This window comes from Plecotus auritus, assembly GCF_963455305.1.
Source record: "Plecotus auritus genome assembly, chromosome: 8".
Lineage (NCBI taxonomy): Eukaryota > Metazoa > Chordata > Mammalia > Chiroptera > Vespertilionidae > Plecotus > Plecotus auritus.
The window spans coordinates 110,705,460-110,965,614 of NC_137782.1; the positions used below are offsets into that span (position 1 = coordinate 110,705,460).

The 260,155-nt window shown below is 41.8% G+C and overlaps 1 protein-coding gene across 5 annotated transcripts; it reads left to right on the forward strand.

Moving 5' to 3' along the window:
* The first annotated feature begins 1,075 nt into the window (after window positions 1-1,075).
* On the forward strand, window positions 1,076-238,517 carry TMEM131 (transmembrane protein 131). 5 transcript variants are annotated; one of them, XM_080684409.1, is made up of 42 exons: window positions 1,076-1,377; window positions 64,693-64,754; window positions 77,677-77,717; window positions 98,659-98,727; window positions 113,157-113,280; window positions 138,674-138,790; window positions 141,432-141,554; window positions 147,460-147,540; window positions 150,079-150,229; window positions 150,327-150,383; window positions 151,594-151,655; window positions 161,147-161,255; window positions 168,487-168,595; window positions 169,661-169,814; window positions 169,903-170,073; window positions 171,104-171,214; window positions 171,305-171,439; window positions 174,666-174,770; window positions 176,242-176,328; window positions 187,702-187,854; window positions 187,953-188,028; window positions 188,704-188,821; window positions 190,916-191,054; window positions 191,167-191,276; window positions 191,979-192,045; window positions 196,365-196,516; window positions 196,954-197,096; window positions 197,531-197,717; window positions 198,711-198,896; window positions 201,268-201,426; window positions 202,030-202,610; window positions 214,568-214,737; window positions 217,639-217,766; window positions 220,833-220,957; window positions 221,150-221,299; window positions 228,759-228,860; window positions 229,961-230,081; window positions 231,543-231,664; window positions 231,767-231,863; window positions 232,916-233,013; window positions 233,738-233,898; window positions 237,478-238,517. In XM_080684409.1, the coding sequence occupies exons 1-42, from the start codon at window positions 1,209-1,211 to the stop codon at window positions 237,757-237,759; spliced, it is 5,664 nt and encodes a 1,887-aa protein (XP_080540535.1). In that variant the 5' UTR covers window positions 1,076-1,208; the 3' UTR covers window positions 237,760-238,517. The 5 variants fall into 5 exon arrangements, with proteins under 5 accessions (XP_080540535.1, XP_080540536.1, XP_080540537.1 ...); XM_080684410.1 differs by having other exon boundaries at window positions 233,741-233,898; window positions 237,478-238,514; XM_080684411.1 differs by lacking the exon at window positions 228,759-228,860 and having other exon boundaries at window positions 229,916-230,081.
* Window positions 238,518-260,155: the final 21,638 nt, after the last annotated feature.

A 260,155-nucleotide genomic window follows, 5' to 3' on the forward strand; every position in this document is an offset into this window, starting at 1 on the left:
ATCAGGAAGGCAGGCAGGCGAGTAGTTGGGAGCCAGCAGTCCTGGATTGTGAGAGGGATATCTGACTGCCCATAGACTGGACAGCCGAACAACCTTCTGGACAAAGCCGGGGCTGCGAGGGCCAAGGCCCTTGCACTAATTTCGTGCATCGGGCCTCTAGTATGTTAATAAAACGTTTGAAGACTGCATAGGGCAGCAGGGCCCCTGGATGCTTTTCTGAAGACCAATCTGCCCTCTCCCTCCAGGGTCACTGCAGCTTTACACACACACACACACACACACACACACACACACACACACACACACCAAAGCGAGCATAATCCAAGGGCAAGAAGTTTCCAGTAAGCGCTCCTGACACCCTGTCCAGAGGATAAATATGAACAGCGCAGGTCCCTGTCCTCCTTGGAACGCCACCAGGCATTCCCAGGCGGCGGTGCGAGCGGCGGAGTCACTGCGAGGGATTTTCCGCGCTGGCCTCGGGGTGGGTCCGCAGGCGCGCTCACTCCTCTGGAGGCTCCCGCACTGCAGCGTCGTGGACGCGGTCACGGGTCCCGCGTCAGCGAAGTGTGGGCCTCCCCGGCGCCCCACCTCGCCCGCGCCCGCAGCCCCGCCCCCATCCCGCGGCGGCTGCGCCTCGAGGCCTGCCGGTCTCCACGTGATCGACGTCACAGCCTCCGCGAAGCGTGCGCCGCCATCATAAGTCCTGGCGGCCACGCCGGGCCCCCTCTCTCCTCCTACTTGCGGGCAGCGAACGGGTTAGGGTTGTACTGTCCCCCTCCGCTGGCCGATGAGCCGGGGGCCTGCGAGAGCCTGACGAACAGATCGGGCCCTCGGCGTCCGGGCGACAGTCGATCGGCGGCCCCCAGTGACGGCGCTGCGGGGCGGTGCCCAGGGCTGCGCCCCGCCCCTCGCAGGCCTGCGCCCACTGCCGTGGCCGTACCCATCTCCAGTATGGCCGCCCGCCGTGCCTGACCCGCCGCCTCTCTGCCTCGCCTCCTCGCTGGCGATGTGGAGGCCGCGGCCGTGACTGACACGCTCGCTCCCACGCACACACGGGCCCAGACCCACGCCCGGAGCCGAAGCCCTGGGCCCGGAGCCGCTCTCGTCCCCGGCGCCGCTGCCCGAGCCCAGAACACGGCGCCCGCGCCGCAACCTCGCCGAGAAGGGCCGCGCCAGACTCGGAGCGCGGCGGCCCCCGGCCGGCAGCGATGGGGAAGCGGGCCGGAGGAGCCGCCTCCGCTTCCACGGCCGCCGGGGCCGGTCTGGAACCCGCGGCCGGCCGCGGCGGGGGCCCGAGGAGCGCGGCCGCCGGCCTCCTGGGAGCGCTGCACCTGGTAATGACCCTCGTCGTGGCCGCGGCGCGAGCCGAGAAGGAAGGTGGGTGTCACCGGCCGGCGTCCCCGGCCCGGCTCTGTCACCGCGCCCTCGCGGAGGCCGCTGTCGGCTGCCACCGAGAGGCAGGGCCGCGGCGTGGGGCTCTTTTCGGCCGAAGTTGCCGGGTCGAGCTTGGTCCCGAGCGACGAATTTGCCTTCCGGAGACCAGCTCGTGGCGTTGGCCGCACCGAGTTGCTCTTGTCCGTGATTCCTTACCCTGGACCTCCTTGTCTTCTGTCACTGCCATTTCAAAACTTCCTGACTTCTCGGATACTCTTGTCACTTGTCCCTCGGGGGGGGGGGGGGCGGGCATGTTTTTAGACTTGATTACTGTTTATAGGCAAATTTTAGGACACTTTTTTCCTTGGTTGCGGTTTTAATAACGGCGTGCAAACAGAGTTCACTTTAAAATGTAGTAGTAAAAATAGCAAGACTGGTGGAAAGTCCTCGAAACACAGCTTACAACATTTTCCTTTGAATTTGTTAAAACATTTGTAGGATGGGAATCTGGTTTCTTCAGTTTCCCCTTCAGGATCGCTTTGCAGTGTTGGCGGACGTTTAGCTTAACAGTTCTTTCTATAATACAATTCTATTTAGCGTTCCAGGAAGCTATGGAAAGTCTTTTTACATTTTTTATTCTAAGATAGTGACTGGGTGTCATTGTCTTCAATATGAAAGTTTCTAGTTTGCAAATCTTTATAATTTACAATCAAAAGGGCTGGCCTCTGTTTTAAAAACTCTCATTAGTATTGTATGATTGTAAACAGGCACTTGCACAGGGTTAAAAATTATTTTGTCACCTAGAAGATCAAATCTGTAGTTTGTCAATACTACCTGTTTTTGAGCCTAGGGAAATGAGTCACAGAGTTTTCCTGAAGAAATTACTGAAAGTGAATGGTTTTTACAAAGCTAAGCAAAACTTGTTAGCTTAGCTTTTGTTTCACACTGAACTGCCATGGCAAGAAAATTTGATGTTCCACGTTATGACCAAAGTTACTTGCTTTTTATTGTTATTGAAAGCACCAGCAAATGCAAACCGAATTAATGTTAAAGTGCAAATGTGCTTCCGTTTACTGTTTCTTTATTTTTGTTCAAAATATTACGTATCCTTACTTCACTCCCTAAGCAACCTTAGTCTGGGTTAACATAGGTGGAAAGTATTCAAAGACTTGGCATCTATAGAAAGGATTAATGGACAGATGCAAGTTTATTTCCAGAATAACATATTGATGCTTTAAGACCAGTCAGGCCTGGAGTGGTGGTAGTTCATTGGTCACAGAACTGTCCTGAGATGATTGTTCTTGTGTGTCCATGGTGCCCAGCACAGTCTGGCGTGTAGTTGGTGTCCAGTAAACCTAAAATAGTACAATAATATAATGGGCTTCTCTCCTTGAGTTTAAAGTTGTCCTTGGCAGGCATGCGTCCTTGCTTTTCTGTACCTTTGCTTACCGTGCACAGTGCTAGGCATACGTAGGCATTAAATATTTGTTTGAGTGTATGACTTTCTTCATGGGCCATTAGCACAGGGAAATAAAAGAATGATTCAATCTAGTAAAACATTAAGTTTGTATTATCCTACTGCTTATTTTTCCAAGAGCCATATTATACATTAATTCTTTGTATATAGACAAGGAAACAAATCCATGGTTTGAGAAATATCAGCCTAAATTATATTTGCTAATTTCCCATTTGTATAGTTTATAAGTTTTAGTGCACCTCCCTGATCCCCATAAATGTAAGGGCCAGGTGAGGAGAATGCCTGCCAGGATGTAAGGTATGAAAAGAAGTCATTGAATCAGCCAGTGGTCCTGGCAGAGTCAGACATCTTGTGGTCATGTTGTGTCTGTGTGAACAATTAAATGTACAAGTGAGCTGTTTAATATTGTGTCTGTGTGAACAATTAAATGTACAAGTGAGCTGTTTAATATTGTGTCTGTGTGAACAATTAAATGTACAAGTGAGCTGTTTAATATTGTGTCTGTGTGAACAATTAAATGTACAAGTGAGCTGTTTAATATATTGATGGTAATTATACTTACATAGAACATAGGCCTCTGCCCATCATGAATGGGTCTGGTTCATATCAAATATTCCTGAATGTAGTTCCAAAAATGGCTTTTGCTTTCTACCTCCTGCTTATCAAATTCTAGTATTGTTTTTGTTTAAGTAGGAGAAATGAGATTGATTTTCTCACATGATTGTGATACTGTGAGTTTGACATCTGACAGGGCACAAACACAGCATTTGCCCCAAAAGGATGCTTGTTGATTTTTTTCAGCAAATCTGGGCAGATTTCTGAAGTTAACTGAGTTCTCTTTGTCCATTGACACCCTAGGGATTTTTGTGCTTATTTTAGTAATGTAAACTAGTTTTCTTTTCCAGTTAAGATTTACCTGTAATTGTAATGATGGTTCTCTGGGTATTTTGTAAGTTTGTATAGTTTTTCTCCATTGCAGTATAATTTCACCAAAAAATCTTAAAAGCAGAATAAAATTCATTGTCTCCTGAAGAAAACCAGCAGAAATAGCTAGATTACCTACTGCAGGTTTTCATACTTGGATTAGATGTTGTTAATTTTCTAAAGTCAGTGAGCCATTCCTTGTCTTACCATCCTATATGTCTTAACATGACTATATCTTAACATCCATCTTTACTGACCTATGAGGCTGTATTATGAATAGTCCAGAGAAAAGGGACTTTGAGAATGTTTTAGTTGTGCTGTACAGTTTGTAAGGACTTTGCAAGAGTTGCCAGAGGTTACTATAATTACTACAGATAACTTGTTTTTCTGGATGTGTCAAGATTTTTCTTGAAGCTAAGATCTAGCTATTGAGAATCGTGAAAGCAGGTGTGTGTATAGTGAAAATATATTAAAAATACATCTGTGTATATACTAAATGTATAATTTTAGTAGTATTTTGATTTACCAATCAGCCCATTATGACCAGCAAATGGGATCTTTTTTTAAAAAAGCATCATGTGGGGATGGGCATGCGGGAGGCGGCCAACCAGTGGTTCTCTCTCATCATTGTTGTTTCTGTCTCTATCTCCCTTCCTCTCTGAAATCAATTAAAATACACACACACACACACACACACACACACATATATATATATAAAGCTTTCATTACACACACACACACACACACACACACATATATATATATATTTAAAAGCATCATGTCATGTGATATATACTCTTGTGTGTTTTTTTCTGGCATAGTAAAGAACTCTATTTCTGATCCAGAAGCCACCAGTGCATGCTAGTCTTGTAACTCCTGCCAAAGTTTGGCTTGCTTGTTTTATGGTAAAAACTAGTGGCCCGGTGCATGAAATTCATGCACATTAAAAGGGAATTAATTAGGAGAAATATTTTAATATTGCTATTTGCCCTTTATAATAGAAGTGTCAGAGATGAAAAAAATTAGTAAAATGTATATAAAATCTCCCTCATGTCAGAGTCTGGGGCGCGCCATGGGACCTAGAGTCAAGTCCCCGCCCACCACCTGCATGCACTTCGAAAATGCAGGAGACCCAGAACTGGCCAGCCCCAACCCCATTGGGTGAGACCCAGACCCGGCCAACCCCACCCCTGTCCAGCCCCTCTGGGCAGGGGGCTCAGCCTCAGGTCTCCCAGCCAAGCGCTGGGTGGGGGGCACAGCCTCACGTCCCCCGTCAAGCCCTGCCACGTGGGGGGTGGGGGTGGGAGTGGGGGTGGGGGTGGGGGCGCAGCCTGAGGTCTCCCGGCCCGGCACCAGGGAGGGAGGTAGCCTGAGGTGGCCCAGTGCTGGGGTGGGGGGTGTGGCCTGAGGTCCCCCATTAAACACTGCTGGGCAAGGGGCGCAGCCTGAGGTCCCCCGTCAAGCCCTGCCAGGTGAGGGGCACGGCCTGAGGTCCCCTGTCAAGCCTAGCCCCCCGGCCAATCCAGGCTTTTTAAAATTTATTATAAATAAAATGGTCATTTTATATGTCTAGTAAATATAAATTTGGATAAAATTCCAGAAATGACTGTTTCAGTAGATGGCAATTTATATTTTAATTTTGTTTTAATGTGTATATGTGACAGATGTGTAGGAGGATATAAAAATGTTTTGCCTACAAAGCATACAAACAAAGTGCTTAGGAATAAAGGCCAAAAGAAGGAGTTAAAAACCTAATTTGATTACGTAATTTGTTTTAGGAAGTAGAATTGATTAAGAGTAGTATTTACTTTTTAAAAAAACTCTATTGTTGAGAGTATTACAGATGTCCCCCATTCACCTCCATTATCCCGCCGCCCCGCCCTCCTCATCCAGTTCCCGCACCACCCCAGGCCTTCACCACCCTATTGTCTGTGTCCATAGGTAATGTTATGCATATAAGATCTTTGGTTAATCTCCTCCTGCTCCCTCGCCCCCCCCCTCCTTCCTTCTGAGATTCATCAGTCTGTTCCAAATTTCATGCCTCTGATTCTATTTTATTTATCAGTGTATTTTTTCATTAGATTTTTTTGTTCTTTAATTTTGATTTTAGATTCAATTGTTGATAAAAATGTATTTATTGCCATTTTATTGTTCATATTTTTAATCTTTTTCTTCTTCTTCCTCTTCTAAAAGAATACCCTTCAACATTTCCATCTAATACTGGCTTGGTGGTGATGAACTCCTTTAGCTTTTTCTTGTCTGTGAAGCTCTTTATCTGACCTTCAATTCTAAATGAAAACTTTGCTGGGTAGAGTAATCTTGGTTGTAGGTCCTTGCTGTTCATCACTTTGAATATTTCTTGCCACTCCCTCTGGCCTGCAAAGTTTTTATTGAGAAATAAGCTGACAGTTGGAAGGGCGCTCCCTTGTAGGTAATGAACTGCTTTTCTCTTGCTGCTTTTAAGATTCTTTCTTTGTCTTTAACCCTTGGCATTTTAATTATGATGTGTCTTGGTGTGGGCCTCTTTGGGTTCCTCTTGTTTGGGACTCTCTGCACTTCCTGGACTTGTAAGTCTATTTCTTTCACCAGATAGGGGAGGTTTTCTGTCACTATTTCTTCAAATAGGTTTTCAATATCTTGCTCTATGTCTTCTCCTTCTGGTATCCCTGTATTGCAAATGTTGGTAGGCTTGAAGTTGTCCCAGAGGCTCCTTAACACTATCTTCATATTTTTGGATTCTTTTTTCTTTTTGCTCTTCTGATGGGGTGTTTTTTTGCTGCCTCATATTCAAATCATTGATTTGATTCTCAGAATCCTCTACTATACTGTTGAATGCCTGTAAATTATTCTTTATTTCAGTTAGTGTATGCTTAATTTCTGACTGGTCCTTTTTCATGTCTTTGACATTCTCACTTGGATCCTTGAAAGTCTTACTAAGTCCTTTGAATCTCTCTTTGAGTCCCTTGAAGCTTTCATTAAGATCCTTGAGCAACCTTATAACCATTGTTTTGAACTCTGTATTCAGTAGGTTGCTTCTTCCATTTCTTTCATTTGTGACATGTTTCTTTGTCTCTGCATTTTGGCTGCTTCCCTGTGTTTATTTCTGTGTATTGGGTAAAGCTGCTATGTCTCATAGAATTGGTAAAATGGCCTTGTGTAGTAGGTGTCCTCTAGGGCCCTATGGCTCAGCCTCCCCAGTCACCTGAACTGGGAACTCTAGGTGCACCCCTGTGTGGGCTAAGTGCACAGTCTTGCTGTAGTTGAGTGTTGATTGCTGTTAGCATCACTGGAAGGAATTGAACTCCAGGCCAGTTGACTGTGAGGACCAGCTGTGTCTGCAATGGAAGAGCTTCTGTACAGGAGACACCCCTATGGTGCAGGACTTGCTTCAGTGGGGCTTTGGTGCTCACTCAGTCTGACCCTTGAGTGTGTTGCTTGTGGATGTGTAGAGTTGTAATTTGGAATGGTTTGAAGCTGTCCACTGGGTACACTGGCTCTAGGGCCTCCAGGGAGGTGCAAAGTTAGCCACTGCCTGGGGCCACCCTTGTATTGGGCTAGGAAGTGCCCAGGCAAGGCCCAGCTGTGAAGTAAGGCAGGCTGCTGGTGCTAGTGCTGGGTCTTGGTCCTCTTATTGATAGGTATGGGGCATGCTGACATCAGCTATTGCTTGTTTAAGAGATTTTAGGAAAGTCTGAAGCTTGAACAGGACAGACCATTCATATGGAAAAGCTGCTGCAAACACCTTGGGTGGCGCTGCAAATTGCAAAGGGGAGGTTCTCAGGGAATCACCAGGGCAGAGCAAAAAGTGTGAGCCAAGCTTATGGAAACTCAGATATGGCTTCTAGTCAGCTCTGCAATGGGGGAGATCCTAGGACAGGAACAATGACTCCCACCCCCTAAATCTGGGAGAAAGCCACCCCTAAATTCCTGCTCCAATGCGCCAGACAATCAGTTCCTCCTTGAATGTCCCAGGTTCCTTTCAAGCCACCACCCCTAGCATTGGAGTCCAGAGGCATTGAGCCTGAGTAAGTCTTTTGCTGGCCCTTTAAAAGGAACTCCCTGGGTCTCCAGCAGCCTCTGTGTCAATCAGCCACAATCCCCGCTTGTTTTTACAGCCCCTAGTGGTGGAGACTCCTCTTCCCAGCACTGGAACTCTGTGCTTAGGGGTCTGGTGTGTGTCTGGGACCCCTTGCTTCTCATGGGAGGCCTCTGCAGCCACATCTCTCTCTCCCGATTAAAAAAAACACCACAAGTGGGTGTCCGACAAGCCTGTTCTGCGCCTCCACCTCTCCTTGGCTTCCGCCCCCTCACCACCAGTCTCATTGTGCTTTCTTTCCTTTCTAGTTGTAGGACTTCCATTCAGCCAGATTTCAGGTAGGACTTGACAGGGGATCTGAATGAGGGTAGTTCTGGATTTTGGTAATTTTGATGTGGTTGTGGGAGGTAGTGAGTACCTGCATTTACTTATACCGCCATCTTGGTTCTTCAAAACATATTTCCTTTCTTCTAATCAAATTATTACTTTATATAAATGTAAAAATAATTTAAAAGTGATTTTCTTAACAGAGGTGTTTTAATCCTTTGTCTAGGGGTGTAGAGTGGCTACTCTAATCTAAGGCCTAGTAAGTAGAATTAATATTGTTTAAAGCTGCTACCAGGAGCCTTGGAATCCTGTAGTTGGAAAGTGTCCTCTCTTCCTCTTGTTAATGACTATTTCCTCCTCTTTATAGTCCTTGCAGGACTCAGAGACACCTGCCAAAAAGATCACCTTTGGGGGGGTAGGGTAGATATAAAATCATCTAATTTATTATCATCTAGAGTAGTAATAAGCCAAACTACTCTTGTGGAAAATTAAATTATTGCTGGTGCTTGATATTTTAGAAGTTCTTCATCTGCATGTGGCTTGATCTTTCTGATTGTCTTTTCGAGACTGCCAAGAGGCCTATTTTCTATGGCTGAATTTTCTCTTGCTATCTGTTGTAGGCAGCGTCAGGCATTGTTGATAGCTACTTCTTGAAACTTTTCTGCCTTGGTTTCTGTGACTTTGTACTTCTTGGTTATCATCCTGTTGTCAGTCAGTGTCCTCTAGCTGCCCTGAGGATGTCTTCCTTCATGTGCATGTCTAGGCACCAACACATTGCTCATGCCCAGAGCAGAATTATCTTGTGCCACCTCCAGTTTCCCCGTTTTTATTAATGCCATGATTATTCTGTCTGCCACATTGATCTCGTTTTTGACTCCTTACCAGGCAGCACCAATGCCTATTAATTCTCTTGGTGAGCTCTTTCAGCCCCCAGCCTTGGGCACTGCAATGGGCTCTCACCTCCCAACTTTCTCCATTTCTCTTCAGTCCTGCAATCCCCTCTGAATTTGCATCATCTTTGTTACTCATCTATCATTCATTTCTAACTTAATTGTGTACTGCCTTAGTTAGCTACTTAAATTATTTTATTAGTGCCATTCTTTGCCCAGATTGGAATTTCTGTAGGGCAGAACCCCTGTTAACATCTACAGTTTATGCATAGCAGACATTCAGTTTGAATGAAGGTTGACCTAAAATGACCTTCTCCCCTTCTCGAATCCAAGACCTTGATTGAGGATCAAGAGTACATGTAAAACTCTGAACTTAAGATGTAGATGTTAGGAATTCCGCTATAATTGGACATAAGGTGACACCACCTTTTTCTTCCCTAAATGAGTAGTAAACAACTACTTGAATCATTATTTTGTAACTTTTGGATTTTAAGATTTCAGATTCTCATAAAACTCCAATCCTATCTAATGAAGAGGGAATATGCTAATTGACCATCACTCTGTCACAAAGATGGCTGCACCCACAGCTGAGGCCAAGTTCCCATAAGGAGCCTTAACAAGTAATCAGCAGGGACCTGAGGCTACGCCCTCCCACGCCGCTGTGGGGCTTGACAAGGGACCTCAGGCTGTGTCCCCCACCCGGCAGGACTTGACAGGGGATCTCAGGCTGCACCCCCCTCCTGGCAGGGCTTGACAGGGGACCTCAGGCCACTCCCCCACCCGGCAGGGTTTGACAATGGACCTCAAGGAGTGCTTCCCGTCCTGGTGCTGAGCTAGGGTACCTCAGGCTGCTCCCCCTGCCCCAGCGCCAGGCCGGGGACCTCAGGCTGCGCCCCCCGCCCCAGCACTGGGCTTGACAGGGGACCTCAGGCTGTGCCCCCCACCCAGCGGGGCTTGACGGGGGACCTCAAGGTGCACCCCCAGTGCTGGGTCGGGGAACTCAGGTGCTGCCCCCGCCAAGCAGGGCTTGATGGGGGACCTGAGGCTGCGCCCCCCTGCCAGTGGGGCTTGATGGGGGACCTGAGGCTGCGCCCCCCTCCCGGAGCTGGGCTGGGGGGACCTGAGGCTGCGCTCCCCACCCAGCGGGGCTTGACAGGGGATCTCAGGCCGTGTCTCCCACCTGGTGGGGCTTGATGGAGGATCTCAAGGCACACCCCTGCCCTTGTCTGGGCTGGGTACCTCAGGCCACGCCCCTGTCCTGGCACCGGGCCAGGGGACCTGAGGCTACGCCCCCTGCCCGGCAGGGCTTGACAAGGGTGGGACTGGCCGGGTCTGGATCTAGCCCAATGACAGGGGGCCGGACAGGTCTGGGTCTCATGCGATTTTGAGGTGCATGTGGATGGGCGGGGACTTGACTCTGGTGAGCCCCAGACTCTGACAGGAGGAAGGTTTTCATATACATTCTACTAATTTTCTTTCATCTCTGACACTTCTATTATAGAGAGAGGGCAAATAGAAATAGTAAATTATTTCCTCTAATTAATCCCCTTTTAATGTGCACGAATTTCGTGTACCGGGTCACTAGTTTATAGATAATGAACCAGGCACAAATAAATGAAGTAATATAGGCACACCTCAGAAATACTGCAGTTGGGTTCCAGACCACAATGAAGCGAGTTTTTTTTGCTGGTAGAGGGTTTTTGCCTTCATTTATAAAACACCAAAACATCTGTGAATAAAATGAGGTGTGCCTGTATTCCCAATGCAACAGATCTGGTAGGTAGTTGAGCCAGGATTTCATTCCAGGCCATCTGGTCAGAAGTTAAGCTATCTAATCCTGAATGAGTATTTAAGGTAGTAGTAGTTTTTCTTGTGTTGTATTCCAGCTGGAGAGAGCAGACCTGGCAGTTTGGGCAAAACCAGCATTTGCTGTCAACATTCATATTACTTCCTCTCAACTTCTTAACCATTATGATGATCACAGGCCATTCTGGACCATGCACATTCTTAAAAGGAAACCAAGGGACCCTATGAACAGATAAACCAGGGAACGTACTTGGTATTGATGATTTAGGTACCTGGTAATTGCTTAGGTTACATTAGGCTATATTGCATTCTGTGAATACTTTTTAATTCTGGGTTGATGTGGCATGTTTGTCTAGAAATGTAGAATATTCTCTGAAACTGGCCATGGATTGAAAGGAATTGGAGATATTTCTGAAAGCCAGCATTGACATCAGCTTCTCAAAATCTCTGATGGACTTCCATGAGAGGCCCAGGAGCTCTAGAAATTCATTTTCTGTTGCTTTGTCCTTAATGAAGGCATTTTTGGATTAAGTCAGTGATTTTCAACCAGTGATTTTCGCAGCACACTGGTATGCTGCAAGAATTTTTAAAACATGCAATACTGACTATGCAGTCAGGGGCACTGACCTCTTTTCTTATAGATGGTCAGATTTTAAAAAAAAGAGGACAGTAGCCATCCCACGTGAATGAATCAAATTTATACTTACATTTTTGTCAGAGCAGCAAAAAAATGTATTTTTTGGTGTGCTGAAGAATTTTAGTAATTAGTTTATATGTCATGAGATGAAAAAGATTGAAAAGTGCTGGATTAAGTAGTAATTAGTTTCATCTGTAGTAGTAGGTGTGATTACTTTAGAAAGATTTTTAGAAAGCTATAACTCTTTGATTTATATTGTATATATCACTTAGGGCAAAGGTCTGAAAAATGCCTAAAGTCTAAGAGGATCTTTTACATGGTCTGTCATGATGCAGGGTCAAATCTGCTATATTTATTTGGTGATTTCTATATACTTTTAAAAACACTTGACATAAAACTTACAATTCTAACCATTTTTAATTGTACAGTTCCATAGTGTTAAGTATACTCAGATGGCTGTGGTACAGGTCCTGAGAACTTTTTTATTTTGCATAACTTAAACTCTGTACCCATTAAACAGTAACTACCAATTTCTCTTTCCCTCACCTAGTCCCTGGAAACTTCCATTCTACTTTTTGTTTTTATGAATTTGACTACTTTAGATACCCATATAAGTGGAATCATGTAGAATTTTCTTTTTTTTGGTTTATTTCACTTTGCGTAATGTCCTCAAGATTTATCATGTTACAGCATGTGACAGGATTGTCCTCTTTTTAAAGTCTGCTCTTGAATGTTTGTAGCACGTTTGCATTTTGTTTGTACATTTATCTATCACTGGACATTTGGATTGTTTTTACTTCTTGGCTATTGTGAGTAATACTGCTATGAATATGAGTGTGCAAATGTCTCTTTGAGATCCCCCCTTAATTCTTTTAATTCTTAAATTATACTAGTATATACCCAGAAGTGGGATTGCTGGATCAGATGGTAGTTCTATTTTTAAGTTTTTGAGCAACTGCCATACCGTTTTCCATAGTAGCTGCACTACTAACAGTGCAAAAGGTTCAGTTTACAGTTTCTCTAACAGTGTACAAAGATTCCGTTTCTTCACATCCTTGCCAACACTTATTTTACTTTTTATAGTGTTTTTAAAAGAGTTTTTATAGTGGCCATTCTGATAGATGTGAGGTGATATCTCATTGTGGTTTTTGATTTACAGTTCTATAATAATTAGTGATACCAAGCATCACTGTTTGTATGTCTTACTGATTTTAAAATTGAGTTATTTTGTTGTTGAGTTGTAGGAGTTCTTTATATATTTTACATATTAACCCCTTATCAGATAAATTATTTGTAATTGTTTTCACCCATTCTGTAGGTTGCCTTTTTACTCTGTTGATTGCATCCTTTGATGTAGAGCATTTTTTAGTCTGATGTAGTCTCATTGTCTATTTTTTGCTTGTTGCCTGTGCTTTTGATATAATTCAAGAAAACATCACCAAGTCCAAGGCCATGAGTCTTTTTTTCTCATGTTTTCTTCTAGCACTTGTATATTGTGGAGGTCTTACATTTTATTCTTGAACCTGTTTTGAATTAATTTTTGTATATGATGTAAGATAAGGGTTCAAAATCATTCGTTTGCATTTTTTCCAGGATTGAAACCCTTGTTTTTGAAGATCATGTGACCATTAAAAAAAATAAATCTTTATTATTCAGATTGTTACAGTTGTTCCTCTTCCCCCCCCCCATAGCTCCCCTCCACCCAGTTCCCACTCCATCCCCTACCCTTACCCCCTCCCACTGTCCTTGTCCATAGGTGTATGATTTTTGTCCAGTCTCTTCCCGCACCCCCCCACAGCTCCTTCCGCCTGAGAATTGTCAGTCCACTCCCTTTCTATGCCCCTGATTCTATTATATTCACCAGTTTATTCTGTTCGCAGGTTTTATATTCACTTGATTTTTAGATTCACTTGTTGATATGTATTTGTTGTCACCTTGTTCTTCATAATTTTTATCTTTACTTTTTTCTTCTTCTTCCTCTTCTTAAAGAACACCCTTCAGCATTTCATATAATACTGGTTTGGCTGTGATGAACTTCTTTAGCTTTTTCTTATCTGTGAAGCTCTTTATCTGACCTTCAATTCTAAATGATAGCTTTGCTGGGTAGAGTAATCTTGGTTGTAGGTTCTTGCTATTCATCACTTTGAACATTTCTGGCCTGCATTGTTTTTCTCTTGCTGCTTTTAATATTCTCTCCTTGTCTTTTGCCCTTGGCATTTTAATTATGTTGTGTCTTGGTGTGGTCCTCTTTGGATTCCTTTTGTTTGGGGTTCTCTGCGTTTGCTGAACTTGTAGGTCTATTTCTTTCACCAAGTAGGGCAAGTTTTCTGTCATTATTTCTTCAAATACGTTTTCAGTATCTTGCTCTCTCTCTTCTTCTGGCACCCCCATAATTCGGATGTTGGTACGCTTGAAGTTGTCCCAGAGGCTCCGTACACTATCTTCATATTTTTGGATTCTTTTTTCTTTTTGCTTTTCCGGTTGGGTGTTTTTTGCTTCTTTGTATTTCAAATCTTTGACTTGATTCTGGCGATCCTCTAGTCTGCTGTTGGATCACTGTATATTATTTTTTATTTCAGTCAGTGTATGCTTAATTTCTAGTTGGTCTTTTTTCATATCCTCAAGGGTCTTGCTAAAGTTATCGGCCTTTTCTAGAAAATTCTTGAAAAACCTTATAACCGTGGTTTTGAACTCTATATCCAGTCGTTTGCTTTCCTCCATTTCTTTCATTTGTGACCTGTTTCTTTGTCTCCACATTTTGGCTGCTTCCCTGAGTTGATAGAGTGGCTTTGTGTGCTAGGTGTCCTATAGGGCCCAGTGGCTCAGCCTCCCCAGTTACCTGAGGTGGACACTCTTGGTGCACCCCTTTGTGGGCTGTGTTCACAGTCTTGTTGTAGTTAAGCCTTGATTGTTGTTGGTATCACTGGGAGGAATTGACCTCCAGGCCAATTGGCTGTGAGGGTCAGTTGTATCTACGATGGGAGAACTTCTGTGCTGGAGACACCCTCATGGGGCAGGACTTGCTTCAGGGGGGCTTTGGTGCTCACTGAGTCTGCCCCCAAGTGTGTCTCTTAAGGATGTGAAGAGTTGTAATCTGGATGGTCTCACTCTGACCACTGGGTACACTGGCTCTTGGGTCTCCAAGGAGGTGCAAAGTCAGGCACTGCCTGAGGCCACCCAGTAGGAGCTACAGAGAGATCTGCAGATTCCTCCTTTTTGTTTGGGGTTTGGAGGTGCCTCGATGAGGCCCAGCTGTGAAGCAGTGCAAGCTGCTGTGTAGCCTTGGGCCTTCTTTTGGAATCCCTGGGGCCCTCTGACCCATCTTCAGTTCGTTAGGTAATTTTAGATTGCAGAAGGCCAGGCCATTCATATGCAAAAGCCTCTGCGCACAGCTTGGGTAAGGTTGTAAATTGGGTGGGACAGGGTCTTAGGGAATCACCAGGGCGGAGCAAACAGAAATGGCTGATGTCAGCCCTGCCCCGAAAGGTCCCAGGTCTCTATGTCCCACGGCACCGTGCAGGGACAAGTGATCGCTGCAAGCACCTCCGAGAGAAAGACTCCCTCACGTTCTGGCATGATGCCAGACAGTCCAGTTTCTCCCTGTATGAGTCTGGGTCCCCAGAGTCTTGCCCGGAGCTGAGTTCAGAGCAGTTGGGAGCTTGTATCTCCCTTCCAATTGAAAAAGACAACAGCGCAGAGAAAACAAGATGGCGGCATAGGTAAACACCTAAACTGCTGCCTTGCACAACGATTTCAAAACTACAACTAAAAGACAAAACGGACATCATCCAGAACCACACGAAGGCTGGCTGAGTGGAAATTCTACAATTAGAAGGAAAGAGAAAAGCACACTGAGACTCAAAGGAGTTGCAGGAGGCAGAGGTAACGAGACTCGTGCACGCTCGGAGAGGGCTGGCAACTGAGTATGCGGCTGGCTTTCTCAACCGGGAGGGAGACAAAAGCTCCATACAGCTCTGAACTCCAGTTCCGGGTGAGACTCTGGGGACCCAGACTCATTCGGGGAAAAACTGGACTGTCAGGAAAGAGAAAAGCGCACTGAGACTCAGAGGAACTACGGAAGGCAGTGGTACCAAGGCGTGCGCGCGCAGCAGGGCTAGCAACTGAGTACGTGGCTGGCTTTCTCAATCGGGAGGGAGACAAAAGCTCCTGACGGCTCTGAACTACAGTTCTGGTCGAGACTCTGGGGACCCAGACTCACTCGGGGAGAAACTGGACTGTCTGGCAGCGGGCGAAACTTGAGGGCGGCTTTCTCTCAGAGGTGCTTGCAGAGATTGATGCAGGACACTGAGACCCAGGGGCCTCTTAGGGCAGTGCTGACGGGAAGCCATTGCTGACTGCTGCGCCTTGAGACTCCGCCCCATCCAAGCTGAGCACAGAGGCTTTTGCAAGTCTTTTCTCATAAAGGTGTCTCCAGCACCGAACTTCTCCCAGCATAGACACAGCTGATCCTTACAGCCAACTGGCCTGGAGGTCAATTCCTCCCAGTGATACCAACAACAATCAAGGCTTAACTATAACAAGACTGTGAACACAGCCCACAAAGGGGTGCACCAAGAGTGTCCACCTCAGGTAACTGGGGAGGCTGAGCCACTGGGCCCTATAGGACACCTAGCACACAAAGCCACTCTATCAACTCAGGGAAGCAGCCAAAATGTGGAGACAAAGAAACAGGTCACAAATGAAAGAAATGGAGGAAAGCAAACGACTGGATATAGAGTTCAAAACCACGGTTATAAGGTTTTTCAAGAATTTTCTAGAAAAGGCCGATAACTTTAGCAAGACCCTTGAGGATATGAAAAAAGACCAACTAGAAATTAAGCATACACTGACTGAAATAAAAAATAATATACAGTGATCCAACAGCAGACTAGAGGATCGCAAGAATCAAGTCAAAGATTTGAAATACAAAGAAACAAAAAACACCCAACCGGAAAAGCAAAAAGAAAAAGGAATCCAAAAATATGAAGATAGTGTAAGGAGCCTCTGGGACAACTTCAAGCGTACCAACATCCGAATTATGGGGGTGCCAGAAGAAGAGAGAGAGCAAGATACTGAAAACCTATTTGAAGTAATAATGACAGAAAACTTCCCTCACCTGGTGAAAGAAATAGACTTACAAGTCCAGGAAACGCAGAGAACCCCAAACAAGAGGAATCCAAAGAGGACCACACCAAGACACATCATAATTGAAATGCCAAGAGCAAAAGACAAAGAATATTAAAAGCAGCAAGAGAAAAACAGTTAGTTACCTACAAAGAAGCACCCATACAATTGTCAGCTGATTTCTCAACAGAAACTATGCAGGCCAGACGGGAGTGGCAAGAAATATTCAAAGTGATGAATAGCAAGAACTTACAACCAAGATTACTCTACCCAGCAAAGCTATCATTCAGAATTGAAGGTCAGATAAAGAGCTTCACAGATAAGAAAAAGCTAAAGGAGTTCATCACCACCAAACCAGTATTATATGAATTGCTGAAGGGTATTCTTTAAGATGAGGAAGAAGAAGAAAAAGGTAAAGATAAAAATTATGAACAACAAAGTGACAACAAATACATATCTATCAACAAGTGATTCTAAAAATCAAGTAATTATAAAACCTGACAAACAGAATAAACTGGTGAATATAATAGAATCAGGGGCATAGAAACGGAGTGGACTGACAATTCTCGGGGGAAAGGGGTGTGGGGGGTGCGGGAAGAGACTGGACAAATATCGTGCACCTATGATGAGGACAGTGTGGAGTGGGGATAAGGGAAGAGGGTGGGGTGGGAACTTGGTGGAGGGGAGCTATGGGGGGAAAAAGAGGAACAATTGTAATCTGAACAATAAAGATTTATTTTTTTAAAAAAAGACGAAGACAACAGGGCACTCAGTTGCCAGCTTTTTTCGCGAGCGCCTCCATACCTCCACACTTCACTTCTGCACCTCCGCACCTCCTACTGGACTCAGTGCGCTTTTCTCTTTCCTTCTAGTTGTAGAATTTCCACTCAGCCAGCCTTCCCGTGGTTCTGGATGATATCTGTTTTGTCTTTTAGTTGTAGTTTTTATATGGTTGTGCACGGCAGCAAGTTTAGGTGTTTACCTATGCCGCCATTTTGGTTGTTCCATGTGACCATTTATATGACAGTTATTTCTGGGCTCTATTCTGTTTCATTGATCTATTTGTCTCTCTTTATGACAGTGCCACATATTTTGATTACTGTAACTTTGTGATATGCTTTGAAATCAGGATGTGTGAGACCTCAAATTTTGTTTTCTTTCAAGATTGTTTTGGCTATTTGGGGTTCCTTGAGATTCCATATGTGGGATTTTTCTGTTTGTGCAAAAAAAATGCTATTGTGGTTTTGATAGGTATTGCATTGAACCTGTAGATTGCTTTGGGTAGTATAGACATCTTAACAATATTAAGTCTCCCGGTCCATGAACATGGGATGTCTTCCATTTATTTGTGTCTTTAAATTTTTTAGCAGTGTTTTGTAGTTTTCAAAGTACAAGTCTTGCACCTCCTTAGATATTTTATTCTTTTTGAAGCTAGTGTAAATCACACCTGGATTTTTTAAAAAATGATTTCAGTCATTGTATAACTAAGAGTTGTGAACATGTAGGTTTTTGCTTTTTAAGAGATTGATCTATCCTTCTCCCCCCTGCCCTCTTTAATCAAGAAAAGTATTTTTATATACTTTTTTTAAAAGTGTGTACTTCAAAAAATGCTTATCCGAATTGGTGACTTGGGCTCATCTGAAGTATTGCTTCTTTTTTTTTTTTTTAATATGTTTTTTCTTGATTTCAGAGAGAGGAAGGGAGAAGAGAGATAGAAACATCAATGATGAGAGAGAATAATTGATTGGCTACCTCCTGCATATCCCGTACTGGGGATCAAGCCCCCTACCAGACCATGTGCCCTGACTGGGAATCAGACCATGAACTCCTGGTTCATAGGTCATCACTGACCCACACCATGCTGGGTGAAGTATTGCTTCTTGATTTGCAAATGGGGCATGAAGTAGTGGTTAGCAATACCAAGAAGTAACTTCTGTTTTCAGAGTCAGTGCAGCTGTAGCTATGTTTCCCACATAGGGGAGTTATTTTGTATTTAGAGATTTACCTCACTTACGAGGGGCTTTTCTTGGGTTATGGCTGGAGGAGAAAATGGGTTACTGAGAATTTTGCTGAAGAGAGAAAGCGTAAGAGGGAAGAAGCAGTTTAGATTTAATTTTATTGGAATCCTTCAAATTCTTGTAAATAGAAAATATTTTCTGAATATTGTCAGTCCCTTTTCAGCTGCTTCTGGAGGTTAAGGACTGGGTCATGTTATTCCTGTCCCTACCATTTTAAGGGGTTCAGCACATTGAGTTCTGTATTGATAGGAGAAGCAGTGAACCATAAGCAATTAAAGATGAACCAGAATAAGTATTTCTGAAATGATAATATTTATTGAAGTTTGATGTTTTTACCATTTTAGGAATACATTATGTATGCAGTTATTGCCTATATTGGTAACACCTATAATTATTTGATCATGATAGCTAATGTTTATCAAGTACTGTCTTTGTATTGATTGAACACTGTTCTAATTGCTTTGCATGCCTTATCTCATTTAATCCTCACATTAGTCCTATGTGTGCCACAATCCTCCTTCCCTCACTCTGCAGATCAGCTTGTTCTTGGCTGTAATTCCTCTGTGGCTGTCCAGTACGCCTGGTGGGGGGGTTGTTTATGATAGTATAATACTCAATTTTAATCTCTAGTAAAATGAGATACTATAATATATAACAAACTAGTGGCCCGGTGCACGAAATTCATGCACATTAAAAGGGGGACCCAGAGTCAAGTTCCCGCCCACCAACATGCACCTCAAAATCGTGTGAGACCCAGACCTGGCAGCCCCCCCCCATTGGGCTAGATCCAGACCTGGCCAGTCCCACCCTTGTCAAGCCCCGCCAGACAGGGGGTGTAGCCTCAGGTCCCCTGGTCTGGCGCCGGGATGGGGGGCGTGGCCTCAGGTCTCCCAGATGGGGCGGGGGGCATGCCTTGAGGTCCCCTGTCAAGCCCCTCTGGGTGGGGGACATGGCCTGAGGTCCTCCGTCAAGCCCCACTGGCAGGGGGGCGCAGCCTCAGGTTCCCCGTCAAGCCCAGCTGGGCAGGGGGCACGGCCTGAGTTCCCCCGACCCAGCACTGGGGGTGCACCTTGCGGTCCTCCCGTCAAGCCCCGCTGGGTGGGGAGCATGGCCTGAGGTCCCCTGCAAGCCTGCCAGGTAGGGGGGTGCAGCCTCAGGTCCCCTGGCTTGGTGCTGGGGCGAGGGGTGCGGCCTGAGGTCCCCCAGCCTGGTGCTGGGGTGGGGGGTGTGGCCTGAAGTCCCCTGTCAAGCCCCACCTGGTGGGGGTCTCGGCCTGAGTTCCCCTGGCCTGGCACCGGGGCAGGGGGCAAGGCCTGAGGTCCACATCAAGCCCCGCTGGGTGGGGGGCATGGCTTGAGGTCCCCCGCCCTGGTGTCAAGGCAGGAGGCGCAGCCTGAGGTCCCTCAGCCTGACACCAGGGTGGGGGGCATGGCCTTAGGTCCCCTGTCAAGCCCCCGGGCCGGGGAGGGCGTAGCCTCAGGTCCCTGCTGATTGCTTGTTAAGGCTCCTTAAGGCAACTTGGCCTCAGCTGTGGGTGCAGTCATCTTTGTGACGGAGTGATGGTCAATTAGCATATTCCCTCTTTATTAGATAGGATATTTTATTCCCTGTGAACCCTGAAACGCTGAAGAAAATTTTTGAAGAAAATTTTAAATTACGAGAGAGAAACCAAGATGGCGGCATAGGTAAGCACCTAAACTGCTGCCTCGCACAACAATTTCAAAACTACAACTAAAAGACAGAACGGACACCATCCAGAACCACAGGAAAGCTGGCTGAGTGGAAATTCTACAACTAGAAGGAAAGAGAAAAGCTCACAGAGAATTGGAGGTATGGCAAAGGGTCTTTGTGCACGCAGAGAGGAAGGGCGGCTGAGAGCCTGGCTGACTTTCTCTGGCGGGAGGGGGAAGGAAGCCCCCGACTGCACTGAACCCCAGTTCCGACTGCACTGAACCCCAGTTCCGGGCGAAACCCCATGGACCCAGGCTCATACAGGGGGAGTCTGGACTGTCAGGTAGAGAGAAAGGCACCCGGAGACTCGGAGACCCGGGGGAGCCCCGGCGGGCAGTGGTCTGGAGGCGCGCACGCCAGGGCGCACAAAGTCTGCGGAGGTTGCCACAGGCTTTCCCTAGTGGAAGGGAGTCAGAAGCTCCTAACTGCACTGAGCCCCAGTTCTGACTGCACTGAACCCCAGTTCCAGGCGAGCCCCTGGGGACCCACGCTCTTGTGGGGGGAATCTGGACTCTCGGGCGGAGACTCGGGAGCCGGGGAAGGCAGAGGTCTGGAGGCGCGCGTGCGCAAAGGCAAGGCTGACGGGAAGCCAAGACTGTCTGCTCCGCCCTGAGACTGCACCCCATCCAAGTTGAGCACAGAGGCTTTTGCAATTTGGCAAGTCTAATCCTATAAGGCTGTCTCCAGCACCGAACTTCTCCCAGCATAGACACAGCTGATCCTCACAGCCAACTGGCCTGGAGGTTAGTTCCTCCCAGTGATACCAACAACAATCAAGACTTAACTACAACAAGGCTGTACACACAGTCCACAAAGGGGTGCACCAAGAGTATCCACCTCAGGTAAACTGGGCAGGCCGACCCACTGGGCTATATAGGAAACCTAGCACACAAAGCCATCCTACCAACTCAGGGAAGCAGTGAAAATGCGGCGACAAAGAAACAGATCACAAACGAAAGAAATGGAGGAAAACACACGACTGGATATAGAATTCAAAACCACGGTTATAAGGCTTTTCAAGAATATCCTAGAAAAGGCCGATAAATATAACGAGACCCTCGAAGATATGAAAAAGGACCAACTAGAAATTAAACATACACTGACTGAAATAAAAAATATTATACAGAGACCCAACAACAGACTAGAGGAACACAAGAATCAAGTCAAAGAATTGAAATATAAAGAAGCAAAAAACACTCAAAAGAAGCCTCTGGGACAACTTCAAGCTTACCAACATCAGAATTATGGGGGTGCCAGAAGAAGAGAGAGAGCAAGATATTGAAAACTTATTTGAAGAAATAATGACCGAAAACTTCTCCCACCTGGTGAAAGAAATAGACTTACAAGTCCAGGAAGCGCACAGAATCCCAAACAAAAGGAATCCAAAGAGGACCACACCAAGACACATCATAATTAAAATGCCAAGAGCAAAAGACAAAGAGAGAATATTAAAAGCAGCAAGAGAAAAACAGTTAATTACCTACAAGGGAGCACCCATAGGATTGTCAGCTGATTTCTCAACAGAAACTATGCAGGCCAGACGGGAGTGGCAAGAAATTTTCAAAGTGATGAATAGCAAGAACCTACAATCAAGATTACTCTACCCAGCAAAGCTATCATTCAGAATTGAAGGGCAGATAAAGAGCTTCACAGATAAGAAAAAGCTAAAGGAGTTCATCACCACCAAACCAGTATTATATGAAATGCTGAAAGGTATTCTTAAGGAAGAGGAAGAGGAAGAGGAAGAAGAAAAAAGTAAAGATAAAAATTATGAACAACAAATACATATCTATCAACAAGTGAACCTAAAAATCAAGTGAATTAAAAACCTGAGGAACAGAATAATCTGGTGAATATAATAGAATCAGGGGCATAGAAAAGGAGTGGACTGATAATTCTCAGGGGGAAAGGGGTATGGGGGTGGTTCAGGAAGAGACTGGACAAAAATCATACACCTGTGGATGACGACAGTGTGGGGGGAGGTAAGGGCAGAAGGTGGGGTGGGAACCGGGTGGAGGGGAGCTATGGGGGGAAAAAGGAGAAACAATTGTATAAATTGTAATCTGAATAAAGATTTATTAAAAAAAATTTTAAATTACTATTTGCTTTTTGATTAGCATTGCATTAAAATGTTACAAATTTGGAGCTTGTTGACATCCTTATATAGCTTTCTATTTTCCTTACACACACACACACACACACACACACACACACACACACACACACACACACAGTTGAACTGTATGAAATTGGCCATTTTTGTAGAAATAAAATGATTGAATGACAACTGAGTGTATATATAGTATTGCATTGCATTGTCTAGATCTTGACAACAATGTTAAGAGTGGTTCAAAAGTGAACTATCCTTATCTTTTTCTGATCTTTATAGGGTAAAACCTTAAGTGTTTCATTGTGATATATGATTGTTGTATGTAGTTGGTTGAAGTTAAACATTCTTGGTAATAGGAAATTTCTCGTATATTTGTTTTAGTTTTAAGAGTTACTAGGATAGATATTGACATTTATCAGATGAAATTTCTTATGCTCTTTTAAGTTATTGATTTAGGTTGTTTAGATTACAGCAGCAGTTATCTTAAGTCAGCACCACTGAACTCTTTTGGTGAATTAATCCATTTCTCTATCCAGTGGTCGGCAAACAGTGGTTCTCGAGCCACATGCAGCTCACGAGCCGTGGTTTTCCACTCTGTTGACTAATGAGTTTGCCGACCACTGGACTAGACTAAATGTTACTGTGTAGTTAGAAGCTGTGAGGATTAGGCAATTGTGGCATATTGTGTGCAAAGAGGTAAAGGGTAGTATATGACAGTGGTCGGCAAACTCATTAGTCAACAGAGCGGCAAACCGCTGCTCTATCCCATCTAGCAAACCTGCCCATTGATGCCTCTGGACAGGGGCTGCTAGCTGCTAACACACCACTCTCTCAAACTGTCACACATTTCCTCCCTGTAGTTGATGTGTTTATATTTTTATATTGTGGGGTGTGTGGTTTTTTTTAACCCAAAACTCTTTTTGAAGTTTTAAAAAATATACTTTAGATATGGTCAAAAGCTATCAAAGGTTTTAACAACAACAAAAAAGTAGTTTTAAGAATAAATTTAAAAACAAGAAATGTTCAGAACTGAGGAAAACTTTAAAACATTCTTGAAGGCAGAGAAGATTTGAACAGTGAAAAGACATCCCTTATACATGGATAGGAGAATTCAACATTGTAAAGATGTCAGGTCTCTCTAAGTTAACATTAATCTAACACAATGTGATTTAAAAATACCAACAAAACTTTTTATAGAGTTAGAAAAGTTGATGTTAAGGTTCACATGGAAAAATAAACATGCTGGAATGTTGGGGAAAGGTTGAAAAAGAAAAGTTATGAGGGGTGAGTAGCACAAGTAACTTATTAAAACATACTCCTAAGCCATTATATAATTGAAAAAGTAAGGTATTGGTGTATAAATAGATAGGTGGAATAGGATAGAAATTCCATAAATAGACCTAAGTACATGTGGCTTACGCTAACCAATTGCTTTCCTTCTGGGAGTCTGGAATGTGCTGGACAGATGTGATTAGCCCCCAATTTAAATCCTTAGACCCAATACTAGTTTCCTATTGCTGCTGTAACCAATTACTACAACTTTAGTGGCTTAAAACAACACGTATTTATTCTCTTATAGTTCCGAAGGCAGAATTCTAAAATAGAAGTGTTGGTATATCTGTGTTCCTGAGGCTTCAGGGGAGGATTTGCATTCTTGCTTTTGTGGGCTTTGAGGACTACTGCATTTCTTGCCTTGTAGCCCCTTCTTCACCTCACTCCACTGTCTTTATTTCAACTACTTGCTCTTTTGTCATGTTCTGTCCCTCTCATCACCTGCCTCCTTCTTATAAAAACCACTGTGATTATATGTTTTGTGCCCCATAATACATCATGATTTTTGTTTAAACTTCAATGATTTTTTTAAAAGAGAATTTAAAAATGTGTGTGCGTGTTCGTGTGTGTGTGTGTGTGTGTGTGTGTGTGTGTGTATGTGTATACGTACTATTAACATGTAGTTACCGTTTCTGGAGATATTCATTCTTTTTTATATCCATAGTTCTTTTGCTTGGAGGATTTCCTTTAATGTTTCTTGTAGTGTTTATCTTCCAAGAATTAATTATTTTAGTTTTTATATGTCTGAAATTGTCTTTATTTTGCCTTTGGTTTTTAAAATGTATTTTTGCTGGGTATAGAATTATACTTTGACATGTCTTAAATGTTTTACATTTCTTTTAGTACTTTTGAGATGTTATCTTTACTGTTTTCTCCCTTGCATTGTTTCTCAGGAAAAATTTAATCTCATCTTGATCTTTATTCCTTTGTCTGTCACGTATCTTTTTTCTCTTGATGCTTTTAAGATTTTCTGTTTCTCACTTGTTTTAAGCAATTTGGTATCTCTTAGTATATATTTTTTCATGTTTCTTGTACTTAGGGTTTATTGAATTTCTTGGATCTATGGATCTATAGTTTTCATTAAGTTTGGGAAATTTTCAACTATTATTTCTTTATATATTTTTCCAGTTGTTCTCTGTCCAACTACAGTTTGGGGACTCCAATTATTCATGTATTAGGCAGATTAAAATTGTTGTCACAACTCACTGGACTATTTAGTTTTTGCATTAAAAAATGTTTTTATTGATTTCAAAAAGAGGAAGGGAGAGAGAGAGAGAGAGAGAGAGAGAGAGAGAGAGAGAGAGAGAAACATCAATGATGAGAAAGAATTATTGTTGGCTGCCTAGTGGGGATCAGATCAAGCCTGCAACCCACGCATATGCCCTGACCAGGAATCGAACCATGACCTCCTGATTCATAGGTTGATCCTCAACCACTGAGTCACACTGGCCAGGCTGCATTTTGGTTTTATTGAGTTGCCTTCAAGTTTCTTAATCTTTTGCGATGTCTAATCTACCATTAATCCTATTCAGGGTATTTTTCATGTCACAGATTGTGGTTTTCATGTCTAGAAGTATGGTTTCACTCTCTTGTATTTCTTTAATTTCTCAGTTAACTTTTTGAACATATGGAACATAGTTATAATACCTTTTTATTGTCATGTCAGCTAATTTTAACATCTGTGCCAGTTCTAGGTTGGTTTCAATGGATTCTCCTCATATTTTCTTACCTTTTAGTATGTTTAGTAGTCTTTAATTGGATGCCAGACATGAATTTTACTTTGTTAGGTGCTATATTTTTGTATTCCAAATATATTCTTGAGCTTTGTTCTAAGATACTGTTAAGTTCGGCCTTTTTTGGAGTCTTGCTTTTAAGATTTGTTAGGTGGGTATAGAGCAGTGCTCAGTCTAGGACTAATTATTACCACAGCTTAGGTAAGACCTTCTGAATACTCTATCCAAAATCCCAATGATACTCTGAAGACCTACACTTTTAAAAAATATATTATAGTTTGTCTGTCATACATAATATATGGAGGTAATTTATTTTTATTTCAGATACAATTCTGATGTTAATTTTTATTGATTACTTCACAAAATTGTGATTTGAGAATTTTCAGCCCATTATTACCTGGCAATCTATAGAAATTTCTCAAGTTGCTACAAATGTAATTTTAGGCAGGTGTCAATCTACCTTATATTTCAGTATGTTTTTTCAAATATATTTTATTGATTTTTTTTACAGAGAGGAAGGGAGATGGATAGAGAGTTAGAAATATCGATGAGAGAGAAACATCGATCAGCTGCCTCCTGCACACCCCCTACTGGGGATGTGCCTGAAACCAAGGTACATGCCCTTGACCGGAATCAAACCTGGGACCCTTCAGTCCGCAGGCCGATGCTCTATCCACTGAGCCAAACTGGTTAAGGTCAGTATTTTTTTTCCCTTAAAATCATATAATAGTATCTACCCCTCTCTCACTTATCACAGTTATCCTCTTGTGTGCTTTATCACTTTTTATCACACAGAGCAACTGGTCACTCCTTGTGTGTTCTTTCCTGTCAGGCCTTCAGCAGTGTTAACTCCCACATGCCAATAATTTAAGTGCTCTTTGACAAGTGTCAGTGTTGTAGACCTGTGATTTTCTTCCTGTCCTTTACCCACAACTCTTTGGGAAGGGTTATATGTATTTAATATTGATAGCTTATATGCAACAGCTCTGAGTGATTCTCACTTTCCCTTCTGTTGTATTTAACTCCCATCTTCTGCATATGTCTAAATAGGTATTGATGAAATTCTGAAGTAGCTGTTTAATACAGTATTTCTTCATACTATTTCAACCAGAAGTCAATGCATGAAAGGAATGATAATACAGAATGGTAATGCAGATTTTAATCCCCCCACCACCACACACACACTCACATTAAACACAAAACAAACCAGGCTTTTGCATGTGTAAGCATAGTTGAAGGTCAGTAGGGTCAGTTTTGAGCAGGTTGTCAAGCCAGTGACATTTGTTTATGAATCCTCCTGCTTTGCTGCCACTGGCACACACCCCTGGGTGAAAGTGCATTAGATGTGCCCAGCATGGTAGACCAGTAAGAAGTTGGCCAAAGCACTCAGCACTTTGTCCCTGTTGCAGGAAGAAGCCTGGGGTTGTCACCCTTCTCTGGCCACAGATCTGGGACCTGGTTCCCGATTGGCTGAGTACCTGTTTTTCCACCTGGCTGGTCTCTGCCTGGGGTCTGGTGCCTGGTAAATAGACAAGGTCAAGGTTTTGCAGATGGATGACTTTTCTTCATATATTAGTTTATCATTTACTAGCTTTATGTGTCCTTGGGACAGATTATTTAATTGTGGACTTCTCTAGCTATAAAATGGGCATACATGTGCTTAATAAGAGTTGTTTGTTACTTTACATGTGTACTCAAATGTTAATTTTTGATATCTTTAGAGAAGACTTTCTACCATTAAATTTTTTTTCTTTCTCTGAGTTATTTTCTTTTTTTTCCTCTCATTTCAACATTGAAAGAGATTTCATTTCTTAATATTCTGCCACATGAATTCAGGTTCAGCCTAACTAAATAATGTCCTAATATTATTTACATCCTATCTGTTTTATTGTTTAAAGTATTAAAAATAGTAGTACATATGTCTTCTTTTTCCACCATTGACCTCCCCCCAACCTCCCCCACCTCTTAGCACATGCCCTCACCCCCTCTAGTATCTGCATCCATTGGTTATGCTTATATGCATACAAGTCTTTTGGTTGATCTAATACCCCTCCCCCCCAACTCTCCCCTGCCTTCCTGCTGAAGTTTGACAGTCTGTTTGATGCTTCTTTGTCTCTTTATCTATTTTGGTTCATCAGTTTATGATGTTCATTTTATTCCACAAATGAGTAAGATCATGTGATATTTATCTTTCTCTGACTGGCTTATTTCACTTAGCATCATGCTCTCTAGATCCATCCATGCTGTTGCAAATGGTAAGAATTCCTTCTTTTTTATAGCAGTGTAGTATTCCATTGTGTAGATGTACCACAGTTTTCTAATCTACTCATCTGCTTATGGGCACTTAGGCTGTTTCCAAATCTTAGCTATTGTAAATTGTGCTGCTATGAACATAGGGATGCATATATCCTTTCTGATTGATGTTTCTAGTTTCTTGGGATATATTCATAGAAGTGGTATTACTGGGTCAAATGGGAGTTCCATTTTTAGTTTTTTGAGGGAACTCCATATTGTTCTCCATCGTGGCTGCACCAGTCTGCATTCCCATCCTCGCCAGCACTTGTCATTTGTTGATTTGTTGATGATAGCCATTCTGACAGATGTGAGATGGTATCTCATTGTCGTTTTGATTTGCATCTCTCAGATGATTAGTGACTTTAAGCATGTTTTCATATGTCTCTTGGTCTTTTGTATGTCCTCTTTCGAAAAATGTCTATTTAGGTCCTTTACCCATTTTTTGATTGGATTGTTTATCTTCCTTTTGTTAAGTTGTAGGAGTTCCCTATAAATTTTGGAGATTAAACCCTTATCGGAGATAACATTGGCAAATATGTTCTCCCAAGCAGTGGGCTTTCTTGTTGTTTTGTTGATGGTTTCTTTTGGTGTGCAGAAGCTTTTTATTTTGATGTAGTCCCATTTGTTTATTTTCTCCTTAGTTTCCATTGCCCTAGGGCCATGGTCAGCAAACTGCGGCTGCTCGAGAGCCACATGCAGCTCTTTGGCCCCTTGAATGTGGCTCTTCCACAAAATACCACGGCCTGGGCGAGTCTATTTTGAAGAAGTGGCGTTAGAAGAAGTTTAAGTTTAAAAACTTTGGCTCTCAAAAGAAATTTCAGTCGTACTGTTGATATTTGGTTCTGTTGACTAATGAGTTTGCCGACCACTGCCCTAGGGGCTATATCAGTAAAGATATTGCTACGACAAATGTCTGCTATTCTGCAGCCTATCGCTTTTTGTAAGATTTTTATGGTTTCCCATCTTATATTTAAATTCTTTATCCATTTTGAGGTTTTTTTTGTGTGTAAATTGGTGGTCTAGTTTCTTTCTTTCTTTCTTTTTTTTTTTTTTGCATATATCTGTCCAATTTTCCCAACACCATTTATTGAAGAGACTGTCTTGACTCCATTGTATGCTCTTGCCTCCTTTGCCAAATATTAATTGAGTATAATGGCTTGGGTCGATTTCTGGGTTCTCTGTTCTGTTCCTCTGGTCTATATGTCTCTGAGCTATTTCTTTGGCTCTGTCTCTACTTACATCTTCCCACCCTTTTCACCCAGGGAGAAAAAGTGCCTCGAGCTTTTTATCTGTTGGATCTGCCCTTAACACCTTCATGCTCCCTTCTAAGCAATTGCTTGGGGGCCAGGAAAGCCTAAGGACACACCCAAAGAGGTAGTCATTCCTTTAAGGAGTTATGTGTTTTACTTAAATAATGTATACGAATATTGCATTTTATTTCATGCTGATTTCAATAGAAAACCAATTATTTTTTTAGGTGGATTCTCCCGAAGATGTCTCAGGTTTTCTACTTCTAGCTCACAGCACACAATCCTGGAAGCCATTTTTCAGGTCATTTTCAGTCAGCAGGGAGGGTACAATGAAATGATGCCAGTGTCTAAATGATGCCAGCGTCTTTGTTTGTAGAGGAGTCCCTGCACTGCTCAGAGTCAGAGAAGTTGTGAAAGGCTATGAGGAAAAGTTGGAGAACTGGTCGATTTTGCTTTACTTATGGAATACCAGGTAGTCCAGTATAGTCCATGATCCCCTTTGAAAGTGAAAGCTCGGGAGAAAGTGTGAGGCTTTGATTTCATGGTTCAGTTTCTGTAGATTCCTACTGCATCAGTTTTATTTTTTATTTTATTTGAGCAGGTTGTCTACAGTGATGATGTTACTGAACAGGGGCCTGGCCCTGAGGGGGTATTCCTAGGACCAGGTCATGTGTGTTGATTCTTGACATCATGCAGGAAAGATTTCACAACCCAAGTTCAGGTGTTCATATGGGTACATTTATTAAACCTGGGGACAGTGAAACAGGGAAGGGCTTAACAAAGAAGAAGCAACGTGAGAGACCTAGGCTGGGCTGCTTTGCTTCTCTAGAAATGTCATAGGAAATGAGTCAAGGTGACTGCTTTAACTCTCTGGGAAATTAGAACAAAGGGGGTCTTTTGGATAGGTTCAGTGGATTAGCCTGGAAGGAGCTGCTGTTGCCCATTGCTTCCCTGGTTGCAAGTCCCATGGGGTCCCTTAGATTTTAGAAGATGAGTTCCAGTGGGAGAAGGGAAAGGTATATGTGTGTTTCCCAGAGGGAGAGCACTGCTGGGTCATTTGTCTTGAGGCTTTATTTCTCTTTCCAGGCAGGAATCTTAGGTGAGTTTTCAGGGGAGGGTTCCAGCAAAATATTCATTAGTTTTCCAGGTGTGCCCTTTCAGGGTCGTGCGCTGGGGTCCTTAGTCATTGCAGCTGGTTCTGGCCATCACCTGGTTTTGCTGTTTTTCTAGAGCTGAAATGCTGCTGAGGCCTAGATGTTATCTCTAGGGAGGCGACCTTCTGTATCAGACTGTAAATTGCTGAGGCATTTTGTTTCCCCATTCCACTTGCCAAGGAATTTTCCTAGCTTTTTACCATCTTGCCTCAATATATGAATAATCGTCACCAGATGGGTGTGTAGATACATGCTGCAAGATCAGGAATAAGCCTGGGTAAAGGAGTGCCAGCACAATAAAGTACATTCAAGGATATCAAAGAAGGCTTAAATAGTCATTATTAGATTCTGAAAAGGAAATGTTTTCAAAAACATAAGATAGGCATTTGGGTGTCTGCCGACAGGGGAGGAAAGAGATAACGGGCTAGCCGAGGGAGTCTGTACTGGAGGAGTTGGATGGAATGGGAGGAGGGGTGGGCAGAAAGACCTAAGCCCCATGAGCTTGGCCTGAGGCCTGGAGGAAACTGGTGAAAAAAATGATTGTGTCTAAACCTTCATCCCCACCTGGACCTCTAGCAGGGGTCCTCAAACTATGGCCCGCGGGCCACATGCAGCCCGCCGAGGACGTTTATCCGGCCCACTGGGTGCCGCTGCCTGTCCTGCTTAGCAGTGCGCATAGGAATTTGTTCATAGTTTTTTTTTTTTAAACTATAGTCCAGCCCTCCAATCTGAGGGACAGTGAACTGGCCCCCTGCTTAAAAAGTTTGAGGACCCCTGCAAGGTATCTATAGGGGGTTGGCCTTAAGATATGCATTGTGTACAAGGTGATTTCAGAGTCTTTGTACAGTTGAAAATAAAAGTCTTAACTTACATGTTTGGTAGTTATAACACATCAACAAATTGTATTTTAGTGTGTGAAGTCAGCTAATTAATTACCAACTGTTGTTACATCCTTTTTGTTGGTTAGCTTATTTAAAGGAGAGAACAATACTAGTGAGGCTGTTAGGCCTGGATCCACATAACCCAGATTTCTAGTAAGTCAAAACACTGCCCTATAGTTTCATTTGACCCACCCCTGCTACCCATGTAATAAGTGTGCCCTTTTTTTGTAGTTTCAAGGGGGATGGCGGAAGGAGTAGGTGTGGCTGAATAAAAAACCTGTGAACCCTGGGAAAAGTCTGGTCAGAGCAATCTCACATCTTCCTGATGAGTGACCAGTCTTGTCATCTTGCATAAGAAGCCTGGCTGCCTATCTCCTGTGGAGGCGAGACATACAGCTGATGCGGAATACCACCTTGGTTGTGACCTTGAGTAGGTTAGCTAGCCTTCATGCCTCAGCTTCCTGATATACTTTAATGGGAATAGTAGGAGTACCTCCCTTCTAGGGTGGCTGTGAGGACACAATTACTCATCTGTAGGGTTTGGCATGCATTAAGTGTTATATGAGTGCTAGCTCTTGTTGTTGTTACATATTCATGTTATGTTTCAACCCCAACTACTAGTGTAACACCCAGGTAGCCAGATTGACGTTACTCTCAGACCAACTCCTTGGTAGGAAGGAATTCCATGTATTCAGCTCCCAGACATTTACTGAGAGACAAGTAGCCTGTCAGACACTAGGTTGGTCATTGAAGCCTCAAAGATGAATAGGAAGTGATCCTGTCCTCAAATAGTTTGTGCTTTTTATTTGTATTACATTCTTTACTTTCAAGATCAGGACACTTAAATAATTTGAAAAAATGAAGAAATAAGAAAATTAGTAAAGGATTCTCTTTTAAAGTAAAATATTAGGTGGTTTAGTAAAATTTCTCCCTCTAGACCTTATTAACTACCCCAGGTCCTGTGAAGGTTTAGCAGAAAAGTCAATATACAAAGTTTACATGTTCAATGTATGCACTGTCAGCCCTAGTAATCAGAAGTTCAACAACATATCCATGACTGAAATTTGTTTTATGCCAAAAAAACTATAGACACTCCTGTCAAATTAATGATAATTTAAATTAAAAATTAAAATGGATAATCTCATGTCAGTTTTTCTTTAATTTTTAATTCTGCTTTTGATTAATTTTTTCTTAGGTCTTTTCACTCTTTTACTGGATTATTCTTACATTACTGTTCTTTCCCTGCATTTATGTTTTTAGATCTAGTTGAGAGCTATACTGGGAAACTTGGTTATTGCTATCTACCTTTATGTGAATTTCAGAATTGTATTTGCATCATTTCTTCATGGGCAGACTAAAGAAAGGTAGAAGCTAGCTTTTGAAGTTAGCCTGTATAGGGGTAGGCCAGCTTACACAATGTAAATTCACTGGAGAATTTGTTTAGATTTCCAGAAGCAGTAATTTTCATTACACTGGGGCAGTGATTTTCAATCTTTTTCATCTCATGGCACACATAAACTAAATACTAAAATTCTGAGGCACACCAAAAAAAAAATTTTGCTAATTTGACAAAAAATAGGTATAATTTTTACTTATTCACACTGAATGGCTGTTGTGTTGGCTATTATCATGTTTTAAATTAGATATTCTAAGGGAAAAGAGGTCAGTGCCCCTGACTAAATAGGGTATTGCATCTTTTAAAAATTCTTTAGGCACACCAGTTGAAAATTGCTGCACTAGGGAATTTTTAAACAGTCTGTGCAGTTTATGAGATCAAATAAGTTGGTGCCCAGTCATAGGGTTTGTCACACCATCCAGATTTATCATCCCTGGTTTCCACTAGGTGCTTAGCCCAGTGACTCTGTAAGTGGCACTGACAGTAGATGCTTAGTAAGTGGTAGCTGTTACGTGCCAGGTACTCTACAGTAGTGCCTGTTTTAACCAGTTTGTCAGTATTTTACAGATGATGGGTTTAAAGACCATGAGTCAGTGTTTTCCCAGACTTTCCTGATAATGGTTAATAGTATCCTATCTAATAAAAGAGTAATATGCAAATTGACTGTACCTCCGCTGCACCCACAAGCCACTCCCACCAGCCAATCAGGAGCGAGTATGCACATTAACCCAACCAAGATGGCTGCGGCCACGGAGCAAACAGGAGGCTTGGGTTTCCCTGGCAATGGAGGAAGCCAAGCTTCCTGCACACCCTGGCCGGCCCTAGACTCTACTCAAGGCTACAAACTTTCAATTATAGAAGATAAATAAATCCCAACAAAAATGGCCACGGCCACGGAGCAAACAGGAGGCTTGGGTTTCCCTGGTGATGAAGGAAGCCAAGCTTTCCGCCCGCTCTGGCCGGCCCAGGCCTCCGCTCAAGGCTACAAAGTTTCAATTATAGAAGATAAATAAATCCCAGATCCCAGGGCCTCTGCTTGGGTCACCAGGGGGCGTGGCCGGCCTGCAAACCACCGCAGGCCCCTCGCCCAGGCCACCCCACACCCAAGGGAACCCCCACCCTGATCCAGGACACCCTTCAGGACAAACCAGCTGGCCTCCACCCATGCACCAGGCCTCTGTCCTATCTAATGAAAGATTAATATGCAAATTGACCATCACTCCAACACAAAAGATGGCTGTCCCCATGTGGTCAAAGATGGCTGCCCCCATGTGGACACAAGATGGCCAGCAGGGGAGGGCAGTTGGGAGAGACCAGGCCTGCAAGGGAGGGCAGTTGGGGGTGACCAGGCCTGCAGGGGAGGGCAGTTAGGGGTGATCAGGCCTGCAGGGGAGGGCAGTTAGGGGTGACCAGGCCTGCAGGGGAGGGCAGTTAGGGGAAAACAGGCTGGCAGGGGAGCAGTTAGGCATCAATCAGGCTGGCAGGGGAGTGTTTAGGGGGTGATCAGGCTGGCAGGCAGAAGCAGTTAGGGGCAATCAGGAAGGCAGGCAGGCCAGCAATTGGGAGCCAGCAGTCCTGGATTGTGAGAGGGATCCCAGATTGGAGAGGGTGCAGGCTGGGCTGAGGGATAGCCTCCTCCTCCCCCCCCTCCGCCCCTGCCCCATGTATGAATTTCGTGCACCGGGACTCTAGTATATTTAATAATTTTACCATTTGATAATGTCACCCTGTTTTAGAGATGAATACCTTCCTCCCCAGGATTTGTTGGGTTTGATACAAATATCCCATGCAGATTGCTTAGCTCAGTGCTCAGCATGTAGAAGGCATTCACTAGATGGTGTTAGACTTTTTTAAAAAATATATTTTTATTTAATTCAAGAAAGAGAGAGAGAGAGAGAAACATCAATGATGAGAGGGAATCATTGATTGGCTGCCTCCTACACACCCCCTACTGGGGATTGAGCCCGCAACCCAGGCATGTGCCCTTGACTGGGAATCAAACCTGGGACCCTTCCCTCTGCAGGCCGACGCTCTATGCACTGAGCCAAACAGATTAGGGCTGGTGTTAGACATTTTATTCAGGCTACTGTTTTTAATGTGTTTTTCTGTCTCTGAGTGAAATATGTAGTATAAAAAGAACAATCTGATTGCAGGATTGACTTAGTCAAGGACATTATTCTTAAGTATGCATTTAACAAGCTCTATTCTTAGTTACATGTGATTTTTGCTTCCCTCAGTAGCATTTGACTTCTTCCCTAACTGTATTTCTGTTACTTGTTTGTAGTGGGACTGAATTTACTCAAAGGGAGGTATGTGACATGCATACCAATTTCAGTAATAGGAAGTAAGCAAAATTGCAAGGAAATGGAGTTCATAGATCAACCTTGAATAAACCTAGTATAAAAATAGAATCTTTAACAATTCTCCTAATTTCCTAAATTTAATTTAATAGCAGTATTTTTGAACTTACAGATGATGGTGTCATTTATTTTCTTTTGTCTGGAGACATAGGAGTCTGATTGAGAAAGAAAAAGAGACCTTTGACTGTAGTTGTATGTGGTAATGGGTGTGTTGGAATTGCTATCATCCTATTGGCAGAACATTCAAGAAAATTTGTGAGTTTTCTTGGAAGCAGGTGGGAGTGTTGTAGAACATTACTATACCTATGCCACTTTTATATAAGCCTATGGATCAGAAAACTGGATTGAGAAAAATGTTTATATTTGAAAGATTATCATTCTTTTTTAAAATTTAATTTAATTTTTTAATAATTCTTACTTGTTGAAAGTATTACATATGTCCCCTTTCCCCTCTTCAACCTCCTCTAGCACTTATCATTTTTTCAAACATTAATTCATTCCATACCCAAATATTTTGAACTTTTAACAGAAATTTACCACAATATATTTGCATAGAGGAAACACTTTTTAATACATTGTTGACTGAAAATTAATAGGGACTAGGCATTTTGTCACCTAAAAGGATTTATGCAGGATAAAGAAAAGAGTGGCAACCCAGCCCATGCAGACATGGCAAGCCAGGTGCACACTCAGCCTGGTGTGCCAATTTGGAGAGGTATTTTTATACAAGGGAAGAGGAAGTTAACAGAAGGGGAAGTTAGAACCACAGAGCTTTATTATAAGCATAGAGAGTTCTTTCTGTAGAGTTTTCATGTACTCTCATGATTGCCGAGGAGACTTCCATAAGCCCTAGCTCCTTCCATAGATCCTCTGTACTGATTGTGTTTTCTTAAAAGTTCCAGTTAGTCTTTATCAACATAATGTAGTATAAACATTTTCTGGTTTTTGAAAAATCAAATTATTCTAGCAATCTTCAAAATTTTTTAAGCTGACGACTTCCTGTGACCTTTAAAAAAACATGAAGAAGCAACATAACTCCTTTTCTCCCCTTAATACAAAGGAAATAAATAAAAGACACAAACTAGGTGACAGGTATATGCCTTAGGGGTATTTTGAACATATGTAGCTACAGTAATACGCACCTAAAACAGCCCTGTTTGGTGAGTGAACTTCACTGAACTTGTGCCAGCTTTATGTTTTAACCAGCTTTATTGAAGTATAATTTGCATAAAATAAATTGACCAGGTTTAAGTGTACACTTTGATTAAGTTCACAAACATACCCTGTTATTAAACCACCACCGTCATAATATAGGACATTTTCATAGTCTTAGAAACTTCCCTTGTGCCTCTTTATAGTCAATGCCTTCCCTTCATATAGTCAATGCCTTCCCTTCAGCTCTAGGCAGCCACTGATCTGCTTTCTGTCACTATAATTTTGCCTTTTGTAAAATTAAAAATAAATGGAGTCATACTGTGTGCAGTCTTTTATGCCTGGTTTGTTTCACTTTGCACAATGCTTTTGGGATTCATCCATGTTGCATATATAGAACTTAGTTTCTTTTTATTGTTGAGTAGTGATCTTTTATATGGATACTAGAGGCTCAGTGCACGACATTCGTGCACTTGGGAGGGGAGTGTGGCCCCTCAGCCTGGCCTGCGCCCTATCGCAGTCCGGGAGCCCTCGGGGGATGTCCGACTGGCTTAGGCCCTGGCAGTCGCACATCCTTAGCACTGCCAAAAAGGCTCCCTCTACCACCGCTGAGCTCCCACTCGCCAAGCCATCAGCCCGGCTTCTGGCTGAGCAGCGCTCCCCCTGTGGGAGTTCACTGACCACCAGGGGCCAGTTCCTGCATTGAGCGTCTGCCCCCTGGTGGTCAGTGCACGTCATAGCGACAGGTTGTTCTGCCATTTGGTCGATTTGCATATTACCCTTTTATTATATAGCATAGGATTGTTATATAGGATACTACAATTTCTGTATTCACCTGTTGATGGATGTTTGGCTTGTTTCAAGTTATGGTCTTTTACAATTAAGGATTAATGAACATTCAAGTAAAAGTCTTTTTCTTTTCTTGTAAGTAAATTACCTAGGAGTAGGACTGATGAGAGTTTGCTAAGATTACCTTTATAAACAACTGCCAAAACATCACCAGCAGTGTGTGAGTCTTCTAGTTGTTCTTGCTGTACATCCTTGCATTTTTGTGGATGTGTACTGGTGTTTCATTATGGTTTTCATTTGCTTTTGCCTAATGGCTAATGATATGGGTACCTTTTCATGTGGTTATAGACTACTTATAGATCTCCTTTTATAAAATTTCTAGTTAAATCTTTAGCCCAATTTTTATTGAGCTGTTTGTCATATTAACTTTTGTAAGTTTTTTAATACTCGGCATGTGATTCTTTTATCAGATATATATTGCTAGTATTTTTTCCAAGTGTATGGTTTGCTTATTTATTTATTTATTGTTAACCCTCACCCAATGATATTTGTTTCCATTGATTTTTAAAGAGAATGGAAGGGAGAGGAGAGCCAGAGAGAGAAACATTGATATGAGAGAGAGACACCGATTGTTTGCCTCCCGCGTTTGCCCTACCAGCCAGGGACCGAGCCTTCAACCAAGTAATGTGCCCTTGACCTGAATTGAACCCACGACCCTTCAGTCCACAGGCCAACACTCTAACCACTGAACCAAATTACTCAGGGTTGTTGTTGTTTTTTTTAACAGTGTTTTTTGAGAGCAATTATTTTACATTTTAAAGTCTAAATTTTCAACATTTTTATTTATGGTTCTATGCTATTTGAATCTCAAAATAATTTTTGCCTATCACAAAGTCACAAAGATTCCTCCCATGTGTTTCTATAGAATATTGTAGTTTTAGCTGTTCTATTTAGGTCTGAATTCACCTTTTTTTTTGTATATGGTATGAGGTAGGAGTAAATATTTATTACTTGTATATGCGTATTTAGCTGTTCCAGCACCATTTATGAAAAGACTTCCTTTCCCCCACTGAACTGCTCTGTATCTTAGTGAAAATCATTTAACCTTAATAGTATATGTATTTCTGGTTCTGGATTTTCAATTCTATGCCATTGATTTACATAGAAGTCTTTAAGAGGCAGTGTAAATTCTCCAACTTCCTTCTTTTTTAAAATTGGATTAGCTGTTTTAGTTTATTTGCATTCCCATATAGATTTCAGACTTAAGTTGTCAATTTTTTAAAAAGGCTGCTGGGATTTTGAATTTTTAAGTGTATAGATCAGTTTGGAGAGAATTCACATCAACAACGTTGAATCTGTCAGTATATAAGTATTGTGCATATTTTGTTAAAGTTATTAAATTTGTCTCATGTTTTTGAATGCTACTGTAAATGGAATTGTATTTTTATTTTCAATTTTTAGCACATAGAAATATAATTGATGTTTATGTATTGACAATGTATCCTGCAGTCTTAATTTACTTACTAATTCTAAAAATGTCCTTTTTTGGGTAGGTTCATCAGGATTTTCTACAGACATAAATCGTGTGTGAATAAAAACAGTTTTATACCTTCCTTGGCAGTCTGTATGCCTTTCGTTTCTTTTTCTTGCCTCAGTGGCTAAAACTTCTAGAATAATTGATAATAATAAAAGAGCAATATGCTAATTAGACTGGACAATCTTCTGGATGACCTTCTGGACTACCTTCTGGATGAAGCTGTGGCAGCGGGGGCCAAGGCAGAGGCAGCCACTGTGGCGGCAGGGCCTGAGCCCCTTGCACGAATTTCGTGCATTGGGCCTCTAGTTTTGAATAAAAGTAGCAACAATGGTAATCCTTGCCTTGTTCTCAATTTTAGGGGGAAAGCTTTCGGTCTTTCATTATTATTAATTGTAGGATTTTTATAGATGATCATACTCAGGTTGAAGAAGTTCCTTTCTATTCTTAGCTGACTGATAGTTTCCATCATGAATTGGGAATTTGTCAAATGCTTTATCTTTATCTGTTGAGATAGTTATATATATAGTTTTTTTTCTTTTTTAGTATGGTTAGTATATTTTTTAGTATGTACCAGTATAGTGCAATACATTTTTAAAATTAAATCAACCTTGCATTCTTGTATTTTCATTTCCACATATTAATTCATTTGTTATTTATTGCTGAACTCAATTTGGTAAAGCATTGTTAAGCATTCTTGTATCTATATTAAGGGATATTGGTTTCAGTATTCTTTTGTTTTTTTTTCTTAAGTATATTTTTGTCTTTTTCTGGTGCCGGAATAATGTTGGCCTCATAAAATAAATTGGGAGGTATTTTCTTTAATATTGAAGTATTTGTATAGAATTGATTTTACTTCTTTTAAGTTGTTTCAGGAAACCATCTAGAACATAGACAGGAAAACTACAGGTGATTCTGGAACATTTTATTGTGCCAGAAACCAGAGATATGCTTAAGGACTTATGGGAACACTAGAGGCCCAGTGCACGAAATTTGTGCATGGTAGGGTCCCTAGGCCTGGCTGGTGATTAGGGCCCGTGAGGGCCTTCTGGCTGCCGACTGGGGCCTCTTTCCCCTGGCTGCTGGCTGGGGCCTTCCTTCATTCCATGCTGCTCCCTGGTGGTCAGCACACGTCATAGCAAGTGATCAAACGCCTGGTCAAATTCCCAAGGGGACATGTTATATATATATGTCAGAAGGACATAAGCGCTGGCTTGAAGGGACTCCAGTTGGCCATATTTGGGACATTTTGAACAGGAAAAAAAAAGGAAATCTTTATATTAGGAGGAAAAGTTCATGAGTCCATAGTGACTCTCAAAAATGAAAAGAGTGGAAGGAAATTAAAATGGCATTACCAAAAAATGTCATGTACAAATGAAATGTACAAGGAATGATTAAATTAGGAAATCACCATTTACAGCTAGCAGTGTAATAACTGATTCAGGCAAGAATCATCAATGAATGCTAAAATAATTGGTGAAAGGTTGTTGGATAGATGTACACTATCTCAATGTTCTCAACTTATTAATTACAAAGGGAAAGAGCCATTTTTATGAAAGAAAGATCTTGTGGATACTACATTAATCAAGTGATTTAATTTAGCATCACCAGTAATATCTGACGAATCGACATCTGCCTGATGATGAGATGCACAGTCCTATATAATAAAACCTTAATATGCAAATCGACCGAACGGTGGAATAACAGTTCGCTATGACGTGCACTGACCACCAGGGGGCAGACGCTCAACGAAGGAGCTGCCCTCTGGTGGTCAATGCGCTCTTACAGGGGGAGTGCCACTCAGCCAGAGCTGGATTCATGGCTGGTGAACACAGCAGCAGTGGTGGGAGCCTCTCCCGCCTCCACTGCAGGTGGGTGGTAAGGAGCGAGGGGTCCGGACTGTGAGAGGGCGCACGCTGGGCTGAGAGGACACTCCCCCACCCCCCGCTGCCCATGACCCCCAGTTCATGAAATTTCATGCACCGGGCCTCTCTTGTCTGTATATTATTCTTGTCAAAAATGTTTAATGTGAATCTAAATCATGAGGACACAGTAAAAACAAGATTGTGGGACATTCTGTAAAATACTAGGTCTTGGTTCTTCAAAAATATGTCATGAAAGACAAAAAATGAAGAGACTTTTGATTTCAAGGAGACTAAAGAAACATTACAGCCAGTTGTAATGCATGATACTTGATTAGATTCTGGACTTCAAATTGGGTGGATAATTAAAACTTAAATTTCAGAGAGGAAGGAAAAGGGAGAGATAGAAACATTAATGCTGAGAGACAATCATTGATTGGCTGTCTCCTGCATGACCCCTACTGGTGATTGAACCCCAAACCCAGGCGTGTGTTCTGACTGGGAATTGATCCGTGACCTCCTGGTTCTTAGGTCAGTATTCAACCTCTGAGCTACGCCGGGCTAGACTACATATTTTTAATACTATATCAGTGTGAGTCTACGTGTACTAGGTGTACCAGTTAATAATGCGGATTTTTTCCAATAGATGGAGTTACACACATGTTAATATATATGCAATTTGATATGTATGCTATTTTGTTGTATTGACAGCAAGCTTCAAAACTTCATATGTCAAATTTGCTGAAGGTGTTAACATCATAGATATTTTTACGCATAAAAATGTCCAATTTCGTGCCAAAAAAAAAAAGCATTTGCGGGAAGTTTTAATTCATTATTTTGAAGAAAAAGTTATCATGTACTTCGGGAAGCTTATGGTGAACATGCTCCATCTCAAGATACTTGTGAACGCTGGTTTAAACGCTTTAAAAGTGATGCTTTCCATGTGAAAGACAAAGAACGTCCAGGTTAACTGAAAAAGTTTGAAGACCAACAATTACAAGCATCATTAGATGAAGATGGGTGTCAAACTCAAAAACAACTTGCAGAAAGGTTAAACGTTGCTCAGCAAACAATTTCTGTTCGTTTACAAACAATGAGAAAGATTTTAAAGGAAGGAAAATGGGTGCCACATCAACGAAAGACAAATGGAAAACTGAAAAGTCACAAGTAAAATGTTGCTTCAGCGGCACGAAAGAAAGTCTTTCTTGCATCGAATTGTGACTGGCGATGAAAAGTGGATTTATTTTGAGAATCCTAAATGCACAAAATCATGAGTTGATCCAGGTCTACCATCAACATTGACTGCAAGGCCAAATTGCTGTGGAAAGAAGACAATGCTCTGCGTTTGGTGGGATCAGGAAGGTGTGGTGCTGTGGTCGGCAAACTGCGGCTCGCGAGCCACATGCGGCTCTTTGGCCCCTTGAGTGTGGCTCTTCCACAAAATACCATGGCCTGGGCGGGTCTATTTTGAAGAAGTGGCATTAGAAGAAGTTTAAGTTTAAAAAATTTGGCTCTCAAAAAGAAATTTCAATCGTACTGTTGATATTTGGCTCTGTTGACTAATGAGTTTGCCCACCACTGGTGTGGTGTATTATGAGCTTCTAAAACCAGGTGAAACCGTTAATACTGATCGCTACCAACAACAAATAATCAATTTGAACCATGCTTTGATCGTGAAATGACCAGAATGTTCCGGAAGACACGGCAAAGTAATTTTGCTTCATGATAACGTACCATCACACACTTCAAAACCAGTTAAAGACACATTAGAAGATCTTGCCTGGGAAGTATTAACCCACCCGCCATATTCACCAGACCTTGTTCCTTCAGATTAGCACTTGTTCTGATCGATAGCACACGCACTTTCTGAGCAGCAGTTCAAAACGTACAAAGAAGTGGAAAATTGGGTCTCTGAATGGTTTACCTCAAAACAAGAAAAGTTCTATTGGGACGGTATCCACAAATTACCTGAAAGATGGGGGAAATGTGTAGCTGGTGATGGACATTATTTTGAATAAAGCACTTTTGATGTTTCTCTTGAAATTATCGTATTTTCTTTGATTACAAAATCCGCCATTATTAACCGGTAAACCTAGTATGTGATAATAGAATTGTGATTGTGTTGAATGTCATTATTCTTAGAGAATACATGCTGAAGTATTTACTGGGAGATACTGTGATAGCTGTAGCCTACTTTTAAATGGCCAGTAAATAAACAAATAAATATATATAGAGAGAAGGAGAATGTACTAAAACAAGTTTGACAATATCATTTTTCTGCAGGTTTAAAGTGTTCTACAGTAAAAGATTTGGCAGAAAATGTTTTCCTGTTTGAGAGTCTAGGCTGTGCAGTCTTTACCCTGTGGCTGAAGCAGTTGGTTGTACAGGCTTGTCCCTCTCTCCCTCACCCCTTACCCCCAAAACATGACCTTAAGTCTTAATTGAAGACAGTCCTGCTAGCATAGGCTTCTTTATTACCTCTCCCTTCTCTTAACTTCAGTTTGTGTCTCTTCACCCACATGTTTCTTTACTTCAGTCTTTAGAAAGATCATTTCCAAGGCAAACCTTTCCCCCCTTCTCTTAACCCTCTGAGGCAACCACTTTATGTAGTCTGGCTTCTGCTCTGACACTCAGAAACCTGTCTCAAGACTGACCAGTGTCTTCCAGTTGACCAAATCTGGTGATTTATTTAAAGACTTTGCCTCCCCTTCCCTCATCCTCTCTGTATGATAACCTTTGACACTGTTGAACCCTCCTCTCTCTTGGCTTCCATGACACCTGCTCTTTTCTGTTTCTCTTTCTCAGACATTCTACCATCAGTAGGTCCACTGCTGCCTGAGGGAGATTCTGCCTTGTGTTAAATTAAACTATAGACTTCAGCTCTGCTATTTCTTCCTTGGTAACTTTTTGTTTTGTTTTGTTTAATTTTAACTTCAGTTATTTTTTTAAAAAAAATTATTTTTATTGTTGAACATATTACAGATGTCCTCCTTTTTTCCCTATTGACCCCCTCCACCCTGCACACACATGCACCCTTAGGACTCTCCCACCCATTCACCCACCCATCCCCACCTTCTCTCTTTGATTTGTCAATCTGTTCCATGTTTCCATATCTGTGGAACTATTTTGTTCATCAGTTTATTTTGTTCATTAGATTTCACATATGAGTGAAATCATGTGATAATTGTCTTTCTCTGACTGGCTAATTTGACTTAGCACAATGCATTCCAGGTCCTTCCATGCTATCTCAAAGGATAAGAGATACTTTTTTACAACTGCATAGTATTCCATGGTATAAATACACCACCACTTTTTTATCCATTCACCTGCTAATGGGCACTTTGGCTGTTTCCAGATCTTAGCTATTGTAATTGTGCTGCTATGAACATCGGGGTGCATATATTCTTTCTGATATGTGTTTCGGGTTTCTTAGGATATATTCCTAGAAGTGAGATCACTGGTCAAATGGCAAGGGAAACAAAAGAGAAAATAAACAAATGGGACTACATCATTACACAGCAAAAGAAACTACCAACAAAATGAAAAGGGAGCCCACTGTATGGGAGGACATATTTGCCAATGATACATCTGAAATGATGTTAATTTCCAAAATATATAAAGAACTCATACAGCTTAAAAGTAAGACAGATTTAAAGATGGGCAGAGGATCTAAGTAGACACTTCTCCAAAGTGGACATACAGATGGCCAAGAGACTTGAAAAACTGCTGAAAGTCACTAATCATCAGAGAGATGCAAATTAAAAGGACAATGAAGTATCACTTCACACCTGTCAGAATGGCTGCCATCAGCAAATCAGCAAATGACAAGTGCAAGGATGTGGAGAAAAGGGAACCCTAGTACACTGCTAGTGGGAATGCAAGCTGGAGCAGCCATGATGGAAAACAGTATGGAGTTTCCTTGGTAACTTTTTCTTCCATTTTTCATTTCTATGGGTATCTCTAGTTAGTTGTTACCTCTTTCCCCAAGTTCAGATATTGCCCTGGGACTGTTGGCATCAGCGTTTTCACTTGCATATTCCGTTGTCCATCTCAAGTCCTGTATGTAAGTTGAATTAAGCCTTTGCCTTCATACTCCCCTTCAAATCTGGCATCCACCTAGCTTCAACTGAAAAGACATTTACATCACTGACCTCCAGAGCATATGTACAAACGCCCAGGCTGAGTCCCAGAGAATGCGACTCAGGGGGTTTAGAAGGAGGCCCAGAACCTCCATTGTACTGAGTATCCAGGTGATTCAGTGCAGGAGTCCAAGGACACTACATTGAGAATTGCTGTTTTGATGACCTGTTTAAGGGTTAGTTATTATACTAGTTCAGCATGGGGGTTTTCTTCTTTCAAGCAGCCAATCTTGTTGCATGACACTTCCCCCACTACCAAAGTATGGAGGATTGTTGAGATGCAGCCTGAGCTTGAACTTTGTAGAAAAAGAGACCTCAGCTTTCATCTTGACCTGCCATTTACCAGCTGATGTGACCTGGGTCATGTTACTACAAAATGGGAAAAATATCACATAACTTCCATGAGATAGCCTAGCATGGGGTATGGCTCAGCCTCTACTTCCTTCTTCAGCTTCTTTTCTAATTCTTCCCAGTGCTCCCTAAATTTCAGACCTTCTACATGACCATTATTTTCTGAGAGTACCATCATTTCTCACACCTCTAATTCTTTTGCCTTGGGGTTTTCTGCTAGTAATGCACATCTATCTGACTCTTGCTTACCTTTCTCATGTAACTACTGCTTGTGTAACTGAACCCAGGTTCTGCTGCCTGCTGCAACAAAAGTCAAACTCGAAGTGAAACAGGTGCTGGTACTAAGGAATGAGGTTTATTTGAATGCTGGCATCTCAAGAAGATGGACTTTTTCCAGTCCTCAAACCTATTTTAATATCTCAGTGCAGGCAGAGGTTTTTATAAGGATGGAGAGGAAAAGCAGAACAGAGATTAGGGGGAGGGGTGTGGACATGCCATCTCTCCCATGAGTAAAGGGAAGGGGAGCTGAAGGGAAATTTGTAGATTTACAGGGGACACCTGACACAGCTGGTGCCAAGCAGTCTTCTCTCCTGGAGCAGGCTGCTATAAGCTGTAAAAAAATAAAAAGGGCTAGGTGAGAAGTAAATAACAGGAATATACTGAATATACTGTAAGAAAATGGAGTTGCTGTAGCCTTGATCACTTCATTGAAATGTTAAATCATGGTTACCCTTGGAAGCATTTGCAGCCTCTTGGAGCTGGATTTGGTAGTGTCAGTGCACCTGGAGCCCAGTACTTCATTTGTGTCCCATCTTAGTTTTGTGAGCTCCTTGAAGATAGTCAGTGCCCAGCCTTAACCCCAAGCACTGTTCCTATAAAAGTTCTCTTTTGTTTTTAAAAAAATAACTACCAGAGTACCTACTCTGGCATTAGCTAACTGTATTTTGGAGGTTTAATTTTGAAAATTTCTTCCTCACTTGTCAGCATACTTGATAGCCATACCAATTGGCAGGATAAATGTATATCCGTTTGTAGTAGAAGTTTTAGCACTTCACATTTTTTCTGATGTCTAAAGAGGTAACTTGCTTCTTGTCTTAACTTTAGGTTTGTAATTGACTCACCCCACAATGAGATGGTAAAGTAACCCTACCCCTCCCTAGGAATGAGTTAGCTGGTACATTCTATTTATAGTCAGAGGTTAATGCCAAAAATGGTATCCCTAGAGCTTTGAAGCAAACCAGGACAGATGAGGTATAATTAAGATTTATGCCTAGTTACTAGAGCAGTGATTTTCAACTGAGGTGCCACAAAAATTTTTTTTAGACATGTATTACCTATTTAGTCAGGGGCACTGACCTCTTTTCCTTAGATTGTCAAATAAAAAAAAATGACAACAGCCAATACAACAATAGCTGTCAGTGTGAATGAATCAAAATTATACCTTTTTTTGTCAGATTGGCAAAAAAATATATACTTTTTGGTGTGCCTCACAATTTTAGTAATTAGTTTGTGTGCCGCGAGATGAAAAAGGTTGAAAATTGCTGTACTAGAGAGAAAAATATATGTAACTACATTATGTTCATGTAATTATTATGAACTATATAAGTAAACTTAAAAATAAGTAATAAAATTTATAGTAATGCTAAAATTTATATTTAAGTAAAACATTGAGTACTTAGGCACAATGGGATTCTTGTGTTTTTTGTTGTTTGGAACCTGTCAGATTTGGAGTCTTTTGTTTTCTTTTTGTAAACGTCTTACATTTGTTTTAACATCTAACTCCATTTTTAAATTAATGCTGTTGGACAATTTTATTTTTATAAACTTAGGGAATAAGTTATTAAAGACTGATGTTGAATAAAATTAATTAGGCATTTACAAAAGTCATGTTTAATAGTAAAAATAATTTAGTTTACATTATTACTGAAGAAATGTTCTTTAACTCTTCTAATTATAACATTTTCTCAATTTTTTAATATAATTTATGTTTTCACCACAATTACTATGCCCAAGAAAAATTTCCAAATTTTAATTCTTTTTTTTTTTTCTTTAACCACTTATGGAGTGTGATTTAAGTGTTATCTGTAGGAGCTCCTTGAAAGAAATTTGAAATTTTAATTTGCACCCAGAAACTGTTTGATCAGAATATAGGAGATATTAACCACATGAGTTAAAACAAAGATTGGAATTTTTTTAAAAAAGTGTTCTCTTGCCCTGGCCGGCATGCTCAATGGTTATAGTGTCGACCCCTCCACCAAAGGGTCTTCGGTTCCATTCCCCATCAAGGGCTATGTGCAAGTTCCAACCCCAGCTACGGTCAGAGTACGTGCAGGAGGCAGTCTATGAGTCTTTCTCAAATGATGTTTCTTTACAGCCTTTATCCTCTGCAGTCCACTTAGTGGTGGACTCCGTTGAGAGAAATTCTTCAGCTCTCCTCTATCCCTTCTTCCCTTTCCCCTCTCCCTTCCTCCCTCCTCTCTCCTCCTTTCCATTCTCCCTTTATCTTTCCCCCTTTCTTTCTTCTCTTTTCTCTCTTCCTCCCCTCCTTGCCTTCCCTCTCTCTAAAAATCAGTGGAAAAAATATCCTGGGGTGAAGATTAGCAACAAAAAGTGTTATCTTTATAATCAACAGATTATCTGATGGGACATTGTAACTGTTTCACACTTCTGCTTATCACAAGCAAAACAAATTGTTGCAAGATACTAAAATGTTTGGCATTTTTTTTGCTCATGGATGTCGAATTGCTCTAGCACCATTTGTTGACAAGGCTGTCTGCCCTTCCAGTGCTTCTACACCTTTGAAATCAGCTTGGCTTATCTGTGTGGTTCAGTTCTATCTCTAGGCTCTATCTCATAGATCTATGTGTATATGCCTCCCCTGTACTACACTGCCTGGAGTACTCTAGCCTTATAGTGAGGTAGATTACGTTTTTTCCACTCCATTATTTCGCAAGATTATTTCAGCTGCTTTAGAGAGTGTGCCTTTCTCTGTAAGTTTTAGAATGAGCTTGTCCTATGTCTGAGACATTGATAGGAATTGCATTAAATCTGTATATTAATTTGGGTAGGATTGACATTTATACTATGTTGATTACTCCAGTATGTGTGTTTATTTATTTAGGTCTTTTTTTTTAAAATCAGCATTTTGTAATTTTTAGCATACAGATCCTGTGCATATTTTTGTTAAGTGCATACCTAAATATTTTATTTTATTGTTTGTTGATTGTAAATGGTGTTTGGGTTTAATTTTGGTTTCCACATGTTAGTATATAAAACTGTTACTGATTTTTGTGTGTTGATCTTATATCCTGCTACCTTGCTGAACTCACTTATTCTAGTTTTGGTGTTTTCCATGTCATCTGTAAATAGGGATGGTTTTGTTCTTCCTTCCTAATTGATCTGTATGCATTTTATTTGTTTTTCTTATTGCAGTGGGTAAAACTTTTAATACTATGCTGATAGGATTTGTAAAATCAATACCCTCACCTTTTCCCCCAGTTAGGAGCAAAGGATTCATTCTTTCACTGTTACAGATGATATTAGCAATAGGTTTTTTGTTGTTTGTTTGGTGGGTTGGTGTTTTTGTTTTGTTTTGCAGATGCACTGTATCAAGTGGAGGAAGTTCCATTCTGTTATCGGTTTGCTGAGAATTTATATCATGAATGGGTGCCAGATTTTGCCAAAAGCTTTTTTTTTTTTTAAATATATTTTATTGATTTTTACAGAGAGGAAGGGAGAGGGATAGAGAGTTAGAAACATCGATGACAGAGAAACATCGATCAGCTGCCTCCTGCACACCCCCTACTGGGGATGTGCCCGCAACCAAGGTACATGCCCTTGACCGGAATCGAACCTGGGACCCTTCAGTCCGCAGGCCGATGCTCTATCCACTGAGCCAAACCGGTTAGGTCCAAAAGCTTTTTTTTGATCAGTAATTTTTATCATATAATTTTGGTATGGTGGATTCCGTTGACTGATTTCCAAATATTTGTCTTGCATATACGAAATTAATCCCAATCAGCCATGGTATATAGTTCTCTATTTTATACATTGCTAGATTCAGTTTGCTAGTTATTTGTTAAGGATTTTTATATCTAAGTTAGTGAGGGATGTTGGCCTTCAGTTTTCGTTTTTAATTTATGTTTTTGTCTGGCTTTGGTATTAGGGTAGGCCTCAAAGTAAATTGGAAGTATTCCATCTTGTATTTTCTGGAGTAGATTATGTAAAATTGGTGCTAATTCTTCTTTAAATGTTTGATAAAATTCTTTAGTAAAGACTTTTATGCATGAAAATTTCTCTTTCAGGAGGTCTTTCAATGGACAAATTCAGTGTTTTTCGTGACTATAGGTGTGTGCTGTCCATCTGTTTCATCTTGGTTGAGCTTTGGTATTTGGGGATTTTGATGAATTGGTCCATTGTTTTGCAAGTTGTCAAATTTATGATCACAAAGTTGTTCATGGTATTCTTTTGTTGATCTTGTAATGCTATAGTGCTACCCTTGATATTGATGATTTTTGTCTTTTCTCTTTTGGGGGTATCAGTCTTGCTAGAGGTTAGTCAATTTTGCTGTTGTTTTATTTTTATTATTCTTATCACAATTAATCTGCAGCAGTATTTTGGATACCAAACCCTTTATATCCAGTACTTGCAATGTAACATAAGTAAGGAGCTTTCTATTGCTTGACAGAAGGCTTTTTAAAAGAGTGTGTTTAAACAGTCACATTTTTATAAGTTGCAAGATGATTTTCTTTCTTGTAAACTTTTTATTTGAAATATTTTCAAACTTTTAGAAAATGTCTAAGAATCAAAATAGAATAAAAAATGTTTTTACTCAGATTGACTTACTGTTGGCAGGTTGCCCCATTTGCTTTATCATTTGCTGTTGGTTCTTGCTGCCCACACACACGTGCACACTAACAAGTGACTTTCTGTAGTGAAAGAACTATTATGCCTAAAGTTCTTCTGGAGTCAAGTTACATTTCGTTTCATAGTTACAAAGTATTTAAAGTGCCATTCAGGCAACCTTTTAAGAAAAGATTTAGAAAATAGAAAATAAAACCATGTACTATCATTTTTTGTTGATTTTTAAAATATTGAGATACAGTTCCCATATCATAAATTCTCCTTTTTAAAGTATATACAGTTGAGTGGTTTTTTTGCTATAGATTTGTGCACCCATCACCACCTTCTAATTTCAAAACATTTCCATCACCCCTAAAAGAAGCCTCTTATACATTAGCAGTCACACTCATTTATTCCCAGCCAGTAGCAACTGAAAGCTCATTTAACTTTCATTTCTGTGGATTTTCCTATTCTGGACATTTTATGTAAATAGAATAATAAAATCTGTGGCCTTTTGTGTCTGTCTGTCTTTCACACTTTGCACTATGTTTTCAAAGTTCATGTTGAAATGTTGTAGCATTCTTTTTTTGAGGCTGAGAAACATTCCATCACATGTTGTTTATCAGTCATCAGTCAGTGGACATTTGGATTGTTTCTGCATTTTGCCTATACTATCCTATATACTAAAAGCCCAGCGAGCGAATGGTGGAACGAACAGAACGACCAGTCGACGTGAGGCGCACTGACCACCAGGGGACAGATGCTCAGTGCAGGAGCTGCCCCCTCATGGTCAGTGTGCTCCCACAGTGGGAGTGCCGCTCAGCTGACCGGAAGGAGCAGCGCTCCCACAGCAGCCTGATCCCCGCAGGCCACGCCCCCCCCCACTAGTGCACAAATCCTGTGCACCAGGCCTTTAGTTATGAATAATACTGCTATTAACATTTTAAAATAAGTTTTAGTTTGCACATGTTTTCAGTAATTTTACATCCTTCCTATATAATAAAGAGCTAATATGCAAATGATTGTCACACCCTCGCGCCCTTGCACTGGGTCCGGGGGACCTGAGGCTGCATTCCCCGCCCTGGTGCCAGGGCTGGAGGACCTGAGGCTGGGCCAGGGGATATGAGGCTGTGCCCCCCGCCCCAGCGCTAAGGCCAGGGGACCTGAGGCCGCGCCCCCCCCCCCCCCCCCGCCCCGGTGCCAGGCTTGGGGACCTGAGGCTGCACCAGGGGACCTGAGGCCGCGCCCCCCCCCCCACCCCAGCGGGGCTTGATGGGGGACCTGGGGCTGCACCCCCTGCCTGGCGGGGTTGACGGAAGACCTGAGGCTGCGCGCTCCCCTCTGCCCAGTGTTGCTTGACGCAGGACCTGAGGCTGCGTCCCCCATCGTGGTGCCAGGGCCGGGGGACATGAGGCCCTGCCCCCCACCCCAGCGCCGAGGCCAGAGGACCTGAGGCTGCGCTAGGGACCTGAGGCCGTGTCCCCCGCCCCGGCGGGGCTTGACAAGGAACCTGAGGCTGCGCGCCCCCCCCCCCCTCCCCGCCCTACAGGGCTTGACTGGGTGGGTCCGGCTGGGTCTGGGTCTTTCAAGGTGCACACAGGTGAGCAGGGACTTGACTCTGGGTCCCACGGCGCACCCCAGACTTTAACAGGAGGGAGATTTTTATATACATTTTACTAATTTTCTTTCATCTCTGACACTTCTATAATAAAGGGCAAATAGCAATATTAAAATATTTCCTCTAATTAATTCCCTCTTAATGTGCACGAAATTCGGCCACTAGTATATACATAAGAGTGGAATTGCTATGTCTGTGGTATCTCTATATTTACCTTCTTGAATTTTCCAAAGTGGCTGCTTCATTTTTTACTCCCAACAGCAATTTATGGGTTGCCAATTTATCCACATCCTCACCAGTGCTTATTATTGTCCATCTTTTTTATTTTAACCATTCTAGTATGTGTAAAGTGGTATCTGTTTTCATTTATATTTCTCTCAGAACTGATCTTGAGTGCCTTTTTATATGTTTATTGACTATTAGTATAGTGTTTATTCAGATCCCTCGACAATTTTTTTTATTGGGGTATTTGTCTTTTTAAAAATTGAGTTCTGCCTGGCTGGCATAGCTCAGTGGTTGAGCATCAGCCTATGAACCAAGAAGTCATTGGTTCGATTCCTGGTCAGGGCACATGCCTGGGTTGTGGGCTCGATCCCCAGTGTGGGGCATGCAGGAGGCAGCCAATCAATGATTCTCTCTCATCATTGATGTTTCTATCTCTTTCCCTCTTCCTTCCTCTGAAATCAATAAAATACATATTTTTTTAAAAAAATTGAAAAAAAAAATAAAAAAAATAAAAAAATTGAGTTCTCTCTCTATATTCTATGGACATATCTCTTAACAGATACATCATTTGCAAAATTTCTCCTATTTTGTGGGTTTTCTTTTCACATTCTGGATAGTGCCCTTGTAAGCATGAAGTTTTTTATTTTGATGAAGTCCAATTTATCTGTTTTTCTTTGATTGCTTATCCTATTTGAGACACATTGCCTAATCCAAAGTTCCAAAGATTTACCCCTAGTTTACCTTCTAAACATTTTATAGTTTAAGCTCTGACACTGAGGTCTTCAATCCATTTTGAATTAATTTTTGCATATGGTGTGAGGTAAGGTCCAGCTTAATTTTTTTTGCATGCAGATATCCAGTTGTCCGAGCACCATTTGTTGAAAAGATTATCATTCCCTTTGAATTGTCTTGGTACTCTTGTAAAAAAGCAACTGACCATAAATGAATGTGAAAGTTTCTTTTAGGACTCTCAATTCTATTATATTGATTTATACGTCTATCTTTATTTCAATACCACACTGTCTTGATTACTATAGCTTTGTAGAAATTTTTGAAGCTTGGAAGTAAGAGTCCCCTCTCTGTTCCTTTTCAGATTGTTTTGAATATTTTGGGTTTCTTGCATTGTCTCAAGAATTTTAGGACCAATCTGTCAACTTGGAAATAAGCAAGGTGGGATTTTGATAAGGATTGAATTAAATTTAAGATTAATTTGGAGAGTATTGTAGTTTTTTTTTTTAAATATATTTTATTGATTTTTTACAGAGAGGAAGGGAAAGGGATAGAGAGTTAGAAACATCGATGAGAGAGAAACATCGATCAGCTGCCTCCTGCACACTCCCCACTGGGGATGTGCCCACAACCAAGGTACATGCCCTTGACCGGAATCGAACCTGGGACCCTTCAGTCCGCAGGCTGACGCTCTATCCACTGAGCCAAACCAGCTAGGGCGAGAGTATTGTAGTTTTAACACTGATAATTATTTCAGCCTATGAACGTCTGATATCTTTTCATTTATTTAGGTTTTTAATATTTTTCAGCAGTGCTTTGTAGTTTTGTTTTTTTTTTAATTGATTTTAGAGAGAGAGGGAAGGAGAGGAGAGGAGGAGAAAAAGGAGGAGAGGCATAGAAAGACAGCAATTTGTTGTTCCACTTATGTATGCATTCATTGGTTGATTCTTGTATGTGCCCTGACCAGGGATTGAACCTGCAACCTTGGCATAACAGACAGTGCTCTAACCCAGCGGTCGCCAACCTTTTGGACCTCACAGACCACCAGTGGTCCATGGACCACCGGTTGGCAACAGCTGCTCCAAAGGTTTCCTTAAACCAGCAGTTGCCGCTCTAACCAACCTTTCGGACCTCACAGACCACCAGTGATCCGCAGACCACCAGTTGGTGACCGCTGCTCTAACCAAGTGAGCTACCTGATCAGGGCAGATGCTTTGTAGTATAAAGTGTACTAGTCTTTTTTTTTTTTTTAAAGTGTACTAGTCTTACATTTGGTCATGGTATATAATCCTCTGCATGTTTTGCTGGATATAGTTTGCTTGGATACTGTTAAAGACTTGATAACCATATTTATAAGAGACTAGAGGCCCGGTGCATGAATTCGTGCATGGGTGGAGTCCCTTGGAGTGGCCTGCGTGGATCGGGCCCCAGCTCGTGCCCCCAGGCATGCAGCCCCACCTGTGTTCTCAGCCTCACAGTCACACAACCCTCCCTGGCACCCAGCTGTGGCCTGGCGCCACCCCCTCACCCGCTCCATCATCCTGCCTTCAGGGTGATCGATCGGGAATGGTCCCTCCCACCTGGCTCCCTCAGCGCCTGGGGGCCAGGTGGTGGCCCAGCCACTGCCACTAGTCACCATCTATGGGCAATCAGCAGGGTATTTGGTCCCCCGCTTGCACCCGCCTTGGCCTGGTACTGCCCACTCACCTGCTCCACCATCCTGCCATGGTCCTGCTCTCGTCGGGACCCATCGGGGCTGGCAGTGCCTCCACTGCTGCCAGTGCAGTGTCACCAATGCCCGCCATGTTCCGCGCTGCCCCCTGGTGGTCAGCACACGTTATAGCAAGCGGTCGAACTCCCGGTCAAACAATTTGCATATTAGGCTTTTATTATATGGGATATGGGTCTGTAATTTCCTTTTCTTGTGATAACTTTATCTGAGTTTGATATCATTATTAGGGCCTCATAGAATAAGGTGGGAAGTGTTTCCTTCTCCATTACTTTTTGTAAGAGTTTGTAAAGCATTGGTGTTAGTCCTTTTTTAAATATTTGGTAGAATTCACCAATGAAGCCATCTGTCCCTAGGCTTTTCTTTATGGCAGGGGTGGGGAACCTTCTTTCTGCCAAGGGCCATTTGGATATCTATAGCATCATTCGAGGGCCATACAGAATTATCAAATTAAAAATTAGCCTGCTATATTTGGTCAAACATTTAACTCACCCCTAATGCCTTGGCAGAGCCAGATCAAATGATTTCACAGGCCTATTTGGCTTGAGGGCCAGATATTCCCCACCCCTGCTTTATGGGCAGATATTTGATTACTAATTTACTAATCATGTTATAGGTCTATTCAGATTTTCTATTTATTCTTGAGTTAATTTCAGTAGTTCCTGTGTTTCTAGTTATTTGTCCATTTCATCTAGTCTATCTGATTTATTGGTGTACACTTTTCCTAGTTATCCTCTTACCCATTTACTCCTATAAGGCTGGTAAACCCTTTTTTATCTCTGTAAGATTAGTTTCCTGTTTCATTCTTGAATTATTTTCAGCTTACCTAAAAAGTTTGTTAATTTTGTTGATGTTTTCAAGGAACCAAATTTTTGTTTGATTACCTTTTTTTTTTTATTTTCTTTCCTCAATTTTATTTCCACTCTAATTTGTATTCTATTCTTTTTTCTACTTACTTTGGGTTTAGTTTGCTCTTCTTTTTCTAGTTTCTTAAAATTATAGGTTAGGTTATTATTTGAGATATTTGTTTCTTCTTATTTTTTTTAAATATATCTTTATTGATTTCAGAGAGGAAGGGAGAGGAAGAGAGAGATAGAAACGTCAATGATGAAAGGGAATCATTGATTGGCTGCCTCCTGCACGCCCTCTACCAGGGACCAAACTCATAACCCGGGCATGTGCCCTTGACTGGAATCAAACCCGTGACCATTGAGTCCTCAGGCTGACGCTGTATACACTGAGCCAAACTGGCTAGGGCTTGTTTCTTTTTAATATAAGCATGTACAGCTATAAATTTCCTCCTAAGCACTTCTTTCCCTACATCTTATAAGTTATAGTAATATGTGGTTTTGTTTTTACTACAAAACATTTTTTAATTTTCCTTTTGATTTCTTTTTTCTTTAATTTTATTATTTAAGGTATTACAAATTAGTAGTACATATGTCTCTTCCCCCCCCCCCCCGCCACTGACCTCCCCCCAGCCTTCCCACCCCCAGTGTCTTGAGTCTGTTGGTTGTGCTTATATACATGCATACAAGTCCTTCAGTTGATCTCTTACCCCCCTAAACCTCCCCTACCTTCCCGCTGTGGTTTGAAAGTCTGTTCGTTGCTTCTTTGCCTCTATTTTTGTTCATCAGTTTGTAATGTTCTTTATTATCCATAAATGAGTGAGATCATGTGGTATTTATCTTTCGCTGACTGGCTTATTTCACTTAGTATAATGCTCTCCAGCTCCATCCATGTTGTTGCAAATGGTAAGAATGCCTTCTTTTTTACAGCAGCATAGTATTCCATTGTGTAGATGTACCACAGTTTTTTTTTTTTTTTAAACATATTTTATTGATATTTTACAGAGAGGAAGGGAGAGGGATAGAGAGCTAGAAACATCGATGAGAGAGAAACATCGATCAGCTGCCTCCTGCACACCTCCCACTGGGGATGTGCCCGCAACCAAGGTACATGCCCTTGACCGGAATCGAACCCGGGACCCTCCAGTCCGCAGGCCGACGCTCTATCCACTGAGCCAAACCGGTTTCGGCTGTACCACAGTTTTTTAATCCATTCATCTGCTGATGGGCATTTAGGGTGTTTCCAAATCTTAGCTATTGTAAATTGTGCTGCTATGAACATAGGGGTGCATATATTCTTTCTGATTGGTATTTCTGTTTTCTTGGGATATATTTCTAGAAGTGGGATTACTGGGTCAAATGGCAGTTCCATTTTTAATTTTTTAAGGAAACGCCATACTGTTTTCCACAGTGGCTGCACAGTCTGCATTCCCACCAGCAGTTTCTTATTTGTCACATTGATTACTTAGGCCTGTTTTTTTTTTTTTTTTTTTAATATATTTTTTATTGATTTTTTCCAGAGAGGAAGGGAGAGGGATGAAGAGTTAGAAACATCAATGAGAGAGAAACATTGATCAGCTGCCTCCCACACACTTCCTACTGGGGATGTGCCCGCAACCAAGGTACATGCCCTTGACTGGAATTGAACCTGGGACCTTTCAGTCCACAGGCCGACGCTCTATCCATTGAGCCAAACTAGTTAGGGCTTAGGCCTGTTTTTAATTTCCACATATTTTTTTTTCTTTCTATTGATTTGTAATTTTACTCCATTGTGGTTGGAGAACATGGTTTGTATGACCTCATTCCCTTTAAAGTTTTTGGAACTTGTTTTATAGCCTAACATATTGTCTGTCTTGGAGAATGTTTCATGTACACTTAGTAGAATGTATATTCTATTGTTGGAGTGTTCTATTGATGATGTTAGATCTAATTGGTTCCTAGTGTTGTTTGGGTTTATTGTAATTTCATTGTTGATATTTTCCTAGTTTTTCTATCCATTTTTGAAGGTCAGATATTGAATTCTCCAAGTATTTTTGTTGAATTTCTTGTTTCTCCTTAACATTTCTGTCAGTTGTTGCTTCTTGTATTTTGGAGCTCTCTTGTTAGGTGCATATATGTTTATAATTGCTATATCTTTTTTTTTAATTTAATAAATCTTTATTGTTCAGATTATTACAATTGTTCCTCTTTTTTCTCCCCCATAGCTCCCCTCCACCAGGTTCCTACCCCACCCTCTGCCCTTACCTCTCCCCCACTGTCCTCATCCATAGGTGTACGCTTTTTGTCCAGTCTCTTCCCGCACCCCCCACTCCCCTTTTCCCCCCAAGAATTGTCAGTCCACTCCCTTTCTATGCCCCTGATTCTATTATATTCACCAGTTAATACTGTTCATCAGATTTTTTATTCCCTTGGTTTTTAGATTCACTTGTTGATAGATACGTATTTGTTGTTCATAATTTTTATCTTTACCTTTTTCTTCTTCTTCCTCTTCTTAAAGAATACCTTTCAGCATTTCATATAATTCTGTTTTGGTGGTGATGAACTCCTTTAGCTTTTTTTTTATCTGTGAAGCCCTTTATCTGACCTTCAATTTTGAATTATAGCTTTGCTGGGTAGAGTAATCTTGGTTGTAGGTTCTTGCTATTCATCACTGAATATTTCTTGCCACTCCCGTCTGGCCTGCATAGTTTCTGCTGAGAAATCAGCTGACAGTCGTATGGGTGCTCCCTTGTAGGTAACTAACCGTTTTTCTCTTGCTGCTTTCAATATTCTCTCTTTGTCTTTTGCTCTTGGCATTTTAATTATGATGTGTCTTGGTGTGGTCCTCTTTGGATTCCTTTTGTTTGGGGTTCTGTGGGCTTCCTGGACTTGTAAGTCTATTACTTTCACCAGGTGGGGGAAGTTTTCAGTCACTATTTCTTCAAATAGGTTTTCAGTATCTTGCTCTTTCTCTTCTTCTGCCACCCCCATAATTCTGATGTTGGTACGTTTGAAGTTGTCCCAGAGGCTTCTTATACTATCTTCAACTTTTTGGATTATTTTTTCTTTTTGCTTTTCCGGCTGAGTGTTTTTTGCTTCTTTGTATTCCAAATCTTTGACTTGGTTCTTGCAATCCTCTAGTCTGCTTTTAGGTCTCTGTATAATTTTTTTTATTTCAGTCAGTGTATGCTTAATTTCTAGTTGATCCTTTTTCATATCCTCGAGGGTCTCGTTAAATTTATCGGCCTTTTCTAGGAAATTCTTGAAAAACCTTATAACCGTGGTTTTGAACTCTATATCCAGTCGTTTACTTTCCTCCATTTCCTTCATTTGTGACCTGCCTCTTTGTCTCCACATTTTGGCTGCTTCCCTGAGTTGATGGAGTGGTTTTGTGTGCTAGGTGTCCTAGCAGGGCCCAGTGGCTCAGCCTCCCCCAGTTACCTGAGGTGGACACTCTTGGTGGGCCCCTTTGTGGGCTGTGTGTGCAGTCTTGTTGTAGTTAAGCCTAGGCCAATTGGCTGTGAGGATCAGCTGTGTCTCCCCTGGGAGAGCTTCTGTGCTCAGCTTGGATGGGGCGGAGTCTCAGGGTGGAGCAGACAGCCTTGGTTTCCCCGTCAGCCCCGCCCTACAAGGCCCCTGTCCCTCAGTGTCCCGCAGGGATGGTTGCGCACACCTCTGAGAGAAGGCTGCCCTCGAGTTTTGCCCGCTGCCAGACAGTCCAGTTTCTCCCCAAATGAGTCTGGGTTCCCAAAGTCTCACCCGGAACTGGATTTCAGTGTAGTCAGGAGGTTTTGTTTCCCTCCTGAACGAGAAAGCTAGCCCGTGCTTGCTGCCTGCCCTCCGCGCGCTGCGTGTAAGCCAGCTGCGTATTCAGCCGCCCGCCTTTTCCTTTTCCTTTTCCGCGCGCAGGTCTCCGCACCTCTGTCCTCCACAGCTCCTCTGGGTCTCAGTGTCCTTTTATCTTTCCTTCTAGTTGTAGAATTTCCACTCAGCCAGCTTTCCGGTGGTTCTGTACGATGTCCGCTCTGTCTTCCAGTTGCAGTTTTGAAATTGTTGTGCGAGGCAGCAGTATAGGTGTTTACCTATGCCGCCATCTTGGTTTCTCCTATAATTGCTATATCTTTTTGATAGATTGATCTCTTTGTCATTATGAAATGTCTTTTGTCTCTAGTAACATTTTTGTTAAGTCTTTTTTTTTTTTTAATGATTGTCCTGGGCATAACAATTAACACCTTAATTTATAACAGTCTTGTTCAGATTAATACCACCTGTTCTTCAAATATTTTTCCTACCCCTTCTCCTTTCCTTTTATTCTGGGATACCAATTGTGCAACTGTTGGTATTCTTGATAGTAGCTCATATAGGTCACTGAGGCTTTGTTCATTTTTTCTTCATTTTTATTTCTCAGACCAGATAATCTCAACCTATTTTCATGTTTGCTGGTTCTTTCTTACACGTTATTGAAATATGCTATTGAGTTCCTTTGGTGCATTTTTTACTTCAGTTATTGTACTTTTAATTTCCAAATTTCTATTTGTATCATTTTTCTAATTTCTTCTCTTTATTGGTATATTCTATTTGGTGAGACATCATTCTCTTTATTTTTTTCTTTTATTATTTATTTACTAACATACTTAAAGTAGCTTATTTAATAGTTTTAGTAAGAGCTATATCTGGACTTCTGCAGGGACAGTTTCTGTTTATTGCATTTTTTCCTGTGTATGGGCCATATTTTGTCATTTCTTTATGTTTCTTATAATACTTCATTAAAATTTGGGGAATTTCAGTAATTACACTTTTTTATTGGGTTTCTTTCATAAATCCCTTTGTACTTTTAATGTGGGAAGTAGATAAACTAGATGTATATTACATCTTTCAGATAAGAAAACTAGCAAGGGAAGGAATAAAGATTCAATCATAAAGTATCTTTATAGATAGAGGAGTCCATACAAAACTAGTTCAGAATGTTTAAAAATTTTTATTATTGAGCATTTTGCTGAAACAAGATCCTGAGCAAGTATAACTATGAAAGATATATTAATGTCATTAATGATAATTAATTTTGAAATAGTAATGCTATTATTTTAACCAATATTTCTTATCTTTCATCTTTCAGACTTTGTCCTAGGCATAGATGGCAAAATAAGCAAACCAGGAACTAGTTACAGATTGTGATAAAATAGGGCATATGAGAGAGGATAACAGGGAACTGCTTGAAACAGTCACAGAAGGTCTCTCTCTGGGGTGGCTTTGAGACTGACACTTGAAGGAGAATATACCAGCCATGAGAAAGGGATTTCAGGCAAGGTGGCTCTTTGACACAGGATTTGGGGGCCCTTCCAAGTCATGGCCTTTTTTTAGCCTGGGTTTTAAAAAGATCAATTAGATAAAGACCAGATAAGTGTGATCTTCTAGTTTGATGATGGGAATTTATGCATTACTAGCAGCCACCAAATACAGTATGTTTCCAGTACTTTCTTCTTGGTTTTCTCTATTAAATAAATGGAAAGTTTCTAACTAGGAACTCCTACTTTTTGTCTCCTACATTGAGAGCATCTGGCTAGCCAATTAATTCTTGTTAGTTTCTTGTGTTCTTCCATCAATAAATCTATCTTCAATAGGAGTATAACAAAAATATACTTTCTGGATCATCTGAAATTTCAGTTTATGTTAACAGGTGAGGAAAGGGCTGAGAAATGGGTGAGCTGGGCAGAACCTTTATACTCACAGTCCTTTCTTCTGAACAGCTTATCAGTGTAGAAATGTTCTTTGCACTCCAAATTTATTCTATGCCAGTAATTCCTTTGGCGTCATTAGCTCTGACCTAAGTTTGAAATTCATCTACATGCTAGGACTAGAGACAACAACCAGAAAGAGGTCATTAGCACCCGTTAATGCAAATACCAACTTATACCTGAGCAAAAAGGTGGGATTTCATTCATGCACTTAATATTCATTGAATGTTCTCTGTATACTAAGAACTGGTAGGGAATGAGCAGGAGTAGAATAGGTTGAATGGAGAAGAGACTTCTATGATGTGACCACTGCTGGACCCAGAACAGCCATCAGTTCCCCTAAATTCCCTCAGAAACTGATCCCTCCCTTCTGCCCAAGGCAAGCTCCTAAGGTGGATTTTCCTTACCTGGACCTGATCTCGATCCTGTACCCCTATGCATCCTGCCCTATTCTATATAGCTCGTTAGCACCTGCTACAGAGGCAGAGGATATTCATGTTCTTTTGTCCACTCAAGACACTCCTCATATGTAAGTTACCTTAATAAACTCTTTATTTTATTTTTTTTAAATTTCTTTATTGATTAAGGTATTACATATGTGTCCTTACCCCCCCCCCCCCATTACCCCCCAACCTACCCCCACTCATGCCCTCACCCCCCTGTTGTCTGTGTCCATTGGTTAGGCTTATATGCATGCATACAAGTCCTTTGGTTGATCTCTCCCCCTTCCCCCCACCCTCCCCTACCTTCCCTCTGGGGTTTGACGGTCTGATCGATGCTTCTCTGTCTCTGGATATGTTTTTGTTCATCACTTTGTGTTGTTCATTATGTTCCATAAATGAGTGAGACCATGTGATATTTATCTTTCTCTGACTGGCTTATTTTACTTAGCATAATGCTCTCTAGATCCATCCATGCTGTTGCAAATGGTAAGAATTCCTTCTTTTTTATGGCAGCATAGTATTACATTGTGTAGATGTACCACAGTTTTTTAATCCACTCATCTGCTGATGGACACTTAGGCTGTTTCCAAATCTTAGCTATGGTGAATTGTGCTGCTGTGAACATAGGGGTGCATATATCCTTTCTGATTGGTGTTTCTAGTTTCTTGGGATATATTCCTAGAAGTGGGATCACCTTAATAAACTCTTGACGTAATGATGGACTTGTTAGCCTCTTTGTCTGGTCTCTCAGCCCCGGGAAATTTTACCAACAGGTTGGCAATGTGGTTAAAGGGAAACACAGCAATGGAGGAGATGGGTTTCCCAAAGTAAAATCAATATGTGATTACTCGAATTAATAGGAGAGTGACGCTTGCAGGCACGAAAACACCACTTAATTATGTAAAGTAATCTAATTAGCTAATATCTCATTCTGCTGCTTGACTTTCAGCTTTAGTCGTATGCCAGGTATATGGGATTAGACAGCAAGTTTCTTCCTTGAATGCCCAAAGACCAACAACGAGGAGTCAATTGAAATACCATTGTTTTGTGCTTTTTTAAAAATAACTTTTTATTTTAGAACAATGCAAGTTTTATGTAAATATTTCAGAGATAGTACAGAGTTCCTGTATACATTCTCACCCAGTTTTCCCTATAATTAACATCTTCCCTTAATGTGTACTTCTTATTACAGTTAATGAACCAGTATTAATACATTATTATTAAGTGAAGCGCCCATATTTTATTCAGATTCCTTAGCTTTTACCTAATTTCCTTTTTCTTTTCTAGGATCCTATCCAAGATACCCCATTACATTTAGTAGTTATGTCCCCTGAGGCTCCTCTGTCTGTGACAGTTTCTCAGACATTTCTTTTTTTTTTATGACCTTGGCAGTTTTCTGGAGTACTGGTCAGGTACTTTGTAGAATGTCTCTCAGTGAGATTTGTCTGGTGTTTTTCTCACAATGAGACTGTGGCTAAGTGATTTTGGAAGGAAGACCACAGACATAAAAGTGCTATTTTTATTATAAATCATAATCAAGGGTACATACTATCAACATGAACTTTCACTGTGGAAATTGACCTTGATCATCTAACTAAGGTAATGTTCTCCATTGTGAATTTACTATTTTTTTCTTCCTTTCTATATTGTTTTCTTTGGAAGGAAATCACAGTGGGTATCCCAGGCTTAAAGAGTGGGGAGTTCCACCATCTAGATAAAGAGTTTCTGTGTAAATTATTTAGAATTCTTCAGTCTAGGAGTTTTGTCTCTTCTCCCTCACTTATGTATTTATTCACTCATTTATTTATAGCAGTATGGACTCATGGATATTTTATACTTTGGGTTATAATCTAATACTACTTTATTTTACTGCTCAAGTTGTTTTAGCTTTGGCCATTTGGGAACTCTTTCTGTTCCTATGACATATTCCCATTAATATAGGTTTTTTGGTTTTTAGCACTTTCTCACTTTCTGGCACTTCAAGATGCTCCAGTTTCATCCTGTATTTTTCCTGCCCTAGCCCTAGATTCAGCCACCTGTCTAGGAAGCCCTGGTTCCTTTTATTGGAGGATGGTATTAGAAACCAAGACCTGGGTGCTAAGTGTGCTTTTTGCTACTAGGATACAGTTACTTCTAGGCCTTCTCAACTGACAGAGCAAGGAAATTTATGTGTGTATACTAACCTGCGTATATACACATCCATAAATTTCTGTATGTAATTATATCATACTGAACATACTGATGTTGCCAACTCTAATCCATTACCACATAGATTATTCTATCCTCCTTCCTTTGCTTTTGTGTAAACTCTTATCCCAGCAGTGAGAAATTTAACTCCCACTATCTTCCACGTACTTAATTGTTCAATTCCAGTATACATGTATCAGCATCAGAATTATTAACACAAACCCCTGTGGGAAATAACTTTATCAGCTAGAGTACATTGCTTATGTAGTTTCTTTTGCTTGTAGTCTTACAGATTCCACTAATTTCCGAATTATTTATATTAGCATCTTTCCTCATCCTGCCCCCCTTAATGAGTTGGTTTCATACATTTGTAATATCGTTAAATTCTTTTGTTACCTTCTGCATTCCATTGTGGGATCCCTTGATCTCCTAAATGATTTTTTAAAAATCCTCACCCAAGAATATGTTTTTACTGATTGGTGAGAGGGGGAGAGAGAGAAAGAAACATCATGTAAGAGAACATCGATCAGTTGCCTCTTGTAAGACTGGGGACTGAACCCGAAACCTGGGTATGTGCCCTGATCAGGAATCGAACCTGCCACCTTTTGGTGTACGGGACAACACTCCAATCAACTGAGCCACACAAGCCATGTCCTAATTTTTTTTTTTTTTAATTACACACATTAGGTTTACTGTTTGTGCTGTAGAGTTCTGGTTTGACAAATGCAGTGTCGTGTGTCTACATTATAATGTCATGTAGAGTATTGGAATTTCACTGCCCAGAAAAAATTTGCTGTGCTTCACTTTTTCAGCCTTTTCTTTCTCTCTCCAAACCTCTACCAACCACTGATCTTTTTACCATTTCTATAGTGGTTCCTTTTCCAAAATGTCATATACTTGGAATCATACAGTATGTACGTAACCTTTTCTTTTACTTCTTATCACCAACTAGTAGTTCATTGTATAGTTTGTCTAGTTACCTGTAGAAGGACATCTTGATTGTGTCCAGTTGTGATGATGAATAAAGCTGCTGTAAGGAATTGCATGCAGATTTTTATGGACATATATTTTCAAGTCAGTTGGGTGAATATCTAGGAACATAATTGCTGGATTGTGTGGTAAAAGTGTGTTAGCTTTGTATCTTGGCTTTGCATTGTGCTTGGTTTCTTGGAACAGAATAATCTTTTTGCCATTTTCCTCGCCCACCCCTACCAAGTCTGTTTTGACTGTTGATCCCAAGTCATATCATCCCTTTATAAGAGCAGATGATATAAAATGTCAACTTATCCTTTTGGGGGGAAATACAATCCTATAGTGATCTTTGCTATGTGTTTGTGTTATTTCTAGTAATCTATCAGTGTAAATAATCAGCTACATTACTCAAATATGACTATTTTGTGCTTCCTGGCAGTATAGTAGTAATAGATATTTTGCAAGTGGTTTACACAGCCTATAGTTTGTTTAAAACTAGTTTCTAATTGAGTTGTGTTATTTTATTTTAAAGCATTCCATTGTTGCTAAGATTCTGAAGCATTAGTCATATTTTCCTCTAGCTATCACCATCAAGCAGTATATTTTTAAAATACAAAAATTGTAGCAATTAACTTTAAGGTAAAAATATTTTAAGTAAAATTGATGTTTCTTTAAATGATAGTATGTTTTGTTTCCTTCACAGCATTTATTCAGTCGGAGAGCATAATAGAAGTACTGCGTTTTGATGATGGAGGGCTACTACAGGTAATTTTATTTTAAATTCAAGAATTATCTCAGTGTCAAGCCTTAAATGATATGATTATTATTTTTCTTTTAAATATGTAGCTGCCTTCTGTGAAATATATTTTAAGAGCTTTATGTGGGGAAAGGTCAGTAGAAAAATCTATATACATAAAAGCTTAAGTGACTATTAACAACCGAATGACTGGTTGACCAGTCGATATGACACGCACTGACCACCAGGGGGCAGACGCTCAACGCAGGAGCTTCCCCCTGATGGTCAGTGTGCTCCCACGGCCAACCTCCCTTGGCCCCTCCCCCCGGCTGGCCAACCTTCTGTGGTCTCCACCTACCCTCCCCCCCCACCCCCCGCTGGCCAAACTTCCACGACCCCTCTCCCTAGGTCCCGATGGGGGGCAGGGCAGCAGGCCAACCTCCCACGGTCACTCCCCCTGGCCGGCCAGCCCCCCGATAGGCCTCAATTGCCGGCCAGGCTGAGGGACCCCCACCCATGCACGAATTCGTGCACCGGGACTCTCGTTGGTAATAATAATTAAAAAAACCTCCTTAGTTGTAGGAACTATCTTTTAAATTAAATATTTACACGAGGGGTAGGGAGTGAGTCTGATTAGGAGCAGTGGAATCTGTGTCACCTCCACGAGGATGGAACCAGTGAGTGAAACACTGAACTCAATGTTGGCCCTCCAAATATTTATCTAGACAAGAACTTCTCTAGAGAGTGTAAGTTCTATAGATTTACATCTATGTCATCCTTCCACTTATCATCTTAAGCCCATCTTTAAATATATTTTACATAAAAATAGAAAATGTAATCTGACAAAATCCTGTCTTTCAGACCCAGTTCAGATATTACCATGAAGCCTGCTTTAGTGTTCTCAGCTAAAATCTGTTCTAGAATTTCAGAGCTGAAAGGAACAATAAAAGCTGTCTTAACCAGTCCTCTGGTTTTTGTGGCTGGTGTGTTTCCTGTCCCCCACCCCAAACTTTATTTATATTGTATGCTTGTCTTACCACCTTGTAATGATAGCATTTGTTTTTAATACCATGTTATTTGGTAGCATAACTGACAATTTTTTGTTCATTTTATATTTAAAGGAAACCAAGTTTTAGATTAAGAAAGTTGCCCAAGATCCTAGGACTTTGTGGTAGTGGGATTGGTATTAGAATTCTGGTCTTCTCACTCTAGGTGTGATTATTAGTCTCTGTATTATGTTGTATTGCCTATAATGTATTTGTTCACTTGTTTATAACTAACAACATGACATATATTGCTGAAAAAGTATTTTCTGTAGTTGTGATAAAAGCAGAGTTCTTGACACCAAAGATTTGACACAGAAGTACAATCTCCATAAAAGAAAAATTGATGAATTAAAAACTTGCTCTGCAAAAGACCATCTGAAGTAGGTAAAAAGTCAGGCTGTGGACTAAGGGACAAAGAACCTAGTTCTTAGAATATATAAAGAACTCACAAAACTCCATAATAATTTTAAAAATCTAATTAGGAGCTGGCAAAAGACATGAGCAGACATTTTACTGAAAAGGATATAAAAATAACAAAAAGGACATGGGAAGCTATTCAACATCATTATCCATCAGGGAAATGCAAATCCAAACCACACACACAAAATAGTGACAACACTAAGTGCTAGCCAGGATGGAGAGAAACTGGATCACTCATGTATTGCTAGTGGGTCTGTACCTGTACACCACTCTAGAAAATGGTTAGGCAATTTCTTATAAAACTAAACATATTACCCTGTGAAACAACCTTGCACTCTAGTGAGTTCTCCCAGAGAAATGGAAATTTATATTTACAACGAGATATGTTCATAGAGCTTTATTTGTAGCTAGAGGCCTGGTGTACGAAATTCATGCACCGGGGGGGGGGGGGGGTTGTCCCTCAGCCCAACCTGCACCCTCTCCAATCTGGGATCCCTCTCACAATCCAGGACTGCTGGCTCCCAACTGCTTACCTGCTTGCCTTCCTGATTCCCCTAACCACTTCTGTCTGCCAGCCTGATCACCCCCTAACCACACCCCTGACAGCCTGCTTGATGCCTAACTGTTCCCCAACCAGCCTGATTGGCCCTAACTGCCCTCCCCTGCAGGCCTGGTCACCCCTAACTGCCCTCCCCTGCAGGCCTGGGTTCCCCCCAATTTTCCTTCCCTGCAGGCCCAGTTGCCCCCAACTTCCCTCCTCTGCCGGCTTGGTCACCCCTAACTGCCCTCCCCTGCAGGCTTCATTGCCCCCAACTGCCCTCCCTTGCAGGCCTGGTCCCTCCCAACTGCCCTCCCCTGCTGGCCTGATCGCCCCCAACTGCCCTCCCTTGCAGGCCTGGTCCCTTCCAACTGCCCTCCCCTGCTGGCCATCTTGTGGTGGCCATCTTGTGCCCACATGGGGACAGTCATCTTTGACCACATGGGGGCAGCCATCTTGTGTGTTGGAGTGATGGTCAATTTGCATATTACTCTTTTATTAGATAGGATAGTAAAAAACTGGAAACAACCCAGGTGTCCTTCAATGGGAGCATCCATGCCCTGGAACACCTGCTTAGCAGTAAAAAGAGGAGCATTTCTTGCCACATGCAGCAACCTGAGTGAATCACCAGAAATTATGCTGAGTAAACCAAGCCAATCCCAAGATTCTACTTGTATGTACATGACAGTTTTGAGATGACACATTTTAGATATGAACAACAGAGTAGTGGTTGCTGGAGCTTGGGGCAGGGGGAAGCAGAAGGTGGGTTGTAAAGGGAAGCACCCAGGCTGCTTGTGGTGATGGAATGTTCTGAATCATGACTGTGGTGGTGGATTCATGAACCTACACGTGTGAGAGTTAATAGACACGCAAATACATAGATGAGTACAAGTAGAACTGGGGAGATCTGAACAAGATATGTAATTGTGTCTATGTCAATATCCTGATTGTGATCTTACATGATAGCTTTTGCAGAATGTTACATTGGGAGAAACTGGGTAAAATGTAGCTTTCTATTATTTTGGTTCTTACAGATATGTGTGAACCTACAATTATCTCAATAAAAATTACATTAAAAATACACATAGGCAAATACATGAAGCAAAACAATTGTTTTAAAAAGTTAGGAAGACCCATTCTGTGAGTTAAAACTTTCTACAACTGCCTCCAGGCACTTTACCTTTTTTCAATGATGAGATTATTTACAAAGAACCTTTTGGGGGATGGGGTTGGATAGTTGATGAGAGGCAAGAACACAAGTTTAGTTTTCTTAAGCAAGTTTAGTTTTCTTAATCCTCTACCTCTACCCCAGGCCTTGAAGTATGTCATTTTATATTTGAAGGTGGCAAAAAAATCTGGTCATCTGAAAGGAAACTTGGCTCCTCTACTCAAGCATAGCCCTGGGGAAAGCTGCACAGTATGTGACACTGATACACTGCCCAGCATGGCCCCTGGTATCACTGACCTGTGTACACACCCCACCTGTACTATCGAGGCCTTAATTTCTAGGCTGGCACATACCTTGTCTTACATCTAAGCACCTAGTGCCTTGTACACAACTAGCCTTGTTTGCCTAATTCTGTAGCAAATTTCATTTAGTTGAATTTTTCTTTCTAAGGAAATTAAATGTTCTGTTCAACAATTATCTACACTAATAAAAGAGAAACATGCAAATTGACTGTACCTCCGCTACACTCACAAGCCACGCCCACCAGCCAATCAGGAGTGATTATGCAAATTAAGCCAACCAAGATGGTTGCAACCATAGAGTGAGCAGGAGGCTTGGGTTTCCCCGGCAATGGAGGAAGCCAGGTTTCCCGCCCGCTCTGGCTGGCCCTGGCCTCCGATCAAGGCTACAAAGATTCAATTATAGAAGATAAATAAATCCCAACAAAAATGGCGGCAGCCATGGAGCTGAAGAGAGCAGGAAGCTTGGGTTTCCCCCAGCGATGGAGGAAGCCAAGCTTCCTGGCCAGCCCTGGGCTCTGCTCAAGGCTACAAAGTTTCAATTATAGAAGATAAATAAATCCCAGATACCAGGGCCTCCGCTTGGGTCGCCAGGGGGCGTGGCTGGCCTGCAAACCAACACAGGCCCCTCGCCCAGGCTGCCCCATGCCCCAAGAGAACCCTCACCCTAATCCGGGACACCCTTCAGGGCAAACCAGCCAACCCCCACCCGTGCACCAGGCCTTTATCCTATCTAATAAAAGAGTAATATGCAAATTGACCATTACTCCAACACACAAGATGGTTGCCCCCATGTGGACACAAGATGGCTGCCACAAGATGGCCACCACAAGATGGCCAGCAGGGGAGGGCAGTTGGGAGGGAACAGGTCTGCAAGGGAGGGCAGTTGTGGGCGATCAGGCCAGCAGGGGAGGGCAGTTGGGAGGGACCAGGCCTGCAAGGGAGGGCAGTTGGGGGCGATGAAGCCTGCAGGGGAGGGCAGTTAGGGGGGGCCAGGCTGGCAGAGGAGGGAAATTGGGGGCAACCGGGCCTGCAGGGGAGAGTAGTTAGGGGTGACCAGGCCTGCAGAGGAGGGCAGTTAGGGGCAATCAGGCTGGCAGGGGAGTGGTTAGGGGGTGATCAGGCTGGCAGGCAGAAGCAGTTAGGGGCAATCAGGAAGGCAGGCAGGTGAGCAGTTGGGAGCCAGCAGTCCTGGATTGTGAGAGGGATGTCCGACTGACCGTTTAGGCCCGATCCTACCTGGATCGGGCCTAAACGGTCAGTCGGACATCCCTCAAGGGGTCCCAGATTGGAGAGGGTACAGGCTGGGCTGAGGGACACACACCCCCGTGCACAAATTTCATGCACCAGGCCTCTAGTATAGCATAAAATGACCACATTAAATAAAAATTGTTAGCAATAATATGGCCAACTTCAGCTCATGTAAGACTAAAAGAAGTCAGTATTGGGTACATACTGTCTTATCCCTTGGTAAGATGTATATTAACTATCCTATCTAATAAAAGAGTAATATGCAAATTGACTGTCACTCCAAGAAACAAGATGGCCACCTTATGTGGTCAAAGATGGCTGCCCCCATGTGGATACAAGATGGCCACCACAAGATGGCCTGCAGAGGAGGGCAGTTGTGGGCAGCCATGCACGAATTTTGTGCACCAGGCCTCTAGTTTATAATAACTATATAATAATAGACCAGGTTATAGGATTTGAGTCTTGTCTCATACCATTTGCTCCTTGACCAGTAATTTGAATCATTCAGAGGCTTAGTTTCCTTATGTGTTAAATATAATCCTCTATGCTCCAATATGTTAAGAACTGCAGAGTTTACTAGAGATATAAATGTGATAATCATGTACTTTGATTCATAATGCAAGGGGATTACAAATGAAAAATCTTAATTAATTCTATTTCTTAAGGTTATAGTAGGGTTTTCAATCTCATCAATACTTACATTTTGGACCAGATAAGTTCTTTGTTGGGGTGGAATGGGGGAGGAAGGAAGAAGACTGGCCCGGGCAGTATAGAGTATTTGTCAGTGTTCCTGGCTTCTGCTCTCTAGATTCCAGTAGTGTAGCCCCCTCATTTGTGACCATCAAAAATATCAAGATATTGGCCAGGCCAGTGTGGCTCAGTTGGTTGGTGCATTGTCCCATACATCAAAAGGTCTCAGGTTCTTGTCCTTTGCTTACATTTCAGTTACAATATTCTTTTCTCCATTTTCTTTATTTTTTTTCTTTTTGCTCTTGATTTATCAAAAATTTTACTCAAGATGTAAAGTTATTAATGTGTGACTCTGCCTGACTTGCTTTTTCTCCTCTTTTGATACAATCCTTTTGTCTTTTTTAAATAGACAAATTGATCTCATTTAATCATACTGTATTTGTGTTTAATCCCAACGATCTAATTTTTATGCTTTCCATTTTGTTTTCTCTCTTGATTTAGAGGCGTAATTTTCAGATATATATTGAAACCTTTATTTCTCAGATTACCTTAAAATAAATAGTGTCTGTTATTTCTCAGATTACCTTAAAATAAATAGTGTCTCCCTTTCTCTCAGTACTTAGGGTGTGTTGTTGGCATGTCCTGAGATTTTTACTCTTCATTATAGTTAAATAATTATTTTTCTACTTCGTGATTTATACTTCAGAAACAACATTTACTTTCTACATTTCTAACCTTATTTCCACAGTTCCTTTACCTTGAGTACCTACTTATCTTTCACAAGACAGCTTCCTCATTTGCAATTCTTCATGACTAATCTTTTTGGCTAGATATCTTCCTAAAGGTTTTTTTCCCCCCCAAGAAAGTGTACATGGGTGATACATTTCCTGAATCTCCTTTCTGTCAACTTCAAATGGGAACTAGGTTTGCTCTTCTACAATTGTTAGGTTACACTACTCTGAAGTGACATACAGTGAAGTGTCACTTAGTATATGTGTGGTCACTTAGTGTACAATTTGAAAAGTTTGACATATTTATACCCCTGTGAAACCATCACTACAGTCAAGATGATGAACATACCCATCACCCACGAAAGTTTACTCGTTGCCTATGGTGATCCATCCACTCTCATACTCCATCTCTAGGCAACCACTGACGTGCTTTCTCTCACTGCCAGTTAATTTATATTTTAAATCACTTTATATAAATGGAATCATGCAGCATATACTTTAGGGGGATCTGAGTCAGCATAATTATTTTGAGATTCACCCATGTTGCTGTGTGTACCAATAGTTTATTATTTTTTTCACTCAAATGTTATTTTCTTTTACAGTTCTTTTTAAAATAATGCATACTTATTGTAAAACTAGAGGCCCGGTGCACGAAATTTGTGCACAGGTAGAGTCCCTAGGCCTGGCCGGCAATTAGGGCCGATCTGTGGGGTGATTGGTGGGATAATTGGGGCCCCCGCTCACCTCGCCTTGGCTGGCCTGGGGCCACCCACTCACTGGCCCCACTCCCCCACCAGTTGCCTCCCTCTGCGGGGCAACGGGCAGGGTGATCGAGGGAGTCCCGCTCGCATCCACCTTGGCTGGTAGCCTGGCACTGCACACTTGCTGGCCCCGCCCCCTCCCACCACCACTGGTTGAGCGTCTGCCCCCTGGTGGTCAGTGCACATCATAGCGAGTGGTTGAGTGGCCTTAGTATGTCATTAACATATTACACTTTGATTGGTTGAATGGCTGACCGGATGACCAGACACTTAACATATTAGGCTTTTATTATCTACTAGAGGCCTGGTGCATGAAAATTCATGCACTGAAGGGCAGGTCCCTGAGCCCGGCCTGGCCCCTCTCACAATCCAGGAGCCCTTAGGGGCGGGAGGCGACCTGGCGATCAGAGGAAGGCGACGCCCCATCACACCTCTGCTGCTACCACTGCCGGCAACGCAAGCCTCAGCCGGCCCTGGTTACCTGAGCCTCGGGTGGCCCTGGGCAGCTGAGCAGCTGAGCAGCCGCCATCCAAGGCTTGCCTGCACCTCACGCTCGCCCTGGGCGGTTGGGGGGCTGAGGGGACTGGGGGACTCCAGGGGCAGGCATGCGGAGCGGCCAGGCCCGCCAGCCGCCCCGGCAGAGCTGAGGGGACTGGGCGCTGCCATCTTTTGGCTGTGGGCACCGCCATCTTTGAGGACTTGGCAGTCAATTAGCATATTCCCTCTTTATTGGCTGTGGGCGCCACCATCTTTGCAACGGTGTGAGGGTCAATTAGCATATTCCCTCTTTATTAGATAGGATACTAGTAAAAGGGTAATATGCTAATTAGACTGGGAGACTTTCTGGGAGACCTTCCAGCTTCCTTCTGGACAAAGCCATGGTGGCATGGCTGAGGCAGAGGTGGTTAGGGGTGATCAGGCCAGGAGGGAAGGGCAGTTGGGGGTGATCAGGCTTGCGGGGGGCAGTTGGGGGTGATCAGGCCTGCGGGGGCCAGTTGGGGGAGAGCAGGTCGGCAGGGGGGCAGTAGGGGGTAAGCAGACCGGCAGGCAGAGTGGTTAGGGGCGATCAGGCAGGCAGGCAGGTGAGTGGTTAGAAGTCAGTGGTCCCGGATTGCGAGAGGGATCCCAGATTGGAGAGGGTGAAGGCCGGGCTCAGGGATCCACCCCCCCCTTTTCCCTTGCACTAATTTCATGCACCGGGCCACTAGTATAGGATAATAAAGACATGTTTAATGGAAAAGAAAACAAAGGTAGGTTCCCAATCTTGAGTTCATTCTTTTTTTTTATTGCTGAGTAGTATTCCATTGTACAGATAGCACACATTTCATATATCCATTCACCTGTTGATGGAAATTTGGGTTGTCCTAAGAATTGACCAATTACTAGTATAGCTAAAGCTACTATAAACATTCATGTACAAGTCTTTGGATGGACATAAGCTTTTGTTTCTCTTGGGCAAATATCTAGGAGTTCAGTGGCTAGGTCATATGGCAGGTGTATGTTTAACTTGGTAAGAAATTGCCAACCTTTTTCTAAAGTGGTGGTTCTGTTTTGCTTTGCATTGCCAGCAGTATGTATGAAAGACAGTTCTAGTTACCTCACATCCACTCCAACCTTTTATATGATCAGCCTTTTCAATTTTGGACATTTTAATAGATTAGAGGCCCGGTGCATGAAAATTCATGCACTGGAGCGGGGTTCCCTCAGCCCGGCCTGCCTCCTCTCACAGTCTGGGAGCCTTCAGGGGCGGGAAGCGACCCGGCGATCAGGGGAAGGTGACACCGCCATCACACCTCTGCTGCTGCCACTGCCGGCAGTGCAACCCTCGGCCGGCCCTCGTTACCTGCGCCTCGGGTGGCCCTGGGCAGCTGGGCAGCCGAGGCTTGCTTGTGCCTCGGGCCGGCCCTGGGTGGCTTGGGGGCTGAGGGGACTGGGGGACTCCGGAGGCAGGCGCCCCGGTGGGGCTGAGGGGACTGAGTGCTGCTATCTGTGGCTGTGGGTGCCGCCATCTTTGAGGGTGTGATAGTCAATTAGTATATTCCCTCCTTATTGGCTGTGGGCACTACCATCTTTGTGAGGGCATGATGGTCACTTAACATATTCCCTCTTTATTAGATAGGATGTGTAGTTAATTGTAGTTTACCTTAGTAGCTGATATTGAATGTCTTTTAATGAGCTTAGCTGACATTTGTATAATGGCCAATTCTTAAAAGTTGGGTGGTTGATTATGCATATTCTTTATATGTTCAGGATATAAGTTCTTAATCAAATATGTGATTTGCAAATATTTGCTCTTAATGTGTGGCTTGCGTTTTCATTTTCATAACTATTGTTTGGTGAGTATACCTATCGTTTTTTTTCTTTTATACCTAGTGTTTTTTTTTTTGCCTTGTTCAAGAAATCTTTTTCTATTTCAAGGCTATAAAGATAATCTCCTGTTTTCTTGTTGAAGTTTTAGAATTTTAGTTTTTAATCTTAGAACTCTGGTTTATCTAAAGTTAGTTTGAGTGCCTTGTGTGACCTAAGGATAAAGGCTTACTTCCCTCAAATAGGTTTAGCTAGTTGTTCAGCTCCATTTGTTGAAAAGGTATGTTTCTCTATTGAATTGAATTGATGCATTTGTTGAAAATCAAATAACTACAAATGTGAGTTCATTTCTGGACATTCTCCCGTTCCATTAATCTATTTGCCTTTATACCAGTACCACACTGTCTTGATTGATATAGCTTTTTTTGAGTGTGGCAAGATATACATAATTTAAAAATTGCATTTTAAACCATTTTTAAGTGTATAGCTTAGTGACATTCAGTATGTTTACATTTATTTTCACATCAGCACCATCCAGCTCCAGAACTTTTTCATCATCCCAAACTGAAACATTGTAACTCTCCTTAACCCAAACCCTGGCCATTCTATTACACCATTCTATTTTCTGTCTCTATGAATTTGACTACTCTTAGGTACCACATTCATGTAAGTGGCATCTTACAGTATTTGTCCTTTTGTGACTGCTTATGTCACTTAGCGTAAGTGTAAACTTAGTCTTCAAGATTCATCCATGTTGTAGCATATATCAGAATTTCCTTTCTTTTTAAGATTGAATAATGTTCTGTTGTATAAATTACATTTTTTTTTGTCCATTTATTGATTGATAGGCATTTGGGTTGCTTCCACTCTTTGGCTTATTGTGACTGATGCTACTATGAACATGGATGTCCACATATCTGAGTCCCTGCTTTCTGTTTTCAATTCTTTTGGGATCTATATCCAGAAGTGGATTTACTGGATCATATGGTCATTGTTTAATTTGTTGAGGAACTTCCATACCATTCTCCGCAGCAGCTGCACACTTTACACTCCTGCTAGCAGTATACTTGGGTTTCAGTTTCTCCACATCACCACTTCACTTACTCCAATTACCAACACTGGCTATTTTCTGTGTTTGTTTTTATAGTAACTAACCTGATGGGAGTGAAGTGGTATCTCATTGTGGTTTTTGATTTGCACTTCCCTAGTGATTAATAATGTTCAGTATCTTTTCATGTGCCTGCTACCCATTTGTATGTCTTTAGAGAAATGTCTGTTCAAGTCCTCTCCATTTTTTTACCAGGTTGTTTGTTATTGTATGCTGTTGAGTTGTGGATGTTCTTTATATATTATGTGTATTAATCCTTCATCAGATATGTGATTTACAAATATTTACTCTCATAATAAAAAGTTAAAGAAATTTTTCTTTAAGTACAGAAAATGGAAGAGTTGAGAGAATGAATACCCATTCACCTACCACTGAGCTAGACCCAACAGTTGTTAACATTTTGCCATATTTGCTTTAGATACACATATACTTTCATGCACACACACAATATATTGCTGGACCAGCCGGCATGGCTCAGGGGTTGAGCGTCAACCTGTGAACCAGGAGGTCACGGTTCGATTCCTGGTCAGGGCACATGCCCAGGTTGCAAGCTCGATCCCCAGTGTGGGGCATGCAGGAGGCAGCCGATCAGTGAGCTCTCTCTTTATTGATATTTCTATCTCTCCCCCTCTCTTTCAAATAAAAATATATATATTTCTATCTCTCCCCCTCTCTTTCAAATAAAAATATTTTATATATCTGAAATATTTTAAAGAAAATTACAGACATCGAGACATTTTACCTTCACTCAAACATTCACTTTCAAAAATAAGGACATTTCCCACATCTGCCATACATTCTCTATGTACATTCTCTAAAATACCATTTCAAAATAATATATATTATGGGGAAAAATAATGCCACAACTCTACTGTTATTTCAATTATAATGTATAAGCTAACCTTTTGGGATAAGTTCACTGATGGTATTTATTTTCTTTTAAAAAAATGTTTTTATTGATTTGGGAGAGAGAGAGAAAGGGGGAAAGAAAAACATCAATGTGAGAGAGAAACATTGACAGGTTGCCTTCCGTACACACCCTGATTGGGGATCAAACCGGGGATCAAACCTGCAACCTGGGCATGTGCCCTGCCTGGGAATCAAACCAGTGACCTTTCGCTGCACGGGACAATGCTCAACCAATTGAGCCACACCAGCCAGAACACTGATCGTATTTCTTAGAGTTTGGGCATTTGCTCACATATCATTAAATGTTTTATTTTCTTCTTGGTTGCCTCCCAACTTCTTGCTTTCTCTCTTATCCTCCTCAAATATGTCCTCTACACTAAAGCCAAAATAATATCTTTAAAACCATGTCTTGTCTCTGTCTCTTACTCCTCCAGACCCCTTGTATTGCATTTAGAATATACACAATTTGAACTTCTTACCATGGCTTCTCACCAGAGCACAATGTAATCTGAATCAGCCCCCTGCCTTGCCTTCGAGCCTCATTTTCCTCTCTTCTTTACCTTCCCTCCAAACTCCAGCCAGATAGACCTGCTGTCTTTTTTCGAACATGCAGGCTCTTCCCTGTCTGAGGACCTGTGCGCATGCTGTTTTCTCCACCACCACCCAGTCTTGCTTCCACCACCCAATCTTACTTCTGCACACAGCTCTTTTTATCCTTTAGGCTTTAGGGTAAATGTTATCTCTGCAGACAGGTCTTCCCTCACCACATGTTTAAGCAGGTCACCTATTCTCTGACACAGCACCTTTCCAGGGTTTTCATAGTCCTTTATTCAATGTTTAAACACATTTTTCTTTCTTTATTTTTTCTCCCATCACTGTTTATCCCCCCTATACCCTTTTCCACCTCTACCCACCTCGCTCCCTCTCCAATACCTTGAGATCTGTAATGGCCGTAACTGTTATACACCAACACGTGGCACACAGCGGTCAACAGTGAGCAGTGAGAGGCACATGGAGCCTCACAAAGTGATTGTGAAGAGGACTCTTCTCATTGGAGGTGTTGGTCTGACAAACTTTTAAAATTCAATTACATTACTTTTTATTATTTTTTTTGTGTTAAAAAATTTAATCCAAATTATTCTCACACTTAAATTATAGGTTTCCCCTTCTATCTGAAAGCAAAGTTTTCTGTGAAACTTCTCACAAGCCAAAATGGTGTAAAGCAGAGAAGCACAGTCATATCTATGGAAAAAATTTTAAGTGTTCCCAGACCCAAAATTCAACACAGGCACAATATCTTTATTTTGTTCATCACGATCAATATGCATAATTATGTCCAGTTTCATGCTAAAACTTAACATCCTTACGAGTTCTCTTAGCCTTTTCTGATACCCTAAGGACATGGCTTGCAAAGGGACACACAAAATCAAGGGAGATAAGACTCAGATGCTCTAGGTTATTTTGGTTACTGAAAGCAGGTACTAATGCAGGTGTTTTGTGAAGTGAAGTGGCATAATGTGAACTTAAAAAAGCAGAGGACACCTGTACATACTAGTAGTGTGACAAATTATTTCATATGATTTGGGCATCAGGTTTAACCTGAAAATTCAAGTGAGCATAAGATCATGATTGAAATTACAATAAAATATTTTGGATATTTCGTATGTCTCTAGAATAAAGATTTTGTTTTAGTGTTTTTACCATTGTTTTCTTCCTTTCACAGACTGAGACAACACTTGGATTCAGTTCCTATCAACAAAAAAGGTAAAGAAGGAATATATATATATATAACAATATATAAAATTCAGTAGATTTAGTAAAATACTAACATACTCTCAGTTCCTTCTGGGGAATTCCTGCAATGTTCCTCATTTCTTCCCCATACTTTTTTGATGAAGAGGAAAAGTATATCATAAATCATGTATTTCAAGTATTGTGTATGGAAAACCAGGTTTAAATCTGAATTTGCATGTGATGCATTGTGTAGTATATCATATATGAAGGGCTTTTACTCAAAACTTCCTGGCTTTGTCAGAGGATCAACTTTGTAACTTCCTAAGAGACTTTTTTTGTGGCTCTCCCTGCCTTTTTTGGACTGACCATTGCCGCCTTCAGTATCGCCAGAAGTCATTCTGTCTGCAGGCCCCTAGAGGGGAAACTGGAAGTAGTGAGACCCAGTCCCCTGGAAAGGATGCCTTTTAAACACAGATTCTCACGACTATAAGAGAGCTGTTTTACCCTCAGGTGTTATTAAACTGTTCCAGTATACACGCATGTGAATTGAAGATGCCTTTCACACCTCCACATTTTTTGGTCTTTTGGTAGCTTCTCACATGTATTATGGAGACAATATAAAGAATGATACTGCCTGATCCCTTTCCATATCCAGAGAGGGCCTGCAGCTGGTTTCTGGAGGGAAAGAAGAGCTTTTTGTGAATGAGAGATCCTTGATACTAAAGTACATCCAGAAGTATCTCCACACCAGTGAAATTCAGATGGCATCAACAGAACATTTTATTTTGAGACAGAAGTAGCAAATATTCCGATTAAGACTAGGACAGCTTAAAACTTTACTTCAAAAATATGTATAATGAAACTCCTTCAGTAATCACTGTGTGGTTTTTTTTTTTTTTCCTCTTTCATATCTGCAGTTAAATGTCCCTGCTCCCCTATTGCTCTGTCCTTCTCCCTAATGTTTTACTTATGCCTCTTGGGACCTGATCTGCTTGTGACCCATGCCCTAAGGACATGCCCACTGCCAATAGTGAGGTGTAGACTTCTCTACTATCATGATTATAAATAGTAATACCACCTTTTCTCCTTCACCCCTCCCCAAATGTTTTTGACTCTGGTTGCATTATTTCTAGACCACTGAGAGTCTAGCCTGATGCCACCTTGGCTGGACCGTCTAAGAACCCTAGAACTCTGACCCATCTGAAGCAAAATTAGTGTTGAGAAAAGCATGCCTGATATCTTGTGCTTCTTCCTCAATCCGTTATTCCAGCAGTTAGGAAATGCGGAATTATACTGAGCTACATTTATGAAAATGTTCTTATTCATCATGATCAAGATCAAGATCTGGGCTTTGAGTTATTTTCCTCGTATAATGAAGAATTTACATGAATACGTAATGATATTCTGATCTCACGTTACACTTATCTATTATCTACATCTGTCTAATGAACTACCCTGAAACTTACTGGCAAAAAACAATCATCGTGCTATGCTGTCAGATACTGTAGGGCAGGAACTCAGGCAGAGCTCAGAGACAGCTTGCCTCTGCTCCATGGTGATCGGGGCCTCAGCTGGGGAGACCCCAGCGCTGGGAATGACTCAATGGCAGGGGGCTGGAGATAGGATTGCTCTCATGGTGGTGCTAGCTTGTTACCTAGGGCTTCAGCTGAGCTGTCACCTAGAACACCTGCATGTGGGCCGCTCTGTGTGGTCTTTTACAAAGGTTTGGGCTTCTTTATTTTACAGTATGTGGCTGGATTCCAAGAGTGAACATCACAAAGAGAGCCAGTGGGAGCTGGATCACCTTTTATGACCTATCCTCATATAGTGTTACTTCTGTCATATGTTTTTGGTCATTTAGGTTGACATGGAATTAAGGCATTGGTGAGGTGGAGGCAGAGATTTACACCTATTGATAGCAGGAATATTGGAGAATTTATAGATGCGTTTTAAAACAATCATATCTTTTTTTCTCACCGAGACAATGAATTAGATAAACATTAGGTTCAAATTGGTATGCAGTAATACCATATGGTATGGACTGGATTAGGCAGTAAACGTGTTTAGTCAGCACAGGCTGCTACAACAGAATACCACACAGATTGGGCGGCTAAGGTAGGGAGTTCAAGATCAGCAGATTTGGCTCCCCAGTGGGCTCTCTTCTTGGCTTGCAGAGATCTGCCTTCTCCCTTTTGTCCTCACATGGCAGAGAGAGAAAGAGGAAGCAAGCTTTCTGGTGTCTCTTCTTTTAAGGGCCTAACCCTGATGACCTCATCTAACCCTAATTACCTCCCAAAAGCTCCATCTCCAAATGCCATCACATTGGGGGTTAGGTTTTCAACATATGAATTTTGGGAGGATGCAGTTTGATCTATGGTCATATAAAAGTTTAAATTTAGATTTTAGCTCGTACCAACCAACTAAAAACTAAAGAGCTGGCCCTGGCTGGTGTTGCTCAGTGGTTACAGTGTTGGTCTGTGCACCAAAGGATCGCTGGTTCCATTCTCAGTCAAGGGCATGTACCTGGGTTGCGGGTTCACTCCCTGGCCTGGATTGGGACACCTGCGGGAGGCCACCAATCGTTGTGTCTCTCTCATACTGATGTTTCTCTCTCTCCCTAGGTCCCTCTCCCTCTCTCTCTTTCCCCCTCCTCTCTCTCTCTCTCCCTTCCTCCCTCCTCCCCCCTTCCTTCCTCTATCTCTAAAAATCAAGGAAATAAAATAAAGCAAAAAAAACTAAAGAGCTCTATTTATGAATTATATTTAATAAATAATTTGTTTAAAGCATGTGACTTGGAGAAAATATAGTCTCTGTATTTACCTAGCAGTAATGATCAGAACATAGCTTCACACTGGAAGAATTTAGCCAGTCCTTTTTATATGTGGCTCAGTGTTGCACAGTCATATTAAACAGTGCCTGAACTCTCATTTAAATATGAATAACTTTAATAGAAATGTATATGTAAAATAAAATGTGAAATGGAAATATAAAATAAAATGTGCAGTCGTGTAACAACAGAAATTGTAAATTTATAGTTGTATCAGAATAGAAATTGTATTTTTTTCTTCAGTCCAAATACAGACTTCTATAAAAGTGTCAGAGTTTGGGTTTGAAAATTTCACTAAGATGAAAGTTATCATATAATCGGAGATTATTCTAACAAGAGACACCAATAGATTGTCTTGTTGAGCCCCTTTGTTTGATACATGAAGAAGATGAGACTCATCTAACCAAGGGATGTGCCCAGGATTAGTTAGAATTCATTATCTTCTCTTTTTTTTTTTTTAATCCTCACCTGAGGATATATGTTCATTGTGGGGTTTTTTTGGGGGGGTGGGGGGCGTGCATCGGTGTGAGAGAGAAACATCAGTTGGTTGCCTCATGTCTGTGGCCAACTGGGGATTGAACCTCAGCCTAGGTATGTGCCCTGACTGGAAATCGAACCCACAACCTTTTTGCAATATGGGACGACACTCCAACCAACTGAGCCACCTGGCCAGGGCAGAATTCATTCTCTTCTGATTGTCAGCTCAGTGTTGCCTTCTCTTTGACTATTCTTATACCAAATAGGAAATTCTTCAATATTCACTGTATGTTCTCTTTTAGCCAACATTCCTAGAAGAGGAATATAGAGAATTAGTAGGAATTAGAGTGGGAAAGGCGATGAAAGAGCAGGGATGCCAGCAGAGGCATGCAGAAGGCATGCATCAGAACTTGAGAGTACATGGCAGGGAGGAGTGTTGAAGAGAGATGGGAGATAGATTCTGCTATCAGCTTCTTACAGTATCTGCTCTGTGCGGGGGCTCTGGATATACCCTCGCCTTCAGGGGTCTGGAAGGGTCATGAAGACACCACTTCAGATGAGGTCGTCAAGCATATGTGTTGTTGAAGACACAGGATACAGTCTACCTGTGGAAGGAAGCAGCACACTTGGAGAGGGTATTAGAATCAATCATGAAAACCTCAGGTTTTAGTTTAGGGGATCAAGGTATCTAAGACACCTATTTAAAAGCTTTTTGACATTTTGTGTCATATTTACAAGAGAAAAAAATGAACTTTAAATTACCTCACAACGTAAATCACAATTAACTTAAAAAGAACAGTAAGCCTATATGTAAGAGCTAAAAGCATAAAACATTTACAATAAGTTTAGTAGAAATGTTTGCAACCTGGACAAGCTTTTTTTAGGACACCAAAAACACATATCATAAAAGAAAAAATGATACATTGGACTCATCAAAATTAAAAACTTTAGCTCCTCAGAAGGCACCATTTCCCCAATTATATTAAGATATAATCCTATATAATAAAGATATAATATGCAAATTACATCTTCACAGCATAACGACCAACCGCGTAACAACCAGATCATGGATCAGCGGGAGGGTGGGGCAGCGAGCTAGAAGCGGGCAGCAGAGAGCTAGAGGAGGGGGCAGGGGAGCAAGCTATGAGGGGGGATGGAGGGAGTTACAGGAGGGCGGGTCAGCAGGCGGAGAGCTACTGACGAACTACTGGCGAATGGATTCGTGCGCAGGACTACTAGTTGATATATAACATTGTATAAGTTTAAAATATATAATATGATTCTATTTATATATATACTAGAGGCCCGGTACACGAAATTCGTGCACGGGGGGGGGGGGGGTGTCCCTCAGCCCAGCCTGCACCCTCTCCAATCTGGACCCCTCGAGGGATGTCCGACTGCCCGTTTAAGCCCGATCTTACCGGGATTGGGCCTAAACGGGTAGTTGGACATCCCTCTCACAATCTAGGACTGCTGGCTCCCAACTGCTCACCTGCCTGCCTTCCTGATTGCCCCTAACTGCTTCTGCCTGCCAGCCTGATCACCCCCTAACCACTCCCCTGCCAGCCTGGTTGATGACTAACTGCTCCCCTGCCAGCCTGTTTGCTCCTAACTGCCCTCCCCTGCAGGCCTGGTCACCCCTAACTGCCCTCCCCTGCAGGCCTGGTCCCCTCCAACTGCTCTCCCCTGCAGGCCTGGGTCCCCCCCAACTGCCCTCCCCTGCAGGCCTGGTCCCCCCCCAACTGCTCTCCCCTGCAGGCCTGGGTCCCTCCCAACTGCCTTTCCCTGCAAGCCTGGTCGCCCCCAACTTCCCTCCTCTGCTGGCTTGGTCACCCCTAACTGCCCTCCCCTGCAGGCTTGATCGCCCCCAACTACCCTCCCTTGCAGGCCTGGTCCCTCCCAACTGCCCTCCCCTGCTGGCCATCTTGTGGCAGCCATCTTGTGTCCACATGAGGGCAGGATCTTGTATGTTGGAGTGATGGTCAATTTGCACATTACTCTCTTATTAGATAGGATAGAGGCCTGGTGCATAGGTGGGGGCCAGCTGGTTTGCCCTGAAGGGTGTTCCAGATCAGGGTGGGGGTTCCCTTGGGGCGTGGGACGTCCTGGGCGAGGGGCCTGTTGTGGTTTGCAGGCCGGCCACGCCCCCTGGCGACCCAAGCGGAGGCCCTGGTATCTGGGGTTTATTTATCTTCTACAATTGAAACTTTGTAGCCTGGAGCGGAGCCAAGCCTTCTGCTTGCTCTGTGGCGGCAGCCATTTTTTTGGGGATTCATGTATCTTCTATAATTGAAACTTTGTATCCTTAAGTGAGGCCTGGGCCGGCCAGGGTGTGTGGAAAGCTTGGCTTCCTCCATCGCCAGGGGCAACCCTAGCCTCTTGCTCTTTCCAGCTCTGTGGCTGCCGCCATTTCTGTTTGGGTTTATGTATCTTCTAATTTTGAAACTTTGTAGCCTTGATAGGAGGCCTAGGCCGGCAAGGGCAGGCGGAAAGCTTGGCTTTCTCCTTTGCCGGGGAAACCCAAGCCTCCCTCCTGCTCTCTGTGGCTATAGCCATCTTGGTTGGGTTTATTTGCATATTCACTCCTGATTGGCTGGCGGGCGTGGCTTGTGGGTGTAGCGGAGTGATGGTTAATTTGCGTATTACTCTTTTATTAGATAGGGTGCAAAATGGCTTGCGGGAAGCGGGCCTAAGCCGGCAGGCGGACATCCCCCAAGGGGTCCTTAGCATTGCTGTGGAGGGAAGAGAGGCTCCCACCATTGCTGCTGCACTCGCCAGCCATGAGGCCAGTTTCTGGCTGAGCAACGCTCCGCCTATGGGAGTGCACTGACCACGAGAGGGAAGCTCCTGCGTTGAGCGTGGAAGCTCCTGCATTGAGCGTCCGCCCCTGGTGGTCAGTGCGCATCATAGTGACTGGTCATTCTGCCGTTGGATTTATTTGCATATTAGCCTTTTATTATATGGGAAAATCATGTCATCTGCAAATAGAAATAATTTCACTTTTTCTTTCCAATTTTGTTGCCTTTTGTTTCTTTTTCTTGCCTGAATACTCTGGTTAGGACTTCCAGTATTATGTTCAGTAGGAATGGTGAGAGTGAGCACCCTTGTCATCCTATGATATTAGAAGAAAACTTTTAACCTTTCATGTTTGTGTATGAAGTTAGCAGTGTACTTGTCATGTGTGGCCTTTATTATGTTGAGGTACATTCTTTCTATACCCAATTTGTTGTATTTATCATGAATGGATTTTGAATTTTGTCAAATTAATTTTCTACATCTATTGAGATGTATGATTCTTATCTTTTAATCTAGTAATGTGATGTATCCCATGTATTAATTTGCATATGTTGAACCATTTTTGCATCCTAGAGATAAATCATAGTGTATGATCCTTTTAATGTGCTGTTTTTTGTATCTATATCTATCGGGATATTGGCTTGTAGTTTTCCTTTCTTGTAGTGTCCTTTGGTATCAGGCCTCATATAATGAGTTTGGAAGTGTTCCCTCCTCTTCAGTTGTTTTGGAAGTGTTTGAGAAGGATTGGCATTAATTCTTCTTTAAATATTTGGTAAAATTCACTGGTGAAACCATCTGGCCCTGTACTTTTTTCCTGTTCAGAGGTTTTTATCTCCTTGTTACTTGTCTGTTTAGGTTTTCTATTTCTTTATGATTTAGTTTGGGGAAGTAGTATATTTCTAGGAATTTATTCATTTCTTCTAGTTTTCCAATTTGTTGGCGTATACTTGTTCATAGTACGTGGTCTCTTATGATCCTTTGTATTTCCGTCGTATCCTCTTACATATATAATTTTTATTTTGGGGTCCTGTTTTTTTCTTGGAGAATCTAGCTAACGGATTGTCAAGTTTGTTTATCCTGTCAAGGACTAACACTTAGTTTTATTTACCTGTTTTTATTTTTTTCCTGTTTTCTGTTACATTTATTTCTGCTCTAATTCTTCTTCTGCTAACTTTGGGTTTAATTTGTTCTTTTTCTAGTTCCTTGCTGTATAAAGTTACTTTGTTTATTTGTGATCTGCCTTTTTTCTTGATGTTTGCTTTTATCGCTCTAAATTTTTCTCTTAGAACTTCTTTCCTTTATCACATAAGTATTGATGTGTTGTGTTTCCATTTTCGTTTGTCTCAAGATACTATTTCATTTCCCTTTTGATTTCTTCTTTGATCCATTAGTTGTTCAGGAGTGTGTTGTTTAATTTCCATGTACTAGTACTTACAAGTTTTCATGTTTTCCTCCTGTAAGTGAGTCTAGTTTTATACCATTACTACAGGCCTGGTACACAAAATTTGTGCACGCGGGGGGTGGAGTGGGGCATGGTCCCTCAGTCCAGCCTCGCCCTCTCGCAGTCCGAGAGCCCGCGGGGGATGTCCGACTGATGGCCTAGGCCATCAGTCAGATATCCTTAGCACTTCTGCGGAGGTGGGAGAGGCACCCACCACCACCACTATACTTGCTCGCTGTGAGCCCGGCTTCTGGCTGAGTGGTGCTACTCCTGTGGGAGTGCGCTGATCACCAGGGGGCAGCTCCTGCGTTGAGCATGTGCCCCCTGGTGGTAAGTGCTGCGTCATAGCGACTGAATGTTCTGCTGTTGGGCCGAAACCGACTCTCTGACATCCCCCGGGGGGTCCTGGATTGCAAGAGGGCACAGGCCAGGCCGAGGGACCCCACTGGTGCATGATCGGGGCCAGGGAGGGACACGGGAGGTTGGCCAGGCAGGGAAGGACTGCAGGAGGGCTCCAGGGTGTATCCTGCCCATCTCACCCAACAGCAAGCTCACCTACCAGTCGGAGCACCTGCCCCCTGGTGGTCAGTGCACATCATAGCGAGCAGTTGAGCAGCCTTACCATATCATTAGCATATTATGCTTTGATTGGTTCAATGGCTGACTGGATGACCGGACACTTAGCATGTTAGGCTTTTATTATATAGGATGGTAAGAAAAAATACTTGCTATAATTTCAACCTTCTTAAATTTGCTAAGACTTATTTTGTGGCCTAACATATGATCTGTTCTAGACTGTTGCATGTGAACTTGAGAAGAATATGCATTCTGCTGTTGTTGAACAAAATGTTCTGTGTATTTTTCTTACCTCTATTTGGTCTGTAATGTTGTTCAGTTCCACGGCTTCCTATTGATTCTCTGTCAGGATGATCTATCCATTGTTGATAGTGGAGTATTTAAGTCTCCAGTTATTATGGTGTTCCTATTTATTTCCTTTTTTAGTTAAACTAGAGGCCCGGTGCACAAAATTCGTGCAGGGGGTGTGTGTCCCTCAGCCCAGCCTGCACCCTCTCCAATCTGTGATCCCTCTCACAATCCAGGACTGCTGGCTCCCAACTACTCGCCTGCCTGCCTTCCTGAAGGCCCTAACCACTTCTGCCTACCAGCCTGATCACCCCCTAACGCGATGCCTACCAGCCTGATTGATGTCTAACTGCTCCCCTGCCAGCCTGATTGCCCCTAACTGCCCTCTCCTGCAGGCCTGGTCACCCCTAACTGCCCTCTCCTGCAGGCCTGGTCCCCCCCAACTGCCCTCTCCTGCAGGCCTGGTCACCCCCAACTGCTCTCCCCTGCAGGCCTGGGTCCCCCCCAACTGCCCTTTCCTGCAGGCCTGGTCGCCCCCAACTTCCCTCCTCTACCGGCCTGGTCACCCCTAACTGCCCGCCCCTGCTGGCCTGATCACCCACAACTGCCCTCCCTTGCAGGCCTGGTCCCTCCCAACTGCCCTCCCCTGCTGGCCATCTTGTGGCGGCCATCTTGTGCCCACATGGGGGCAGTCATCTTTGACCACATGGAGGCAGCCATCTTGTGTGTTGGAGTGACGGTCAGTTTGCATATTACTCTTTTATTGGATAAGATGTTGATATTTGCTTAAAATATTTAGGTGCCCTGATGTGGGGTGCATAAATATTTATACGTTTTAGGTTGTCTTGATAGATTGACCCCTTTATCATTATAGCTTAAAGTCTATTTTGTCTGATATAATTATAGCTATTCCTGCTTTATTTTAGATATTTTGTTGAAATATTTTTTTCTATCCTGCCACTCTCAATCCATGTGTGTCTTTAAAGCTAAAGTTAGTCTACTGCAGGCAACATATCTTTGGATCTTGTTTTTTCTTTTTTCATTCATTCTGCCATTCTAAGTCTTTTGATAAATTTTTGTTTAAAGTAGTGATTGATAAAGTAAGGACTTACTATTGTCATTTTGTTAATTTCTTAGTTTTTTTAAATCCTTTGTTCCTTATTTCTTACTTACCTTACTGTATTCTCTGATTTGATGACCTTTTGTGGAAGTATGGTTTGACTTCTTTATCATAATTTGTTGTGTAACTACTACAGGTTTTCCTTTTTGTGGCTACCATTAGACTAAAAAATCCCTTTTTGAACATTCTATTTTAAGATGAAAACTTTTATAGCATACATAAACTTTACACTTTTACTCCCTTCCCCACATTTTAATGATATCATATTTTACATATACTTTATATTGTGTATTGAGTAACAGGTTATTTTAGTTTTAGTTATTTTAGTACTTTTTAAAAACTTTAAAACTGAAGCTATAAATGAATTAGCACCATAATCACAGTATTAGAAATTGGGACTTTGACTCTGTATTTATCATTACCAGTGAGTTTTGCACATAATTCATCTTTTTCAATGTTTATTAGCATCCTTTTATTTCTACTTGAAGAATGCCTTTTTTTTTGTTTCTTTTTTTTTTAATTATTGTTTAAAGTATTACATATAGTACACATGTCTCCTTTTTTTCCCCATTGACCTTCCCCCAGCCTCCCCTACCTTCTGTTGCATGCCTTCATCCCACCCCCGCAGTATCTTGTGTCCATTAGTTGAGCTTATATGCATGCATACAAGTCCTTTGGTTGATCTCATCTCCCCCGCCCACCGCCCCCCTCAACACTCCCCAGCCTTTCCGCTGTAATTTGACAGTCTGTTCGGTGCTTTACTGCCTCTGTATCTATCTTTTGGTTCATCAGGTTATAATGTTCTTTATTTTTCATAAATGAGTGAGATCATGTGGTATTTTTCTTTCATTGCCTGGCTTATTTCACTTAACATAATCCTCTCCAGGTCCATCCATGCTGCTGCAAATGGTAAGAATTCCTTCTTTTTTATAGCAGCGTAGTATTCCATTGTGTAGATGTACCATAGTTTTCTAATCCACTCATCTGCTGATGGGCATTTAGGCTGTTTCCAAATCTTAGCTATGATGAATTGTGCTGCTATGAACATAGGGGTGCATATATCCTTTCTGATTCATGTTTCTAGTTTCTTGGGATATATTCCTAGAAGTGGGATTACTGGGTCAAATGGGAGTTCCATTTTTAGTTTTTTGAGGAAACTCCATACTGTTCTCCACAGTGGCTGCACCAGTCTGCATTCCCACCAGCAGTGCACGAGGGTTCCTTTTTCTCCGCATCCTCACCAACAGTTGTCATTTGTTGATTTATTGATGATTGCCATTCTGACAGGTGTGAGATGGTACCGCATTGTCGTTTTGATTTGCATCGCTCGAATAATTAGTGACTTTGAGCATGTTTTCATATGTCTCTTGGCCTTCCTTCTGTCTTCTTTTGAAAAGATTCTATTTAGGTCCGTTGCCCATTTTTTTATTGGATCATTTGTCTTCCTTTGATTAAGTTGTATAAGTTGCCTGTAGATGTTGGAGATTAAACCTTTATTAGTGATAACATTTGCAAATATGTTCTCCCATACAGTGGGGTTTCTTGTTTTGTTGATGGTTTCTTTTGCTGTGCAAAAGTTTTTTATTTAGATGTAGTCCCATTTGTTTATTTTCTCTTTAGCGTCCATTGCCCGAGGAGCGGTATCGGTGAAGAAATTGCTTCGGCATATGTCTGAGATTTCTCTGCCTGTGGATTCCTCCAGTATTTTTATGGTTTCCCGTCTTATGTTTAAGTCCTTTATCCATTTTGAGTTTATTTTTGTGTATGGTGTAAGTTGGTGATCTAGTTTAATTTTTTTGCATGTATCTGTCCAATTTTCCCAACACCATTTATTAAAGAGACTGTCTTGACTCCATTGTATGCTCATGCCTCCTTTGTCAAATATTAATTGAGCATAGTGGTTTGGGTCGATATCTGGGTTCTCTATTCTATTCCATTGGTCTCTATGTCTGTTCTTGTGCCAGTACCAGGCTGTTTTGAGAACAGTGGCCTTGTAATACAGTTTGATATCTGGTATTGAGATCCCACCTACTTTGTTCTTCTTTCTCAGGATTGCTGCAGCTATTCGGGATCTTTTTTAATTCCAGATGAATTTTTGGAGAGTTCTTTTCTAGATCTGTGAAATATGCCATTGGTATTTTAATGGGGAGCACATTGAATCTATAGATTGCTTTGGCTAGTATGGACATTTTAATGATGTTGATACTCCCAATCCATGAACATGGTATGTTCTTCCATCTGTTTATGTCTTCCTCTATCTTTTTTTTTTCAATATCCTGTAGTTTTCTGCGTATATATCTTTTACCTTTTTAGTTAAGTTTATTTCTAGGTATCTTAATGTTTTTTGGTGCGATGGTAAATGAGATTGTTTTTTTAGTCTCTCTTTCTGTAAGTTCACTATTGGTGTATAGAAATGCCATAGATTTCTTGGCATTAATTTTGTATCCTGCTACATTGCCAAATTAATTTATTAAGTCTAATAGTTTTTTGATGAAGTCTTTTGGTTTTGTTATGTACAATATCATGTCATCTGCAAATAAGGACAGCTTTACTTTTTCTTTTCCAATTTGGATGCCTTTTATTTCTTCTTCTTGTCTAATTGCAATGGCTAATACTTCCAGTACTATGTCGAACAGGAGTGGTGAGAGTGGACATCCCTGTCTTGTTCCTGTTCTTAGGGGAAATGGTTTTAGTTTTTGCCCATTGAGTATGATGTTGGCTGTGGGTTTGTCATGTATGGCTTTTATTATGTTGAGGTATGATCCTTCTATTCCCACCTTGCTGAGAGTTTTATCAAAAATGGGTGTTGGATTTTGTTTAATGGTTTTTCTGCATCAATTGATATGACTATGTGGTTTTTCTCTCTCAATTTGTTTATGTGATGTATCACACTTACTGATTTGCGGATATTGTACCATCTTGACATTCCTGGGATAAATCCTACTTGGTCATGGTATATGATCTTTCTGATTTACTGCTGGATCCGATTTGCTAGAATTTTCTTGAGGATTTTGGCATGTATGTTCATGAGGGATATTGGCCTGTAATTCTCTTTCATTGTGTTGTCTTTATCTGGTTTTGGTATTTTATATATATATATATATATATATATATATATATATATATATATATATATATATATATATATATAAATAAAACTATATATATGGGTGATGCTGGTTTCATAGAATGTGCTTGGAAGTATTCCTTCCTCTTGTATTTTTTGGAATAATCTGAGGAGGATAGGTTTTATTTCTTCTTTGAATGTTTGGTAAAACTCCCCTTTGAAGCCGTCTGGCCCTGGGCTTTTGTTTGCTGGAAGCTTTTTGATGACTGCTTCAATTTCTTCCATAGTTACTGGCATATTGAGCTGTTTAGATTCTTCCTGATTGAGTTTTGGAAGGTTGTATTTTTCTAGGAATATGTCCATTTCCTCCAGGTTGTCCAATTTGTTGGAATAGAGTTGTTCATAGTATTTTTTAACAATCCTTTGTATTTCGGCGGGATCTGTTGTTATTTCCCCTCTTTCATTTCTGAGTTTGTTTATTTGGGTCCTCTCTCTTTGCTTCTTGGTGAGCCTGGCTAGAGGTTCATCAATCTTGTTTATCTTTTCAAAGAACCAGCTCTTCGTTTTGTTGATCTTTTGTATTTTTTTGGTCTCTATGTCATTTATCTCCGCTCTGATCTTGATTATTTCCTTCCTTCTGCTTACACTGGGCTTTTCTTGTTGCTCTCTTTCTAACTCTTTGAGTTGTAGGGTTAGGTAATTAATTACCATTGTTTCTTGTGTTTTTGCAGTAGGCTTGTAGAGCTATGAACTTCCCTCTCAAGACTGCTTTCGCTGTGTCCCATAGATTTTGTATTGTTGTTTTTTCATTGTCTTTTGTTGCCATGATGCTTTTTATTTCTTCTTTGATCTCTCTGGTAACCCAGTCATTGTTTAATAGCATGCTATTTAGTCTCCATGTGTTTGATATTTTGGGGTTGTTTTTATTGTAGTTGATTTCCAGTTTTATGCCACTGTGATCTGTGAAGATGCTTGATATATTTCTATCTTCTTGAATTTGAAGAGATTTTGTCTGTGACCCAATATATGGTCTGTCTTTGAAAATGCACCATGTGCACTTGAGAAGAATGTATATTCTGTGGCTTTGGGGTGAAATGTTCTGAAGATGTCAATTAATTCCATCTGGTCTAGTGAGTCATTTAGGATTGATGTTTCTTTGCTAATTTTTTGTTTAGAGGATTTGTCCAATGGTGATAGTGGGGTATTAAAGTCTCCTATTATGATTGTATTACTGTCAATCTCTCCCTTGATATCCTCCAGGAGTTTTTTTTATGTATTTGGGTGCTCCTGTATTGGGTGTGTATATGTTTACCAGAGTTATTTCTTCTTGTTGGATTACTCCCGTTAGTATTATGAAGTGGCCTTCCTTATCTCTTGTTATGTCCTTCACTTTGAGATCTAATTTGTCAGATATAAGTATTGCTGCCCCAGCTTTTTTTTCATTTCCATTCACCTGAAAAACCTTTTTCCATCCCTTCACCCTCAGTCTGTGTACATCTGTGTTTTTTTTGAGGTGGGTTTCTTGTAGACAACAGATATATGGGTCGTGTTTTCTTATCCAATCTGTTACCCTATGTCTTTTGATTGGGACATTTAATCCATTTACATTTAAAATTATTGATAAGTACTTATTTGTCGCCCTTTTTATTCTTTACTCTGTGTTCCTTCTTCGTTTCCTATTTCTTTTTTTTACAGCAGACCCTTTAGCATTTTTTGCATTGCTTGTTTCGTGGTCATAAACTTCCTTAGTCCTTTTTTGTCTGTGAAGCTGATTTCACCTTCAATTTTGATTGATAGCCTTGCTGAGTACAGTATTCTTGGATTCAGACCCTTCCTTTGCATGACTTTGTATATTTCATTCCATTCCCTTCTGGCCTGAGGAGTTTCTGTTGAGAAATCAGTCGCTAGTCTGATGGGGGTTCTTTTGTAGGTAACTTTCTATCTCTCTCTGGCCGCTTTTAAGATTCTTACTTTGTCGTCGTTGTTTGCCAATTTAATTATAATGTCCCTTGGCGTCGGTCTTTTGGGGTTCATTTTGCTTGGGACTCTGTGAGCTTCTTGGATTTGTGTGGGATTTTTCTTCCCTATATCAGGGAAGTTTTCTGTCATTATTTCTTCAAACAGGTTTTCTATTCCTTGCTCAGTTTCCTCTCCTTCTGGCACCCCTATTATGCGGATGTTGTTTTGTTTCGTGTTGTCCCAAAGTTCCCTTAGGCTCTCCTCCTGCTTTTTAATTTTTTTCCTAGAAGCTGGTCTACTTGGGTATTTTTTCCTACCTTGTCTTCTAGCTCACTGATGCGGTCCTCTGCTTCTTCTAGTCTACTCTTGATGCTTTCTATTGAGTTCTTTACAGCAGCGATGCCATTTTTCATTTCTTATTGATTCTTCTTCATTTCCTCTTGGTTCTTACACATATTGTCGAATTTGTCTCCCATTCTTTTCATCCACCTTATGACCATTTCTCTGAATTCTTTCTCTGACAGGTTGCTTGCCTCCATTTCTTTTACTTCCATTTCTGGTGATTCCTGCTTTTCTTTCATATGCAGGCTGTTTCTTTGTCTCCCCATGTTTTCTCTTCTCCGCGTGTCTGGTTATGTAGTTCTCTCTCTCCTGCATTGATTTAAAGGCACAAAATACAACACTCAAGGCACAACGTATAAGGCACAAACACAAATATATTCACGATATTAATAACCCCAAATAAAGGTGACCATCAGAGAAACACGAATTAGAGGTAAGAAAGAAAGAAGAGGAAAAAAAAGTGCAAAAATGAAATTGGGAAAAGGAATAAAAAAGAGAGAAAAGAGAGTGAATAAGAAAGAAGAGGGGGAAAAACTATATATATGGCTAGAAAACTCAATAGAACAGCCACTAACCCCAACAGATGCCAGCAACAAGCACCTGGAGATGAATGCAAACTACAAGCAACAACTAATATCAAGTGAGGCAAGGGAAAACAGAAGCAAAAAACAAACAAAAACAAAACAAAAAAAAACAACAAGAAAAAGCAAAACAATCTCACAAACAAGCATATAAAATGGGTATATTCAACAATCAAACAACAACAAAAGGACAGAGAGAAAAAAAATTTGGATAGTGAGGAAAGAGAAGAGAGAGGTGTATATAGACTTGGAGCAGGGGATTGGAAATTAGATATATAAGAAGGGTGAAATTTTAACGGGGTAAAAAGAAGGAATAGGAAAAATCTAAAGCAGGAATACGTTAAGAGAAACAGGACAACAAAAGGGGAAAAGTGAGGAAGATAGTGATGGCGTAAAAGTAAAGTTGAAATAGAGTAAAATGATGCTAAAGGAAAGGTGAAAATAGAATTAGAACACTAATGCCAAAGTAAAATAAAGAGAAAATAAAATGACACTTTATTTTTTAAAAAGGTAAAATAGTAGTTGTAATAATACTGATTGAAAATAAAAATGTAATAATTAAAAAGGTAAAATCAAGTGAGGAAAAAAGAAAAAAATTAGTTTCTTAAGTAAAAGGTGAAAAAAATTAAAATGTGCAGTAGTGAAGGTCATTCACTTCCTCTACTGTCTGTTTGGCATGCCTGTTTCCTAGTCAGGACAGTATTGAAGTTCCCTGCATTCCACTGCTCCTCAGTGTTATAAGCCAATCTGATTTTTAAGCAGGCAGTTTATTTGTGTTTACAGAAGAGTCAATTTGTGATTCAACCCCTGGGTGGCAGTGTTTCTGGATTGACCTCCGGGTCTATAGGTCCTCTCTAGCTAGTGTTTAGATTTTGTTTTCCCTGTGGCACTTAATACCAGTTTGGGGGAGTGGGTGGCCCCAGAGCTGGTTCTCTGATGGTTATTCCCCACTCTGATCCGCAGGTTCCAGAAAAACAACTTTCCCCTGCAGTCTCTTAGGGTGTCCCCAGTTGGGTGATCCTATGTATTAGGCTTAGTAATCAGAAGCAAGGATTTAAAGAGGGGGGAAAAAAAAGCCAGAATTAAGTGTGCAAACTCCGGGGCTTCGCGCAAGTCTGTGCAGTCTTTTTTCCCTTTGGGTCTAAGCAGCCGGCACACTTTTAAAATTTTTAGGCTGTCCTTTTGCGCCCAGATCAACATGGGTTGCTTTTTAGTGTTCCCTTCTGTTAGCAGCTCTGCAGACCCCCTTCCACATTCACGGAGCACGCCAGCCCGAACAGCCACGGATTTTTCTAGGCACAGACTTCCCCAGGTCTCCAGCTCCCGCCAGGTGCATTTCTCTCTCCTGCCGGGACCACAGACCTCACCTTCTCCCAGGTGAAATCTGACCTTTCTGTGGTGGAGTGTAGAGCTCTGAATCCGCGTGCTTGCGCCACTTGGGAACCGGTGTTCTCGGGTTTGCAGCTGTTCGGTGGGTGCCGTAGTTGTAGATTCCCCGGGCTTTTCAGGCTCCCAATAACATCCACTTTTCTTTGAAGATGGCGCGGTCTCCGCATCCGAGCCGGTCTCTCAGAGAGGGAACCCAGCAGCAGTGGGGGCTGCCCGGTCAGGGGAGCCCCATCTGACAGTCCCCCACAGTATCCTGGAGTGTAGCTGTCCCTCAACTCACCAAAAAACACTCCCCATGCGACCACACACTCTCCCTTTGTTTTGTCACTCACACACTATCTTGCAGTCTGCCTTCCCATCAGCAGCCATCTTCCTTCTCATGAAGAATGCCCTTTAGCATTATTTGTAGGAAAGGTCTAGTGAAAGTGAACTGCCTTAGATTTTGTTTGCTGGGGAAGTGTTTAGACGTTTTTGCCAGGTGTAGTATTGTTGATTGGTAGTTATTTTTCCCTCAGTATTTTGAATATATTTTCCCATTCTTTCCTGGCCTGCAAAGTTGTTATTTTTTGTGGGGTTTTTTGTTTGTTTGTTTTGTTTGTTGTTGTTGTTTAGAAATCCACCTATAGTCTTACAGGGGTCCCCTTGTATGTAATGTGTCTCGTTTCTCTTACTGCTTTCAAAATTCTCTGTCTTTGATTTTTTAAAAATATTTTTTTATTGATTTCAGAGAGATAGGGAGAAGGAAAAAGAGAGAGAAACATCAATGTTGAGAGGGAATCATTGGTCAGCTGCCTCTTGCATGTCCCTTATTGTGGATCGAGCCTGCAACCCAGACATGTGCCCTAATCAGGAATCAAACTGTGAGTTCCTGGTTCATAGGTTGACACTCAACCACTGAACCACACTGGCTGGGCTCTGTCTTTGATTTTTGACAGTTTAATTTTAATGTGTTTCAGTATAACCTGTTTCAGGTTCAACCTGTTTGGGGTCATTTGGGCCTCATGAGTCTTAGTTTTGTTGTATTTTGTTTTTAATATATTTTTACTAGAGGCTTGGTGCACAAATTCGTGCACAGGTAGGGTCCGGCTGGCCTGCTCCGATGGGGGCCTGTCGGGCTGGGCCGGCAGGGGGAGGGTACTCGGGAGGTTGGCCAGCTGGCCCCACCCCCAATCAGGGTGGGGGGCTGATTGGGGGCAGATCCTGCTTGGGGAGGGGCCATGGGCAGTTGGGGGGCTAATCGGGGCCCCTAATAGATCAGTTGGCCGCCACAATGCGTGTCATAGCAACTAGTTGTTCTGTTGTTCCGGTCGCTTGGCTTTTATATATGTAGATTGATTTCAGAGAGAAAGGGAGAGGAGAAAGAGATAGAAACATCAATGATGAGAGAGAATCATTGATTGGCTGCCTCCTGTACACCCTACACTGGGGATTAAGCCCACAACTCGGGCATGTGCCCTGACCAGAATCGAACTGTGACCTCCTGGTTCATAGGTCGATGCTCAACCACTGAGTCATGCCAGCAGGGTGGGCCTTGTGAATCTTAATGTTCATTTCTCTCCCCATGTTTGTGAAGTTTTCATTCATTATTCCTTTAAATATACTTTCTTTCCCTTTCTCTGCTCCTTCTGTGATTCCCATAATATTATTATTATTTTTCTTGATCGTATCCTGTAGGTTCCACATGATTTCTCCACTTTTTTTTTGTTCTTTCTTCTTTTTGCTTCTCTAACTAGAACTAGATATTTTCAAATTAACTATCTTCCAGTCCACTGATTCTTTCTTCTCCTTTGTCAAGATTATTGTTCATTGCATTTTTCAGCACTAGGATTTCTGTTTGGTTTCTTTTTAGTAGTTTCTATTTCTTTGTTCTCATTTTGTTCATGCATTGTTTTCCTAATTTTGTCTATATGTCTTATAGTTCACTAAATGTATTTAAGCATATTCTTAATTCTTGGTCAGACAGTTCGAATATCTCTTTCTTTAGGGTCAGTTATTGGAACTTTATTAGTTTCCTTTGGTGGTATCCTGTTTACCTGGTTGGTCATAATTCTTTATTTTTTTCCTTGGTAACTACACGTTAGAGTAAGTGGTGTCCTTTTTCAGATTTTATCGCCTGCTTCAGCAGAAACAGTCCTTCACCACTAAGCTTAGGATGCTTAATGGGTCAGCTGGTAGTATCTGTCCATAGCTCAGGTCTCAGTTTAGCCAAGGTCACGGGTGGGTTAGAGGGAGATGCCAGACACTGGGAGCTACGACCTCAGGCACCAGAGGGTTGCCTCTGAGGCCGGGGGCCGGGCACCAGGGAGGCTGCAAGGACAGTTAACAGGTGTGGAGCTCGGCAGGGAGGCCCTGAGGAGGTGCGCTGCCCATAGGCCCGGAGCAGCTGGAGGGCGGGGCTGCCGCCATCTTTGTCGGGTTAATTTGCATAGTCACTCCTGATGGGCTGTGGGCATCTTGAAGTGGGGGTCAATTTACATACTTCTCTTTTATTAGTATGGATGAATGAGTTATACACATTTACTTTATGCAGTTTTGCTTTCCCTTTGATTGGATTAAGAGGTCATGCAAGTTTGGGTTTCACACCATTAAAACTGATGAACTTTATCAGTAGTAGTATCTCTTGTTTCAAAGGAGCCAGAGTTACATCGTGTCTTAGAAGGGCAGAAATCAAGAGTAGATTCTGTACCTCTTGCTGCATGTAGCAGCTGTCTTGTGAGAAATTGGCCTTCTTTGTCCCAACATCTTTAGTTTTGTGCTTTAGTACAGTATCATCTTAATGTTGGGTATTTTTCTTCTTGTTTGTGTATGTCATCTTTGCTGTTCATCATATGTAGAAGGATTTTCAAGCAGCACAGAGGATTGCTCTTAATTGGTAGGCCTAAAAACACCTTTGACTTTAGAGCTTTTAGTTCAATTATTCCACTCCTCAGACTATTTAATCTTTATAGAATTGAGTTAAAGCTAAGTTTCCTATATATTTTGTATGTTCTTGTCTATTTCTAACGTATTTTCTCTGTGTTTTTTATTTTTTTGAGTAAAATTATTGTATAATTTGAAGCTTGTGTTCTTGTGAATTGTGGTGGTGATGGAAATAGTCATCTCCCAGAATAAATTTTGCTCTTATATCACTTCTTAAAATGCAACAGAAAGATAAATATGGACTATTTAGAAACTTGGTTGGTCGACTGAATTTCTTTCTTGGTATATAAACAGATGATTGTAGTTATGTGAACTCAACCCCCAGGTTGTTTTTATTTAGCATCACTGTGAGATCGTGGTGATGCTGAGGAGGTTTGCTATTCCGAAACCTGTTCTAGTGGGAAGTACTAGTATCAAATGGGATAGTTAGACAGGGTACTCAAATATTTAGGCCAAGATGGCATAGATCAGTGTGTTCCAGACTCTCAGGTTAAAAAGGTATGTCAGTTCTTGGAAATTTCTATCCCAAAATTAATTTTTATTTAATTCCTTTGCCATTTTTTTATTGATTTTTAGAGAGAGTGGAAGGGAGGGTAAGAGACAGAGAGAGAAACATCAATGTGAAAGAGAGACACATTGATTGGTTGCCTCTCGCACACGCCCTGACCAAGGCCAGGGATCGAGCCTGCAATCGAGGTACATTCCCTTGACTAAAATCGAAGCTGGGATCCTTCAGTCCTCTGGCCAATGCTCTATCCACTGAGCCAAACCGGCTAGGGCTCCTTTGCCATTTTAGTTATAATATGTGTATTGTCTTCCAAGTATGTGTAGTTTATTATCTATTTATAGTTGATTATACATATATAAAAAATCCAAGTGAATATGTTAAGGTATATTATTATCAACTATATCAACCAAATATATTTTAACATTTCGTCTACCTGATTAGTTTGTTTGTACATTACCTTTCCATAGGGAAATTACTCCAGTGTTGTTGTTGTTTTTTAATTTTGTTAAAACACACAGTTACTGATATGCTCTAATAAAGTAATACACATCCCTAATAGAACATTAGACTTAACCTTTCTTAAAGATATGTTTTTGTGACAAAATTTAAGTGTCTGACTTTGGCTTGGGAAATAGGTTATTTGAGGAATTGCTTCTTATGCTGTTTTCTTTTTACTTGCAGTATATCTCTATACCGGGGTAATTGCAGGCCTATACGATTTGAACCACCAATGCTGGATTTCCATGAACAGTAAGTTTAAAATGTTCAGACCATAGTTATTCCTTTCAACTACTGTGTATACTTTATTTATGCATTGTCTTGCCTTTTGTCTGTGTTATCTATATGAGAAAGTTAATGTTCAAGTCACCAGGGAAACAAATAATGTTTAATGCAGTTTATATATGGGAAACAATATTATGAACCAAACATATAATATTAACTTTTGAAGTTTGAAAACTACTCACATATTTCAGTCTCTTTTCAGAGACTCCTATCTTGAGGAGCAGAATAAAATTTATAGGTTACCTTTTCTGATTAGCACTTAATTTCCATTTTTATTATTTAAATGTTTCCTGTGGATATAGAAGGATATACTATTTGTTTGATACATGTGCTTTTATTTTTATTTTTTAATCCTCACCTGAATATATGTTTTTATTATTTTTTAGAGAGGGAGGAAGGGAGGGAGAGAGAAAGGAACATTGATGTCAGAGAGAAAACATTGTTTCATTGCCTCCCATATGCTCCCTAGCCAGGGATTGAACCCACATCCTAGGTATGTGCCCTGACCAGGAATGGAACCCGCCACCCTTTTTCAGGTGTTTAGGATGATGCTCCAACCAACTGAGCCACCTGGCCAGAGAGATACATATGCTTTTAAAGTACAAACTTTTTAAAAAATTGATTTTAGAGAGAGAGACAGAGAGAGAGAAACGTTGATGTGAGAGAGAAAATCAGTCAGCTGTCTCCTGAATCCACCTGGACCAGGAATAAAGCCCGCAACCTCTCTGTGCATGGGACAACACTCAACTAACTGAGCCACACTAGACAGGTCTAAAGTACAAACTTTTATACACCATCAAAACAATAATGTTAATTAACTACAGTAAAAGCATTTAAACATATGGAAGCTAAATAGCATGTTATTAAACAATGAATGGGTTACCAATGAGATCAAGAAAGAAATAAAAAACTTCCTGGAAACAAATGAAAATTATCACACAAAAACCCAAAATATATGAGATACAGCGAAAGTAGTCCTAAGAGGGAAGTTCATAGCACTACAGGCCTACCACACACACACACACACACACACACACACACACACACACAAAAAAAAAAACCACAAGAAAAAATAATAATAAACTATTTAACACTACACCTTAAAGAATGAGAACGGGAACAATAAGAAAAGCCCAGAGTAAGTAGAAGGAAGGAAATAATAAAGATCAGAGCAGAAATAAATGACATAGAAATTTAAAAAAAAAAAAAATTACAAAACATTGGCGAAACCACATATCTCACTCATGTGGAATCTAATGAGCAAAATAAACTGATGAACAAAATAGATCTAGAGACATAGAAGCATGGAACAGACTGTCGAGTCTCAGAGGGAAGGACGGGGTGGGTGGGTGGATGGGAAGATATCAACCAAAGAACTTGTATGAGTATATGCATAACCTATGGACATGAAGTCCTGGGGTAGGGGGTGGGCTAAAAGGGGTCAGTGGGGAAAAGAGACTTTTTAAAAATAATAGTATCACCATCCCAGAAGAGCAAACAAAAGCAAATCCCACAGAAAGACAGTGTTCAGCTACAGACTTGCTTCTTCAAACTATATCTCTGGCTCACCTCCTACTTCTGGGTCTCAGGTTTTGCACATTGCAGATACACTAGGGGAAATCTTCACCCATATTTGGTTTCAACCCAGTTTAGCAGGTGGATTAAAAGAATATCTTAAATGATATAATTGCTTCAGTAATGCCCCTCTGGTGAGTTAGAAGGATCAGAATAAAAACGGATGAGCTCCATTCTAAGGCTATGGTGTGAGCAAAACGAGGGTTATATGAGTATATATGAGGGTGGGGCAGAGGAGATCAGTGTATAGTAATAATATTTTTAGTCTAAAATAGTGACTTTTTACTTTGAAAACCTTAGTAGTAGGCATTCTAGAAAGATTGTCTCAATTTACTTTGAAAATCTTAGTAGTAGGCATTCTAGACAGATTATTTCAAAAGTTATGCTCAACTCTTTTTTGCTTCATTAGTTTTTTGTGTTTTTTTTTTGAGGGAGTTTTGCAAATTTCATGGATCCCTTGAGATAAAAAAAGTTTTCAGGAATTCAGAATACCTTAATTGGAATTGGGAATTCCTGTTCCAGATTATCTGTCCCTCAACCCTTTAAATAATGACCCACCCCAAATAGGAGAAACTGAATTTTCATAAATCCTTATTATAAAACCACCACATGAATATAAACAGAGTTTCCTAAATTCAGAACTTTTGACTGTAGAAAATCAGAGGGGATGTGAATGAAAGAATTTGCCTGGCATTTTTATTTTTAAATTTTTTTGTCGGGCATTTTTAGAATTAAGGTTCGTTTTTATGAAACTTGAACGTAGTTTAGAACAAACAATGAATTGTTTTGCAGAAAGTAAATGATCACTGAGTCAGAAAGTAACTGATTGCTAAAGGAAATCAGAATGTGTTAGCACATACCCTTTTTTAAAATATGTTTTTCACCCTCAGAAACATAAAACTTAGTTGATTGAAATTTTTTCCTTCATGGACTACTTTTCTATTTTTGCCTCAAAAAAATCCCTGCTCTTTCTTTTTTTTAAAATATATATTTTATTGATTTTTTACAGAGAGGAAGAGAGAGGGATAGAGAGTTAGAAACATCGATGAGAGAGAAACATCGATCAGCTGCCTCCTGCACACTCCCCACCGGGTATGTGCCTGCAACCAAGGTACATGCCCTTGACCGGAATTGAACCTGGGACCCTTGAGTCCGCAGGCCGACGCTCTATCCACTGAGCCAAACCAGTTAGGGCAATCCCTGCTCTTTCTTAAATGAATATTAAGTGGAAAAAGAATTAGGATACCTTATTATAGAATGGCCCATTTTCATATCCTCATGCCAGGTTAGTCACCATCCACCCCACCCTCCATTTTTGTTCATACATTGCCAGTTTGTTTTGGGGTTTTTTGGGTCATCCTCCCCCCCCCCCCCCCCCCCCCCCCAGTTATCCAGCCCTTAAGATAAGTGACCCTTTTCCTAGCTCAGTAGTAAATCCTGATTAATCTACGTCAGCTGTAATAATCCCATTCTTGTTTGTGATCAATTCAGGGATGGATGTGACTCCATTTTACCCAACATAATGAGGTCTGGTCTACTAAAGGATTTCTGGGGAAGAATTTTTTTTTTTTCACTTTAAAAGCGAGATAGATACAATAAAGAAATACCCCTCTTCCTTGCTGAGTATTGTCTACATGTGATTCCTGTGGTGCTGTGGCAACTCTCTGGTAATCAGAAGTGCTAGCCTGAGGACAAAGTGAGTGAAGTTTGTCTGACAGAGAAGAAAAATGGAAAGAACTTGTGCCCTTGACCATATTGTCAAACTGCTGAATTAATTAATTAACCTCGGAACTGCCTAACTTCAGGTCTTTTTGTTAGGTAGCACTTACTATTCTTGCTTTCTTGATCTATTGTAGAGTACATGGCATTGCTGACCTATTCCTACCTCTCAACTCTTCTCTCCCTCTACCCTTGTGAACCACTCTCTGTGTTTTCCTTCTGTGTCTAAGGCTCTTTTTTCTTAGTCGCTTTCAGGATTCTATTCTTCTGTCTGTCCCTAACTGGCTGCTTCTGTTTCCTCAGCCCTTTTCAGCCAGCTCCACACTTCTTACTTGGTGATCTCTTTCAAACCTTTGGCCTCTGCCTATGGTTTCCCAATCTGTACTGCCCTCTTCACCCCGCCATCACTCACCTTGCATCCTCAACACTTTAACCTCAGTGTGTCCTGCTCTTGCTTCTGTGTCCCCAATCTCTATGAATGGTGCCAGCCAGTCAGCAAAGCCTGAGTCTTGAGGCTTTCTGGTTCCTTTCCCTCAAAGTGCCCCATCCCTTTTCCCACCAAATCCTTAATCAGAATCCTGTCGGTTTTTCATGTCTGCTCCTCTCTAACCTTCATTGCCCACTCTTCTCATCTTAATTCATGTCTTTGTCATTTCTTACTTAGACTGTGACCACATGCCTGCCATTTTCCAGTTTATGATGTATACTACCAACAGAGAAATCTCTGTACTATCAAAATCAGATCATGTCATTTTCTGTACTCCTCCTCCCAAAAAAATCTTTTCTAATGTCTTCAGGATAAATATTAAATGTCTTAACATCAAATCTGTCCTTTATCTTTCTTATATGCCACCCCACCCTAAACTACACCTGTGGAGAACTACTTACCATGTTCTGAAATACCTGGTCTTTCTAAGCTCTCGGTATGTTATACATACTTTAGGAGTCTTCCATATAAAAATACTTTTTATGAAAGCTTTTATATAGTCACAAAAGTATAAAGAACAGATGATGAATGTACTGTTAGCCCAAATACAATAACGAACATTTCTGCCATATTTTACCTCACTTTTGTTGATTTTGAATTATTTGAAAGTGGCAGACATTATGACATTTCTGTGTTCTTCAGCAGACATTTGCATATATAAGGACATTCTCCATAACTGCAGTACCATTACTATAGTGTAAGACAATTAACAGTCATTACATAGTGCCTTTAATTCCTCTGCTTTGGTCAGTGCTATAGTTGTTTGGTTCTAAGGGATAGAAATCTCACTGAAACTAGTTGAGGCAAAAATGAGCATATATTGGAAGGAATACTGAGGACAGGAATATGTCTAAGGAAGGTCAGAGATGCAGCTGGAACTGGGGACAACAGGACCCACATTATCCCTCAGCTCCAGGGCTCCTCTCTGTGCTTCTTGTTTCTGCCCCTCTGCATTGGCTTGTTCTTCCCACTACCAATATTTCTTTCCGACAATGATAACAGGTTCACTGACGGCTCTTCAGACTCATTCTGTAGCCTCCCTCCATCAGGGAAGAAGAGCTTTTTTTTTTTTTTTTTTTTTTTTAGTTTGAAAACTCTCAGAGTAGTGCAGTGATAAACTTGGCTTAAATCAGATGTCTACCCTACCAGTCAGACAAGGCAGGAATTTGGTAGTGGGCATGTCTTCCAGGTGTTGTTTCTATGTTTCACCCAGAGAAGAGAAACCATACGGTGTGGGCAACTACTGAAGCCATTTGCAGTCAGTTACAACTTCTTGGCCTATTAAATCCCTAATGGCCTTCACTGCTATGGAGGATGGCCGTTCTCTGTGAAGCAGCCTTCCCAGCTTTCCCGGCAGAGGTAGAAACTGCTTTCTCTCTGCTTCTACGGGGTTGTGTTCACTCACAGAGCTGGGATGGATCCCCACCCAAAATTAGCTCCAGATGTCAAGACTGATGACATCACATTCGCACACACCAAGAGGGTATGAAAAGGTTTAACATAATGAGGCTTTCTGGGGAGAGCTGGGTGTGCTCCCAAGCGGGTCTGAAAAATGGCTTGAGAGAGCAGAGAAAGGAGACTGACTTGGCTTAGATTGTGGCTAAGGGAGGAGTGTGTGGTGGACATGCATGGTTTGAACTTTTCACTAGATCCAAGAGGGAAAGTATGCAGGCTTTCTTACTTTCTTACTGGTTTGCTCAGGTGTGGAGCATAAGGTGAAGGGACATTTGGGGCTTGAAACTGTCAATAATCAAACATCAAATATGGAGTTAGAGCAGGGGTGGGCAAACTTTTTGACTCGAGGGCCACAATGGGTTCTTAAACTGGACCGGAGGGCCGGAACAAAAGCATGGATGGAGTGTTTGTGTGAACTAATATAAATTCAAAGTAAACATCATTACATAAAAGGGTACGGTCTTTTTTTTTTTTTCCAATAGTTTTATTCATTTCAAACATTTTTTTTTAAAATATATTTTATTGGTATTTTTACAGAGAGGAAGGGAGAGGGATAGAGAGCTAGAAACATCGATGAGAGAGAAACATCGATCAGCTGCCTCCTGCACACCTCCCACTGGGGATGTGCCCGCAACCAAGGTACATGCCCTTGACCGGAATCGAACCCGGGACCCTTCAGTCCGCAGGCCGACGCTCTATCCACTGAGCCAAACCGGTTTCGGCTCATTTCAAACATTTTAACAAGAAGAATGTAAACACTAATTATTATAATTTGAAACTTCAAAAAATGGAGGAATCATAGCACAATAACATACCTTATATTGAAGATGGCAAAGGCAAAATAAAATTGCCTAACAAAGGAAAGGTACAAAAGCCTTTCAAATTAAACTTAAATATAATAAAATAATTTAAAACTAAAACAAATAGAAAAGAACAAAATGTGTAAACAGTAAATTAAACATTTTCTTTAGTGCAACTTCCAAATTATGCCCGGGATGTAGATGTAGATGGCAATGTAGACTGGGTTGAAAGGTTTTTGGTCTTTAAAACATCAACTTCAGTGGGAACAGTGTTGTTGGTCTCCTTTTTAGCTAATGCTCTGATACTGTGCTCTCCAGGGGCGTTGTCTCCCTACATCACCATGATAACGTGTCTACGCATTCCCAGGGTAATGTCGGGGGACACGTCCGAGGGCATTACAAGGAGCCTCTGGAAGATTGAGAGGTTGTTCCTTCTACTGAATGGGCTGATATAAATCCGCCCACTCAGAAGAAGGAGCTGCGGCCGTGTTTCCTGATGTTGCCATGTTAACACTGCTGCTGGTGAAGGAGCAGAGGGGAGAGCAAGAGAACCCTCTGCTCTTTCGGCTCTGCGGGCCGGATAGAACAGCCGAATGGGCCGGATCCGGCCCGTGGGCCGTAGTTTGCCCATGGCTGAGTTAGAGTCTTCATTACTCATGACATCTTCTAGCTTCTGTTAGTGCACTGGTGATCGCCCTGATTGTTTTGATATCTGCCTCCCTACCAGGCCAGGCTACTGAGAGAAATACATGTTGTTTATCTTTGTACCTCTGGCACATATTTCATATTTAACACTTATATACAATACATTAAATCTAACAATATTGCCTGCTGATTTCTTTTGCTTCAGTTTAAATTAGTTTTACATTTTCAAGTGTTTTTGCTGGACTATACTAAATATTTGCTATGCCTTTTCTTTTTGGTCCAGCAATGTACTGATTTAATGCCATGCTATAAATATTTCATTGTCTTGATATATGTAGCAGTAATTTTAGAACTTTGGAAGTATCCTTAAGAGAACAATATTTTTTCCAAAAATTTTAAGTGCAGTTGTCAGTGCTCACTACCTTAACTGAAGTTTTGTCTTAAGTATTCAGTGAACCTTTTCACACTGCTTGTCATTTTTGCTAAAACCAGAGTCACTCTTTTTAAAAAAAAGAATAGTTCATTAATTTTTAGAGAGAGAAGAGAGAAACAACAATGTGAGAGCATAACATCAGTCCTCTGCCTCCTGCATGCTGCCTATGGGGGATTGTGCCCACAAACTGGGCATGTGCCCTAACAGGGAATCAAACTGAACCACACCAGCCAGGGCCAGAAGTCACTCTTAATTTAAGATGCCCTTTGCAGTATCTGGAAGAACTTTTAAGTGAGATCGAATTTAATACTCCAGGTTGCATCTGGGCCTCCAATAGTGTTTCAGGCTCTTTAGCCAGGAAGCAGCTCTAGTTCCCTGACCACTTCTAGACCCCCTGTATTGGCTTCTCTCACTACCTTAACGTCTCTACTGCCCTCTACTTCTTTCACAGTAAATTAAACTAATTTTTATAAAAAATGATTGACTTTGCCCTAACCGGTTTGGCTCAGTAGATAGAGCGTCGGCCTGCAGACTGAAAGGTCCCAGGTTCGATTCCAGTCAAGGGCATGTACCTTGGTTGCGGGCACATCCCCAGTAGGAGGTATGCAGGAGGCAGCTGATTGATGTTTCTCTCTCATCGATGTTTCTAACTCTCTATCCCTCTCCCTTCCTCTCTGTAAAAAAATCAATAAAATATATTTAAAAAACAAGCAAACCTGGGGGTGGAGGGCATGATCGACTTTGTCTTCATCCATTTTCTTTAAATTTTTTCTTTAGTTCTTCTTGTCCCCTTTTCCTCTGCCTTCCTTTTCTTTCCCTCCACCCTTCTCCTCCTTTCTTTAACAATTGGCTGGAATAATCTGGGCATCACTACCTCTTACCTTCCTCCTGCCCGCCCCCTTCAGTTATTTACGCAAGTGGTGTTAAATATTTTCTTCTTCCATAGCTCTTTCTTTCAAACATTTATTGTAGACTGTAAAAGATGTTTTGGGTGGAAACTTGGTTTACTGAGTTCTTTTGGTTTATATCATAATTAAGAGCAGAAAATCTTGATTTCAAATCTAAAGCTTAAAATGGAGACTTACAGAGATTGAATAGACTTGCTAAAAAGGAAGATCTTGTCAAGTTAAATTCCGTTTATGAAAGGCATTTCTCCCTTATCACTTTTTGGTATTCCAAGAAAATCAAGTAGGCCCTTTTTTCTAAAGGAATGTTTGGTTCCTTTAGCTTTTTAATTTCTAACTTTTCCACCAACACCCTAGCTAAACCCTCAATCTACAGTGTGTTTGAGAAGATGGTTGGGTGTGTGGTAGTTGAGTGGTACAAGTAATACATACTGATTTGGTGCAATTTCCTGCCAAAAGTTGTGTTATTAAGAGTGCTGTGTCACTGTCATTCATAAGATTTGTCTCAAGGCAGTTGCGCAGCCATATTTTCAGCTGTTTCCTGGCATTGCATGTCCTCTTTCTGGGGCATAGGAAACGTGCCATTGACCACAGAATTGCAACTTGCTTTCCAAGCTAGTTTCTAATTCATAGCTGCTGCTTCCTAATTCTTTGCAATCTCAGACTCTTCTAAAATATGAATAGTTAGTAGCTAGCTCTGCATTCAGAGAACAGCTGCATATTTGATTCAGCTTGGTTTATCTAAATAATTCACACTATCCCCTTTGGCCCAACTTCTGTCTTTGAAGCAGCTCATAATGGAAACAGGACAAGCACCGGTAGACACTTGAAAAACTTTGTTTTATTTTTAAATCTACCTGTCTAGCCAAGTAGTCACACATGCTGCTCATGACAGGCAGAATTCTAAGATGGTCCCCATCTTCTCCCAATTATATTCAATTAAGCACTAATCTCGATGTTGCTGTAATTGATTTGATAATATAATTAAGGTCCAAAGTCACTTAATCTTTAAGATAGGGAGGTGATCTGAGAGCCTGTCCTGATAACCTGAGCCCTGTTACATCTGGCTGTGGCAGTCAGAGGCAGAAATGTTAGAAACTTGAAGCGTGAGAGTTGTTTGATGCAAGGGATTTTCTTTGTGCTAGTTTTAGAAATGGAGGGGGCCATATGGCAAGAGACTTGAGAGCATCTTAAATTTTGTCAACCACCTGAATGAGCTTAGAAGAGGACTTTGAGCTTTGATGAGTGAGGGCCTGAGCAGATAAACAAGGCATGCTCTTTTATGCATGCTGGACTTTTGACTTACAGAATTGTAAGATAAGAAATAGGTATCACTTTAAGCTTCTAAGTTGGTGGTAATTTGTTACATAGCAGAGAGCTAATGCACTACTTACTTATAGTGCATGTATTAATTGGCACTTGACCAAAGTTTTCCATGGTTTAATGTGACCTTTCTCTTTCTTCAGTCTCCCACTTTATCGTGGATTCTGCTCATATCACCAAGAGAATTGAGACGAAAGAGTGGCAGGAAAAGCTGTTCATAGGAGATCTATAAGTAGGTCTGGTCAAGCGTGCTCCTTCTGCTTCCGAGGGTGTGGACTGCCCAGAACTGCATTGAGTCTGCTGACACTCTTCCTGAGACCTTCCCTCTGTTCTTGTTACTCCAACTTGTTTGAACAACATACTAAGTGTACTGGTTAATAATGTGGATTTTGTAATCAAAGAAAACACGATAATTTCAAGAGAAACATCAAAAGTGCTTTATTCAAAAGTAATGTCCATCGCTAGCTACACATTTCCCCCATCTTTAGGTAATTTGTGGATACCGTCCCAATAGAACTTTTTTTGTTTTGAGGCAAACTATTCAGAGACCCAATTTCCCACTTCTTCGTACATTTTGAACTGCTGCTCAGAAAGTGCGTGTGCCATCGATCAGAACACGTGCTAATCTGAAGGAGCAAGGTCTGATGAATATGGCGGGTGGGTTAATACTTCCCAGGCAAGATCTTTTAACATGTCTTTAACTGGTTTTGAAGTGTGTGATTGTGTATTATCATGAAGCAAAATTACTTTGCCGTGTCTTCCGGAACATTCTGGTCGTTTCACAATCAAAGCGTGGTTCAAATTGTTTGTTGTCGGGTAGCAATCAGTATTAACGGTTTCACCTGGTTTTAGAAGCTCATAATACACCACACCTTCCTGATCCCACCAAACACAAAGCATTGTCTTCTTTCCACAGCGATTTGGCCTTGCAGTCGATGTTGATGGTTGACCTGGATCAACCCATGATTTTGTGCGTTTGGGACTCTCAAAATAAATCCACTTTTTATTACCAGTCACAATTCGATGCAAAAGACTTTCTTTTGTGCCATGGAAGCAACATTTTACTGATGACTTTTCAGTTTTCCATTTGTCTTTCATTCATTTGATGTGGCACCCATTTTCCTTTCTTTAAAATCTTTCCCATTGCTTGTAAGTGATCGAAAATTGTTTGCTGAGCAACGTTTAATCTTTCTGCAAGTTGTTTTGTGTGTGTTTTTTTTAATATATATATATATACTTTTTTATTATTGATTTTGGAGAGGAAAGGAGAGGGAGAGATAGAAACATCCATAAGAGAGAAACATGGATCGGTTGCCTCCTGCACGCCCCCTACTGGGGATTGAGCCCGCAACCCGGGCATGTGCCCTGACCAGGAATCGAACCTGTGACCTCCTGGTTCATAGGTCGATGCTCAACCACTGAGCCACGTCGGCCGGGCTGCAAGTTGTTTTTGAATTTGACATGCATCTTCATCTAATGATGCTTGTAATTGTTGGTCTTCAAACTTTGTCGGTTGACCTGGAAGTTCTTTGTCTTTCACATCGAAATCATCACTTTTAAAGCATTTAAACCAGCGTTCACAAGTATCTTGAGATGGAGCATGTTCACCATAAGCTTCCCGAAGTATACGATAACTTTTTCTTCAAAATAATGAATTAAAACTTCCCACAAATGCTCTTTTTTTTTGGCACGAAATTTGACATTTTTAATTGTAAAAATATCTATGATGTTGACACCTTCAGCAAATTTGACATATGAAGTTTTTTAAGCTTGTTGTCAATACAACAAAATAGCATATATATCAAATCGCATATATATCAACATATGTGTAACTCCATCTATTGAAAAAAATCCACATTATTAACCACTATACCTAGTAAGTAGATGACCCTTCTCATCTGAGTAAGGGTTAATTTTTGTAGTTTGGGGCCCAGGGCCTTTCCTCTGGTCACTGTTAGAAAGGGCAGGACAGCCTCAATGGCCTTGCAAATCAAGCATTCTGAGGCTCTTAGAGCCTCCAGACTTGTTTCCTAACCCCAAAGTTTTCTCCTGCAGGGGGCCATCTTTCATCTGTCTTCTTGAAGGATTGTCCATCTTATACCTGTCTTTAGTATCTTAACTAAGGTTGATTGCATAGAGGTCACAGGAAGAAAAACATTAAGTGCGAATTCTTAGGGAAATGAATTACTAGTTGTCAGTTAGCCTGCAGGACATTTGAGTTGTAAAAGAGCAGATTTGTTGAAGAAAGCACATAATCAGTAAACTTTCAGGATGTAGGGAAGACATTTTTATTTTTGTATACTGTTATTCTACTTGTATGTCTATATAAAGCTTAAGGAGGAAGAATCTATCTTCCATACTATCTTTATACACCTTCTTCCTGCAGCATCATGGCCATGATTTGAGGTCCCAGCTGGATCTGTACCCACTTCCTTAATTGTGTCATGATCCTGGGATTGATGAGTTTGTTGGGTGAGGGATCCAGCTCCTGAGAAAGTCTGCACCCAAAGCAGGAGGAATTTCACACATTGGGGGCTCCTGATTTGAGGAGCTCATAAACTTCCCTCTGTCCCTCAGGACCCAAGCCCTGGTTCCACTTTTGGGCTTTTTCCTAATGGCTGAACAATATTGGCCCTCATGTTGGCTGGGCTATAGGCCATGGGATTCTGTTGGACAAACTCTGGCAGGCACTTGAAAATCTTTGTTTTATTTTTAAATCTACCTGTCTAAGCAAGTAGTCATACCTGCTGCTTATGACAGGCCGAATTCTAAGACAGTCCCCAAACTCCTGGCCTGTGAGATGCACATATATCTTCTCCCAGTTTTAGTCAATCAAGTACTAATCTAGATGTTGTTTCTCTGGGTAGAGCAGAGAATGTCTTCTATGGGATCCCACCTTGCACGGGCAATCTGGGCACAGCCTTCCAGTGACTGCAAATGCAGCCAACTCATCTGCTCCCACTTTTGCAAGAGGTGGTAGCATCTGCAGTGATAAGTTCTCAGAAGACCAATAGGACTTAGTTTGGGCCTTAAAAGCACTAGAAAACATTTAATCTTAACAACAGCAAAGCTTTATGTCAGCATTGTAAATTCTCAAACTGATGGCAAAATAAACAGCAGGGCAAACTGTTATGAAAACTTTAAAAATGCGTTAAATGTTTACAGAAGGCAGTGGTAAGTTCTTATTTACATAGTTTGTGGACCTTATGCCTATGAACCTGACTTTTGCGGGTAATATGAAAAGAATATTGTTACTCTATTCTAGAAGAGAAAAACGTTTAAAATAATCCAAGACAGTCCCCATGATCCTGGGATTGATGAGTCTGTTGAAGCTGTAGAAGAAAATGAGTAAAGTGCTGGTGAATTAGATTTGATGTTTACCTGATATTGACACTTCATAAAGCCTTTCAATCAAGAATTACTTAAGCTTTTTTAAAATTTTGGGTTTGGCTCATTATTTTTGTTCATATTCTTCAAATAGTTCTACATTTCAGTTTTCAAATATTAACACTTCTAGTTATGGCCTACATATCTCTATTTTCCTTTTGATTTTATAGCTCTGTCTTAAAATATTTTAAATATATAAATAATATTCTTTCTTGCTGAATACTGAAGTAAATTGTCAATCTGTTCTTCTGACTCAGTAGATTTTTACATACCTGTCCTATCTGTTGCTTTTATATGCTATATTTTTATACTAAGATTTTCTTTTGATTTCTTGCTTTTTCCTAATATCTTGCCATTTCTCCTTAAGTATATTACATTATGCTTATTTTTAATTCTTGGTTCAACTTTTCTAGCTTCTGGTCTGCATTATTCAGCCTTCATTAGATGATGCTGTAACCACAACCAAACCCAAAATCTCACTGGGATTTAGACTGAAAGAGCACTCCTCTCTGGGAAATGTCACTTTCTTGGCAGAGGAAAAAGAGGCAAGAAGGCTCTTAAAACTTGGATGTCAAAACTTAATGATGGATGTCACTTTTGCTCACATTACATTGGCCAAAGCAAGCCCATGTGGCTAAGCCTAATGTTACTGAGGTGGAAAAATGTAATCTCTCACAGGTTCAGAAGCAAATTGGTAACATTACAGCCTATGATGATATAGTATGTTTTTTAATGGATAGTTTTCCTCACAGATCCTGTTATTTTTTTGGTGTGAACTTAGGAGCTCCTATCTTGTATGTTGAAGAAGGAGAGAAGGCCAGGCCTTGGTCTTTGTCACTTGTGAATTTAAGAAGGGAGATGATCCCCAAGGTGGAGCCCCAATTCCACACATAGACCACTGAGTGTGCGTTATATTTATCCCTTGAGAGGAGACAGTGTGTTAGAACATGAGCTAAAGCCAGATATGACTTTGGACAAGTTAATTAAATTTCATGTGCCTCAGTATCCCCATCTATAAAGTAAGGGAGATAATAGCCCCTAGCTCATTAGGCAGATCTTCTCACATAACTGCCAATTTCTCCTCCTAAATTGAAGAGCAGGTATCAGTGGAATTGGGGAAGAAGAGGACACAATACAAATTAGTAGGAAGGCAGAGTGAGTGGTTTTACAGAAAAAGATAAAAGGATCTGACCATTTTGTTTCCAGCCTGCTTCCTTACAACACTGCAAGCTTCATCCAGGTGGAGACTTGCTTCATTATTTCCCAGCACTTGGCTCAGTATGTGACATATAATTGTCACTCAAATATTTGTAGAATGGCTAAATGCATTTTTATGTGTAACTTTAAATATAAATTAATTTAGTAAATTGTTTTAAACGTTTATAAATGTATTTGCCTAATAACTTTAATGCTTGATTTTTTCTTTTTTATTGAATTTATTGGGGTGACATTGGTTAATAAAATTATATAGGTTTCAGGTGAACAGTTCTGTAATGCATCATCTGTATATTGTATTGTGTGTTCATCACCACAAGTCAAGTCTCCTTCCATCACCATTTACCCCCCTTATGCTCTCTTTAATGTTTGATTTTTTTAACAACTAGGAATTAACTCAACAGCTAGAAATGATCTTTGAAGCATTTGTGACAGTAATTTTTTTTTTACAGGCCAGTTGGAATGCCAAAAATGGAAAAAGTTTATTTACATAATCCTAGTTCTGAAGAAACTATTACTTTAATATCAATATCTGCTACAACATCACATTTTCACGCATCATTTTTTCAAAATAGGGTAAGTCTTATTTATAGCAGATTTTTATTGAGTTTGAAATTGAAATGTCTAGAATTTTTAAGCATATGTCTTTAATTTTTTTTGAAGGGGGGATTGAAAGAAAGAGCGAGAGAAGAGAAACATCAATCGGTTGCCTCCCATACACACCCTGACTGGGAATTGAACGTGCAACCTAGGCATGTGCCCTGACTGGGAATTGAACCAGCAACCTTTTGGTGCACAGGATGGCGCTCAACCACCTGAATCACACCAGCCAGGGCTATGTATATCTTCTTTATTCATTCATCTATCAGTGGACACCTAGGTTGCTTCACTATTGCAAACTAGAGGCCCAGTGCATGAATTCATGCATGGGTGGGGTCCTTCAGCCTGGCAAGTGGCCAGTCCTGATTGTGCCCAGCCAGTCGGAGGAAGGGACTGTGGGAGGTTGGCCAGCCAGGGGGAGGGACCGCAGGAGGTTGGCTGTGGGAGCACACTGACCATCAGGGAGCAGCTCCTGCATTGAGCATCTGCCCCCTGGTGGTCAGTGCGTGTCATAGCAACTGGTTGACTGGTCATTCAGTCAACCGGTCTTAACGGTCACTTAGGCTTTTATATATATAGATAATGCTGCAAGGAACATAGGGTACATGTATCTTTTTTAATTAATGTTTTCATTTTCTTCAGAAAAACACCTAGAAGTGGGATTGCTCAGTCATAGAATTATTTCATTTTTATTATTTAAATATTTTTATTGATTTCAGACAGGAAGGGAGAGAGAGAGTATCATCGATCGGCTGCCTCCTGCATGCCCCCCACAGGGGATCAACCCCACAACCTGGACATGTGCTCTGATCGGGAATTGAATCGTGACCTTCTGGTTCACAGGTCAACAATGCTCAACCACTGAGCCACACTGGCCTGGCCGTAACTTTATTTTTAATATTTTGATCAATCTTCCTACTGTTTTTCATAGTGACTGCACCAGTTTGCAATCCTACCAACAGTGCAGGAGGGTTCTCTTTCCTCCACATCTTTGCCCACACTGTTGTTTGTTGATATATTAGTGATTGCCATTCTGATAGGTGCGAGGTAATATTTCATTGTGGTTTTGATTTACATTTCCTTAATGATTAGTGATGTGGAACATCTTTCTATGTGTCTGTTGACCATCTGCATATCTTCTTTGGAGAAATGTCTGTTCATGTCCTCTGCCCATTTTTTAAATTGGGTAGCTTGGAGTTTTTAGGTTTTTTTTAATGTTGAGTTGTATGAGTTCTTGATATATTTTGGATATTAACCTCTTGCAGATAATATTATTTGCAAATACCTTTTTCCATTCAGTAGGTTGCCCTTTCATTTTCTTTTTCTTTTTTTAAATATATTTTATTGACTTTTTACAGAGAAGAAGGGAGAGGGATAGAGAGTTAGAAACATCAATGGGAGAGAAACATCGATCAGCTGCCTCCTGCACACCTCCCACTGGGGATGTGCCCGCAACCAAGGCACATGCCGTTGACCGGAATCAAACCTGGGACCTTTCAGTCCGCAGGCCGACACTCTATCCACTGAGCCAAACCAGTTAGGGCATCCTTTCATTTTCTTAATAGTTTCCTTCACATTGCAAAAGCCTTTTAGTTTGATGTTACCCAGTTTGTTTATTTTTACCTTTGTTGTTTTTGCCCTAGGAAACATACCAAAAAAATCACATTGCTAAGACTGCCCTGGCTGGGTGGCTCAGTTAGTTGGAATGTCATCCTGTGCACCAAAAGGTTGCAGGTTTGATTCCCAGTCAGAGCACATACCTACACTGCAGGTTCAATTCCTGGTCCAGGGTGTGTGTGGGAGACAACCTATCCATGTTTCTCTCTCTCTCCCTCTCCCTCTCCCTCTCCCTCTCCCTCTCCCTCTCCCTCTCCTCCCTCCTCCTCTCTCTAAAATCAATAAAAGCATATTCTTGGGCAAGGATGAAGAATGTGTTTATACTAGAGGCCCGGTGCACAAAATTCGTGCACTCGCGCGGGGGGGGGGGGGGGGGGGGGCGGAGGTTCCAGAGCCCTGTAATCAATCACCCCAAAGAGGAGGTAGGCCCTGTCCAACTGGCCAGGGCTCCTCGATGAATCGCCCCTGCAGAGGGAGGCCCTGCCCACCCGCTGCAGTCTGCCAGTCGGTGGCCTGGGCCTCCCTCTTTGGGGTGGTCGTGGAGCCCCCCGATTGATCGATTGCCACACTGGCCAGTGGCCTGGGCCCCCCTCTGCAGGGGCCTCTGACCAATCACATCACAGCTGCCTTGGCTGGCCTGGTGCCAGTGGGTGTCATAGCATGGTGGTCCAGAAGGTCATCCAGATGGTCGTTCTGCTATTTGGTTGTGCTGTCAATTTGCATATTACACTTTTATTATTATAGATTGCTAAAATTGATGTTAAAGAGTTACTGCCTATGTTTTCTTTATTTGTATAATTTCATGTCTCATATTTAAGTCTCTAATCCATTTTGAGGGTTTTTTTGTATATAGTGTAAGAAATTAAGTTTCTTTTTTTCTTAGGTATCTTTCCAGTTTTGCCAACACCACCATTTATTGAAGAGACGACTTTATTCTTGTCTCTTTTGTCATAGATTAATTGGTCATGTAAGCTTGGGTTTATTTCTGAGTTTTCTATTCTGTTCCATTGATCTATGTGTCTGTTTTTGTGCCAGTACCATAGTGTTTTGACTACTATCGTTTTATAGAATAGTTTGAAATCAGGGAGCATGATACCTCCAACTTTGTTCTTTCTCAAAATTTCTTTGGCTATTCAGGGTCTATTTTGCTTCATCCTCACATGAGGATATTTTTTCCCATTGATTCCTTTAGAGAAGAGGAAGGGGAGGGAAGAGGAAGGGGGGAGAGGGGGAGAGAGAGAGAGAGGGAAAGGGAGAGAGAGAGAGAGAAAGAGAAATATATGATGTGAGAGAGACACATTGATTGGCTGCCTCCCACACGCACCCCGACCATGCCAGGGATCCAGCCTGCAACCAAGGTACATGCCCTTGACCAGGAATCGAGCCAGTGACCCTTGGGTCCATGGGCTGATACTCTACCCCAATGCTCTAACCACTTAGCAAACCAGCCAGGTTATATTCAGGGTCTTTTGTGCTTCCATATAAATTTTACGATTGTTTATTTTAGTTCTTTGAAAAATGCCATTAGTATTTTGGTAGGGACTGCATTAAATATGCAGATCACTTTGGGTAGTTATGGACGTTTTTATCATATTAATTCTTCCAATCCATGAACAAACATATCCCTCCACTTATTTGTATCTTCTTCAATTTCTTTCATCAGTGTCTTATAGGTTCAGAGTAGAGGTCTTTTACCTCCTTGGTTAAATTTATTCCTAGGTATTTTATTCTTTTTGATGCCAGTTGTAAATGGGATTGTTTTCTTACTTTCTCCTTCTGCTCATTCAGTGTTAGTATATAGAACCATGACAGATTTCCCTATATTAATTTTCTATAATTCAACTTTACTGAATTCGCTTATTAGTTCTAATAGTTTTTGGTGGAATCTTTATGTTTAGTATCTTGTCATCTGCAAATAACAGTTTTACTTTTTCCTTTCTAATTTGGATACTTTTTATTTCTTTTTCTTGTCTGATTGCTATGGCTACAAATTTCAATACAATGTTGAATAAAAGTGGCAAGAGTAGATATTCTTGTATTGTTCCTGATTTTAGAGAAGAATCTTTTAGCTTTATACCATTCATTATTATGTTATCTATATGTTTGTCATATATGGCCTTTATTATGTTATGGTATGTTACCTCTATACCCACTTTGTTAGAGTTTTTTTAATAAACGGATGTTGAATTTTGTCAAATGCTTTTTCTGCATCTACTGATAAGATTATATGATTATTTTTGTCCTTCATTTTGTTTATGTGGTATATCAAATTGATTGATTTGTGGATATTGAACCATCCTTGTGTTCATGCGATAAATCTCTTTTGATCATGGTGTATGAATTTAAGGTATTGCTAAATTTCGTTTGCTGATATTTTGTTAAGGATTTTTACATCTGTGTTCATCAAGGATATTTGTCCTATAATTTACTTTTTCCTTGTAATGCCTTTGTCTACAAGGTTTTGGTATCGGATTAATGCTAGCCACATAGAATAAGTTTTGGGAGATATCCCTCCTCTTCAGTTTTTGTTTGGAATAGTTAGAGAAGGATGGGTATTACGTCTTATTTGAATATTTGGTAGAATTCATCTGTGAAACTGGTTCTGGAAATATCTGTTATCTAAAATATTTCTTAAAATGAATTTCCCTCAAGTTATTCTTTGTTGTTACATAAAAACTGTTTTCAAAGTTTTTATAATTATATAAAATTTATTTTCTTTTTCCTCACGAGAGGGACATTCTTAGTGATTAGAGAGAGGGAGGGAAGAAGAAGGGTGAGAGAGAAAGGGAGAAAGAGAAGAGGACCAAGAGACCAATGTGAGAGAGAAACATTAATCGGTTGCCTCCCACACGTGCCCCAACCAGGGATCAAACCTGAAACCCAGGCATGTGCCCTGACCAGGAATTGAACCCGCATCCCTTCAGTGCACAGTGGATCGCTCTAACCAACTGAGCCACACAGCCAGGACTATAAAAATTCTTAATGCAATAGTTCTCTCAAGTTATTTTCTATATCTTTACCTATAAGCTGCTTTTGCAATTTTTTATCAAAGGACTAATGGTCTCAAATAATAGAATCCCAATACTGGGAGAGACCTGTGTATTCATCTAGTCCAGCACCCTTATTATAGAAGTGAAGAGCTAAACCATAGAGGGGTTGGCCCTAGTGAAACATTTAGTGACTAGTGGCAAGAGCCAAGGTGAGGGTCTGAGTGTTCTGTTGGCCTTAGCCAGTGATTTGTATTCATGGTAAGGTACAGTTTGTGACATGTACATTACAACTTGTACATAGAGATACACATATGGATGATTGAAATCACCCAGCTGTCAGGCATTCAGACATGTTGGGTTAAAGGCAAAATAATGAAGTGCAAATAGAAACAGTTTTAAAATAGTTCACAACTGCCTACAGATTTATTTCTAACTTGTTAACTGTCTTTGCTAATTCAAGCCGTGTTTTGTTTCTAAATTTATCCAAGCTTCAGCCTTATTAAAGGTGAGGGTTTTTACTTTTTTCATGGTGCTATCACAGTACGGAGAATAGAACAATAGTTCCAAACACAGATTCTTACATGGGTCACGTAGGCAATATAAATAAGTGGGAGTGTAAGCCCATGTGCAGTTCTTCAAATTTTCCAAAAAATCAGAAATAGTAATTTTTATATGATATCCTAAATTTACACATTGACAGTGAATTCAACTTTAGAAAGACAGGTAGTGTGGACCCAACAAAACAAGCCAAACATCATCCATGTGATATTTTAACATGAACTAGGCTCTCGCAGGGACTGGCTTCTATCTATGTATCTTATAAAAAGAGAATAGTTTTTCTGAAAATTCTTCAAAAGACAAAGTAAATGTGTAGTCAGGGAACAAGTTAAAAACCAACCTGTTTTCCATTCCTCAGGAGATGAAATTTAACAATAAAAATTAATCTGTACCTATAACAATCTGCCTTTAGGTAATTGAGGTTTAATTTCAAAGGATATAGCTAAAATCTATGCTGTCTTTTTTTTTTCTTCTTATTGCTTTCCATATTTATTCCCTCGGTATTGACCTCATAAGCTCAAGAAGTAGAGATGGAATGAACTCTTGTGGGAAGAAAACATCTTATTTTCTCTCCACTTTAATTTTATGCCTATGATAAGAGCCATTAGGGGAAAATGAAGCAAGTTTCTCATGTACAGAAGAGCAAACCCTTTTTGTATATTTATTCTAACGTTGATTGCCTTTATTACCTTCAGAGTTCCTGGCCAGATTATATTTCTTTGAGACTGAAACATTTTCTGTAATTCAGTGATGTTTTTGATTATTAACCAATATCTCTACATTAACCAACCAATAGCAAATACAGAAAAGAATAATTATTATTTAAAAGGCTGACTGTATTTTAACACACACAAATAATCCCTCTTAGTAAAGTTTTGATTTTTAAGACCACTTGGAAATCAAGACAAAGGATGGGTGTATGACAGTTTATTTTTCTATATATACTAGAGGCCCGGTGCACGAAATTCGTGCATGAGGGCGGGTGTCCCTCAGCCCAGCCTGCACCCTCTCCAATCTGGGACCCCTCAAGGGATGTCCGACTGCCCGTTTAGGCCAGTCGGACATCCCTGCCTGCTCGCCTGCCTGCATGCCTGATTGCCCCTAACTGCTTCTGCCTGCCAGCCTGATCACCCCCTAACCACTCCCCTGCCAGCCTGATTGATGCCTAACTGCTCCCCTGCCAGCCTGATTGCCCTTAACTGCCCTCCCCTGCAGGCCTGATCGCTCACAACAGCCCTCTCCTGCTGGCCATCTTGTGGTGGCCATCTTGTGTCCACATGGGGGCAGCCATCTTGTGTGTTGGAGTGATGGCCAATTTGCATATAACTCTTTTTTTAAAAATATATTTCTTTATTGATTTCAGAGAGGAAGGGAGAAGGAGAGAGAGATAGAAACATCAATGATGAGAGAGAATCATTGATTAGTTGCCTCCTGCACGCCCCCCACTGGGGGTCGAGCCCATAACCCAGGCATGTGCCCTTAGCCGGAATCGAACCCGGGACCCTTCCGTCCGCAGGCCGACGCTCTATCTACTGAGCCAAGCCGGCTAGGGCTTGCATATAACTCTTTTATTAGGATAATTTCTGATAGTTATCTATTGTTTATAATTATCTGTTAATTCTTAATTGTCTTATTAACCATAATTTAAAATTATATAATATTAAGACTGAAATGTAGGCCTATTTGTCTTTATGGCTGTATTGTATATTGGTCATAATGTAATACATGTTTTGCATCAAAGAATACAGATTTTTTTTTATACTCAATAAAAGTAAAATTTTAAGAATTCTAAAATGGGATGCCTTACACAAATTGGTAAACAAACAAAAAATTTTTTCCCCTTTATTATTTAGAAGCTTCTGTTTAGTTAAATTTTCAGATAAACTGAAGATAAAACTTCGTTTCAATCTGTGACTAAAATTAAAGTGTTTTGGCCCACTTATTTTAGTACTAGAGGCCCAGTGCACGAATTCGTGCAGGGGTGGGGTCCCTCAGCCTGACTGGTGATTGGGGCCAGCCGGGGGAGTGGGGGGCGGGGGTGGGACCACGGATGTTGGCTGGCCAAGAGGAGGGACTGCAGGAGGTTGGCTGTGTGAGCACAATAACCACCAGGGGGCAGCTCCTGCATTGAGCATCTGCCCCCTGGTGGGCAGTGCGAGTCATAGCAACTGGTCGACCGGTCGTAATGGTCGCTTATATATATGCTTAATATAATAAACTAGAGGCCCAGTGTACAAATCCGTGCACCGGTGGGTTCCAGGCTGGCGGGGGGAGAGGTGCAGGAGGTTGACCAGCCGGTCCCGCCCCTGATCAGGGTTGGGGGGTTCAATCGGGGCCGGGAGGGGCTGCGGGCAGTTGGCCGGCCATCCTCGCCCCCGATCAGAGGAAGGGGGCAGCTGGGTGGAGGAGTTGTGGGAGGTTGGGGGAGGCGATCAGGGCACTGATTGGGCCAGTTGGCCACCACAGTGCATGTCATAGCAATTAGTCATTCTGGCGTTCCGGTTGCTTGGCTTTTATATATATATACTAGAAGCCCAGTGCGCGAAATCGCGCAGCCCTGCCCACCCACGCAGCCTCACTATGCTTGCAGCCCCGCCCACCCGTGCCAGTCTTTGGTCATTGGGGCCACAGGCCTTTTATAATATATATTTTATATAATACTAGAGGCCCGGTGCAGCGCTGGAGGGGGGGATCCCTCAGTCTGGCCTGCCCACTCTCACAGTCCGGGAGCCCTCAGGGGCAGGAGGCAACCCAGCGATCAGGGTAAGTCAATGCCCCATCACACCTCTGCTGCTGCCACTGCTGGCAGTGAAAGCCTTGGCTGGCCCTGGTCACCTGAGCCTGGGGCGTCCCTGGGCAGCTGGGAAGCCACCATCCGAGGCTTGCCTGCACCTTGGGCCAGCCCTGGGCAGCTGGGGGCTGAAGGGACTGGGGGACTCCAGAGGCAGACACGCAGAGTGACTGGATCCACCTGGGGGCAGGCCTGGCCTTGTCACATGCCTGCCACCCCAGCGGGGCTGAGGTGACTGGGCGCCGCCATCTTGTGGCTGTGGGCGCCACCATCTTTGAGGGTGGGGCAGTCAATTAGCATATTCCCTCCTTATTGGCTGTGGTTGCTGCCATCTTTGAGGGTGGGGCACCAGTTAGCATATTCCCTCCTTATTGGCTGTAGGTGCTTCCATCTTTGCGATGGTGTGTGGGTCAATTAGCATATTCCCTCTTTATTAGATAGGATATATATATATATATATATATATATATATATATACACACACACACACACACACACACACACACACACACACACACTAATAAAAGAGAAACATGCAAATTGACCGTACCTCTGCTACACCCACCAACCAATCAGGAGTGAGTATGCAAATTAACCCAACCAAGATGACTGCAGCCACGGAGCAAGAAGGAGGCTTGGGTTTCCCCAGCAATGGAGGAAGCCAAGCTTCCCGCCCCCTCTGGCCGGCCCTGGCCTCCACTTAAGGCTACAAAGTTTCAATTATAGAAGATAAATAAATCCCAACAAAAATGGCAGCAGCCACAGAGCTGGAGAGAGCAAGAGGCTTAAGTTGCCCCCAGCGATGGAGGAAGCCAAGCTTCCTGCAGCCCTGGCCTGCCCTGGCCTCCGCTTAAGGCTACAAAGTTTCAATTATAGAAGATAAATAAATCCCAGATACCAGGGCCTCCACTTGGGTCGCCGGGGGGCGTGGCCAGCCTGCAAACCACCACAGGCCCCTCGCCCAGGCCACCCCATGCCCCAAGGGAACCCCCACCTTGATCCAGGACACCCTTCAGGGCAAACCAGCCGCCCCCACCGTGCACCAGGCCTCTATCCTATCTAATAAAAGAGTAATATGCAAACTGACCATCACTCCAACACACAAGATGGCTGCCCCAATGTGGACACAAGATGGCCAGCAGGGGAGGGCAGTTGGGAGGGAACAGGCCTGCAAGGGAAGGCAGTTGGGGGTGACCAGGCCTGCAGGGGAGGGAAGTTAGGGGTGACCATGCCTGTAGGGGTGGGCAGTTAGGGGCAGTCAGGCTGGCAGGGGAGCAGTTAGGCATCAATCAGGCTGGCAGGCAGAAGCAGTTAGGGGCAATCAGGAAGGCAGGCAGGCAAGCAGTTGATAGCCAGCAGTCCTGGATTGTGAGAGGGATGTCCGACTGCCCATTTAGGCCCGATCCTACCTAGGATCGGGCCTAAATGGGCAGTCGGACATCCCTCGAGGGGTCCCAGATTGGAGAGGGTGCAGGATGGGCTGAGGGACACACCCCCTGTGCATGAATTTCGTGCAGTGGGCCTCTAGTATATATATAAAATCTCTTCTCATGGGTTGAAGGTCATTAATGAATGTTTATGATTATTTTTAACTAGAGGCCTGGTGTGCGAAATTTGTGCAAGTGGCAGGGGTGGGGGTCCCTCAGTCCAGCCTGCGCCCTCTCGCAACCCAGATCCCCTCAGGGGATGTCTGACTGCCAGCCTAGGCCTGATCCCTGCAGTCGGACATCCCTCTCGCAATCCGGGACCCCTCTCGCAACCCAGGACTTCTTGCCCCTAACTGCTCGTCTACCTGCCTGCCTGCTCAGTGTGCGTCATAGCGACCAGTTCGGCCGTAATGTTCGCTTAGGCTTTTATATATATAGATTAGATGTAGAAGACTGGATATTATTTATTTTATTTCATGTTAAACTCTGACATCCATGCGTGTTATTTGGAATTGACAAAATGTGCTATTAGCAGTAGTATGGAGTACTATGGAGATAATAAAAAGAATGAATTAGAACTGTTCTGTTAATATTTAATAACTAGAGACCCAGTGCATGGATTCTTGCACTGGTGGGGTCCCTTAGCCTGGCCTGTGGGATCGGGCTGAAACTGGAAGTCCGACATCCCCCGAGGGGTCCTGGATTGCGAGAGGGCGCAGGCTGGGCTGAGGGACCCCACTGGTGAATGAATCCGTGCACTGAGCCTCTAGTATGTGTGTAAGATCTTTGGTTAATCTCTTCCCGCCCTCCATCCTCCCCCTTTCCTCTGAGATTCATGAGTCTGTTCCATGTTTCCATGCCTGTACGTTTAGTGTCTGTCCCCTTGTGGTCAATGTGTGTCATAGCTACCAGTTAAACAGTGGAACGATCGCTTAGGCTTGTATATATATAGATGTGCTATGGTACATATGTTAATATGTAGTAAAGCACATTGTAGAGTAGAATATGGTACCATTTTTATAAAACAGAAAATTTTTATATATTTGGATATCTTAAGAAGAGTCAGAGTAATGTAATGTGCAGTGGTCCTCAAACTACAGCCCGCGGGCCACATGTGGCCCGCCGAGGACATTTATCCAGCCCACTGGGTGCCGCTGCCTGTCCTGCTTAGCAGCCGACTCGTCCCGGGCCCGCAGTGCACATAGGAATTTGTTCATAGTTTTTTTTTTAAACTATAGTCTGGCCCTCCAACAGTCTGAGGGACAGTGAACTGGCCCCCTGTTTAAAAAGTTTGAGGACCCCTGGATAGACAGATACACAAGTTAACTGGATAACGTGAAAAGGAAGAGAATTAGTTTCATACATCTTTACAAGGTATCACTAGGTGAAATAACCACTTACTACTTTTGAAATTTAAAACATAAGAAAATGTAAATTAAAAAATAGTTTGCCATCTGTGTGGAAGTATGAATTAATTAATTTAACAAATATTTGTTGAGTGCCTACTAGTTTCCAGGAACTTTGGATTTATCAGTGACCAACAGAGATTCTCTTTATGATACTTACCTCTGGGTAGGGGGAGAAGGGGGGTAAGACAGCAGCATAGGGGAGGCAAGAGTTGTAAATAAATAAATTTTTTCCCGAGATATTATTCCTCTCAGCTTTATTCCCCAATAAGTAAACCTCTCTCCTTTACATCCTAAATATAAAACAAAAAAAGAAAATTTAATTAAAAGAGCATTTTGAGTATCAGTTACATTCCTAGTTTGCAGCATTCTATAAACTGTGAGGAGATACAAGAAACCTGTGTGGCCCCTAGACATTAACCCTCTCCAGGAAGAGTTGACAGAGAACGTTTAACAGACTGAAATGAGTGTTACAAATATTCAGTCTAATGAGAGTCGATGGATAGAGACCTATGCAGGCTGGAGGAAGACTCCATGGAGGAAGACAGGCTGGGCCATAAATGCTTTCAGTGGGAGGATGTGGGCAGGCAGAGAGTCCTCCACCCTCAGGGCCTTCTCTCCCAATGGGCCACCATCTGATGGCACCACGCCCCTTGGCCAAGGACTGCTTCACTGTGTTATAGGCCCTATTGTACCTGCACTAATCAAGGGTTGGCCTTTATGGAGGTCAAAAATAACTCATTACCAACATTCTATTTGGACCATAGTCAACATATGCTGACGAGGTTTATGAACAGCAGACATCATGCCACTTCTCACACCCCCTGCTTCCACTGCATCCACAAAACACCCTCACCCTCCTCAAACCCACTGAAGGCTGGTTAGTCTCAGGATGCCTTTCTCACCTGTCATCCTCAGCAGCTACCCAGAAGGCAAGTCTTGCACCCATCTGTCCTATATGCTAATTACTACTTCTCCCATCTCTCAGACCCACTTCTGAACACTCATATTTTTTCCCCTATCTTTGGGAAATTCTACTCTACAAAGTGACTTCTTGGACAGTTGAGTCCATTTTAGTCATTTAGCATTTAAGTTCCTGTTCTTTGCTAGCACTGTGAGAGGCTCCAGTCCTGCAGGAGGAATAAGTAAATTTTATAAGATGTTAGGTGATGAAACAAACTGGGAAGAGATGGATTAATACAGTGGGGGTGTGGTTCATTTTTTTCTTTTAATTTGAGATATAATTGACATATAACATTGTGTAAATTTAAGGTACATTGTGTAAATGTACCTTGAATTGATACATTTATATATTGCAACATGAATACCACCATAGGGTTTGCTAACACCTCTATCATCACATGATTATCTTTTTTTTCTTCTTTGTGGTTGGATCATTAAGATCTAGTCTCTTAGGAGCTTTGAAGTTTATACTATAGTATTATTATCTGTTATCACTATTCTCTGCATTAGATTTCCAGAAATTATTTATTTACTTAATTGCATATTTGTACCTTTAAACAACATATATCCCTAATCTTCTCTCCTCCAGCCCCTGGTAACCACCATTTACTCTGTTTTTACAAGTTCAACTTTCTTCATTCCACATATAAGTGATATCATGAAGTATTTGTCTTTCTCTGTCTGATTTATCTCACTTACCATAATACCCTCAAGATTCACCTATGTTGTCAAATGGCAGGATTTCCTTTTTTCATGCCTTAATAGTAAACCATTGTGTATGTATCACAATTTCTTTATCCATTCATCAGTTAATGGACACTTAGTTGTTTCCATATTGACTATTGTGAATAATGTTGCAATAACTTTGGGTGTGCATATATCTCATTGATAGCCTGTTTTCATTTCCTTTGGATATATATACCCAGAAGTGAGATTGCTGGATCATATGATAGTTCTTTTCTTAATATTTTTTTTTCAGTTTATTTATTTATTTATTTATTTAAATAAATCTTTATTCAGATTATTACAATTATTTCTCCTTTTTCCCCCCATAGCTCCCCTCCACCCATTTCCCACCCCACCTTCTGCCCTTACCTCCCCCCCATACCCCTTTCCCATGAGAATTATCAGTCCACTCCCTTTCTATGCCCCTGATTCTATTATATTCACCAGATTATTCTGTTCCTCAGGTTTTTAATTCACTTGATTTTTAGGTTCACTTGTTGATAGATATGTATTTGTTGTTCATAATTTTTCTCTTTACTTTTTTCTTCTTCCTCTTCTTTAAGAATACCTTTCAGCATTTCATATAATACTGGTTTGGTGGTGATGAACTCCTTCAGCTTTTTCTTATCTGTGAAGCTCTTTATCTGCCCTTCAATTCTGAATGATAGCTTTGCTGGGTAGAGTAATCTTGGTTGTATGTTCTTGCTATTCATCACATTGAAAATTTCTTGCCACTCCCTTCTGGCCTGCATAGTTTCTGTTGATAAGTCAGCTGACAGTCATATGGGTGCTCCCTTGTAGGTAATTAACTGTTTTTCTCTTGCTGCTTTTAATATTCTCTCTTTGTCTTTTGCTCTTGGCATTTTAATTATGATGTGTCTTGGTGTGGTCCTCTTTGGATTCCTTTTGTTTGGGGTTCTGTGGGCTTCCTGGACTTGTAAGTCTATTTCTTTCACCAGGTGGGGGAAGTTTTCCGTCATTATTTCTTCAAATAGGTTTTCAGTATCTTGCTCTCTCTCTTCTTCTGGCACCCCCATAATTCTGATGTTGGTATGCTTGAAGTTGTCCCAGAGTCTTCTTACATTATCTTCAACTTTTTGGATTTTTTTTTTTTGCTTTTTCGGTTGAGTGTTTTTTGCTTCTTTGTATTTCAATTCTTTGACTTGATTCTTGTGTTCCTCTGTTCTGTTTCTGGGTCTCTGTATAATATTTTTTATTTCAGTCAGTGTATGTTTAATTTCTAGTTGGTCCTTTTTCATATCTTCGAGGGTCTCGTTATATTTATCGGCCTTTTCTAGGATATTCTTAAAAAGTCTTATAACCGTGGTTTTGAATTCTATATCCAGTCGTTTGTTTTCCTCCATTTCTTTCGTTTGTGATCTGATTCTTTGACCCCGCATTTTCACTGATTCCCTGAGTTGGTAAGGTAGATACTTGTGCTAGGTTTCCAATATGGTCCAGTGGGTCTGCTTCCCCAGTTAACCTGAGGTGGACACTCTTGGTGCACCCCTTTGTGGACTGTGTGTACAGCCTTGTTGTAATTAAGTCTTTATTGTTGTTGGTATCACTGGGAAGAATTGACCTCCGGGCCAGTTGGCTGTAAGGATCAGCTGTGTCTATGCTGGGAGAAGTTCGGTGCTGGAGACAGCCTTATAGGATTAGACTTGCCAAATTGCAGTAGCCTCTGTGCTCAGCTTGGATGGGGTGGAGTCTCAGTCTTGGCTTCCAGTCAGCCTTGCCCTTGCGCGCATGTGCGCTTTCAGTCCTCCGCCTTCCCCAGCTCGAGTCTCCGCCTGAGAGTCCAGACTCCCCCCACAAGAGCGTGGGTCCCCAGGGGCTCGCCTGGAACTGGGGTTCACTGCAGTCAGAACTGGGGCTCAGTGCAGTCAGGATCCTCTGACTCCCTTCCACTAGGGAAAGCCTGTGGCAACCTCCGCAGCCTTTGTGCGCACTGGCCCGCGTGCGCCTTCAGACTTCTGCCTTTCCCAGCTCGAGTCTCCGCCCGAGAGTCCAGACTCCCCCCGTAAGAGCGTGGGTCCCCAGGGATTCGCCCGGAACTGGGGTTCAGTGCAGTCAGAACTGGGGTTCAGTGCGGTCGGAGGCTTCCTTCCCCCTTCCGCCAGAGAAAGTCAGCCAGGCTCTCAGCCGCCCTTCCTCTCTGCACGCACAAAGCCCCTTTGCCGTACCTCCAATTCTCTGTGAGGTTTTCTCTTTCCTTCTAGTTGTAGAATTTTCACTCAGCCAGCTTTCCTGTGGTTCTGGATGGTGTCCGTTCTGTCTTTTAGTTGTAGTTTTGAAATTGTTGTGCGAGGCAGCAGTTTAGGTGTTTACCTATGCCGCCATCTTGGTTTCTCTCTTTTCTTAATATTTTGAGGAATCTTCGTAGTTGTCCATAATGAGTGTACCAATTTACATTCTCACCAACAGTGTATAAGGATTCCCTTATCTTCCCATCCACAACTGTTACCTCTTCTTTTCTTAATGATAACCATTCTAAGAGGTATGAGGTGATATCTCACTGTGGTGTGTTTTTTTTAAATATGTTTTTATTGATTTTTTATTTTGAGGGGTACAGAGAGAAACATCAATGTGAGAGATAAACATTGATTGGCTGCCTCTGTGTGCACCCTACTGGGGCTCAAGTTCGCAACCCAGATACGTGCTTCTACCGAACAGGCGACCTTTTGGTGCATGGGTCGACATTCAACCACTGAGCCACACCAACCAGGGCTCACTGTGATTTTGATTTGCATTTTCCTGATGATTAGTGATGTTGAGCATCTTTTAATATACCTGTTGGCCATTTGGATATCTTATTTAGAAAAAAATGTGTATTTAGATCTTCTGCCCATTTTTTATTTGGCTTGTTTGTTTTTCTCTTACTGAGTTGTCTGACTTTTTTATGTGTTTTGGCTATTAGTTCCTTATTTGATACTAGGGGCCCACAGCACAAATTTGTGCACCTTGAAATGAACTGTGGGCCACGAGGCTGCGGTGGGCACAGAGGTGGGTCTCGGCCCATCCTCCGTGCCCCCGCCTGACCCCTCCCACCGTGGCCCCTGGTCCCTTATCTGCTGGCAGCCCCGCTCCCACAGCCACCGCTCCCATGCACTGATGGTACGGAGCGATTGGGGCCAGCGCCAGCAGCGGATGTGAGTGCGAGGCAGGATTGTGGCACAGGGGAGCAAAGAATTTTCAGTAATCACCAATGCCCCGATGACAGCGACTGGCACCCCACCTTGGTCTGGCACCCCCGCTCACCTGCTCTACCATCCCACTGCAGCCGACGCCTGCCATGTTCTGCGCATGCCCCCTGGTGGTCAGTGCACGTCATAGCGACTGGTTGTTTGGTTGTTCCGCTGTTCTATCTATGCATATTAGCCTTTTATTATGTAGGATTAGAGGCCTGGTGCACAAAATTCATGCATGGGAGGGGGACCCTCAGCCCAGCCTGCACCCTCTTCAATCCGGGATCCCTCAGGGGATGTTGGACAACTGGCAGTCAGACATCCCTTTCACAATCTGGGACTGCTGGCTCTTAACCACTCACCTGCCTGCCTGCCTGATCGCCCCTAACTGCCCTCCCCTGCCGGCCTGATCTCGCCCCTAACTGCCCTCCCCTGCCGACCTGATCTCGATCCCATCTGCCCTCCCATGCTGGCCTGATCACCCCTAACTGCCTCTGCCTCAGCCCCCACCACCATGGCTTTGTCTGGAAGGAAGTCGGACATCTGGAAGATGGCCAGTCAACCTGATCTAATTAGCATATTACCCTTTTATTAGTATATGCACTATACTGCCAAACTGGTCATTAAAAAATTGAACCACTTTCTTACACCTTACACCAAACAGCTGTTGCCCTTAAAACCCCTCCTCAGCCCCTACCTTAAGTTCTGCCTTCGCAGTTCATCCAGATTAGGTTCTGATTGTTTCGTTTCTATGCCAGTCAGCATCAAAAGCTCTGCCTCCTAGGCAGCCATTAGCTCCTCGTAGTTTACCCAGATTAGGTTCTGATTGGTCAGTTTCTATGCCAGTCAGCGTCAAAAGCTCCATCTCCTAGGCAGCCATTGGGTCCTCGTAGTTCACCCAGATTTGGTTCTGATTGGTCAGTTTCTATGCCAGTCAGCATCTCCGGGCCTATCTCTGGGCCTGATCAGAGAGGCAGGGTTGATCAGCAGTCCCCGTGGCTGCTGGTGAGGCCTGGAGAGAAAGAAAGGTAAGGGCTGATCAACAGCTGCGGAGGCTGCGGATCAGATCCTACTTCTCTCTCTGGGCCTGATCCACAGGCCCCTCAGCAGTCAGTGCTGGGACGCTGCGCCTTGCAGCAGCGGCATTCAGTGCTGGGATGCCACAGTAAAACAGCACTGACTGCCGAGGGGGCTGTGGATCAGACCCTGCTTCTTTTTCCAGGCCTCCCTCTGGGCCTGATCCACAGCCCCCTCGGCAGTCAGTGCTGGGTCGCCGCAACTGCAGTGACCCAGCACTGACTGCAGGATGGACCCAGCACTGACTGCAGGATGGACTTCTAGGTGTTCGGTCATCCATTCGGTCGTTTTGGACATTACGGATCCTGGCTCTTTATATATATATAGATTGCATTTAGTTATTTCTCCTCAGACTGAAATTTTTATGGCAGTTGCATTAGATATATTAATACTTTAACAATATTGAGTCTTCTGATCTATGAACACATTATCACTGTTTTTTAAAAGCCTTCTTTCATTACTTTCAGCAAAGTAGATGTGCATGTTACTAGACTTATCCTATATAATAAAGAGGTAATATGCAAATTGACCATCACACCCTCGTACAAGATGGCCACCACAACATGGCCAGCAGGGGAGGACAGTTAGGGGCGACCAGGCCGGCAGGGGAGGGGCAGTTGGGGACTATCAGGCCAGCAGGGAAGTAGTTAGGCATTGATCAGGCTAGCAGGGGAGTGGTTAGGGGGTGATCAGGCTGGCAGGCAGAAGCGGTTAGGGGCAATCAGGTAGGCAAGCAGGCAAGCGGTTGGGAGCCAGCAGTCCCGGATTGTGAGAGGGATGTCCCAGATTGGAGAGTGTGCAGGCTGGGCTGAGGGACACCCCCCCCCCCCGCAGTGCACAAATTTTGTGCACCAGGCCTCTAGTACTTCAATATTTCTTTCTGTGTGCATGTTATTGTAAATTATATGTTTTTAAAAATTTGAAATCCAGCATTAATTGCTGGAATAGGGAAATACAATTGAACATTCCTCCAACTTTGTTAAACTCTTTCATTAGTTCTAAAAGTATCTTCTAGGATATTTGGGGGATTCTTTCTATAGAAATCTATGTTATATGTGAATAACAACACATTTTTCTTTCTTTCAAATGGGTAATGCTTTTTATTTCTTGCCTCATTGCACTGGCTAGTACTTCCAATACAATGTTGAATAGCTGTCATGAGAGATGATATCGTTACTTTGTTCCAGATTTGGAGGAGAAAGCATACAATCATTCACCATTGAATGTGGTAGTTGTAGATGCCCTTTAATAGGTTGAGCGAGTTCCCTTCTATTGACCTAGTTTACTGAGATTTTTCAATCATGAATGGACATGGAATTTTGTCTAATGATGTTATACTAGAGGCCCGGTACACAGGGGTCCCTCAGCCTGGCCTGCGCCCTCTCGCAGTCCGGGAGCCCTCGGGGTATGTCTGACTGCCAGCTTAGGCCTGCTCCCCGCAGACATTCTTAGCGCTGTTGCGGAGGCAGGAGAGGCTCTCGCCACCGCCTCTGCCTCCCCAGCTGTGAGCCCAGTTTAGGGCTTCTGGCTGAGCAACACCTTCCCTGTGGAAGCACACTGACCACCAGGGGGCTGATCCTGCGTTGAGCATCTGCGCCTGGTGGTCAGTGCGTGTCATAGCGACCAGTTGTTCCTCCAGTCGATTTGCATATTAGCCTTTTATTATATAGGACTAGGGTAAAATTCCAATAAGAGCAGAAAGTAATATTTGCCTTTAAAATTTGAATGGGAAAGAAGAAAGGAGGAGAAAAAGGGTGAAATATTTTTTCTCTTTCTCATTTTCAATCAGTGGCTTCCTTCTTGTTGCTTTGAAAAATGAGCCATATATGCACCTGACTAAATATTAACATATTTTAGCTTTTAAGAAAGCTTAGCTATGTGATGCTATGGTTTCAACTCCCAACCTCCATTTCTGTCATGTAGTTTTGTTAAGCAGAATCATAAGCTTACTTTTTTAAAACAGCAAGTGCCAACTTTCTATTTGAAGCTATCTATCTGTCTAGATATACAGGGTGTCTCAAAAATGTATACTAGTACACACTTTGAATAATTATTAATTCAAATGGGTTAAATCTGAAAGGAAAGAAACATCAATTGAGATATCAAAAAAGTGTATGTGTATACATTTTTGAGGGGATACCCTATATATATATATATCACTAATTTTTAAGTATCATTACTAAAATATAGTTTTGATTCAAATTCCATATAGGATAACCATAAATTGATGATTTTTGCTGTACCCATTAAGAAGAAAAATTAATTTTATTTAAAAATGCAGACTGAAACACGAGAAGGCATACATATTGATGCGATCATGAAGAAAGAAGCCCACATTGTCAGTGCTGACATGCAGTCAATACCAAACGGAGCTAAATCCAAGAGTTCCTTTTCAAATTAAAAGGGAAATTTTAATTGCCAGAAAGTGGAAAAAATATTAGGCCAAAACAAACTAGTTAATTTACAGTTGCACTAAGTAATGTAACCTATAAGAATTTACATAAGTTTAAAGATCAACTTTTGCCAGAATGTTAATTTATCAAATTACATTTATAACAGACTGTCTTAAGTATGTATATCAGTGGATGGATCAATCATGTGTGGGTGGGTTGGTAGACAGGTGGGTGGGTGGACAGACAGATAAGGATCACAAGACCTAGACTATTTCAAATATTCCATATTAATAAAAGAATAAATGGTATATACCCTACCTTCTGAACATCAGCATCATGTTTCTGTTGAAGTGTAAGCTTTTCTTCATGACATTTAGCTTCTATCATTTGGTTTTCATGTCCAACTTCAAGGAAAATATTTTAAAGGTGGTCATAATTTGCTTTTCCCTTTGGCAAAAATACACAATTAAATTAAAATAACTCCAAATATGAAAGAGAATAGTATTTTTCCACTTTTATCCTATAGCTAAAGGTCTAGAGATCACATATGTATACCAATATGTTGGTATTACTTCCAAGCTAATTAAAAATCTTTCAAATAAATTGTACCTGCCCTAATCTGTTTGGCTCAGTGGATAGAGTGTCAGCCTGCAGACTGAAAGGTCCCAGGTTCGATTCCGGTCAAGGGAATGTACCTTGGTTGTGGGCACATCCCCAGTAGGAGGTGTGCAGGAGGCAGCTGATTGATGTTTCTCTCTCATCGATGTTTCTAACTCCCTCTCCCTTCCTCTCTGTAAAAAATCAATAAAACGTGTGTGTGTGTGTGTGTGTGTGTGTGTGTGTGTGTGTGTTACACCTGATGGGTAAAGCTGACACTACTAAATATGGATTTATCAATTATCCCCCCCAAAAAAGTCATTTTAAAGTGTTATTTTACTAGTATTTGACGTTTATTATTTCCTATCTGAGGAAGTCTCTATTTAACCATTTTACATTTTGCTTTTCTTATATCTATGTGCTCCTTTAAAAATATGTTTCACCAATGTGATAGTTGGAGACTGAACGTCCATAATATGGCATATTACTGATAAAAGCACTTCTCTCGCCCTAACTGGTTTGGCTCAGTCGCTAGAGCCTTGGCCTGCGGACTGAAGGGTCCCAGGTTCGATTCTGGTCAAGGGCATGTACCTTGGTTGCGGGCACATCCCCAGTGGGGGGTGTGCAAGAGGCAGCTGATCGATGTTTCTCTCTCATCGATGTTTCTAACTCTGTCCCTCTCCCTTCCTCTCTGTAAAAAATTAATAAAATATATTTTTTAAAAAGGCACTTCTCTCTCCGGGAGTCATAGACCCTGATGCCCTCCAGGCAGTGACTTATCTCCTTTTGAGCACTAGTTAACTCCCATCCTGCTCAAACCAATATCTAATGCACAATGTTTGCAGCAAAGCCAGCAAAACTGTAACCAATAATTGTTGATAATAATACGTGTATCTTTGAATTAAAAGAATAGTAGTAACTTTTTAAGAACAGCATAAAATTGGTTTTCTCAACTATAAAAGTATTGGATACCTGATTCCTTACTATTTAAAAGAATATGCACAACAGAGTCTGCAGACCTCATTTCTAACTTTAGTTCTAATCCCATTATGTATTAACTACGGTAGTAGCCCATCTGCGATATTGCACTCAGTCGCCCGCCACTTCCGTGGGAGCCGGCGGGAACTGCAGCACGCTGCCGGGAGCCCTGCTGCTTCCACGGGAGCTGTGCGGCTTCCACAGGAGGCGGGAGGGAGCCGCGCTGCTTCCGTGGGAGGTGGGCCCGCCGTCTCCTCTCTGGCCCTCTGCTAGGCCACAGAGGCTGCAGGCCAGCCCCCTTATCCCCCAGAGGCCCTCCACAGCCAGGGCGTTGCTGCGGCGATGAAGCAAGCATGCCGTCAGGCTGCTCATGCTGCCCACTCTCAGCAGCAGCCCCCCAAGGACTGGGGGATTCCGGAGAGGCTAAGAACTGGGTGCCGCCATCTTTGTGACAGAGTGACAATTAATTTGCATATTACCCTTTTATTAGATAGGACTAGAGGCCCAGTACATGAAAATTCATACACTCAGGGCGTCCCTCATCCCGGCCTGTGCCCTCTCAACAGTCAGGGATTCTCTCGCAGTCCAGGAGCCCTCACTCCTTACTGCCGCCTGCTAGCTGCTCCTTACCTCTCTGCTCGCTGCACCTTAGCACTGCTGCAGAGGCAGGAGAGGCTCCTGCCACCGCCGCCTCTTCGCTCTCCAGCCATGAGCGTGGCTCAGGGCTTCTGGCTGAGCAGCGCTCCCCCTGTGGGAGCACACTGACCACTAGGGGGCAGTTCCTGCATTGAGCATCTGCATCCTGGTGGTCAGTGCGTGTCATAGCAACCGGTCGTTCAGCCGTTTGGTCGATTTGCATATTACCCTTTTATTATATAGGATGTACCTATTGAAATTACCATATGGTTTTTCTTCTTTAGTAAGTTGATAACATCAGTTACATTGATTTGATTTTTTAATGTTGAACTAGAATTGCATTGTCAAGATAGAAATCACTTGGTTATGATGTATTCTTCTTTTTCATATATTTGCTAGATGTAGTTTGCCAGTACTTTGTAGATGATTATAGGCCTACTAGAGGCCCGGTGCACAAAATTCGTACACGCGGGTGTGTGTCCCTCAGCCCAGCCTGCACCCTCTCCAATCTGGGATCCCTCTCACAATCCAGGACTGCTGGCTCCTAACTGCTCGCCTGCCTGCCTTCCTGATTGCCCCTAACCACTTCTACCTGCCAGCCTGATCACCCCCTAACTACTTCCCTGCCAGCCTGATTGATGCCTAACTGCTCCCCTGCCAGCCTGATTGCCCCTACCTGCCCTTCCCTGCAGGTCTGGTCACCTCTAACTCCCCTCCCCTGCAGGCTTGGTCCCCCCCAACTGCTCTCCCCTGTAGGCCTGGGTCCTCCCCAACTTCCCTTCCCTGCAGGCCTGGTCGCCCCCAACTTCCCTCCTCTGCCAGCCTGGTCACCCCTAACTGCCCTCCCCTGCAGGCTTGATTGCCCCCAACTGCCCTCCCTTGCAGGCCTGGTCCCTCCCAACTGCCCTCCCCTGCTGGCCATCTTGTGGTGGCCATATTATGTCCACATGAGGCAGCCATCTTTGACTACATAGGGGCAGCCATCTTGTGTGTTGGGTTATGGTCAATTTGCATATTACTCTTTTACTAGATAGGATAGAGGCCTGGTGCACGGGTGGGGGCCAGCTGGTTTGCCCTGAAGGGTGTCCCAGATCAGGGTGGGGGTTCCCTTGGGGCATGGGGTGGTTTGCAGGCCAGCCACGCCCCCCGGCGACCCAAGTGGAGGCCCTGGGATCTGGGATTTATTTATCTTCTATAATTGAAACTTTGTAGCCTTGAGCGGAGCCCGGGGCCGGCCAGAGCGGGCGGAAAGCTTGGCTTCCTCCATTGCTGGGGAAACCCAAGCCTCCTGCTCGCTCCGTGGCTGGCCACCATCTTTGTTGGGTTAATTTGCATACTGGCTCCTGGTTGGCTGGTGGGCGTGGCTTGTGGGTGTAGCAGAGTGATGGTTAATTTGCATGTTTCTCTTTTATTAGTGTAGATGTTCATGAGGAATATTGGCTTATAGTTTTCTTACCAACTCTGTGTCTGGTGTGGGTACCAGGTTAATGCTGGATTATAAAATGAGATGGATAATGTTCTTTCCTCTTCTGTATGTTGGTAAGTTTATATAGATAGGTATTATTTATTTCTTTAAATGGTTGGTAGAAAATCCTTCTTACCAGTGAAACTATCTGAGCTTGGTCTTTTCTTTGTGGGAAGGTTTTTTTAATTTTTACTTTTTAAATTACAGTTGACATACTATATTATGTTAGTTTCAGGTGTATACATAGTGATTAAACATTTATATAACTTATATAATAAGCCTAATACCCACCTGATACCACACATAGTTATAATATTATTCACTATATTCCCTTTACTGTACTTTACATCATTGTCACTCTTTTTATATTTGGCAACTTGTTCTATGGGAAGATTTTTAATTACAAATTGAATTTCTTTAATGGATGTAGTACTCTTATAGTTACCTGTTTCATTTTGAGTGAGCTTTGGCAGATTATGGTTTTTAAATTTTTTTAAAATCCTCACCTGAGGATGTTTTTATTGATTTTAGAAAGTGAGGAAGGTAGAAGGAGAGAGAGAGAAAAAAAAATCAATGTGAGAGAAACTTTGATCAGTTGCCTCCCATACATACCCCACTGGGGATCAAACCCACAACCTGAAATCGAATCTGAGACCCTCCGGTGCACAGGACAACAACGCTCCAGCCAATCGAACCACACCAGCCAGGGCAGATTGTGGTTTTTAGAGAATGTGTCCATTTCTTCTAGTTATTAAATTTAGGGACATAGAGTTGTTTGTAGTATTCCCTTGCCATCCTTTTTATATGTAAAGGATATATATAATGTCCACGTTTCAGTTTCTTTTATTTTTTATTCTTGATCATTCTATCTAGGGTTTTATTAGCTTCATTGATTTTTTTGAAGCATTAGCTTTTTGTTCTGTTGATTTAGTTTGTTTACTTCATTCATTTCTGTTCTTATCTATTCCCTTTGATATTTTGGGTTTAATTTGCTCTTTTTCTAGTTTTTTCTTTTCTTTTGATCCTCACCCAAGTATATGTTTGTTTGCTTCAATCCACACCTGAGTTTATGTTTTATTGATTTTCAGAGAAAGAGGAAGGTGAGGGAAACATCAGTGTGAGAAAGAAACATCAGTTGGTTGCCTCCTGTACACACCCTTACCAGGGATTGAACCACAACCATTTGGTGTATTGGATGATGTTCCACCTAACTGAGCCACCAAGCCAGGGCTTTTTTCTAGTTTTTTTAAGGTGGAAACATGGATTATTGATTTGAGGCTTTGTTTTTTTAAGTAAGTGTGTAATACTATAAATTTCCTTCCAAGTATTGCTTTAATTGCAGCCAACAATTTTTGATATGTTGTGTTTTCATTTTCAATTAAATAAAAATATTTTATAATTTCTATAGTGACTGCTACTTTGACCACTGGGTTATTTTGAAGGTGTTGGCTTCATTTCAAATTATTTAGGAATTACCAGCTACTTTCTCTTACTGATTTTTGGCTCAGGTGTGGCCTCCACTTAGTGTTTATAGCGTCCAGAGGTTCTATTCTCATATTTTAGCCCATACTCAGCCCTTAGCAGTGTGTAAACATTTTAGCTGAATTTATTTTACCTTCTTTGTGGAAGTCTCATCTCCCATTCTCTGCCATGTGTGAGCCAGTACTCACATTCCATCTCTCCTCAGAGATGCTTGTCTCTCCTTAGATTCTGGGCTAGTTGATACACAAAGGTTATTTTTTTGTTACTGATAATGCAGGAGAAATGTGCTTCATAGCTTTCTACATACTAAGGTAAAGTTAGAAGTCTCAATGTCATATATTTTAAGCTATAATTTGGGGAGTATTTTAGAGTTCTAGACATAGAGGCAGAATGAGCGAGGTTGATGACTTCATTAAAATGCATTTTAAGGCTTTGTTGCAGATGGAACTGCCGTCACAGTCGCTCGAACTTCTCAAGCAGCCCTGTTGTTTTGTTGTAATAATTTTCTTTTCTAACTAAAATGACATTCTCAATTTGCGCAAGATAACAGGAGTGAGTTCTTGCACATACTGTCCCCCCTATCTTCTTTCCTTAAAGAAGGTGCTATATGTTTTGTGCCTTGTGTGAATGGGGAGCAGAGGACAAGGGGTTGAGGTCTGCGCTTATTTCTTTGGAATAGCTCAGGTTGCTGCTTCATAGGAGTACAAGTATATAAAAAGTTCAGCTTCTGCTCACTCCTGCTTGATTGTGTGAGGAGGGGACAGCAGCCTATAATGAGGCACTGCATTCCAGCCCAGTGATTGCTGAATGAACAGAATTCAGGGAAACCTTCTGTTGTGTGGAGTTTTAGACTGGTATTGACAAAGATATGTGACTAAACTTCCATTCTGAAGACATCTTTTTTGTTATTTTCCATTGCAAAATAGTTTGGCTAATTTAAAGCTTAAATTTTTGCGGGGGGTAGTTCATGGAAATGATTTTAAGATGTTTGTTTTAGAGAACTTTAGCTATCTAATTGTGATTAGCATGATCTGATTTTTTGGTTACTAATTTATTTATTGTTGTTCTTTTACAGAAAATTCTTCCGGGAGGAAATACATCATTTGATGTAGTTTTTCTTGCAAGAGTAGTAGGAAATGTAGAAAATACTTTATTTATTAATACATCTAATCATGGGGTATTTACCTACCAGGTAAGAACCGATATTAAAATGTTCATTTGTTTTCTAAATATAGTCATCATCTCCGACCTATAACATGACCAGCTTTTACAGTTTCTTTTCAATAACTTTTAAGGATAATAGAAAATGTAAGAGTTTAGACTTGAAGCATTTGTATACCTATTGTTGTGTCTGTGAATATCCCTGTTCAAATTAGACTGAACAGATGAATAAAGCTACTGCTAAAGTGTTAATATAAGATTGATTGACAAAAGAATCATAAAAATATTTTCACACTAAATTCTCTTTACTTTTTGCATACTTGTGAAGCATACTTAATTGTTTCAAGATTAAAACATACATGCCTGCTTTTCTTAGTAAATATATAGTTTTAAATTTTTTAATAAGCTTAATTTTTATGTACAGTTATTCAGGTTATTAAAGTAAGTTACTGTTTTGTGAATCAAGATTTTTATAATCAAGGTTATCAAGATTTTTAAGAATTCCTTATACTTTACCTATACTTCTGCCTGTGTTATAGATACTGTTATTCTCAATTTTTTAGATAAGGAAGCTGAAACGCATAAAGGTTTTATAATTTGCCCAGATTATGCTATTAGGTTGTTGAGCAGCAATTCAAACCCATGTCTTTGTAACTCTGAAGACCAGACTCTTAGCCACTGTGCTATTGCCATGGAACTCAATTGTTTCATTGTTTACTTTACAGTTTTTGTGATTTTGTTTTTGAACATTTCTTCTCCAGTGCCCAGAGCACTTCATTTATTTTGAAAATTAGTATCAAAGTAAACAATTCCGTTTAGTCATAAGCATACATTGTACTTATTTAATGAAAATAAGTCTTTAATGGTTGTTTAGTGGCAGTCAGTAAACTTTTAAAGGCTTGTATAGATAAATAACTGTGGCTCTTTATAGATGACACTCATATTAACACATTATGGACCAGTAGTTTTATTGCTAGCTTTACCTAGTGGCCAGATAAGTTTCTATTGAATGAGTATAGAAAATGTTTAACATAAATGTTAAAGGCACGCTTTAAAATTAAATACCCATTGCATTTTGAAGTTATTTATTATATGTTCTTATAAGCTAATGTCTTTTTAAAGAATTCTCATGATTGGCCACAAGCCTTAGAAAAAACGAGAATTCTCGTGATCCGTCCGCATTGTGTTAACATGCACCTGTGGCGTAAATAAAAAGGCTGTCATTAGAATATGAAGACCTTTGTCCTGCAGAGGCACCCCAAGTGACCTAGGTGTCGTAGCCAGTTTGGACTACTTGAGTGTCTAGATCAGGTTGTTCTCAAGATGAGCCTCAGTGGCCAACTGTCTTTCTTTACCTCAGTCTTCCTCCTAAATATATATCGAGTCTATCTACCTCTCTCCTCTTCACTGCCATCTTCTAAGCCAGGGGTGAGGAACCTTTTTTCTGCCAAGGGCCATTTGGATATTTATAACATCATTTGCAGGCCATACAAAATTATCAACTTAAAAATTAGCCTGCTGTATTTGGTCAAACATTTAATTAACTCACCCCTAATGTTTTGGCAGAGCCAGACCAAATGATTTTGTGGGCCTTTTAAGGGCCCGCAGGCCGGATGTTCCCTGTGCCTGTTCCAAGCTGTCATTACCTCTCACTGATTACCTTACACAGTAGCCTTCTAACTGGCCTTCCATTCCTCCCCAATCCCTGTAGTCAGAGTGGTCTTTTTTGAACATAAATCAGATCTAGTTGACTTCCCATGTACATCTTAGGTTTTCCCATTGCTCTTAGAGCAAAATGTAAACTTCTGACCAAGACCTACAAGGTTCTAAGAATCTGACTCCTATATAGATCTCCTACCTCATTCCATTTTACCATACTTCTCTGTTTCTTCCTGATCTTCAAACAAGCCAAGCCCTTTCCTGCCTCTTGCCTGTACACTTCCCCTTGCCTGAATCCACTCCCAGTGCTGGCTTTTATCATCTTTCAGATGACAACTCATGTTACACACACCCCACCCCACCCCAGAAAAGCCTACCCTGACCACCTTCTATAAAAGAAGTCCCATCCCTCCTTTAGCCAGTTACTCTATATCACATTTCCCATTTTTTAAACCTTTTGTTGTTATGTAGTCTCTTACGCATACTAGAATGTAAGTTTCATGAGAGCAGGTGCATTATCTGTCTTATTCACTATTCAGTTATTCACTACGTTTGTTTGTGCCTAACACATTGAAGGCACTTTGTAAATATTTTTCATTTGAATGACTGGCTAACACTGATTAGTCAACCCAGGACCTCCCATGTGGGCATGACCTAGTGCTGGGCTTGGTATTTGAGAGATTGTCTGGGCCCTAGATTCATCTTTTAAGGGTTGGAGCAGGGAACTCTTTTGAGGCCCTATTTTCTTGTCTATCCCACAACTTCATGACGTACTGCTATCATTTTGATTCCAGTATATCATATAAATTATTCCAAATGCATGTATTTGTAGTAAAGCAAATATGTCGCCAAATTAGATATAGAAACCACATGTGTGCTCCTTTTGAAAGGAGCTGAAACTTTTCTCATCTATATTAGACTCACCAGTTTTCCCTAGGTCAATCAATCATAACCTATAAAAATGTTAGTTATAAGAGCAACTCAAATTGCTTTTTTTCCTAATTTTGAAACAGGTATTTGGAGTTGGAGTTCCAAATCCTTATCGATTGAGGCCATTCCTTGGGGCTAGAGTCCCTGTGAATAGCAGTTTCTCACCTATAATAAACATACACAACCCTCACAGTGAGCCTTTGCAGGTGAGTTTATAATGGTGATTTTGAATGAGCTTCATTTTGGTAGAAATTAATGCTTAGCTTAAAATCCCAGTTTGTTATAGTTTTCAAGACTTTAAAATAATGGAGTTTTAAAGATGTGTTGAAGAGGGGTATTCTTTTAATGCATCTTGCTGTGGCCTAAATTTTGAAAGACAGCAGTCTAATACTGGATTTTTGGAACCATTACAATTATGGCTTCTCTGGTATTCTAGTTTAAGCAGCTCTGCATTTAATTTAAGAAGAGTTTTCCACTATACAAGGCTTCTACTTTTCTTGCATATAATCTTTTTCTGGTCCAATATAAACTTTTAAAAACACAGTTTATACTTTTTTTTTTTTACCTATTTTTGATAATTTTTTGGTGATGGTAGTCTGGAAATTGAAGTCTAAGAGAAGGGTAAAAGAGAATCATGATTAAAAGCAACTTTATTTTTATTTTGTTTTTTTGTTTTTTTTTAATTCTCACCAGAGAATATTATTTTCATTGCTTTTCAGAGAGAGTGGAAGGGAGAGAGGGAGAGACAGAGGGAGAGAAACATCAGAGTGTCTCTTTCACATCAACCAACTGCCTCCTGCACACACCCCTGATCAGGGGACAGGGAGCGAACCCACAGCCCAGGCATGTACCCCTGACCAGGAATCGAACCTGGAACCCTTTGGTGTGTGGGCTGATGCTCTAACCACTTAGCATACCTGCCAGGGGGAAAATTTTTTAAATCTAACTCTTTATCTTATCCAATCTTTTAGTAGTAGTTGTTTTCAAATTTGAAATCCCTCCTCACTGGTTCTTTGTCTCTTCCACCCTGGGTGTGGCTGGTGTTGTGGCTCCTTCAGATATTTTCCCAAACCCCACCCACATCCCTAGTGACTCCCAATCGCCAGCTATAGCTTATCTAGTTCTGTTGACTGTGTTGGAAGGAGATGCGGTTGCTTTCCAGAGTGGTTCCTAATATCTACACCCAGAGCCCCCGGAGTTCGTTAGGACCGACCCTGCAGGACTTACAATATCTTGAAAATGACAGGTGGAGGGAAATACTATATATTGTGGTAAGCTGCAGAGCTGTGGTAACCAAAATGGTTTTTATTATTGAAGAACCCCCTGGTAGATATGTTCATAAACAGTGAAAGGGGAAATGAGGAAGATGATGAGATTTTCAGAGCTTGAATTATGAAGTGCTTAGGAATCCTGTGCTGAAGTAGTAAGAAAGCAGTTCTCCCCAGCACTTGCTGGCACTGGCTGAGGAAAGCTACTAATAAAAATACCCGAATTTTAATTTTTTTAAATTTATCTTTATTGTTGAAAGTATTGCAGATGCCCCCTTTTTTTCCATCACAAAAGGAGAAATCTTGTGTCCTGCTTGCTTGTAAATGAAAAGTGTTTCCTCTTCATCACCATTACTCTCTCATTTCTATCTTTTTACTACTTTAGGTAATGATGTATTTTCCCTGCAGAAACCTCATAAATTCTTGCTACTTTCTTGTTTTGACTATTTTTAGTCAAAGACATTGGAAAAAAAAAAGCTTGTTCTTCATTCTGTCAGACCCTGCTGCATGAGCTGCCACACTGCTACAGTGAGGTGACAGAGCTCCCAGGGCGCCCTCTCTGGGGTGGCCGGACCGGAAGGAGCGGTCCTGGACATGGCAAGCGGTGGGCGGCCTACAGTTGTTTAAGTGGCCTTACAACCTGTGCCTTTTCTCCTCAGCCTCAAGTCATCAGGCTATCAGCTAGAACAGTTCTCTCTCTGGATTCAATACTGACTTTTTTCTTTTGTTCATCTAGTCTTTTTCTAGTTAAACATTTTAATTCAAGAAGTTTTAGCCCAATAGACTTTTTACCACACACAAGAGAGCAAATAAAAAAACCAAAGTTGTCTTCTTAAAACCAATGTAGATTATCTGGAAAGCATTCTTCTTGAGGGAAACATTGTTTTTATCCAAATTCCTACTTGATGGGCTTTTTAAAAGATTGATATATAATTGACATATAACATTATATTAGTTTTAGTTATACAACATAATGATTCCATATTTGTATACTAGTATATTGTGAAATGTCACCACAGTAAGTCTAGTTAAAACATCCATCACCACACATAGTTACAATTTTTTGTGTGTGACAAGAACTTTTAAGATCTATTCTTAGCAACTTTCAAATATGCAAAACAGCATTATTAGCTATAGTCACCATGCTGTACTTTTACATTCCCAGGACTTGTGTATTTTATAACTGGAACTCTGTATGGAAGTCACCTTAACCTAATCCTCTATAATAAAAGCCTAATATGCTAAGTGTCCGGTTGACAGGTCAGTCGTTCAACCAATAAAAGCGTGATATGCTAATGATATGCTAAGGCCGCTCAACTGCTCGCAATGATGTGCACTGACCACCAGGGGACAGATGCTTCAACTGGTAGGTTAGCTTGCTGCTGGGGTCCGGCTGATCAGGACTGAGCGAGATGGGCCCAACACGCCTTGGAGCCCTCCCACAGTCCCTCCCCGGCTGGCCAACGTCCCGCGTCCCTCCCTGGCCTCAATCATGCACTGGTGGGGTCCCTTGACCTGGCTTGTGCCCTCTCACAATCTGGGACCCCTCAGGGGATGTCAGAGAGCCGGTTTTGGCCCGATCCCACAGGCCAGGCCAAGGGACCCCACTGGTGCAGGAATTCATGCACTGGGCCTTTAATAGTTCTATAAGATGTTATACTTTCATTAGTCTTAACCTTAAATTTAAGAAAATATTGTAAAGCAAGGAATTGCATCTGATTTTTTTCATTGTACAATACACACACGAGTATGTTTTCCCTGGGAAAAATGTTAATTCAAACAAATATAAAGCAAAAGTCCCCTCAAACTTCTTCCCTTCCAATCTAACATCGTCCAGTGGAACTTTCTGGGATGGAGAAAAACTTCTGTATCTGCTCTTTTTCTCTTTATTTTTCTTTTTAAATATATTTTTATTGATTTGAGAGAGGAAGGGAGAGGGAGAGAGAGATAGAAACATTAATGATGAGAGAGAGTCACTGATCGGCTGCCTCCTGCATGCCCCCTACTGGGGATCGAGCCCACAACCCAGACATGTGCCCTTGACTGGAATCAAACCTGGAACCCTTCAGTCTGCAGGCCAACACTCTACCACTGAGTAAAACTGGCTAGGGCTGTATCTGCTCTTTCCAGTACAGTAGGCACGTGTCACATGTTGCTATTGAGCACTTGAATCTGTGGCTAGGGTGCCTGAGGAACTGAACAGTTTATTTTATTTCAACGAATTTAAACTTAAATAACCAAGTGAAGCAGGTAAGTATTGTATTAGCACAACTCCAAACCTGTGCCCTTTTTGTAAATACTATTCATATGATCTTGGTGTGTGTCAGGTCAGCCCTTTTTCCATGCTTTTGCATGAGCATATGTGTGGGCACAAAACAATAAACATTCTTTGTGGGAATTTTAAAAGTAAATTATATTATGTCGTTATTTTTGGATTTTTTTTCCCTAGACTTTATTAAATTAGGATAAAGAGCACTGGACTAAAAATCAAAAATGTGTCACATATCTAGTTTTAATATAAACTTTCATTTGATTTTATAATTTAGACTTTTTCTGTCCCTATTTTCTCATTTATTTCCCTGTTATCAGTAGTATAACTTTCTATCTTTTGTTTCCAAACTTTGTTACACTTATTTCCTTAATTCCTTAGAAGGTTAAATGAAATAATATGTGATGTTTTCTGTTTTGTTTTGGGGTTCTTTTGTTTTTTTGTGTGGTTTTTTGGGGGGAGGGGTTGGTTATTTTTGTTTGTTTGTTTGTTTGTTTGTTTCAGAAAAAGTTCCATAGTTACCCCATCAGTTAATCTGTTATTACTTACAATCAGTGCTTTAAGGGAACAAAGACTGTTTTAAGAAATTAGAAAACAAATAGTAATACTCAGAAAAAAATCCTAACTCACTAGTCTTTGCCCAGTGCATTTCTTTAACAGTACCACACTCACCAAAAACCGTTAAGTTTATACTAAAGTATTACTGTTTTCCTTCTTTGTTCTTTTTTTATATATCCCTGGAGGACTACTGAGGTTTCCACCCATTCTCTTATTACTTCACCCCAGATTTGCATAATTAAATATACTATTTCTTATTAGGAGATAGGGTTACCTGCCATTAAAGGGAAGTCTCCTACCACAGGATCTATTCTGTTCCTAGGTCTTTACTAAGAAAAAGGAAAGCAGACGTCCATACACAGACTTATAAATGCAATGTTCATAGCAGCTTTATCTGTAATGACCAAAAACTGGAAACGACCCAAATGTCCATCACTAGGTGAATGGGTCAAAAATTATTGCATAATCCACAGAATTGAAAAGAAATTACCTATAAATACATACAACAACATGATGGATTTCAAAATCTTTATACTGATTAAAAGCAGCCAGACACAAGAATACAGACTTGTGACTCCATTTATGTAAAACTTTACAAAATACAAATGAATCTAGAGTGGACTAGAGCAACTCAGTGGTTACCTGGGGATTGGAGGGGGTCCGAGAGGGACAGGTGGATTGCAAAGGGCGTGAGGAAACTGGGAGGTAATGGGTATATGACATATCTTAATTAAAGTGGTAGCTTTACACTGTATACATATGTCAGACAGAATACATCATCTTGTATACTTTAAAGATGTATAGTTTATTGAACATCAGTTATACCACATTAAAACAACTTTAAAAAATCATGAGTATAGGTACAAGCCACAGAGGCATTAACAGCACCTGTGATTTTGCAGCCAGTGGAAACCAAATGTTTTCTTACTACATTAAAATTGTTCTATATGTCTCAGAATAATACACTCTTCACTGTTTCACAATTATAGCAGCTATTAGGTCCACTGCTGGGACTTATTATAAACTAGGGGCCCAGTGCATGAATTCATGCACCTTGGAAAGAACTGTGGGCCACAAGGCTGAGGTAGGCACTGGGGTGGGTCTCGTCCCATCCTCTACACCCCCACCCGGTCCCTCCCGCCACTGCCCCTGGTCCCCTGTCTGCTGGCAGCCCTACTCCCGGCGGCTGAGAGTTCTGGCTCTGCTCGCACCCACTGACTGTGCGGAGCGATTGGGGCCGGCGCTACAGTGGGTGCAGGTAGTGGCTGCTGCCCCAGTGCTTCTCAGGAGTAGGGGGAGGTGAAGAAGCCCTCAGGGACAATCAGGGCCGGCAGCCACCGCTCGCACCCACTGATGGCGCCAAGTGATTAGGACCGACGCTGGCAGCAGGTGTGAGAGCCAGGCTGGACCACAGCGCACGGACGCAAAGAAATTTCAGTAACCACCAGAGGCTCGCCCTGAGGATAGCAACTGGCACCCCACCTTGGTCTGGCGCCCTGCTCACCTGCTCCACCATTGTGCTGCGGCCAACACCCGCCATGTTCTGCACACGCCCCCTGGTGGTCAGTGCACATCATAGCAACCAGTTGTTCGGTTGTTCCTGATGTTCCACCGTTCGGTCTATTTGCATATTAGCCTTTTAATATATAGGATGTGTGAATAAAAAAGCACTTGTGTTACTATAAGAATTTGTATTTCTATAATTTGATCATTTTCATAAACTGTAAGTGTCCTATAGATGGATTTTTGAAAATTTAGTATTTGAGATACCTACACTGTTTCACAGTTTTATATTTCAAAGTCAACTTGTTTTTGTTAAAACTACCACCATTGTTTACACATATGGGGCACTGACTGGTGATATGACATGGCACTTACCCTACATTTATATCTGTAAATGTTTTTAAATCTTTTCTGATAAACAATTAGGTTACCAAATTTATTTTCATATAACAGCAAGTCACATGCATTGAGGATATGATTTCGAACTTAACTGTCATGACTCTTTTGTTGCAGGTTGTAGAAATGTACTCTAGTGGAGGAGATCTTCACCTAGAACTTCCAACAGGTCAACAAGGAGGGACCAAAAAATTGTGGGTAAGTACTAACACATTTTCTTCTCACATGTGGTCGCACAAAACCAATGATTTTCTTAAATACACCAGAAAAGACTTAATTCCTTATCACCTGGAAAAATATGGGTGACGTTTTCTTAATTGCTGTCTTAATATTACATTTATATCAAATACTGGTATATTTGAAAATTGGATGAGAGAATGAGAGAAAAGTAATTTTTGGAAAGTGTAGTGAATAAAATTGGTGGGATCTTTAATCCATTGTGTGGAAAGGAAGGGATTTTATATAGGTAAAGGTATCTCTGAATCTAATCGTTTATAATTTGCTTACTCTAAGATTTAATTAAAAAAAAAAAAAAAAACCCATGGAAAGGTTCCATTCGATTTTTGAATGTAGAGAATTGACCGGTCGGACTTATTAGACGAGATGGCATTTGCAAAACAAACATAGTCAAGCCCTTTATAATAACTTGGAAATTTTTAAATTCTTAGGTGACCTATGTCCACCTGTAATATTGTTGAATATTTAACAGTAGTTTGTATCAGTGCATAGAAAACCACTTTTCCTTAGAGAATACTACCAAATATTAACCAAATTAATGAATATGTTATAACTACCTTACTTGCAAAGGTTCCTGCCATAGGAGAGTTTTGGGTTTCAATGTCATCTACCATGCTTTAATCAAAGGGGGAAAAGACGTAAGTAAATGCAGCTTTTGTACCAAGGCTAATCACACTGACAGTGCCACTCTGAAAAGTTCTGAAGATCAACGTTTCTTTATGAATTGCACTGTTAAACACCAGTCTCAACCAGGGAAAGGATATGTGGGGCCTTTTTAGGACTTAAACATTTACAAGCAAATTTGTCAGTGATCAGCTAACTGCTAAGATATAGAAACACACTCTCAGGTAGCAAAACATAACAGATGGTCCATTTATATATATCCTTTCTGTAAAATATTTTACCTTATAATTGTTATTATTTGAAAAGCCTTTGAGAGAAATAGTGTATAAAAACAATGCTTCAGAAAATTAACTTTATAAGGTATTAAATTTGTATATTTAGATAGAAGAACTAAGAATTTACTATGAAATATAATTGGTATCTAATAAACATAAGAGAATTCAGATTTCTAATTATTTAAGAACTATAATGAATGGTAGCAGAAATTACATAATGTTTTAATACTCCCAGTGAGTACAAGAAAAGATAGAGTGACTCTTAGTCCTACAAAGCTAGAGAGAAAAACGTCAGTTGGCCTTGATCTCACCCCCAGCTCATTTCAGTACCTGAAAATCCAGAGACCAAGCCAGGTCCCATAGATGGGCAAATTGGATGAGTGGATGGTCTCATTCTAGTAGCCCCAGGAGGGTTCCAGTCGCCTCCTTCCTACTTTAAAAAGTTGAGAGTAGGGTGACTGAAGAACAATAAAATGTAAAACACAGGGATTTCCTAAAATATGCCAAAAGGTGCGGAGAAATTCTGATCATCCCAGAATTGTTCTAAAACAAGGAAAGCCAGATTGTTCTAAAACCAGGAAAAGAATTACACTTCTCAAAAAAAGCCTGTTTTTTCAATGTCTTCTTTCTAGTGCCTGAAAATTGGTGCTGTCTTCTGTGACTACAGCCTTCCTGACCACAGTTGGCAAACTGCAGCTCTACTTGGGGACTTTGTTTTTGTTAGGTTTTAAATGAAAGGAAAGCAGAAAGGAAGCTCTCTTGGTTATCCATATAAAGGCTCCTTGTAAAACCTTCCATCTGATGGTGACATTTCTGTTGATTAGAGCATTTCAGGACTGAATTATACACCTAGGCACCACCAATACATTGAAGAACAACTGACTTTATAGATAATTCTACCTTTTAATAATGATTTTGAAAGTGGCAATGCACATTTTTGACATTTTAACATCCTCCCAAATTGGAATATGTTTTATAGTAAGTGGAATATATTTAATTATTATTGTATTTTTTCTTAGTAGGTATCCTATATAATAAAAGCCTAATAATGCTAAGTGTCCAGTCAGCCATTCAACCAATCAAAGCATAATCTGCTAATGATATGCTAAGGCCGCTCAACCACTCGCTATGATGTGCACTGACCACAAGGGGGCAGACAGTCGACTGGTCTACCAGTCACTATGATGTGCACTGACCACCAGGGGGAAGACACTTCAACCAGTAGGTTAGCTTGCTACTGGGGTCCGGCCAATCGGGTCTGAGCGAGACGGGCCCAACACGTCCTGGAGCCCTTCCGTGGTCCCTTCCCTGCTGGCCAACCTCCCACATTCCTCCCCAGCCCTGATCATGCACCAGTGGGGTCCCTCAGCCTGGCCTGCACCCTCTCGCAATCCGGGATCCCTCGGGGGATATCGGAGAGCCAGTTTCGGCCCTATCCCACAGGCCAGGCCAAGGGACCCCACTTGTGCACGAATTCGTGCACCGGGCCTATAGTATAAAATAATTATGCATTTTTCGGTCGATGTCATCTTATTTAATAAACTGGTGGTTTTGCAACATTGCAAAAGGTGTGCTACATTATGGTCTGTTAACTTGTCAGGAAATTCCTCCTTATGAAACCAAGGGAGTGATGAGAGCCAGTTTTTCCTCCAGAGAAGCAGATAACCACACAGCCTTCATAAGAATAAAGACGAATGCTTCAGACAGCACAGAGTTCATCATTCTTCCTGTTGAGGTTGAAGTTACAACAGGTTCGTGGAAAACTGAAGGCACTGCAAGTTTGTTTGTTTTCATTGCATCTGACTCTGGCATAGTGAAATATAATTGTTTACTTTTCTTCTTTCCAAGCTCCTGGAATTTATTCCTCAACAGAAATGTTAGATTTTGGTACACTGCGAACACAAGGTAAAAAAAGAGACCGTGTCTTTATAGGTCTTAAAAACACCCTGTTCGGTTCTAAATGGTTCTCCTTTAACCCCTTTGTAATTCAGCTTTGAAAGTTCCTTCTTGTTTGTTGTATGATCTTGTAGAAATCTTTGGGAAACTGAGAGTCCTTGCAGTTTATATATACCCCATTCCTCTGAGGGACACCATTGCTTACCAGATGGCAAAGCAAGGCCATGGAACACCTTCAGAAAGGTTTTCTAAATGGAAGTTGAAGCACAAAGTAGCATCCACCAGTGTTGGAGTCCAATTCCACACCTACTTCTGGATTTTTGTTTAGATATTGATTATTTAATTGCATTATAATGACATGATGTTAAAAATGTGTCCAAGATGGTCAGAGAAAGAATTCAAATTCTAAAATTGAAAACAATCAAGTTAAGGATTTATTAAGGAAAAAGTGAGAGTGTAGTTGACCATTGAACAATGTGTTTGAACTGCACAGGTCTGTTTATATGCAGATTTTTTCAATAAATATACAGTTGTCCCTCTGTATCCCAGGTTTAGCATCTGTGATTCAACCAACCAGGCATTGAAAACCAGATTTTCAATTTGTGTTTGGGAATCTGTGGATGTGGAGGGCAGACTGCATTGTTCTGGACCTTTTTATATAATGAACTTGAGCTTCTGCAGATTTTGGTATCTGTTGGGTGTCTTGGAACCAGTCACCCTCAGATATAGAGAGAATGTAGTTAAGTTTTAGGAGGGTCAAAAGTGATATGTGGATTTTCAAATACGTGGGGATCAGCACCCCTAACCTCTGCATTGTACTTGTAATTTGGGATGTCTGCGGGCCATATGTAATTAAAAATTGCTTGTTTGAAATTGAAGATCCATTTTTGAATATTAGATTCAGTTTTAATATGATGATTTCACATTGCACATTTTTAATTTGCTTCATTATGCTTTGCTAGAAAATTACAAGTGTTAATGTCAACTTCACTAAAAAATGTTTTGTTTTGGTTTGGTTTGTTGAGGTAGGGGCAGTTCTTGTAACACACACTGTCCTTACTAGTATGAATAAGGTGATTCCTACCTAATGTTTCTTTTTATTAATGTGATGGCCATTTTATTTCACATTCTAGAATAGATTCAATTTGATATCTAATAAGATTCTAACTTGATATGAAACACTGTTTTAAGAAATATTTCTTTTCCTTAATTTTAACAGATCTACCAAAAGTTTTAAATCTTCATTTATTAAATTCAGGAACAAAAGATGTACCAATAACAGTAAGTTTTTACTTATCTTTTTTCTAATTTATATATTCTTTGTTTTTAAACTTATAGCAAAGTTAAAAATAATTAAATTCTTCCTCTAAAAGAACTTTGTTCTGTGATGATCTGGTGACAACTTGATTCTAAGTATGTTGTGAGAAACCTATTCTGCCTTAACCACCAAATTTTAAGGATGAGAAGGGAAAGTAGGTGATCTTCTCCAAGTTAAGTTTGAACCAAAGTTTATGAGGTTGACAGAATCATATAAAAGGCATGTGGATTCCAGTAAATACTATGTGGCATGTGCAAAGAAGAACAGGTTATACAGATTCCATCAGGTTTGGTTGTTAGACTTAATGTATAGGAAGGTAAAAAGAGAGAAAAAAAATTTAGATGTGTTGGCAAGAGAAATCATGAAGCAAAGAATTTTGGTAGGTAACAATAGAATGCTGTTAACATTTGTCACAGGTGTTCCTTCTAACTGGCAGCTCTAGTAGTTACTTAGGTAGCATACTATAAACTAGGGCCCCTACTTCCCCTCACACATATACACAGAACAAATGACTTTTATGCCTTATAGTGGATTTGGCATGCCATTAAATGGTTTTAGGTACACAGAAAAAAAATGACAGGGATATTCATAGTTTGTTGTAGGCATAACCTCGCCTCTTAGTGAGGTCTCCAAGATACATTCATAGGGAAAAATGGAAAAGGAAAGCAGTACATTTTTATTATAACCTGTGCTGATGTTAGAAACCTAAATTCGGAGAACTCTGATAAAATGAGGGAGAATAGATGGTCTGGAGACTTTAGGGATGGCCAAACCTAAAGTTTACCACCAGGTGGTAGAGTAGAGACCAAAGAGAGGAGAGTATACAAACCCAAAATAAGGAAGTGAAAGGTTGTCATCCCAGGTAACCACATTTTAATGCACTAGTAGGATCACTAGTAGGATCATAGTCTAGGCAGTGTCTTTAATCTCTGACCTGTATCTCTTCCTGCTAGGTGGGAGAATTGGGGGAGAGGGAGCTAGGGAAGTGGGGTCTGGTAAAGAGTTTCCCTTGTATGCACAGGGGCTGGAATCACCCCACCTGGGGTTCCTGCCCCTCCAGTATTAGGCAGGTTGAGAGAGACCTGTGATGCCATTGGCTGTGTACTGGTATATTGCCATATTCCTGGGATGGGGGGTCTTAGTGGGCCCAGGACCTTTCCATAGATGACCTTGCCACCCTGCCATTGAAAGAAAAACACCAGAGCAGTAAGCAGCATTATGTCTCTTGTTCTTGTTATCTTTCTTTTTAAATAGTAACCTTAATGTATATCCTACATAATAAGAGGCTAATATGCAAATCGACCAAACGGCGGTCACTATGGCACACACTGACCACCAGCAGGCAGATGCTCAACGCAGAAACTGCATCCTGATGGTCATTATACTCCTACAGGGGGAGCGCCACTCAGCCAGAAGCCGGGCTCACAGCTGGCAAGTGCAGTGGTGGTGGTGGGAGCCTCTCCTGTCTCTACTGCAGCACTAAGGACCCCTTGGGGGATGTCCTACTGCTGGCTTAGGCCCACTTCCCAGGGAGTGGGCCTAAGCCAGCAGTCAGACATTCCCAAGGAGTCCCAGACTGCAAGAGGGTGTAGGTTGGGCTGAGGAACCCTCCCTCCACCTCCCCCCGCAGTGCATGAATGTCGTGTACCAGGCCTTGCTTTATTTTTGAAAGCAAGTCTATAGTATTTTTATAGACTTGCTTTCAAAAATATATTCATTTTAAGTGTGTGTATGTTTAAAAAAGTTTAAAATACCCTTTCTAGAAAAGGACTATGCTGCAATAATACGCTGTTTCTTTGTTTGACATTACAATAGCTGTCACTTTATGAATAGAGGTGTGTGTGTGTTGTTGTTGGGAAGTTTTTCCTCCTCTTCTATTTTTGGTAAGAGTTTGTAAAAGGTTGGTGTTAATTCTTCTTTAATATTTGGTAGAATTCACCAATGAAGCCATCTATCTAGGTCTAGGCTTTTCTTTTGGGGAAGTTGAAATTTACTAATTCAGTCTCTTTATTTCCTATAGGTATATTCACATTCTCTATTTCTCCTTGAATCAGTTCTAGTGCTTATTCTTCCTAGGGATTTTTCATTTTATCTAAGTTATCTAATTTGTTGGCATACCATTGTTCATACTATTTTCTTATAATAATTTTCCTTTGAAGTAGGTAGTAATGTCCTGTTTTTGTAATTTGAGTCTTCTCTATATTAAAATTTTTTTTATCAATCTAGCTAAAGGTTTGTCAATTTTATTAATCCTTTCAAAGAACTAACATTTGGTTTTGTTAATTTTTCTGACATTAAAATATCTTTTATTTTATGAATGAAAGTAGGAGGAGAAGGAGATTCTCCTTCCCCCACCACCAATATTCTCACATTCACAAAATAAAATTTAGGAAACCTCTCTTAGACTTCCCTCCACAAGCATAAACACATGCACATTCTAGATTTTACCAGTCAGTGAAATTCAAAGGCCTAGGAATCACTGCTGTATGTTAACATTTTCAAATCTTTCTTTTATCCAGAACTGTGATTTTTTTAATACTTTATTTTTTGTTTGTTTGTTTGTTAATCCTCACCCAGCGGTATTTTTCCATTTATTTATTTATTTATTTTTTAGAGAGAATGGAAGGAAGGAAGAGAGACAGAGAGAGAGAGAGAGACAGAGAGAAAGACAGAGCGAGACAGAGAGAGAGAAACATTGATATAAAAGAGGTATATCAATTGGTTGCCTCCCACAGGTGCCCCATCCGGGGCCAGGAATTGAGCCTGCAACTGAGGTACGAGCCCTTGACTGGAATCGAACCTGGGACCCTTCAGTCCATGGGCCGATGCTCTATCCACTGAGCCAAACTGGCTAGAGCCTGAACTATGGTTCATTTTTTCAAAATTTTATAGCTTAGTATACCAGAATTTCCTGTCCTTCTGCTAGATTTGTCCTGGTTGCTTTGGCCCTACTTACTTTCTCTGAACTTGCTAATGCTGGATTTCTTCTTTAGCCTATTGTTTACATGGAACAAATTTATCCCATACCTGGTAATATAGCCACACTCCCTTCCACAGAGGGGCATCAAGAAGCACAACTTCCTTGCAGCATCCAAGATTCCTCTTCAGCTTTGGATAGCAGTGTGAATGCCAGTGGACCACCCTGCCATTGCCTGTTTCAGATGTCAGATTATTTGTATTGTTTGTGTGTTCTGCATACTTTTTGTCTGTTACTGGTTTCTTCAGTGGGGGGCGAGGGGGCGCATTGCACAGAGCAGGGTCAGAGTGGGAACTTCTGTGCTTGTTGGACAGACTTCAGGCCTGCAATCACTTCTCCAATGTCAGGATTTAGAGCAAGCATGTCCACGAGTTTGACATGCTTGGTTTAGAGATTTAATGGGAAAGTGCCTTTACATAGCCCAAACATTCTGGTCCAACTTTTCACATACAATGAATGGACCACAGCAAATGTCTTTTTGAGTAAACATTTCCTAGAAAAATAGCAATTAAGCCTAAGAATGTGAATGAAAAAAAGTTAGTGTTCAGTACATTTATGATGGAATTAAATAGGCCTATGTACCCCCTTTTCTCTTTTATTTGCTCCATGCGAGGTTCTTCACAGAGATTACCTTATTTAATGCAACAATTCTATAAGGCGCATGGGTTTTCCAAATAGTGAAAATGAGTCAGGGTTGTTGTTTTTAATCCTCATCAAAGGATTTATTTATTTTTTTTTTTTTTTTTTTTTTAGAGAGAGGGAAAGGGAAGGACAGAGAAATATCAATGTGAGAGAGAAACATCAATCGTTCCTCATGTATATGCCCCAACCAGGGATCAAACCTGAAGCCTTTTGATATATAGGACAACACTCCAACCAACTAAGCCAGCCATCTGGCCAAGGCAGAGGCAGAGCTTATTATTATTACTAGAGCCCGGAGCATGAATTTATGCACCAAATTTGGCCTGGCCTGTGGGATCGGGCTGAAACCAGCTCTCCCACATCCCCAAGAGGTCCCAGATTGCAAGAGGGCACAGGCCCAACACAATTGGGACAGGGAGGGACCAGGGCATGTCCAGCCCATCTCGCTTAGTCCCAGTTGACCAGACCCCAGCAGCAAGCTAACCTACCGGTCAGAGCATCTGCTCCCTGGTGGTCAGTGCATGTCATAGTGAGCGGTTGAGTGGCCATAGCATATCATTAGCATATTAAGCTTTTGTTGTTGTTGTTGTTATTTTTGAAACAAAGTGTAGAAAAGCAAGCAAGAATATATTGGCCACAGCAAAAACATACATAGGACAGTGAAACAAGGAAGGGCATAGAAGAAGCAACAGGAGAGCCTAGGCTGGGCTGCCTTGGCTCATCTGGGAAGTCAGAGAAAAGGTGGCCTTGGAGACAAGTTCAGAGGGTTATTAGCCCAGGAAGAGCTGCTGCTGCCCACTGCTCCCATGGTTGCAAGTCTCATGGGGTCCCTAAGAAGTTAGGGGATAGTGCCTGTGGGGAAAGGAGAGGAAGAAGGGAATGGCACAGGTGTGCTCCCTGGAGGTAGAGTGCCAAGTGAGAGCAATTTTTTTAAGTGACTTATTCAACTAAAAACTCAGGAATTACATGAAAGTATATTAGGCATATAATGACATTTAAGTCTGTATGAATATATCATTTTAATTTCAAATTGGTATTACTATTAAAAACCTATTGATCTGCCCTAGCTAGTTTGGTTCAGTGGATAGTGTGTCGGCCTGCAGACCAAAGGGTCCCAAGTTTGATTCCAGTCAAGGGCATGTACCTTGGTTGCAGGCTTCTCCCTGGCCCAGGCCTTTGTCGAGGTGTGTGCAGGAGGAACCAGTCTATGTTTTTCTCTCACATCGGTATTTCTCTCTGTCTTTCCTCCTCTCTTTCAATCTCTCTAAAAAAATCAACAGAAAAATATCCTTGGGTGAGGAGTAAAAAAATAATAATGAAAAAAAGAAATAAATAAAAACCGATCTATTTATATGTCTGTATATCTCGTCTGTATCTGCCTATGAATGTATTTTTTCTACTATCCAAAGCCTACAACCAGCCAAGAGTTTTGGTAGATTTGTGTTATTTCCTCATTATTTATTTCTTCATCAATAAATATTTTATGAACATCAATTATATGCCACCTCCTGTGCTGAGTACTGAGAATACAACAGTGAATCAGACCGCCAAAGTTATACAACATCATTGTAAATCAAGCCCAGTTCTAAGAAAGACAGAAGCAGAATGGCATGTGGGGTAGGGGATGGTTTAGATAGGGTTGTCACTTGAGGAGCTGACATTTGTGGTCATAACTGAGGACTAAGAAGTAGGCACCCATAAGAAAAATTGGTAGACAAGTGTTCCCAGCACAGATAGTGGCAAGTACCAGGCATGAGGCAGGAACAGCTTTAGATGTCGTGGGAGACACAAAGGTTGAATGTAAAAGATGAGGGCAGGAAAGTCACAGGGCTGCTGGGGCTCTGTGGCGTGTTAAGATTTTAAAGTGCAGTGAGAAATTACAGAACTTTAAGCATTTATGTGTTTTAAAAGGTCACAGTAGCTACTCTGTGGAGAATGAGCTGCAGAAAATTAGAAATCTTTTGCAGTGGTCCACTGACTTCTCGCTTAAGACTTCTCGCCTTACCAGCCAGGAGATGATTGCATGAGTTTTATGAGAGCTTCCTTCCTAAGGCTTTTCCTGTATTTTTCTGCATAATAAGCCAGGCTTCAAAATTGATGCATTTTAGAAAGGCCTCTGCCTTCTTGCATTTCACAAGTATGTAGCTTTCAGGGTGGTCTAGGCAGAGTTGTGTGTGTTTTTTAATTTCCCTTCAGGGAATTCAGCTTCTGAATTATCTTTATAGAGGACTGTTAAAGCAAGCAACTCCAAATACAGGTTCCCCACCTGTTAGTGGGCAAGATGCATGGGTCATGCCTTCCTGACATTGATCGTCCATACTGCAACTTTGGGAATATTTAGAAAACATTCATGGAGCATTAATGTTATAAAATCTGGAGTAAGTTTGCTTGAGGTGTTCTAAGAGGAACATTTGCCTGAAGTTTCCATGCTAATTTAATTGATGAGTGAGAGTCACAGGTGTACTAATTCATTTTACCAATATCAACTTGATAAGAGCCTTAGCAAAGTTGTGTTACTATTTTATGCAGTTGTTAGATACTGGAAGGTTATTTTCCTTGCTTGCTCAAATGTTGTAAATTTCGGAAAGTTCTGGGACCTTGAGTCTCACTTGAGAGTTGGGTACGAGTGTTGTGAGTAAAGACTGGAACTCTATTTAGAATCTGTGGGAGCCTGCCTTTCCTGGGAATCTTGCCACATTTTTTCCCACTTCTTGATTGTCTTTAAATAAGCAGCAGCTAGTAACTGATACTATAACTGATGTTAGTATAAATATGCTTATCACAAGTTAATAATTACATATTTTTTTATTTAAAGCCACCAGTATAAGCCAATTATTTCAGTGTTTTGTTTTGTTTATTTCCTTGGAAAGTGGGTTTTAACTGATTTAGGGGTTTTTTGAATGGCAGCAGTTCAGACCATTTATATAAAACACATCAACTGAATATTTGTTAGCTATTAGTGCAACATACTTTAAAGTAATAATTGAGTATAAAATTTTTCTCTGGTAAGGAAAATCTTAGAAGTGGTGTTTCATGTGAGAAAAACATTTTTTTCATCAACTATCCTAAGCTCTTACTATGTATAGTGACTATGTTGTAATAAACATCATCATGTAGCTGTTTCCCATGTGGTGCTCTGCAGGCTGATAGCACTCCAAAGTGTTGTGGCTGTTAGTGCTCCGTGTAGTCTTGAAGTTTGCCTAGAACAGTCATGGTCCCCTTGCTACTCTGTCCTAGTCAGTCAAGCAGGTGAGAGAGTTTGGAACCATATTTGTGAAAGTCCTCCACAAAGCTTGGTAAGATTGTCTTTGACAATCTTGACCTCAGGATAAAAGTGGCTAATTTGAAAACACAGCAAAATTAATAGAATAAAAAATGTTGTAGCTAGATGGACTCTTGGAAGATATCTAATCCAATCCCCTAGGATTTTACAGATGGAAAAAATCAGGCCCACAGTGGATGGGCAGCTTACTCAAACACACACTTGTAAACTGTTCACTATGGGATTGTCACATGTGCTTCTCTACTGCTTCCCTTTCCTTTAGAAGAAATCCTCCTATATAATAAATAGGTAATATGCAAATTGACCATCACTCCAACACACAAGATGGCTGCCCCCATGTGGACACAAGATGGCCACCACAAGATGGCCGGCAGGGTAGGGCAGTTAGGGGCGACCAGGCCTGCAGCGGAGGGCAATTGGGGGCAATCAGGTAGGCAGAGGAGCAATTAGGCATCAATCAGGCTGGCAGGGGAGTGGTTAGGGGGCAATCAGGCAGGTAGGCAAGTGAGCGGTTGGGAGCCAGCAGTCCTGGATTGTGAGAGGGATCCCAGATTAGAGAGGGTGCAGGCTGGGCTGAGGAACACACACCCCCCCCCCCTCATGCACGAATTTCATGCACCGGGCCTCTAGTACTACTAACTAGTACAGAGTAATGGAACCAAATGAAACGTTATCCAGTTTTTGTTTATCTTACAGTTCAAACTGCTTTAAGCATACACACACCCTTCAAGGAATGAAGAGACTTGTACTTTAAATGGTTGCTAATTATAGTAAGCATATTGATAATAAATATATTAATCCTGGAGGCCCAGTGCATGAATTCATGCATGGGTGGTGTCCGGCAGGCCCGGCCCCAATCAGGGCTAATCAGGGCTGGGCCTGTCGGGAGGAGGAGATGGCAGGAGGTTGGCCGGCCAGCCCACCCCAATCAGGGCCAGTTCGACTGGGGGAAGGGGCTATGGGCGATTGGCCAGCAGGCTCTGCCCCTGAATGGGGTGGGGTGTGCCGATCGGGGGCCAGCGGCCTGGGGGAGGGGCCATGGGTGGTTGGCCAGCTGGCCCTGCCCCTGATCGGGGGGGGGGGGGGGGGGGGCTGATCTGGGGTGGGGCTGGGTGGAGAGAGGGGCTGCAGGAGGTTGGCCGGCTGGCCCCACCCCCTATTGGGGTCGGGGGGCAATCAGGAGTGGGGCCGGCCGGGGGGAGGGGCTGCGGGCCTATCATGGTGGGGTGGGCTGATCAGGGCAGGAGGAAGGGAGGGGGCATTTGGCCGGCCGGCCCCGCTCTTGATCAGGGTGGGAGAGTCCCATCAGGGGTGGGCTGGCATGGGGGAGGGGCCACGAGGTTGGCGGGCGGTCCCACACCCTGATCAGGCTGGTTCGCAGGCCACAATGGGCATTATAGTGACCGGTCGTTCCTTATGGTCGTTAATGGCCATTACGGTCACTGCCTTTTTGTATGGATAGATAAGCAAATCAACTCACAGCCTCAATGAGAGATTACAAGCAAATTAGGAGTAGTCAAAGAGAAAAGGGAAGGAAAAGAGTAGAATTGTGAGAGCATGAGGCAGGTGCTATAGCTGTGGAGATTTCAGGCACAGAAACTACAGAGCTGCTTAGGGCCATGGTTCCAGGCCCAGTCAAGACCTGTTGATGGCTGAGTTACCAGCAATGGGCCAGAGATGCTCTGCCTGTAGGTAGTGGAAAGCAGTGTGTGTAGTTGTTATGTTAGTACATGTTTGGGCAAGGGGTGTCAGGTGAAGAAGGGCCATGGACCGAGGCGGGACCCTCATTTCCAATTCTGCCTCTTGATGCCTAGCTACTGAAACATCACTCAGTACTGCATGGTTCTCTTCACCTCTAAACAGGAAAAGAAGGAGGGATCTTTAAAGCTCCTTCCAGTGAAAAGTGCTTTGTGTTAGTGAGGATCATCAGTTAAAGTTACTTCTTACTATGTTTAAAGAATTCAGACCTCTTCCGATTACATATCCCTGCGATCACATCACTGCTCAGTGCTCAGCTGGGAATGAAACCCTGCCTCTGGCCAGCAGCGCCTCGCTTGCACAGCACATCCTGGAGAACAGAAAACAGCGTTAGGAATGAGTCTGCAGCACCGTCTTGCCAAAGGAGCAGCAGCTCCCAAATTCATGTTCATTGTTCATCTTCATATAGCCAGGATGACAAATTTTAGTATTATGGATTCTTTCAGAGGGACTCTGTCATAAATCTTCGTGTCTCCCTCTCTTAATTTATGACTTAGGCATTCACTTGAAAAAGTAAATACCTTTTTTTCTGTTTTATGTACTCACACCCCATATACTAGTTTGTCTTTAGATTTTTATCTATCATACATTTTCCCTTTTGATCATTTTATTTCATAAAGATATTCTACTGAAATTAATTTAACATTTTATTAGTTTGGCTTACTCCATTTTAAAGGGACCACATAGTTAAAGTTTTAAAATTTTCATTCTGCCTTTCTTTTCCAGTATACTTTCCAATGTAATGTAACTGAACGATTAGACTAAACCATTACTATCTATTTTTCTCTTTGCAGAGTATTCGACCCACACCCCAAAATGACGCTATAACGGTACACTTTAAACCAATTACCTTAAAAGCTTCAGAAAGTAAATATACCAAAGTTGCAAGTATTAGTTTTGATGGTAAGTATTAAACTTTTTCTAATACAGTGCCTTATTTTGATAAACAAAAGGCCTCTGTATCAACATCTTAATATAGAGAACATCAAGAACTCTTATTTGGCTGTTTTATGAAAGGAAATAACATAACTTTATAAACCTAAATTAGTATTGGCAAATACAATAGAATTAAATTAAAACTGGGCTCTCCTAAATATATTCCAATTATGCTTTGTTTTAATTATGAAGTCATAGTTAGGTGATAATGTATTTGAATTTTGGAAGCATGTTTGAATTTGAGAGCAAAAATATTCTCTAACATTTTCATATATTGGCTTTTATAAGCACAGCATACAGTCCTGCTCAAGCTAAAATAATAGCTTTTGTGATAAAATTATTATGCTGTATATTTAGATACTTGAAATGTTAACTCAACCTAGACCAACATATTTGAGTAGTATTTTTTATTCATTTTTTCCCACTTTACTAGAATATTTTTCAAATAGTGACATAATAGCTGCTTAACTATATGTAATTAGATTTAACGAGAACTGAAACTTGCAGTGGGGCTTGTGTCATTGGGGCCCATAAAAGTGAGGATCCCTGAAGCTTAAACTTTGGCTGTATGATAAAGCCATATCTGCTCACAGTCCACGTTTTACAGATAAGCTCCTCATCAGAAGAGTGTTTGATCACTGAGTAGCCTTCTGCATGTAGCAGAACTCTGGAACACTGCACAGTGTGAGAGCACCATGCTTGCTGCTTGCACGTGGAGGGTTCTCAGGAGGGTCTGGACCAACTGCACTAGCTGGGTGCCACCTTCGGTCCTCATCCCATGAGCTCAGAGAAAACTCCAGAGGAACTCAAGATGAAATATGTTGCATACTGTCATGATCCAGCTGTCAAGTAGGATTATAGAAGGTTTTGATGCCACAATTATTTCCAAGCCTATGATAAATTGTTTCTGTGTTGCTAAGATACCACAGTCACGACCGCCAGTATCGGTATTAGCAGGTACATTCTCTTTTCTTTCCAAGAAAGAGAGCAGCCAATAGTAATTCCTGACCCCTGAGAGCACTGAGGACCCACCCTCCTGATAAGTCCTAGGAATGAGGTCTGCGACAGGACAGTGCTGTCCCCGCCTCCCATGTTCTTCTCAAGCTCATGGACTGGCAACCCAGTGAATGTTTCCATTCTTGAGATGAATGAATGTCAGTGATGTTGGTTCTTCTGAGATCATGGACTCTAAAATAAGTGCTGCATAAAGAAATTGTGTAAAATACAGAGGCAAAGGGGGAAAGCATTGTTTAAAGCAAGTGCTATATTTCTTTTATATATGTGTTGACTTAAAAGAGAGGAAAGGAGAGGGAGAGAGAGAGAAACATCAGTGATGAGAGAGAATCATTGATCAGCTGCCTCTTGCATGCCCCCAACTGGGGGTCTAGCCTGCAACCCAGGCTTGTGCCCTGACCAGGAATCGAGTTGTGACCTTCTCATTCATAGGTCCACACTGAACTACACTGGCAGGCACAAGTGCTATATTATTAAAGTCTATTTCTGTCTGATATAAATATTGCTGCCACAGCTTTTTTTATTTGTTTCCATTTGTATGAAATATCTTTTTCCATCCCTTTATTTTCAGTCTCTGTGTGTCTTTTATTCTAAGGTTGGTTTCTTGTGGACAGTATATATTTGGGTCTTGTTTTCTTATCTATTCAGCTACGCTAAGTTTTTGTTTTTTTTCTTAATTCAGAGAGGTTTTATTTTTTAATGCTTTTCACATTGAACCTCAGTGAATTAAAGCAAAAGGTTATGAATAAAAATTCCAGAAGTCTTAATTCAGAAAGCAAGATGAGTCAACATTTGTAAAATGTTTATAGATCCTTGCAAATATCTATTCCAATTATAGGTCAGATCCTATTAGAGTAGGCACCAGGACTGTAGAGTGTGCTTTTTGTAATGCAATTTTATTTCACTTTTTAAATTTATCTTTATTGTTGAAAGTATTACATATGTCCTCCTCAGGCCTGTCCATGGGCTATGCATATAAGTTCATTGGTTAATTTCTTCCTGTCCCTACTTTCCCTCTGAAATTTGTCAGTCTGTTGCATGCTTCAATGTCTCTGGATCTTTTATGTTCATCAGTTTATTTTGTTCATTAGATTCCACATATAAGTGAGATCATGTGATACTTGTCTTTCTCTGACTGGCTTATTTCATTTAGCATAATGATCTCCAGGTCCCTCTCCCTATGTTTTTTGATTAGTGCATTTCATCATGTGTCTATTATCCTATATAATAATCCTGTATAATAAAAGGGTAATATGCAAATTGACCGAATGGCAGAACGACCAGTTCTATGATGCGTACTGACCACCAGGGGGCAGATGCTCAACACAGGAGCTGCCCCCCGGTGGTCAGTGCACTCCCACAGAGGGAGCGCCGCTCAGCCACAATCCCGGCTGTTGGCGAGCGTAGCCACAGTGGCGGGAGCCTCTCCTGCCTCTGTAGCAGCGCTAAGGATGTCCAACTGCGGCTTAGTCGTCAGTGGGACATCCCCCAAGGGCTCCTGGACTGCGAAAGGGTGCAGGCCGGGCTGAGGGACCCCCACCCCCACCCCCAGTGCACGAATGTCATGCACCAGGCTTCTCATGTGTTAAGAAAAGTGTCTATTCTGGGTCATCTGCCCATTTTTTAATTGGGTTGTTTTTTGGTGTTGAGTTATATCAGTTCTTTATAAAATGTATCATGGGTGAATATCTTCTCCCATTTAGTAGGTTGTCTTGGTTTTGTTGATGATTTCCTTTGCTGTGCAGAAACATTTTAGTTTGATGTAGTCCATTTGTTTATTTTTTTGTTTCCCTTGTCCAAATAGATATATCAGAAAAAATACTGCTGAAATGACAGAGATTTTACTTGCCTATTTTTTATTCTAGGAGTTTTATGGTTTTAAATCTTCACATTTAATCTTTAATCCATTTTGAGTTTATTCTTATATATTGTGTAAGAAGTTGATCTAGTTTCATTTTTTTTTTTTTTTTGCATTTGTCTATCCAATTTTGTCTATACCATTTATTGAAGAGACTGTCTTTACCCCATTGTATATTCTTGCCTCCTTTGTTGTTGATTAATTGACCATACAGGCCTGGGTTTATTTCTGCACTCGCTATTCTGTTCCATTGATCCATGTGTCTGTTTTTATGCCAGTATCATCCTGTTTTGATTACTGTAGCCTTGTAGTATAGTTTGATAATCAGGTAGTGTGATACCTCCAACCTTGCTCTTCTTTCTCAAGGTTGCTGTTATTATTCAGTCTTTTCTGTGGTTCCATATAAATTCTTGGATTACTTGCTTTAGATTTGTGAAATATGCCATTGGTATTTGAATAGGAATTGTGTGGAATCTTTGGATAATATGGAAATTTTGATGATGTTAATTCTTCCTATCCGTGAGCACAGATATATGCTTCTATTTATTTGTACCTTCTTCAATTTCTTTCTTCACGGTCTTTAAATTTTCTGAGTACAGGTGTTTTGCCTCATTGGTTAAGTTTATTCCTACGCATTTTAGTTTTTTTATGTAATTGTATCAGGGATTGTTTTCTCAGTTTCCCTTTTGGATATTGTCATTTTTGGTATATAAAATGCAACTGATTTCTGGATATTTATTTTGTATCCTGCTACTTTACTGAATTCATTTATCAGTTCTGGTAGTTTTTTGGTAGAATCTTTGTGGTTCTCTATATACAGTATCATGTAATCTGCAAATAATGACAGTTTTACTTCTTCCTTTCTAATTTGAATGCCTTTTATTTCTTCTTCTTGTCCAACTGCTATGACTAGTACTTCCAATACTATGTTGAATAATGTTACAGAAAACCAGAAAAAAGCCAAGCCACGCTTAGAGAAAGGGAGTTACATTTTATTAAGTGCAGGGCCAGAGAAAAATGTGTCTTTCAAATTCTGGGCCCCCCACATGGAGGAAACCTTTTCTGTTTATACTTTTCCTAGCTCTTTTGTCTCCCAAATTTGGAATGAGACTTCTGGGCATTCTGGAAAAGAAGGCCTACGTGCTGGGACCATATCTCAAGGCCTGGCCTGGTGTCAGCATTGACAACTCTGTCTGGGGCATAGTCCACGGCCTCTCTGGAATGGGAGTAGTCTTATTTTCCTTATTATTTAAGCAAGCAAGCATTTACAGAAGCCAAAATAGCAGGGTTAAAATTTATAAGATGGATGCTTCATTAAGAGTGGTGAAAGTGGACATCCATGTCTCGTTCCTGGTCTCAAGGGAAACACTTTTAGTTTTTCCCCATTAAGTATAATTTTAGCTGTGGGTTTGTCATATATGGCCTTTTTTATATTGAGGTATGTCCCTCTATTCCTACTTTGCTGAGAATTTTTATCATAAATGAGTCAAATGTTTTGTCAAATGTTTTGTCTGCATCTATTGATGTGATCACATGATTTTTATTCCTCATTTTATTTATATTGTGTATCATGTTGATTGATTTGTGGATATTGTACCAACCTTGTATCCCAAGAATAAATCCCACTTGATCATGGTGCATGATCTTTTTATTGTATCACTGAGTAGTTAGCTAATTTGTTGAGGATTTTAGCATCCATGTTCATCAGGAATATTGGCCTATAATTTTCTTTATTTGTAGTGTCTTTATCTGGTTTTGGAATTAGGACAATGCTGGCCTTGTAAAATGAGCTTAGGAATCTTCCCCCATCTTGAATTTTTTGGACTAGTTTGAGGAGGATAGATGTTAGTTCTTCTTTGAATGTTTGGTAAAATTCACCTGTGAAGACATTCGGTCCAGGACTTTTTGTTTGTTGGGAGTTTTTATTATTATTATTATTACTGCTTCTATTTAGTTGTAATCAGTCTGTTCAGATCTTTTATTTCTTCTTGATTCACTTTTGCAAGATTGTGTGTTCCTAGGAATTTATCCATTTCTTCCAGATTGTCCAATTTGTTGGCATATACTTACAATATTTTCTTATAATCCTTTGCATGTTTGTGGTGTCAGTTGTTACTTCACCTCTTTTATTTCTGATTTTATTTATTTGAGTCCTCTTTCTTTGTTTCTTGTCAGTCTTGTTTCTTGTCAGTCCTCTTTCTTTGTTTCTTGTCAGTCTTGAAGATCTTGGTTTTATTGATCTTTCGTATTTTTTTTTAGACTCCATTTCATTTATTTCTGCTCTGATCTTTATTATTTCCTTCCTTCTACTTGGGGCTTTTTTTTGTTGTTCTTTTTCTAGTTCCTTTAGGTATAAGGTTAGATTGTTTGAGACTTTTCTTGTTTCTTAAGGTAGGCCTATAATGCTATGAATTTCCCTCTTAGGACTGTTTGCACTGTGCCCCATAGATTTTGTGTTCTTGTGTTTTTATTTTCATTTTTCTCAAGGTATCTTTTGATTTCTTCCTTGATCTCATTGTTTACCCATTCATTGTGTAGTAACATCTTATTTAGCCTCTATGTGTTTGTGTGTTTTTAGGTTTTTTTTCTTGCAATTAATTTCTAGTTTCATACTTTTGTAGTTGGAGAATATGCTTTCAATCTTTTTGAATTTAAGACTTATTTTGTGTCCTAACATGTGGTCTATCCTAGAAAATATTCCATGTGTACTTGAAAAGAATGTATATTCTCCTTTTGATTGAAATGCTCTGAAGATTATCACTTAAATCCATCTGATCTAGTGAGTCATTTAAGGCCACTATTTCATTGTTGATTTTCTTTCTGAAAGATCTATCCCTTGATGTCAGTGGGGTGTTAAAATCCCCAACTATGACTATTACTGTCAATCTCTCCCTTTACATCCATCAGTATTTGCTTTATATATTTAGGTGCTCCTGTGTTGGGTGCATAAATGAAGGTTATAGTCTCTTATTGGATTGATCCCTTTATCATTATGTAATGTCCTTATTTGTCTCTTATAGCCTTTGTTTAAAGTCTGTTTTGTCTGATATAAGTATTACTATGCAAGTGCTGTATTTCTTAAAAGTGGTTTTTATTATCATGGACAATCCCTCCAACATTCTACCTGCCACCCCAAATCCCAACACAAAATACCACTGGGATTGCTGTGAAAATCACCAGGAAATATGTGTTTTATTTAACTTTTAATATTTTCAGAAGACATACATATCAACTCTATGGTGTTGACTTACCAAGCAAGCATCTTTCTCACCAAGTCACTATTCTTTAGGATTTTTAACTGAATTTTCTTGAGGTTTTTAAAAACTTTGTTTGCTAAAATATAACTTTATAAGATATCATGAAATGCCTTAATTATGGCCCTTGTGATCAACTTTACATCAGAATAAATAGTGAAAAATTAAGAGCACCCAGGAGTGGCTAAAATACCAAGCAGAAATAAATGAGGCTTAATAGGGGTTTTAAAAAATCTAAGTCATCATCTGTGCATAGCCAGCCACACAGTAGATATCATACCTTTTTTATTTTTATTTATTTATTTTTGCCAGAGTTGGGTAGCACCCATTGCAGAGCCCACCTGTAAATTCTTCTAAATCTGAGGTTCTCAACCTTTCTAATGCCGCGACCCTTTAATACAGTTCCTCATGTTGTGGTGACCCCCAACCATAAAATTATTTTCGTTGCTACTTCATAACTGTAATTTTGCTACTGTTATGAATCGTAATGTAAATATATGTGTTTTCCGATGGTCTTAGGCTCTACAGCAGCGGTTCTCAACCTGTGGGTCGCGACCCAGCGACCCACAGGTTGAGAACCGCTAGCAGGGTTGCCTAAGACCATCGGAAAACACAGATAAAATGTCAATGGTGCCAAGGCTGAGAAACCCTGCTATAAATATAAGCAAAGCTGGGGGCAGGAGCAGCCGATAGAGGTCAGTGGGGGGGAAAAGGAGACATATGTAATACTTTCAACAATAAAGATTTAGATTTTAAAAAACAAAGAAAATAAATATAAGCAAAACCAAAGCTTATGGCTGTAGAGAAGTAGCTCACATACAGTAGCTCAATCCTCCTGAATTGTGTTTATTTGCTAATTCCTTATTTGTCCCATTACAGGAAAATTAAAACATTATTTTTTATGAAGTGTGATAATTTTATTTAAAATACTGTAAAACCATTCAACTTGAAAGCTCAGTTTTCCTTTTAATATTTTTTCAGTCCACATAGTCACCCTCACACTTCTTTGTATAAACTCTTTAGAGGTAGCAAAAGGTGACAGATTTTCTTGTGTGTGTGTGTTTCCTTTCAGCATCAAAGGCAAAAAAAACATCTCAGTTTTCTGGGAAAATCACTGTTAAAGCAAAGGAAAAGAGTTATTCTAAACTTGAAATACCATATCAAGCAGAAGTATTAGATGGGTGAGTTTCTCTTTAAGCTTTGTTACTTTTTACTAATCAGTAAATTCTGTTTTCCTGCTAATTGACTTTAGCAAAAACGTAGTAGCTAAATTCTCATAAACTCATGGAATTATTGTTGAAAAGAACAACTTGAACTATAAAGAAGAAAAGTCTCCTATATTTTGTTTATATTTTACTTAGAAGAAAAAGGTAAATGGGTTGATGTGATTTGGGCTTAAATAAAGTCTTGATGACTCAGTAATTCAATAGAAAAAGGAATCTATGAGTTTTAAATAATGTTTAAGTCAGTTGAACTGTTTCCTTTCTGTAAATTCCTTTTGTAACATGGAAATGGTCATGGCTTGTTACTAAAGTATGTTGGCACTTGAAACAAAATCACATATATTCCTTTATAAACTCATATGCACTGTTCTAGAATTGTAACTTTTTGTAAATAGGTGATAATATATATAATTCATTTACTAATTATACTGTAACCCGGCAATTTTCAACCTTTTTCATCTCATAGCACACATAAACTAGTTACTAAAATTCTGGGCACACCAAAAAATTTGATTTTGCAGATGTGAAAAAAAAAAGATATAATTTTGATTCATTCACACTATTGTTTTATGGATATTGTGTTGGCTATTGTCTTTTTTTTACAATCAAAGGGAAAAGAGGTCAGGTATTGCATGTTTTAAAAATTCTTGTGACACCTATTGAAAATCGCTGCTGTAACCAATAAGTTAATATCCAACTTGGTAGGTACAAAGATGTTTATAATTTAATGATAAACATTTTTATTAGCTTACAACTCTTTCTGTTAATATGTTCTTGGTTTTAACTTTTTGATTACATATAATTCAGTAGAAAATAGTTCTTTATATTACATGTCAATATTTTGCATTTTGAATTTTGTTTTAAATCATGTGGTCAATAACTAAAATATTAATAGTTTTAATTCTCTAATAACAGCCCTTAGTGCTAAATATAAATTATTGCCCACAACAAAAGAACTTGGATTTTAAGTTAACACATGGAAATAAAAATGATTTATTTTGTTTTTTGTTTTGTCTCAAATAGTTATTTGGGATTTGATCACGCTGCAACATTGTTTCATATCCGAGACAGTCCTGCTGATCCTGTGGAAAGGCCAATTTACCTTACTAACACTTTCAGTTTTGCGATCCTCATTCATGATGTGTTGCTACCAGAGGAAGCCAAAGCAATGTTTAAAGTATGTCTGGGACCCCTCATACTTTAACTTCACTGATCTACCAGCTAGGAGATACTAAGATGTTTTTTTCTCTCCCATCATTTCCTAGGTTCACAACTTCAGCAAACCAGTCTTAATTCTTCCAAACGAATCAGGATACATTTTTACCTTGTTTTTTATGCCATCCACATCATCTGTACACATAGATAACAACATTTTACTCATTACCAATGCTTCCAAATTTCATTTGCCTGTGCGGGTATATACAGGCTTTTTAGATGTAAGTATGTTACCTACCTTTAAAATTTAAACCCCTTCCCCGTTTCTGTGTTTTCAGGTATCATTAGGCAGTCGTCATTATTAGGCACCCTTGCATTTTGCCACTTACTGTGCTTTACAAGTAAATCTAATTCCTCCCTAGTCTGTACTTTAAGAAAAGTGGTTTTTACCCTTCCCAGCAGCTGTCTCCCCTCATGATACAATTGAATCCTCTAGTTACTTAGATCTTCTTCACTTAGATCTTCTCCACATTCTGCTTTCTCTTGATTTTGCTTTTAAACTGTTACAATCATGGGGAAGCTAAAAACAAAGCAGGGGGGAAATTCATAATTGGAGTGGGGGAGGGATAACAAGGAGGGTGAAGAGGGAACTATGTAGGAAAGAGACCAGGAAGCATCAGGGTGAAGAAAAGAACCAGGTAATAAAAAAGAAAGGAAGGTGATAAAGACACATAGTTGGAATAGTAATCTAAGCAGAAGTTTAGCATATAAGTCTTCCTAGTACAGAAAATCAGACAGAAAAAAAAAAAAATCCAGTGTGCTGAAAGTAGTTGATGAAAGTTTATAAAATAAATGAAACTGATAGGAAGATAAAAAGAAAATGAGAACAGAGATGTAGTTCTCCAAAAAGCTGACATCAATAAGAATATTAGAGCTGGAGCTTTTCATATTATTCTGCTCCTTCATTTGTTTTGCTTAAATTATTATGTATTTGTAGTTGCTTTCATGATGTATGGTGTTACCAAGACCAAGGGCTTTCTGCCTGTCTTCTAGGGCTCTTTCCACTTACCCTCTCCCTTTCCATTTCTGCTGCTTTTATGTGCCTTCAGAGGAAGAAAAGCTGTTGAGTAGAGGCCATGAGTGTTTTCATTTTGATTACTCAAAATGTTTTCATTATACAAAGTTCTTAATTACATTTTATGTGTGTGTATATGTGTATATTTACATAAAATATAGAAACCTTAGAATATCTTAATGTAGTCACTTTTTCTTGATAACTACATTTAATCTAGTTCTTTTATATCTTTTCAGTACTTTGTATTACCCCCCAAAATAGAGGAACGTTTCATAGATTTTGGCGTACTGAGTGCTACAGAAGCGAGTAATATTTTGTTTGCAATTATAAACAGTAATCCAATTGAGGTAAAAAAAATCTCTTTTTATTCTAAATCACATTTAAGGATTTTATTCTAGTGCTGCAAAAATCACTTTCATATCTTTCTCTTTTTTAAGTTGGCTATAAAAAGTTGGCACATCATAGGAGATGGCTTGTCAATAGAACTCATAGCTACTGAAAGAGGCAATAGAACAACAATAATTGCAAGCCTTCCAGAGTTAGAAAAATCCTCTTTATCAGACCAGTCATCAGTAAGTAAACCTCATTGTTTCCTTACGTGTAGATGTATGTCTGTCTAAACACCAGACAAAAGACTGTTGTCATGTCACATACTTCAACTCATATTTTCATGAGATTCATAATAGTAGAGATTATTTGGTTTTGAAAGACCTCATTGGTCATTTACTTCAAGCTCCTCCCTTTATGATGAGGGCACTTGAAACCCAAAGGGGTTCTACCTTGTCATAAAAAGTTCTGTAACAAGCAAAATTTAAATTGTCCTATATAATAAAAGCCTAATATGCTAAGTGTCCAGTCATCTGTTCAACCAATCAAAGTGTAATATGTTAATGAATGCTAAGGCCACTCAACTGCTCGCTATGACGTGCACGACCACCACGGGGCAGTCAACTGGTCAACCAGTCGCTATGACATGCACTGACCACCAGGGGGCAGACAGTCAACAGTCACTATGACGTGAACTGACCACCAGAGGGCAGGTGCTCCAACCGGTAGGTTAGCTTGCTGCTGGGTCCCGCTGATCAGGACTGAGCGAGACGGACGTGCCCTGGAGCTCTCCCGCGGTGCCTCCCTGGCTGGCCAACTTCCTGCATCCCTCCCCAGCCCTGATCATGCACCAGTGGGGTCCCTCGGCCTGGCCTGCACCCTCCCGCAATCTGGGCTGAGGGACACTCCACCCCTTTCCTGAGTTCATGAATTTTGTGTACCAGGTCTCTAGTCCTTTTATAATACAAGTGTCATTACAGGAGAAGGTCCCATAGGTACTAGATTAACCCTGTGTTCAATGATACAGTAGTTCTGGTCAATTTTCTGCACTGATTAGAAGAGTTCAATGAGGTAAATATTATTTGATCTCTACCCATGTACTTTTTTCTGTCTTATAAATATAGACAGCTGGAAGCACAAAACAAGAGAAAGTGGGTATAGTAGTATCAGTGTAAGACCTCCCCACTACTAAAAAGGGAACTTGGAGTTTACACCTACTCGGAACAGAATTAGGATCCCCTCTCATGAGAAGAACTGAAACTGACCACATCTGTAGGTGTGGATAGAACCTCTTGCAGCAGTTGTACAAAAGGAAAATCAGATGCCCTAATGCAGAGATTGAGGACAGATACACTTTCAGGGAATGCCTTAGGTTTTAAAAACTGATTTAAAAATTGTCTTTAAAATCTATGGCAGGATCCCCCAAAACAGTGTTTTTGGAGGGCAGTTTGGCAATATATACCACTCCTAGAAATTCTTTCCATGCAAGCAACTTAAGAGCCAAAAGCTATGAGAATGAAGATGTTTATAATAGCATTATTAATGATTCTAAGCAACAGGAGGTAGGCAAATGCATAAAGGAAATCATGATTTTATAATAAAGTACTGAAGCAAAGAAACAATTATAAATATGATTGTGTGTAGAAACTTGGAAAGGATTTATGAAAAAGTCAGAAACTACTAAATAATGTATTCTAATTGCAGCTATGTAGCATTCAAGCTGCATAATTGGATATTTCTGAATAATAGTAGATTTATGGGTATTTACATTTTAATAATTTATAATGTTTTAAGTTTGGTTCAGAAATAAAGCCTCTTTTTAAAACAGAAAGACATGTTAATGAGAGGTAATATTTGTCACTCCAGTTTAAATTTTATTTCTAATACAAATAAAATGCTGAAAAAAAGTTAATAATGAGACTAGCCATTAATATGTTCCTTCCAACAGTAAAGTTAGAGTAAAATTGTATGTGTGTCTAATCCCAGGTGGCTTAATTATACTGTTTCCTTATAAGACATTATAAATAATTTTAGAAATCTGGATTATTTCCTAGCAGTAAATAGCATATGTAACACATACTATTTAAATTTGAGAGATCCACTTAACAACATAAAGTCTGTTTGACAATTTAGGGTTTTAGAATTTATTTTTAAATAAAACTATAAATACAGCCTGGTCTGTGTGGTTCAGGGGTTGAGCATCGACCCATGAACCACCAGGTTGAGGTTCAATTCCCGGTCTCTGAAATCAGTAAAAACCTATTTTAAAAAACAAACAAAACAAAAATTTTAAAAACTATAAATATAGAAACAAGGGACAAACAGATTAGATCATTTTTATGAACCCTGACTTAAAATCAGAAGTTGTGCTAAGGTGAACTTCAAAATAGAATCTCCAAAAATGACTTTTTTAAAGTTTGTAATGCCTAATCTTTCAACTGTTTTCTAAAAAGCCAAACCTGTGAGCTAAATTAGCATTGTGTACCTTATAAAACACACATTGCCAGCATTCTCTGCTCTTCAGATCTTTGTTCTGACTTGGGTAGTTATAAATCACTAGAGGCCTGGTGCACGAATTCGTGTACAGGTAGGGTCCAGCTGGCCCGCCCCGATTGGGGCCAGGGGGAGGGGCCACAGGAGGTTGGACAGCTGGCCCCAGCCCTAATCAGACCGGTTGGCTGGCCGCAGTGTGCATCATAGCAACCTGTTGTTCCAGTTGTTCGGGGCGTTCTGGTCATTCTGATCGCTTGGCTTTTATATATATAGATGATGAAAATACTAGAATCACAGAAAACCCACACAGAAATGCTTCTAAAAATGGGAAAGTGAATATATTTGGTCTATCAACATTTGTTGTTTTGATGTAAGTACAACTACTAAGATCTAAAATATAACTTCACAAAATGAATTTCATGGTTTACTTGGGTGTTTTTTTTAATTCCACAATTGAAAAGATTAAGTGTCAGAAACATCAGTAAATAGCTTGAACAAACAAAGAAGGTCTCCATTCTTCTTTCAAATTTGTATTACTTAACTTTTCTTCCTTTCCATGATATTTGATGTTTTTTTTTTAACGCAATCTCATTTTCTCTGATGACGTGATTATCAACATGGCAGAACCAACTTTGTATGTACCTGTGCCCTAATGTGGCTGAAGGCTAGGTGGAAGGCTGTGTCCCTGTGCTCCATGCAGGCACCTGGAGAGTCCCTGCAGACCCTACCCTGCTCCACCTTGGCAGTTGGGACTCTGTTCCTCAAAGATCCAGTTTTCTAAGTGATACATGGAATAAGTGTAGATAAATAGCCAAGGATGGGCATTGTTTTAAGATATTTATACATGATATGGTAACTCAGTGTCATCCTTGTATATGTTAGGATTCAGAAGTCAGTTTATCACTATAACCTTTTTCATTTTGGCAGGAACTTCAACTAGCAAGACTAATGAATCATTGTCATTTCTGCTACATACAGGTGATATTAGCTTCAGGCTATTTTGCAGTGTTCAGAGTCAAACTTACTGCAAAAAAACTGGAAGGGATTCATGATGGAGCCATACAGATCACAACAGATTATGAGGTAAGGACTTTATGAGTGTTTCCTGAATAATTGAGGTGTTTTTGTTGTTTTTATATAAACAGAACTATATTTACTCATAAAGTTATAGTTTACCTGTTTTATACCTTAAAAACTGAGCTTTTGAGAATAGTTGAGAGCAGCAGTCATCAACCGGTGGTCGTGGACCACTAGTGGTTCGTGAATGCCAAAAGGTTGGCGACCACTGGTTTAGAGAATATTGGTCTTCTAATAAAACCTAAACCTCTTAACTGAAAATCTCCACACACAAAAATGGTTTGAGCACATTGAGAACCCAGCTTAGCAGTGGTTGATAGCATTGCAGAGACCCTGGCTGAGGTTGATGAGCTAGAGCTCTGATTCTTCCTGTAGTCATAAATCTCCTGTGTAACGTTTCTGAAAAGGAAGACAGTCGGGAAATCACAGCTTAGAGTTCTCATGAGTGTTTATATGAGTCGTTCTACGTCACAGACAAAATTTGAATATATGTATCTGTGCCAGACCTAAATATTTTGATTTTTAATATTGAAACGCGCTTTGGGAAGTTGTGCGTTGCTAAATTCAGTGTATTGATACCCTTGTTCTCCTACTTGTTTTCAGCACATTTAGCCCCACATGAAAGAAAACTAATTGAGAATAAACATTTAATAATAAATGATTTGTTAGGAAAATATCAAATTAAATCTATGGAATTCATGTTTATCACTCATGATAGAAATAATTATATTTCATGGCTAAGACAAGTTTTTGTTAATATGGATGAAAATAAAAATTAGGGAAAATTACTTTAGACAAATATCTTTGTGAGTTACAAATGAGTGTGAGTTAAGATTCAAAATCTAAAATGTTTAGCCCTGGCCAGTGTGGTTAGAGTGTTGGCTAGGAGGCAACCATTCGATGTGTCTCTCTCACATCTCTTTCTTTCTTCCCCTCCCCTTCACCCTCCCTTCCATTGTCTCTAAAAATCAATGGAAAAAAATATCCTGGGGTGAGGATTAAAAAATATTTTTTAATTTGGAATGTTTAAGTCATTTTTTATATTAGGTTTTTATGTTAACTTATTGCTATATATGAAAAATATAAAGGTGTATAACTAGAAAACACTGGATTTTTCATGCATTGTTTTAGGAATACAATTTGACTTTCCTTTTTAAATTATTGTAATTTACAAAATAACCTGTATTGTGAAAAAAAATCTATTCTTTTTTTCTTCCCCATTATTTGGTCTTGTTTACCATGTTTTTAATGAGTCATTGAGAAGTACATGGAAATTGATTGTATTTCAGTGCATTTTATGGAGTACATTGGTCAGATTAAACAGTACCCATGGTTGTTTTTAATATTGCATAAGAGTCGGTTATTGCTAATGTAAGTCCCACAATGAGTTGTTTTAATCCCAAAAAATAATGCAGTAACGGTCAGGATCAATCTCAGACTTAAACACTTCCTTATGGTCTGCCTTTTCACTCCCCAGATCCTAACGATTCCTGTGAAGGCTGTGATCGCTGTGGGGTCGCTGACTAGCTTCCCAAAACATATGGTCCTTCCACCGTCCTTCCCAGTAAGACAGTTAATTTAATGACTTTTTCTTGCTCATTTTTTTTTTGTCTTTACCTCTGTTCCTCAAATTCAATAGAAAAATTATTTATTCTCTATTAATTGCTTATTTTAAGATAAGACTTTATACCAGGTTTTGTAGGAGATTCAAAGAGGAGTATGAAATGGTTCCTTCTCAAGAAGCTTTCCATTGCCCTGGCCGGTTTGGCTCAGTGGATAGAGTATCGGCCTGCAGACTGAAAGGTCCCAGGTTCGATTCCAGTCAAGGGCATGTACCTTGGTTGCAGGCAGAACCCCAGTAGGAGGTGTGCAGGAGGCAGCTGATGGATGTTTCTGACTCTCTATCCCTCTCTCTTCCTCTCTGTAAAAAATCAATAAAATATATATTTTTTAAAAAAGAAGCTTTCCATTTAGAATAAGAAATGGGCCCATGATTCAGAGATATGAAGCAGGAAATAGAAATTGCTCTAAGAGTATAAAAATAAAACACCATGAGAGAAATGCATACCTAATGGATGAAGGTGTTATGTGAACTTGCTCAAATTGTCTTCTGGCAGGGATAGATCAGAGGTGGCAAGAACTTGCATTCAGGGCTCAGGGAACAACCTAGGTCAGTGGTCGGCAAACTCATTAGTCAACAGAGCCAAATATCAACAGTATGATTTAAATTTCTTTTGAGAGAGCAGAAAAAAAATGGCGGCGGAATACACAGACGTGTTCCGAGCCTTGTCCCGGAGCAGAAAGAAAGAACAGCTGAGGGTCGCATGAGGAGTGTTTGTTGGCAAGTTAAGGGACAGCTAAACTCCAGGAGAAGGTGGGGGACTGCTAGACGGGGTTCCTCTGACCGAGCAGCCCCCACTGCAGCTGGGTCCCCTCCCGGAGCTACGGGCTGGGACGCGGAGTCTGCGCCATCTTGAAAGGGAAAGTGGAGCTTATCGGAAGCGGCACCCACGGAACAGCTGCGAGCCCCAGAACACTGGTCCCCAATTGGCGCAAACACGTGGATTCAGAGGAGCTCTACACTCCACCACGGAAAGGTCAGATTTCGCCTGGGATAAGGTGAGGTCTCTGGTCCCAGCGGGAGAGAGGAACGCGCATTTTGCGGGAGCTGGAGGACCAGGGAAGTCTGTGCCTAGAAAAATCCGTGGCTGTTGGGACTGGCGTGATCCGTGAATGTGGAAGGGGGTCCTCAGAGCTGCTAACAGAAGGGATCTCTAAAAAGCAACCCATTTTGATCTGACGTGCAGAGACAGCCTAAGAATTTCAAAGGTGTGCCGGCTGCTTAGACTTGTGCGCAGACCCATTGTTCACACACTTGGGCTTTTTCCTCTTCAAATCCTTGCTTCTGATTACTAAGCCCAATACATAGGATCACCCAGTTGGGGACACCCTGGGAGACTGCAGGGGAAAGTGTTTTTCTGGAACCTGGGGATCAGAGCAGGAAGTGACCATCGGAGAGCCAGCTCTGAGGCAGCTCACTTCCACAAACCGGTATTGAGTGCTACAGGGAAAGAAGGATGTAAATACAGGCTAGAGAGCCAGAGAGATCCGGAAGTCAATCCAGAAACACTGCCACCCAGGGGCTGAATCACAAATTGACTCTTGTGTAATCAAAAATAAAGGAATACGGGAAATTAAGACACACCGCCTGCTTAAAAATCAGGACTGGCTTACAACACTGAGGAGCAGTGGAGCGCAGGGAACTGCAATACTGTCCAGACTGAGAAACAGGCGTGCCCAACAGAACAATTGAGGAAGTAAATGACCTTCACTACTGCACATTTTATTTTTTTTATTTTTTATTTTTATTATTTTATTTTCATTTTTTGCATCTTTTACTCAAGAAACTAATTTTTTTTCTTTTTTCCTCACTTGATTTTACCTTTCTAATTATTATATTTTTATTTTCAATCAGTATCATTACTACTACTATTTTACCTTTTTTTTTAAGTATCATTTTATTTTCTCTTTATTTTACTTTGGGATTAGTGTTCTACATTCTAGTTTCATCTTTCCTTTAGCATCGTTTTACTCCATCTCAACTCTACCTTTATGCCATCACTCTCTTCCTAACCTTTCCCCTTTTGGTGTCCTGTTTATCTTACCCCTTTCCTGCTTTAGATTTTCCCTATTCTTTCTGTTTACCCCCTGATAAAATTTCACCCTACTTATATATCTAATCTACAATCCCCTGCTCCAAGTCCACACACCTATCACTTCGCTGTCTTAACTATCCAAAAATTGTCTTTCTGTCCTTTTGTTGTTGTTTGCTTGAATGTTGATTATATCGAATTTTTATGCTTTTTTGTGAGATTGTTTTGCTTATTCTTTTTTTTGTTTTATTGTTTGCTTTGTTTTTGTTTGTTTTTTGCTTGTTTTCCCTTGCCTCGCTTGATATTAGATGGTGTTGTAGTTTGTATTAATCCCCAGGTACTTGTTGCTGGCATTTGCTGGGATTAGTGGTTGTTCTATTGGAGTTTTCTCCCCATATATATAGTTTGTTCCCCTTTCTCTCTTAGTCTCTTTCTTGTCTCTTACTTTTTTTTTCCTTTTCCCAATTTCATTTTGACACTCCTTTTTTTTTCTTTTTTTTTTTCTTTCTTTTTCCTCTTCTTTCTCTCCTATCCCCCAATTTGCCTTTCTCTGGTGGTCACCTTTATTGGAGGTTATTAATATCATGAATACATTTCTGTTCAGTGCCTTGTGTGTTGTACCTGGTTGTGTTGTATTTTGTGCCTTTAAATCAACGCAGGAGAGAGAGAACTACATAACCAGACATCCGGAGAAGAGAGACCATGGGGAGACAAAGAAACAGCCCGCATATGAAAGAAAAGCAGGCATCACCAGAAAAGGAAGTAAACGAAATGGAGGCAAGCAACCTGTCAGAGAAAGAATGCAGAGAAATGGTCATAAGGTGGCTAAAAAGAATGGAAGACAAATTCGACAATATGAGTAAGAACCAAGAGGAAATGAAGAAGAACCAAGAAGAAATGAAAAATGACATCACTGCTATAAAAAACTCAATAGAAAGCATCAAGAGTAGACTAGAAGAAGCAGAGGACCACATCAGTGAGCTAGAAGACAAGATGGGAAAAAATACCCATTTAGAGCAGCTTCTAGAAAAAAAAATTAAAAACCAGGAGGAGAACCTAAGGGAATTTTGGGACAACACGAAACAAAACAACATCCGCATAATAGGGGTTCCAGAAGGAAAGGAAACTGAGCAAGGAATAGAAAACCTGTTTGAAGAAATAATGACAGAAAACTTCCCTGATATAGGGAAGAAAAAACCCACACAAATCCAAGAAGCTCACAGGGTCCCAAGCAAAATGAACCCCAAAAGACTGACGCCAAGGCACATTATAATTAAATTGGCAAACACCAATGACAAAATAAGAATCTTAAAAGCGGCAAGAGAGAGACAGAAAGTTACATACAAAGGAACCCCCATCAGACTAGCAACTGATTTCTTAACAAAAACTCATCAGGCCAGAAGGGAATGGAATGAAATATACAAAGTCATGCAAAGGAAGGGTCTGAATCCAAGAATAATATACCCAGCAAGGCTATCAATCAAAATTGAAGGTGAAATCAGGAGCTTCACAGACTAAAAAGGACTAAGGGAATTTATTACCACCAAACCAGCAATGCAAGAAATGCTAAAGGGTCTGCTGTAAAAAAAAGAAATAGGAAGCGAAGAAGGAACACAGGGGTAAAAAATTAAAATGGCGAAAAATAAGTACCTATCAGTAATAACTTTAAATGTAAACGAATTAAATGCCCCAATCAAAAGACATAGGGTAACAGATTGGGTAAGAAAACACGACCCATATATCTGCTGTCTACAAGAAACCCACCTCAGAAAAAAAGACGCACACAGACTGAGGGTGAAGGGATGGAAAAAGGTCTTCCAGGCGAATGGAAATGAAAAAAAAGCTGGGGTAGCAATACTTATATCTGACAAATTAGATCTCAAAGTGAAGGACATAACAAGAGATAAGGAATGCCACTTCATAATACTAAAGGGAGCAATCCAACAAGAAGAAATAACTCTGGTAAACATATACACACCCAATACAGGAGCACCCAAATACATAAAAAATCTCCTGGAGGATATCAAGGGAGAGATTGACAGCAATACAATCATAGTAGGAGACTTTAATACCCCACTATCACCATTGGACAAATCCTCTAAACAAAAAATCAGCAAAGAAACATCAATCCTAAATGACTCACTTGACCAGATGGAATTAATTGACATCTTCAGAACATTTCATCCCAAAGCCACAGAATATACATTCTTCTCAAGTGCACATTGGTCATTTTCAAAGATAGGCCATATGTTGGAACATAGGCAAAGTCTCTTCAAATTCAAAGATAGAAATCATATCAAGCATCTTCTCAGACCACAGTGGCATAAAACTGGAAATCAACTACAATTAAAAACAATCCAAAGCAATCAAACACATGGAGAGTAAACAGCATGCTATTAAAACATGACTGGGTTACCAGAGAGATCAAGGAAGAAATAAAAAACATCATGGCAACAAATGACAATGAAAACACAACAATCCAAAATCTATGGGACACAGCGAAAGCAGTCTTGAGAGGGAAATTCATAGCTCAACAAGCCTACTGTAAAAAAACAAGAAACAATGGTAATAAATTACCTAACCCTACAACTCAAAGAATTAGAAAGAGAGCAACAAGGAAAGCCCAGTGTAAGCAGAAGGAAGGAAATAATAAAGATCAGAGCGGAGATAAACGACATAGAGACCAAAGAAACAATACAAAAGATCAACAAAACCAAGAGCTGGTTCTTTGAAAGAATAAACAAGATTGATGAACCTCTAGCCAGGCTCACCAAGAAGCAAAGAGAGAGGACCCAAATAAACAAGATCAGAAATGAAAGAGGTGAAATAACAACAGATCCCGCCGAAATACAAAGGATTGTTAAAAAATACTATGAACAACTCTATTCCAACAAACTGGACAACCTGGGGGAAATGGACATATTCCTAGAAAAATATAACCTTCCAAAACTCAATCAGGAAGAATCTAAACAGCTCAACATGCCAGTAACTATGGCATGTTGAAATTGAAGCAGTCATCAAAAAGCTTCCGGCAAACAAAAGCCCGGGGTCAGACGGCTTCAGAGGAGAGTTTTACCAAACATTCAAGGAAGAACTAAAACCTATCCTCCTCAGACTATTCCAAAAAATTCAAGAGGAAGGAACATTTCCAAGCTCCTTCTATGAAGCCAGCATCACCCTAATACCAAAACCAGATAAAGACAACACAATGAAAGAGAATTACAGGCCAATATCCCTCATGAACGTAGATGCCAAAATCCTCAACAAAATTTTAGCAAATCGGATCCAGCAGTACATCAGAAAGATCATACACCATGACCAAGTAGGATTTATCCCAGGAATGCAAGGATGGTACAGTATCCTCAAATCAATTAACGTGATACATCACATAAACAAATTGAGAGATAAAAATCACATAGTCATATCAATTGATGCAGAAAAAGCATTTGACAAAATCCAACACCCTTTCTTGATAAAAACTCTCTACAAGGTGGGAATAGAACGATCATACCTCAACATAATAAAAGCTATATATGATAAACCCACAGCTCACATCATACTCAATGGGCAAAAACTAAAACCATTTCCCCTAAGAACAGGAACAAGACAGGGATGTCCACTCTCACCACTCCTGTTTGACATAGTACTGGAAGTATTAGCCATTGCAATTAGACAAGAAGAAGAAATAAAAGGCATTCAAATTGGAAAAGAAAAAGTAAAGCTGTCCTTATTTGCAGATGACATGATATTGTACATAAAAAACCCAAAAGACTCCATCAAAAAACTAACAGACTTAATAAATGAATTTGGCAATGTAGCAGGATACAAAATTAACTCCAAGCAATCTGTGGCATTTCTATACACCAATAATGAACTTACAGAAAGAGAAACTAAAAAAGCAATCCCATTTACCATCGCACCAAAAAAATTAAGATACCTAGGAAGAAACTTAACCAAGGAGGTAAAAGACCTATACGCAGAAAACTACAGGACACTGAAAAAAGAGAGAGAGGAAGACGTAAACAGATGGAAGAACATACCATGTGCATGGATTGGTAGAATCAACATCATTAAAATGTCCATACTACCCAAAGCCATCTATAGATTCAATGCAATCCCCATTAAAATACTAATGGCATAATTCACAGACCTAGAACGAACTCTCCAAAAATTCATCTGGAATAAAAAAATACCCCAAATAGCCACAGCAATCCTGAGAAAGAAGAATAAAGTAGGAAGGATCTCAATACCAGATTTCAAGCTGTATTACAAAGCCACTGTTCTCAAAACAGCCTGGTACTGGCACAAGAACAGACATATAGACCAATGGAATAGAATAGAGAATCCAGATATCGACCCAAACCAATATGCGCATTTAATATTTGACAAAGGAGGCATGAACATACAATGGAGTCAAGACAGTCTCTTCAATAAATGGTGTTGGGAAAATTGGACAGATACATGCAAAAAAATGAAACTAGATCACCAACTTACACCATACACAAAAATAAACTCAAAATTGATGCAGGACTTAAACATAAGACGGGAAACCATAAAAATAGTAGAGGAATCCACAGGCAGCAAAATCTCAGATGTATGCCGAAAGAACTTCTTCACTGATACTGCCCCTAGGGCAATAGAAGCCAAAGAGAAAATAAACAAATGGGACTACATCAAAATAAAAAGCTTTTGCACAGCAAAAGAAACCATCAACAAAACAACAAGAAACCCCACTGTATGTTAGAACATATTTGCAAATGTTATTGATAAAGGTTTAATCTCCAACATCTACAGGCAGCTTATACAACTTAATAAAAGGAAGATAAATGATCCAATAAAAAAATGGGCAACGGACCTAAATAGAATTTTTTCGAAAGAAGACAGAAGGAAGGCCAAGAGACACATGAAAACATGCTCAAAGTCACTAATTATCCGAGCGATGCAAATCAAAACGACAGTGCAATACCATCTCACACCTGTCAGAATGGCTATCATCAACAAATCAACAAACGACAAGTGTTGGCGAGGATGCGAAGAAAAAGCAACCCTCGTGCACTGTTGGTGGGAATGAAGAATGGTGCAGCCACTGTGGAGAACAGTATGGAGTTTTCTCAAAAAACTGAAAATGGAACTCCCATTTGACCCAGTAATCCCACTCCTAGGTATATATCCTAAGAAACTAGAAACACCAATCAGAAAGGATATATGCACCCCTATGTTCATAGCAGCACAATTTATAATAGCTAAGATTTGGAAACAGCCTAGGTGCCCATCAGCAGATGACTGGATCAGAAAACTATGGTACATCTACACAATGGAATACTATGCTGCCATAAAAAGAAGGAATTATTACCATTTGTAGGCACCTGGATGAAATTAGAGAACATTATGCTAAGTGAAATAAGCCAGTCAATGAAAGAAAAATACCACATGATCTCACTCATTTTTGGATAATGAAGAATATTATAAACTGATGAACAAAAAGATAGGTACGGAGGCAGTAAAGCATCAAACAGACTGTCAAATTACAGCGGGAAGGTTAGCGAGAGGTGGGGGAAATAAGAGATCAACCGAAGGACTTGTGTGCGTGCATATAAGAGTAACCAACGCATGCAAAACATTGGGGGGTGACGGCATGTATGGGAGTGGGGTGGGGGGGTGCAATGGTAAGATATGTACACATATAATACCTTAATAAAAATATATTTTTTTAAAAAAAAAATTTCTTTTGAGAGCCGAAAACCGACTTCTGCGCATGGGCCACGAAGTTTCAATCGCACTGTACGTGCGTACTCGCACGTGGTATTTTGTGGAAGAGCCACACTCAAGGGACCAAAGAGTCGCATGTGGCTCGCGAGCCACAGTTTGCCAACCACTGACCTAGGTAAAGACAGAGCAGTAAAGTTCGAGAGAACTTTAGGCAGTCATTTGCCTAGTTTGGCAAGAGTAGAGATGGAATGTTATGTTTGAGTGATAGTATAAAAAAAAAAAAATGAGTACCTTTAAATTCATAAAAACCTAAAGTTTTTGAGCAGAGGATTGACTCTGTCAGAATACATATGGAAGTAACAATATAGTGCCTGGATGCCAACCCTAGACTGGCCAGAGTCCACATGAAAGTATGGAGGGGAGATTTGGCTGTTCGTCTGCCTTCAAAGAACTTATCTTTCCAGATTCAGTTCTCTTGTTATCTCCTCTCTGAAGACGCCTTGACTCCACTAGACAGTACTAGTTGTTTTATGTGTGATCTTGGAATGATTTGAAATTACCTCTCTCACAGCAAGCCTCACATTGTGCTATAAATATTGCCTTTGTGTTGGTCTCCCCAATGAGACTCTAAGATGCTCTAGGAGAAAGGGATGGAGGGACCTTTTATCCCCAATAGTAGGCACTTAGTAGATGATGGGTGAAAAAGGAGCAAAACGATGGAGAAGAAAACATCGGCAAGAATCATTTGAACTATTCTTTAATATCCTAAGGGGACTAATCGAAGCAAATATGGGTAGGCTGGCAGATAGAGGAGTCAAAAATATGACTTAGAGTTTGAGCCTGGACAATAGGAGAAGAGATGCAAAAACAGGAGATGGCCAGTCTTTTGCAGGAAGATGATTCAGTCAGTTCAGGGCACATCAGGGCAAATGTGTGTCTTTTATTTTGTGGTAGGAGACATGGTAGGTTAAGAAAATATTACATTGTAAAAATCTTAATGCTATGTGAAATAAAACTTAAATTCAGATCTTAGCTGCTTAAAAATACAATTTTTGATTTAAAAGGTTCAGCACATTTAAGATTAGGTCTTACTTAAAAGCTTTATTTTGTCTAAGGATCAGTTCCTTCAGTTGCCTTTTCCATCAATGATCTCCTTAATCAGTACATAACTCCTGCAGTAAATGAGAAAACATCTGTATAAAAACAAGGTGCTGGCTTTGAACTACTTTAGATTACGCTTTCAGATATCTATCTTCAGGTGGCTTACAAGACCAGCTAATTGCTTGAAATTACAAATTAACTTGATATTACTGTGTTACTTGAGCTGCTATAACAAATTCCATAGACTGGGTGGCTTAAACCACAAACATTTATTTCTCACAGTTCAGGTTGGGAAGTCCAAGATCAAGGCACTTAGAAGGTCCTTCGTACTATGCAGGCCCTCTTCCTGATTTTTCTGATGGCCATCTTCTCATTGTGTTATTACTTAGCCAAAAAAGCAAAGAGGAAGGGCAAGTTCCTGTCTCTTCTTTTAAGGCGGGGTGGGGAACATCTGGCCTGGCCCTGCCAAGGCAGTAGGGGTGAGTTAATGAAATGTTTGACCAAATACAGCAGGCTAATTTTTAAGTTGATAATTTTTGTATGACCAACAAATGATGTTATAAATACCCAAATGGCCCTTGGCAGGAAAGAGTTTCCCCACCCCTGTTTTAAGGGCACTAATTCCATTCATTAGATTTCTACCCTCATGACTTATTGCATCTCAAAGGCCCCATCACCAAATACCATCACATTTGGGAGTTAGCTTTCAACATAAATTTTGGGGGTGACACAAACATTCAATCTATAACAGTTACCAAATGCTGTAAAGTCTTTCATCAGATGGAGAATACAGGAGCTAACTGAAAATAATCCTATCTAATAAAAGAGTAATATGCAAATTGACCATCACTCCAACACACAAGGTGGCTGCCCCCATGTGGTCAAAGATGGCTGCTCCCATGTGGACACAAAATGGCCGCCACAAGATGGCCAGCAGGGGAGGACAGTTGGGAGGGGAGGGACCAGGTCTGCAAGGGAGGGCAGTTGGGAGGGACCAGGCCTGCAAGGGAGGGCAGTTGGGGGCAATCAAGCCTACAGAGGAGGGCAGTTAGAGAAGACCAGGCCATCAGAGGAAGGAAGTTGGGGGCGACCGGGCCTGCAGGGGAGGGCAGTTAGGGGTGACCTGGCCTTCAGGGGAGGGCAGTTAGGGACAATCAGGCTGGTAGGGGAACAGTTAGGCATCAATCAGGCTGGCAGGGGAGTGGTTAGGGGGTGATCAGGCTGGCAGGCAGAAGCGGTTAGGGGCAATCAGGAGGGCTAGCAGGCAAGCAGTTGGGAGCCAGCAGTCCTGGATTGTGAGAGGGATGTCCGACTGCCCGTTTAGGCCCAATCCTACCTGGATCGGGCCTAAACGGGCAGTTGGACATCCCTTGAGGGGTCCCAGATTGGAGAGGGTGCAGGCTGGGCTGAGGGACACACACCCCCATGCACGAATTTTGTGCACCCGGCCTCTAGTACTTAAGAATAAACATTTCAGCTCTAGCTGGTTTGACTCAATGGATAGAGTGTCAGCCTGTGGACCAAACGGTCCCGGGTTCAATTCCAGTCAAGGGCATGTACCTTGGTTGTAGGCTCCTTCCCAGCCCAGGCCCTGGTTAGGGCATGTGCAGAAGACAACCAATCGATGTGCTTATTTCTTTCACATTGATGCTTCTGTCTTTACCTCTCTCTTCCACTCTCGCTAAAAATCAATGGAAAAATACCCTCAGGTGAGGATTAACAACAAAAACAACAACAAAAAATAAACATTTCAAATAACTCATAGTTTAATTCTTACTAGTAGTATTTGAATTCCATTGTTGAATACCATTGTAAAATGAACTTTTGTATCTGCTACTCTTTTGATCCTCAACATACCCCTGCAAAAGAAGACATGAACATGAGAGAAGTAGTTCTTACAGGGACAGGAAGACTAGGTAACTGCCTAGAAGACACAACTGATTAGAGGCCAAGCCGGGGCTCAGCAGCATTCCTGCCCTCTAACGTCTTTCTACTGCATTTAATCTAGCTAGACTGTAAATGATGAGTATTAGTCTTAACTTCACCATCATTCAACTCTTTTTCTGTGCATTCTCTTAACTTCTGTGTCTTTTAATACCAAATATTAGACCACTGGGTAAGAACATCTTAGATCCTTCTTTAAATAGCTAAGATTTAGTTTATAAGAACAAAAAATTCTGTTTTCAAAACAGAAGAAAGTAAAAGACTATAATATGATTCTAATTAAGAATTATTTAAATTACACAGTTCTTTACTTAAAATCTGGTACCCTGTCATAGAAAGAGGCATGTTGCTGATAAGAGCTCTGATTATAAATTTAGAGAGTATCAACTGATGAACATTCTAAATGACCTCTGAGCTTTGGTTTTCTAAAGAGATGTCTGTTGCCACTTAAGTGTGTATTGTAAGGAAGTCCAGCCATATACAAATGACTTTGTTTGTTTGTTTGTTTGTTGTTTGTTTTCTTCCTTCAGGGGAAAGTAGTTCATCAGAGTTTAAGTATAATGAACTCCTTCTCACAGAAGGTAAAGATACAGCAAATTCGATCTTTGTCAGAAGATGGGCGGTTTTACTATAAGCGATTACGGGCCAATAAAGAAGACTTGGAGCCAGGGAAAAAATCAAAGGTTTGACATGTTCTATTTAAGAATTCCCATCCATAGTGTTTTATTTTTGTGACCTTCTGTGGACTTGGGATTCATGAATCTCCTGTGCCTCTTCATAGATTGCGAACATTTATTTTGATCCTGGACTGCAATGTGGAGATCATTGCTATGTTGGCTTGCCTTTTCTGTCTAAATGTAAGTTACTTTGCTGTTTTTTCACTACCCACAAAATACTGTTTTTCTTTCTTTCTTTTTTGTTTTTTTTTTTTGTGTGTGTTTTTTTTTGTTGTTGTTAATCCTCACATGAGGATATTTTTTTCCATTGCCTTTCAGAGAGAGTGAAAGCAGAGGGGGTTGGGAGGGAGAAAAACATTGAAGTGAAAAAGACACATGGACTGGTTGCATCCTACATTCGCCCCGACTTGGGGTAGGAAACAAACCCAAAACCCAGGTACATGCCCTTGACTGGGAATTGAACCAGAGACCCTTCGGTGTGCTGCCCAACACTCTAACCACTGAGAAACCCTGGCCAGGGCCACAAAATATTCTTTAATGAAGACTGCCATTTTTAAAGTCCATCCCTATCTATTGGGTAGAAGTCATTTAAAGGAAAATTAGCAAGTGGATTAGATGTAGGGTGAGTATGTCATAACTTACGTTCCTGTCCCTGGCTAGTGGTAGCTCAGTTGATTAGAGCATCATCCTGATACACCAATGTTGCAGGTTCAATCCCCAGTCAGAGCACATAAAAGAATCAACCAACGAATGCACAAATTAGTGGAACAACAAATGAGTGTTTCTCTCCCCTCCCCCCCTTTCTCTCTAAAATTAATTAAAAATAATAATAATAACTTATGTTCCCTGATTTAGCTGAACCCAAAGTGCAGCCTGGGGTAGCCATGCAGGAAGACACATGGGATGCAGACTGGGATTTGCATCAAAGCCTATTCAAAGGATGGATGGGAATCAAGGAAAACTCAGGTCATAAGTGAGTGATTTTGCTTTAAGTATTTTGACTACCTTTACAAGTTCAAAATGTCTCAGTTGATGTTACTTCCCTAAATATTATGTTTTATATTAGGTTATTTTACTTTACTATAGCTAAGAAAACATTCTAATCTTCAGAAAATTATTAATGAGGCATCTTGAATTGCCATTTTAATTGTATGTTGCTCAGAAATATACACACTACCATTTTTCTCCTTACTACATCATTCTAGATACTTCAAAGCAACTATTTGAAGTTGTCTTTATGTAAGATGACAACAGTGTTCACTTCAGACACATCCATTTGCATAAGAAAGTTTTGTCTACTACTGACCTACTACATGCAAGGAAAACATGTTCTCGGTTTAATCCCATAGCAGGAGACCGAGTGTGTATGTGGTCATAGTGGAAAGACAACCTTTTCAAAATGCTGGGCTGTTAGGGGTACACAAGGCCCAGTTCCAGTGGGCCCATCATGTCTTTGGCAGGTAGAAAACATGCTAATGACAAATCTACTGCACCTGTATTCAAAACCAGACCATACAGAAATGTGATCTTTTCAGTTACTTCAGAAGAGAATTTGACTAAAATGATGATAATATGACAACTGATGAAAATGATTCTTCTCATTTGGCTAATTTGAAATGTATCAAGATATTGCAATTTATTGTACTATAAAATTTTCAAACCACTAACAGTTAAATCTGAGGTTTCTGATTATCTGAACTATCTGCTGTGAAAAGTTTTCTTAAAGCAAAGAGTTAAATTTTTACTTTTATATGGTTAAAATAAGTACACAGAGACAATGAACTCACTAAAAGAACACTGATTGAAACACTTATTGGTCTCCTAAGTTTCCATAGTGGACATTATAATATACAGGCAGTCTCCAAATTAACATTAAATTGTGAATAAGTAACTTAGAGTGCTGCCCTAGGCTCAGCTGACAAGGAACCTCATCGCCTCCCACCTACTGACACCCCTTGCCTTCCTCTTTGTGTGCCCAGCATTCCACTGCTAAAGACCTGGGCTCCCTGTCTGCCCTGTGCCTCCAGGACCCAGGTACATAGGAGCAGGGCATGCTTCCTGCTCCTGCCTCTGTGGTACCTTGTCAATGTGTACGTTACAGAGAATTTCTGTTACTAGTCTTTTTTTCTTTTTCTTTAATAATGTTTTTTTTATTGATTTTCGAGAGGAAGGGAGGGAGGGAGGGAGAGAGAGAAACATCAATGATGAGAGAGAATCATGGATCAGCTGCCTCCTGCACGCCCCCTACTGAGGATCGAGCCTGCAACCCTGGCAGCATGCCCTTGACCGGAATTGAATCCGGGACCCTTCAGTCCACAGGTTGACACTAGTCTAGCCACTGAGCCAAACCAGCTAGGGCTCTGTTACTAGTTTTACAAAACCTGTGCTCTTACCAATATTGCAATGCCATAATTTGGTATTGTTTAGCGTGAAAATAGGCTTCAGTGTTTGAGTCCAGGAACCTTAGCCCCATTTATACTATTGTTTGCTTAGGAAATGTGTTCTGAGCTTTAAACAGCTGGTTTACAAACATTCATAAGTAGGGAAATATTCAGATGCATCCCAAATGTTGCTGATAACATTACATATATCTGCACAAAGCCCTCCTATGGATTACCTTGCAACTGATGTCTTCATTGCATGTAGGATTTTTATTTTTATCTCAAGGGAGGGAAAACTATATGCCAAGCAATGTATTGCCTTCTCATTAGTTCTACTAAAAATGTTCTTAGCACCCTGCTCTTAGTGTTTAGATCTTTCCGCTAGGCATGCAAGATCCTTTGGGATCCCCATACATTATATGTTATCTGCCTGTCTTTTTCTTTACATACCTAGTGAAAAAAATGATACAGGTGATCAGTGATACATATTTTGGCAGCTCTTTGTGCCAAAATAGAAACAACTTTATACATCTCTTTTAAAGCATAGTGAAATGTTAGAGCAAATAAAGCTGTGTTTATCCAGAGTCAGAATAAAATTCCTCAAGCACACAAGCCTGATAGAATTTCTTTTTAGAGGACTTACACTTCATTTTGATCCAGTGGCTTATAAAATTGTTTTTTTCTAGATTGAGTGCTTTATTTGAAGTAAATACAGACCTTCAAAAAAATATACTATCAAAAATCACTGCTGAGCTCTCCTGGCCTTCCATACTTAGCTCACCCCGGCTCCTGAAATTTCCACTCACTAATACCAACTGCTCTTCAGTAAGTATTCAAAGCAATGTCGGGTTTTGGAAGTACATAGTAGAATTATAAAATATCGACTCTTTCTTTTAACTATGGATTTTTCATTTACTGTTTGGTTACTTTGTTTAAGGAAGAAGAGATTACTTTAGAAAATCCTGCAGATGTTCCTGTTTATATTCAATTTATTCCTCTGGCTTTATATTCCAATCCTTCAGTCTTTGTAGATAAGTTAATATCAAGGTAAGCACTTCTTCAGGTAATCAAAATGTTTTTATACTAGCATTTAATCCTCACTTTACACATTTAAAACTCTATTGCAACTCATACAGCAATAGATTGGGCTTAAAGAAATTCGGGGTCTGTAATTAAAGTTGAGAGGAGGTTCTGGGAAGAGAGATTGATACTATGTTAAACAAATGGGAAAATGTTCAGTTTTTTGTGTTGTTGTTTTTAAGTGTACAACTTTTTTTTTTTAATCCTCCTCCGAGGATATGTTTATTGATTGTAGAAAGGAGGGGAAAGAGAGAGAAACATCGATATGAGAGAGACTCTAACATCAATCGGTTGCCTCCTGTACGTGCCCCAGTTGGGGATCAAACCTGCAACCTAGGTGTGTGCACTGACCGGAAATTGAACTTCAACCTTGTTTGTGTATGGGAGCAAATTTCAGTTTAAGATAAAAAAAGGCAATGTAGAAGATCTTCCTACAAAATTATAAAAAAAGCAAATGGAACCTTTGAAATATTTTACTTTTAAAAGTGAGCAAAATATTAACTGTAAGTTGTGGCAATTAATTTTTAAAGGCTATTAATCTGACAAAATAGTGATCTCAAATCTGCCAAAAGATAATTTGCAAACAAAATACAGACTTGATAATTTACTCTGTCATCCGTTTAATTATGATGCTCCTTACACAGAAATATGTATACATTTTTATTTTAGGTTTAACTTGAGTAAGGTGGCAAAGATAGATTTAAGAACACTAGAATTCCAAGTCTTCAGAAACAGTGTAAGTATTCAAACTTTATACTATTTCACAGAAATAATTCTGTAACATGATCAGTGCTCATGTGAAGGAAAACTATTACCTGCCCTTCAATTTGGCTGAAGGGCAAGTTACCTAAGAAGTCAGAACTGTCAGTAATGGTACTAGAGGTAAAAACATATCAGCCGTGGGCAAACTACGGCCCACGGGCCGGATCCGGCTGTTCTATCCGGTTCTCTTGCTCTCCCCTCCACTCCTTTACTTTGAATTTATATTAGTTCACACAAACACTCCATCCATGCTTTTGTTCCGGCCCTCCAGTCCAGTTTAAGAACCCATTGTGGCCCTCAAGTCAAAAAGTTTGCCCACCCCTGATTTAGATCAACATGAAGCACACTGGGTAGAAGATTCCTGTTTGTGGTCATTAAACATTAAGGCCATGATTATTTATAACAGCTACTAGAAATTCAGAGACTATATTGATGAAGTGTGTGTGTGTTATATGCGCCAACTACTGGTGACCCCATGGTTGAGTGATATCCGCCAGGTCCTGTCCTTGGTGCCCTGCTCAACTTCTGTAAACTCAGCCTAAGGCTTCTTTTATGGAGTCAGTCTATCCCATGTTTGGTCTTCCTCTTTTCCTCCCGCCTCTTTTCCCAGCACAATTGCCTTTTGCCAAGAACCATGTCTTCTCATGATGTGCCCAAAGTAGGACAGCTTCAGTTTTATCATTTTTGTCTCCAGTGATGTTTCAGGCTTAATTTGCTCTAGGGCCCTCTTGTTCGTCTTACTGTCATAATATCCATAGGGCTCTCCAACACCATATTTCAGATGAATCCATAGTTTGTTTGGGGTTTTTTTTTTTAATGTTTTTATTGATTTTTAGAGAGAGAAGAGAGAGGGATATTGAGATAGAAACATTGATGAGAGAGAAACATCAATCAGCTGCCTCTTGCACGACCCCACTGGGGATTGAGCCCGCGACCTGGGCATGTGCCCTGACCAGGAATTGAACCATGACCTCCTGGTTCATAGGTCGACGTTCCACCACTGAGCCACATTGGCTGAGCTCCATGTTACTGTTTTTCATCAGCCTTCTTTGTCCAACTTTCACATCGGCACATAGTTATTGGGAATGTGAGGGCCCTAATGGCACATCTTTGCTCTTGGTGACCTAATTCTTCCATTGCTGCCCTTCTGAGTCTCGGCCTTCTCTTGATTTCTTGGATGCAGGTCTCTAAGTTGATGACTGAACCAGCAAAATCTTTTAACAATTTCAGTGTCTCCATTGTCTACATTAAAGTTGTATATTTCTTCTGTAGTTATCATTCTTGTCTTCTTGATGTGCAAATGTAGTCCTGTTGGCACTTTCTTCTTTCACTTTCATCCAAAGTTGTTTCAAATTGTTAGTACTTTCTGCCAGTAAGTTGGTGTTATATGTATATCTTATCATTTCTTCCACTGATTTTCACTCCTCCTTGCTCTGAGTATAGCCCAATTTTTCGTGTGATATGTTCTGCATACAGATTAAACAAATAGGGAGATAAAGTGCACCCTTGTCTGACAGCTTTGCCTCTAGGAAACCATTGTTTCTTTATATTCTGTCCTTAAAGTGGCTCCCTGTTCACAATACAGGTTATGCATCATGACAGTGAGGTATATGCTAATACATAATTTACTTTATTAAACCTCAAAATATTGTGCGTGGGTCATTTAAATGTTTATTTTGGGTAATTGCTAATAAAACTCTAAGCTCCATGAGTGCCAGACCCATGGCTGGCTGTATTTATACTTTAGCACAGTAGTATGCATAGTTTTCACTCAGTTGATCTTGAATTAATAAATTTTTACATACACTGGTTTGTTCCAGGAACAAAATATTCTCTATCATACAGGTCAGGATGCACAGCCACTAACCACTCATGTTGTAAGGCCTTACTGTACAGGGTATCTATCAGTCAGGAAATCAGCACTTGGAACTAAAGCCTTCTGCAAACGGCGAAGTCTCAAGGCCTCCATGCCTTTCATTCTGCCCTACCACATACCACATACATCCCTAAACATCCTGTTCATGGCGCCCTGCTGGCTGGGAAACCTTCACTTTTGAAGCTGTCCCGATTCTCCCTGACCCTTCCCTTACACCCATGCTAACTCTACTTTTTTATCTCTTTTTGATGTATTATACCTTGTTTCCAAAATCTGCTCATATCCTGGAATTTTATCATTGGCAACAAATATTTCAGTTGTTTTCCTTGAAGGGACAAATGCACTGCATTTTCATGAAAATGTCTACCAAACGCCCCATCTGAATAACCATAGGTTACTTGTCGGTTCATTTTCTCAAAATTAAATGGTGTTCCATGAGAAAAGCAGTGTGTTCAGTTTGCATCTTAAACACTAGCTTTTCAAGACATTGTGGAGCCTCATGCAGCAGGTGTACTTTATACAAACTTCTCGTTTTATCCCCTAGAATATTACAAAGACGTGTCCAGGGTTGAGATTTAATAAGATTGTTATTTATTATTGCTGAATCCAGAACTTGCTTCTCTCTTTTTTTTTTCTTTTATAATATATTTTTATTGATTTCAGAGAGGAAGAGAGAGGGAGAAAGAGAAACATCAATGATGAGAGAGAATCATTGATTGGCTGCCTCCTGCACTCCCCCCACCGGGGATCAAGCCCGCAACCTGGGCATGTGCCCTGGACTGGAATTGAACCTGGGACCCTTCAGTCCTCAGGCTGACGCTCTATCCACGGAGCCAAACCAGCTAGGGCAAGAACTTGTTTCTCTTAACTACAAGTGCACACAGGGAAGAAGACTGGCTTCTCAGAAAGTTTGATACTACTGCCTTGCCTTGTGCGAAAGGGTCAGCAGGTTTACCCACCATTGCTTTTGCTGACTTATCAGTACAGATGTCAAAACACTGAAAAAGTCAGCTAGGTCTTCCAGTATTGGGGAAATAGTTCAGACACTGGATACTTGGAGAGATCTCTGAGCATCCCAAGGGTTACTCTGTGAAAACCACTACTACATAATGATAGAGAATGTTGGAGGCCCTTAATGCTGTCTCTGAGGCATCACAACATCCTCAGGTTTTCCCCAAGTCCTCAAAATTTATATTAGCTAATGTTTGTTGGGAGTATATCCTATATAATCCTGTATAATTAAGAGCTAATATGCTAATTAGACCAAACAGCAGAATGACTGTCCGGACAACCTTCCAGACAAAGCCGGGGCTGCAAGGGCCGAGCCCCTTGCACGAATTTTGCGCATCAGGCCTCTAGTGTATAATATAAAATGTTTCCATCAATTACCCAGAATAGTTTATTTAAAAGCGACTTATTTACCAACCATTCAGAGCACTCAGAATATTCTGTTGTCCAAGTAGACATTAATGGAAAAGAATGTTAGACACAGGAAAAAATAGCCTCGGATGCTAGAGTTAAAAAGTAATGTGCTGCATTAAGTCATTGACTCTAAGTTATATTTGAGGAATTTTGCCAATGCAAGTAGGTGGATCTGTATGTATTAAACCTAACTGCCAAGTAGAGTAGAAAAATCCTACAAAATTCACTTTCCTTTCACACAGTAGCAGAGCCATGAAGCTCACGGACCCTTCCCACAGAAAGCTTAAACTTAATGTTGCTTAAACGTCAGAGCAGAATATCCTGAAATGTGAACTATGACTTTTATAATAATCTGTAACTGGCTGTCAAAAAGTCATATTTTGATTGTTAAACTAAGCTATTCTTTAAACTTTAAATCATCAAGTGTTTATGAAACAGTAATTATGTGTTTATATTAGCTTTCAGAATAAAAGTCAAAGATAGATTAATATGAATTGGAAATATTTTTACAAATAAGAAATAGGATGCAACCTTAAGATCCTTCAGCTGACACCCTTCAGTGGCAGGAGCAGGACAGCAGGGATGGCAGGCGGGGACAGCAGCAGTGGGACCTGCGGTGCTGGTGTTGGTTACACAGCTGTTTGCTTTCTTTTAAAACACTGAGCTATTTATTTTAGGTTTGTGTTGTTTTCTGCATGTGTGTTATGTTTCAAAATTAAAAGATCTCTATATAAAAACATGACTAGTACAAACATGAAGACTTTGGGCACATGTCCCTTTCAGTGTCCTGGGTAACAAAGCCCATTTGGGGGCTGAATGCACTGGCTGCCCAGATCTGCTAATCAGCTAGCCAGTGTTTAAATTGTGACAGATAACGTTGTTTACATATTGAATCAATTCAAGAAGCTGGTGATACTGATACTGGGCTGTAGATGGGGTAAAGGAAAAAACATTTTTCCAGAGACTTTATTAATGACTGCCATTTGTTACCCAAGGCTCATCCACTGCAGAGTTCAACAGGGTTCACAGAGGGCCTCTCTCGACATTTCATCTTGAACCTCATTTTAAAACCTGGAGAGAAGAGGTCTGTCAAAGTAAAGTTTACTCCTGTTCACAACAGAACTGTTTCCTCACTGATCATAATCAGGTACGGCCTGGGATGTAAGTGCGCTGTGATTTTTAGCACTTCTGTAGAAGTTGTTACTTGATTTGTATACATATGAGTTTGCATCTTTATATATGGACATGTTTTTTGGCTTTGTCCAAGACACACAATGCCTGATGAAAGTTACTTTGTGATTGTGTTCATAGCTAAAGGCCTGAATTGTGCTTACTGTGCATGTATGGCTCTTAAAAATAAAAAACCCTTGCTTTTCTTTGAGGAAATATTTTTTAATTCTTAAAGTATAATGTCTCATTCTTAAATTTACTGTATTAATTTCCACATGGTGGTTTATAAAATAATAGTAAAAAATATGGATCAAAATATTGTGCAATATAATAGAAAAACCTGTAGTTCTTTACTTGATCTTAGCCAAAAGGCCAAGAAGTGATGAAAAATCTGTAATTCTTGTTCTTGCATAGAAATAACCTGACCGTGATGGATGCTTTGATGGTCCAAGGACAAGGAACAACCGAGAACTTGAGGGTGGCAGGCAAGCTTCCTGGTCCAGGGAGTTCTTTACGCTTTAAAATCACAGAAGCATTATTAAAAGATTGTACAGATAGTGAGTATTGCTAACAGGTCCATGGGCACAAATTTCAGCATTTGCTTTCAACAATAAATAATTCCAAAAACAAGAACAGTATTTCTGTCAGAGCACATGTGCATATTAATGATGAATACTTAAGATTTTTAAGAAAACATCCTGACCTGCTTTCAGGGTTGTTTGATTTGGATCTTAAAAGATTTAAAGTACCAGTATTCATTTTATGCCTCAGATGACTTACTCTGATGTAAAAGATAAAGCATGATCAAACTTTGGCATCTGAGAGGACATGCAAAGTGGAGAACTTCCTGCTGAAGTCTGGTAAAGCTGGTCGCTGGCACAAGGAGGTGCTTCATAGTCACCAGACGTGTTCATAAGGAACTTGCTCATCATTTGGACCTGGAACACATGGCCGCAAGATTTATACTCACTCCCCATATTTTTCCCCTTAGGTTTGAAACTGAGAGAACCGAATTTCACATTGAAAAGAACATTTAAAGTAGAGAATACAGGACAACTTCAAATTAACATAGAAACCATTGAAGTCAGTGGGTACCCATGTGAGGGATATGGCTTTAAAGTCGTTAATTGTCAAGAGTTTGCACTAAGCGCCAATGCCTCTAAAGACATAATTATATTGTAAGTATTTTCTGATAGGGTATAATGAGTCAGTAGCTTATCATTAACTTTTTAAACTAGAGTTATTCACACTTGGTGCAAATATGTTTTCATACTTACAAAAAAGTCTTTATCCACAAATGTATTTACTTGATGTTTTTTGTTTTGTTTTTCACTTAATCTTTGGTTATTTTTTTATAGCTTGGTTTTCAAAATTGTGCAACTTCTAACTCCAGAATGGATCAGATAGTCTTAGAAACCAGTTTCAAAATTATTTTCCAGCTTGGGTTAAAGCAGAAGGTGTTTGTCTCAGCAACAAAGCAGACACATTGTACATGCTGTTTTTCATGTTGTACCATGTACAAATGCGTGGTATTTTTGTCAAGACAGTTTCAATTCCTGTGTTGGTGATAGTTGCAGCGTATTTTAACAACTAATTGATAAGTTGTCATGTTGTAAAAGTTTATGTAATAAAATGTAACCTGTCCCCTTAATTGAATGACAATGTCATGATCTTGAGTGGACATTGTCTTAACAGGGAACTGCATTCATCACTCTGTGTAAGGCACAGTGCTTGTCACCAACAGGTCCAGTGAGGAATAGCACACCTTTCCTCAGGTGCACTCATCTGGTTGGGGTAGTTAACTCAAAAATAAAAACACAATAGTTGGGCAGAAAGCAGGACTGCAGGAGACAAAAGATCACTGGGGCTTGGACAGCATTTTTTAAAAGTATCATGGGAATGTATCCTGGGAAAACTGTGGATTTAGAGAGAAAAGGAGGGAAGAGAAGGAAGCTCAGAGACTACTTTCTGAATTAATACTTACAGGAGCAGGTTGTTATTGTTATTAACCTCATGGGAAACTTTCTCCATCTTAAAATGAGGAAGGTGAATAAAAGTGTTACACTGAAATTCTGTGTTATGTTTCAAAGACGTATGGGACTGGTGTTATATTTAAACTGCTTGCAGTATATTTTTAAAATTTGATCTTAACTGCCATTACTCTGTTTTAGGTTTACTCCTGATTTCACAGCGTCTAGGGTTATTCGTGAACTGAAGTTTATAACAGCCAGTGGCTCTGAATTTGTGTTTATATTGAATGCATCCCTTCCATACCATATGTTAGCAACCTGCGCAGAAGCCCTACCCCGACCCAACTGGGAGCTGGCTCTGTATATCATCATCTCAGGAATAATGAGGTACTTGTCTTCTTTCCAGGTTGGTATTCAGCATCACTGGGCATTGTTCATCGAGTGCCCACCATGTCCAGTCGTGTTCTGAGTGTCGGAGGTCCTCCATGAACAGACAGACCCAGCTTACATACCAGCTAACACAGTCCAGCTTATATATCTGCTTCACATCTAGTAGAAGCAGTCAAAACTGAGCATTTTTTAGTGGTATCCTATCTAATAAAGAGGGAATATGCTAATTGACCATCACTCTGTCACAAAGATGGCTGCACCCACAGCTGAGGCCAAATTCCCCTAAGGAGCCTTAACGAGCAGTCAGCAGGGATCCGAGGCTATGCCCTCCCCCACCCAGCAGGGCTTGACAGGGGACCTCAGGCCGCACCCCCCACCAGGTGAGGCTTGACAGGGGACTTCAGGCCGCAACCCCCACCCTGGCACCAGGCTGGGGGACCTCAGATCGCACCCCCTGCCTGGTGGGGCTTGACAGGGGACCTCAGGCTGTGCCCCCCACCCAGCAGGGCTTGACGGGGGACCTCAAGGTGTACCCCCAGTGCAGGGTTGGGGGAACTCAGGCCGCGCCCCCACCCAGCGGGGCTTGACAGGTCACCTGAGGCTGCGCCCCCCTCCTGGTGCTGGGCCAGGGGACCTGAGGCTGTGCCCCCCCACCCAGCAGGGCTTGACAGGGGACCTCAGGGTGCACCCCCAGTGCTGGGTCGGGGGAACTCAGGCCGCGCCCCTGCCCAGCGGAGCTTGACGGTTGACCTGAGGCTGTTCCCCCATCCTGGTGCTGGGCCGGGGGACCTGAGCCTGCACCCCCCCCCCCACCTGGCGGGGCTTGACAGGGGACCCAGGCCATGCCCCCACCCAGCACGGCTTGACAGGGAATCTCAGGCCATGTCCTCCACCTGACGGGGCTTGATGGAGGACCTCAAGGCATGCCCCTGCCCCAGTCTTGGCTGGGGGACCTCAGGCCAATCCCCCTGTCCTGGCACTGGGCCAGGGGACCTGAGGCTACACCCCCTGCCCAGCAGGGCTTGAGAAGGGTGGGACTGGCTTGAGAAGGGTGGGACTGGCTGGGTCTGGATCTAGCCCAATGGGGGCAGGGCCGGCCGGGTCTGGGTCTCACGTGATTTTGAGGTGCATGTGGGTGGGCGGGGACTTGACTCTGGGTCCCGTGGTGTGCCCCAGACTCTGACAGGAGGAAGGTTTTCATATACATTTTACTAATTTTCTTTCATCTCTGACACTTCCATTATAGAGAAAGGGCAAATAGCAATATTAAATTATTTCCTCTAATTAATCCCCTTTTAATGTGCACGAATTTCGTGCACTGAGTCACTAGTATACCATAAACTGTCTGACTTTGCTATTCGCTATATAAATTAAGTGCATGTTAATTTCTTAAAGGAAAAAAACACTCCTAATTTATCAAAGTTATGATTTGGGCATATGTGTATTCTTCTGGAGTCTCACCTAAGCAATAGAAAACTGATTAGAAAATTGTTTTTAAATCCTTAGCATTCTTTTTTTCCCCCAGTATATTTGTTTATGTGTTTTGAGAATCAGATATACTCTAACCCAGGCGTCCTCAAACTACAGCCCGTGGGCCACATGCGGCCCGCCGAGGACATGTATCCGGCCCGCCAGGTGCCGCTGCCTGTCCTGCTTAGCAGCCGACTCGTCCCAGGCCCGCAGTGTGCATAGGAATTTGTTCATAGTTTTTTTTTTAAACTATAGTCCGGCCCTCCAATGGTCTGAGGGATAGTGAACTGGCCCCCTGTTTAAAAAGTTTGAGGACCCCTGCTCTAACCCACACATCCTTTAAGGGAATAGAGTTGACCTAGAGTTAAAACTAAAAGAAAAGATAAAAGCTGCTTTTGGTAAGAGGAAAGTATCCTTTAGTGTCTGTTCTGATACAAATAATTACTTCCCCCTTATGAACCTTATGTAAATTGGCATTCTATAAAAGTTTGGTATACAAACTTCTTTCCATGTGCTTTGTTTTTTGTCTGGCCCATTAAAAATTTTCATAGGCATTTTGTCTTTTATATGATACTAGAGACCCGGTGCACAAAATTGGTGCACGGGTATGGTCCCTAGGCCTGGCTGGCAATCAAGGCTGATCAGGGCCTTCTGGCTGCCAGCCAGGGCCTTCCTTCCCCTGGCTGCCAGTTGCTGGCTGGGGCCTTCCTTTGTTTTGCACTGCCCCCTGGTGGTCAGCGCACATCATAGCAAGCGGTCAAACTCCCAAGGGGGCAATTTGCATATTAGCCTTTTATTATATAGGATTGTACTTTGCCAAGAAATTCTGCCTTTAATGTCAAATTGGGTTACTCTTGCACTAACACATGAACCCAATTCTCCCTTTCTGTCCCCACAGTGCCCTGTTTCTTTTGGTCATCGGAACAGCCTATTTAGAAGCTCAAGGAATTTGGGAGCCATTTCGAAGACGGCTGTCCTTTGAGGCCTCAAATCCACCCTTTGATGTGGGAAGACCATTTGATCTCAGGAGAATCATTGGTATTTCATCTGAAGGAAAGTATGTTCACTGGCTGGAAATAAATTCTCTAGAATGTATAGATTAGGCTGATGTAATTAAATGAAAAATGCCTTCTCTTTTCATTTTTATCTGGGGCGGGGGGGATCTTAATTCTAATTACTTAATAACATGCTGCATGTAGCTCTCAGTTACTAAGAACTCATAGCAAGTAATCATTATATTGGTGAAGGTTAAAATATTCTTAGACCCTGACTTGATTTCTAAATATTTGATAAACAGACCATATAGAGTTGTGAAAAGTATTCCTATTCTTTTTTTTTTTTCTCATTGATTTTTAGACAGAGTAGAAGGGAGTGGGGGAAACAGAGAGAGACACATTGATTGGTTGCTTCCCGTACCATACATGGTTCAAGCCTGCAATCGAGGTACGTGCCCTTTACCGGAATTGTACCTGGGGCCCTTCAGTCCACAGGTCAGCAATCTATCCACTGACCCAAACCGGCTAGGGCGAGTATCCCTATTTTTTGTTGTTTTTCTTTAGAGTATTTATATTGTAATGGCTCTACTGATTAAATAAATATTATTTTTAATCTAAGAATTTGTAGGTTGCTTTTTACTAATGGCAGTTCATCCTTTTTTCAGCTTGAACACACTCAGCTGTGACCCCAGTCATAGTCGGGGGTTCTGTGGCCCAGGGGGCTCATCATCACGACCTGGTGCAGGAAGTCATAAGCAGTGTGGTCCATCAGTCCATCCACACAACAGTCACAGCAATAGAAACTCAACTGACATGAACAACGTCAGAGCCAAAAACAGCACCAGTACCTCTAGCAGGACTTCTGCACAGTCTGCTAGCAAAGCAGGCACCCTGGTCCTTGACTCAAACACAGTGGCCCAGGGTCATGCAGCAGGCAGAAAGTCCAAAGGAGCAAAACAGAGCCAGCACAGCAGCCAGCACCATGTCCATGGCACGCTGGAGCAGCACTCTCCCCCTCCACCACCACCAGTGCCTCAGCACCAGGAGCCACAGTCTGGAAGGCTGTCACCCACCCCCCTCGTGCACCCTTCCCACCCAGAACATGCCAGCAGCACAAGGCACAGCTCAGAGGACTCAGACATCACCAGTCTCATAGAAGCCATGGACAAAGACTTTGACCACCATGACTCCCCAGCCCTAGACGTGTTTACAGAGCAGCCACCATCGCCACTGTCAAAAAGCAAAGGTAAGCATTATTCTCACTGTGGGAACAGCATACCACGTGAGGGCGAAGCCAGTGCATGTCTCAGCAGCTATTGTGGTCAGACTTGTGACACTCAACTAATTCAGTAGGTGCTCAGATATTTCTCCAACATTGGATATCAGCTCTTCCTTGTCAGAATGCAAATAGAGGTAGCCATTTGTCATAAAAGATACTTGTGTTTCTTAGATTACTGGCCAAATTGAGAAATTTATTAAACATCTACTGTTTTCCTTTTAGCTGCCTGTGTTGTTATGATAGATTGAGTTTGTTTTTAATTATTAAAATAATTTTTAAGACTGCTAAAATGGAGATCATTTTAACTCAAAAATAGTAATTTCTGTACAGCCTGCTCTTTAGAGCAGGGGTTGGCAAACTACAGCTGGTGAGCCAATCACTGCCTGTTTTGTAAAATAAGTTTTATTGGCACATAGCCATGCCCATTTGTTTATATATTGTCTTTGGCTGCTTTTGTGCTGCAACAACAGAGTTGAGTAGCTGCAACAGAAGCCATAGGCTCCTCACACCTGAAACTATGTACTGTCTAGCTCTTTCAGAAAAAGTTTGCTGACCCCTGCTTTGGAGTTCTGCATAGTCTGTTAGTTATCTTTTGCATGGTAACAGATGATTCTCTCATAGTTCCTATGGGTCAGGCATCGGGGTGCAGCTCAACTGGGTTCTCCAGCTCTCACAGAGCTGCAGTCAGTGTTGGCCAGGACTGCAGTCATCATAAGATTCAGCTGAAGGTGAATCTGCTTCCAAGCTCACTCAGGTGGTTGATGGCAGGATTCATTTCTTCACAGCCTGTTTGGGCTGAGGGTCGCAGTTCCTTAATGGATGTGGCCAGCAGCCTGCCATGGGTCCTCTCCTTAGAGCAGCTCAAAACAGTTGGCTTCCCCAGAGCAAGCAAGCACAAGAAGGAAAGAGAAAATAAGCTGGCAGTACAGAAGTCTGTATCTTGTGACCTACTCTTGAAAGTGACATCACATCACTTCTGCAGTACTCTGGTCATTAGCAGTGTGGTCCCGCCCACAGTTCAGGAGAGAGAATTCCATAAGAACACATATACCAGGAAGTGAGGTCCCTGGGAGCCATCTTAGAAGTCTGTATGTCACACATACATACACAGGTAGGCTAATTGGTAACTTCCGAAATCAAATGTAAAAAGCAATAAATGGCCTAGCTCTACTTACATTAGTCCTTTATATCCTTAAGTCTTTTGCATCTTCCTTTCCTATGGCAGCCATCCCAATGCACATAACTCCTAGCCTATTTAAGTACCTCCCTCACTAATGTACCAAGGAGGTTTGCTTTTGGTTTACATAGGGAATAGGGAACTCATAGCCCTAAGAAACCTGACGTCCCCACAGTCCAGGAGTTTTTTTATAGAAAATTTCTTATCGCAGTGATGTGAAGATGTTTATGTGGAGTCCTCTTAGAAGTACATGCATTTAGGAGATCAGAATTACAACTAAACTACAGAACAACCATCACTCAGAACTGCCTGAAATATAGCTGAAATGGCAGTCCTACAACCAACAATACAAAAAAGAAGCCACATAAATACTGCTAGCAGGGACAGAGACAGTGAATAAGTTAGTCCCACACCCACACATGGTAGATAAAAATCGGGAGGGATATCTCGGCAGTGGAGGTCCCCTGAGGAGTGAGGGGTCGCAGCCCAGGGTTCCAGAGCCAGAAAGAGAAGTCCCTATAATTTCTGGCTTTAAAACCCAGCAGGGTTGTTCCTTCTTTGGTTCCTTCCTACCACAGAGCCAGCAGGGATTGTGAGACAGAGGACTGCTGGAGTCCCAGACAGTTCCTCTTAAAGGGCCCATGCACGGACTTAGGCTCATTCTGTCTAAGCTCCAGCACTGGAGCAGCAGCTCAAAAAGCACCAAAGATACAGAGGGAGGAACTGAATTGTCCTGCATCAGGGTGAGAGCTGGAGGGGCAGCTTTCTCCCAAAGAGAAGTACTGGCATAAGCCATTGTTCCTTCTTTGGTCCCTTCCTACCACAGAGCCAGCAGGCAGATGCCATATCTGAGTCTTCATTGTTCAACCTGCCCTGTTGATTCCCTGAGACCCCACTCCACCAACTTTCAGGCCCATCCAAGATATTTCCAGTGGCTTTTCCATACAAATTACCTGTCTTGGCTCATACTTCACACTTTCCTAAAATCTCTCAAACAAGCAGCATCTGATCTTGGTGTACCCCATAACTCTCACTAAGTGGCCCCAGGCCTGGCAATAGCAATAACCAGCCTTGGTTCCCAAGTTGGCCTCTTCTGGGTACTTCTAGTAGCAGTACCATCTGCACAATGCTTTATAGCTCATTCCTGGAGACCCTGGGCAGAACACAGGCAGCAGTTGACCTTGGACTGTGCCTCCCAGGAGGCCCAGAGCCAACACACCCAGTGGACAGCTTCAGATCATGTCAAGGCACCACCCAACCACCTCCACAAGTAACACACTCATGAGGCAAACTCAGAAGGCACCAGAGCCCTGCTGAAGTAAGTCCTGCGCCATGGGTGCGCCCTGCACAGCTAATCCTCCACCATAGTCCCAGCCTCCTCAAAGTTGATCAACAGGAGGGTGTACAAAGCCCACACGGGGGTGACGCACCTGGAATGCCCAGCTCTGGAGAACGAGGAGGCTCTGCTATTGTACCCTATAGGTCAGCGGTCACCAACTGGTGGTCTGTGAGGTCTGAAAGGTTGGCGACGGCTGGTTAAGGAAACCTTTGGAGCAGCAGTCGCCAACCAGTGGTCCATGAGGTCTAAAAGGTTGGCGACCGCTGCTATAGGATACCTACTATATTAGGCCACTCTACAAAGCCCGGGAGATATAGTAGTTCTACCTAACACATAGAAACAAACTCAGGAAAGTAGCCAAAATGAGGGGACAAAGAAACAAGTCCTAAGTGAAAGGACAAAAAAAAACTAAATGAAATGGAGGCAAAGCAAGCAAATTAACAGAGTTCAAAACCATGGTTATAAGGATGCTCAAAGAACTTAGGGAGAATGTCAATAACATTAAAAACATAAAAACCATAAGAAAGAACCAGTCAAAAATGAAAGATAGACTAACTGAAATGAAAAATACGTTGCAGGGAATCAACAGTAGAGAAGATAAAGCCTAAAATCAAATCAGCGATGGGTAATATAAGGAAGCAAAAAAATACCCAATCAGAACAAAAGAAATAATCCAAAAATAATAATAATAATCAAAAAAAATAAGTGAGGATAGTGTAAGGAGCCCCTGGGCCAACTTCAAATGTGCCAACATTCACATAATGGGGGTGCCGGAAGGAGAAGAGAGAGAACAAGTAATTGAAAACCTATTTGAAAAAATAATGACAGAAAACCTCCATAACCTGGTGAAGAAAATAGATATATAAGTCTAGAAAGTGCACAGAGTCGAAAACAAGATGGACCCAAAGAAGCCCACACCAAGACGCATCATAATTAAAATGCTAAAGGTTAAAGACAAAGAGACAATCTTAAAAGCACAAGAGAAAAAGCAGTTTGTTACCTACAAGGGAGCTCCCATAAGACTGTCAGCTGATTTCTCAACAGAAACCTTGCAGGCCAGAAGAGATTGGCAAGAAATATTCAAAATGATGAAAAACAAGGACCTAATACCAATGGTGCTCTACCTAGCAAAGCTATCATTTAGAATTGAAAGACATACAAAGATTTCCCCAGACAAGAAAAAGCTAAAGGAGTTCATCACCACCAAACCAGTATTACATGAAATGTTAAAGGGTCTTCTTTAAGAAGAGAAAAAAAAAAGATAAAAAATATCCTATCTAATAAAAGAGTAATATGCAAATTAACCATCACTCTGTTACACCCACAAGCCACGCCCACCATCCAATCAGGAGCGAGTATGCAAATTAACCCAACCAAGATGGCTGCAGACACAGAGAGAGCAGGAGGGAGGCTTGGGTTTTCCCAGTAATGGAGGAAGCCAAGCTTTCCGCACACCCTGGCTGGCCCAGGCCTCCACTCCAGGCTACAAAGTTTCAATTATAGAAGATAAATAAATCCCAACAAAAATGGTGGCAGCCACGGAGCTGGAGAGATCAGGAGGCTGGGGTTGCCTTCGGTGATGGAGGAAGCCAAGCTTCTGCAGCCCTGGCCTGCCTTGGCCTCTGCTTAAGGCTACAAAGTTTCAATTGTAGAAGATAAATAAATCCCAGATACCAGGGCCTCTGCTTGGGTCGCCGAGGGGCATGGCCAGCCTGCAAACCACCACAGGCCCCACGCCCCGGCCGCCCCACACCCCAAGGGAACCCCCACCTTGATCTGGGACACCCTTCAGGGCAAACCAGCTGGCCTCCACCCATGCACTAGGCCTCTATCCTATCTAATAAAAGAGTAATATGCAGATTGACCATCACTCCAGCACACAAGATGGCTACCCCCATGTGGTCAAAGATCCTTCCCCCATGTGGACACAAGATGGCCAGCAGGGGAGGGCAGTTGGGAGGGACCAGGCCTGCAAGGGAGGACAGTTAGGGGTGACCAGGCCTGCAGGGGAGGGCAGTTAGGGGTGACCAGGCCTGCAGGGGAGGGCAGTTAGGGGCAAACAGGCTGGCAGGGGAACAGTTAGGCATCAATCAGGCTGGCAGGGGAGTGGTTAGGGGGTGATCAGGCTGGCAGGAAGAAGCAGTTAGGGGCAATCAGGAAGGCGAGCAGTTGCAAGCCAGCAGTCCTGGATTGTGAGAGGGATGTCCGACTGCCCAGGCAACTGGGATCGGGCCTAAACGGGCAGTCGGACATCCCTCGAGGGGTCCCAGATTGGAGAGGGTGCAGGCTGGGCTGAGGGACATGCTCCTCCCACCCCATGCACGAATTTCATGCACTGGGCCTCTAGTGAATAATAAAATGGCAATAAATACATATCTATCAACAATTGAATCTTAAAAAACAAAATAAGTGAACAAGCAGAACATAAACCAAAAAAATCTTTAATTCATTTTGGTTTAATTTTAGTGAATGGTGTCCAATTTCATTCTTTTGCAAGTGGATATCTAGTTTGTCCAACACCATTTATTAAAGAGATTATCCTTTCTTGATTGAGTCTTTTATTTTTTATTATTTTTTTTAAATCTTTATTCAGATTATTACAATTATTTCTCCTTTTTCCCCCCATAGCTCCCCTCCACCCATTTCCCACCCCACCTTCTGCCCTTACCTCCCCCCCACTGTCCTCATCCATAGGTGTATGATTTTTGTCCATTCTCTTCATGAACCCCCCATACCACTTTCCCCCTGAGAGTTATCAGTCCACTCCCTTTCTATGCCCCTGATTCTATTATATTCACCAGATTATTCTGTTCCTCAGGTTTTTAATTCACTTGATTTTTAGGTTCGCTTGTTGATAGATATGTATTTGTTGTTCATAATTTTTCTCTTTACTTTTTTCTTCTTCCTCTTCTTTAAGAATACCTTTCAGCATTTCATATAATACTGGTTTGGTGGTGATGAACTCCTTCAGCTTTTTCTTATCTGTGAAGCTCTTTATCTGCCCTTCAATTCTGAATGATAGCTTTGCTGGGTAGAGTAATCTTGGTTGTAGGTTCTTGCTATTCATCACTTTGAAAATTTCTTGCCACTACCGTCTGGCCTGCATAGTTTCTGTTGAGAAGTCAGCTGACAGTCGTATGGGTGCTCCCTTGTAGGTAATTAACTGTTTCTCTCTTGCTGCTTTTAATATTTTCTCTTTGTCTTTTGCTCTTGGCATTTTAATTATGATGTGTCTTGGTGTGGTCCTCTTTGGATTCCTTTTGTTTGGGGTTCTGTGGGCTTCCTGGACTTGTAAGTCTATTTCTTTCACCAGGTGGGGGAAGTTTTCCGTCATTATTTCTTCAAATAGGTTTTCAGTATCTTGCTCTCTCTCTTCTTCTGGCACCCCCATAATTCTGATGTTGGTATGCTTGAAGTTGTCCCAGAGTCTTCTTACATTATCTTCAACTTTTTGGATTTTTTTTTTTGCTTTTTGCTTTTTCGGTTGAGTGTTTTTTGCTTCTTTGTATTTCAATTCTTTGACTTGATTCTTGGGTTCCTCTATTCTGTTTCTGGGTCTCTGTATAATATTTTTTATTTCAGTCAGTGTATGTTTAATTTCTAGTTGGTCCTTTTTCATATCTTCGAGGGTCTCGTTATATTTATCGGCCTTTTCTAGGATATTCTTAAAAAGTCTTATAACCGTGGTTTTGAATTCTATATCCAGTCGTTTGTTTTCCTCCATTTCTTTCGTTTGTGATCTGATTCTTTGACCCCGCATTTTCACTGATTCCCTGAGTTGGTAAGGTAGATATTTGTGCTAGGTTTCCAATATGGCCCAGTGGGTCTGCTTCCCCAGTTAACCTGAGGTTGACACTCTTGGTGCACCCCTTTGTGGACTGTGTGTACAGCCTTGTTGTAATTAAGTCTTTATTGTTGTTGGTATCACTGGGAAGAATTGACCTCCGGGCCAGTTGGCTGTAAGGATCAGCTGTGTCTATGCTGGGAGAAGTTCGGTGCTGGAGACAGCCTTATAGGATTAGACTTGCCAAATTGCAATAGCCTCTGTGCTCAGCTTGGATGGGGTGGAGTCTCAGTTTTGGCTTCCTGTCAGCCTTGCCCTTGCACGCATGTGCGCTTTCAGTCCTCCGCCTTCCCCAGCTCGAGTCTCCGCCTGAGAGTCCAGACTCCCCCCACAAGAGCGTGGGTCCCCAGGGGCTCGCCTGGAACCGGGGTTCACTGCAGTCAGAACTGGGGCTCAGTGCCGTCAGGAGCCTCTGACTCCCTTTCACTAGGGAAAGCCTGTGGCAACCTCCGCAGCCTTTGTGCGCACTGGCGCGCGCGCGCGCGCGGGCACTTTCAGTCCTCCGCCTTCCCCGGCTTCCGAGTCTCCGCCCGAGAGTCCAGACTCCCCCCGTAAGAGCGTGGGTCCCCAGGGGTTCGCCCGGAACTGGGGTTCAGTGCTGTCAGAACTGGGGTTCAGTGCGGTCGGAAGCTTCCTTCCCCCTTCCGCCAGAGAAAGTCAGCCAGGCTCTCAGCCGCCCTTCCTCTCTGCGCGCACAAAGCCCCTTTGCCGTACCTCCAATTCTCTGTGAGGTTTCCTCTTTCCTTCTAGTTGTAGAATTTTCACTCAGCCAGCTTTCCTGTGGTTCTGGATGGTGTCCGTTCTGTCTTTTAGTTGTAGTTTTGAAATTGTTGTGCGAGGCAGCAGTTTAGGTGTTTACCTATGCCGCCATCTTGGTTTCTTCCTCTTGATTGAGTCTTTTAAAAAGTACATGTATTTGGAGTTATAAAACAATAACATGTCTTCAATATATTAGTTTCTTCCACAGAAATTTTTTTCTTGTTATCTTAGTAATAGAACTTACGTATTTTAGGGTAATTTTATAGTAAATGTTTAAAATTTTTAAATTAGATCAAGTTACCTAATGTGTTTTTCCCCTATTGAGGGAATGAATAAAAAATGGATGTTATCTTTCTTACTTCAAGCAAAGAGTTGAGTAGTAAAATTGAATCCCTTGCTGCCTGTTTTCTGAGATAGTCTCTAACCTGAAGGATAGGACCATTCTTACTTTCAGGGTTATTCATGTAGAACAGGAGTAGGGAACATCTGGCCTGCAGGCCGTATAAGGTCTGGCCCTGCCAAGGCATTGGGGTGAGTTAATTAGATGGTTGACCAAGTATAGCAGGCTAATTTTTAAGTTGATAATTTCATATGGTCCATGAATTATGTTATAAAATATGGCCATTGGCAGAAAAAAGGTTTCCCACCCCTGGTCTAGAACATAATTTTAAAATTAAAGACTTTTTTAATTTTCACAGTGGTCATAGAGCTGATCTACTAAAAGATACTTCCTGATGGAGCATTCATTACATTGGTGATTCCACGAGGACACAGTTATCACAAGCTACACATCAGGGGATGGCAGGAGAGAACAGGAGATCAAGGGTTGGGCTTGAGAAGGCACCCCAGGTTAGCTTTTCCAACTAGCCACGTGAATGGATGAGAATGGCCAACCTGTTTGGGGAGCACCAGGCCTCTTCTTACCCCCTGGAGTCAGGACATGAAGACAAGAACCAGAGAGCTTGTCATATAAGCACTGGCCAACCACATGTCAAAAATTGTCCTAGCTCAGTGGTGGCAAACTCATTAGTCAACAGAGCCAAATATCAACAGTACAACGATTGAAATTTCTTTTGAGAGCCAAATTTTTTAAACTTAAACTTCTTCTAACGCCACTTCTTCAAAATAGAGTCGCCCAGGCCATGGTATTTTGTGGAAGAGCCACACTCAAGGGGCCAAAGAGCCGCATGTGGCTCACGAGCCGCAGTTTGCCGACCTCGGTCCTAGCTGATTAGAATAGGTGTGTCTTTAGCGGGCTTAATCTTTTCATTTGCTATGGTAGATGGGCTTAAAACCAAATAATTATTGGTGATTAGAATTTCACCTGTCAAATGAGTATCCTCTCTCTCTCTCTCTCTCTTCAATTTAGGCAAGCAAATTACTGGTATATATTTCTAAAAGCACCAATAGCCTAGGATTCATAGATTATATAAAAAAAATAATAGTGGTAGCTGTGTTAAAAAGAAGAGTGTATGTTCATAGATTATGGAAAGCACATTTTCTGAAGCATGACAAAGCCATAAAAACAATATAATGCACACATCCTTTGAACCTGTGAGCTCATATCTGGAAATTTAATATCAGGTAATAATCTTACATACATTATACTTTATAATAGTGGAAAGTAGGAACTGCTTATATATATATTTTAAGAACAGGGGGTTTGTAATTACAGTAAATTAACTTAGGGCAGCATCATACAAAATAATTATACCTAGTCTGTCTGTGATACAGAAATTTGACAGATCATTGTCCACTTCCAAAACTAGTTTCCTGTTTCCTTGCTGATGAAGTGGGGTCTGGCGGTGGTCACGTAGGAGGTGAACATTTGTAAATCTCCCATTTTTCTCAGACAGGATGCTAGAATGAGAAATCCAGTCCTTGGCAGAATGAGAAAAAAGCTGGAATAGAACTTGGGAGGATGGCTTTTTAGGCCCAATTGGCCTCTTCTTTGCATGAGAAAAAGTGTGGTTAGTTAGCTTTTTAGAGTAAACAACACTTCATGGTTCTAAAGCAGCCTTGGGCAATCTAAAGCATGAGCACACTTGACAAGAATTAGTATGACTGTGTGGACGTGCCACAGCTTGGTCACTGTGTGCTCTTGGGGACTCTGCTTTTAAAATGTAAATGAGACATACACCTTTTTATTTTATTTGTTATTTTATTAATTAAAGCCAGCCCCCAGGGTGGTTACTAGTATAAAGGGAAAAGAAAAGTGTCATATCTCTGGGTGACAGCAGCACCGATGTAGTGTCGGAAGAATCACTGTGCCAGGAGAGGGGACGAGGCTGGGCAGAGGGTGGGGAGGAGCGTTCCATGGCATCCAGTAGAACAGAGGCCTGTGGACTGAGGAATGCTAGAGTCATTGGCATTGACAGTTAAGGGGTCATTGCTCACCTTTTCAACATAGCATTATTAAGGTGCTGGGGCAGAAGGCCAAGTGCAGCAGGTTAAAAAAGATGAATTTGTAGGTAAAAAGCATAAACTACTCTTTTATAAAATAATTTTGTGCCCAAGTTTTCAACTTAACTCGTGGTTTATTAAGTATTTATTTTCTTTTGTGTGTCCCTGGCTTCAAGACTTGAGTGCAGTAAGAAAAAAATATATATCACTTTCAGCCCTTTTCTATTTATTAAGGAGGTTTGAGGTTATTGTAAATACAGATTATTTCTACACAGAGCCTCTTACCCACTGAACCTAGCCATGATAAAATAGTCTAACAGCAAGTGGGACATTTGTATCAGGGCTTGACCTTGGTCAAATGGGGAAGACTGAAGGACTCAGTATCAACTACTGAACCTACAAAATCCAAAGTCCTGAGGCTCGTGGGGCCAGAGCAGGACCGCACCTTCCCTCTGCCCTGGCTGAGGGGAGCTCCAGCTGTTCGGGTGGGCCAAGGCTGGTACAGTTAACCAGCTGGCCAATCTTTTCAAGACTTAATGTCCCAGTTAATGGTTTCAATCGCACCTCCAGAATCAGTGGGAAAGTAAAGGACCAAGTGGCATTTCTAAAAGTCAGAGCTTTACTGCTTTTCTAGGCCAGGCTCGGCCAGGCTCAGCCAGCTTTTTCTGTAAAGGGCCAGATGGTACTTATTTGAGGTTTGATGTGCCACAGGCTGTGTTTGTCATATATGCTGCTTTTGTTTTTTGTTTTTTAACCTCTTAAAAATATAAAAATTATTCTCTGCTCACAAGTTCTAGAGATCAGGCTACCGGTCAGATTGGGCTGGTGGCCCATAGTTTGCCAACCTGTTCTACATTCCAAAGTATGAGTCTCAAGTGCCTGTTAACAGTAGCCATAAAATAGCCTTTAAAGATGCTAAGTCACCATTGTCAAAAGGGTATATTTAACAATGAGTACAGAATGGGTTACCAGGGGTGGGCAAACTTTTTGACTCGAGGGCTACAATGGGTTTTTAAACTGGACCGGAGGGCCGGAACAAAAGCGTGGATGGAGTGTTTGTGTAAACTAATATAAATTCAAAGTAAAGGAGCGGAGGGGAGAGCAAGAGAACCCTCCGCTCTTTCGGCTCTGCAGGCCAGATAGAACAGCCAAACGGGCCGTAGTTTGCCCACGGCTGGGTTAGCCTGTGGCTCGGGCTCCTATGGCTTTCCCCAGCCTGCCCATCTGTCCAGGTGCTCCTGCCTGCAGCACAGTCCAAGGTTTCTCTCCACTGTCAAGTCAGGCAGGAATGTAAGCTCCAGGAGGACAGGATCGTGCTGCTGGTACTCACTGCTGTGTTCCCAGGACATGGAACAGTGCCTGGGAAACAGTGGGCACTCTGTTATGTGTGATGGGTTGATTTCTTATTTGTCTTGGCAACACCACATCCTTTAAAATATGGGCCTTCTGTAGGTATGTTGTAAGCTCTCCATATATAACATCATGAGGTATTTGTGTGCCAGGCACTATTCTAAGGGCCTCACATGATTCTTCAGTACACTTCAGGGGGGCCTGCCTCCCCAGCTTACAGATGAGAGGTCAGCATCGCGCAGATGGGTACGGAAGAGTCAGGATTTGGACCCAGCCAGCATGCCTCTGCACCAGGGCTCTTGGCACCCTCACCTAACACATGGGCTGATCATCATGTCACCATAGAATTTCATCTCCAGATGGACTTAAAACAATCTCTGGTTTTCACTTCTGTGGCTTTTCAAAGCTGTATCACCCTCTATGGTCTCAAAAAGTATTCCAAGACAGACAGAATTGTCAGAACTACCAAGTTTACCAAAACTCTTTGAACTATACACTTAAAACGGGTACATCCTATTGTACAAAAATTAGGCCCTGAAGTTGATTTTTAAAATATTCTAATCAACAAGTCAAACATGATTTGGAAAGCTTTAATTAGGAATCCTATATAATAAAAGGCTAATATGCAAATTGTCCCCTCGATTGGGAGTTCGTGCACCAGGCATCTAGTAAATAATAATTTTCTAGGGAATGAAGTAGAGAAAGAAGCTTTATTAATAAGAAACAGTCTAGCCTCTTTAAAAAAGTTTTAATGGCTTAATATTCTAAGCTGTTTAAAAATGAAGAGTTTGGCCCTAGCCGGTTTGGCTCAGTGGATAGAGCGTCAGCCTGTAGACTGAAGGGTCCTGGGTTCGATTCTGGTCAGGGACACATGCCTGGGTTGTGGGCTCGATCCCCAGTGGGGGTTGTGCAGGAGGCAACCGATCAATGATTCTCTCTCATCATTGATGTTTCTATCTCTCTCTCCCTCTTCCTTCCGCTCTGAAATCAATAAAAATATATTTTTTTAAAAAATGAAGAGTTTGAAATTTTACTTTGATTTTCATCCCCAGGGAAAGGAAAACCTCTTCAGCGCAAGGTTAAAGCACCGAAGAAGCAAGAGGAGAAGAAGGGAAAGGGAAAGCCCCAGGATGATGAGCTGAAAGACTCGCTGGCTGACGATGACAGCTCCTCCACCACCACAGAGACCTCCAACCCCGACACAGAGCCTCTCCTGAAGGAGGTGGGCAGGACCAGCGTGTTCCATTAGTGTGAGCACATGCTCTAGGATTAGCACTCAGGTTCACAGGCATGTCTAAGCAGGAAGCAGTCACGGCTCTGGGACAAATGTCTTCCTTTCCCTCAGGGAAGGACATGGGGAAGCATGTTAACAAAGTAAAATAGTTAGAAGTTGGAAACACTGCTTAAAAGTTAGGGGCTATCTGGAATAGTAACTACTCTGACTTGTGAAATTTGTTTCAGATTTTAAGTATCAGAAGAGAATGAGAAGGAATTGTACCATTTTAATTATACTGACTTTTCTTGTAAGATCAGTCCTGACATGGGCTTCAGTAGAAGCTCACTGCCCACACAGGTGGCAGTCACCCAGAATGGGACTGAGCGAGCCCCGCACATCGAGTGGGTCGCCTGTCCTCGGTCCTCAGTTCTCAGCATCAGGAGCAACACTGTGAAGTGTCGGGTCCTAATGGGCGTTAGTTAGGAAACGGGTTGGGGGGTGGGGGAGGAGGTACCTGTTGTGATGTGTCTGAGGGTCTGAGGTACAAGCTCTATGCAGAAAAGGTAAAGCAGAATTCTATTTTGGCATTCTTACTTTTAGATAACCTATATTTCAAAAGTAAAACAATGCTAATATAGACATTATTGTAGACCAGAAGTTTTTTGTGGGTGTTTTTGTTTGTTTGTTTTCAGTTTTAACCTAATGGCTAGGGAACCATTTCTTAAAGATATCCAGTAGTGTCATCTACATATATTCATTTTTAAATAACATTTATATGTAACTGTTTTTCTTAGCTGCCTTCCCCTTTGCACCCTCACATTGCGCAGTGCTCTGTGCCCCTCGGCATCGTTGGTAGCGAGTGTTGGACTTCCGTGCTTTATCTCCTAATGCATGACTGCCAGAAGTAGAGCAGAACCCCAGCAGTTTCAGTGACAGGAATGAGCACTCAGAAGGCACGTCAGCACACACTTTCTTCACAACTGTTCCACCTTTCCAGCATTTTTCCTCAGTGACCCCTCCAGCTACCCCGACTCCCAGCATTCTCTCTGCACTCACTGCCATAGTTCTTACCTCTCTGTTGTTCCCTGTCATTTGTGTCCTTACAGACATGGCCTCCATGCCTGTTCCCCTCTCCTGCTGCTTGGGTGTATCCCACCCAGCACTCTGTGGAGGGTTCCTGTGCTCTTCCTTCTTTGTGAATGACCCATTTGCCGGTTGTATGTAATTTCTTCCCCACTAGATTACGCACTCGTATGTTGATTGCAACTGTATCCTACTCATTTATTCAGCATTCTGTACTGAGTGCCTAAATGCCAGGTGTTATGCTGTGAGCTTGGGAAACAGCTGGACAAAGACCAGGTTCTTGTCCTCAAAGAGCTGAGTCTCCATGTTCTTGATGAGTCAGGTGCATAGGAAGTGCTTCCTGAAGAACGCAGAGGGTGTTCCGCCCTTTCTCTGGTTATTTCCTCTTGACAGTTAAACGGTTGACTTGTTGTGACTTGTTAAAATCCAGGCTTCCTTAATAAGTACACACCGTGAGGCAGGACCCTGTGGGGCTGACTGTCACTCCCCATGTGCTTGTAACTCCCCACCCACAACTGTTCCCTTTTGCTGCATGTCCCTCTCCTGTCTGTCCCCTTGTTAGTCTCAGTGCATCTCAAACTGTCTTTGGCCCTAGCTGGTTTGGTTCAGTGGATAGAGCGTTGGACTGCGGACTGGAATGTCCCAGGTTCTATTCCGGTCAAGGGCACATGCTCGGATTGCGGGCTCGATCCCCAGTAGGGGGCATGCAGGAGGCAGCCGATCAATGATTCTCTCTCATCATTGATGTTTCTATCTCTCTCTCCCTCTTCCTTCCTCTCTGAAATAAATAAAAATATTTTTTTAAGAAAACTATCTTTGATGAAGAACCAGGTTTTTAAAAATTACGTGTCTGTCATATACATGGTCCTACTATACATGTGTTATGCACCCAGTCCACGTGCCACTCCCCAGGCAAATTCAGCAGCACCCGAGCAGACACATGCCATGTCCAGGAGACAAGACCTCCGGTTGGTGCTCGGACACCGCCACAGTATCAGGTTACTGTAAAGAAGTGTGAGTGTGGCTTCTGTACGTACCTGGTCACAGACCCGAAACAGCAGTTGCTGGACCAGTCAAGTAGCACAGCTGTAAGATGCCGTGTAGGCATGGCCTTTTCAGTCTGGGCTCCACACGCGAGCCAGGGAAGCGGCTCTACAGTCGTGGTCAGTGAGCGTTCTCATATGTATCTCCCTCCTGTTGGACCTCACAGCCCTCAGGGGAAGGGCCTTGGCCCTCTTGGTAATCCCTTGCCTGGCACCAAGCGTGTGACCAGTAAAATGCTGACTAAGTGAATGAGTGAGCACTCCCGTTTATGGTGAGTAGTAGTTAAATTAACTCATGACTCTTTGGACAGTTACAGTGTCACTGTGAACACTCAGTGAATAGGCGTGAACACTTGTGTTCTTGGCTTGCATTGTGCTTGGGCTCAGCATTGAGCACACTGCTAAAGTGTTTATATTGTAGTCCCAGCTGAACTTTTCTTGTAAATAAAGGCAAGTTTTACTCCCTAAGTCTGAAAAGTAAGAAGCTGTCAGTTTGCTGCTGCCAGTACCACCACACACTTCTGTCAGGATGTGGGTATAAATTAAAATGACACTCTTTATAACTCAGACTCAGAACAATACATTTATAAAAGGTCAAAGGCTAAAAAACTGACAGAACCACATATTTAAAATATATTTGAAGAAAGGAGTTTATTGTTTTTATACATGTGACATATATATCTGCTGCATCTTCAGTTTTGTATCCCTACCTTTAAATAAGACTATATCAGTTATTTTTATTGGTCCTTCTCAGCAATTAAGTGTACATGTTTTTTTTCAGGATACAGAAAAGCAAAAGGGAAAACAAGCCATGCCTGAGAAACATGAAAATGAAATGTCTCAAGTGAAACAAAAAAGCAAAAAACTTTTGAATGTTAAAAAGGAAATCCCAACAGATGTGAAAACCAGGTGAGAAAAAGAAATGAGTGCAGAGAAATAAAGAGTAAGCGAAGTTACTGGTAAAAACTAGGTAACATGATTGCTTGCTTGCTTGGTCTTTGGGGGTGCTTGCAACAAAAGCCCGGTGCTGTATCATGTTCCTCTCGGTTTTCTCAGGTGCCTGATTTGTACCGTTAGGAATGGCCCCATGCTTCTGATGTCAGAAACATAAAGTCTGTTTTACATACTCACACCTGTAAACCTACTTTTGCCCCACCCTGTATACACATTTTTTAAAAAGGGATATCATTAAAAGGCATATACTATCACTTCCTTTTGGAATCTTTATCTGATTGGGAATAAATTTTTTATTTTCTATATTAGGCAAAAAGTTGATCATCTAATACTACTTAAGCCTGTAGTTTTAGCTCACATTTGCTTTATTAAAAATTAGTCTTTAAATATTATCAGTATTATAGGAATAGTATATCATCTCTAGGCCAAAACACTGAAATCCTTAAATGCTGAAGCATTTGTTTTCCTGTAAGTCAGTTGTGATAAAGCCAGAGGGTTGTCTCCGTCTCCACCTGCAGCCCCTCCTGTCAGACCCCAAGAGTTGACATCACAAAAATCAAGGAGTGTGGAGCATTGGGTGGCATGGCAGAGCTCTGGTCCAGGCATTCTTTAGCTTCAACCCTGCAGAAGCAGGCCTGTGGCCCTTACAGGTCCGAGATACCAGGAAGTAAATTAGGGCTTTTAGAGAACCAGGGAGGCCCAGGGAAACCCTGATTTAAGATACCAGCTAGTTGTTGATCCTTTTGTTTTCTAATTGTTTCTCAACATTTTACACTTATGGAACAAATGTAATAACCTAACTTAGTACAGTGTTTACTAGAGTAATTGTGCTTTCTCATAATCTGCTCGAATAGCACATTCCCCTCAGAGCCCTTGGCACCACATGCCACACACTAGCCTCCAGGTCTATAGGCACAGGGGAGCCCTACCCTTGCCCTCGGCTTCCTGCCTCCTTGTATGGGGATTACCATGTACTGCGTGAGTCAAAGTCTGGCATCTGAAATATCTTTCTGGTCTTTCCTTTTAGAAAGAATCACTTAAGTTGGGTCTTACCCATTTATTCAGAAGCTTTAAAAAAGGTTTCTTAATGGAGATCATTTGGCTTAATTTGGGAAAGTATGATTCAGCAAAAAGAAAGTAGTTGTCTGGCACCTTTTTTCTTAAAAACCAATTAATTTTACAGTGGCACAGAGTCAAGCTTTGTATAAATGGACAGCCCTCATTCTCCACATTTATAAACCACTTACTTAAAAATAATTCACATGGGTGTCTATGTCATGGGAGCTTTTGGTACTTTAAAAGATGGAGTTTTTAAATAACCCTGTCAAAAGTGGAAAGAGGATGGAAGAGTTAATAAAGCTGTAGCATTAATAGTCTTACCCATAAAGGGTGGATTTTTTCATGTCAATTTGTTACCCTTCCTAATTCTGTTTTGGGTTAACTAAGACTCATTGGATTTTTGCTTAGTCATTTTACTAATTCAAAATGTAATACCTAATTCTGAGAGAAAATTTGTGAAATATAGAGAACAAAACAATGTAAATAAAAGGACCTTTGAGCTAGTACCTTATAACATGTTTGTAAATAGCCTTCATTAAAATGTATTTATTTGGTTATGAGATGATACTTTATCATCTGCTTACTTTGGGAGAAGAGTGTGCTGTTAGATCTGGAAAGTTGAACCATTCTAACCTTTGAAATCTGGTGTGGATTAGCTGCCTCTGGGAGGGAGACTTTGGGGTGACAACAGAAGGAAGACCATGTGGTGCATAAAGATCCTGAAGGAGGCCCGGGAGAGTCCTGAGTGGTGGCACACCTTGAGGGTTTGGGGACAGGAAGTGCACTAACTAGAAAATGCCATAGACATATCTATTGTAGCCTGTCCAGGTCAGATTTTCAATGAAAAGCAAGCTATGAGCTCAGCCTTGAACTGACAGCTCTGCGACCATCACCAGGAGCATGGTGGGGGTCTCTGATGATGCTTGGAAGAATTCTCGTAAGGGACCACTGGGCTCTGGTCTGTGGCCAGCCTAGTCCCATTGCTCACATGCTGGTTTATATGCACTATCTACCTAATCCATTTCTCCTAGAGATTGCTTCTTGCCCATCAGACTTGAAGGTGGTTGTTGTTGTTATTGTTATTGTTGCCCCCCCCCCTCCCCACCCCGTCAGGCTGTGGAAACTTAAAATAGCTCATCATGTCTCCCATTTCACCTTGGCTGACAGGAAGTTCAGGGCCAATTAATTATCCTAGTTACAAGTGTTTATGATGTTAAGCTTACTGCTAAACCTTTTAGAAAGCATCTACCCAATAAAAGAGTAACATGCTAATTGACTGTACCTTCAAGACGCCCACCAACCAATCAGGAGCAAGTATGCAAATTAACCCAACAAAGATGGAAGATTAATTTGCATATGTGGGCGCTGAGTGGCGGGGGGTGGGGTGGGACGCTTGTGTCATCGCCATGGCGACGATGCAGGCGTCTTGCACCACCCCTGGTCACTCTGGGCCTCTGAGCAGTGTAGGAAGGTGGAAAGGCAGCAGCTCCAGCCAGAGCGAAGGTGGTGCCAGCAGCCAGGGAAAGGAAGGCCCATTCTGGCACAGATCTTCGTGCATCAGGCTTCTAGTGTATACTCTAAGTAAAAATTGTATTTAAATATTTGTCTAGGTTTAGTCCTGAATTTCAAGAATAAAGAAGACAGTTCATCTCTCCACACTCACCCTAGGCAAATACAGCAGTCCTGCTACTCTGCAGTAGGCTGTGCAGTTTTATAGATAGCCCAGGAGCTCAGCCTGGTTCATTTAATTGTTTCTACTACAAATGTCTTCAAAGTTCTGAATAGCAGAACCTTGAATCTCCATATTCAGGAACCCCACTAGTACTGTAGCTGCAGGGAGAGAGTCTACAGCCCCCACATGGCAAGTTCCTGCTAATGGCTTTATGCACATTACCTGAGGCAGGTGCTGTAAGAGGTGTCTGCAAGTGCTGAGCTGTCTCTTGCTCTTTGCTTGTCTTTCAGTTGCTTAGAGCTGCCGTACCCTCCCCCATTGGAAAGTAAACAACGGAGGACCCTCCCAACCAAGATCCCTCTTCCAACTGCATTGACCAGCAGCTCCAAGTCACGGAATTCACAGAAACCAAAAGGTATTTCCCTAATGGTCATACAGACACTTCTATTAACAGTTCTTAGTTGTGAATTACCAGTGATCTGTTAGTAGTTAGTAATCGTGAAAGGCTGTGGTTGTGTTCTCGTCCTCATTAGAAGGGTCATTGAAGTAGACCTGAAAGAAAGGAGTTACCGTTCATTAACAACTTTCTTTTCTTTTTTCTGTGCAGGTACAAATAAGTTAGTGGATAACAGACCATCTGCCCTGGCGAAATTCCTCCCAAATAGTCAAGAACTAGGCAACACCAGTAGCTCAGAGGGTGAAAAAGACTCTCCCCCACCAGAGTGGGACTCTGTGCCAGTCCACAAGCCTGGCAGCTGTAAGTATGGGAATCACTCTGGGCATGACTACTCAGTAGGAACATGCTGCTTTTTTTTATTATTATTATTCTCACCCAAAGATATGTTTTTATTGATTTTAGAGGGAGAGGAGGGGAATGAGAGAGAGAGAAACATCTATCAATTGCTTCCCATATGTAGGAAATGGGCCTCTGTGATCCATCTCCAGCATGGTCGGCTTTTGATGGAAATGGTCACTGCATTTCCCCAGGGCAAACAGAATGTAGGGAGGAGGGAAGAAGATGTAAGAGCAAGGGACGTGGACATGGGCCAGCATCATGGTGGAAACCCCCAAGGTGTCTGCCTCAGCTAGACAGGAGGAGGTGGAGGCAACTAGAAAAGATCTCAGCCCAATTTTTTAAATGGCCCAATGGGAGACAATAAGACCTGATGGATAAGGAAACAGGTGACCCCATAGTACTCAGCCAATGAGGAACTGGAAGAGGGACTGAATAAATAGGCTGTGTTCCTTACCACAGGTGTGCCTGTACAAATGGACACCCTTGAGAACGTATTAAAAGTCATTTTCGCCATACTTCTGTTTTCGCCATATTTCTCACACATTGACGCCCCAACCAGGGATCAAACCCACAACCTTTTGGCATGGGAAGACACTTCAACCAACTGAGCCACCTGGCCAGGGCAGAACATTACTTTGAAAGGAGACCCGGTGTTTGGTTTGCTGGAGCCGGCTTCTACCAACCAGCAAAAGCCCATTGTTAAATAGTCTGCCAGTTGTTAAAATGTTGTAGTTTAATTGGTCATGGTGAGAGTATTCCCAGAGAAAATGGGTTATCGTGGTGTCACGAGAAAAGAATTTCAAGGGGTACATGCGTGGGAGAAGTTTTAGCATAGTGGCAAGATTTATTGGGGTGAAAAGAAATAATATACCCTTGGGAATGTAGAGGGTGGGCAGGCTCTAAAAGCTGCCCCTAAGTCCTTCCTAACCCTCCATATATTTTCTAGGTTTCAGGAGCAAGCAGGCTTTCTCTCAAACTATCCAACCCAATCTGTTTCCTAGTTTTTTTCCAGGGCTGTGCTGGGCTCTCCCCTATCCAGTCCCTTTCCTGGACCTTCTGGGGTTGCATGCCCTTATCCTATCCTATCCTTTTCCCAGGCTAGATTCCTCCCCATTTATGGTCGTTATTTTGGCTTCTACTGCACAAGTCTCATAGTTTTGCTTTGTCATCTGGCTACTGCACATGCCTCAGCAGAGGAATCTCCCCTTACTGGTTCTCCCTCCCCCCAGTAATGGCCGTTGTTCCTGGGGAGATTGGAAAGCTAGTCTTACTGCCTGCTTGGGAATTAAGTCCCTTTGGGGAGTCTGTGAGGCTCAGCTTCTCCTTTCTTTGTTAATAACGACCTACCTTCTGTAATAAGAGTATGTGTGTAACCAGAGAAATAGCAGATGATTCAAATCAGGTCTTTGTTTCTCAGAAGCTGGTGCACCAGCACACCACTGCCCAGTGTCCAAAATGGGAAGACCTGTTTAGATTGGGCAATCTTTCCAAAAAACTGCTTCTTTATGAGAACATTAATTCCACATTTCTTTTTTATAATACATTTTTACAAATGTAAGACTTTTAATTATTATCATTATCATTATTATTATTATTACTACTACTAGAGGCCCAGTGCACGGATTCGTGCACCTGTGGGGTCCCTCGGTCTGGCCTGCGGGGATCAGTGGACCTCCATGCTGCCGTAGCCTGGCCTTACCCACCAGCTTGTCGGGCTCCAGCCCACTGTCTGCATCAATCCCGCACAGCACAAAGTAGTGCAGGAAGCACCAGGCGGCCGGGGAGGAGCCCGAGCCCAGGCTGGGCACTGCACTGCTCCCGCTCATCCTGGTCCTGCTGCACCTGCCGCCACAGCTGCATTTGCCAGCCATGAGCCCAGCGTCTGGTGCCCATCTGTCAACTGAGTGGCACTCCCGCTGTGGGAGCGCACTGACCACCTGGGGGCAGCTCCTGCGTTGAGCGTCTGCCCCCTGATGGCCAGTGCATGTCATAGCTGTTGTCTGGTTATCCGGTGACTTAGGCTTTTATATAAATAGATTTATAGAGAGAGAAAGGGAGAGGGGAAGGAAGAGAGAAACACTGATGTGAGAATAAAACAATCAGCTGTCTCCAACACAACCCCCAACTGAGCCACATCAAACAGGGCAATTCCACATTTCTTTACCTGTCTTGTTTCTCATACAGTTACAGTGTAATCATTTTCTAAAAATTCAGTTTATTCTCAACTTTACTCAATCTTATGTATAAACAACCTATTCTGAAAATTTCATTATTTTCCTCACTAGCTTTTTTACCTTGTTCTCAGATTTCCCCTGCAGTCAGTCATGACAGCAGCACAGTCTACTAAAATAAGGTAGAGGTCTTCTCCTGAAATACAGTCTAACCTCATCTCTCGAACGTCTCTCATCTCAAACAGTTCAATTCTCAACCAAGTTGTTCACAAAAATACGTCTTCATTGTTGAACCAAACTTCAGTTTTCCTAGACCTGACAACCCTTTATAATAAAAAGCGTCTCTCGGGCAACAAAGAAAGGAAAGAATGCTTTTGTAACACAATTTTAAAAAGGCCATCAAGAGTGCTGATGTTGCCCTAGCTGGTTTGGCTCAGTGGATAGAGCGTTGGCCTGTGGACTGAAGTGTCTCAGGTTCGATTCCGGTCAAGATCGATTGCGGGCTCGATCCCAGTAGGGGACGTGCAGGAGGCAGCCGATCAATGATTCTCTCTCATTGTTGATGTTTCTATCTCTCTCTCCCTCTCCCTTCCTCTCTGAAATCAATAAAAATATATTTTATTTTTTAAAAAGAGTGCTAATGTTGCTAAGGGTGTGAAAGAAACAATGATCACTGGCAATTGAAGAGTTGGGAAAACGGTTGTTGATTTGGATAAAGGAAAAGCAGTTAGCCAGTGACAGCATTTTGGAGGCAATAGTATCTGAACATGCGAAGATGCCATATACTGACCTGAAAGACACCCCTGGAACAAGGCTAGTAGGGGGTGGTGTGATAAATTTTAGAAAAGAAGTGTTTATTTATAGATTAAACAGTACATTAGACAAGTGCGGTATATAAGAAAGGTTAAAACGGAGTCATTTGGGGGTCTGGAATGGATTAATTTACATTATTTCTAATAGGAGAAAATAATTATGTTTTTTAACAAATCACTTCTCGAACAGCCTTCTGGAATGAATTAAGTTCGAGAACCCACATTCCACTACAGAAGACAGAGACAAGCATAGGCAGGGGCCTGATGGTAGGATTTAGAATGAAGAGAGGGCCAATCTTAGGACTGACTTGTGTACACTCAACACAGAGTTGGAATAAACTCACATTTGGCTTGTTTGCACTAAAGGTAAAAATCAAGCTTAAGCAAAAGAGTGTTCAAGTTGAGGGGGAATGTAAATGAAGAGTGGGTGATTGAAGCCTCCGTAGTTTGGATGAAGGCTAAGAACTTGGAATTCAGGTGAGGGGCACAGGTGTGGGCAGTTCACAAGGGGATAGGTCACTTCTAGTGGTGGTAGAGGAGGTCAGAAAATGTGTCGTATAAGAGGTGGCTAGGGAAGGGTCAGAGCAAGTGTACAAATAATGAAGATGTGATATCAGAAAGGCACACTATGCTGTGAGGGCTTCCAAGGAGAGCAGGAGGGTGGAGAGAGTTAAGCAAGGTTCATACAGGAGGTGGCATTTGAGATGGGTCCTGACTGTGGGCGCCAGGTCAACAAACAACACAGTGTAAGAGGGAAGGGATTAGCCATGTGGTCAAGGGTGACAGTGGGTGAGGTGCCAGCACCATTGAGGAGGGTCAAGGAGAACTCTGGAACAGTCACAAAGTGGCACTGAAGCTAGCAGATGGGAAGCTTGGGCTTAAGAGAAGCGTGCTTTGCTTGGTGGTGCCATAGGGGGCCTTGACACAGACAAGGCATGTGTAGCCTTATCTCGGCCCTGAGCCCTAGGGGTCTAGGGAGACGCCTCCTATGTAGGAGAGAATTGCACTGAAGTAGAACCTCCATGAGAGCAGGCTTCAGTCTGGAAGTGAGGCCCTCACAGGAAATCGGAGTAGAGCACTCGCCTCACTGTACACAGGACTTGCATGGGGCACAAAAGGCCAGCCTGGAGGGCAAAAGGGAAAAGCATCAAGCTGAGCAGAGCTGTTTTGGACGAAGATAAGAAAAGAGGGCAGTGGGGCTATGCAGTTGTGCCAATGTAACTAGGTCAGTGGACAGCCTCAGTGACTGGGAGCCATGGAGACTGGATTCAGAGAGACCAGAGCACGTTCCTTACTCTTCTCTGTATCACAGTCACGGACCAGCACCCAAGTACACATGGTAATGCAATGTGATCCTTCTTTTGTCTTATTTTAAAATTTTTTACATTTTTATTTTTCAATTATAGTTGACCTACAGTATTATATTAGTTTCAGGTGTACAAATTAGAAATTTTTATAAAGTGATCACCCCAATAAGTATAATACCCCTCTAATACCATGCATAGTTATTACAATATTGAATGTATTCCCTTTATAAGTGCCGGTTCGTACACCTTTTCCACCCATTCCCTAAACCCCCTTGCATCTGGCAACCATCAATTTGTTCTTTGTATTATCAGCTTGTTTGATTTGTTGGTTCATTCATTTAAGTTTTTAGATTCCACATATAAGTGAAACCATATAGTATTTGTCTTTCTCTGACTTATTTCAATTAGCAAAATACCCTCTAGGTCCATCCATGTTGTCACAAATGGCAAGATTCCATTCTTTTTTTGGTTGAGTACTATTCCACTGTATCTATGTAGCACATCTTCTTTATCCATTTGTCTTCCAATGAACACTTAGTTGTTTACTTGGCTATTGTTAAGTAATGCTGCCGTGAACATAGGAGTGCATGTATTTTTCAAGTTTATGTTGGGGTTTCCTAGGATAAATACACAGAAGTAGAATTGCTGGGTCATATTGTAGTTAAATTTTAATTTTTTGAGGAACCTCCATACTGTTTTCCATAGTGGTTGCACAAACTTGCATGTTCACCAACAGTACACAAGGGTTCCCTTTTCTCCACATCCTTGCCAACACTTGTCTGTTTATTTATTGATAACTAGAGGCCCAGCGCACAAAATTCGTGCACAAGTAGAGTCCCTATGCCTGGCCGGTGATTAGGGCCGATTGGGGCCGTCCAGCTGCCGGCTAGGACTTCCCTTCCCTTGCTGCCGGCCAGGCCTTCCTTTGTTCTGCACTGCCCCCTAGTAGTCAGCGCACATCATAGTGAGTGATCAGTCTCCTGTTCAAATTCCCGTGGGGACAATTTACATATTAGGCTTTTATAGATAGCCATTCTGACAGATGTGAGGTAGTATCTCATTGTGCTTTTAATTTACATTTGCCAGATGATTAGTGATGTTGATTGAGCATCTTTTCATATGTCCATTGGCCATCTGTGTGTCCTCTTTGGAGAAGTGTCTATTCAGGTCCTCTTGCCCATTTTTTAATCCAGTTTTTCAGTGTTAAGTTGTGCAAGTTTCTTATATATTTTGGGTATTTACTCTTACCAGATATATCATTAGCAGATACCTTTTCCCATTCAATAAGTTGTCTTTTCATTTTGTTGATCGTTTCCTTAACTGCAGAAAATGTTTAGTTTGATGTAGTCCCATTTGTTTATTTTTAGTTTTGTTTCCCTTGCCCAAGGAGACATTTCCAAAAAAAAAATTGCTAAGACTGATATCACAGTTTACTGCCTACATTTTCTTCTAGAAGTTTTAATGGTTTCGGGTCTGAAACATTTAAGGCTGCAATCCGTTTTGGATTCATTCTTATATATGGTGTAAGAGAGTAGTTTAGTTTCATTTTTTTCCACGTATCTCTCCAGTTTCACAAATACCACTTTGAAGAGACTCTTTACCCATTGTACATTCTTCCCTCCTTTGTCATAGATTGACAATATAAGTATGAGTTTACTTCTGGGCTTTCTATTCTGTTCTATTGATCTCTGTTTTATGCCAGTATCATGCTGTTTTTATTTAATATCAGGTAGCATGATTTCTCCAAATTTGTTTTTTCTCAAGATTGCTTTGGCTGTTCAGGTTCTTTGGTGGTTCCATGTAAATTTTAAGATTATTTGTTCTAGTTCTATGAAAAATGCCACTGGTATTTTGATAGGGATTGCATTGAATCTTTAGATTGCTTTGCATAATATGGACATTTTAATGATGATGTTAATTCTATCTATGAGCATGGTATAGCCTTCCATTTATTTGTATCTTTAATTTCTTTCTTCCGTGCTATATAGTTTTCAGAATACAGGTATTTTACCTCCTCAGCTAAATTTATTTCTTGGTATTTTATTATTTTTGATATGTTTGTAAGTGGGATTATTTCCTAAGATAGTTTGCTATTGATGTAAAAAACACAACCAAATTCTGAATTTTAATTTTGTATCCTGCTACTTTACTGAGTTCATTTATTCTAATAGGTGTTTTTTTTGGGGGGGGGGGGGGGGGGCGGAAATAGGAGGGTCTATATATGGGATCATGTCATCTGCAAATGACTGTTTTACATCTTTATTTACAATTTGGATGCCTTTTATGTCTTTCTCTTGCTTGGTTGCTCTGGCTAAGACTTCCGGTACTATGTTGAATATAATCAGTAAAAAGTGGACATCTGGTCTTGTTCCTGATCTTAAAGAAAAAGCTGTCAGCTTTTTACCATTGAGTATGTTAGCTATGTGTTTGTCATATATGGACTTTATTATGGGGAATGTTCTCTCTATCCTCACTTTGCTGAGAATTTTTATCATGAATTGATGTTGGATTTTGTCTAATGCTTTGTCAGCATCTATTGATATGATCATGTGATCTTTATCCTTCATTTTGTTTATGTGGTATATCATATTGATTTGTGGATATTAGCCAACTTTGCATTCTAGGAATAAATCACACTTGATTGTGGTGTATGCTCTTTTTAATGTATTGCTTAATTTGGTTAGCTAATTTTTTGTTTTCATCATGTCTATTGGCCTATAATTCTCTCTATTTGTAGTGTCTTTATCTGGTTTTGGAATTAGGATAATGCTGGCCTCGTAAAATGAGCTGGTGAATCGTCCCCCCTCTTCTATTATTGGGAATCGTTCAAGAAGGAGAAGTGTTAGTTCTTTGAATGTTTGGTAAAATTCACCTGTGAAGCCATCCGGTCCAGGACTTTTTGTTGGGAATTTTTCTTATTACTGATTCGGTTTTGTTGGTGGTAATCACTATGTTTAGATTTTTTGTTTCTTCCTGATTCAGTTTTGGAAGATTGCATGTTTCTAGGAATATATCCATTCCTTCCAGGTTGTCCTATTTGTTGGCACATAATTGGTCATAGTATTTTCTTTTTTTTTTTCTTTTTTTTTTTTTTAATACTCACCTGAAGATATTTTTCCATTGATTTTAGGGAGAGTGGAAGAGAGGGAAAGACAGAGAGAAACACATCGATTGGTTGCCTCCTGCACGTGCCCCGACCAGGGCCCGGGCTGGGAAGGAGCCTGCAACCAAGGTATGTGCCCTTGACTGGAAATAAACCCGAGACCCTTTGGTCTGCGGGCCGACGCACTATCCACTGAGCCAAACCGGCTAGGGCCCTAGTGTTTTCTTACAACCCTTTGTATTTCTGTAGCCTCAGTTGTCACTTCTCTTTCATTTCTGATTTTATTTATTTGGGTCCTTTCATTTTTTTCCTGATGAGTCTGTCTAAAAGTTTATTAATTTTGTTTATCTTTACAAAAAATACAGTTTTTGGTTTCTTTGATTATTTTTCTATTATTTTAGACATTTTTTATTTCTGTTCTGATCCTTATTTTTTTCCCTCTACTCACTTTGGGCTTTGTTTGTTCTTTTACTATTTCTAATTTAGTTGTAATTTTGATGTAGTCATGGAAGGAGGCGAGTGAGCATGGTGTTTACTCCACCATCTTGATCAGAAGTGGTGATACCTTTTTCTGATAAATGTGTTATATGTGTTTCCATTTAGTGAGTGCAGAAGTATTATTTCATGACAATTTTTGTTTTAAACTTTTTTAAATAGCTGTGTAGACATTAACCTAGAGGGCAGCAGGAAGATATTAGGAGTTTGTATTCTTATAAACCAGGGACCAGGAACAGCACCTCACTAGGTGTGCCAGATCACGGGGTATTGTATGATGAACTGGGGTGGGGGAAAGGGGTGCCCCGGGCTCTGCACCTGCCACAGTGTGTGAGCCTGTATGGAAGCACAGAGACTCTAGGCCCCATGCAGTGATTTCACCTGCCATCCCTGAAGGACATGGGAGACGGAGAGGAAGAGCAGGCCTGTACCTGTGGTTCTGTCCCTGAAGTCCTGCACAACTCAGCAGAGACGGGCCTCACTGGAGCTTCCGGGAGCTCTTAATGCAGAGAGAAGCTACCTCCCTTGTTTTCTTTAAACCTTTGAACAGAGCACACAGAAAGGTTTAATTACGTTTTTCTTTGTAGGAGTACTTGAGTTCTGCATAGTATCAGATGGAACACCAAAAGTAACTGGTTTTGAACAGTAAAGATAGCACATTAATGAGACCTTTTATTTTTACTTTCCAGCTACCGATAGTCTTTATAAACTTTCTCTGCAAACCTTCAATGCAGACATTTTCTTAAAACAACGCCAGACCTCACCAACACCTGCCTCTCCGTCTCCCCCAGTGGCACCGTGCCCGCTTGCATCCCGTGGCAGCTACAGCAGCATCCTTAACAGTAGCTCCAGCAGGTAGGTTCACTGGTCACTTCCTAGTCCTTGAACAGGAAAGTGTTCCAGAAAACTGCGGCTCACTCCCATTAAGTGGAAATATCTGTGGCCACAGACTGCTGTCCTGTCTTGCTTCCTACATCTGTCGACAGCTCGCCCTTGCCCTAGGGCGGTTTCCCTGGCTGCCGTCGTACTTGTCCGGCCCAGCAGTGCCTCCTTCCATCCCTGAGCTTTTATAACCCATCAACTGGAAATGCATCATTTAACTTACTAGAATTACTAGAGGCCCAGTGCATGGATTCGTGCACCGTTGAGGTTCCTCAGCCTGGCCTGCACCCTCTCACAATCTGGGACCTCTTGAGGGATGTCAGAGAGCCAGTTTTGGCCCGATGCCTGCAGGCCAAGCTGAGGGACCCCACTGGTGCACAATTCCGTGCACTGGGCCTCTAGTATGCATATAAGGTCTTTGGTTAATCTCTTCCTGCCCTTCCTCCATCCCCCCCTCCCTCTGAGATTCATCAGTCTGTTCCATGTTTCCATGCCTCTGCGTTGATCATCTGCCCCCTGGTGGTCATTGCGTGTCATAGCTACCAGATGGTCAGCCCTCTGCAGTTGCTTAGGCTTTTATATAGATAGATAGGTGTTCTAATTCAAGAGTGAATAAGCACACTGACATTAAATGAAGATCTATAGATGTCCTGTGAGTTGAGGAAATGGCTTTATGGCATATTTATTTTGCTCTTATGGCAGTTAGCTTAGCAGTTAAAAGGGCAGGATCTTAAGCAAGTCAGCTGTAGTAGGGGACGTGCACACAGCAGGCAGCCTCCTAACAGGGAGGTGGGACACCTTAGCTGGTGCTCCTCACTAGAGGCACAGCCACACTTGTGTTTGACTGCCTTTAAGGAGAACAGTGACTTCAGTGGTCACTGTAACCACCTATCAGTTCTTACCTTGCGCCTGCACTGTTCTCAGCACCACACAGCTGTCACTGCGTGTCACCCTCCCAGCAAGCACAGATAGGTCCTGTCCCCACCCCTGTTTTGCACAGTTTCTAACTCTTGCCTAAAAAGGCAGCATCCCCAGAGTCTGGGGAAGCCACCTTGCCTGGGCTGTCACCATGAGCTCCTTAGCCTGTCCTGATAGGGGAGGATGCTTTCTAAGAACCTGTGTCGTCACCTGCCAGGACCTCACATTCCACTCTTTGTTCACTGCCTAATGGCTCCATTTCTCATGTCCTCTCTAAAACAGTCTTTCCGGTCCCTAAATTGTGAACCTGGTCTCTCTTAGACGGACCTGTATTTTCTTACCTTTCCCCCACAAGTTTCTTACTTTCCATCTGACTCCACAGTTGTGGGTCCCAGCTCGTTTACATGAGGCCAGGCTGTGGGCTGCCCTGGGCTGGCCACGGCCCTGAGACAGTGCGCCTACGGGCCTCCAGCAGGCAGTACTGGCAAGGAATTAATTATTCTTCCTTTGCTTCAGTGACCCAAAAACCAAGCAGCCAAGTGGAAGCAAAAACAAATTGACAAAAGCAGCCTCCCTCCCTGGCAAGAACGGTAACCCCACTTTTGCTGCAGTCACGGCTGGCTATGACAAGAGCCCAGGTGAGTGACCTGCGTCGGAAGGCCCGCCTCAGCGGGGCTCAGGCATGGTGGAATTACCTTTGGCCGGTTTGCCTTCGATTGATACAGAGTCCATTGTTACAGGTGGGAATGGCTTTGCTAAAGTTTCTTCAAACAAAACAGATTTTTCCAGCAGCCTTGGCATTGCACACACTCCTGGTGACAGCGATGGCTCAGACAGGTACAGTAGACCATTCTTACTCGTGAGAAGGATCGACAGGGTTCTCAAGTCAGGTTAGCGGCTGTTGTCCATACATGTGTTCCAGGCATTTCTCCCCCTAGATTACAAGTAGGCATTTGTCAGAAGTGGTCCAGGCTTCTAGGGGCTTTTGTCTCAGGTAGAAGCAGACAGCCCAGTTGCTGTGCTCCCCCCATAGCTCCCCTGACAGAGGGGAGGCGGTGCACACGACCTGTATAACCCAGCGGAGAGGGTCCCCATTTTAAATCTGTTCTCATCCTTCTCCATTATCATGGTCTCCTGTAGGAAAGGATGTGATCTGATAATTAGATATAGAAGAACAAATATGAAATTGAGAGGAGGGAAATTGGAGCAAATACTGGATAACTTATACTAAGTTAGTGAACATGCCTCTTTCTTGACCCAGAGCACCTGGTGGCATGCAGCCAAGTGCCTCGGTTTATCTTCCCAGATAACTAACAACAATAACAGTAATAATAAAGGCTGTCAGCAAGCAGAACCCAATTTTACCTGCTTGGCACTAAAGGGAAATGAGTCCTGGATTTTAAATCTTTCTTTACCAAATAGTAACCCTAAAGAAATATATCTCTTTTTACTGCAAATTTGCTTTGAACCAGGCTCTCATCTTTTTTTTTTTTTATGTTTTTGTTGATCTTAGGGAGGGAGGGAAGGGAGGAGAGACAGAAAGAGAAAGAAACACCCATTGGTTGCCTCCCTGTAACCTGGGCATGTGCCCTGACCCAGAATCAAACCAGCCACCTTTGGGTGCTAGGATGACACCCAGCCAGCTGAGCCACACTGGCCAGGCAGGCTCTCAGCTTTGATGAGGAGGAGGAGGAGCTTGAAATCCTCTGTGCCTTCACTCCTCTGTGGTATAGAGCTGTTTTTCAGTTCTCCCCTTTCTCTTTGTGTTTAATACTTGAGTACCCCCAGTTGAAGCAATGTCCCCTCTTTGTGAAGCCATACTTAATGAATCTGTTCTGCCAACCCTCATCCATTTTGTGTTGCATTTTCTTTCCTCTTGAAACATGCAGCTCGGGTTTGTGGAGTCCTGTCAGCAACCCCAGCAGCCCTGACTTCACACCCCTCAATTCGTTCTCCGCCTTTGGGAATTCTTTTAACCTAACAGGTGGTAAGTGTTTAACACTAGATCTGTAACTCATAAGCCTGTTGAGAAGGAAGGAAGGAAAATGAAGTCTAGTTTTATGTGTGGAGAAACACTGAGATGGAGAGGAAAGCGTGTGTTGTTAGTAGACATTTTTTAAAAGATATATTTCTTTGTACCTGCTGTCAGGCACCAATAGACATAAACTGTGTGGGCTGACCTTGGGAAGTGGATCTGTCCTTGCTGTTTGGACAGATGCTTAGGGCCCCAGCACAAGGCTCTAGGAAGGGTCCCCTCCCACTCTCCTCTCAGCCCAGAGGTGCCGTGGAAGAGGCTCGATGCCGTGAGTCTCGGTTGGGTGTGCTCCGCAGCAATTACTTAAGAACTTCAGGGAAGGATTCTGTGTCTGAAAAGTGGTTCCTGGCTATTCTGGGGCACCTTATGTTTTCTTGCTGCACAGAAGTAGAGAGCATCATGAGAGTTTTCACTAGCTGTGATTGTAATGTTAGAGTTGGGAGATAGTTGCATTTTATGTCATCCAGTGATGGGTTTGGGTAAAGTATTCAAATTGTGTGCTTTATGCCTAGTTCTTAGGAATATCTCCCATTCCTCTCTGGAGTGTGGTGGGAGCTAATGAAGTAGGTGTGAGGATTCCCAAGTGACAGTGGCAATGTGTGCCCTAGATGAATGCCATTCTGTCCTCAGTGAGCAGGACAAAACAAAATATGGATTTGAAATTGTGTTCTTTCAGAAGTTTTCAGCAAACTCGGGTTATCTCGATCGTGCAGTCAGGCCTCACAGAGAAGCTGGAATGAATTTAGCAGTGGCCCTTCATACCTGTGGGAATCTCCAGCGACAGATCCCAGCCCTTCCTGGCCAGCCAGTTCCAGCTCACCGACCCACACGGCCACAGTGAGTACTCGGGGCTCGCTCATCATCACCACCACAGTTAAAGCAACAGAGAATGGTGTGGGAAGGTCAGGTTGTACTGTTGTTATGGGTCTCGCTGTGTCTTCATATCTGTCAAAGTGGCCCATCAATATCTGTCAGAGCCCCTGTAGGCAAGAACTTAGGGGAGTGGAGGCTTCTGGCCAAGATGGTGGAGTAGGTGAATGTTGTGCTCGCCTTGTCCCACAACCACATCAAAATTAACCAAATCATAGAGCAGCATCACTGAGAACCACCTGAAGACCAGCTGAACAGAAGTCCTGTGAGTAAGGCTATAAAGAAGCCACCTCCAGACTGGTAGGAGAGGTGGCGATACAGAATGGCAAGGGCTCTCCTGAGGAGTGAGGGTTCCAGCCCAACATGGGCTCCTCAGCCTGGAGACCAGTGCCAGGAAGACGAGTCCCCAGGGCATGTCTGTGAAAACCAGCGGCTCTTAAAGGGCCCGTGCAGAGACGCACTCACTCCACACTCTAGCACAGGGGCAGCCGCTCAAAAAGCACTAGGAACGAAGTGGGAGGAACTCAGTTGACTGGCTCTGGGGGGGGAAGGAGAGAAGGAAGAGGGAAAGGGGGAGGCGCAGCTCTTTTTTGAGACAGAAGTGCTAGCAGATGACATAGTTCCTTTGTTGAGCTCTCCCCCCAGCCAGCCAGCCTGGCACCAAATCTGAGCCCTTCGTTCGCCTGGCGAACAATGTTCACACCACCCAAATCTGCTCAGCCAAACCTCTTGCAGGGGCTCCTTCACACAAGCAACCTGCCTTGGCTTGCGCTACAGACTCCTAAAACCTCTCACAGATCTTCAAACCCCATACCAGCAGTGGTGGGCTTTGATATACCCAGTACCTGCACAGTGAAGCAAACCAACCAATGAAACGACAACCTACTGAATGGGAAAAGATACATCTGAGAAGGGGTTAATGTCCAAAATACATAAAGAACTCATACAGGAAGGGGTAAAAATAGGTTTACAGTTGTGAGTACAGAAATAATTATTATATTTTCCATACAAACAAATGTAAACCTACCTTTGCCCCTCCCTATATAATTAACACACACACACACCAAAAAAATATCCAATTTAAAAATGGGTAGAGGACATTAAGGGACATTTCTCCAAAGAAGACACACGGATAGCCAACAGACATGTGAAAATATGCTCAACATCCCTAATCATCAGGGAAATGCACATTAACACTACACACCTGTCAGAATGGCTATCAAAAATACTAAAAACAAGTGTTGGTGAAGATGTGGAGAAAGGATTGTAAATTGGTGCAGCCACCATGGTAAACAATATGGAGGTTCCTCAAAAAATTAAAAGTGAAACTACTATACAATCCAGCAGTTCAACATCTGGGTATTTATCTGAAGAAACCCGAAACATGAATTTGAAAAGATATATGCGGCCGTGTGTTTATTGCAGTATTATTTACAATAGCCAAGATATGGAAGCAACCTAAGTGCCTATCAATAGACAAATGGATAAAGATGTGGTACATATATAGTAGGTCCTCGAGTTACGTCGGAGATCTGTTCCTATGGCACGACATAACGCGATTTTCGCCGTAAGTCGGAACCCACCTACATAAGCACCTACGTCACATGGAGCACATACACAGCAGTGATGAAGTGACACAGTAAAGAAAATTTAAAATAAAGATAACTTGTGGTAAATAAATAATAAAAAACATAAAGCACATATGTACATACGTCAAAATGACGGAATTTTTTTTGTTTTATAAATAAATGGGAGACAGCGATGTAACCACAAAACAACATCCGTCGAGTCCGACGTAACCCATCTGTATACACGGGGATATTACTCGGCCATAAAAAGGAATGAAATCTTGCATTTGTGACAGCATGGGTGGACCTAGAGGATAAGGATGCTAAGTTAGCCCTAACTGGTTTGACTCAGTGGATAGAGCGTCGGCCTGCGGACTGAAGGGTCCCGGGTTCGATTCCGGTCAAGGGCATGTACTTTGGTTGTGGGCACATCCCCAGTAGGGGGCGTGCAGGAGGCAGCTGATTGATGTTTCTCTCTCATCGATGTTTCTAACTCTATCCCTCTCCCTTCCTCTCTGTAAAAAATCAATAAGATATATTTTAAAATTTTTTCAAAAAAAAATAATGCTAAGTTAAATAACACAGACAGAGAAAGACACCATATGATATCACTTCTCTTTGGAATCTAAAATACAAAATAGCCTGGCCAGCATGGCTCATTGATTGAGCATTGACCTAAGAACCAGGAGGTTACAGTTCGATCCCCAGTGTGGGGCAGGCAGGAGGCAGCTGATCAGTGATTTTCTCTCATCATTCATGTTTCTGTCTCTCTCCCTCTCCCTTCCTCTCTGAAATCAATAATACATTTTTTAAATACAAAATAAACCAAAAAAACAAACAAACAAACAAACAAAAAAAACAGAAACGAACTCAGGTACAGAGAACAAGCAGGTGGTTGCCAGGTAGAGGCTTTGGGGGGTGGCATTGGTTTTGTTCTGAGAAGCACATGTGCCCTTACGTGAGCTTTCTGGTGGGCATTTGTTCGATTTTCAGTAAAATTCTTCTGCAAAAACCATGTTCTAGAAAAGCAATCTCACCAAAGAAAATAATTACTGGTCTCAGCTTTCACAAAATTGTGATAGAAAAGTATGATCCCACTGTGGCCACTTCTTCATCCGCAGGAGAACTAAATGGGACAAGCAGGGTTTATCGATACTGATTTAACTCAATAGATTCTAACATGTGTCTCTACTTGTCATTGTTTGGCTTTAGGTTTAAACGCATCTCAACCATTCTTTAAAACAGGGTCAGTAATACCTTAGGCTTTGTAGGTTGTGCTGTTTTATTCGTACCTGTTCACCTCTGTCATCCTGTGCCCAGCAGCCAGGGCAGTACCTGAGCAGATGGTGCGGCTGGACTCCAGTGGAACTTTCTCTTCGGAAACAGGCAGGGCTGGACTTGGCCCCTGGCTTAATCGGACAGTCCTGTTTAAAAGATCACAACCAAGCTCCCCACTCCCCACCCTCCTCATCTTCACAAAACAGATACCAGCAGGGCAGGCTTGTGCCACTTGCTACTTTCAGATCCTTCTTGCCCTGGCCGGTGTTACTAAGTGGTTAGAGCATCAGCCCATGCACCAAAGGGTCAAGGGTTCAATGCCAGGTCAAGGGCATGTACCTGGGTTGCGGGTTCGATTGCTGCCCTGGTCGTGGTGCCTGTGGGAGGCAACCAGTTGATGTCTCTCTCTCTCTCTCTCTCTCTCTCTCTCTCTCTCTTCCCCTCCCCTCCCCCCATCCCTCCCTCCCTTTACTCTTTAAAAAAAAAAAGCCAATGGAAAAAATATCGAGTGAGGATTAACAAAAAATAAAATACCACAGTCATCTGCTCAGATTCTGGGATGGTTATACATATAACACATTTGTTTTAAAATAACATGAAAGATACCGATGGCCCAGCCCATTTCAGCAGAGCCTTTAGCCCTTGGCCACCGCCTGCCCTTTTCAAGCCTGACGCCCCTGTTGTGTTTTCTGTTTTGCAGTCAGTCCTTGGCAACACCAGTGGCTTATGGTACACCCCTCCATTCAGCAGCTCGATCTGGTCCAGCAACCTTAGCAGTGCCCTCCCTTTCACCACTCCAGCAAGCGCGCTGACCAGCATCGGCCTCATGGGCACAGAGAACGCTGCTCCTCACGCCCCTTCGGCCTCCAGTCCAGCTGATGATCTGGGACAGACCTACAACCCATGGCGGATATGGAGCCCCACAATTGGAAGAAGAAGCTCTGACCCGTGGTCTAATTCACACTTCCCTCATGAGAATTGAAATTAGGCAAAAAAAAAAAAAGTGGGGGCCCTTGTCTAGATCATGATCTGCCAGTTTCTGAGACATCTTTCTAAGGCTCTTCCTACTGTAGCTCCCCACTCCCCACCCTCCTCATCTTCACAAAACAGACTCGGGCAGGGCAGTCTTGTACCACTCGCTGCTTTCAGATCTTTCTTGCAATTATGATAATGAGATTTGCTGTTTGCTTTTCTCGGCCACAAACTTCAGTAAGACCTGTACGTCTTGAAACCTTAACTGCTGTCAAGTTGCCACCGCCTGTCTGTCTTCTTCCATTCTTTATCTGTAGGAACACAAATCTGACATTACAGCTGAAGAAATAATTTGAGTTGATTCAGAAGTCCTGGCATGTGACAATTTTATTAAACTACCAGGGTTGGTTTTTTATAATTTCACAATATTATGCGCCAAGATCTAATTTTAAAAATGTATGAGGACTTTGTGCTGAAAAATACAGAGTATTTTTTTAAAAATAAGGCTGTCCTGGCTTAAAAGCAGATTACAGAAATGTGAGTCAAGCTGAACAACAGAATGAATGTAAAAACATTCAGTAAGACCATATGCATTTTCTGTGCTATTTGTACTTGAGGTATGTAACATTTGTATACCTGAATTTATTTTAAGGACAAACTGAGATGCACATAGCCAAGTCTTGAGATACAAGATTGAATGTGTATTTCTTAAAAATACAACTTTGTGTTGTACTTTGAAATAAATGATGCTTTTTTTCAAAAGCCTTGAATTGTTGTGTGCCTTTTTTTACATGCAAGATGCATTTATTTGGATTCTCACACCCAGGTAAGCCATGCTATCCTTTACTTACTCTGTAGAATTTGGTTTGTCATGGCTGGAACCCCGTGCTCTATTTAAATTCTGAGTATTTTCATGGTAGTCACCGAAGGTCCTTGATAGAAAAAAAGTTACATATTTAAAACTTATTTTTCCTTTCAACTGGAAGTGTGCTGACGCTTTTCCAATCTTAAAACTCCCATAACTCCTCCACATGGTCTTGTTGAGGGTACGCAGGTACCGGTGTGTCGTGGTGCGTCAATGTGGTTTGGTCTTCCAGAAAGTCCTGCCCAACTTGCTTTTCTCCTCTTTCATTTCCAGTCTAACACCAACCTGGGACATACAGCCTTTGCTGGGTAACCAGGAAACACAGCATAAATGTCCTTTTTGAGGTCAAGTACATCCTGAAGAACTCCCAATTATCCCCAAGGTCAGGGTAGTTGAAACCTTGTACAGAGTGATGTTGAGTCCGACCTTTTCTCTGCTTCATACCAAAGTTCAGTGAAGCAGCTTCTCTACCCTGTGCTCTGCCCTCGGGGACACCAGATCCCCCTACAGTCGCCGTTCCAGGCCCTGGGGGACCTGATCTCACCGATGGGGCCTCCTGTGTGCACTTGCCTTGCAAAGCCAGGACACTCGAGGCTAGAGATTCTACACCAAAGCAAGTAAGTATTGCAAAGCTATGAAAATGGGGGCATCATATTAGCCCTCACTTATGACAGGAAAATGCTGGCAAATTTTCCCTGCATATCTGTCTCAGGCTCCTTAACTCGCTCCTTCGCGAGGTCTCCTAAGTCGCCACGTGGCTGCTCTCGGAAGCACTGAAACCTCCTGCACTTGAAAAGGGAGGATGTACAGATAAGTCTCAAAATAGGTATTCTAGCAGCGACATGTCAATCAAACCTAGAGCTCCCCTGGAGGCGGTCAGCTACCGGAGACCCGGTTCACACAATCCATGCTCGGTACTTACTAGGCCAAAGTTGAATTTAATATTAAAACTTATATGTATATATCCTTTATATATAAATACACATGTATAATTGTGTTTAAATAAAATAACTGATACCTTTTTAAATGGTTTAATTTTATAAAATTCTTAAAATACTAAAAATTCATGAAAATAACACATTAACAAAATTTTAATGTTCAAATTGGTAAGTTTAAAAGCTTAGACTTAAATTAATGTATAAATAATCTTGAAATAGTAGTACAGTTTCTTAAACGTACAAAAAGAATTTTAAACATTTCTTAAAATGTCAGCAGATTAACAATATGCAAATACTTTTAGGTGATATGTTTATCCCTTTCAGAATTTTAATGTAATGAGTTTAATGCTCATAAAATATTAACACTTTATATTTGTCTGGAAGTCACGGGTCTGAAGGAAAAAGTATAAGTATGTTTTTTTATTACAGGTTACAATTAATGTAGATACTTATACTGCTAACAGAATCTCTACTAACTAGAGACATTCAGGAATATGCACAAGGTAAATAGACAACGTGATTTTCAGTTGATTTTTAAAAATTATTACCATTCATCCTAATAAATTTAATGATATACATAGCATTTAATATACTGAAAAGTTTATTAAATTTTAAAGCTATAGTTAAAAACTAAATCATTTAGAGAAACCAAGATGGCAGCATAGGTAAGCACCTAAACGGCTGCCTCACACAACAATTTCAAAACTACAACTTAAAGACAGAACGGACACCATCCCAGAACCACAGGAAAGCTGGCTGAGTGGGAATTCTACAACTAGAAGGAAAGAGAAAAGCTCACAGAGAATTGGAGGTACGGCAAAGGGTCTTTGTGCGCGCAGAGAGGAAGGGCAGCTGAGAGCCGGGCTGACTTTCTCTGGCACGAGGGGGAAGGAAGCCCCCGACTGCACTGAACCCCAGTTCCGGGCGAAACCCCGTGGACCCAGGCTCATACAGGGGGAGTCTGAAATGTCAAGTAGAGAGAAAGACACCCGGAGACTCGGAGACCCAGGGGAGCCCTGGCGGGCAGGGGTCTAGAGGCACGCGTGCCAGTGTGCACAAAGCTGCGGAGGTTGCCACAGGCTTTCCCTAGCAGTAGGGAGTCAGAAGCTCCTGACTGCACTGAACCCCAGTTCTTACTGCACTGAACCCCAGTTCCAGGCGAGCCCCTGGGGACCCACGCTCTTGCAGGGGGAATCTGGACTCTCAGGTGGAGACTCAGGAGCTGGGGAAGGCAGAGGTCTGGAGGCACGCATGCGCAAGAGCAAGGCTGAAGGGAAGCCAAGACTGTCTGCTCCGCCCTGAGACTCCACCCCATCCAAGCTGAGCACAGAGGCTATTGCAATTTGGCAAGTCTAATCCTATTAAGGCTGTCTCCAGCACCGAACTTCTCCCAGCGTAGACACAGCTGATCCTCACAGCCAACTGGCCTGGAGATCAATTCCTCCCAGTGATACCAACAACAATCAAGGCTTAACTACAACAAGGCTGTACACACAGTCCACAAAGGGGTGCACCAAGAGTATCCACCTCAGGTTAACTGGGGAGGCCGACCCACTGGGCCATATAGGAAACCTAGCACACAAAGCTACCCTACCAACTCAGGGAAGCAGTGAAAATGCGGCAACAAAGAAACAAATCACGAAAGAAATGGAGGAAAACAAATGACTGGATATAGAATTCAAAACCACGGTTATAAGGCTTTTCAAGAATATCCTAGAAAAGGCCGATAAATATAATGAGACCCTCGAAGATATGAAAAAGGACCAACTAGAAATTAAACATACACTGACTGAAATAAAAAATATTATACAGAGACCCAACAACAGACTAGAGGAGCACAAGAATCAAGTCAAAGAATTGAAATACAAAGAAGCAAAAAACACTCAACTGAAAAAGCAAATTAAGAAAAAGAAAATCCAAAAAGTTGAAGATAGTGTAAGAAGCCTCTGGGACAACTTCAAGCATACCAACATCAGAATTATGGGGGTGCCAGAAGAAGAGAGAGAGCAAGATACTGAAAACCTATTTGAAGAAATAATGACTGAAAACTTCCCCCACCTGGTGAAAGAAATAGACTTACAAGTCCAGGAAGCACAGAGAACCCCAAACAAAAGGAATCCAAAGAGGACCACACCAAGACACATCATAATTAAAATGCCAAGAGCAAAAGACAAAGAGAGAATCTTAAAAGCAGCAAGAGAAAAACAGTTAGTTACCTACAAGGGAGCACTCATACAATTGTCAGCTGATTTCTCAACAGAAACTATGCAGGCCAGACGGAAGTGGCAAGAAATTTTCAAAGTGATGAATAGCAAGAACCTACAACCAAGATTACTCTACCCAGCAAAGCTATCATTCAGAATTGAAGGGCAGATAAAGAGCTTCACAGATAAGAAAAAGCTAAAGGAGTTCATCACTACCAAACCAGTATTATATGAAATGCTGAAAGGTATTCTTAAAGAAGAGGAAGAAGAAAAAAGTAAAGAGAAAAATTATGAACAACAAATACATATCTATCAACAAGTGAACCTAAAAATCAAGTGAATTAAAAACCTGAGGAACAGAATAAACTGGTGAATATTATAGAATCAGGGGCATAGAAAGGGAGTGGACTGATAATTCTCAGGGTGAAGGGTATGGGGGGGTTCAGGAAGAGACTGGACAAAAATCATACACCTATGGATGAGGACAATGGGGGGGGAGGTAAGGGCAGAAGGTGGGGTGGGAACCAGGTGGAGGGGAGCTATGGGGGGAAAAAGGAGAAACAATTGTAATAATCTGAATAAAGATTTATTTTTTTTAAAAAAAAAAAAGAGATCATGACAAAAAAAAAAAGGGGGGTGGAGTCTGCATTTACGTATCTACTGATTTCCATGACATATCAGTTGCGTGCTTCCTGTACTCTCAAAACAATATCACAACGTTTAAGTGTCCAAGTCTGGTGGCAACGCCATCAGGGAAATAAAATAGAGCCTGTTAAGTATCTTCCTTCACCATGAATATTTCTATCCATCTACATGTCCCCTGATAGTTCATTTTTTAAAAGACATGAAAAACAGGAAATGAATGAGAAGTGAGTTATGCTGGAATGCATCTTATATTGCATGTGTAGACTTCATAAATCTTTCAATTTAGACAGGTATGCTGTTTATACTCTCCAGCACAATCACCACTGTAGAAAGGCTTAGCTTAATAAACATGAGTTAGGGCTAAAAGACTCATAGCTGAACTAAGTCCTCAATTTTATCAACAGAAAGTTTAATAAAAATATTTTAATATCTTCCATTAATAAATAGATTACATATGCTTCAGGTTACATGTTGCATAATACAGGAAACAGGAAACCAACCCTACTGAGAATTGTCTATGAGATAAAGAGCATAATGTTGCAGTTAAAATTGTTAAAAATGGGGGGCGGGAAGGGTAGCATGGAGAGAAAACAAAAGAGAAAAAGAGAAAAATTAATGGTACTGGACAAAAAGCTGTTCCTAAAGTGTTAACTAAAATTTTTATTGGTAGTTCATCTCATGGTAAAATTGCGTAACATGTAATGAACCTAAAGCAGTCATATTTTAGTGCAAAAAATTAAAACTTAAAAGCTATCAAGACTACATTATAAAATTTTGAAAGCCTCCTAATATTTAAATCAAAAAAGGGGGGATAGTAGAAGAATATCATGTAAGGAAAAATATCCTGTAAGTAAATTACATCTAGAAAATTTTTACTTTAGAAAATTAACTTTCATTTGTAATGCTAACAGCAAGACACCCATGAAAAACACACATGGTGTCTAAATAAGACAAAGGAAAATCGTTTGGGCAAAAAATGAAAAAGGATCCCAAGTCAAATTTATAGAAAAGATTCCTTTATTAACTTTTGGTCAAGAATATGTTTGTATATTTTCAGAAAACAACTCCAAGACCATGTGGATTCTTGCAACAGAGAGGAATTGACAGAACTGCTCCAGCCATGAAGACTGAAGAGAAACAGTCCAGAGATGGAAGATGCTGACGACGCCTTGCCATACTAGCAGTCAGCAGCTGTGCATCGCTGCAGATTGCCCAGGACCAAACCAGAGAGGGTCGGACCTGCATTACCACCATTTGTCCACCATCCAGAATTGAAATATCATTGCTGACATGTACACATAAGGAACTGTTTGACATTGAAATTGGGATTCAAAAGAACTGTTGGCCCAGAAAGAAACTCACTACAGACTGATTCATTTGCCTCTCAGCATAACCATTATTGCTTGTCTTATTTTCAGTTCTTATAAGTGTATTTCTAGTATCACATGATCTCACTCATCTAGGGGAAATAATGAACAACATAAACTAATGAACAAAAACAGACCCGGAGACAGGGAAGCATCGATCAGACTGTCAAACCTCAGAGGGAAGGTAGGGGAGGGTGGGGTAAGGGGGAGAGATCAACCAAAGGACTTGTATGCATGCATATAAGCCTAACCAGTGGTCACGGACAACAGGGGGGTGGGGACATGCGTGGGGAGGGGGTTGGGATGGGAATGGGGGGATGAGGACAAATATGTGATACCTTAATCAATAAAGAAATTAAAAAACAAAAAATAAATCATTTTTTTATATCTTTATATGCCTATATGCATACAAATAATGGTATTTTAATGGATCTCTTTATATTTGTTTCTTACATAAATAATGTACCAAAGAAGTAAAATTATAATCTGGGTTTTTCATATAAAATGATTAAAATGCATCAAATGAAGAGAGATTCCTTTTTGTCACCAAGTTATTGGTAACTCTCAACCTTTTTTATAATTTTTTTTAATATATATTTTATTGATTTTTTACAGAGGGGAAGGGAAAAGGATAGAGTTAGAAACATCAATCAGCTGCCTCTTGCACACCTCCTACTGGGGATGTGCCCGCAACCAAGGTACATGCCCTTGACCGGAATCGAACCTCGGACCTTTCAGTCCGCAGGCTGACGCTCTATCCACTGAGCCAAACCGGTTAGGGCTCAACCTTTTTTATGACAGATCATAAAATCAATATATTTTAAACGCTACAAGCAAACTGTCTAGATTTGTCTACTTTTAGTGCTTCAATTAGCTGCATATTCTGTAATTACTGTAGTGAAGTGTTGGAACATTCTTAGAAGCAATTCATACCAAGAGTGATTTTGGCAAACTTCTTAGCACAAATTATAACTACTAAATGGGACTCCTACTACCTCTTTATTGAATGTTCCAATGAGGTCCCTAGTCAACGGCTTATGTTTTAATTAGAGGCCCAGTGCACTAATTCGTGCATGGGTGGGGTCTGGCCGGCCCGGCCCCAATTGGGGTGGATCAGGGCTGGACCTGTCAGGAGGAGGAGATGGTGGGAGAAGGGCCAGCTGGGGGAAGGGGCCATGGGTGATTGGCCAGCTGGTCCCACCCCCAATTAGTGGTGGGGCCGGCCTTGGGGAAGGGCTGTGGGTAGTGGGCCGGCCGGCCCCGCCCCCAAATGAGGTAGGGGGTGCCGATTGGGGGCCAGTGGCCTGAAGGAGGGTCATGGGTGGTTGGCCAGCTGGCCCTGCCCCTGATGAGGGTGGAGGGGCTATCAGGGGTGGGGCTGGCTGGGGGGAGGAGCTGTGGGCCGATCAGGGTGGTGGGGGCTCAAAGGGGGTGGGGCCGGCTGGGGGGAAGGGCTGCAGGAGGTTGGTTGGCCAGCCCCACCCCCTATTGGGGTGGGGGGTGCAATCAGGGGTGGGGCGGCAGGCAGGCCTGTCATGGTGGGACAGGCTGATCGGGGGTAAGCTAGCTGGGGGGAAAGGAGGGGGCATTTGGCTGGCCCCGCTCTTGATCAGGGTGGGAGAGTCCAATCAGGAGCAGGCCAGCAGGGGGTAGGGGCTGCAAGGTTGGCTGGCAGGCCCCACCCCCTGATCAGGCCGGTTCGTTTGCTACAGTGGGCGTCATAGCGACCAGTTGTTACAGTCATTATGGCCATTACGGTTGCTGGCTTTTTATATATAGATAGATATTTCACAGAAGAAACCAGCGTTCCACACACAAGGTTTACCTGTGTGATCCTTCAAAGAGTGAATCATGTTCCCAGTATGTGATGCATGAATTAGTCTATTACATATTGTATAGTCAATACATTTGTAATCGTTAGTAGCAAACTCTGGCTAGACCTGTCTTATTTTAGTGTTTCAATTATCTACATATTCTGATACACAGAAGTAATTCTTCCAAGAGGGATTTTGGAAAACTTTATAGCACAAATTATAACGACTAACTCTGTATTGAATGTTCCAACCTGCTACACCTATAAATGACATCCTATATAATAAAAGCATAATATGTAAATTGACCAAATGGCAGAACAACTGGTCAGCGGGGGGGAGGGGAGGGGAACTGGTGAGCAGGCAGTGCCAGGCCAGCCAAGGCACATGCCAGCGGGCAGAGAGAGGGAACGGTGATCGGGGGGGGAGGGGGGGGGAGGGGGGCAACAGCGACCAGCAGCAGTGGAGGGGCGATCATGGGGGCAGGGCCCCTGATCAGCCTGCCCAGTCGCCTCCTGCAGAGGGTGGCCACCAGCAGCAGCAGGGTGATGGGGGGGCAGGGCTGGTCACTCGCTGGCTAGCGCCTCCCCTGATCGGACCACTGGTAGCCTCTCGCAGAGGGAGGTCAGAATGTGGCTTAGGCCCACTCTCTGTGGGGAGTGGGCCTAAACTGTCAGTCAGACATCCCCTGAGGGCTCCTGGACTGCAAGAGGGTGCAGGCGGAGCTGAGGGAGTGCACAAATTTGTATTATAATATTTCACAGAACATACCAGCATTTCACACACAAGGTTTACATTCCTTCAAAGAATGAAATGAATTCCCACTAGGGGATTCATGTGTTAGTCTATGACATAATATAGAAATAATATATTTGTAAACATTACTAGCAAACTGGCTACATCTGTCTAGATTGTGTCTCAATTAGCTGCTCCTGTAATGCTGCAGTGAAGTGTTTGAACTCTTACATAGTTCATACCAAGCACAATTCTGGACATCTGTTTTTAGACCAGGCTGTAACTACCAAATGATAATAGCACTAAAAAGGTAATGAATGTTCCAATGTGCTTCTTCAATAAGTGACATTACATTTTTTTTTTCCACAAGATACCCGCATTCCACACACTAGGTTTACCAGTGTTTTCCTTCAAAAAGTAAAACGAATTCCCAGTAGTTAATTCATGTATTAGTCTATGACAACATACAATCAATATATTTGTAAATGCTACTAGAAAACCGCATAGATTAGTCTAAATTTAGAGTTTTAATTGCCTGTGCCTTCTGTAAGACCGGTAGTAAAGTACTTGAACACTCTTAGAATTAGGTCATACCTACTGGGATTTTGGAAAACTTTCTATGACACAGAGAATAACTACAAAGGGAAACCCCTACCAACTATGTAATGAATGTAGCAAAGTGCTGCACCAATAAAAACCATTATATTGTAACTAGGGGCCCAGTGCATGAATATGTGCACCTTGAAAGGAACTGTGGGCCGCGAGTCTGCAGTGGGCACAGGGGCAGGTCTCGGCCCATCCTCTGTGCCCACTCCTGGCCCCTCCCGCCATGGCCCCCAGTCCCCTGTCTGCCTGCAGCACCACTCCCGCCGCTGCCGCTCCCACGCTCTGACAGCGCCAACCCTGCTCGCACCTGCTGACAGCGCAGAGCAATTGGAGCTGGCGCCAGCAGCGGGTGTGAGTGGGGCCAGCACTGTCAGTGGATGCAAGCAGTGGCTACTGCCCCGATCGCCCCTCAGGAGCAGGGGGAGGTGGAGAAGCCTTGAGGGGCAATCGGGCTGGCAGCCACCACTTGCACCCACTGATGGCACTGAGTGATCAGGGCCAGAGCCAGGCACTGGCAGCAATGCAAGTGGAGCCGGCAGCGGCAGCAGGTGCAAGTGCTGGCCGAATGCAGCACACGGGAGCAAAGAATTTTCAGTAACCAACAGGTCGCCCTGATGACAGCAACCAGCACCCTGCCTTGGTCTGGTACTCCCGCGCACCTGCTCCACCATCCTGCCGTGGCCGACATCCGCCATGTTCCATGCTCTGCCACCTGCTGCTGATGCCTGCCATGTTCTGTGCATGCCCCCTGGTGGTCAGCACATGTCATAGTGACTGGTTGTTTGGTTCAGTTGTTATGCTATTCAGTCTATTTGTATATTAGGGTTTCATACATATAGATATTTCACAGAAGATAGCATTCCACACACTAGGTTCACCTGTGTGTTCCTAGAAAGAGAAGCATGTTCCCGGTAGGTAATGCATGTATTACATAAAATCAATACATTTGTAAACACTACTAGCAAACTCTGGTCTAGAATAGTCTAGTTTCAATTTGCTGCTCATTCTGTAATACTGTAGTGAAGTGTTTGAACACTTTTCTAAACAATGGTTTTAGCAAACTTTTTATTTTTATTTTATTTTTCAGTAAATATAAACTTACTCCTTTTATTTATTTATTTATTTATTTATTTTTAATAAATCTTTATTGTTCAGATTATAACAGTTGTCCCTCTTTTTTCCCCCCATAGCTCCCCTCCACCTGGTTCCCAACCAACCCTCTGCCCTTACCGCCCCCACCCCGCCACTGTCCTCATCCATAGGTGTACGATTTTTGTCCAGTCTCTTCCTGCACCCCCCACACCTCCTCCCCTCCGAGAATTGTCAGTCCACTCCCTTTCTATGCCCCTGATTCTATTATATTCACCAGTTTATTCTGTTCATCAGATTTTTTATTCACTTGATTTTTAGATTCACTTGTTGATAGATATGAATTTGTTGTTCATAATTTTTATCTTTACCTTTTTCTTCTTCTTCCTTTTCTTAAAGAATAACTTTTAGCATTCCATATAATACTGGTTTGGTGGTGATGAACTCCTTTAGCTTTTTCTTATCTGTGAAGCTCTTTATCTGCCCTTCAATTCTGAATGATAGCTTTGCTGGGTAGAGTAATCTTGGTTGTAGGTTCTTGCTATTCATCACTTTGAATATTTCTTGCCACTCCCTTCTGGCCTGCATACTTTCTGTTGAGAAATCAGCTGACAATCGTATGAGTGCTCCCTTGTAGGTAACTAACTGTTTTTCTCTTGCTGCTTTTAAGATTCTCTCTTTGTCTTTTGCTCTTGGCATTTTAATTATGATGTGTCTTGGTGTGGTCCTCTTTGGATTCCTTTTGTTTGGGGTTCTGTGGGTTTCCTGGACTTGTAAGTCTATTTCTTTCACCAGGTGGGGGAAGTTTTCGGTCATTATTTCTTCAAATAGGTTTTCAGTATCTTGCTCTCTCTCTTCTTCTGGCACCCCCATAATTCTGATGTTGGTACGCTTAAAGTTGTCCCAGAGGTTTTTTACACTATCTTCATATTTTTGGATTCTTTTTTCTTTTCAGGTTGGGTGTTTTTTGCTTATTCGTATTTTAAATCTTTGATTTGATTCTTGCTATACTCTAGACGGCTGTTGGTTCTCTATATATTATTCTTTATTTCAGTCAGTGTATGCTTAATTTCTAATTGGTCCTTTTTCATATCCTTGAGGGACTCACTAAATTTATCGGCGGTTTCTAGAAGATTCTTGAATAACCTTATAACCGTGGTTTTGAACTCAATATCCAGTCATTTGCTTTCCTCCATTTCTTTCATTGTGACCTGTTTCTTTGTCTCTGCATTTTGGCTGCTTCCCTGTGTTGATAGAGTGGCTTTGTGTGCTAGGTGTCCTTTAGGGCCCAGTGGCTCAGCCTCCCCAGTCATCTGAAGCGGACACTCTTGGTCCACCCCTTTGTGGGCTGTGTGCACAGTCTTGTTGTAGTTAAGTCTTGATTGTTGTTGGTATCACTGGGAGGAATTGACCTCCAGGCCAATTGGCTGTGAGGGTCACTTGTGTCTATGATGGGAGAACTTCTGTGCTGGAGACACCCTTATGGGCAGGACTTGCTTCAGTGGGGCTTTGGTGCTCACTGAGGCTGCCCCCTGAGTGTGTCCCTTATGGATCTGAGGAGTTGTAATCTGGATGGTCCCACTCTGACCACTGGGTACACTGGCTCTTGGATCTCTAAGGAGGTACTAATTTAGCCTCTGCCTGAGGCCACCCAGCAGGAGCTACAGAGATATCTGCAGATTCCTCTTTGTTTGGGGTTTGGAGGTGCCCAGATGAGGCCCAGCTGTGAAGCAATGCAAGCTGATGTGGAGTCTTGGGCCCTCTTTTGGAAGTTCTGGGTCTCTCTGATCCAGCTGCAGTTTGTTAGGTAATTTTAGATTGCAAAGGGCCAGGCCATTCATATGCAAAAGCTTCTGTGCACAGCTGGGGTGGGGTTGTAAATTGGGTGGGGCGGGGTCTCAGGGAATCTACAGGGCAGAGCAAACAGCAATGGCTGACTTTCAGCCCTGCCCTAAGAGGCCCTGGGGTCTCAGTGTCCCGCATCAATCTCTGCAAGCACCTCTGAGAGAAAGCCCCCCTCGTGTTCCGGCTCAATGCCGGACAGTCCAGTTTCCCCCCTGTATGAGTCTGGGTCCCCAGAGTCTCACCCAGAACTGGAGTTCAGAGCAGTTGGGAGCTTGTGTCTCCCTCCCGATTGAAAAAGACAGCCACGTACTCAGTTGCCAGCCCTCTCCGCGCACGCCTCCGTACCTCTGCACTTTACTTCCGCACCTCCTCTGAGTCTCAGTGTGCTTTTCCCTTCTAGTTGTAGAATTTCCACTCAGCCAGCCTTCCTGTGGTTCTGGATGATGTCCGTTTTGTCTTTTAGTTGTAGTTTTGAAGTGGTTGTGGGAGGCAGCAAGTTCAGGTGTTTACCTATGCCGCCATCTTGGTTTCTCCCAAAGTTTTTAACATAGAATAAAAGCTATAAAATTAAACTCTCTATAACTAAGTAATTAATTACCAATATGCTCCACAGTAACAGGACTTATAATATTTCAGAGAAGATACCACACACTAGATTTACCTTTGTATTCCTTCAGAGAGTGAAAGGATTCCCTGTAGGTAATTTATATGTTAGTCCTGTGGTCGGCAAACTCATTAGTCAACAGAGCCAAATATCAATAATACAACGATTGAAATTTCTTTTGAGAGCCAAATTTTTTAAACTTAAACTTCTTCTAATGCCACTTCTTCAAAATAGACTCACCCAGGCCATGGTATTTTGTGGAAGAGCCACACTCAAGGGGCCAAAGAGCCGCATGTGGCTTGTGAGCCGCAGTTTGACAATCACGGTGTTAGTCATTATATAATGTACTAGAGGCCTGATGCATGAATATTTGTGCAAGAATGGGCCTTCCTTCCCCTAGCTGCCAGCACTACCTTCGCTCTGGCCGGAGCAGCCTTTCCGCTCTGGCCCGGAGCTGTCTTTCTGCCTTCCCACACTGACCAAGGAGTGGTGCACAACGCCTGCGTCGTTGCCATGGCGACGATGCAACTGTCCCGCCCCACCCCCAACCGCTTGGCTCTTGCATATGCAAATTAACCTGCCATCTTTATTGGGTTAATTTGCATACTCACTCCTGATTGGCTGGTGGGTGTTGTGAAGGTATGGTCAATTAGCATGTTACTCTTTTATTAGGTAGATAACCAATACAATTGTAAGCACTACTAGCAAACTCTGTCAACACTTGAAGTTTGTGTTTCAATTAGCTGCACATGCTGTAATTCCTGTTGTGAAGTGTTGGAACACTCTTTGAAGTAATTGGCACCAAGAGGAATTTGGCAAACTGTTTTTTGCACAAACTACAACTACTAAAAGAAACTCCTACTACCTCTGTATTGACTATTTCAACGTGCTCCCACAGTAAATGGCATTATCCTATCCTATATAATAAAAGCCCAGTGACCATTACAGCAGAATGACCAGAACGACCGGTTGACCAGTCGCTATGATGCGCACTGACCACCAGGGGCCAGACACTCAACGCAGGAAGAGGGGGAGGGAGGCACAATAAGGTCTGGAGGTGCACACTATGGCCCAGGGATCCCAGGAACCTCAAGCCCATAGCTTGCTTTCCAATTTAAAAAAAATTGAGGGAAAAAAGTGGCCAATGCCACCACCCTGGGATGAACGGCTCCAGGAGGGAAAGGCCTCCCCAGACCCCACCCAGCCCAGCTGGCATGCCACCGGCTCCTGGGGACTCACTGGTGATGTGCAGGAAGCACAGCCCCCTCTGACTCCAAAGCTAGTCGCACCAACAGCTGCTCTCTGTCCAGCTCCATGGCGGACACAGTGCTGCTGGGCTGCCTCAGCTCTGACTTCCAGCTTCTGGCTTCCAGCCCGCCCCTTCGTATGCTATGTGTGCTTGGGGGCGTGGCTTCAGCCTCCCCAGCCAATAGCCCCACAGCACAGCCAGAGACTGGCAGGACATAGCCACCAGGGCTGGCTGGGCATTGATTTGGCCGCTGACTGACGTCCATGTGCAGTAACACTGCATGTTTACATTTGTAGGGAAGCAGGGCAGCCACTCCTGCCACCGGCCTCACCTTCTAGGCTAAGAAAGGCCCACTGATCTCCGTGTTTCTCCTCCCGTCCAGAATCAAAACCTCTTGGGGCTGAATGATCCCAGCAATGGCCCCAACACACTCTCCGTGTCACTGTCACAGACATTCCCAGTCATTACAGCCCGTTCCTCAGCCCACAGTGCCCTGCTCCACCCACTCCTCACCTGTCACCCCCTGAGGACCACCTTATGTTATCCTATCTGAAATGTGAGCAAGATCTCAAATACCCCCCTGTCAATAGCTCACTGGCCCTACCTTTCTTCCTCTAAAAACCTTGCATTTAAAAATATATATTTGATTGATTTTGGAGAGGGAAATAGAAATAGAAACATCAATAATGATAGAGAATCACTGATTGGCTGCCTCCTGCACATTCCAAACTGGGGATCAAAACCTCCCCCGGCCCCTCCCCCCAACCCTCCCCCAGCCAGCAGGCCCCCGGTGGTGGCGGGGCACCAAGGGAAGGAGGAGGAGGGGAAGTGGGGAACCATGGGGTGGCGGGGCACCGAGGGCAGCATTGGCGTCTGGCATCTGTTCCTTCTACACCCAGCCTGGTGACCATCACCTCCTCTCCCGACCCCGCCGGGGCCTTCAGGCCCGAATTGGCCTAGACCCGATCAGCCCTGATCACCCGCCAGGCCTAGGGACCCCACCCATGCAGGAATTTCATGCACTGGGCCTCTAGTATTATAATATTTCACAGAAAATACCAGCATTCCACACACTAGGTTCACCTGTGCATCCCTTCCAAGAGTGAAGCATGTAGCCAGCAGTTAATGCTTGTATTAATCTATTACATAATGTATAATCAGCCCTAGCCAGTTTGGCTCAGTGGATAGAGCACTGGCCTGTGGACTGAAGGGTCCTAGATTCGGTTCCAGTCAAGGGCATGTATCTTGGTTGCAGGCTCCAACCCCCAGCCCTAGTTGGGGCGTGTGCGGGAGGCAACCAATCGATGTGTCTCTCTCACATCGATATTTCTCTCTCTCCCCCTCCCTTCCACTCTCTCTGAAAAGCAATGGAAAAATATCCTTGGGTGAGGATTAACAACAACATAACGTATAGTCAATACATTTGTAAATTAATTCGTACTTAGTGGGATTTTGTCAAATGGTTTTGAGCACGGCCTATAACTACTAAATGAAACTTTTGCTAACTAGGTAATGAATGTATCAACATGCTCCACCAATAAATAGGTTTACCTGTGTGTCCCTTCAGAGTGAAATGTGTTCCCAGTCTATAATGCATATATTATTACTCTATGACATAATGTATAATCAATACACTTGTAAACGCTACTAGCAAATTCTCTCTAGATTAGTATAGTTTTAGTGTATCAATTAGCTGCACATTCTGTAATACCGCAGGAAAGTGTTTGAACACTATTAGAATTAATGTGTACCAATTGGGATTTTGGTAAAATGTTTTTGGCACAGACTACAAAATGAAACTCCTACTAACTCTGTAATGAATGTACCACCATGCTCCAACAGCAAATGGCATCATATTATCATATTTCACAGAAGATATCAGCATTCCACACTCTAGGTTTTTCAAAGTGTGAAAAGTATTTTTAGTAGGTAATACACATATTAATCTATTACATAACTACTAAATGAAACTCCTACTTTATAAGTAATAACATGATCCACTAATAAATGGCATTAAAGTATTTCACAGAAGCCTGACCGGCATGGCTCAGTGGTTGAGCACTGGCCTAGGAACCAGGAGATCATGGTCCAATTCCTGGTTAGGACTCATGCCTGGGTTGCAGGCTCATTCCCCAGTGTGGGGCATGCAGGGGGGCAGCTGATCAATTGATCAATGACTCTCTCTCATCATTGATGTTTCTCCCTCTCCCTTCCTCTCTGAAATCAATACAAATATTTTTTAAATAAATAAAATAAAATAGCAGACAAAAACACAAGGGAAAAGAAATAATGGACAGAGAACATTGAAAACAAAAGATAAAATGACAGTAGTAAGCCCCCATATATCAATATTATCCTCAATGTAAATAGAATGAACTCCACCCAAAGGCACAGACTATGTAATGAATGTACCAATAGACTCCACCATAAATGGATGAACTAAAAAAACAAGACCCAACTCTATGTTGCTTTTAGGAGACCTATCTCAGCTACAAGGACAAACACAGGCTCAACGTGAAGGGGAGAATAAGACAATCCAAGCAAATGGTGACAAAAAGAAAGTGCTGCCATATTTACATCAAACAAAACAGCCGTCCAGCCATAATAGTAAATGGAACAATCCATCATGAAGACAGCCCTGGCTGGCGTGCTCAGTGGTTAGAGTGTTGGCCTGCACGCTGAAGGGTCTTGGGTTCAATTCCCAGTCAAGGGCATATACCTGGGTTGTAGGTTTGATCCCTAGCCCTGGTCGGGGCATGTGCAGGAGACAACCAATCAAGATAACCACCTCCCTCACATTGATCTTTCTCTCTCTCTCCCTCTTTCTCTAAAAATATCAATAAAAACATCCTTGGGTATAGATTTTTTTTAAATTTTCTCATCATAAGGGGAGACACTTTGTAAGTATGTGCAGAGCTGATGTTAACTAGACTTACTGTGGTGGTCACTTCTCAATATATATAAATACCAATTCGTTCTGTTGTACACCTGAAATATGATGTTATATACCAGTTATATCTCAATAAAGACATTTTTAAAAATAAATGGCAACACTTCTTATTCTTATTGGTCACTGTGGTAAATTATTCCAAGGGCATTTCAAATGTTAAGCCTTTGAAATGCAAACTTCCCAGGGAATCAAACCAATATTGGCCAAAGGGATGGGGCCACAGACGTGGAGCACCCTGAGCTCCTTGCCACCTGGCTTGGCCCCTGAACCCTCCACTAGCCCACCTCGAACCACACCAGGGGGTGTGCCCTTTGCCTCAGCCTGCGTGAGGGCACACCTTGTGGAGCAAGCCCAGGGGCGAGTTCCTTAGAGGGACTGCCCTCTGATAAAGTGTCTGCTGTGGTCTCACCGCTCCTGGCTAGACCCCCTTTTTTCAGGAGATAGGAGGCTGCATCGGATCTCTATGCCCACAAACCCATCCCCTTCTCCAGTTAGTCAGGTGGCACTGCAAGCTCTCATACCCTCGGCATCCTTCTGAAGCAATTCTTTTGCCCTAAGCGATCTTCCCACTTCTGACTGTGTGCTCACAGTCATGCCTTTGCTGCCACCACTGAAGACATCTGCAGCCTGAGCCCTTGACATCCACCCACACCCCGGACCTCCATGGCTGGGAGAAAGGCCCACTGCTAGAATCCCCTGGAGCCTGCCCCATAAGTGTCCCCTGGGGAGCAGTGCCTCCCACCTCCACCCCAGCCTCCATGTCCCTCTCCCTTCTCCCCAAAGGCAGGGTAGGGCACATGCCCTTCTAGTCCCCCATTTTTTTAAGTGTTTTTATTGATTTTTTAGAACGCGAGGAAGGAAGAGGCTACATAGGAAATGCAGAGTCACTGTGAGTAATACTTCCTTTCAAAATGCATTCCTAATCTCATCCTTTGGAGATGCATCCATCTAAATCTAACAAGAGCCAATGTGATCAGGATCAGCATGTTCTCGTAGTCTCCTGGGGAGAAGGCAGCAGGAATCTGTGAGAAATTTTATATAAAGTTGTTCACGGCCTGCACGCTGAAGGGTCTTGGGTTCAATTCCCAATCAAGGGCATATAAAATTTGACTTTAGAGTGCTATGAAACTGTACATTTTATAGAATGAAAATTGTATGTGAGAAGTGGCATGAGCTAGTGTATAATAATGGACTAGAGGCCTGGTGCATGAAATTCGTGCACTGGGGAGGGTGACCCTCAGCCCAGCCTGCACCCTCTCCAATCTGGGACTCCTCGGGGGATGTCCGACTGCAGGTTTAGGCCCGATCCCTAAACCTGCAGTCGGACATCCCTCTCACAATCTGGGACCGCTGGCTCCTAACCACTTGCCTGCCTGCCTGCCTTATTGCCCCCTAACTGCTCCCTTGCCAGCCTGATTGACACCTAACTGACTGCTCCTCTGCCAGCCTGATTGCCCCCAACTACCCTCCCCTGCTGGCCTGATCACCCCCAAGGCTTTTATTAGTATAGATATGACCCTTCACAGAAAATTTTACTAACTCTGCTTTACAATAAGGGCTTGAAGATTGAATCATTGGGACCAGACACCAAGATTTCCTTTCTTTGAATAGTGGAGGGAATAATTATCTTGTCTTTAAGTTGCCCTGAAATTAAAATGAGATAATGACTTAGAAAAGTACCATATAAAGACAACTGTCTTTTTCATGTACTGAAAAGTCAATAAAGTGGTAAAATGAAAAACACTATTTTTATTCTCCCCCTTCCTTCCTTTACAGCCTTTATTTAAACTTTGAAATTTATAAAAATTTCACTCCAATTTTAATTTCTTTACATTCAATATTATTTTGTATTGGTTTCTGGTTTTATATTAGTTACAGAATAGTGGTTAGACAATCATATACTTTACAAAGTGTTCCCCGGTACTTCCAGTACCCACCTGGCATCATACCATCATTACAACACCATTGACTACATTCCCTATTTAAGTGACAGTGGGTTTACAGGTTCCTTCCAGTCTTGCTTTCGTGTTGTTCGCCTTCCCTTTTCTTTCTCACTTCTTCCCTCATTTTCCTTATATAGTATCTCAACTGGCCATCAAAGCTCAGTGAAGGCACTGGGACACGCCAGTTAGCACTGGGAGCTTCTCTGAATCACGTCAGTCAGTCCGGTACCCTGCAGTGCGGCACCCCTCCACTGAGGTGGCACCGCCCCTCAACCCCCACCTCAGGGCTGCGGGTCCTTGCTCTCTGCCCCGGTGTCCTTCCATGTCCCTTGATCCCTGGCCAGGCCCACCTGTGTCTTGGGGCCACTGCAGAACCTCTCTCTCTGCAGGTGAGGCAGATCCCTGCCCGCCGGTCCCCTGCCCCAGCCCGAGCTCCCTCTGGTGCACCCCGCCTCGCCAGGTTTTTGCCTTTGACCTATGGCATTGGTGACAGCACACTCCTAACAAGCCTGGTACCCAGAGGGCACAGGGTCAGTCTTTGGCCAGAATGCTAGAGGTTGCAGTAGCATTTGCAGATGTCGCCCAGAGCCTGCTGGCGAAGGCAGCGCCTGTGTGGGGTGTCCTCATAGAGGGATGGTGAGGCGCTGCTCGGCACCCCTTGGAACACCCGCCTCCTGGCCAGCTGCTTTGCCAAAGCTGTGGCACTTGCCCTGGAGCTGCCCCTCAGGCAGCCCCTTGCCTCTTCTTCCACATTCGGCCTTCATCCATCCCTCTATCCTGCAGTGTCTGGGCTCCAGGCTGGAAAGAAAAGAACCAAGACCAAGAAGGACAAAGCCCAAAGGAAGTGAGTCTTGAACCCCCACATCCCATTCTCTGGATTTCCTCCTGCACCTCCTCTCTGTGTCACATCTTGAACGGGCACCCTGTGGCCCAGCCACATGGCCACCAGGCGGCCTGGTAGAGTCGGTCTCCGGGAAGCTGTGAATCTGTGGCCAGAGGCCCTGTCTGGGTCTCAGCAACCCCATGCCTGCGATGTTCCCGGCCCGCAGGCGTGGCTAGGCAGGCCGCTGCCCCTCCAATGGACCTGGACCCCCAGGGGCGGGCCATGGCACTGCCACCCGCCTGCATATGCAAATTTACCCACCATCTTTGATGGTTAATTTGCATACTCGCTCTGGTTGGCTGATGGGCGTGGCTTTGCGTAGCAGAGTGATGGTTAATTTGCATGTTTCTTTTTTATTAGTGTAGATAGGGTGGGGGTAAAAATGGCCCTAGGAAAGCAGTGTGTCTGTGTCAGACACAGCGCAGTGGCCACCAGGGGTCAGTCTAGTACAATCATCAATGAGAAAAAAAAACAAAAAAACTGTGCTTTCCTAGACACTACCCAGCATTCACTAGGCCAGCGCACACTGACTTTTCATGGCCACAATCATATTTTCTTCGTTCTTGCCCTCCTTCCGCTTAGTGAGAAGGGCTCCTGGTGGCTGACTGGGCTCCCCTTTTTTGAAGCAGGGGCCTCTCACGCAGACTGCACTTCAGGAGAAGCCTGCCCTGACCTGCTGCCTGCAGTGCTGCTGCCATCTGGGCCAGCCCTTATAAAAGGCTTCCTGGAACCCCTTCCAACCAAAAGGACGGTGGCTTTCCCCATCCAATCAGAGCTGCACAGCTAGAGCCTCATCTTCATTAACCAATCAGAACAGCTCCATTCTGGCCAATCAGGAAAGTGCTTACTGGATCAATCAAACTGCAAGGATTTTGAGTCTTCGTTTGCATGAGGACAGACCAATTAGAGACCTGGGTGGGGACTTCTGTCTATATCAGCCAGCTCCCCCCTGGCTCTGGGCTGCACTTTCCCTTTCCACTGAGGCCTGAGAGCGACATTGACCCCAGCTGTGCTGAGCCCCAGCTGTGCTGAGCTCCAACACCAAGGATGTCTCCCTCGTGCAGCAGAGCAGAGCAGACCAGCAAAGGCCAAAGGAGACTGGCTCAGAAGGAGCAGACCGCAGCGCCAGCAGACAGCGAGGAGCAGAGCTGTCTGGCCTGGCCCCTGGGCTGCCTCACAGCCGAGTGGTTTTCACAGCCTTTCCACAGCAGTGCTTTTCACAGTTGAGCTGTTTTGCACTGAATGAAGTTTCCTTCTTCACTACACCCCAAAGTGGGACGCCTGTTGGCGTTGAATTGGTGCCAATGATCATCAGTTGACACACGTCACATGAGGAAAGTCAGAAAAATAATAAAATTCAGAAGGAAGAAGAGCCTCTTCTTTACCAAATAAAACCTGCTTTAAATTTGCCAAAAAACTAGCAGTTTTTGATCGTTCATTACAAATACTATACCAACACATAAATTATAAGGAATCGGTCCCCCACCATGGCTAAATTAGGATTAATGCCATCACCAACCTTATGAACAAATACTCCCAACATAACCATTGCCCTGGATTAATAAACTGTAGAAAAATAAGATGCATGGGCCCAGAGTAGATTAAACTCAACAATGGGGGAAAGGGAGACATATATAATACTTTAAACAATAAAGAATTTAAAAAATAAAAAAAGAATAAACTCAAGATGGACAAAAGACTTAAATGTAAGTCATGAAACCATAAAAATCCTAGAAGAAACCATAGGCAGCAAAATCTCAGACATCTCTCACAGCAATATGTTTATGGATACATCTCCTAGGACAGTGGTCAGCAAACCGTGACTCGTGAGCCACGGTTTGCCACTCTGTTGACTAATGAGTTTGCCGACCACTGTCATATACTACCCTTTACCTCTTTGCACACAATATGCCACATTTGCCTAATCCTCACAGCTTCCAACTACACAGTAACGTTTAGTCTAGTCCAGTGGTCGACAAACTCATTAGTCAACAGAGTGGCAAACTGCAGCTCGCGAACCACATGTGGCTTGCAAGCCGCAGTTTGCCGACCACTGTCCTAGGACAAAGGAAACGAAGGAAAAAATAAACAAATGGGACTACATCAAAATAAAAAGCTCCTTCACAGCAAAAGAAACCATCAACAAAATGAAAAGAGAACCCACTTGTATGGGAGAACATATTTGGCAATGATACATCTGATAAAGGGTTAATATCCAAAATAAATAGGGAATTCATACAATTTAACAAAAAGAAGACAACTCAATTACAAAATGGGTAAAGGACCTAAATAAACATTTCTCCAAAGCACACATACAGATGGCCAAGAGACATATGAAAAAATGCTCAAAGTCACTGGTCATCAGAGAGATGCAAATAAAAATGACAATAAGGTATTGCCTCACACCTGACAGAATGGCTATCCTAATATATAAAAAGCCAGGGGCCGTCACGACCAAAACAACTGGACGGATTACCGAACACAGGCTGCATGGGGCGACCAGGCCGGCAGGGGGATAAGTGAGGGACGACCAAATGACTGAACAGCAGGCTGTGTGGGGCAACCAGGCTGGCGGGGGGGTGGCAGTTAGGGGAAACCAGGCCAGCAGAGGAGGGCAGTAAGGGGCAACCAGGCTGGCAGGGGGGGCAGTTGGGGGTGACCAGGCTGGTGGG

Excerpts from the sequence above, each read along its gene's own strand:
- TMEM131 (XM_080684409.1), top strand. The coding sequence starts at position 1,209 with ATGGGGAAGCGGGCCGGAGGAGCCGCCTCCGCTTCCACGGCCGCCGGG. Across the intron at positions 228,861-229,960 it reads GGAAGGAGCCTGCAACCAAG|ACATTTTCTTAAAACAACGC; the intron begins GTATGTGCCCTT and ends CCTTCAATGCAG. Across the intron at positions 233,014-233,737 it reads TTCTTTTAACCTAACAGGTG|AAGTTTTCAGCAAACTCGGG; the intron begins GTAAGTGTTTAA and ends GTGTTCTTTCAG.